The sequence below is a fragment of the Catharus ustulatus genome, chromosome 3, assembly GCF_009819885.2.
Source record: "Catharus ustulatus isolate bCatUst1 chromosome 3, bCatUst1.pri.v2, whole genome shotgun sequence".
NCBI lineage: Eukaryota > Metazoa > Chordata > Aves > Passeriformes > Turdidae > Catharus > Catharus ustulatus.
The window spans coordinates 107,403,833-107,692,190 of record NC_046223.1 but is presented as its reverse complement, the minus strand read 5'-3'; the positions used below and the strand labels follow the sequence as shown (position 1 = coordinate 107,692,190).

The following is a 288,358-nucleotide window of genomic DNA, read 5'->3' as shown; positions in this document are numbered from 1 at the left end:
CCACTCTGAAGAGTTTACAGGGGAAGAAGTGCTTGAACAGCTCTCTCCATCACCTCACTCCAGGACCTCTCCCTTGCACCCTGCTCTCCTCCCAGCTTCAGCTGGCAGGGGCTTTGTCCTGGGCTTCCCAAACCTACCCACCAGCTCTCCAGTGAGACCTCCTCTGGCTGGGAACCTCCAAAGAACAAACACACAGCTCATTCCCTGCCTGGGAGGAGACGTCCTTCCCCTCTCCTGCCAAAGGGCTCAGGCTGGGCTGTAGGTTCTGTTTTTCTTTCAGTCCAAGTCCATTTGAAGTCCACAGACTTGTGTTGCTGACAGCAGGACATCTGTCTGTCCTTCACAGCCACCACAGCTTCAGCTTTCTAGTGTGCTTCTATTTTTATGGAAGGGTCGGGGAAAAAATAAAGATGTTTTGATATAAAGTATTCTGAATTATTCTAATGCCTACAGTATTTATTAAACATGCACATTCATTTGGCACACAATGAAAATTCTGGGGTTTAAGAATTATTTGAGCACGATCTGAATATGTGAATATTCAGATGAAAATGTGAATAAGAGATGAAAACGAAGCATCAAAAATCGTTAGATAGCTAAATATAAGAAGCAGTATATTTTTTTGCTGGTATCTGACATTATTTTGTAAATGGCTTTCCAATATTCATTAATGGAAAAGTTTTATGACTGAGTAGGAATAGATGCTGGAAAAAATAATTGTTTCTTTTCACCTTCGGAAATTGGAAAAATTATCTTAAATGTTTACAAAGGCATGGACAGGAATACAGTTTCACAGTTTCTAGTGAACCAATCTAGAACAAAACAGATTGCTCACTTTCCCACAGGAAGAAATCCTTAAGTTTCACCCATGCTCCCTTTCCTGCACGATTAACAGATACTTCTGAACCAACAAGAGATGACCTCCAGTAACCATTCACAAGGGGCTAAAGTCATAAATAGATTCAGTCTTAAAAATATTTATCTAAAAGAAAAACAACTCTCAAATCAGCTAGGTTTGCTTGGCACATATTAAGATATCAGGATTGACTCTTCCCACAGCTTAGAGCCTATGCAGTTTTCTCAGATAATCCATGCAAGAAAAGCAATAAAAGATCTAAAAACTAAGAAAAACAGATATAGTTATAAACATCTAAGTTGGTAAAAAATAAAAAAATAAAATTGCAGAGAAGCTTTATCATGGCTTTCAAACAGTAGTACAGATTGTATTATTAAGCTCAGATCTCAACATTAACAGAAAATTCATTTGTATCAGCAACAAAGTCTATATAATATAAATATCTATTAATAATAAGCAACTACACCAAAGGCATGGGTAAATATAGCAAAAGACTATAAATCAAAAAGACTGCATATAACTGCCCAAATAGGCAACGCTGGAAGTTAAATCTTGTTAATGCCTTAATGAAACGAAAGTTACCTTCTACCAGCACAACATCCTCTAAAGTCAGGAAGCACCTGGAAAAGCCCATTGTGGGTAGCACCTGTCCTCCAAAGGGGCAATCTATCCCCACAAGCTGTATTCCAAGCAGATCCATTTTTCCAGTTTTTCCCTTAATTCCATAATTGTTGTGATGGCAAAGCAGAGTTCAAAGGTTTACACCACCCCATTAATTCATTCTAGGTTTTATCCTGTTGCCAGTAACTCACATCTCAGGGTTTCTGGCTCTTTTCTCCTCTATCAAAGCACAGCAGGATGTAGATCTGCACAGCCAGGGGCTATGAGTGCTGCCTTAGTTTGGTTTGACAGAAAAGAGGAAAAGAGTAGGGGGAGGTTTTGGGACCTATTTGAAATATCTTCCTCTCCAATTAAGGAGCCATGGATCTATTCCAGCTCAGCTGGGAACGAACTAAGCAAGAAAAGTGGCCAGGCTCAGAGAGGTACAACAGCATTTACTGTGTGATTCACAGATCAAATACTTGCTGGTGGGACACAGAGATGGAATTTATTTCACTGATACTTGTGTAAGGAGATAAACAGAAAGGAAAAGGACAGCAGAGTAAGACTGCCATGTCCTTGACTTCCTTCTACTCCTCTTTCACATTCAAACTTTAGAGGCTGCTTGAAGTTTCAGCCATGGATCTTGAAGCTTTCTAAGATAATTAGGTGGCACAGGTGACGTCAGATGTTAAATACAAGGAGATTTCATCATTCATACAGTGAAAGATGAAGCTCTGCAAACCACAGATGTCTGGCATCTATTCAGGAATTAATTGAAGTATTTTGTTCAAAATCACGGGAGACTCGGTGCAAAGTTTAGTGATTGTGTAGCTGGACTCATGGACTGGCAAATTATGTAAGATACATGAATGTAAGCAAAACATAACAAAGGAAGCTAGGTCCTGACTTTAAAATTAAAGTGGTTATATTACACAACCTTCAAACTCTATTTGGACTAAGTTCAGTGCTTAGAAGTACTTTAAAAAGTAACAACGCCTCCTCTAAGGAAAGAATTGAACTCTTAAGTATAAAATGTGGCTATATTTCTGCTGCCAGCACACTGAATCAAATAATATCTGAAAAATAAAGAAAGTATGGGAAAAAACCTGTCTGTTCTGACTAAGGAAAAAGAGATTTCACAGAACCAAACGGAGTCAAGGAGTTAAGGACAAGGGTTCAAAACACTTGAGGGGATAAAAATGCAAACTGACGTATTCAAAAGAGCTCAGGGAAATTAAACTTTTGTATTCAAACACTGTCAGAAAACAAATTTTTCAGTTGCCATGGAAATTGAAACAAAACCAAAACCCATTGACAATCACAATGGGAGGGCAGGATTTTGAAATTTCCTCTGGAAGAAAGTTTCCAGGGGGAAAACAATTAATTCAGGGCCATAAAAATACATTGTTTCTGGCAGATGAAACATGTACAGGTAAGGTTCAGGATTTCCTTTCAGTAGCCCAGCTCACCTCTACTTACATAATTAAAATGTTAATAGCTATATAATAACAAACTATAAAAAATTCTCAGTACTACTTGCAAATATGTGCATGATAAATTGAACAGATTAAAAAGAAGGGGAATACACTTTAACTTCTAAAATCAGAGAAGAAATAGAATTATTAGCAATCCTTATAACTGTGCTGAGAGTAAGACAAATCATGTGTGTGTAGTGCCCACATACCAAAAACCATCTGCACCAAGAAAAATTAGGCAAATACATTAAAGTCTGGTAGTAGCCATGGAATTTGCTCTCATGGCAGATTGTCCCTGTGTCTCCATCATGCTCTCGAGGACCATTTTACTGAGTAAAATATTATTTCACTTTTTATTGACATGCATTCCCACTTTTATCCTCAAAAGTCCTTCTTCCTTTTCCATGGGAAAATACTGGCCCATACCACCAAGCACATGAACCCCTTCCTTTGAGACCAAGACAGAGTCACAACAGTGATGGAAGGTACAAGGCTGGGTCCCATCATCCAACTGTTTCATCTTGGCACAGCCCGTGTTCCGAGGCCAGGGCTACCTCTGGACACAGGTAGGTAGCCCAGTAAAGTCCTTACTGAAGCCACTGAGTCAGAACCTCTGTGGAGCACATTTTCCTACCCCAAATAAACTGAAAAATGATGCAAGTCATAGGTCAGACTCAATGGTCCTGGTCAGAGGTCTTTTCCAACCTCACTGATTTTGCAATTCTGTAATTTGGACTGCTGCCACAAGTATGGAGTCACTGAAAAAAACCAGTTGGGTCTCCATCAAGAAGGCAGTGATCCAGGGCCTTTTCAGCTTCTCAGGCTCACAGCTCCCTTTTCCCACTCAGCAGAGAACTACTATTATTCCAAACCCAGGTCTTTGAGGCAATCTGCTCTACCTTTACACAGATTTGGATCAGCATGACTGAGATAGTGAGCAGCTAGAGCTGGACTGAGCAAAAGGCACAGGCAAACAGGAGGAATTCTAGAGCCACTGCTACCATCAGCCCTTCATCTTCATTCTCCTTGGCTTGAGCTTTGTGCCCTAAAAAGTACAAAAAAACAAAAACAAAAACAAAAAAACAAAACAAAAAAAAACCCCAAAAAACCCTAAACTTTTCTTGCAAAAGGCTTTCATATACAATAAGATTTCTCTAACTGCCCAAGCCTTCTCTTCTCTAGACTAAACAGCATGAATATTACGTAATAATAATATTGCAACATTCCCTCTTAAGCTGACACATCAATTTAAGAACACTACAGCTTACCAGCCATTAGGTAGTTACTGGTTGGTTCAAGTTTATTTACTGAAGAGTACTCAGTTCAAAACATACTTGCTAATTATTGCAGAAGAGCACACATATCCATTTGTAACTATTACTTAAAAGAAACAATTATTTTCTCTCTGATCAGCCTTCAGTTAGATTCCCATTAAAGGAATCACATGAACAGATGGGATCCAACAGGCTTTTCATGTGTTTTCTTTTTTTTTATGCTTCATAATGAAGCTCTCCCTCATAAACTTGTTAAAATTGACTTATTTCCTTTACCAGGATGTGATTTTCTGGTAACTGCTTTTCATTCTCTGTCTTGAACAAAGCAGATAATTCATTTCTCTTTACCAATAACCTGAGTAATTGTAAAGTGTCACGTACATCAATGGATGCATGACAGCAATCACAGAAGCAACAAAGATTTTTATTTTCTCTGACTTCTCCAAGGAAAATAAGCTTTTTCCAAAGAATACAGCTAAAACCGGATGAGAACAATTTTTTTGTGAATAGAGAATTCATTGAAAAAGGCTGTGACAGAGAGAGAAACTTTATACTTGAATCCAGCCCACAGTTGGGAATCTTCTACAAAACAAACAAACTGAACAGAAACAAAACAAAAAAGGCAGGAGGGATTTTGGAACAGTGAATATTTCATTGTGAAATTTTCTGAGAGCTTCTTGTTTCCAATGATGCTGAAATCTTTCATTTCAACATATTCTATAAAAAAATATTTTTTCATTGTGAAACTTTTTTTTTTATGTCAAAACAGTCTAAGTTTAATTAGATGCAAAAGAATTAACTCTTCCAAATCAAATGAAACATTGAGTCAAAGTAAAAAAGCTCAAGGAGTCTTAAATTACAGATTTTTTAAAAACAATTTAGTTCAGCAACAAAGTTTAAAAAAAAATCTATTGTTTGGTGTAATAAATTATACTATTTTTTATATAACTATGACAGGACAGCACGGGGAACAATTACTTTTCTTCCCCCTCAAACTAGTATGCCTTCCTTTTTTTTTCTTAAACATTTCATTAAAGACAGCTCATGTTAAATAACTTGGCCAAAGCTAAAATCAGTTCTTCCAATAAGTGCTCAACTTTTTCCACTTCCCTACACTAAAGTCACACTTTTCCCAGTCATGAGGACTTCACCAACCCACTTTGGACCACCTTATCCTGCTGGGGAAGGAGTGCACAGCCTGCCACCCTACACAGCTGAAATGTCAGAACGAGAGGCAAAAGATGTGACAAAGACCAGAAGTGCTGGATGGCAGAATGGCTGGCACAGGATCACATGGAACTGCAGGCAGGGCTGCAGTGCAAGGATTGAGCAGCAATCCTTGGTGCAGCCGGATCTGCCCCGAGCCCGCTGGACTGCGATGCCCACAGCGCTGGGAGCAGGACTGGCTGCTGATCCTTCAGCACTCTTGTTCCCAAAGGACCACAACAAAATGCTCAGTGCACACTTTCCCAGCAGCTGAACTGCCTTCACACTGCCAAAGATAACTTTTAATTAAGGTGTCAAAACCTGACAAGACTGATCACAGAGGTGGTTTCCTCCATGCTGAGCTGTCTCAGATTCCAAACTCCTTTTCCAACTATACCTTTCAACCACTTAATTAACAAGTGGTTCATCATCCAGCTTGCCAAGAAAAGGGAATCTCAATCTCCACAAAAAGAGTCAGAGAGAGAAAAGAGCCTGCCATTTTTATTTTTTTTTTACTTTTCCTTGTGTTTATGTTCAAATGTCTGTATAGCTTATTTTTTCATTAATTCACCCAACAATGATCACTTTGATAACTGTGGAATTATTTGGCCATTAGAGTTACTATTCAAATATTTTTGCTTGTCTTTTTACACCACAAAGAAGCCAAGCATTTTTCTTCTCTTTTCATCTTCATCCAAAAAACCCAATCAATGAGTCCATGTAAGACCTATTCCAACTTTTTTTTTCCTTTTTTTATATGGACTAGATTTGTGATGGGGAACTGGATGCTGAAATTATATGCAGAAGAACATGATTTTAGCAATACAAAGCATTTCTTCTGACCTTATTCCCTTCACCCTTTCTTTTAGTTTGGTGAATAGCTGGGAACATTGGATGGATTATAAAGCCTGGCACATGCTGCATGCATAGAAGGGGAGTGTTTGCTGCCAAAGCCCACTTGGATGCAAAGAATTACAGAATCAAAAGGAAAACAAAGACCACAAAGTAAGCTAGACTGTTCCCTTCCCAAAGTAAATTTATCTGCCAGGTTACATTCCATAGTGGTTTATCCATTCCATAATGGCCACAAGAAGGGAGAAGGCATTTTGCAAAAGCTATGCTGACACACAGTCCTTTTACACCCTAGCAGAGGTGCAGGTTGGGCAGAGACTGGATTTAGAGCAACCCCAGGGGGAAGGACTTGGGGGTGTTGATGGATGAGAAGCTCAGTGTGACTCTGCAATGTGCCCTGGCACCCCAAAAAGCCAATGGCATCTGGGGCTGCATCCAAAGCACCGTGGGCAGCAGAGAGGGAGGGGAGCTCTGCTCCACCCTCCTGAGACCCCACTTGCAGTGCTGCATCAGCCCTGGGGTCCCCAGCAGAGGAAGGACGTGGAGCTGCTGGAGCAGGTCCAGAAAAGTCCAGGAAAGGATGATCAGAGTGCTGGAGCCCCTCTCCAGTGAAGACTGACAGAGAGCTGGGGTTATTCAGCCTGGAGCAAAGGTGACCTTAGTTGTGGCCTTGAGCAGACAAAGGGGAACAACAAGAGAGCTGCAGATGGATATTTTACCTGGGGAGCCAGTAACAGGACCAGGGACAATGGCTTTAAACTGACAGAGGTTAGATTTAGATTGGATGTCAGGAAAAAAAATTTTAGTATGAGGGTGGTGAAACACTAGCACAAGTTGACCAGAGAACCTGTGGATGTCTCATCACTGGAAATGTTCAAGGCCAGGTTGGATGGGGCTTTGAGCAACTGGTCTAGTGGAAGTTATCTCTGGCCATGGCAGTGAGTTGGAACTGAATGATCTTTAAGGTCTCTTCCAACCCAGATTAATGTTTGATTCTCTATAGGAGTTGAAGAGAGGAAAAGCTTTAAGACATGGAAGATAAGAACATTTGCAGCATGTTCTCTCCACAGACATGGCTCTTGCCATCAGCCCCTCTTTCCTACTACATTACCTCCTTTCAGTTGCTCTCATTACATCTCTTGTCTGTTTTCAGGTCTGAGGAAGCATTTTAGCACTTGGAAAAATGGGGATTGGACTGAGAAGGACATTGTGGAGAGGTCACAGAAGGCTTAGTGCCACCTGAGTAGTAGAAAGTCACTGGTGCAGAGATGTCTTCTCACCCATCATCCCAAACACGGAGTATACAACACATCCCCTACCCCAGTCCCTAGATTCCTTCAATGCTTGCTTTCATAGGGACTCTCAGTGGCCCTAAAGGCTCTCAGAAGTCTAAGGTTTGTTATGCCATTCCCATTCTTGCCCAGTCAAGAATGGCAGAAATGTCTCCTATGACAAGGCAGAAAAGCCAGGGCAAAAAGATTTTGAGCCACCTCTCTAGCCTCATGTCAGTATTTGTTTCCAAGGAACACTTGTGTTTTATAAACCCTTTCCAATACTATAAATCTTCTTGGGATCAATTGACACATGAAATGGAGAACACAGATGTTTTCAGCAGGTGACAATACAGTGAAAGCAGACCAACAAAACCCAGCAGTTCTGCTGCAAGTGCCTTTGGCAAAGCCCCACAGTCCCACCTGCCTGTTCTCCCTGCACACCTCTGGAATGCAGCAGCTCCTGGGCAGATTAGCAGAGGTTACCTTTGCTGACAGACAGCTAAAAGCCTGCACAATAATGCTCTGACAGCTGTCCAGTCAGTACATGGCTACATGAAATTCCAGAAGCACCAGACTCCCATTTATAGCGACAGTCTAAGAGCCAAGAGTACATTACTGCACCAGAACATGCAACTAGAACAGAACCAGATTAACACCTCAATTTTTATTAACCTTTCATTCATTGAACACTATCAAAACTTTAGTTCTGTGGTTTGAAATACATTAAATGTGCCATACTTATGCATAAATTTATATGTTGCTTAGGAATGCTTCTGACATGTTTTTAAATTCACTGCCAAGACTGAAATGCTGAAATCTAACTTTTCCTTCACATTCAGGGGCCTAAAAGAAATTTACAGATAAAGATTGTATATGATTTATTTTGATTCTTCAGTCAATGCAAAAAAAAAAAACCAATGTGCATGTGTGTGATGTCAAAGGCATAGAATATATAAATAAATTATAGAAACTACACACACACATAACATCCCTCCCCATCCTGCTGACTAATCATCTTTCTGTACCTCTAACTGGAGCTAATTTAATCTTTAAAATACCCAGCAAGAAAAAACAGTGCTGTGGTTTGGGTAGCTGTGTTTTTGCCTTTTAAAAAAACTTGGTATGTGAAGTTTACTGTTCCAAGGGAAGTGGGGTGTTTACAAAAAAGTCATGTTCCTTCTTTTTAACTGCCTTAAGTTCATTGTGCTCTTCATTTCATCCAGTGCTCTCCATCACCACAGAACAGCAGTATGGCTGCTCCATCCCTCCTGAAATATTTAGAGAAATGAGAAAAGAACTGTGCTGCTTTCTACAGAAGAGGTTTATAAAGCCATGCTGTCTGACACCAGGACCATTCTGCTTCATAAGGAATTCCCTCAGTGAGCATTCAACCAGTTTTTTGGCACCTGAAATTATTTATTCAGCATTTTTTCTCCTAAAGATACATAATCCAAATATGTAAGATTGCAACTGTATAAACTGAAGAAATGGATAATTAATTGTGTACTTGAGGTTACACTACCTGGAATAAAATTAGGTCTCAGAGCCTAAGCTGCTCTTCAAATATTTTATTTTAAAAAATATCTAAAGTCCTAAAGTTCACAATTCAGAAGCAGGGAAAATCTCTTTCCATGAAATGCATGTCATTTGATGCTGTCAAAAAAATAATATTGAGTTAGAGAAACTACTTTCAACTGTTTCATGCTTATGGTTTCCAGGTTTCTAGGAAATGGGGTAGAAGCTGCAGTGATGATTTATGGCATGTGCAATGCTTCAGAAAGATCCAAAGTCCACTCAGCCTGAAAAGCAGCAACAGCATCACATCTAGAGCCTGGCTCAGAGAAAAGCACATTTTGTAGCTGTAACTCAAAGCCTGTGGGAAGACAAAACACTATTCCACCTCGTGGAATGGGTTCAAGGCTAAATACAGAATTCTACCTGTGATTCAGTAAAAGCCCTTGGATTAACAATACAAAGTAGCCTTCAAATGGCTGCTGTTAAATATCTGACCCTTCAACTTCTTCCTCATTTCTGCTTTCTCTCCCAGGTCTCCTAGAGGTGTAGAAGGGTGGCAACACCAAATTCAGTAATACTATTTTACCTCCCCAAAGGCTATTTCATATTTTCCTCACTATTTTCCTCACTATTTTCCTGCACAACCACATCCCTCTCTAGGGACCACCAGCTCCACACTGGCCCCAGGAAGGGTCTGCTGAGCATCCCTCGAGGCTGCAGGGGTCCCTCAGTCTCTATGCTCAGTGTTTAGAGGGCAAAGGAAGGAAGGGAGGCCTGCACACCACAGCTTGTGCCTGGTCTCTTGCTCCTTCTCACCACTGAGGCAGCAGCAATGATGAAACAGCAGTGGCAGCTAAACAGTATTTCTGCAATTTCCCTGAGCCAAGATTTTTTTCCATCTTTAATGCTGCAATTCCAGGATTTGGCTCCATTATTATATTTGTATTAATGCACAGGGGCAGATTTTACAACACATGACAAAGTAAGACTATTTTATATGGTTTACAAGCCAAGAAATAATGCAAATTTGGGTTATAAAAGTACTGACAGCATATTGCACCTGCCCCTTTGCCAGCACCAGTTTGCTCTCTCTCCCGTATTTTGTTTGTTAAAATTACCACAGGAGGCTGAAATTACATTTGCAGGTCATTACTGATTTTTAATGGACAGCTTTAATGGGGGAGTCCAAATGAGAGCACATGAAACTACAGGGTATTGAAACTACACATGAAACTACAGGGTATTGGTTCTCCCTCATTTAATGTTCCTCCACCACCACCAGCCCTCATCTTGGCAACCCAAATCCTTGGTTAAAGGTTCATGGATCTTTTGGGGACGCTGCAAAGTCTCTCCCTCCCACTCACATATATGTGATTTGGAGAAAACTGATAGGTTCCATGTGGATGAAAGAGCCCTTGAGCCACAGCCCTTGACCCAACAAAAATGAACAAAGGCTTCTCTCTCCAATATATTCATCAAACAAATATGAAATGTAGTGTTTATTCAGCAAAGGTGTCCTAACTTATCTGATCATATTATACACCAAAATGATCTCTGTCCAGAGGGCAGAGATACAATCACATATAAACGATATCCATCCCCAGGGAGCTCTGCCTTTACTCCTTACCTACCTATAACAGCCATCAGCCCATCCCACAGTGAATTACCACCCCATGCACCACCTGAGCTGTGCCAGTGAGATGGGAGGGCATTGCCCTGAGTTGAAGTCAGTAACATCTTGTAACTGTCTAGAGACACACAGTGACCTTCTGTTCTGCCAGACTTGCTTGGACCATAGCCTCATCAGAAAAAATTAACTACAACTACACACAAAATTAAAAGAGAAGGTCTCAGCAAGCCGTGATGTTTTGCTGTGCTTGGAAGAGTTGCTGCAATTTTTGTGCAGCTGGAAAGTGCTGAGATGGTTTTAGTGGCATCTGCTGTCCCTTGACTGACAGAGCATAAACATTTCAGAAATACAGGCAACAGCACTGCAGCCACACAGCACCAGACAGCATTATTTACTGACTGCAACCCAGCTACTGCTATCAGTCACTAACTGCACATCCAGCTCAGGGTTATTATGATTTCATTTGAGAAATGTCCTCTTCTGGATGAAGAGGTATTAGCAGCTTCACAAACACTGTCAGCTAATCAAAAAATATTAGAGGCACTCTCCACAGCTTAGTGGTTTTTTGTCACTTGCTCTAGATGTTAGGAATGTGTGGAAATGAATAAATGTATCAATACCCAGCAGCCTGTCAGGAGCCCTTGGCATGCTGTGAGCCCATGTCCTGCATTTGTCAGTCAGATCTGCCTGATACTCTCAGCAGTCTGACAGCAACACGTTCACATGGGAATCAATATGAAGTCTGCTTTCAAATGGCAATACCTGGCATTATCACAGAATCACTGAACATGCTGAAGGGACACACAGAGATAATGAAGTCCAACTCCTGGTCCTGCACAGGAAACCCCATTGATAACACAATGTGCCCAAGAGCATTGTCCAAACACTCCTCGAGCTCTGTCAGGTCTGGTGCTGCAACCACTGCCCTGGGGAGCTGTTCCAGTGCCCAGCCACCCTCTGGGTGAAAAACCTTTTCCTGATATCCAACCCAAACCTGCCCTGACACCACTCAGGTCCTGTCACTGAATGAAGAGATCACTGTCTGCCCCTCTTCCCTTCACAAGCAGCTTGTGGATTGTGAATTTCTACCCAAGCCATAAGTGGTGTTTAATTTAATGACCTGACACAAATTTGATGTTTTATTTACCCCACATTTATGTTCCACAAACTGAGCAAGACCATGATTCTCCTTTACTGCCTGTGCTCACTAATTTCACCCCTGCTAAGTTTTGCTTGCTGCCATCCAGGCGGGTGGAACATGCCTTTGTGGATTCAGAAAGACCCTCATTTTTGGACATAAACAGACTGCTGGATTACAGGCTGATTGGGAAGGGGAGCAGGGTAGAGCAGGACAGGATGGAATGGAGAAGGAAGGAAAGGGGAGAAAGGCACTGGTAGAAAAAAAAAAAAAACAAAACCAGGAAATAAATGAAGAAAATGTGAGGACTCTCAACTTCTTCCTCTTTTCATTTCTTCTGAGGTCCTCTCTTGCTTCTCCACCACTTCTCTTGACTGATTGCTTCCTGCCTTCTCCCGTTTCTCTTTTCTAATTCCTTTAGACTGGACTTTCTCCTCTACTAACACACCCCAAAAACCAGTGCCTGTGCCAGAGCCTGTCCCCAGCAAGGCAGGAGCTGTGGGCAGGGCAGTGATGCTCCAGACACTTGGAAGCCTCTCAGAGAGAGCTGCAATGCAGTGCAGTGCTGCCTCCCCACTATACACTAGGAAAAACCAGGTGCATGCTCCTGTGGAAATGCTGGTTATCAAAAGGGAAGAGTTTGGCATCAAAACAAAGAAAGCAACAACATGCCGGGAAATTGTTTTGTATAAAAATGAACAAATCTCTCCCATACAAGATGGGATGCATGTCTAAATGGTAATCTCTGTGCTTTGGTGTCTGAAACAGAGCAGCTGGGTGGTGAGAATTTAGGAAGTATTTTTAAAGCAAAAAAAAATGTGGTTCAGGAAAAAAAAATCCAATATACCTTTGTTGACATTGATATCACAAATTAACAATATGCCACTGCAGACTGAGGAAGAAGACAAATTCAATGAGAACAATCCCCTAGAATGTGCAGTATCTCAGTCTTTGCTCTCATCTGCTTCCTTCTGGCACTTGAGGCTTGTGACACTCCCTAGCACCAGTGCATGTCACAGCACTGCAGCTCTGCCTCGAGAGGAGGATTTTTTGGCATGAAGCACAGCTCATGTCCTGCTCACAGTCATGCCTGTGTCAAACCATGGAGCTGGATTTATTCCAGCACGGAGATAAGGATACAAGAAAGCCATTTTTAAGATAGAACTGATTTGAAAATGGCCAAGATCTCATCACAGAAATCAAAATAGTGTACACTACGTGATATATGGAAATGTACTTCACCTTCTGATATGTTCCAAAAGATATATCTCTTTATATATCTTACTTTGCTGCAAGCTGTATCAATGCATAAAGCCAAAGGAACTTAAAAAATATAACAGCCTTTAGACTGATTCATGAGTTCAATCAAAAGCTTATCAATTTTATGACAAATCACCAGGCAGCAAAATTTAATCCACAAAGTTGTATATTCTGTGATCCTTGAGTAATGCCTGATACACAAAATTTTTCAGTAGCATTTTTTCAAATATTTAATACAATTTCTTACAGGTTTTGTTGCATTACAATATTTTTCATCTTCAGTGGCAATGTGATATATATATAAATATATCTTTACATGGACACCACCAAGATATTTTCTCTGGACAGAGAGTAACTTTTTTCCTGTTATTCTTCTGGTTCCTATTAGATTCATATGCACATACATATTTAGTATTTTGTATCATTGCATCTTTTTAATGTTATTTGTCAGCAAGAATAAATCACATTTAGGCCAACTTTGCCTTTTGTTATTACTAGAAGAACTATGGTGGAAATTATCTTTAATTGTTTGTGAAGCTCCACATACCCTTACAACAAGAGTAAGTCAGCAAGTACCAAGCCAAATTTTGAGGTTTCTCCAAGGCTCAAAATATTTTCTTTAAGTCCCACATCACTGTATTGATGCCCAGCAGTCCTGAGAGACACATCTTTACAATGTATAAGTTGATCCTGTTCTTTTTTGTTTCTCCATCTCAGAAAAAGGTTAGAGCTCTGTGCCTTAGTAAATTCAAGTGCACCTCAGCTACTTACTTAATGCATTTTGCAATAGAAAATCTGGCAGACACATGAAAAATCAAGTTTCTGCAATGGCTAAATTCAACTGTCATTTTCTGGCATCCTACTCAGTTCTGAAGTCAATTCCTATGGAGTTTGATCTTCTTGAACAGAAGTTCAGTACAGGTTTCTGCATTTGACCCATTAATATTAAAAAAAATAAAATAGTCAAACCTCTCTGTAAGGAAAATATCGATATCACAGTGTCTTTGTTTCTCTGTTGCACAGCATCTGATTTAGTCACTAGACAAATGAAAGAAAATGAGTGTTCAGAAACACCATGGACTTCAAGGTCCACTAACACTCTAAGGTCCTTGAGCTTCTCCAGCACTGCTTGAAACACAGCAGAGTTAGAGTTAGCTAACTCAAGAAACCCCTGGAGAGGAGGGGAACACACAGAGCTGCAGGACTCTGCCAAGCAACGAGCACTGCTCCAGCACACAGCACACACCAGGAAAGCTGCCACCACCAGCAGATGAGCTTTAGAAAGATGAGGTGAAATAGTTCCAACACGGATGCCCACGTGCAATGCCCACCCTACATCTCTGATGGACAACAAATGGCAGAGAAGAGCATGTTCTCATATCTCCACTGCTTGGCACTTCAGCCCTGGACACAGACCCAGCCCAGCAGCCAAGGTGCTGCTCCCACTGCTCCTGCACTGAGGCAGCAACTCCCAGCAAGGAGCTGTGCTGGCAGTAGTGAGCAGCAACTTCTAAAGACCACCACAGATGTTTGTTGTGCCCACAAATGAAAGTCCTTGGGGAAGCCACCAGGGTGGCCTTAACCAGAGCAGGATCCCCTCCAGGCACCAGAATTGCTCAGGGTCACAACACCAGGAGAGGTGCCTAAGTGGTACAAAAAGTTCCTATCCTGCTTACACCACACACTTCATCCTGGAACTTATGACTTAAAACCTTTAGGACCTGATAGAGCCATGGCTGGATCCTAGGAAAAATATAGGCACAATGGGAATTGTTTATTTTAACAAACTAAAAATGTATTGTGCTTTTGGAAAAAAAATAATAAATATTATGCTTCCATGGAGTAAAAACAATATGTACCAATATATTTTCTGCCCCAACTTAGGAAACAGGCTCCCAACTCTAAAATGACATAAATGAGTGAGCACAGTTTTACATGTACACAATTCCTTCATTTATCTAATGTATTTGCAGGTAAAAACTTCACTAACTTGTGCAATAGTTCTTACACGTTTGTAATACATTTCTACCTGAAGAACAGTAAATTATAAAAGCAAATTCTGCGCAAGATATGAGACTGCTGCAGGGGAAAAAAAAAATGAAGAAATCAAACAATAATACCCACAAAACAAACAAACAAAAAAACCACCACTCATCTCACATTTAAAACTCTTTTCCCAACTTTTGTTCCCAGAAATGCATAACATTAGTTGTGTAAAAATGAAACCACTATATGAGGCATCTTTTAAAGCCTCATATAAACAATGAAGCTTTTATGGCATCCTCAGAGCAAAGAATGTCCAAATATGGCTGAGAGTTAAGTACCCTGAGAATCGACTGCTCCTAATGATTTCACTGAAGTTTGTCAGTCCACATTTACCAAGAATCAGAAGAGAAACAAAGAGAAGCAAACGTGATTCAACTCATTTCCCTGTACCATCCTCTAAAGATACCGGGTTATAAACATCCTCCATATCTTGGATGCTGGAGGCATCTGTTGAATCTTGGTCACTGACTACAATTCCTACTGAAGAAAGGCTGGAAATGAAGGAGTGCATCTTTTTTGCATAAATATCCCTAATGTTAAAATAGGGTAGGTCATTGCTTTTCTCTTTGCGATCATTGTTGCACTGGTCCCTATCAATAGCTTTTTGCTTTTGGTAATATTTAGAAAACTTATTGAAAATAATGGTGATTGGAAGTGCTACCACCAGGATCCCACAGATAATGCAGAGGGTGCCAAGCAGCTTTCCAGCCAGTGTGACTGGGTAAGTGTCCCCATATCCAACAGTGGTCATGCTGATGGTTGCCCACCACCAGCAAATAGGGATGCTCTGCAGCTCTGATGAGTCATCGTCTTTCTCCACTGAGTAGACAAGCACTGAAAAAATAGAAATCCCAACTGATAAAAACAAAAGCAGAAGTCCAACTTCTTGATAGCTGTGTCTCAAAGTGGCGCCCAAAGAACGCAGTCCTACGGAGTGCCTGGCCAGTTTCAGGATGCGAAATATCCTCATTAACCGCAGGATCTGAACCACTTTCCCCATGTTCTCAATATCTTCACTTTCTTCTTCCTTCGTGTCCACAGCCAGTGTGGCATAAAATGGGATAATAGAGACAAAATCAATGATGTTCAGTGGTTTCTTCCAGAATTTCTTTTGACTTGGAGCAGTGAAGAGCCTGATCACTAGCTCAGCAGTAAACCAGATGATGCAAGTAATCTCCACAGCTTCCAGGACAGGGTCTCCAATCTCTCTGTCATGGGCATCCAGCCTCTGAAATTCTGGCATGCTGTGAATGCACATGGCCACAATTGATGCCAGAACAACACTCAGGGATGACACGGCAATTAACTTGGCAGACAAGCAGTATGCAGGATTTTCCATTCTGACCCAGATCTTCTTTCTTATTTCACCAAAGCACAGATTATCAAACTTTTCCAGCTCTTTATCAAATATGGATGACTCTTCATTGGAGGAGTCCATACTGTCATTGCTCTTCTGATCCCAGTCTTTATCAGGACCTTCTTCTTTCCGTTCTTGGTACCGATTGCTGCAGCAGGAATCAATAAACAGCTCATTTATCCCCCAGTACTCTATTTCCTGGCAGAAGGAAAAGACACAAAGTTCTTCCATAACATGAAGTTTGCCCGTATAGTAAAAATTCAGAACATATCGGAACAAGGAAGGATTCCTGTCAAAGTAATATTCCTTGTCTGCCACACTATAATCATCACACAATTCTAGAATAGCCTCTTCTGAATGGCATTTGAGAAGTTTTCCGAGTCTGGTATGGGGAAATCGGAGTAAGGTGCTTTGATCCACTGATTGCTTAAAGCCACCCACATTCAAATTGATAAGTTCTGCATCTTTGCCAGGTCTGCGGAAAAATTCACCATAAACCATTTTGGACAGACGAGTTCCACTGCTTTTGCCCAATGAGATTACATAGAACCTGAAAGGAACATAAGATATTGTTAGAGCATTTAATTCAGTTTTGCTCTTGTGACACATTATTTTCTCCATGTCTGGTTACTGTGAAATGCTGTAGCAAAACAAACAAAAAAAGAAATTACATTATTAATACCCTTATTCAACATATTACAGGTACAGTTTTAAATTAGTTTGGTTTACAGCTTCAGCAAATCTGAAAGCAGTAGGTTCTAGTTTAGGTCTCCTCTTTACCAGGGTGAAGGAAGACTGCCAAATTCATCTGCAAATCAGTCTCTGTTTTACTATCACACTGAAATTAACAGTCGTGAAGTCTATGTACTTTAATGATGCAAAAAAATCCTTAAAGAGAAAACCTGTCAATCAATCAAAAAAACATTTAGGATAAAATGAGCAGGTTTCTCTCAATTACAGTTTCAGCTGAGTTGTATTAATTTATATGATGTTGCAATTTATAATCCACTAGTTCCAATGTTATTTGCTTCAATGTGGACTGCAATTATTTTTGCTGACATATCAATTCCACACAAGAGCGTTCTGTGTTCATGAAAATATATCAAAACTGCATTTGAAGCTTTTCAATTCCTGACTTCAGAATACTGTAGTACATATTTGGGTATCTGCACTCCCTCAGGTATTTTTCTATCTGCCTTTCTACTCACCTGAAATGTCACAACCCTCTTAAAACCTTGGTCAGCTCCAGAAACAATTCCTATTCTGCCACAGAAGAGCTACAACCACTACAGCAATGCTGAGAAGTTGGTGTTGAAGTGCCATTTCTGGAAACAGAGCTGTCAGAGATGGAACTTCCACAGTAATTTTTCCTCAACACCTAATTATGGACATCTGTAGACGGACAGAAGGATGTTTAAATGTTTCCCTATTTTACTATAAATCCAGCTGAAACTGAATTCAAAAGGCAGTTATAGTTTCTAGTAAGTTAACTTTTACAGAACTGCTTTCTTGCTTTCCTTCCAAGAAGTCTTTCTGAAGCCAAAACTGGCAGTTCCTTCACTTGCCATCAGATTATATGTAACTTCAGATCATGAGGAGAGCAATTGTTTTTGATCTCTGACACTTAAACACTAATTGATGTACACTAAGCTAATTTATTTCAATTTAGTATGGAAATCAGATCATTTTAAATGTCACAAGACACTGTGAAAATCCCTGTCCTAAGAGATGACACCACATGGTGCCGTGCTCAGCATGCAGAGCTGGGGGAAGAGGGAAAGGAGGATGACACTCACAGTGATGGTGTTTGTCTTCCCAAATCACCATTAAATGTGATGGAGCCCTGCCTTCTTGGGGATGGCTGAACACCTGCCTGCCCATGGAAAGGGGTGAGTGAATTCCTTGTTTTGCTTCACTTTTGCTTCACCTATTGAATGCTCTTTACCTCAACCCACAAGTTTTCTCATTTTATCTCTCTGGTTCCCTGCCCTATCCCACAGGGGGTGGGTGAGCATGGGGTTGAGCTGCCAGCTGAGAATGCAGAAACACAGAAATGACTTTGCACCTTCAGTTTTAGTTTGAAGGCAGGCATTTGCTAGCTAATAGAGTGGTTGTAAGACACATTTGCTCCATGCATTTCCCAAGGCTCCAGTTTTTCGGAATCATTAAGACATAAAATAAGACCATTGATCTCTCCTCACAGGAGAAGGGCAGCAAGACTCATCTGATAAACATCACCACACTTCACTCACAATCTAGAGCCAAGCTCTGTTTTATAGCACTATAAATTAAAAAAAGCCATAAATCTGGAGTGGGGTGACTATAGGTCAAAGTATATTCAGACCCAAAAAACCTCTAGTTATTGATTCATATTAGTCAATAAAATCTCCACTTCTAGCAATTCATTAACACAAGAACACTGGTAGTGTAAGTGAGCACTATAAAAACCAGGCAAGATCTCGGATCATAGAGTCACAGACCAATAGAATGGTTAGGGTCAGAAGGGACCTCAAAGATCATCCCACCCTCTCTGACAGGGCCAGGGACACTTTCCACTAGCCCAGGCTGCTCAGAGGCCCATCCAACCCAGCCCTCAACTATTCTGGATGTAGCAGGATGAGACACCCACAGCTTCTCTGGGCAGCCTTCTCACCAGCCAAACAGTAAAGAACTCCTTCCTAATATCCAATCTAAATTTACCCTCCTTCAGGTTAAACGAATTACCCTCCTGTCAGGGGGCACTTCTGATCATGACAAATAATGACAAATACAAAGCAAGTTTTACTCAGAAATAACCAAAGCAAGAACTTAGTGCTCAGCAAATCCTTAGTACACTTGACTGACTTACTGTTGAGACAGCGATATAAAACCATATTGATTATGCAGATGATATTCATAATGGTGCCTCCATGAAATTGCTCTGTATAATAAATTCAATGAGCAATAATTTACTGCTTTATTTTGAGGGCACTGTAGTCATAATTTGTGCAAGATACAGAGAGAAAGTGGATCTTGCTTAGAAAACCAATGTCTGGAACCTGCTTAAAGTATTACTACTATTAAGTGATATAGAAAATAATAGGAAAGATCCACGATAACTATGTAAAGAGGAGCTTCATCATCTGAAGAATGTCTTGTTTGACTTGCAGAGACCTTGATTCCTGAGCCATGGACCAGGACATTGTTATGCCAGTTACCATCAGAACAATTTGTGCCATTTTAACAAGTGACTCAAGCCACAGGGCAATGACCACAGATGACAACTTCTGTCTCAGCACAACATGCTCTCTACTCAAGGAAACACTTTACTCAGGAAACTTTTTCTCCTCAAGGGTAAAACTGTGCTCAGCTGGAAATTATGTTTTCCTGGAGTGACAAGGCCTGCGTCACAAACATCCTAAGAACACAGAATTACCAGAAACTTTGCAAATCTCAACTTGAAGTGCAACATTAACCTCTTTGATCTTCTTCAAATATAGATAACATAATAAACTGGTTACCATTCCAAATCACACAATTCTTGCCCTGGAGAGAGTATAAGAGAGCAAACAAACACATACCAGATGTTAGTTACTTGTTTGCTTTAATTGCTTTAGCTGTGTCAAGGAGCTACTGGGTAAGAATTCATATAGAATAGAAAATGAAACAAGACACAGAAGAAAGACACTTACTGGAAGAATGAACATTATTTTCCAAGATAACGAAAAAAACTCCAACAAATAGAAGTTCCAAATGTTAAGCTTCAGGGCTAAATAAAAACCAGTCATAAGGAAAGCTGTGTGAAAAGGATACAAACTTTAGAATAAAAACCAGAATGACAGGATCTAACTCTTCCCAGAACAATTTGGAGATGGGCTGTAGCCAGTGCTTCTGCAGTCACACACTTGCTGAGGCCACAGGCCCATTGTCTGGCTTGGAAGGGGAGCTGCAATTTCTGGGCTTTTAGCATGCTGTGAAATCCCTAAAGCTCTCAAAAGAGGAGTCACGGAGACAATTTGCAGATACAGTCCCTTTGAGACAGCTATGCCACAGATGTAGAACACTTCCCAAAGTGCTGCAGTTTCCTCTCTCTTCTGGAAAAACACTAAGAGATTTTTAGTGACTATGTGGATCTCCAAACTACACATTTATTTGTCAGCACTTTCTCAGTTATGTTTTGCAGAATATCTACACAAAGCCCCCATTCTCTGTGAGGTCCTACACCACAGGCTTCAGAATATCTTTTTTGATGTGTTGAATCTTTGAACATGGTACCACCTTGGCTACTGGTACATCCAAATTGGGGCTAATCTTTTGTTAGCATTAATCTGTGATTATCAGACACAACAGAAAGAAAGTTGAGCACTATTGTGCTCTGCTATGTAAAATACTCAAAAAAAGCACATGCCTACAGATTATACCAGTTTTCTTCATGGCTATGCTGTCTTAGCCTCACCTCCTGCTTCCTGCAGTTACACTCCATAAACCTCTCAAGATTAAGTTCACATTTTAGCATGGTTTCCTCTAAGTTGGAGGAACATAAATAAAAGTGCCCAGTCCTGCTCACAGTGAAGTCACAAGAGATACAACTCTGATGTGAACCTGAAAGGGCACTCAAATCCCACTAACTCTACAAAGTATTTCCAGACCTCAGTCATTTCTTCCCAGGGAATCTGATGATCTTGGTAGATTTCCATTTAGGGTTCCAAACGCAGGAAATTCAACTGTGAGCAAATTCCCTCTAAAGAATCTCACTTTGGCACTCAGCCATGCCCAGGAACCAGATTTTGGGTCCTAATGATGCAGACAAACACCTGGGCTGTTACTTCTGCTAATTTCCCAACAGTTAAGAGCTTCTACAAATCATCCAAGCTACACACGTGCAGGTTTTGACACCTAAGTACTTCCAAAATGCTGTGGCTAACAAGCTGTAACAACCTTCAGCATAGGATCAACATCTCACTGATTTTTAAAGTGTTTTGATTTCTCCACTCATCACAGGGCAAATACTTGTCTAATGCACCACCCAGAAGTACTGTCTACATTTCCTGACTCACTGAGCAGAGAAAAACATTTAAATGCATATAAAATTTACTTGATCAATCACAATTAGGGATTTGGACTGAAATCCAGTTAGCATGACTTAAGTTGTTGTCTGTCAGCTGGGCAGTAATAACTGCTTTGGCACACTTAATTAAGTCTGAAAAAACTAAGGTAATATTGGCACAGCCTCTTTCACTGTGATATAACATTCAACTTTTTGTGATATTTGACACAGCCAAGTTAATTGTAAAGTCATTCACAGACTGTGAAGGCAGAGGTTAACTTTTAAAAGTCATGTAGCACAAATAGTAAGACCATCTGAAGAAACCACTCTGTGGTTATGGACACTGTGTGAGGCATAGAAGATAAATTAATCAGCTAAATTATTTTCTCTGCTGTAATTTTTTTTTTTTTGTATTCCACTGGCAGTGTCATCCTTGATCCAGAATATTGCATTAAAATGCCATGAAAATAATAGAATTATGCAACTACATTTCTTTTTAAATTGATTCAGTACAACTCCCCAGAAGACCTCAGGTAAACAAAGTTTGAGTTGAAGTATCCGGGCCAAATTTTGTTATGATGTTACTCCCATGTAAGCCTGCTTGGCTATATTCACCCCAGTACAATTCCACTGTCACCAGGCTGTTTCAGAAACTGAGCTTGTGCCAAATGTTTATGCAACTTTGCAATACAATGATGACCAGAAAGAGATGATCATCATTTGGAAACAACAATCGCTGCTAGAAGCAATGCTGACATTCAAATGTAAAATTATTCAAATATTAGCACCTGCCAAAAAACCAGTCCTCAAATATAGGGGGTTAAAAAAAAATCACCTCCTCCAAAAGACTGATAAGGAAGAAATGAAGCTGTTATAACTGACAGCAAAAGAACACAGGCAAGAATAGAAGAACAAGCACCTCCAGTCTGTGCACACCACTCAGCTGAGGCAAAGGCGTTTGGGCATGAATCACCAGAGGTGGGGTCCACCTCTGCCATCACTGGATAAGCAGTCTATATGAGTAGTGCCAGAAGGTGTCCAACTTTCATGGGACTAATGCAATGTAAAATTAATCCTCCTAAAGTGAAATTCTGCTATTTGCCCTGTGAAGATGCTGGTGAAGACCGAAGCCAAGGGAAAACATGAGGTGTAGCCTGCACATGACAGGAGTTTCTTTGGGAATGCAGTCTGTGATCTGAACTGCTTTCTCATGTTCATAAAGAACAAGTAGCAACATCTAATACCACCCAGTTATCAGAATGTCACCTTGTAAAATGATTAAAGTGTAAAAAAGAGAAAAACCAAAAAGTTATTCTGACTTGAAAAGCCCCTGGAGATAACACACATAATGAGAGTTAACAAGGCTTGCACCTTGCAATGTTCCCAAAGGCTCTGCAATTTATATTCTGTTCATATAAATTAAAAAATCATTATCTGCAACTAAGTGGAAGTGACAGATTAAAATGTGTTTGCTTGAAAACCAGCCTGTAAATCCCCTCCACTTAAGCACAGTTAGAATGCTGCAGTTACCACGCCTGTTCCACAGACAGCTCAGACATCTCACCACACTAAGCAGTTCCTTGTGTTCTATCATCCCCATGGCTGAAGTTCACAGAAATATATGAGAAGATACCAAAGGCTTTGTTGCAAGCAGGTCAGCATTGCTGTGGTTTGATGCTAAAATAAATTGTTTCTCTCCAGGTTATTTTGGCAATAATCTTGTTTGACATGTAGCACCCATCAAGAGCACAGCTTCAAAACATGAAGTACTATCTGAAGTGGACACTGTAACTTGTAGTCTAGGTACCTCTGTAATGAGTGCAATTTCTATGGATCCCTTCCCCAAATTATTTTTTCTACCCCATTTTCCACTGACTTCCCCATTATTTCCACTTCAGTGATCACAATGAACATGAAATCCTATTGTTACACTTATTGTGGTAATTTGCAGTCCCACTGGTTGTCAAAAATATCTGATACATGATCCCAACATCAGACACTTCCATACAGAAAAAAATTACGCAGAATAAAAATATATCAATATACTTCTTAAAAACAGTTCTGCATTCTCCCTTCATCGTTTAGTCTAGAATCTAGGAAGATCCTTGGTGAAACTGTAATTCACTTATAGATGTCATTTGGTTTTGAAAGGTTACCTACCTAGGCAAGGAAAATAATGCAGATACCCTGACAGAGAGCAGTGTCCCTGAAGTCACAAAGCAGATCAGCTGCCCACAAACAAGCCCACATGCCCTCACACCATTACCTCCTTCAGAGTCTCCTCAAAAGCTATCACACACCATTCCAGGTACTGGCACCCTGAGACATGGGAGACCAGAGCCAGCAGTCAAAAAAAATCAGAACAAATAACCCATCCACAACTCCTCCAGACCTAACATAAGGGATGAACAATTAGATATGACATATTTTCTCTAATACACAAGTCCATGAACCATTTAAGACTTTCCTGAGTTTTTAATGAGTGTTAATGGGTCACAAGCCTCTTCACAGTCGCAAATTACACCCATGTAGAGCCATAACTCTTCCTCGTTTAGGAAAGGAATGCTGACCTTGGTGCAATTCAGAATATTCTTCTCTCTTGAGGAAAGAGTACAGAATGTAAAATTTAAGATTTAACTCACTGCCAAGAAGAGTGATCTGATACTCAAAATCTTCCATTTGTTTGTCCATTCTACATTTTCTGACTGCAAAGTAAAATTACTTGTCTTCATTTCTCACTTTGGAGTCTGAGGAACTGTTCTTCTATTCCTAGTACAGATGGCAGAGCTGTTGATCATTTCTGCTCCCAGATTATCTCTTCCAACTCCTAATTTCTTCACTTTTTTTTAAATTAATTTTTTCATTTTTGGAAGCAAGGTAATATCTTTAAAGAACACAAAATCCAATCACAACAATCAGTTTCACTGGGTGAAAAAGTTGTTATGAACAATCTAAAATCTATGCACCACATAAAGTAGGACTTAAACTGGGAAGAGACATGAACATAAACACCAGGATTATGTTATAATATATTACAGCAGAAAAAAACTGTAAGGAGACCTGAAATCAGTCCTGTCTGTGCTATCAGCAACACCTTCACCAGCAGCAGGCACAGGAGCAGCACAGCTAAAAGGGCAATTCAACTGCAGAGCACAGGGCTAAAAGCACTCACCTGGCTGCCCTTAACTTTTGAATCCATTATAGCTTTATTCTGCAAATAAAGCTTATTTAGGATAAATTGCTTGAACAAAAAAAAAAGTCTCTTCCCACATCACTGTTCTGAGTGTACCTCGGCCCATTTGTTGGAGGTTTTTTTATTTATTTAGAAATAAGATGCTTGCACTAGTAATATACCATTGAATACAGAAAACAGGTTTAGAATAGACCTTGAAGAGTAATGTAATTCAGCTTTTCCCCCTCCTCAAGGCAGGACCAGCTACTTCTAGACAAATTTGGCAGATGTTTATTTAATATCCCATGATAAATAACCTCCAGAGAGGTTGTGGAATCTGGTCCAGTGTTTGAATGTCCTCGTTCTCTCAAAATTATTTTCCTAACATCTCCTTAAGCACACTGTGCTGCAGTCCAGGCCCATGGATGAGCAGATTTGGAATGGAATGGAGTCACTGAGGATGGACAGCAGAAACAGACTATCTGCAAATTCTCCACAAGTCAGTTCCTTCCTTTGCTATGTATTTAATTTTACTTGGCAGTCTGAGTAAATAAAGCTACATTGCATTTATTTTTTTATGTTTTGAAAAAATTCTATTAATTTCAGAGATAAATAAAGGTTTTCTTTACCACAGTGACGTTCTCCCAGATATTCAGAGTCTCTTAGGCAACAAGAACACAAGCAATTGTTATTGTGAATATTTTGAGTGAAACCTTCAACTGAAAATCTGTAAAAACACTTGTGTTTGCAGCATGTTAATCTTGCTAAAGGAGTCAGTGCTGTTCAATATAAATTCTCTTGACCCCAGACAACCCTGAAGCAGAGCTCCAAATCTCACTATATGTAAGTTTTGCAGTCTGCCGTGATCCAACATGCACCTTCAAAGCATCCAAGTAACTTTTACAATGTGCTGGTATGCCTGACTTGAGGCCATAGGCTAAGGATATGTGGAGGCAGCTGGAGAAAATATCTGTAAGAGCTGTATGGCCCAGAGGCACAACACAAACCTTACCCACACTGAGGCCTCCAGAAACCTCCATTTCTCAGAGCACTCCGATTTTGGTACATTCTCATGCTCCTACACTGGACATTGCTTGGTTACACCACCCCTCTTGACTTTCCAGGTGGCATAACAAACTAACCTGTGGTGGAAAGATCCTTAGGAGGTCATCCTGTCCCATTCAGTGTCAAAGCTGGTTCAGTTAAAGAAGGCTATTTTTTTAACATCTCCAAAATTTCCCAAACCCTCTGGTAACCTGGTCCACTTGGACCTCCCTTACGGGGAAAATATTTCTCCTAAAGCCTAGTTAGACACTCTTTTGTTCCACTTTGGGTTCAGTGACTTCTTCTGTGGACCTGCTGGTTACACCCTTGCTGGCAAAGCCCAGGATGCAGCTGGCCCTCACTGTGAGGGCACAGTGTCCACTTCTATATTCTGTTCTATATTGTGTACCACAATGCCCATGCCCTTCTCTACAGAGCTGCTTTCCATCCAATCAGCCCCCCAAAGTAGCATGGGGCTACTTCATCCCAGATGGAGCTTCTCCAAGATGCTGACAGCCCTTCAAACAGCATCCCACCAGTCAAACAGTGTATTATTAGTCATCTCAGTCCTTAAAAAACAAAGGTGTTTTCCCTGTTTATTTCAACTTGGCTGTCCCCACAAAGCATTCAGCAGAAAGGACATTTGCCAGAAAATGTGTGAAGCGAGTACGTGACGGGCTAAGATACAGAACTGCATCACTGCACCACTGTTCAGCTGAATATTCATAGAAGCAGAGGCATTGTCATTGCACACAAAAAGGAACAGCCTGCAAGTAAGTTTTTCCACAAAATAAGTATCAGTCCTAACCAGTGCAATTCATTTCAGCACCTGTCAGTATTATTACCCATTGTTTTTTCAGGAAGCGTTGAGTAGACACAAGCACCTGGATTTACACATGCAAAGTAACATCACACATTGGCACAATTTGTGAGGTACTGGAGGTGCTGTGTGTGTGGGGTGGATTCTGGCTAGTACATGTGTTTGCACAGCCCATAACACAACAGCCATTTAGTCAAATCAATGTCAGACCTTATAAAATTACTCTGGTGCCATTTTCACTATTGTCTTCCAATGACAGAAAGTTTGGAAGAAATACAAAGCCCAACCAGATTAGAAGAAATTTCAGAAGTCAGAATCCAGCCCTTTCTCTCCTTACTTCTCCCACCATTTTTTTTTTTGCAAATATATTTTTTGAACGTTTAAGATGACCCACAAAAATATCCAGAGAGGAAAAATGAAGGTGCATGGCTGCATAAATCCTAATCCTACAAAATTAGCAGATGTTTTGTGGAAGACTTTAACAGGACAAGGGATTTCTTAGGTTACTACCTGGGCAAAACTTCAGCTAAATAGATTCATAAACTCCCACAACAAGCCCCCAGGATTTTGAAGGCACCACACACCTAGAGATCCAGAGGAAGAGCTGAGATGCTAAGCACATGTCTTCCAAGAAAGAATTAGAGCTAATTAAGCATATGCAGTGCATTGGAAGAAACTAAGAGCAAAGCACATTTGGGTGCTGTTGGTAGTTTCTCTTTATGAGTTGCTGCTTGAAGCAAAGTACAACTAAACATCACTGTAAGCAAAAACTGTTTGGCCTTAAGGACAGTGCTAATCTACAACTCCCTAGAAAAAAAAAGAACATACTTGAAACTATTTTTTTTTCTTTCGGTCTGCTTTAGAATCAAATACTTCACTATGTACTTAGTAAAACTATGGAGAGAAAAATGACAACTTCTGCTTCTCACTTCATTTGTGAGGCAGTTTTCCCACAGTCCCTTTGTATCTAAATACATAAACCCTTAATATCATCTGATATCAGTAATACTTATCTAAGAGAACACTTCTGATTGCCTAAGACCCAAGTCCCAGGGCCAGGAGCTTTTAGAGATGCCAGTTGAGACTCAATCCAAATCTTTCAGAGACTTGGTCCAAAGTTTTCAGAGTTGAATACACACAGGCCAAAGGAATCTTTTCAAGTCACATAGGACTTCTTACAAGCTAATGAATAAAACTGTGTTTAGAGTATTGCCTCAAATCAGGGCTTTTGCTCAGCTCCAAGGATAAGTGACAGCTTAAGAAGGCTGAAACACATCCCCTGTCTCCAGCAGTTACAGAAGACCTCAGAAAAGACTGGCTTCATGGTCAGGAAATGGATGGAGCATCCCAGAGACCCAGGAACAAGCATTTTGCATAGCAGCAAGTGCTTGCAGATTAAGCTTTTCTCACTTTCAAGATTCACAGGTTTCAATGTGAATCATGAGATAATTTTTCCTTTGTTTTGCAATTTTCTGCCATCATAACCAATTAATCAAAGTAAGTGGGAAAATCTTCTCTTTGCCTGGCCTAACATACAGCAAACTCTAAAACAAAATCACGACTCCCTGAAAAGAACAGTTTACAATGAGAACATAAACACCATTACTGTTTCCAGACTAATGGCACTGAGCTAAAATATCACCAAGAACTCATTCTATCCCCCTTGTCCAACTCAAGCTTTTACCAATTTCATGGGTGAATTGAAAGAGCAGTATTGATCTATGCTGGCTGCCCTTTTCAGAGCAAACACTGCACTGGACAGGAGGACACACAGATCTTAGCTTAAGAAGAATATACAAGGCAGCATCATTTTCAGCAGCTTATTCAAGGGAAAAGGTGTCTGCCCCTAAAATGTCATGCTGAAACCATCATTCATGCTTGTCACTAGCTACAGCTAAACCATGGAGGACTGATTTACATTTGTGCTGCAGTAATGAGTGAGCTGTTTTCAAAATGAAAACCTAACTTATGGCTCTATTTGCTTTTCTCTCAACAGGCAATAAAAGGAGTTCATAAAATTACAAGGCAGCTTTGGAATCATAACCTAATTAAAGCAGCAGTAACTGATTGAAACAACTGAAGAATTATATATACACACACACACATATGTAATATAAAGTCTTCAATAAAAAGCAGTCCTCTTTGGGACATACCCAGTCTTCCACCACCCCTGTTTTAAACATACTGATTGACAACAATTGTCCACAAAATTAATATTGTAGATTTATAATTGCATCTCACAAACTATGAGGCTGATTCTTCTCTCACTGAAGCCAGGAGTGAGAATCCCCTTGCTCCCTGTAACACACACACCACGTTACCAAAATGGTTTCAGAGCTCAAGCCTCCACAGCAGATAACTCAGTTGGAAGAAGCAACAGCTCTTGTCTGCTGAAGGAGAGGAGGTACAAGAGAAGCAAGGAGCATGGCAGAGCAATCAGAAGTGTTTCCAATTTTTATGAAAGTAGCCAGGCTGTGTTGTAACTCCTCCATGCAAACCAAAGCTGTCACAGGTTTTCCCCGAGTTGTTTATCTGCCTCCCACAGGTAACCTGCCTGCACTTACATGAACATCATGTTTGTTAGGCTCAAAGCACAAAAAAAACCCAGAGAAATATGAAACTCTATATGGGGCACAAAACTGCCAATACCAAGTTTCACAAGATTGACATACAAGATAGTTTTTGTCCATAAATCTCATAGCACTTTATTAATGGTGGGAGGCAGATGCCTTGAGCTCCACACTTGGGAAGATGAACTTGAGACTTGAGATGTGACCTTTCCAATGTCATGTAGCAGGTCAACATGTTCTACTCCAACATTCCCAAGTTCATTAAGTGTCTGCCATTGCACTGAGGAGAAGACAAAGCAATCCTCTGCACAAGCTGAGCTCTGAGCCTGTCATTAGAGTAGCACTGGGCTAGAATGATTAAACACATGGAAGAATTAATCAGTTTTTAAGATACAACTTGGCATCTAAACTCCTTGTCCAAGCTGATGAACAAAGGCCAAAAATGTAAAAAAGGAAGAAAAAGGAAGAAGCAAAATTCTGCCTCAGATCATAAATAACCTATCCTCCTTAAACCAGCCACATTCCATTTTTTCCATGAGGCCTTTGCTAGTTTTTACTGGCAGACTGGTGCAACCAAAAAACTTCAAAACAGAGGAAAAGAAGAAAGTTAATTTCTTAGCCTTTACCCTAATATAGTCCTGTTCAGAGCATCCAGAGCTCCAGCTGCACAGGTGCACCTCCAGAGCACTCACACAGCTCAACACCTCACAGGGCAAGAAGGGACAAGTGCATCTCTGGCTGCTGCTGGCAGAGATGAGGATGGTGCCAGGCTGCCCATCTGCCATGGGACTGATTCTGGATTCACAGTCCAGCAGCTCTCCCTGCCCAAGATCAACCTTTAAGACATAACCCTACGCAGAGGAGAAGGCAACAGACACCGAGCAAGCCACAGTCAGGCTGATGTCTGCAGCCAGGGCACGTGGCAGCTCTGAACAAAAGGGAGTCCAAAGGGCTGAGCTGTGTGGCCTCTCCTGGACCCCCCTCCCAGAAATTCCTCAGCAGCTACGGGAGCTGGTGCACCAAGACCCTCACCTCAGTCCCCACTCACCTGTCAGGGATGGGAAGGCAAAATTCACAGAACTCACAGAATACACAGAATGGCTAGGTTGGAAGAGACCTTAAAGATCATCGAGTCCAATCCATGCCCTGACACCTCAACTAGACCATGGTACAAAATGAGTAAGACACCTTAGTGTGAAGGGCAAGAAGATGAGCTGGAGAGTTTGTGGATAACAGAAATGAGAACAGAAATTCATGCTATGACTGGGGACATTAGGAATGCCCACCAGACAGACATCAGTGACAGAAACAATTTAGAGGGGACAAAATGAGTGAACCCTTCCACGCCTTTATATCAACATTACCAACACACAGAGATCACCATGTTTACTCCAGACTCACCTGAGCTCCTTATTGAATAGTGCACAAAAACAAAAAAATCAAAATCAAGGTCTCAGGCTTTACCTGTAACACAGTAAATGGCCCCAAAAGCGCAGCAAACTAAGCAGAACAAGAATAGTGACTGCAATGGGACCTTCTAATACAAATCATAAAGCTCATCTTCCCAGAAGACAGATATCTCTTGAAAATTACTGTGGAACGAGCTCCCTCAGAAACTAAGGACCAAGACAGTCAACACCATCTCCCTTTGCAAGAGAGATAAATACTCTAGAAATCATCTCCTCTAAAACAGAATGAAAAACAAAAGAAAACCATTACAAGCAACTGTCACATACAGAACATCTTGCAAGAAAAACGAGCCAGTTATCCACAAACGACAGATGACAGCAGTTTAACACACTGCTGTAAGGATGTCAGATACATTATGAATGAGACAAGATGAGCAGAACACATTCACATAAAATGGAAAGTACAGTATTAAGGAAAGGAGCATCAGTAAAATACGGGAAAATGAAAAGGACCAGAAGGAAATGAGGTATAAAAAGGAAAAAATGGTAAAGAACAAAGCAACATACTGAGGTAGTACCTTGAAGCAGATGATCCCCTGGCAATAACTGGTGCAGAACCATTGTCTGGAACAGGTTAAGGACAGTTTCTGTCAGCTGAGGATTTGGTTCTCCACACAGCACCAGCCAATGGCAATGACAGCATCCTGCCTGATTTTCTGGGGTGCCTTCCCCCTCAGAAAGTAAAGAGGAAACACAGGAAGAAAATAAGATGATGCCATAAATTAAAAGGCTTAACAGAAATAAAAAATAGATGAAAAACAAGAAATAAAAACAAAGGCAAGGTAAAAAGAAAATATCCAGAGATTAGTGGAACACATTTTATTTATTCATGATCTCTGCTTTATTATGTGTCCTTGGCAGATGTCCCACAACTGAAAATTTGCAAGGCAGATAATGATGCAAGTTTAGAGACTTCAGCCTTGTTTCTTCTAGTCATTAGCCTTGGGCAGATCTTTCTAATATATATGCCCCAATAGGAAGTAAACAAGTTCCTTAAATCAAGAGTCTTTGGACAGGAGACATGCTGCAAACAAATGGGCTCAGGGACTCCAGCAGGTAAGACCAAAAGCATGATCTCAACCTGTTTTAAAGCAACCAAGCCGAAGGTCAGGCTGCTAGTACAGATATTGCAAACAGGACACGGTCTGCCTCTGACCACTCATGCCAGCCCCTGCCTTTCACAGCCTCCTTGTCAAGCAGCACTTGTTTCACCTGAGGGCAGCTGGCAGGGAAGGGATGCCAGCAGCAGGCAGCCACAGGAACAACTCTGGAGTGAGCCCAGCACCGAGCAGGACACGCTCCAACACCAGCCAGAACAAAAAGCACACCTCTGGCAGACGCACCAGTGCTGAGTGCAGAAAGCTCAGCTGCCTCCACTCTCCATGCAGGTTTAAGGTGCCTCTGAAGCTCAGTCACTGCAGAGCCTTGTTTTGCATTGAGGCTAATTGGTCTTGGCACTGAGTGTTAGTAGTTGATTTTATCCTGCCTGTGGCTGTAATTGCACAACTAAGGTGATGCTGGTGGCTAAACACCCATTTATCATCTTTTCAGATTTAAGGTGGTTTTATTCTTCTTGCCCTGGGAAAGTTGCTGAGTCCTAGAAAGGGTGAGCAAAGGACAGCTTCTCCTTCAGGACCTCTCTGTTTCTAAAAATGGGAATTTAGTAAAACATCTGACCGAACCTGTCCCAGGAACAAAGCTAGGGGTCACAATGCAGTTTGCAACATCTCAGCTGAAAGCTGATCATTGATTTTCTTTTGCCCACACTCACAAATAGGAAGTTGAAAGGCTGCTACAACTTCTGTGGGTTGCCTTAGTGCTGAGACAGATAACAAGACACGGACAGTTATAGACAAGGAAGAAGGTCTTCTTTAAAAGAGCCTTAATGTCCTTTGCTATGAATACATATAGATTTACTCTTTTTTCAATTGTAAGACCCACTAAAATTTCTCCAGACAGTATAAAGCAGATTTCACAGACAATAATCAAGTAAATAATCAAGTAAATAACTGTGATTTAGGAAATCTGATATTATTTCTGGAACTTCTCCATACTTTAATTCCTGAAATTTAAAAAAAAAAAATCTAATGATACTGCACCTCTTTTTAAAGAGAACTGTTTTGAAACTACAGCTAAGAAGCACCCATGTAAAAGCTAGGTATGACTACTGTCAGTTAAAGTTCTTTTATCATCATTTAGCTAATAATTTAAATAATTTACACAATTTCAGAACATAAAATCATTTTTGTCTACCCACAGTTCTAGCTCAGCAGAAATTTAGATACAGAAACTAAAAAGTTTCTTCCTTACAACCCAACTGTCTGTCATTCCCCCAAATGACTTAGGGTTTCAACACTGCTGCAATGAGCAGCTTCCCCCCAGCAGCAGATATTAAACACATCTTGCAAAGTTGAAAAGCCACCTCTCCTTCATGGCTTAGGATATCAGGATATCATCAGCTCAGATGAAATCCTACCAAAACCGTAGGTTATTTAACCCTAACTGATTAGGGGAGAGGAAGATTTTGAGAAATGCTGCAATTTTGACTGAAGAATGAGTGCTACAGGACATGTCTCTGAAAATGAGATCTGCCCCAGATATCCCAAGTCGGACACCCAGAACTGACTGACACATCCTTCTGAGACTCCTGGGTCCCGTACAGAAGGGATGCCTGCTCCCTGTGTCCCCTCAGGACCTTAGCCTGAGTGCCTTATGCCATCTATTGGCCTAGAGCAGCGACAGGCGCTCCGAGGAGAACTTTAATTCTGGGAAAGCGACTGTGTTAAAAGGAATCTGTCAGTAGATCTGTAAATTCTGCTAATGGAATCAATACACTGCCGCTGCTCAGATCTTGAGGTCTACCTTGCCCAGCAGACACACTGAGTTCAGCTCCCAGAATAACCAGAAGCTGTGCTTTGCATCAGGCAAATGAAAAATAGCACTGACACAGAGAGATTTCGCAGGCGAGAAAATCCAGAACACAAGCAGAGAGAATTTTCACTGTCCTACAAATGAACATTAAAAGAGTCATTTAGAGAAAGAGGAAGCTCCTTCAAAACCCTTTGAGTTCTAAAATCTCGTTAACTATCCCCAACTTAGTAAAGTCTACTTTAAATCGGACGCGCACAGTGAAGGAACTCCTTCCATATTAGCCACAGGGGCTATTGCAGCCATTCACGGCTGCTCAAATCCAGATCACTTTTTAACCCAAACGCGTTTGTAAAAGACAAGGCAGTGCAAAGGACTCAGAGGCACGGCTGTAGACCCGCTGCCGCTCGGGCCATCCCAAAGCAGGCGGAGAGCTCGGCAGGACCCTCCGAGGGACAGAGCGGGGCCGGTGCCTCCGCTCCGGAGCCTGCTCCCTGCCGGGGGCCCGGGGCAACACTCGGCGGGGAGCGGAGCCCGCCGAGGCTCCCCTGCCCCAGCTGGCATCCCCTCTTCGTCCTCCTCCCCCGAGTGTTTGTCCCGCAAAACGCAAGGAGAAGACACCGCACCTCCGGCACCGCGCTGTCCCCTCGGCCGCTCCCCGGGGCAGCGCTCCCCACCTGGAGGATCCCCCGATCCCCGGGGCAGCGCTCCGTACCTGGAGGATACCCCGATCCCCGGGGCAGCGCTCCCTACCTGGAGTATCCCTCAATCCCCGGGGCAGCGCTCCCCGCCTGGAGCCACCGCCGCTCCGCCCGGCTCCGCGGGGCCGCCCGAGCTGGGAGGGAGGCAGGCGGCGGCAGGCGGGCTCCGGCGAGTCCCCTCCCCGGCCCCGGGCATCCCCCGGCCCGTGCCTGCGCCCCCCGTGTCCCGCTCCGCTCCCCGCGTTCCGCACCGTGCCACAGCGCTGTCGCTGCGCCGCCAGCGGTCCCGCTCCGCTCGTGCCCGGGCGGTCGGTGTTCCCAGAAGTCCCGCTGCACGCCCGGGGATCCTGCTCTGTGCTGCACGGCTCCCACCCCCAAGCTTCCCTCCTGTCTCCCGGTCTCCGTGTCTCGCCCCCCGCCCGGGCAGGTCCCGCTCGGTTCCCTCGGGGAGTCCCGTGCCCGGTCCCGTGGGGACCTGCCCGCTGCTCTGCCCCGCTGGCCACCTACCAGGCTCCCCCGGGAGCAGCCGCGGCTCGGGCAGGACCGGTGCTGCCGGGGCCGAGCGCCGCCCGTGCCGCTCTGGGCGCGGGGCTCGCCCCGTCCCGCTTTTGTGCGGCGCTGCGCGCTGAGCTGTCAGCGCCCCGGGATTGATCTGCCATCGATTCCCAGCGCCGCGCTGCTCAAGTGCCACATACGCGGCTCCATCAGCTCAGCTCCAGCCTGGGATGCGGAGTGTTCCCCGCACGCTGCAGAGGGAAGTAATTTGTTTTCCGTGTGATGCCCCAGAGTAGTTGTGTGCTGGTGTCAGGGCTCAGTTCTGCCCGAGCTAAGTCAGAGGGCGATGGGAAGCCAGGCCAGCTCCCTGGGTAACTGGAAAGCGCAGCTGTGACAGCGCTCCACGATTAAACATTTTGCCTGTTTCACTGGTGTCGTTTTGGAAATTGCCGATAATGAACGGGGAGGTTTATTCCTTCTTTACAAATGTTGACACAATGCAAATTATTTTCTGCACTTTTGCCAAATGTTCCAAAACTTTTCACTAAGAAAAAGTACTATGAAACATCATCATTATCATCATCATCATCATCACTAACTGCAGGATTAGAGGGGGGAAAAAATCTGTTCCGTATCTATTTCTGCCAATTATTTTCCTAATCAATTTTACCTTGAAAAAAACTCTTGCACAAATATTGCATAAAATTCTCCTCTGGTTTTGGGGGAGATTTATTTGTGGTGGGTGTTTTTAGAATTCATTACAATTCAAAGACTTGCTTTTTAGAGGCAACACAAATATTTATTATGCTGATGTGTTCTTGTTGTGGTAATAATTTTTTAGTCTTATAAGAGTCCTCACTTGTGAAGACTGAGGAGAGGGGGGATCCTAAGAGAATACATTTCTCTCTGTGTTTACTGTTATTCCCTTAAGATAGTATTACTGTGCAGAGAGGATTCATTTTATTATGTGTTATGGTGTATAATAGCATAAATAAATTAAATTTTTATCACATTTCTCTTTCATTAATCACAGAAGTTTTAATCACTGCAGAATATGTCTTGACCAAATATTACATCAACCCTTCAACGTTGTGCACAGCACTATGCATTTATGCTACAAATGTTTTTCAAAACCTATAGGAGTACAGAATGACATTTAGTTACAGAAAGTTTGTGAGAAAGCCATGCCCTGAGTGCAAAGAGAGTTCCACAGAACTGTTCAAATACAAGAATGTGAACAGAATGCATCCTGGAGACGAATGAGGTCATCTTAGTGGGTCGTTTGGAGATTTCAGCATAAAATTTGAAAGATCCTGCAGAAATATTGTTACTGACTTTTGGAAATGATACTGCAGCACTGCAGCCCATCAGATGGTTACACAACCTCAAATCATCACAGGCAAGAATGTGAGATGCTGAAAATTGCCCAGGAAGATGAGCTGCAGCTGCCTGGGAAGCGAGGACACACACATTTGTAACACACAGTGACATCTGTAGTGACACAGGGGGAAGTGGTGGGTTTATTGCCTGTATCAACACACCTGGTGACACTGGAGACTCTGTCCTCAGTGCCTGTTGTGGGCACTGGATGTGCCCATGGTACTGCTCTGCCTGGTAGAGAGGACAGAAACATGCTGTCTTGGCTGCTCATCAAGCCTGTCGAGCTGCAATCTGCATTATCATAACTTAGAGCTCCTTACATCAGCATGATCCTGCATTGCTCTTTTCTAAACAACAGACCCAGTCCCCTGAGGGCAGCACATTTAGAAAAGCCAGTTCTTTCCTCCCAGTGTTCTGCAGACCCAGGCATCTTCTCTATTTTATCTGCATCAAGAAATACCACAAGACATAGGAATTACATTTATTTTTGTTCTTGATGCATCATGGTTTCTTTTCACATAAGCAGTGTCCAAGCACTGAGATGTCTAAAGAAACATCTTCCCTTTCAAAGCAGTTTTTCACATGATTCCTCTAAAACACAGCAACTCCCCTGAGCTGTGAGCATGCTTTTACATGGAGGGCTGACTTCTGGTTTTTGGCAGGTTTTAGCAACTTCATTTTAAAATATGCCCTGGAATTTGCTTGACTCAATCATCTGGAAAATAGGGAGAGGGGTCATTTCTATCTTCCTGATGCAGAAAAACTTATTGGCAGCTGTTTATGGTGGGCATGAGCCTAGTTCCTGGCAGTGAGAAGAAGAGTTGAAAGGAAATCTAAGCTATAACACCATCATCTTCATTGCCCTGCAGTGGTTTATAATATTGCAAAATAGTGTTAACTGTTGCTCACCAGCTTAAAAGGATTGTGAGACAAAGACTGTTAGGGAAAGTGGCAAATATAAAGCTGGCTTGTAGTACCTCGTGCTCTAGCCAAGGGTTAACCAGAAATAATTACAAGATGTCCAGATTGGTCTTTAGAAATATTAACTCCTTCAAAGTTGCTGGTAATAACTCAAGACAAAGCTGTTGTTTTAAATTCCTCTTAAGAAGATTTTCACCAGCGAAGTGAATGGAGTGAGGAGTGAACATATGGCTACATCGGAAGGGATTGCGACCCCCCATAAAATAGCTTACATCCTTTTTATGGCTCTTTAAAGCACGCAGTGGGCCTATCCAAAGTCAAGCTGCCACTGGCTAATCTAAACTGGAAATAACAATGCCCTGCCTGAGCACTGTTGTGCATGTGTTTGTTGTGTTTGTGTAACGTTTCCATCCCTAGGGACTGGCCATTATCCCCATCCCCTATTTGTTTTCTTCCCTGAATTGCCTGCATCAAACCAAATTCTGTCAGCAGTTACACCAGGGGGACCCTATTAAAGACAAATGGACTCGATGTTCTTCCTGAAGAAATGCTCATAATTTAAGCTGCACAGCTGTGGGACAAATTTAGAGTAACTCTGCCTTAGGTACTTTCTTGGGGAAAAAGGGAAAAAAATGGTGAGTAGAATGGCAACTCTCCTGTCAGTGGGAGCTGAATCTGCTCTACTGTGCCTGCTGCAATCCCACCCATTCCAGCCTGCAAGAGGACACATGGGACAGGGACTGCACCACCACTTGCAGCCCCTGCAGTGCTTGCTGGTGACCATCCACACCACCACAGCAGCCAGCACAGGGGTTTCCACTGCTGTGCAAAACCAGACACGAATCACAGCTTTTCACACTCCCACTGACTTACACTTTACTCAGTGCAGGACTCTGGGTTTCATTTGCACCCTGGCTGGATGGAAACTGTCTCGTTCAACTGAGTTTTACGTGGGGTTTGCACTACTTCCAAAAGCTCAGTCCTGCCTCTCATACAAATCAGAGGAACTACTGTTGCAGTATTATGTTTTTTGCATTGTCACAGTTGAGAGACAAAGCGAGCCCTCTTGTACTTGCTTTTGTATTCCAGACCTGGGGACTGTCTCAGGCTCTTTTGATTTAAGAAAGTCAGTGGGAATTTTCAATTCTTTTTATTCAGTTCAAGAAGATAAACTTTATCTGTGGATGGCAGGGCCTCTCCTTAATTATCCTGAGAAAATAACTTCACATAATACAACCTAGTGCCTTCAATTCACTAAATAGAATATTTCTAATAGAAAAAAGTATTACAGAAGAAAGTCAAAGAGTTTTGAATGGTTTGTGGGGCAGCACAATCCAGTAACTTGAGGAAACACTGCATCTGCTGCAGAGCCAGGAACAGAACTTAGAGCTCTGGAGGTTTTTTTACAATTTTTTAATGCTGAAATTGGTAGTAAAATATGAGTAATCAAAGGAAAACACTGCATTTGAATTTAAAAGCATCTGCAAATGTTGCTAGGAATAAGTGAACCATAACAGATCTTCCATTAAGCAGAAGGTAAGAAATTTATCAGTGTCAACTCCCTGGTTACCAGGCTATGGACACATTTCTTAGAAAGATAAGTCAAATGTACATGTGCATTAAACATATTGCATTTCTGAAAATTATGTTTTCCATTAATTATGAAAACATATTAACACAGAGCCTTGTTTAACAGAAGATGGACAGTAAATTACTGAATCACTACTCAGCAAAGTAGGTAGGAAATTCCTGGTACATTTTCTAACTCAAAGCAGTCTGAAATGAGAATGTGAACTGTAGCAGGATGTGTCTAAAGCACAGCCTTGTGAGCACAGTACATAAAGGACAGCTCCTGTGGAAATGTTGAATGCAGCAGCTGTCATTACACAGGCTACCAATACAATAATTACACTTTGGATGTGTAACCTGGCTTGCCTGTCACAGCTGAATTCTTGTTTACAACAAATACACTGGGGTTTACAGAGCTGTGCCTTTTTCAAAAGTAATGGGAAAACATAGTTCCTAAGGAAAAAAGAAGACAAGGCCTTTCAATGGGAAAAGGATGTCTGTAGAGAATGGTGAAAATGGCTTGCATGTAGTCTTTTAATTTCTCTTACAAGTTTATGTCAGGGGAAGGAGTGCGTGTGTGTGCTTAGGAACCTGAGCAGAAGGTGAGTCCTTATTTTGTCAACCTTTTTTCTCTGTATTTTTTCTTTCCTCCTTTGCTGTCTTTCTTCTCCATTTTCAACTGCATTACTATTCAGTATTACTAGGATAGTCCCTTAGGAACCTCAGTCCAGGCACATAATTTCGTTTGGATAGTTGGGATACAGGAAGGAATTCTGGAGATTGAATAAGACAGGGCTATAGAAGAAACTGAAGAACAGGGTTTGGAAGGCAAGATAATACTAAAATGAATAGAGCAATATTAAAGCTACAGCAGTGCTTCAATTTTCCTTAATTATTTTCTTCAATTTATCTTCAAATCTAAAATACTTTTACTTCTAGTTTCTTTTCATTCCTTTTGGGGATTTTTCATTATTTTGCATTTATGTTCAGCTCCAAAGTCCTTGACATGTCCATTTCTCCTACTTTCTGTCACCACCTGTGTGGGTGAAAAATAGGATTGCAAAGATTTTCTTCAGTACTTCAGAGAAAAATGGGCCAGGAATCAATATTGCTATACTGGCATAGTAAGGGTATTTACATCTGAAAGCATTCTACTTTGCTCTTCTCATGAATAATGAAAGAAACCATGGCATTCTTGTGGGACTGGGCTAGCCAAAAAAAATCTTTGGAGAACATGAAGGGACTACTAAATTTTAATTTCCATCCTTTGTTCACTTACTATGTTCTGGGGAAAAATTAGAGCACTAAAAGGTAAGAATTTTGTCCCCATTTTGGAAAGTTTATATTCTGAAAAATTTATGGATGCAGACCATTGACACTGCCACTGTAGAAGTTCCAAAGAGGTTTGATACAGAAATTTTCCAGTTCTAGAGACACTGCATTTTACTAAAATGATAAGAAGTTCATCTATTATCATCCCTTCAAAGGCTAGGTCTTCAGCCTAAGATAAACAAGACCTTATTTTTATCAGTGACAAGTGGTTTGATGTAGTCTATGTATCTTAAACATGCACCTGATAAGGAGAATTGTATTTTGGGGGGAATGCTCATTTTCATGTGATTGAGTACAGGACAAGCTTAAGCCTAATGGTTTGTGCTAGGAAGCTAAAATCAAAGGATTAAAAGTGATGTAAAGGGCATCCTGTTCTATGTGATTAAAGAACAGGGAAACCTATTTCTAGTTAAATAAAGGATATTTGCATTATGTTGTTTGTTTGTTTGTTTGTTTGTTTTGTGATGAAGCAGTTGCTCTCCAACTCTCCAAAAAAGGCAGCATCAACAAAATGACTGCACAGGTCATTGCAGATGAGACATTTACATGTTCTTGATGACAAAAGAAGAAACACTGACATTCAAGGACTGCTTGTTCTGCCCTCAAAAGAATTGATAACCATCCTCATCACTGTATCTACAAACAGGGTAAAAATGTAGGTGCTGACTGGAGAAAGTGGATTAAATGGGATGTCTTACTCTGCTTTGCCAATGTCTTCTTTGACTGCTATCAAATTTTCCATCAAACATCAATACAATCTGTCCCATTATGCTTTACACTCTCCCCAGAAATCTCCCTGAACCCAGGACATGAACATCTCTGAATTCCCAGCAAAGAATGACTAAGCAGGACACAGGCTGGTGGTCAAAAGTATTTAGGATTGGCTTACTTTTCATTGTGCATGTGATTTTTTTGTGGAGCCTGTCTGTCCATTTTTGTGCAAACAAGCTACATTTCATAGAGCTTTGTGTTTGGCAGGGCATATAACATGTTTGTTACAGTTTTGTGCCACTTGAAGGTAGGAATTATTTTACATGCAGCAGTTCAAATGCAGTGAGGGGAAAGGCCTTCTAAGGAACCCATCTGCTCAGAGATTAGATTTGAAAGAGTAGAGAAAGGTGCCATTAATTGGTCACCACATGACTGTGAGCCATGACCATAAAAATCCCAAGGTATCTTCAGCAGAGATAAACTTTCCTATCATAATGCACTGTGCTGGTAAAACCTCATCTGTGTTCTAGTCATCTGTGTTACAGAGAAACATGCTACTAGGATGTTCAGATGAATGGAGAATCAAGTGTAAAATAGGATGGCAAAAACCAGGGTGCTTCAGTCCACAAAATTAAGAGTAGCAGTATGAGTTCTCCTTTTGAAAATGAGGCAAAAATCTGGAGGTGAATAACAGTAAATTAGACTCACAAGCTGTATGGGTACAAGAACAAATCAATATAAACTGCTCAAGAACCCAGTCTAGATAAAAATTTCCAAATGGCAATGAAATAAAGGTCTGGATCATTCTTTTGTTAGAGTGTTTGGGGGAGGAACAAATTGTAATGGTTTTTTGAGTGCGTTTTTGAACTTGGTAGAAATTATTGTCTACAGGATTGTCTACAATATTGAGGTACTAAGTACAGGGATTTATGGGCTCAGAAACTTCTGAGATTTTTAAGGATACCACTCCAAGCAAATGTGGAAAACCTCCAATTTGAAGTAGCACCATTTAACATTTGCACAAAGGAAGCTGTGATTTGTCAACATGATCAAAAGCACTTTTAATGCTATATCCAATTTCTTGTCCTGGTTAAAATCGGTACTTTAAGAACTGCTTCCTTCAGCAACAAACGCCTATTTATATACCCAGTTTGAGTGTGAAAGCACTAGATAAACATAGATGCAAGCAATGCATCTGATGAGACTGGTCTTACCAAAGTCAAAACAAGCAGGCCAACAATAAATCAGCTATGGAGCAACCTGATTCCTTAATGGAAAGAATAGATGAATCCCACAGTGAACTTAGGTTTAATGGCACTGTAGCACCCTCCTGTACAAATGCAATAAATAGTACAGAACTCAGTAAAATATTTATCTGAATGAATTATGAAGGTTCTGACAGTATCAAAACATGAACTTTTATACCCTACAAGTGTGTAAAAAATATTTGGATGATTCCCATAACATTTGGATTTTTCCAGATATCTGAGTTAAAGTAGTTGCAGCAGAACCTGTTATTTTACTAATACTTACTTGATCACCAGCTCATTGACTGCATGAGATTGAAAAAAAAATAAAACAAAGCAACACTTCTCACCTTAAGGTGATGAAGATATTCAAAGCACATTAAAAGAAAGCAAACATCAGTGTTGCTTCCCAATGCTGAGCTAGAAAGAGATGGCAAAGGAGTTTAAAGCAAACTGTTTGCAAACCTAGGATTCAGTTGCTACACATAGAAGCTGTAAAATCTGGGATATCAACTGGATTAACATGCAGTATTATCAGGCTGATGGATAGTTTTGAAAGCTCCATCCTTACTCTGATACTGATGTCAGAGTGCTGCATTTTAATTTAACCACAATTCTGAATGGAGAGCCCTTCACCTTATGTAAAATTAAGTCACATCACTAACTGTGACATGATTTTGCTTTATTGTAGTAGTCTCGCCTCTAATGTTTATAAAATCTAGAATAGCATATTTGTGTGCTGTTTAGGGCATGGCAATGGTACCATGAAAACATGAAGGCAGTACTTCCCAGCTGAGCCCTCCCTGGGCTCGTGGGTGGCCAGGGCATTGCTGCCTTTCAGCACTGCTGTACTGGGCAGGCTGAACTCCAGTGGGAACTTGATCTGAAGGGACTGTGACATGAACGAGTCCACAGTGGGGCAGAGATCCACCTGCAGTCTGTGGAGGTCCCCCACCAGAGCAGGTGGATGCCTGAAGGAGGCTGTGACACTCAAAGGATGAGATGGGGGTGCTTAGTTAAGTTTTATTGAACAGTGTGGGACCTAGGCATGATGCAAATGGCATGGAGTAAGGGGTGGAATGTGCTGGTTTGGGCTGGGGTAGAGTTAATTTTCTTCACAGTGTGTGGTATGGGGCTATGTTTTGGGTTCCTGCTGAACACAGGGTTTGATAATGTATTTTTTTATTGCTGAGCAGGGCTTACACAGACCCAAGACCTTTCCTACTTCTTGTACTGCCATGCTGTCGAGGGGGTGAGGGGTACCTGGGAGGGTGGGAGGAGACACAGCCAGGACAGGTGACCCAAAATGACCCAAGGGATTTTCCAGACCATGGGGCATCATGTTCAGTATATAAAATGGGGGAAGAGGGAGGAAAGGGAGGTAATGTTTGGAGTGATGGAGTTTGTCTTCCCAAGTCACTGTTACCTTGATGGGGCCTTGCTCTCCTAGAGATGGCCAAACACTTGCCCAACCATGGGAAGCAGTGGTTTTCATCAGAAGTGGAATTCACTCCTTGTTTTGCTTTGTTTGTGGATGTGGCTTTTGTTTTCCCTATTAAACTGGTTTTATCTCAATCCACGAGTTTTCCACCTTTCCCCTTCTGATTCTCTCACTGATCTCACTGATGGGGGAGTGAGCAAGCATCTGCAAGGGGCTTGGCTGCTGGCTGGGGTGAAACCACAGCAGGGCTACTGCATGAACAACCTCCTGTTTTAATTTGTTCAAAAGCTTGTTGTTGTTCAGGACCCCACTTAAATTTTTCCTCCCATTCCACATGATAGAGCGGGTTTAAAATCTGACTCTGGAATATACATCCTCCAAAAATCCTCAGCACCCAGGAAAGCTTGTGTTTCCTGTTTGCTGGTTGGTGAGGACATAGCTGCTATTTCATTGACCATGTCCTTTGAAATCTGGCAACATCCATCTTGCCATTTTACTCCTAAAAACTGAATCCCCTAGAGAGGTCCCTTGACCTTACTTTGCTTTATGGCAATACCAGCCTTTAGGAGACTCTAGATTATCTTCTCCCCTTTCTCAAAAGCTTCTTTTGTAGTGTTGCCCCATATCATGGTGTCATCAATTCACTGCAGGTGTTCTGGAGCCTCTCCCTTTCCCTGCAGTCTGACCCAGCCATGCTAGCCCAGCTGCTTCCTGCACTTTGGAACCAGCATTGCCCCACAGCTTCCCTCACCACATTTGCTCCACCAGAAGGAACCCCTCCCTCCTCTCAGGAAGAGATTCCCTTTCCCTGCTCCCAGCATTGATGTGTGATGGTGCAGAATAACCTCCAAGTCCTGGCCATGCTCCCTCCTGGCTACTGCAAAAATTAGCTCTGTCCTAGCCAGAACCAGGACACTGCCAAACTACTAAGTATCCATGGAATTCTGAAATGATTGTTAGCATTCTGTCACCAGCTACCATGGTGCCCTGTGGGAGCTGTGGTTCAATTGCTGAATATCTTCAGTTTCTCTCCATGGAGAGGAGTCTCTTGCCATGCAACAACTTCCAGGGTGCAGGACAGGCTGTTACCCACCCAGACACCAGAGCATGGCAGCTGGGGACGTCTGGCAAGGGAATTTGGCCTTGACCACTATGGAGAGGTGTGAGATCACACAATCATAGAATCATTTAGACTGGAAAAGTCTTTTACAATCAGCAAGTCCAATCCTAAAAACATTTAGTCTATGATCTCCAAATGATATCCAGAAACTCAAGAGATTTTGGCACAACATCAAAGCAACCTGAAGAAAAAGCTCTAGATTCTTCTAGATTGAATTTCTTCAGAATTCTTTTTCTCTCCAGACTGAAGTTCAGTTCTTTTGAACTTTCTCTTCTATTAAGTATTTCATTATTTCTGCTGTCTATTTCTATTTTGGAGTAAAACAAATGTCAAACTTATTACCAGGACACAATGCCATTTTTTGACTGCAACTAATGAATGTTCAATGACATTTATTGTGGAATCCATAGAGTATATGAAACACTGAACAGATGTGACCAGTATCTCATTAGGCCACAAAATTTTTCTGTAAAATCTAGAGCAAAATTCCCTTGTATTCACCCAAATACAGTGTAAATCTAGATTTATTTACAGTAATTTCACGAATACAAGCCGCACCAATTTGACTAAGATTTTGCTCCTAAACCGGAAATGCGGCTAATAATCAGGAGCGGCTAATACAACCTCAGAAGTGCCTGCCAGAGTGCTGAGCCGAGCAGCTGCAAACTCGGCATTTTGCGATTGTTACAAATCGCTACTTTGTTGCACTGCGGGTGGAGCCTGGCTCCCTGTAGGCAGCACGGGGGGCGGGGAGAGAGGCGGGAGAGCTCTCTTTCCTCCTCTGCCACAGCCCAGGGGAGAGACGGGGGGGGCCTGGCGCCGCCATTGCCACGGCTCGGGGAGGAGATAGGGGACCCGGGCCGCCCCTACCGCGGCCCGGGGAGGGTGGGGGAAGCCCGCGCCGCCATTGCCGCGGCCCGGGGAGGGGGGGGAAGCCCGCGCCGCCATTGCTGCGGCTCGGGGAGGGGGGGGGAAGCGCGCGCCGCCATTGCTGTGGCCCGGGGAGCCGACGGGAGCCCCGCGCAGCCATTGCCGCAGCTTGGGGAGCCGACGGGGTGCTTTGTCCCCGCCCGCCGCCGCCGCGGCAGGAGCGGGGAAACTCCGTCCCTGCCCGCCGCCGGCGCCACGGGCGTGGGAAAGCTCCGTCCCCGCCCGCCGCCGCTGCCGTAGGAGCAGGGGAAGCTCCGTCCCTGCCTGCCACCGCGGGGCAGCGCCGACCCGGTGTGACCGAGCCCAGTGGCAGCGGCGGCCGGCCCCGAGCGGCAGCACCGGGCTGGGCCACCTGGCCCCGTCAGCGGCCCCTAGCGGGCCGAGCCTGCACAGCCTTAGCTCAGCCAGTAAACCCCGCCCTGCCGTGGCTCTGTTACTAATTGCACACGGGTCCTCGCTGCGAACGACAGAGCGGCTTATATTCGGGTGCGGCTTATCTATGGACAAAAACCGAAATATTTGCCAACACCCAGAGATGCGGCTTATAGTCAGTGCGGCTTGTATTCGTGAATTTACTGTAATTTAAAACAATGATGTTATTTTAAATTAAATGATCTTCCATTCTCACCTGGCCATTTTGGTGCACATATTCTGTAGTGCAAGAGCAATCCACAAACCCTTTTTGTATCTTGCTTGGCAGTACTGTGACCATCATTACCCCTGTCTTATAAACAGGGACTGTAGATACTGGTGTCTAGTGAGACTTCCAAGATCACTTAGAAAATCTGAAACAGAATGCCCAAATCTCAGTATAATGTTCTAGTTCAGTACAATGATTTCTGGTTTGTCTTATTGCTCAAGATGAAGAGGGGGGAAATAGAAAGGGGAAAGAAGAGTTTGGAAGACCCAACAAGCTTTGGATTAGCACAGTCTTTCCCACATTCTCTGGAGTTCAGTTGGAGGTTGAGACCATTTTGCCATTCTGGCCTTATTCATAGGGTAGTCTCCATACATGAGACTGGTTCCTTATGCTTTCCATTGGACAAGACAGGGATATTCCCAGACCTTGTCCATGTGTTTCATGGTCCTGCATAAAGGTCATTCATTGTTTGTCTTTTATTATTAGAATCTCTTTCCACAAAAGAAGGAAATCTGGCAAAAAGAGAATTGTTTCCTAACCATCATGAGAAAATAGAGTGAAACCTTTGACTTAACCCTGAACAGCTGCCAGTTCCAGGGACAGGAGATGCATCATCTGAATTTTGACTTCTAAGTTCATAATCTGAATTTAGAATTCTGTTCTCCCCACAAGCAATGTGGAGCTCTATAAGCACTGCAACACAGATAAACACTGATTAAACTGAAGACAGTTATTCGAATTATTCAAATTTTCAAAAGAAATCAATCATTACACCCAAGTTTTTCACTGATTACAATGTGCTAGGAACACATCCTCCAAATTTTGGGAGCCTAATCCAAAATTCACCAAAATCAAAGAGGATCGGATTGTTTTTCATTCAAGACTGCAGCATTAAACATATGACTTCAATAAATAAGCATAAAAGTGTATTTAAATAAATTATAGTTAGACTTACCAGTTACATTTTATGAAGACACTCCGGGAGGATTACTCTTCACTTGCTTATTGTTTTGTTTGTTTTGTATTGTATTGTTTCATTTGAACTGCTAAGAAGAAATGGAATTCCTGGAACAGATGGAACAAATCTATTTATTTGCAGGTGATTACACACTATTTTCTCTTGCTATCTCTGTTGCTACAAAGTCTAATTAGTACTGGTATATATGGTTGCACACCAGAGAAAATATCCTACCCTACCTTCTTAGAGCACCAAAGACTTACTAGAGAAGTAAAAGATGTTGCAAGGTCTCCAAGACTCTACAAATAAAGACAAGTTTCTGAATCAGTGAAATATGAGTGTAAATACAGATCAGTATTGATAGTCATCAAGGAAAAGAAATCTGTCTGAAGAGGAGGAGGATTGAAAATGAGCTAAAAATACTAAAAGATTCTCTCTGTGTGACCCATCTGTATGACAAGAATTACTTTATGTGTCCATTACTTAGAGGGATATAAATGTGCAATAGCATCTTTAAATATAGACAAAGAGAGAGAATGGGAGAGAAGAGTAAAATGTGTTTGTCTATATTTGAAATAGAACTAGATCATAGATTGTATTTTCAATTTAAGAACGAGTCATTCTTTCCTTGTTTATTACAGTCATCAAATAACCATATATAACTACATATAGACAAAGAGAGGGTTGTATGGGGGCAGCAATTATTGATGGACATTACTGAATGATAAATAAAGAGCTAGCTCAGAACTGGTATTCATTGCACACAGATGTCTGGACCATGGGCAGATGTCTTAAATCGTCTACACAAAGCGCTTTTGTGCTATCACAGTAATCTAAATTGCTTTGCATTTGGTTCCAGGCATTTCCACACACTGCTCTCCACCACACATAAATTCCCATTTTCAAATCCCATCTAGGCTTCAAGGGCCAAATTATCCTGGTGTAACTCTTTGGCTTAATTTGCCTCAGTTTTATTGATGCAGACAAGCGTTGGGACTGGTGTTCTCAGTCACGGGAGATCTCATCCAGAACGCCTCAGGTTGTGGTGCTGGTCCTGGGCAGGGCATCCCCTGCTCCCTGTTGGAGGGGATGAAAGCACGAGCAGGAAGGAGGAGAGGTGATGCCATGGCTTCATGTGTGCTTTGTCTGAACCGTATGGTCGTGACCAACTCTTGAGGGGAGGTTTGCTTCAAAGGTCCTGCTGTTCCCTCTTCAGAGAAGAAAGAACTGCCCTCTAAAGCTTTAATTCAGGACCTCTGTCCTTTTAAATTCTGTCAATCATCATACCTACTGCCCTGGGCTACAGGGGAGCTGTAAGAAAACCACTCATAGCTCTGAGACAGGCACTTTCCTGACTCTCCAAGGTCTTGGAACTACTGCACTCCCACAGCAGGACTGTGCTTCGCTGCAAATCAAGTCAGTGATGATTTAGGAAATAATTTGTATCCCCAGAGGAAGCATATCTTGCAGCAGAGACAGCCCAGCATAAGTTGGTGAGTTTTAGTTAATGGCCTCATTCTATCTAATGTGTCTGCTCTTGCAGATATCACTTACAGATGAACTGTGTGTTTTCTGTCTCCCCATTATTTTTTTTTTTACATGGAAAATATTTGAATTAGGCTAGCACATAAACACACTGTCTAGGAACAGATTAGTGGGAGGAGGAATTAACAGAGAGAGACAGATGGAGTAGTAGTTTGAATATATTATTTTGCATTGCAACCCTATAAAGAAAATGAGTGATGCATTTCCTAGTGGACATTTTAAAAGGCTCCCTTTATAAGGGTGAGATTGCAAAATCTCTCTTTTTTTACTACTTTTACTATTCCTATTAGCACAAAATGGTCTTTGATGTTAATTTAGTATTCATTTTTGCATGCAGTCAGAATAGCTTTCAAGGTATATTTAACAGCCATATTAGATTGTATAGACTGCCTTTTTTCCTTCTTGCTCACCTGCTTGCTGTGGGAGAGCTGTCAGTTATCAGCTGAAAGCTGGCAGTATTAAGACACCCTGTACATAGTTGTTAGCACTGAGGGTGTGCATAACACCACATCCTTTCTTCCTCTTCTTGTCCTGATACAGATTGAAAGGCCAAAAGGAATTCCTTTTCTGTTACACTGGACATTCTGACCATACAGTTTGAGTAAAGCCTTTTAGATTTCACTTAATCTTTAGCAATTAAAACTGTGACAGACAACTTCCACAACCCAGAAACATAAAAGTGTGCAGAAATTAATCTACAGTTGATGGGTAAGAAAAGAAAAATAAGGAAACAGAGAGTGACTGAGGTGACTGTGTGGGTAAACTAGCTGGGTGATGTTTTCAGTGTTTTCAGACACTGCCCTGGGCCAAGGGTACCATTACTTGTGATGTGCTTTTCTCTAGTGCAGATCTTCAAATGTCCAATGGAGTTCCTACAAACTAGATGAAACCTCAGTTCCTTGGTAGTACATAAAACCAAGTTCAGGAAAGCACACTGCACACTGAAATAAATCCATAACTCAAATGGTCTCAGCTCTAGCAATAAAAAACAGGATCATACTATCCAATATTTAAGCCCTGACTGCCTGATCATGGGTTTATCAATTATTAGAACCCATTATTTATATAATATCCTTGTGGAGAGTGCTTCTCAGGAAAACTTCTAAAGTTAAAAATCTATAGGATTTCAGGGAATTTCAGAAGGAAACGACTGCTACTCAAACCAGCTGGGAGCAACACTTGTTTCTGGAGTAAAATCTAAAATGTTCATTTTGGAGCACGGCAAACTTTGGCTTTCACATTCCATTAATTCTTTTATGCCCTGAAGATGTGGGAGGGGCTCGGTGAGGTGACAGCAGCACAAACGCAGGCCAGTTTAACACGATCCTGTGCGATGTCTGCAGGGCTCGGAAGGAGCCGGGAGCAGCTGGGCAATCCTCCGGCTCCCTCTCCAGGACATCGCGCTTCATTACAGATAAATCCTCCAGCCCTGCCGCCTCCTCACGGGCAGAGGGAGGGAAAACCCGAATGTCAGGAATAAGCCTAGGGCAGATATCCCAGTATGAGGCTCGTTTCGATACGAAGTGTGGTGTGAGAGGGATGCTGGCAGTTCTGAGCTCTCCTTAGGAAACCCTGCCGAGCACCAGTGGTGCTCAGCACTGAGATGATGGGAACAGACACCACCACAACCCCTCTGCTCACTGTGAGACCTGGCCACGCTCTGAGCATCAGCAGCTCAGCTCAGCAGCCCCAGGGGCATCCTGCTCCCACACACCCCTCACCTGGTCACAACGGGTCACCACAGTGCACTCCTGCTCACATGCTGGGAAGCTGTCACTGACCTGCTCTCAGAGCCTAGGTGTCACCTCTCTGCCTTCAGCACCCAGCAAAGGCGTGCTGGAGTCCTTTTCTCAGACTGTCTGTGGTCAGATTCACTTCTCCATTGGGTTATTTTTCTCCAAATTTGAGGATAAATTCTGGTCTAGGTGTTCTACCCATCTCCCAATAGGATTGTTCTTCATTTAGTTTGTGGCACCCACCAGTGTCTACTATGTCCCCTTTCACTGTTGGTTTTGACCTCCTATTTTAAAGGTCAACAGTTCCTATTTTGTTAACCCAATTGCCTTAAAACTGCATTTTATACATTTGCTTCAGCTGTCCAGGGAAGGCTATGCAAAATCTTCCAAAAAGGAGACAGGGTGAATTGGCTTTGGGTAGCAAGATTTTCATAGCAGGGGGACCACAGAGGTGGCTTCTGTGAGAAGTTGCCAGAAGCTTCCCTCATGTCCCACTTCCAATACCAGCCAGCTCCAGAACAGACACGATGCCAGCCGAGGCTGAGCCCAGCAGGAATGATGACAGCATCTCTAGGATAACAGAGTTAAGAAGGGGGAAAAAAGCCCTATGCTACTGCAGCCATGAGAGAGGAGTGAGAATGCAAGAGGAACAGCCCTGCAGACACAGGGTCAGTGCAGGTGGGGCAGGAGATGTTCCAGGTACCAGAGCAGAGATTCCCCTGCAGCCCTGGTGCAGCCCAGGGAGAGGCAGCTGAGCCTCTGCAGCCAGGGAGGAGCAGAGAGGGGAGCAGAGATCCACCTGCAGCCAGGGAGGAGCACACAGGGGAGCAGAGATCCACCTGCAGCCAGGGAGGAGCACACAGGGGAGCAGAGATCCACCTGCAGCCAGGGATGAGCACACAGGAGAGCTGGGGGGTGCCTGCAGGAGGCTGTGCCCCTGTGGGAAGCCTGCCCTGGAACAGGCTCCTGGCAGGAGCTGTGCAGAGAGGAGCCCACACTGGAGCAGGTTGGTGGCAGTCTCTTCCTGAAGGACTGCATCCCATGGGAGGATCACATTGGAGCTGTTTGTGAGGAACCGCAGTCTATGGGAAGGAAAAGTTCACGTAGGACAGATTTCTATTGGAGAGACCCCACACTGGAGCAGGGGACGATTGTGAGGAGCCCTCCCCTGAGGAGGAAGGAGTGACCACAGCCACCACTCTCTGTTGTCCTGTGCTGCTAGTGGGGAAAAGGGAGAAAAACTGGAAGTGGAGTGCAGGAAGAAAGAATGGATAGGGGAAAAGTGCTTTTAAGATCTAGTTTTTATTTTTCATAATCCTGCATTGATTTGATTGGCAGTAAATTAGACAAATTTTCCCAAGCTGAAATTTTAGGCTGTCCTTATCTCAGCCCACAAGCCTTTCCTTACATTTTCTCTCCCCTATCTAGCTGAGGAAGGCACTTGGCATCCAGCCAGGGTCAACCCACCACACAAGAGCACAGTAGATGCAAAATGAGGAATTACCTCATGCTTTACCAGAGCAGCACCAATTTCACAGAATCACAGAATACTCTGAATTGGGCACCACAAGGATCAAGTCCGACTCTAAGATGAATAGCCCATAGAGGGATCAAACCCACAACTTTGGAATTATTAGCAACCTGCTCTAACCAAATGAGTCTTGAGAACCTGATAGTTAGGAGCTGACAGACATGAAAATAGAGAGACCTAGGAACCCTGTAGGAGCCGATTTAATCAGTAAAGCAAATAATCAGGTGATGTGAATTACAGGATAATTAGGAGGACAAACAGCTGAAAAAGGGTCTCATCAATATAAATGTGGCAGCCTTTCTATTTAATCCAGGGCTAAAAAGCCAGAAAGGCTTTGATTTCTATGCAAAACTGAGAAAGGAGATTTTTTTGGGGTGTGTAGTGCTGTAAAAGAAAAACCACCATACAGAGGCTGAGCAAATGAACAATGAAGCTGAGCCTGGTGCAGAGGTGAGAGTCTGTGGCTACTAAACATAAGTGATCTTACTTAAGTCATTAAATGTATTTTCTGGTTTGCCTTCCCTAATTTTCTAGTGATGACTAAGGAAAACCCCTTTTTCCAATTGCTTGGTCTAGAATTGTTGCCCTAAACTTAAGGCTGGTTTAATATTCTGAGGAGAACTTTCTGAGCAAGAAATTGGTTATCAATTTGCCCTGACTGAAACTGCTGCTAATCCCTGTCTTCTCTTACAGGTTGTTACTAATAGGGGTATTTTTCTCTGGGGTATGGACTCAAGAGACACCAGGTAATGCTGCTATAAACTGATTTCACATCAGTTTCCAGGCTTTTCCATAGGTAGTATCTAGGCTTATGTGTGTGTTTCAGAAGAGTCTGAAGCTCTTCTGGCAGCCTTACTTTTGCATTTTTCTGAGAAACTTTAAATATACAGGGGTTTGCTGGAAAATACACTCTAGTTTCATGGGTCACTATATTAAGCAAATGTTTATACCTTTCCTCACTCTGGTAACAAGTACTGATGAATTACTAAGGGCTTTACTCTTATTTTCTTGAGTGTGGTTGTTGTTAGTTGCCATACAATATGTAAGGTCTTTTATCATAGTTTAGCCTAGCTAAGTACCAGGCAGCTGTTTGCTCATTCCTCATCCCCTCCCACCCCTGCAGAATGGGGAGAAGGCTCAGGAAAAGCCTCATGGATTCAGAACAATATTTTAATATTGGAACCAAGTAAAATATGACCATACCAATTATGATAATAATTTTAATTTTTGAAGTTATAAAATCTAACAAATATTTGTGTTGTACAATAGAGTTGCTCATTACAACTGATGCCTAGTCTGTCCCTGAGCAGTGATTTGTGCCTCCAGACAAGTCTCCCCAGTTTATATATAGGTCATGATAGTCTATTGCATAGAATATACATTTGCCCAGTTCAGCTCAGTTGTCCTGATAGTGCTGCCTCCTGGCTTATTGTGTACCTCCTCTCTGACACAACACAAACCACTTTAAAAGTCTTTGGCTTGGTGCTAAGTACTGCTCAGCAACAACCAAAACTTCAGTGTGTTATCAGCATAGTTCTTGCACTGAATCCAAAATGCAGCTCTGTACCAGCTACTAGGAAAAAAATGAAATTTATCCCAGCCAAAAATACAACAAAATATTATAAAGATAGCAGTGATTCATCTTAGAGGAAACATTTTTCGTAGCCAAAAGTCTTTCCTTACACAACAGAGCTGGTCCTGGAGCAGCAGATGCAGAGAGCTGTTTCTAGGACTGTCTGCCCTACTCACAGTGGGTCTTCTATAAAACACACTGGCAATCCCCAAAGATCAAAGTAAATAGGTTCTGGAGAAGGTTTATCCAGCTTGGAGCAATTATCTAGCTTCTGCACTGAATCCAGTAGGTAGCTTGGAGTTTGGGTGGAACAGAGTAATGTTCACCAGCATCAGTCTGCTGCTCCTTAGTGACCATCTCTGACGTGGGAATTGCATCACTAGTAAACTTCAGCCTACAGTGCTGAACCCTCTAGTGAAAAGAATCCTGTCAGTTCTCAAATTGCACCATTATTTTAAAAGGTTTAGTTGGTGCCATCATGATGCACATGATGCCACAGAAGCTCCTATTTGAAGCAACAAATCCCCATTTATTAGACATGCATGTCAAATGAGAAGCCTTCTCTGGTCTCTAGTCCTACACTTAGGACAGTGTGCACCTGCTCCCTGCCTGTAAGAGGTGGGAGCCAGGGCTGGTTTATGCTGTGGTGACAGTTTGGGACTGGAGCTTCTCAAGCCCTTGACTTTGCTCCTTGGTGGTCCTTTCCCAGTGTGAGCCACCTGGCTTCTGGCACTGGTCCTTGGGCAAGTGACCAGGGTAGGCTGATGGACAGCTGATGTGGCTGCTCTCCACCCAAACTGGCTTTTGGTTCCTCTTGTGAATAGAGGGGTAAAGGGGGAGGTTTCTGGTTTTGTGGTTTGTTTGTAAGGTTTTATTGGTTGGGAGTTTTTGGTTAAGAGGCTGGGTGTTTTTCTCTTTTCAGGGGTGTGTGGTACTTTCAGATTCTGTTTTATTTCATCTAAGGTGTTCAGCTTGGGGCAGCAATGTAGTAGCTGTTCCAAAATCCTATTTCCATGACCAGCTGTTGCAGGTAGCATTGCCAAACCATTAAACACCATTACTAATAGGATACTAATTTTGGAGTTAGCTTTCCCCCTGGGATTACTGGTAGTGTAAACACAGCCCTCTTACCCCTCCTGACCAGACATGTATGACTGTCACAACACTGACTTTATAAAGCAATCTGGGAAGCAGCAGATTTGTTTGGATCTTATTTTGAATCCCCATCTTACCAGATTTTCAATACATTTGAAAATACAGGACCCATGAGTTTGGAGTGCTTGGGGAACCTTCTGAGGATAACACTGAGTGCAGAATACTTTGAAGACAAGTACTTATCTCTTTTTATTGTTGGTAAGTTGATGTAGAAGAACTTTGTGAGACAGCTGCACATGGTGAAATGTTTAAAATTCTCTGAGGTCCTTCTATAGTAAAATTCCCTGGATTATTCTACTATTATAGGGCTTAGGTTGGATCTCATTGTAAGTAAACCCAACTGCTACCTTGCTTTCTGTGTAACCTATACTGTCCACTTGTTTTTTGATAACTTAGCCATGATTAGACTTGATTTTGCTATCTTTGGGCACAAATTGAAATGCACATGGTAGTTTCTAGGCATTTTAAAGCTGGTGGATTTTTTTTGTGAAAATAATGTTTTCTAGTAACAGCACATACTGTTCTGAAAATTCACTAGCTGAAGTTGGCACAACATTACGAATTTTTGCACTTTTCACCTTCTTGGCTTCAGTTGAGTGGAGGTGTATACTTAATGAAGTTTAAGAAAAATTAGCTGGGCCCTCTAGCTATGGACTTAGTAGACAGCAAGTGGGACATCCCTGTGAAAAGCATCACTGAATGCCCTGGAAGGGCACAGTGATAAAACTTTTTGGGCTATAAACACCTGCTGTAAGATTATATGTATAAAATGTAAATTTGGCCTTGAAAAAGTTCTCCATGGTATCCATTCTTCTAGAAAGTTAAACCTGTGTCAAAACCCACTTAAAACATGTTCTTTGTTCAGACATCTTCACTCATACACAAAACACTGTGCAGCTGGGATACATATATCTTAAACCATAGAGCCATCCTTTTTGGAAAGGAAAAAACCAAAACAGCTAAAACACAAAACGCTAAAAAGCTCAAATCCATAAAAATGGTTTGTATGCTAAAAAGATCCAAGCTTATCTTCAGTGTGTTCATCATCCTGGTGGATTGTCTCCTGAAGAGACTCTGCTGGGCAGGCACCAGAGACGCGTGAGCCTGTGCCAGCCACAGGTTGGTGTCCTGATGTTGCTGTTGTCATCTGTCACCATGCTGGTGGTTTGGGGCTTTTTTCCATCTTCAGTCCTTCAGCTGCAAGTGTTTCCTGTCCCAGTGTGACTGTCATTTTACCATTTTTTCTTTTTTCACACTTTGTCACAGCTCTTTCCCCCACTTTGCAGCTCTCTGAGCCCAGGGGATGCAGCAGGGCTGTATCAGAGCAGGTTCAGCTGAGTCCTTGTGGCAGAGCAGCAGTTACACTTGTTTATACAGTTCTTTGCTATTTATGTGCCTGTAGATCAGTCTGGCACAGCCTGGGAGCTTGACGAGGCCATGGCAGCACAGTGTGGCTATACAGTGACTTACAACACCTGGAGGAACATTGAGTTCCGTGCCTCTGCACTGAGCTGCCATTCTCACTTACAGGTAAGCCTGTAACAGATGTTTTCACTACAGTGCTCTTATACACTGACTTTATGTGAGAAATTACTGAATTATTAATGGAAATTAACTGAGGTTTCATAATGTCTTGAGTATCTGTTAGCAGAGAATAATTTCATTTTCTTTAAATGTATCCAGAGGTCTGAGAATATTCCATGGTACTGCCATTCGGAGAGCCTACAGATGAACACATGAAGCACATCACATGTGCCCTAAAAGGGCAACTATTTTCTTGTGGATTACAATAGGGAATTGCATCTGGCAGCTGTGTTGCACTCTGCCCTGACAATATTTAGTGTCTTGAGACACATCACAATAAAAACTCAAACTTTGGTTGCTGGTTCAGTGCTACTGTGTCATAAAACAAAAAAATCAGCTGTGTCTTGGGTTTTATTGTTTTCCTACTTCCAATGCTGAGGCTATACAAAAGGAACAAACCTGCAGCCCAAATTATTTATGTTACTGTGTAGCTACATGCCTATATCTTGTATAGTTAATGAAGTTGAAAGTGATAATGCTTCAGTATGGAGTTGCTATTTTGTGAATGTGTTTTGTAAGCTACTTTAGGGTCACAAGGATAGGTGATGCCCAGCTAAGGAAAATCAGCCTAACAGGCAGATGTTCCCTTTACCCATGCAGAAAGATGTGTTCACACTAACTATACAAATCAAAGCATCTCATGCTCCTGATATGAGCAATGCTACAACTCATCTGAAAAGTGCAAGTTGCCATTATGGTCCATGGAGTGCCAGAGAGTTAATATGTGAAAGTAACTACATGGAGGTAAGTACTTATGCAAAGTGCTACAAGTAGAGAGGTAAGTACTACAAGATGCTCTCTTAGATTGTGTTTCCAATGCATATTCCTAGAATTTAATCAGCTTCACACTGCCCTACCACAACTAACTTGTTAGTGAGAGTGCAGTATGCACCTTAAGTAATACATTTATATTATGATGCATAACCTATATTAGCAGTAATATCTAATAAAGCTGGGAAATTATATTCAAAAGGTTATGCTCATAGATTGAACTCACGGAATGTTGCCCCAACAAGTCTTATTTGAGACAGCAGAGAATGTACATCTCCTAAAAGAAGTTTCCCTGCTGAATTTGCTGGGGAGGAGTGCAAAAGGGAAAATGGACTCCTCTTGGAAGAGAATGTGGGAGTCAAGAACAAACTCTGGTCTTAAGTGGAAACAGAAAGTAGAAGACAGGTGGAAAATAAAAAGAAACTGGAATGAAGCAGAGTATAGGTAAATCATGAGGCATGGTGGCATCTCTCTCTAGGAAATGCTGGTTTCCCTTGAAATAGGCTTGTAAGGTGTTGAAAACAAGGAGATAAGTGCTGTCAGCAAACCCCTTACAGATGTTTTTTCCCTGCAGGTTTCTGTCAGGAGGGAGGTTCCACAGTCTATAAAAGACTTCATTCAAGATGAACCTGAGGACTGGACTCTTGTATTTCCAGAAGTAAAACTACAGGTTTTCTTTCTAGCAAAAGCTAGTGCTACCTCTAGCACAACTATCCTATTTTCTTTAACCATGCAGTACTTTCAAAAAGTATTTAAGTAGCAAAAACGGAACTTCTGTATCAAGTGGTTTTAGTATGTTTTTATAGATTAGAAATACAGACAACTGCAGGCAGAAATCAGGTTTTCCCTAGGCAAGAAATTATGCAAAAAAACCCAAAAAACCCCAACAACAAAAATATCTCTTGAAGACCCCATGGCCTAAAAAAAAACTATGAAGAGGCTTTTTTTTCTTCTTGGACTCTGTATGTGCAGAGTCTGCAGCAGTGCAGTTAGTGCCATTAGTTATTCTCTGTTGCCCTTAATATGGAAAGTTTTCTGGAAGCATGAGGTTGGGAAAGCTGGACAGACATCCCATTAGTAAAATTCAAAGTAAGGCAACAAAACTGCTGGGAAATTCAAGATAGTAAATCGTTCAATGCAGTAAACCTGTTCCTTTGAACATCATCTTTAAACTATGGATGAATTTCTCTGGGTAGGCAAAAGCAGAAGAAGCCTCAATATGGCAAACAGTATTTCACCAGCCAGAAGAAAAAAGGGCTCTGCTTGTGAGCAGTGCTTGGAGTGCAGGCTATGGACTCAACACCACGGACTCCAGGGTTGTGCTGCGAGTGCCATACACTGCTGCCCAAGTTCAGCTGCTTGAGGTTGGTGTGCTCCTTCTGGCCCAACAGGCTGCCAGGCTGTGCAGGTCTAACCACGCCTTCCTTGCAGGATCAGGGAATCACCTTTGCTGTGCTGAGATCAAGTACGTTTTACAAATACCAGTGGGTGATCCTGATGGTGGATACTGCTGTAGCATGCCCTGTAGGTAAGGAGTGTGGTACCATGCTACAATGCCAAAAATGTACTGGGACAGGCTCACAACTGGTGAGCTGACAGCTTCCATGTCTTTTCCCTAAGGTGGTGTGGACTACACAAACAAAACCATCACCTGGACTGTTCCAAAGTATGTTCCACCACTCTATGCTGGAGTGACTAGCTTCAAGGATGTGCTTGTGGAAGCTGGTGTGGATCTACGCAAACTTTCTGCCAAGGAAATGGCTTCCAGGAAATTTGTGTTATTGAATGAGTTAAAAGCAATTACAATGAAGATTCCAATAGGTGCAGAAGGTGGTTATTACAAGGTCAGTGACTTATATTAGGTGGCATAGAGGCAATATTCTGGGATGTTGGTTTGTTTTCTGATGAGGAATAATTCTTCATCTCGTGCTTTTCAAACAAAAGATGGGAGTGAGGGAGAACAAAGGGTTTGTTAAAAATTCCTGAAGCCCAGACAAAGATAGCATTTGTAATCACCACTATATGAAGATTTTTTTTTTCCTTTTAAGCACAGGTAGACAGAATCCTACACAGAACTATTGATTAATGGTTTCCTCAAGTTAAGACAGAGCTTTCACCTATTAGTTCTGATGTCATGCTCCTCAGAGATGGTCCTAAGTGGACTGTAAAGTATGCATGGGTTCTGTTGTATTTTATACAGACCACTTAAGAGAATGGGACTAACCTGTTAGTCCAGCAGATCATGTGTTCTTGGGGTGGGTTGGGACTACACACCTAAATCTAGCTTCTTGGGGTAAACTGAGTCCTGGGCAAATGCAGCAACTGAATTTCTGGTGAAGTTGCAGGAGCAGCCCTATTCAATGTCCCCCGCTGCTTTGGGGGGAGTAGAAGATCATTTTCCAAAGGAAGTCTGAGTATTCTGAGATAATCTCAACAGCTTTACAAGAGTTCAGTATTCCTGAGCAAAAAGGGCAATTGGTTGGGGCTGGAGATTTAGCTCACCTTGAGATATTCCAACATAACTTAAATGCAAAATCAAGCCATACTAAATAGTGTTGATTTGAAATTTTAGACTTCTGTGAACAATGGACAGCTTGGGGTAAAATATGCCATCAACCTGTTCTTGGAACACCAGTGGGAAGACAACAAATGGAGACTAACCAAACATACTATCATCAAGGAAATAGAAACACCATTTGAACAAACAGAAGTTGCTATAACCAATAGTAAGTAGCTGAATGTTGAATTTACCAATAGTTTTGGTACAGTTAAGAGCTTAATGCTATTTGTTCCTTTTCAGATTTAAATCTGAGTGCAAGACTAATGAATGTTACAGTGGGAACATTCCTCCCAGATGTTGAACTTCTGAACCTAACCATTGAAGGGGTTGCTGTGGCTGTACCTGAAGCTGTTCAGCACGGCTACCTAATACACAGGACCAGATATGCTAATGGAAGCACAGCATATGTAATGCAAGTCCCACTTGATGCACCAACTGTTAAAAAAGAGGTGTGTACTAAGGCACTGCAGCATCCCATGGTATAGAGATGATATCACTTGGTGATTTTTCATGTCTAAATATGATTTTCCTAGTACATGAGAGAGGACATGAGAGCATACACCCTGAATGTCACACTCACGTTCATCACCTATCCATCAAGTGAGACCTTTGTTGTCCCAGTAACTGCACTGTCAGCTGTGAAAGATGCAGGTAAGTTTTGTGGAACCTGGGTGAAACTGCACCAACCTGGCTGTGAACTGGGCTGGTTTCAGCCAGGGATACTGCCAGTCCCAGGGAGCTGTGTTAAACTGATGGCAGCTGGCTGACTCCTGGCTGTTTTGCAGTACTGCCCAGCGCAGGAGGGTTTTGTGACGGGAGGAACCTTCATCTCATTATCACTCGTGGGAATGTGGACCAAAACTGGCTACCTTTCATCTCAGACTGGCACCTGACCCCAGAGGCTGCACAGAAGTACAACTACATTCTGAGGGACAATGGCACTCACCTGGCAATCTCTGTCCCTTTCCTTTCTCCCCACGTGGGCTATGAGGTAAGGCTGCCAACATGGAGCAGTTGAAAGGCACGTTCTAGCTGTGAGATGTCAACAGGACACAGTATATTCTTGAAAGCAAAATGAGGCTTCTCTTTGAGACAGTCTTCAAAGGTATAATGGAAGGGTTATTTTCTGCCCTTGTAAGAAAACTTTAATTTCTGTTATTTTCTGCCCTTGTAAGAAAACTTTAATTTCTCTTAGCTGATGTTGATGAAATAGGCAAGGGGGAGAAACAGAAATATATTCTGCATTTACTTTATCACTGAGCATCTTTAAGGACCGCTATAAATGCAATGGAGTTTGTATTGCACTCTTTTGCAAAACAACTGAAAAACCTCACTGTGTGAGCTCCTGAATTACAAACATTCTGTTTAAATACATTCTGTGGATTTGACTTTGCTCAAGCACCATTATCTTTGGCTTGTGATAACCTGCCCTTAGTTTTTGAATGCTTTAGTTGAACACTGTGTCCTTATTCTCCTGTTTAACCTGTGATTATCATCTCTAGGGCTTTCATAACTCTGCAATAAAGGCTTCATTCCACTTAACCTTGAAGGATGGCATCACCTTGGCTCAGAGGAGAGATTTCTCAGTTTCCTGCTTATTTTCACCTTCAGAGCTAATACGTAATAGCATGTTGGGGATTAACTGTTAGTGCTATTCGAGTTGCAAAACTGAGCCATGCAGTCTGAAATGTTTCTAGGTTTTAGAGTTGTGTGACACTCTGCTTGTTAGATTTCTTACTAGTTAATATGCCACAAGGCAAGTAAAATTAAATATTGGAGTGATTGTCCTCCCTGGTACAGGAATGGGGGATGGCAGTGGGAAAGTCTACTTCCCTGCACACCTCCAAAATCAAGAGGCTTTTTTAAAGGGTTTTTGTGATTTTTGAGAGTTGAATTGGGTGGGGGTTTTTGGTGGAATGTGGGGAGAATCAGGATATATATTAGTCATTCTAAAGCTACTCATCAGCATTAAGTGTATTGAGTATCTTGGCTAGAAAAAATCCTTTTGAAGAGAGTGAGAGCTCCTTGTGAGCTGCCAGAAGAACTTGCCAGCAAATCTATTGAGAATTGTTTTTAGGCTAAAAAAGGAGTTTGAATCCTGATTTGTGGGAAAATGTATGTTTCTCTTTCAGAGTGCCTGCCCAATGGCACTGTGATTATTACTGCAATCAAACTGGCAGGGGGTGAAGACCTAGACACTGCTCTGCTTGTCTTGAGGGACAGACAGTGCAAACCCAGTCTAGTGACAGAGAAGACTGCAACCTTCAAGTTCAATGTGGACACTTGTGGAACAAGTAGAAAGGTAAGGGCTCAGTCACATGAAGTTTATTCTGCATTGGGGTGGGGTTACTGCTAGACTTGGCAGAGGTTCAGAGGTGAGCAGAAACTACATGGAAGTCACAGCTGAAACCAGCACAGTAATACATCTAGACTTTTCCTGAGCTTACTAAATTCAGCTGAGCAGAAGTTCTTATTGAGTAAAAATGTTTTTTCAAGGTCAGAGGTGTTTTTTGGAACTAGCCTTCAGTTTGACACCTCTGCCCATTGTGGTGGGCTTGAATGTGAGTTTGTGCTGTTCAGATGTATTTGTACACCCTGCAGAAGCTGGTTGGGTATTGCTAATGACTACATGGCCAAAGACTAGAGCAAATACTGATCCTACCACCAAATACCGTACAAGTAGAAAACAGATAAAATAACAAATGATCAGAACATGCCTGAATTCATGTATCATAAATGCAGCTCGTTTCTGCATTGTTGCATCTCATTCTACTCACTGATTGAGTAAACAGACATAGCTGCTGTTTTTCTCAGGACCCATGTGCTCCCTTTCTAGGGTGTTCTGTCATATTCAAGCTGATAAATTTTCTTCTTGACTATGGCATAGCTGTCAGCTATGGTCAGCTTTAGTTCTGTGGGCATTGGGCTGCTGGCTGGTAATTTCTGGCTGCTTCTAGGCATAGTCTGCTCAGTGGAATCAGTCAAGTGGAGGGATATAGACATTGTTCCAAACACAAATCAGACTCTAATGTGGCTGCCCTGTTTGTAATGTGTACATCTTCCAGTCCAACAGCACAACTACGACATATGAAAATGAAGTACTCTATTTCAGACCTGGCAATGATACACCTATATACCAGTAAGTGCCATTCCCTCAAAAAAGGTTGGGCATGTTACTTTGGCTGTAAAAAAATCTAATGCTAATCCTCTTTTCTCAGACTGAAGTTTCTCTGCTCATATGCAGTCAAGCAGACTGCTGATGTCCGATATGAATCTAAGAAGAACCCACCACCCAGTGTTAAGCCAGGGCTTGGCTGTCTCACTCTTTCATTGAAGCTTTTCAAAGGTAACATCTGTGATTAGACTCTATAAAATCACTGGCTGAGGCAAGAAGGGACCGAAGATTGATCTTACTCATCCACTCTGCTCACATAAGGCAGTGTAGAAAATACTGCCTAGCACCATGCTTAGATGACTTTTAAATATATCAAGGGATGAAATGGAGAATTTTTAAGGCCTCTAACAGGAATTTTCTATTCCAAAATGCAAGAAAAATGGTCAAATATCTGTGGTGGAAGAGCCTTAGTGTCACTGACATATGTATGGTTTTCTTGCTTCCTCTGGGCACAATGAAAATTTTTGTGAATGTGATGCCAGCTTCTTTCTCCTAAGTGTTGCTAAGCAGATTCAGCAACTCACTGCAATAGCTGTAACCTGTGTCAAAGATGTAATACTGCTTTAGAAGGGTACCTATGCCAGCAGAAAGGGCTGACTGAAGCCTGAACCAAACACTCACAATGACTGGAATAGCCATTAGGATTTTTTAAAATTGATTTTTCCCTTCTCATTACTTTAGAGACAATTTTGAATAAAAATCTTACTCTTACGACTTTTTGCAGAAGGAGTGTTTCATTTCTGGCTCCTCAGAGCCAGGGAATACAGTTGAGACTTTTGCTTTCAGTGCTGATCTTGCTCTCTTGCCATTCTATCCCCTTTTCTTGAAATTTGTATGCTGTTCCAGGTTTTAGTATTACTGTGCCAGAGTAAATGGAAGTGGAAAAAAGAGAAGCAGGGAGTGTGTGAATACTTACTCCACAAAAAGGAGGTTCTTAATATCAATACTCTTTTGCAGAGCAATCCTATTCAGAACCCTACCAGGAATCAGAATATCCTGTGGTAAAATACCTGAGGGAGGCTCTGTATTTTGAAGTTGAACTTCTCCAGCCTAAAGATGCAAGATTGGATCTAAACCTGGATGACTGTTGGGCTACCAACTCCCAGAGCCAGGACAGCCTCCCCAAATGGCACATCCTTGACCATGGGTGAGGAAGGCTTCCCTCCTCTGTTTGGTAACTGCTCAGCACAGGGTGCTGTCCCTGTGGGAGGAAAGGGAGAGAGGCAGAGGTGGAAGTGGCAGAGGCCACCTTGGAGGCAATGGCTGCTAATCTGTGGGGCACTTACTGGTATCAGCACAGTGGCTGTGCCTTCTGGGGCAGGAGGTTGTGTGAGTGACCAGAACTTCTAGCTAACAGTTCTGGCTGGAAAGAAAGCAAGAAGCAACCCTGACTATGGCCAAAGATCACAAACTGGGGAGATGTTATTCATTTCCCTATGGCCCAAGGAAAATGGAAAGGAAAGCTCTTTGCTGTGTTTGAACATCTGGTAGAAGGTCTGGATTAAATACATTTTCTCCCACTTTCCCAAACAGGTGTGAAAACAACAAAGACTCCTACAGAACTGTCTTCCACAAAGTTGATTACAGCCTCAGAGTAAAATTTCCTCAGCACTTCAAGAGATTTGAAGTGAGGGTGTTCACCTTTGTCCAGGGCACATCTCTGTTACAAGAGCAGGTGAGATGTGTCTGTTCTGTCATGAGCTGCTGGCAGTCCTGGCAGGGGTGGTGCATACAGCCAATGCTGTGTAAGGGCTCAGCTGGCCAGTGCTGCCTGGGGCTGCTGGACACCTCCCTGAAGGTGTAACATTCTGGAAGGGGTGAATAAAGACCAGCCACTTTTGTTCTGTTCACAGAACAGAATTATAGACTCGTTCAAGTTGGAACAGACCCCCATGATTCTCAAGTCCAATTTTTGATGACCATCATGCCCACCAAATAAAATTGTGAAGTGCCACCTCTACTCATTTTTTTTAACACTTCTGTGTATAGTGACTCCACCACTTCCCCTAGGAGGCTGTTCCAATGCTTTGTCACTTTTTCAGTGAAAAACTCTTACCTAATACCCAACCTGAACAGCTCCTAGTGCAATTTGAGGCCATTTTGCCTTGCCCTGTGACTAGTTGCCTGGGAGAAGAGGCCACTCCCCACCTTGACACAACCTTCATGTCCTTTGGGATCAGTATACATTGGATTCCAAATAAGACTTCCCTAAACATAACCAAAGTTTTCCTGTCTTGTAGCTGTATTTCCACTGCACTGTGGTGATCTGCAACACTAGGCAACAGCCTTTAGACATTTTTTGTCCAAGGAGATGCAATCCTGGGGAACACAGACTGGGTAAGAAAACAGGCATGTCTCAAGTCTCTCCTGTGTTTTTGCTCAGCAATTTGGCATGTGCTCTCACGAGTCATGTCAGGCCACAGAATTTTAGTCCTAGACACGAAATGAAAAGCTGAAATGTCTTGCAGCACACAGAGTGCATCCACATGGGCAAGTGTCATCTGGACCAGTGCTTCTAAGGAAGAAAAACTAAGGAGAGGTTGGTGTCAATCTTAAATTACACTACTGGAACACCAAGTGTACTGCTGCTGTAATGTAACAGACTTGTGTGTGCTTCTCTTTCCCTGCAGGTGAATGCACCAACTTCTGACAGACTAAACAAGAGCTACTTCATTTTATGAAGTCATTTAGGTGGCCTAAGCAAGCACAGCCTGCTTCCCAGATTCACAAGTAAAATTGTTTCTGTGGTATCTGCTGGGAAAATAGATTGTCAGTATCTATGGAGAAGTTACACCCAATATTAGCTAACTGACCCTTTACAAGTTAAATTATTGTATTGTTCTTCTCTGTTCCTTTACAGCATTAAACTCTTAGTCTTTTGTGTGCTCAGCTGACATGTCTGGAACTTGTGCTGCTTTGCAGTTGGAAGCATCTGTTTTGGAGTAGGGGAGGAAGATGGCAACAGGTGTGAACTTTATTGTAAATCACTTCAAGCTTTTTTTTTAAGCTTCTGTATGAACAAAGGACTGCAGGGAGCTTGATGTCAGTAAAAGAATGTGGGGTTTTTTTGGAGTCAGATGGGATGAACATCCTTGAGCCTGTAGTGGCTGTTGACAGGAAGGCTGTAAACTGTGATTCTTGCAGGAGGCTTGTGGCTCTGCAGTGTCAAGTTGCCTTTTCTAGGTGGGTCAAATCGCACACAGGTAACATCAGTGACTGCTTAGCTGAGTATCCTGTCAGCCTAAAAGGAAACAATTTTTAGTGAAGACTTATAATAGTAATAATGACAGTACATGGACCCTATCTGCTAAGTGTTAAGGATTTTTCCTTACTGGAGAACATGATGCTTAGGTCCTGTCAGATTTCCCTCTGTGTGTTTTGTTGTTTGATTGGTTTTTTTAATGGGTAAAATTTTTTGGTCTATTCTTTGCATCTGAACAGTGGTGTGAAAAGAGTTTGGATTCATATTGCATTCTCCTGTTTTAATGAAAGCTACTGCTTAGTATGAATCTTGATCCCTTTGGGGGAAATACACAATAATGGGTGTCTGCTTTTTAACTTTAGATTAAAGAGAATTATACAACAGGGAATTTCTGTGAAAGCTAACTTGAGCAAGAATGTATTTTGTGAATCTATTAGCACTTTGTGAGACAGCATAAGAGTCGAAAAAAATCGCATCTCTGCTGCTACCTATACCTAGATCCCACTAAACAGTTTGTGCTGTCACTGCAGCTCATGTAAGCCTTGTTTGTCTTCCAGTTGCTGCTATAAGCATTTCTGTAGTAGATGTCTCACTGTCATGTCTGGAAAAATCTGTGTGGGCTTCGTGATGAGAAACATATCAAGACACTTTTCCAGTAGAGAAGGCTGTTATGATTGAGGATTCATTTTGCTACTCCTGTTGTAGGTGAAGACTAAAGCCATGGAGCTTTGATATTGAGGAGTATCAGCATGGGAATAGCAGGAAAACGCAGAATACATAAACCTGAAAGCAGATTTGACACGTCAGTGACTTGGTGGCCAGTGCTTTCCCCTGTGTTAACCCACTGGTCTGAGGACTGGGTAATGCTCAGTCTGCAGGCAAAACCTGTTAAGAAACCAAGTGAGACACCTCTAATGTGCTGCCAGGGTTTTGTACCTAAGAGAACACAACTGTGGGTGCTTTAAGTGGTGTGGTGACTTCCCTATATCTTGCATCATGCTGACTGTCTCACCAAGAAATGAGACTGTTAAGCAGTGTTTTCTTGAGCTGAGTGTATGACAATCTTCATCTGCCATCACAGTGTTCTACCAGCACAGCACAGGCTGCCTGGAGGAGCCTGAACCACCTTCTTTCTTACATTTGTGTGGGGAGAAAAGTGTAACACTTAGAGATTGCTGTGAAAACCAAGCCTGCAGTTGGGCAGGCTATTTCAGTACTGTTAACTCTATCTTGATTGTGGCTTCCTGGGTTTTCAGGTTTTTTAATTCAAACCAAAACTCAAGGACATCATCAGGAGTAGAAATCTGGTATTTGCAATCTTGTCTAAGACACCTTCATTTATTTTCATAGTCAACACCTTGAGATGCTTTATCTGTTGATAAGAGTTGTAGAAAAGCAAAGTGATGCCCAGGAACACTGTGGCTCTACTCTTCAGCTCTTCTAAAAACTTTGTTTAGTGCCATTTTGAGGGATGAGTTATGTAAAGAATCATCTTCTCTATTAACCTTTCTGATATGTGGGGAAAATTCTAGGACATTTCCTTCCATGATTGGACAATGGTATATATAAAGCTTCTTGTCAGATGTTCCAACACCTGTGAGATACACAAAATCCATTTGAATATCAGTGAAATCTTTTAAAGAAATGACAGCAGTACTCTCTCTCCCTCAGAGGTGTCTGCTTATACTAAAATTCAGGAACTGCCTTCCTGGCTATATATATATAAAACAGAAAAAAAAATCTTCAAGTGTTTTATCAACACCTCTTTGCCTTTTAAGTGGATATTTTATGACCACATGCTTTTCCCCTGGTATTTGGGATGTTATTTTTATATCCCTGTTAACACAAGTTGAAAGCAGATCAATCTTCTTTGTTTATGCTTAACGTTTTCTGCAATTTCAACAGGTGAATGACAAAAGTGTAAGGGAAAAGAGAAGTCTGGTGTGATTTGTTTTTATAGGAAAATAGGAACAATAACAGAAATGTATTGCAGATAGTTATTTCCATTTCAAATAAATCTGGTGTGATTTGTTTTTATAGGAAAATAGGAACAATAACAGAAATGTATTGCAGATAGTTATTTCCATTTCAAATAAATGTTGATAAGTCACTGCTAATAAGTAACCTCATATCTGGTCACTGGTAGGCAGAAATCTCATTTTTTTCTATAGTCTGTATTCATTGAGAGCTAGTATTTTAAAATTTTACTGTTTTGGTGACCTAAAGTAGCAACAAATTAACACTGAAAAACTAAGAAAAGTGACATTTACTTTTTTGGCTCAATTAATTTTTTCTCACTGGTGTTATTCCTTTACTTTTTCTTTAAATGCCAAAGTCTTCAGTAGATGCTATGCACTTATATCCAGAGAAAACATGTTCTGACAATGTTGCAATGATCTGGAAAGCTTAAGGAAGTTCAAGTCTTGGCTTTTGCAACAAGTCTATTTCAGTCTTTAGCTGCTTTCATATAATTTCTGCTTTTATTTGTGTCTGTGAGTCCATAAACACCTAAGCACAGTGTTAGCTAGAATGCTGGAAGGTTTTGTGCTTGGAAAGAAATGCTTTAAAGCGTAAATAAGGTGAGTCTTTCTCCTTATCATGACATCAAGTACTGCACGAGTGCAAGCTTGGGCTGATGTTGGTGTATAAAAAAAGCAAAAAGTCGGGGGCTTGATCAGGGGAGGGGGTTCAGAAGGGGACCAGCTTCTATAGCTCATTAGAAACAGACAGCTTTATTGGATCTGTGAATTCTCCTTCCGGTTTCCTGCCTGTTAAAGGCAATAAGAGCATTTGTGGTTGCAAAGCAAATAAGTTGGAGAGCAGAAGTCACATGCTGGGCCCTTAGAAGCTGGGGCTGTATTAATGTTTGTGTGGAGTATTTTTTAGCTACTGCTGGCTGAGCTGGAAGGATGGCTCCTGGCTTCCCTGGTCAGAGGGATATGGCAGCTCAAGGAGAAGCAGCTCTCCCAAGGAACTGGCTGAAGCCCATTTGCAGGGTTTTCTTTGTCCCAAGCACACCTATGTGCAGCCCAAATGTGTCACCATAAAACCTCTTGGCACCTACGTGGTGCTCCTCAGCATAGAATTTCAAAGCACTGCGTGTGTGCGGGCGGCCCCAGGCTCCCCTCTGCTTTGGGGATGGGGGGTGAGCTCTGTGGCTAACAGAGCTGGGGCTTGCCTAGGGAGCTTCTTCCACGTGTGAGCCTTTAACCACTGGCTTAAAGTATTGGGAATACTCTCTCCAAGGTACTTACTCTTACCCTCAAGAGGCGATTTGACCTCCTTGCCCTCCTCAGGCTCTATGTCTGGCTATTGCTGCTGCTGGCAGACAACACTGCTGCATCCTCTGTATAGAGTAGGTGGCAGAGAAGTTGCCGTGCTCCTGGATTCAGGTAGAAAGCCTGTCCTGCTCAGTGAGGCTGTGCAAGCCTCCTGAATCCTGGGCTAATGCCCTACCTGCAAGGCTTCCTCATTTGCATTGCTGTGCCTCCTGCTGAACAGAGCAGTGTCATCTCCTTCCAGCTGCCCTAGAACAGCCTCTGCTCCCCAAGGCAGAAAATGAAACCCAGAGTCTATTCTCATATCACTGGTACCAGTAACTGCTCCCTCCAGCAGCACCGACTGGCTGGCTCATGGCACCAAAGGAGTTAACTGGTATAAAATCCATTATATGACTGCGGGTTCTGCCCTGCCTTTTTCTTCCCTGATAAAAGGGTTAGGATGGATATGGGGCTGAAATCCCTTTTTTCCCTGCCTTCTGATACTCTCATTGCTCTGTGGTTACACCTGGTGACTCCTGCAGCAAGTCACCCAGAGAGGAGGCAAGGGCACAACTCTTAGCATGAAGAACAGCTCAGAACCAGCTGGTGGGTCCAGTCATCTCACACGATTTCTCTTGCCCTCAGCCTGCTTCTGGGCTGTTTGTCTCTGGCTCAGTCAAAAGTGTGCATTTTAAAGTCTGGAAATACTTGTTTAAAAGGCAGAAAAATGTACTTACATGCAGCAACTGATGGTAATGATCTCATCAACAAAACTGAGAGTGAAGGACTGGTAGTTCAACTAAAATGAAGACCTTCTGTAACTCAAGGCTTCTCCTGAGCTTCTAAAATCCATTTCAATTAATTTCTGTACATCTTATAATGTACTTCATCCTTTTTCTCTTTAGCATTTGAGGACTCTTCTGCTATCGTTTCATTTTCATGGCTAGTGTCACTTAAGAAGTATAATTTCTGTGCCTGAGAAGACTGAATACTGTAGAAAACTGTATTTTAGTCATGATGGTTTCTTCTTTAGGATCCATGTTCTGCTCTCAAAGTTAGTAAGAAATTTCAATGACATACCTGCAAAAGGATGAGGTCTTGGGGACAGAGGAGTTAATTGTGTAGGACTAACCCCAGTTCTCTCTCCTGCATCTCTTCAGCATGGTGAACAACTCTATCAGAGTAAAATTTAAATTTTCAGCTATGGCCTTTCAGCTATTTTAGCTTTATTTTCATGTATATTTTTAACATACTGTGTTGAGAGAAGGTGCTCCTAGGTGAGAGATGGTCACTACTTCTGTGACTTGTGCAACTTTTTCAGACTGTGATTCAAATTTTTGCCTCTTTTCCACAGATTGTGGTGCTGCTGTTAGAATTAAATACAGCTTTATGGACCTTATTGGTTAGTTAGCTCTCATAACCATAAGTGGGGAACTTGATGTCTTTCACATCCAAAACTCCTGGGCCTAAAGGATAAAGAAGAGGAACCTGAACTGTATTCAATTTTATTGAGAATAATAAAATCCAACATTTAATAGCAGCAGGCCTTGTACCATCTTGTGCTGTGGATACAATAATTCAGATTACATTCTCTGAATCAGTGACATATGTGTGTCAAGGGGAAGAGTTGCAAAAAGTGGAGCTTATAGAGATGTTTTATGTTAGGCAGAGCAAGAATTCATTTCTTTCTGAAGGGGAGGAACAAATCTGACGTGTTTTGGGACACCTCAGTCACAGGCAGGTACTAAAGGTATTCCTCCTCTTCCCACCCTAAATTGCTCCCACTATCCCCCCAAGTAAAAGGAGTGGTCCCCTGGAAGGAGCTCAAACAAATGGTGAATGGGCACAATCTATTCTAATAAATGATCTCCATTGTGGATATGAGCTTTGGCCCCACTGTGGCACAGGGAGTGATTAAGGGCAGCTTGTTCCCCAAGGTCAGCTTAGATGCAGCCCTGTCCTCTTGGAGCCAGGGCCAGTGGCCCTGGAACGCTGGTGCCAGGGGGTTGACACAGCCAAGGTTTGGTTCACTGTCACAAACGCAGTACCATGCTCTTGAGACTCACAGCCTTGCCTCAGGGGCTACTTAGCGCTGTTTGCTCCACCCTGGACTTGCAAAGAGTCAGAGGAAGTCCCTGGGCATGTAAAAAGTTACAGCTCAGCAAGTTCAGGGCTTTACCTCTCTCTTTCACTGGGGTGGAGGGGGGAATGCTGAGCCACTTCTCCAAGGTGCAGGATACCTCATCCTGGGACACTTTCTCCACATAGCCTCACTCAGTTTTGTGAGCAGCAGTTTTCTGAGGCCATTACTTACCAGGCTGTTTGCAGACGGGTAAACTGAGGCAGCAATGTTGGATGACCAGCCAAGGTCATAAATAAAATAACAATGAAAGCAGATCCTATTAACTCCTTGTTTCTCTGCTTTAACCATGACCCTATAGGCTTCCCTAGCCTGGAGAGCATAGCCTCTACCTGTAGTTTCAAGTGTGAAACATTTAAAGAACCAATTTATAAGTTTTCCCATGAATAGATTTTGGGTCCTTGAGATCAGGCTTTCAGTTATGGTTCTGTGCAAGGTCCCATGGGTATTGTGCAGTTTCAATCCTTTGCAAAACAGATCCAGATTGACCTTCCCTATGTGGCAAGTCTGCTCAAATCTGGATCAGCTGCACAGATTTATACTGAGGAATGCTCTCTTGACATCAGTGTTGCCACCTCATATTTCTAATTTGACAATTTTACAGGGCTTTAAAAAATTATTCTATTTATATTCTTGCTGAAACACTAAAGCCTGTAACAAATCCATGTGGGTTAGTTACAAACAGAAGCATATGGGAGATATGCTTAAATGTGGTTACATCTGAGCGACAGTAGCACCTGCATAAATTTCAGGGCAGTTGCTTTTTTGTGATAGTGCTGGATTTCATTCTGCTTGCCCCAATATGTACATGCCATGTGAGAAGAGCACTGAATCAGCTTAGGCTGACCCTTGGAAGAAAAAAAATATACAAAGATACTTATAGTTCCTTCCAAACAGGGGGAAAGAAAAAACAGAGAATGGAGTTTTAGCTTTGTGGTGCTCTCCTACAGCACTTATCCACAGATCTAAACTAGCTGCCCCACAGAGACATGCTGATCTATGGGGAGACAAACCTGTTACCTTCCAGCTGCTGTGCTTCCTATGCCTTACATCTCCCCCAGCAGAAAAAGTTAATATGATTTAATTAGCTCCCCACAGCTGGGGTTTGCTCTTCTCTGGCTTGTTTCATAGCCCAAGTCCTATGACTCAGGCAATGAGATTTACAAAGCAGCATATACTTTTGGTGGTGTGGCACCCATCAGCTGAAAGTCAAAGTCATTAAAGATTAAAGCTATATCCTCAGTTGCTTGAGTTTTTTTTTTTTTAAATATTTTGTGTGCATGTGTTACAGGAATGTGAGTGACTGTAGGAAACAGCTGATCTGATGGCTTTTAATAAAATGATATGATTACCAGAGCCCTCCTAGATTTCAGTACACCTTGAGAACAGAACTTCACATCTTTGTGAAACCTGAATCAATTTATTCCATGCCAAAGATATCTCAATGTAATCTTGTTTAAGAAATTTTATGTAAAAACATCTTCCATCATTTATCAGCATTGAAGAAGGGTTTTTTTACACATTAAATACAGAAAAAAATATATACTTCTGTATATATTAATAAAGAAGCGAGGACTTAACAGCAATTTATCTATACAAAATGTCAGTTTGCTCATATTTTGTTTTCAATACTTAGCAGTCATCACTAGATTTTACTTATCTAGCAATCAGATTTATAATACAGGATACAGACTATGACACATATTTTCTTACATGCAAAAATGTTCTCACTATTAGTTACTCGATTTTTAGGTACAGTGGAAATGTTGATAAATAGACAATACTTGAACTAAATACATGTTCTTCCTCATCCTATGATTAAAGTGCCTACAAATCAATACACTTAGTATTCTTATGCAGCAGTTGTCGTTTTTTAAAATTCAGTTTAACACCTATGGATTTACTATTGTCCTTATAAAGCAAGCTCGGTCAGAACAGTGATATGTAAATCCTAGGAAGATCAGCTGGGGTTTTTTTGGTTTTTTTTTAATTTTTGTATCAGATTAGCTTTAATATTTCTCAAAAATTAAAACAAAATTATTATTAAAACAAACAAAATTTAAAAAGGGCAAAGAGCAAGGCTTGTGTCTCAGCAAGCTGCAGCTCAGGTTTTGAGGCAATCCTACATCACCTTCCAGCATTGAGTCCCAGGTTCCGCGGCGGTTCCGCTCCTCTCGCCGGGCCGCACCGCGCTCTGCCGAGGAGGAAATGTCGATGGTTTTGGTGTCGATGGTTCTGTTTGTAAGGCCCCGAGCGTGCCGGGCAGGCGCTCCCGCGGGCTCTACACCCGCTTGACGCTGTTGAGGAGCTCGGTGAGCTCGCCGATGTACTTGATGGTGTACTTCAGGGTCTGTATTTTGGTGAGGGGCTGGCCGCGCTGGCTGTAGACAGGGGGCAGGTAATTGCGGAGCGTGTGGAGCGCGTCGGCCAAGGTCCTCATGCGGAGCTTCTCCCGCTCGCTGGCCTTCCTCCTGCGCTGGGCCGACATGCGCACCTTGGTGCCCTTGGGCAGCCGGGCCTGCCCGGGGCTGGGCAGCAGCGCGGGCGGCAGCTCCACCAGCCCGTAGGCCGCCAGGCCGCTGCCCCCGCTGCCGTAGGGCGCCTCGGCCGCCGCCGGGCACGGCGACGAGGAGTAGGACTCGAAGGAGGGTGTCGGGGACAGGCTGTGCGGGGGCGACACGGGGTGCAGCTCGAAGGAGCCGGCCGGGCTTTTCCAGTCCCAGGACGACAAGCAGGCGGGGTGTTCGGAGCCCAGAGCATCTTCCATGTTTATCAGTGTCTCGTGCAGCTTGTCCATGCCGGAGCAGCGCTCGGAGAAGCGATGCCCTCTGGCCACCAGCAAAGGCTGGAGCCGGCGGCTGCCGAGAGCTTTTTATGATGGAGGGAGGCAAGTGACAGAGTGGGAACACGGGCTTGGTGCGAGGAGTTCAAAGGAGCGCCAGAAGTGCTAAGATAGAAAATGAACTCCTGATGTGCTAGTTTCTTCTCAGTGATAATTATCAACCTTCAGCTAAAAAGCCTTTAAGCTAACAGGCAACAGCAAGGAAGGGAGAAAAAAAGATTATCTTCTTGCAACTAAACCGATTAGGGCTGCGTATCTACACCGAGCCTTGGGCTGGGGGGAAAAGTGGTGACAGAGGAAAAAGAAAATTCACCATTTTACAAAACAATTTACAGGATTTACTGGTCGCTAACACAAACCCTAAATTTAAGCCATTGAGCCCTGATTTCTGGGTGAGCGAAGGTGATGGCACTAGGGCAGAGAAAATGTGAGCCATGCTGACTGCTGCTGGGGCAGTCCCTTATCTGCATGATAATTGCAAAAGTCAAAGATTGTTTGGATTTGTGTGTGTTCTGGCTCTCTGGATTTCTCCTCTCATGAGACTGCAACTCCTGAGAAACCAATCACTTCGGTTTTCAATATGAGATAGCAGGAAAGAACTGCAGTGCGTTCCCCTGCAGTTTGTAGCTTTATGTGCTGTTTTAATACATGGCTGGAAAATAAAAAAGGAAATCTGTAAATGTAAACAAGGTCAAAGTCCCATTAAAAATAGGAAAATGTAATTAACAAGAAAGGTCTAGGAAGCAAAATATGCAGTGGATGAATTTTGGGTCCAGACAAATATTTTCTGTGAAAATTTGATTCAAAGTAATACCCATGTTATATATCTGTTAGAGAAGACTAGAAGCTACTTCTGTAAAATTTTCTGCCTCTAGGAATCTGTTCTTCTGTCCAAAAAACCTGTTTCCAGTCCCAGTTCAATGCAACAGTGGTTATATGTTTCACAGTTCAAGTGAAAATGTATAACTTATAAATTAATATCATTAATAACAAGCACTTTTCATCTCTAGGCTTTAGTACAGCTTACAGTGATGATTAATGTTCTCTATTACTCTGGGGAAATGGATGGAGGCAAGGAGGAACTTTCCCCAAATCACACAGCAAAGCATTAGGAGAGCCAGGAAAACTGTCCAAAACTCCTGAGCTCTGCAGCTGTTGAACAGCTTGGCTGCCAGCCATGACTTTGTGTTGGCACATAATGGAAGCAAAATGTAATATATAATGAAAAGAAGGGGAGAAAGAGTGTCAACCTGGAGGAAAAAATAAAAGCAGGATTTATTTTAGAGTTTCCTTCTGTGTAATGATCTCTGTATGCTCCATAATCCACTCCAAACAAAGGCAGGGAATGCCTCACAGTGGCACACAGCCAAAGCATGCTGAGGTTTTCTGGAACGTGCCACTTCCTTCTGTGAAATCCTCACTACAACCACACAGAATAAAACCAATACTCAGCATAGTCACTGGGAAGGCTTTTGTGAGTTTTTATGAGTTAGGTATCAAAACTTCAGGAGGCATCGATGGGGCACTTACTGGTTTTATGCTGAGATGAATAAGAGAGTACCAAAAAGTACAATTTTTGCATTTCAGCCAGAGCTGAGAAAGTTTGATTATCATGACATCTACCCAACACAAGCTCCTACAGACAGGATTGCTTTGTGTTTTGTGGTTACCTCATCATGTTCTGAGCTCTTCTCTGGTCCTTCTTTAAGGAAAATGAGATGAAACAGTCCTAAGAAGCACAGAGAGTCTAAAACTGGTAAAAACTAAAAGTTAGACAAGATTACAGCTATTTTCTGTGTCTTCAGTAATCTGAATGGTTTCACTGAGTACCAAGACAATGGTCCCAATGTCCCAAGTTAGACACAAGATCTAATTTTGCATAAATAGGGAACTTCTTCTGTCCCACTCTTTTTCCTCCGGATATTGTCTTTTTTTTTTCCTTTTTTTTCCCCTGTTAACACAGCAATTAAAAGACTACAAATACAAAAATACAAAGAGAGGGAGGTGGAAGAGGAGGCACTTTTGTCAGGATGTGAAAAGGAAAATAAGCTTCCCAACATATGTATGTATATATGTATGTCTGCATGTATATAATATATGCATGTGGAATGTATAAATATATTAAAAATACACATAGTGAGCACATATATAGATTGTTCTGTACAGCAGTTTTCATTTTGGAACCAAATAGTAATTTAATGCAGTAAAATTAGCAGCAAAATCTTCAACAAATCACTTGTTTGCTGGCTATAAATAATGTATCTCACCCGTTAATTTATGGGTAAATCATAGAAAGTGTTGCTCAGACACCAAGGAGGGGAAAGTTTTTGTGCATGTCCAAGATTTTTACAGACTATATTCTGATTCATCTCTGTGTTCTTATATATTGGGATTCAGATGAGATTAGGCTGGGAAGAGGAATGCAAATTATAGCAATAGCTATATATTTTCGTATATCTTATGAGTAAATGTTTAGAGCTACCAATATGGATATGAGAGGGTATGAGAGTATGTAGACAACAGCTCTGATTGCATTAAAAATCACTGGATCTTGTAAACTTATGCTCTTGTGAACTGTTAACACAAGCAAGAAAAGATTGCAGGCTTTTCTATATTAATAGATAATATGGGGCCAATGCCTTGCAGTTGCTGTGCATCCTTTTTATGCCCATTGTGCTCCCTGCCACTGTTTTAGCTTGGACACACCTACTTATGTCCCAAATGTTTTCTGTCTGTGGTCCAGGAGAGGCCACCGAGGGCACAGGGTGAGCAGAGGGTTTCCCCAGACTGAAGCAAGCGTTGCCACAACCCAGCTTCAGAGCCAGAGAAGGGGCTGTGCCCTGGTGGCTCTGCTGGTGGAGATGCAGACAGAGGTTCTGTTTGGAAAACTGGCCACCAGTTCTGGCCACAACCCCCAGGTTCCCTAACAGACTCAATTTTGGCTGAATTGAGAAGCTGTGTGACACCTCTCCATGGTCCTGGTGTGATCCACAGCCTGTGTGAGCCAGCAGAGTCTCGTGGTGTGTAGCTGTTCTTGGATTAAGTAGTTTTGGACAATGCTTCATTTGCACCCACAAGAATGAGAATTCTCACTTAGGAAATTATTTTGTGAAGTACAGAAAGTTATAACACACAAAAAAATCCATGGGAACAGTAGGACTGTTCTCAGTATTATTTGTAACACTTTAAAAAGTATCATACAGAGGAAGGCAAGGCTACAGGCTGGATACCAGGTTTATTTTCTAAAACCTGTGACAATTGGATGCTCTCATTAAAGTGCTAGGAAGGTCTAGTATTTCAGGTGGCCTCTTCCTAGGTAGTAAATTCACAGAAAAAGGAAAAAAAAAACCCAAATTTTGGTATCTTTTTAAAATTCTGCTTCCTGTGAATTTTAGAAATTTGCTTTTTGTCCATTAATAAAGTCAAAACATTGAAGGAAAGTGAGATACTAGACTAACACCCTTGAAATATGAACTGACAAAAAATGATAAGGCATTTTCTTCTTGACTGGTAGTTTGGATTTTCATTTCAATAATCTATTCTGCAGTGCAAAGGCTAACATCTCAGTCTTCATCTCCTTTAAAATGAAATGTTCCCTGCTCATATATTTGAACTCATCACAGGAATGTGGACACATGGAAAGAGCAAAAAGTTTTCAATTTAAAAAAACCCAAACCATCCATAGCATAGAAAATTTCTAGAGCTTCAGGTTTAAAATTTAAAATAAGAAGTCCATATATTATGGCATGATTATGTATGGTAAAAAAAATGCCTTTTCATGTACAGTAATTTACAACTGATGTAAGTTGGTTTTTTTTCTATATTAGAATGTATTTTCACCGTACTGTGAATTTGATAGGAAAGACAGACAGTGAGTAGAAAATTGTGGTGGCTGGGAAGAATGCAGGCTGAAACTGAGTAAACATGGATAAATGTGTTTAAATAACATTAATTTCATCACAGTCAACTTCCTTTAGAATCAGAAGTCTGGGCTTCTTTTATCCAAGAAGCAGATCATACTAACATCCTTGTAGAGCACTTAGATAATACAGTCTCATCTTACAGTTTATAATGTGAAAAAAACAAAAAACAAAACCAAAGGCTTTTAAAGTCTATTCACCTCCTCTTTTATAACCAGTTCCCCAAGTATTGGCTGCACGCCACCCGCTCGCTGTGGGGGTGTCTGTGGCCATCCTGCACCAGGACCAATCACCACATATAAAATGTGGGGCAAGCAGCTGCAGGTCTCACTAACTTCAGCAGACGCAGCAGGTGTTCAACACTTCTGAAAAACAGTGTTGAACACCTCTGTTTACACCCAAGATGGCAATAAAGGAAGGAAAGGATCCACCACATTTGTTATCCAGACTCACATTATCCACCAGACTATGCTTCTCTCCTTTTTAAGGCTTTGCCTCAGTTTAAATAGAATATTTTTTTTTTTTTTTAGAATTTTTAGACCTTGAAACTTCCTTCTTACTTCTTCAACAAGGTTTAATCTGAGTCCAATCTCAATTGAAACAAAAAAGATTTCTTAATAAGCAAGCTGGTCAACAAATCCATATATTTGGAGTTTTTTGAGGTCAGTGACCTGAAGAATGCAGATGCATAGCCACTTAAAATTCCCAGACAGAACGAAGGCAGTAAGAAAACAAGGACCAATTCTTAGTCCAGTTCTAAGGGAGCCCAAAACCTTTACTATAATCAATGAAAATAATGTGTAGATTGGATGTCTAATTGCCATTAGACAATTAGACCATCTTTGGTCAAGCAAACCTGTGGCTAGCACAAAATAAAATATTGTTATTAATATGTAATGAGACCAGAAGTAATCTAGTTCTAATGCTGTTAAAAAATCCTGCCATAAACATTTAAAACTTTTAATGTTCTCAAGGACGCAGCTCCAAAATATCCAGACCGGACCCTGCTCATGGAGAAGAAACAATCAAGTGAGTATCACTGATTTCTCCAGGGCTATGCATAGTGAACAAGCATCTCTGTACTGTTGGGTTGGCAAGATCAGGACTTATCTATTTGCTTTACATCCTCAAATGTAAGTATTTGATCCTCCAAATAGTGTCAGTCTCCATCGACTGACAAGTGACATCAGCTCCGCAATTCATTTAAAACATCTGATCTCCAAGCAACTGGCTTCCCAGATGAAAAGCCCTACGTGTGGAATTTACACCTACCCACCTTTTAAGTAGAGAGTTTATTACCTAGTGGTTTTCAGCTGATATTTAGGAATGTCTTTTTAATACCCCTGTTAACAGAAGTTGAAAGGAGGTTCGACTATGTGGTTGGTCTTTAATGTCCACTGGCTACCTCAGGCAGAAGGAAGAGGCAAAGCTGAGGGAGGAAGGAAAGCCTAATAAGATTCATTTTGCTCAGAAATGAGAATTAACAGATATTATCAAAATAATAGAAGCTGTTTCTGTAGGAGAACTCTATTAGCACTTAGTGCAGCTAATTATGTCATCTTTCACATTGAGTTTTAAAAACTGTTATAATGGAGTGGATATATCTCAGTTTTTCATGGGAGAGGTGGAGGATTACTTGCTGCAAGTATTTCAAGATCAGCAATACCTCCTTTCATATCCAAAAACACACTTTCAAATTTAATAAATTGTGAAGTACAATATATTTTATATCCAAGTGTTTCTTCTACTGTCCCATGAAGAGTGGGATGATTACCTTTGCCATGTGTAGCAGTGGTTTCACAGGCATTATTAAAAAACTGGGATAGCACCTAAGGGTTTGTACTCTTGCTTTTCCTGCTATTAAAATGGGCTTTCATGCATTTGTTTTGCAACGTGATGTATTTTCCAAAACTAGGTAAAACTTACAAGAAATTCCAATAGCCAGGAAAATTGCATTAAAAGCTCAGTTGTGACTGTCTGTAGTCGAGCTGCAGAGCTGAAGCTGGGTGTTTGTGCAGGGAGCTATTTTTCAATTTCTGTGATTACATTTCAGCTTAGGCTGTTCCTTTTTCTCCACTGAACCTCCTCTTCAGTATCTGCCCATTTCTTCCTCCCCCACATGCTAGCACTGATGTGCAGAATTGCTGTGTGCTGCTAACATAAACCATGTTTGATCTCTGTGCTAAATGAAGTTATGCTCTGGGCACACTCTCAGTTCAATTTAATGATTATAAAATGGATCAATAACCTGGAAAGAGACAACATACAAATGTTAGATTGCAGATTTTATTTAGCACTTACATATTTCACATTCAGAAATAAAATGCTGTGAGTCTGTTTGAGCACCTTTCATTGCACGTGGTTAGCCCACGGGTGAGGAGCATTGATTTCAAACTGCAATCATAAATTTCTTGGCAAGTTACTAAATCTTAATTTAATCACATGCAATCCCACAAAAAAAGTCTGTGCTTCAGGCTATTGATGAATCTGAATGCGATGTTAATTTAGGGATTTTTTTCCCCATTTGATCAGAGTGCTTCCATGAATTTTGCCTACCAAATTAAACTCAGTCTTAGAAGAGTCCCATGAATATATTTGAGTAAAATTGTTCACATTTTTTGTAGGTAATGCTGCATATGCAGCAATATCATTTTCAAATGGTATTGAAGTGTGGGTAGTGGTTAATGTCTTGGAGAACAGAGCTTCCATCAGAGGGACTGGATAAAATTATCTGGCAGCAGCCTTGGGATGTGCAAAGAAAGCAAAGACAAGTTCCTGTGCTGGCTGGGATAACCCATGCAGCAGCACAGGCTCAGGGAGACAAGCCAGGAGGCAGCTTCTTAGAAGACCTGGGAAGCCTGGTGGGTTGGAGCTCTAGAGCAAGGCCAGAGAAAGGTCACCAGGCTGGCCCTGGAGCAGTGGATGTGGTGTGTGGGCAGAGGGCCAGGGAGCTGGGTCTGCCTGCCCAGGGGGCTCAGCACAGCCTGACCCCTGCCTGCAAGTGCAGCTACCTGGTGGGAGGTGAGAAGAGCAACCAAGCTCTTTGCACACTGCAGGACTGAGGCAACAAACACAATTTCTGAGTCTTAAAAGCCCTTGACCTTCCAGTGATGCATTATAGGTTTCCTGCTGTGATAGAAGACACAGATATTTTCCTGCCTGATTATAGTTTTGGACAGTTGTGTTTGGCTTCCAAGACCGTGGTGCAGAGGTCTGTGTTTCTCTGCCACTGAAGAACCTGCTCCTTTTCTTTACCTCATGATCAACTGCTATTTTCCACCTCTTCTCAATTTTTCTACTTCTAGTTTGTCCCCATCTATCGCTAAATCTTATTCCTTTTCCTCTTTTCTTTATAATTTAAAATTAATTTAATTTCTCTCTCTCGCTCTTTCTTTAAGGTTTCATCTACTTGATTTTCTGTGTCTCACTTTTTTGATGCTTCTTGGTACTGACAGCAGAAAATTATGCCTTTGCTTGACATCCTGCTCATATAAATCATACAGCTCTCTTTATCTACTCAGTTGCATGGATAAAGTTAACTTAGAAGCAGGAAATATTTATTATCCACTTGAAACAAGCTTTTTAGGCAGTTCTAAGCACAGCTTATCAAATAGTTATATTGTTATAGTATATAGTTACAGATAAGGACTCAGTTAAGGTTGTAAAATTGAAAAAAAATTGTTTTAGGTCACGGCTGTTTAGAAAACTATTTTTTGTTTCTATTTTTAAACACAAAAAAAGAGTAAAAAACTTAAAACTCCTGCCAAGAACACATAAGTATGGGCCAGTAAGTAAAATTTATGAATCTATCAGGTCAGACAAAGAGAAGGTAAAATGTAGAGCTAGAAGGAATAGAGGATTACCAATCCAGCCCTTAGTTTGGCCTTCATTCTGAGAGCCCATTTAGCTGTGTGCTGCTGTCCCCATCACTCTGAAGAGACACAGACATCTGGTTTGCACCCTGCCTGAGTTCCTGCTTCGTTAATGGTAATTGGGATGTGTAAAAGCGGTGCATGCATGAATAAGCAGGTAGATCTCACACCAGCAGGTATGCAAATCCAGCAGGCAGCTGGTGCTGGCTGCAGCTCCACTCGCTTAGGATCCAGTTTGCTGCAATCCAGGGAAAACACTAAAGCATGGTGTGCAGAGGCAGCACAACCAGGTCACCATCAGGATGGGAAAACAGGTCCCAGTGTCCCCAGCCCTGCCACTGACCCGCACGGGCACAAAGAGATCTTTGCCCTCTCTTCTGCTCTTGCTCCCCAAATCTCCCTTCCAGGGATGCAGGCTGTGTCGGGGAGGGATCACCTCTCTGCAGAGATCTCTGCAATGCCCACCACAGCAGTCAGCTTAACAGACTGTATAAAATGGAGATGGAAATAGAAAGCAATTAAATCTAAATTCTCTGGTTGATACCGCTTTAAGCCAGTTGAGCTTACAGAGAAATGGTTTTCCACAGTAAATACTGGCAAATGGGTTGTAGTAAAAATAAAAACAAAGAAAAAAAAAAAAGGAAAACGTTGATTTCCCTGACATTGACCTGCCCTGTCAGGCTGGGATGCGCATTCATCAGTGTCTCGCTCTTATCTGGTGTCTGACATTCTGTGATGAGTTGAAAGCAAAGTAACACAGATGGATGGCGTTCTCTTTTGAAGAACAAAATGTACCGGGAACTGAATTTTCAAGTACATTCAACGTGAAGTTAACTCTTAGATTGAAGGAGCATCTTTTAAAGGAGAGCCAGGGAAAAAAACGCAGGGACTCAGCTGGGCTGTTGGGGTTTTCCTATTGATGTGCATCCAAAGTAAACTAACATTTACATAGTCCCTGCTACTTCCAGTGTACTCCAGACAATGGCTAATCAGTACTCATTACACAGCTTTAAAAAGGCCGAGTATTCTGGGGTGGTGACCTGCATCCTCCCAAATAAAACTTAGAGCCTGGGGCTGTTTGGCCAGCCACCTCCATCCTTGGAGCTTTCCTGAGATCAGGCTGGCTGTCCTCCTACAAGGAACGCTCCAACACTTATATTCTTTCAGAGGAAAAGCTCAGTTTGTAGAAATATAATTGCTAATGGAATAGGAAGCAATTTCAACAGGGAATTTTTAATTAGTGAACTCAGACTACTTTAGGAATCGAATCTGAGATGAGAATGAAATGAGGCTGGCTCACACACCTGGAATTCATCATTATGATCCAGCAGAGGAATCAGCTAGTTATATGAAATTTTGAAAAATCACGAGGGTACAATACTCCTGTTTCAAATACTCAGCTAGGTTCCTACAGAATCCTTAAACTTCCTACTTTTATTGGGGCCAGATAGTAACTACTGTCAACATCTTTTATATATCCTAGGGTTGTATGTTTGATTATGCTCATGTGTGCTCATGATTTTTTTTTTTCCAGGGCTTCCTCTTCCAGCCCAAAGATAGCTGTGCTGCTAGGAGTGTTAATTTTTTGTTTTCTTTTTTTTTTTTTTTTTTTTTGGCAAAGCAAAGTTTTAAATAATATTTAATAAGTGGCTCCAGGGCTGCCACAGTGTTTTCTCACTTGGTGTGAAAATTCTTCAAACGTCCTGCAGCAAGGAGTTCCTTTCAAAAATAAATTCAAACGTATAGAAGAAGCCAATCTTTACAGCCAGTGGGCTATCAGACTGCATTTTATAAAATTTTCCATGAAGACTTTCTCTAATTTAAAATAAACTCTAATGAAACAAGTCTCAATGTATTTTATTTCTAGTGTTATATAAAAGCCACTCCAATTCAGCAATAAAATATTTTCTGGACACAAATAGTTTAATTATTTTTTTCTAGTGTTCATCTTCAGGGTGACTCTCAGAGCTACTATTCCTCCTAGATCTTCCACCTGGTAAAACGTGAATTAGGTGTCTGGCCAGGGGCACAAGCACTGAGGGGAAAAGATCAAAGGCCTATAAATGTGTCAAACTTTCAAATGCAAATCACCTGCCATAACGCTGCTGAGAACAAATCCTTCATTATCACCATTCTGTGAAAGGCTTAAATTAGCCTGAATTAGCTGAAAAGAACAAGAAGAAGAAAGTCATCTATCTTCATGTGAGTTTTATTGCCCTTAGATTTATTTGGCTAATGGTTTGATAGCCCACTAATCCGAATATCTGCATAACAGATTCTTCAAATGACCCATAAATAATATATGTGATCACAGAATGTTGTTATTAAAGTGAAATCTGTGACAATAGATTAATAAAAGAGCACTTACAATAAGCCACTCCTTTTCATTGCCAAACTATGAGCTACTGTGATTGATATAATATCAATTATCAACTGGCTTCTTAGCTTGAATCACATTTAGAGGATTTTTTTATTATGCACTTCCTAAATTGTGTGTTCTCCAGATAGATGCTGTACCCATCTTTACTATTGGGTGCCATTCTGCAAACATACTTTCCTAAGATGTACTATGTCTTGGAGTCTTTTATGAATCATTCTAGTGATGTAATGAAATATCTGATCAATTTGACTAGAAGAGCCCCCACAATCACGCTATACTTTATTTATAAGGGGAAATCTTAGCACTGTATTTTGTTAAATTAACAACTGCAGAGAGGTTTTAAGTGAACTTTATTTGGAACTTGAAAGAGGATAGACTGCTGTCAGAAAGCTCTTGGTTGGGTTGGACAAAGCAATGTCTGGGAGGAGCTGGCTGGGCACCCTGAGCTTCCACAAGCTTCTTTGGAAGGTGTCCTTGGGTGGGTCTGGTGGGACTGCCCAGAACATCAGTGCAGGTAACCTCTGTCTGCAGCATGGACACTTTGTGCCTCATGGGCTCTTCTTTGGTCAGATTTTTAATATATGCCCTCTCTGAAACATTCATCCTGCCAAAGTCCCTTGCTTGGGTTATAGTCCAAGTTACATTACTAGTTAATCACAATGTACAAACTCAGGTCTTTTCACCAGGCATGAGTAACAAGGTTGTAGGATTTCCATACAAGAGGGCTGTGCCAGATCATATGGATACCCACCTGGATGAGGACCCCACAGTTCTGAAATCTCCCTGTTCACTGTCATGTCAGAGTAGCTCCAAGTCTTTGGCTTCTGTGGTGAGAGTGGCCTGGCCATTGGAAAACACCAACAATTGTTGATAGCCATTTTTTCTGAATCTGTAACTTACGGCTTCCCAACCAAAAGAGTTTGGTTTTGTAGTAGAAAAAAAAAATCCCACACTTAAACTGCTGGTATCCTCCAAGGTAAATATACTATTACAGAGAGTGTTTTTGCAAGATAACACCACTGTTATTGGAAGGAATATAATCTTGGTGGATTTGTTCAGTTCTCTGTAAAAAGTCAAACAATTTCAATGCTAGAGCCATATGCCCATTTTAATCAGTTATTATTCAGCTTATCAGTGTGGGGAATGTTCTCTCCATAAGGCCTCAGTGGTGAACTGTTGATAACAGAACAAGCAAAGAATTAGTGGCCTTTTAAAATTTTTTATTAAATATGCTAGGTTGTTATACAGAAATCAGTAGATTTTTACAGGATATTTTTCAGCCCACTTTCCAAACCACTAACACCAGAGATTACAATGTGGAAGGTGAAGGATTAAAAGGTTGTGGATAAAAGTTTGTTTGGTAAATAAAAACTTGGCCTTTGAAGCTGAAAAAGCCACCACCAACCCCAAATAGAAAATGTCACTGTTCATCCTGCTTGCTTTCATTATTGTATCTCAGAACCCCTTATCTATATGATTATTGTAGTGATTTCTTCTGGTATTGCTAAAAAGAAAATTCTTAAAATTGAACAGCAAAAGAACATATTTTATGCATTTTTACCATTACCATACAAAAAACCATAGTAGTCAGCAACTGACTGTAATAGTGGGGGGAAAAAACAAAATGCCATCAACTGAGAACAGTACTTCTTTAGAAATCACAAATAGAAATAATGAGGCTACAGCTTTTCCCAAATATCTGTTTTGCAAATTCTAAGCAATCTGCAAGAAGAAGAGGGATTTTTAGAAAGGGTAACAAAGTGACATCTTTGATGATGGCATTTCAGTAGATGCCAGAACAAAGATGCATTTTTGCTTGGAGATGCATGAGCACAAACCCATCCCTTTCCCTTGGACCTGACTGGTAGGAAGAACAAATCCCATACACCTTATGATAAATAATAAACACAGAAAACACAAATCACTACCTGAAACCATGCTGTAAAAGCTTGTATGCTTCAGGTTAAAAGGCAATAGAAAGGAATAAATGTTGGAAGTATATCTTGGGAAAGGAGTAGAAAGGAATAGAAAGGAGTAGAAGAGAGTAGAAAGGAGTAGAAGTGGGGCTGTGTGTGCCTCACTAAAAATTGTTGTAGGAGCCTTACACAGGGAGGACAATAGTTTGTCTGAACTGCTGATCTGCATGCCTTGGGCTTTCTCAGGATGTTATACCAAATCTGGCAACACAAGTGCTTGGAATTCAGGATTCCTTTATGCCCTATGCCACCCCACTGTACTATTTCCTGCTCTTCTGTTGCATTTCCTAAACTTCCCTGTAACATCAGCATCCCTTTTCTCAGTTTTTTGGTAACTCCTCAAGGCAAAGCATTTACATCCTCATGTACCCCTCCTGTACCCTCCATATTCTTTGATGTGAGTGCCAGCCACAGACAGCCCCCATCACAGCTTAGGGCAGCACATGTGAGCTGGCTGCCCAGCAGACTGTCAGCAGAGCCACTGCTGATTTCTTTCCATCAGGAAGGCACGGCACTAATTAGCAGAAATCAGACTCTATTCCATATTTCTGACTGGCAGGTCTGATTTGGTAAAAGAAAAAAAAAGAAAAGAAACCATTCAATAATAAGAAAAACTAGCAGTACATTTAGTCTGGAGATAAAGTCCTATGGAGCCCCTTGTATATTAGGTATGCATGTGGCTGTTACTCTTGAAGCCCTTTGTTCCACTAAACTCCAGGTTTTGGGGATTCTGAGACCGAGTTCAGGGCTCTTTCCTACCCAGCTGTAGACCAAGCAGTGAATTTAACTCCCCAGTGCATAAGGTTCAAAGAAAATGTTTACAACACACTGTAGTGACCTGAGAGAGAGAGGCTTAAAGGCTGAATCTGCTCTGGGACATGGCATTCATGTTGGATTGACACAGTCTGAATTCAGATCAAAGGGGGCCACAAATTTCATGGTTTTGAGCCAGATAAAACTTGGACTGTTTCTAGGGTTGGGCCTATCTCATCTGCCTGTTATGTGGTGTCACTGCCAGGGCAACACTGGGATCTTGGGATGGAGGACTAAGACAGCCTGGAAGGGTTCATCTAGTTTGTCCATGAAATTATCCAAAATAGACCACACTCACAGTTCCTTCTACCATGTGCCAAAGAATACCCAAAACCTAGCACAGATCCAACCTTTGTGAAAAATATATGGTGAGACAACTAGCTGGGCCTCAAGCTCAGCTGCAGAGGTGCTCTAGCAGAGTAAACTGCATTTTAAAATAAGATATTAAAATAAAAAATAAAAAATACAAAAGATATTAGAATAACAAATTGTTATTAAAATAAAAAATGTAGACTAAAATATTAAAAGAGTTTTTACAAAAATTGTTATTAAAATAACAAATGTAGGGAGTACTTCTACACTATGTTGGCATTTAAAATATTCCCAATTAACTTCTTTTCCTTAATTGATTTTTATTCAGGCAGCTAATGAAAATTAAATATCCATCAGGAATTTTAGAAGGGTAAGCTGTTTTTAATGAACAAGTTTTTCAAAGGTATGCCCCTTTCTCCAGTTGCACGCAGCCTCTGAAGTGGCAAAACCTCTACAACTTGGTCAAGGGAAATTGGGGCAGGATGGAGACAATGCTTGGGCTTTAGAGAACTTTTAAAGTTTCTTATGTGATTAATCTTAAATTCAGTACTGATACACTATGATGATGTACTATAATGCAGGATACACGAGCAGGAAAACTGTGCAGAGTGGTTCTGTCACCCATTGTAATTTTGTTTTCTTGAAACAGTTAAAGTGTTTTGTTTCCTGAAGGAAAAAGCGCTAAATCTAGCGCCGAGTTTATGGTTTTGTCAGTAGCACTTGGGTTTACAACAACTCCCAGTAATATTCTAACTGCAGTTTCCTTTTATCTGCTGTTATAATATGGCAGGGCCTGACACCTTTTTAGACATGAAAAGACTATCTTGTCTCAAGTAACAGCTGCCATTAGTCCCTTTCACCACTCCACTTCCAGGCATCTCCCTCGACACAAGAGCACAGAGCCAAGGCTGTGCAGACTCTCAAAGTTAAATCAATCCCTTCTCAGATTAGGAAATTTCTTTGTTAACTAGCAAAAGATTTATTGAATTTGTTAGACAGGTTCACATGTAGGTAAGTATTTCAATAATCTCTACCAATGGAAAAAATGACAGTGGAACACAGAGACATTGAGAGGTCATATTTTAAATTACATTTTTTTCGAGCTCTCTATGTATATATTCCATGTAAACAGCATTTATTTTCCTTTCTTGTTGATTGTGGACCTGAAGTAGTGAGTTATAATCCTAAGGAATGCCAAGTAAATGTTTCCATTTGTCAAGCTATGCTGAACAAATGAGCTGCATTTAATGTTTAATACTGTTTGTAAGTGGAAATAATATTTACACTGCTAAGACAGAACTTATGGCTCTGCTCTGTATCTCTGTGAGCATCATTCAAGCTAGAGGGAAGCCAGCAGGAGTGACACATCATGTAAAGCACTTGGGCTAGGACAGCAGTTGTACAGAAAACCTCTCAGAAAAGGACTTTAAGAAGGAAAAGCCCCTTGCCTGCTCCACCTCCACAGTAGTTACATTTTTATTACTCTGTATGAAGCACCCTGGTAGAAGCCTATTGGACAGATGATATATAAAAATCTATTCAGGCTCATGAGGTTGACATATCAGTTGATTTATTCTAACAGGCAGTTTAACATAATACTGCAGAAACATTCCCTGCAGAAGAAAGTTACTTTACATGCCCTCAATTTATTTAAACATCATTCTCACAAATGTGAGAGTTTGCAAAGCAGTCAGCACACAAAAAAGCTCCAAAGAAAAATCATCCCTAATATTTAGATTGAGTAAATAACATAAAGTTGAGAAACCAAAAAAATTTTAAAACTGTAATTACCCCTTCTGTAATGAATCACAAGTTTAATTCAAGCAACAGTCACCCCCAATGATAAATGTTTTTATTTACTGCAAGGAGCAGCTACAGCTTAAACAGAGGGAGGATTCTACACAGTTGGTTTTTTCCCCACATCTATTGCTGCTTCCAAAGTAGTGGCAGAAAATTGGCACAAAATTTGGATGCATTACATATGAAAAAATTGAAATTTTTTTTCTGCATTTCATGCTTGAACTATACTTGTGAAACCCAGTCAATTAGCAGGAAAAATCAGCAACATAGTATTTTTTCCTCTGCAGTTCTTAATATCTTCTGTCTTGTTTCTGACTTCCATCATCCACAAAATATGAACTTGTCACCATTCTGACACAGTATTTTAATTTCCTCATCCATTAAAGCATTCATCTCAAGAAGCTTTAGAAAACACAGAAAATTCTCTCCCAAACCCACTCTGGCCCCCCCAGTTCTAATTAAAGCTCTAGGCCACAGGAATCCACACATTGAGGGTGAAATCGAATGATTCCCCCAACAACAGAGGACATTCCTGTAATCTGGGAGGGAACAAAAGTCAGTGCATTCACATGATGTTGGCGCTTTTATTAAGGAAAATTTAAACCCTTGATTTCAACTTTCACTATTCAAAATCATCAGCAAAGGAAAAAAAAAATATTATATGTAACCAAGAACAATGTTTTTCCACAAAAAAACCCATTCAGATCTCTCCATTACTGACCACTCCATAAGGAATGGTTCCCTGCCCATGGCATGGGGGTTGGAACCAGATGATTTTTAGGACCCCTCCAACCCAAACCATTCTGTCACGCTATGAATCTCTCCCTTTAAAATTCCCAGGTGACTTATTCTCCTTCACAACTGCTCTTCCAGCCACCCTCTCACATCAGCTGGGTGCATAAGAGTCTCCAGAAGACAAAGACCATCTTCAAAACTGAAAAAAATTTCAATATTTCTGATTTTTTTTCTCATTTCCAAAATACATTTCTCATTTGAAAAATATATATTTTTTTCCATCTTTCCACAGAGTAAACTAAGAAACTACCATTTTGGCTAATTACAGACTGCATTAGCTATAGGCGACCTATGTCTTCCTTAAACACATCTGGAATTCAGCTTCCAAACTTGGTCCTTAAACATTATGAAGAACTGACATTTTTTACTAAGGCACATATATTCTAAATTTCTCTTGATAACAATGTATCACGGCAAGTGTTGTCTTCTTTCTGGCTGCACAGAAAATGTTACTAACACGTAAATACAGACAAGGAGGCATTCGTGCAACAGGCAACTGTTGAAGAAACTTTTTTTGGGGTATGAACAGAGATTGCTTCTATAATACAGAGGTAGGAAGAGCACCTTCAAAATTATAATTGTATTCAAGTTTCCCCTTAAAAAAACCCCAAACATGATCTTATTCAAAGAACTCTCAATATGATACTTAGATTTTCTGTAACTTAACTTTCACTCTATTATGAAGTGAATGTTAGACGGGATTTCAACCTTAAGGAAAAAAGCTCTAATTAAATTTAATTAAAACAGACATAAAATTTCCTTAAATATTAGATATGAGAGCTACAACACCAGAGTATCCTTACATGGCTTATTCCATTCTTTGGAAGAGGCACACCCCTGAAGAACGACTTATTATGGGGCATGGCAGATGGAAATTTAGGTACCCTGTGAAGTACATCTGCTGTGTCTCTGTATGGTCCTTCAGAGAGGCTCAACACAACCAGAAACACAGGATTTCAAAACCCATTTCAAAACTTGCAAAATTAAATTAGTGGAGGAGAATGGAGGATTTCAGTTTAAAAATGCTGCATCACTTTGTCTTATTAGGAGAATCCAACAGCAGTGCAGGCACTGTTCTAGTAAGCGGTTTTATAAGCGAGACTAATAGCTGTACACAAAATCTCACAATTGGTTGGCAAAAAACCCTTTTTTTCTTAAATAAATCACCCTCATCCTTGCATACTGTATCCTGATGCTTATGTAACAAGTTCAGAATGCAAACACACCCAGAATGACTGGTACTTGCCTACAATCAGCTGGGACTTTTGTTAACATTTTAGTTTCAAACTTCAGCTCCAGTGCCAGCACTTCCTACTCATCAAAACTGTGTCCGTATAAAATCGATACATACTGCAAACTTTGAGAAAGAACTCTGCAAGAACTGACAGTTAACCAATAGTTAACTGATAATTAATTGCTATCATAATCTATTGCATGGAGAACCTAATTGATTTTGATTCTTCTTTTCAGTCTTTCAGACAGGGGAAGGGGACTGTCTGCCCACGCATAAGTCAGAACAGCACTTTTGTCTTCTTGTGTGGGAGAACCCAATCTTTCAATTGGTTGCTCTGGACTTTGGGAACAATTAACTTCCTCTACAGAGGATGGTTTTAGAGATACCTGCACTGAGAAACTATTAACAGCTGCCTTTAAATTGGTTGTTTTCTTCTCTTTAATTGTAAGGGCTGAGTCACTGTTTGTTCTTTTACTAGTAACAACACAGCTCCTTTTCTTTGTAAAATTTTTTTTAAACTGGCCAGGGTTCAGTTGCCTTTTCTGCTGGTCATAAACCAGGATTTTATCCACATGCCCATCATCACTGTCTTCACTAGAAGAGCATCTGTTCTGACAGACACTCTTTTTTAAAGAAGCTTTCCGAGTAGTTTCAATACAAGCTTCTTTAATGTGACAGCCAGTTACATCTGCTGGCTTTTGAGATGCTGGAAGCATTTCACACCCAGGATGAAGAGTCTCTGTTGTTTGCCCACTGAAGGCTAGACAAGCTGCACCACTTGCATAAGGGTCTTTTTTCCCCATTTCAGCCAGGATGTCAGCTTTTTTGTACACATCTTGATAGGTATGTACACTGGACTCACTTGCAGAGTTTTGTGATAGAACATTTTTACTTTTCTGCACTAGGTTACTTAACTGACATGAAGAAGAGGCATGATTTCTATCAGGATTCAATGTTTCTTTTGACTGCTTAAAACAATTCAAAGACTCCAGTTGCCCTACATCTTCAGATAAAGTCTGTGATGGAATGGGAGCCTTCTTAAGTATTCGCTCGCTTAAAGACCACTCCTGAAGTTGTCCCATAGCATCATTTGAGAACAAATCATCTTCACTGTCAGAAAGCACGTCAGACTGTGTAACATCAGAATATTCTGAGCTGTTTCTTACTGTTTCATGACTTAGTGGATGTGAGTGTTTTATGCATGTGGCTAACTCAGCTGCTGGATCACAGTCAGCACCTCCATGGGCTGGTGAAGTGCTGAAGGAGGTTCCTTTCCCATCAGCACTGCTCAGCTGCAGACCAGCTGGTACAGCGGATGACATCCCTGAATACTTAGTGCATTCTGAGGGCACAGATGAGTCAGCAAGAGCAGCTGCTGATGCTGACATGTGAACTGTTGATGTGCAGGAAGCTGAAGGTAATGCTGCATCTTTTGATCCAGTACTTCTCTGCTGTGTCTGATCTTCTGGAGGAGCTTCTCTATCTGACATGGAGTGCTGCCCAGGAAGAATTCTGTATGTAGGCTTTAAATTCATTTGAGACAGAAGACTGGTAACTTCATCACAAGCATTTGGTAATACCTTTTCTTCTGGTCTGTCTTTCTTTTCTGAAAAGAAAAATAATAAAAGTGCGCTTTGAATAGCATATAAATCACAGTTCATATTTCTCAGTGCAAAAGTATAGAATAGTAAGATTAGAGCACAGTCCCTGCGAGGCATCGTGACCTCATCTTGTTTTGGCATGATACTGTTCAAGAGTGGAAGAAATGTTTTTTGCTTTTTTGCAAAAACACATAAATTTGTAAGAAATAAGCTTCTTGACTTACTTTTCTGTTTCTTCTGAAGAACTTCTGACTTTCCCCCTTGATAGAGAGCAACAACATCAGGATAAGCAGCCTGAAACAAAGACTCTTCTTCTAGTGTGACTACAAACAACTCCACAGGCTCATCATCTGGATCAACATAATGTTCTGAAAAAATAGTAAATGTATTTTTTATATGAATATCAAAGTAGGGAATGAAAAACCAAACAGAAGATACATAAAAAGTCAATAGTATCATATTTGAGATTTATCTACAAGTAAAGTCTTTTTCTTCCTGCCAGTTTCCTGGCACAAATGGACACACTACAGGGAAAGGTTTGGAAGCACTGAAAATTTTCTAGCTAGAAAATAATGATAGCTTCAGGTACATAGTGAAATAAGGTGTGAAATACATAGTTCAGGTCTTATTAACAGGTACTAGAAAAAGTAACTGAAGACCAAGTCCCTTGCTTTCTAGGTAATTTTTTTTTTCTTTAAAGGATTGTTTTTTCTTTCAGGGTATGTGAAATTTGATGCACATTTCCTGTTATTTCCACAGAACAGTTTCCAGTCTCGCCCACATTCCATTGCCTCCGAATATTGCCAAACTCATCCTCTTTAAATCTTGACTTTATCTTTTTCTATGAACTTTCATTACATAATGTACATAGAAACCAGACCCACCTGGTTTTTGCCATTCAATTTCAAAACAAGGAATTCCATTTTTAGTACGTGGCTTAACAATCCTGTAAGAAGAGAAAGTCCATTAAATCTAGAATTAAATCTAAAAATATTTCAATATTCTAATTTGGAATAATTCAGAGAAAAAATCTTCTTGTAAAATTGAAATTATTACACCTTTTAAAAAAATACACTACTCTGTATACAGTGAAATTAGGATTATAGATTTGAGCTGATAAAGGGTCTGGAGCACAAGTGTGAAAGGAACACCTGAGGAAGCTGGAGGTGTTTAGTCCAGGAGGATCTCATGGCTCTCTGGAACTGCCTGAAAAGAGGCTGCAACCAGGTGGGGGTCAGTCTCTTCTCCCAAGTAACAAGTGATAAGAAAGGAAAGAAAATGGCCTCAAGATTTACCAGGGGAGGACTAGATTGAATATTAGAAAAAATTTCTTCATGGAAAGGGTTGTCAAGCATTGGAACAGACTGCCCAGGGAAGTGGCTGAGCCACCCAGCCCTTTTAATTTAAAAGATGTGCAGATGTGGAACTGAGGGACATGGTTAAATGGTGGACTTGTCAGTGTCAGGTTAATGGTTGGAATTCTCCAAACTAAATGATTCCATGATTTTAAAATATTTATGCCAGAGAAGGCTGTTGCCCTGGACAGTAATTTTCTGAATGACCAGACAGGGTCATTTATATCTTTTGTGTGAGAGCATGAGGAGGGACAGTCAGTAACTATGAGATTTTTCTAAAAAGACTATCTACACCCCAGTTTAGTAGTTTCCTATGCATGAAGAGTAGGATCATGCTGATCCTGCTGAACCATTACTGCATTTTTAAACACTTGTTAACAAAGGAAATCTTCGAGAACACACACCATCTGTCTTTTAAACTCTTGAAACACAAGAAAGTGTTATAAACAGAGAATGTAAATGAATTGAATCATCAAGGTAAATCCTGGTAATTTATCTTGCCAATCTATTTAAAAAGCATTCTCCAACCAGTCTCCCCAGTCTTGTGAAAGATAACACTGAATAGATCAGCATCTCTGTAAGTACTAATTCAAGACTATGACACATCAACCCAGAAGTGATACTATCACACTGCTATTGACTGTCCTCCTGTGCCCCAAAATAAATGTCTAAAAACTTGACTAGCATAGAAAAAATACTAACCTTCTTCCAATAAAACAGTCAGGGAGGCAGAGAGAATTTGATTTTCATTTGGGAAATGAAACCATCAGATAAAATAAATCACAATTCCCTTCACAAAGTGTCTGCCAACAGACACTGTAGATTCTAGAAGTTGACTTAAGTTTCAGAAAAGATTAGATCATTAAAAATAATAAATTACATTGAGGGGTGACAGAATAAGAAAATACTTATTCTGGCTCAGTAAATTCCTAAGTAACAGAAATCTGGATGGTGGGAAAATATTCTGGGAGAAAGTAATTACATGATTATCTTGCTTTTCCTTCCCTTTATGTCCCTTTTTAGTAACAATATATTTGACCATTTTTACATTTCTAAATATAGCAGATCTGAATGAAAAGTAGTGTTGACACATAATACAATGACAGTTGGTAGGTCTGATAAGCAATCAGAGACTATGACTGAATTTGCAATGCTCATTTCTAAGCCTGAACTCTTATTTTGAGACTTCAATTACACGTCTGCTGAGCAGATGACCTAGGCAGATCCAATGAAAAGGAACAAAAAGCAAGCATAGGAGAACACAAGCATTGCCAGTTAGAAAGAAACTGCTCTATGCATTACTTTGTGCAGCAGTAGTAGAATTGGTGCACTGATCTGAATTTTTAACTCTATTCACAACAACTTGAAACAAAGATGGAAGAAAACCATACTTCCTTCTTTTTTTTTTTTTTCAGAAAAACCTTGTGGTTTTTATCTGCCAGCAGAAGTAAGCATATTAAGTTCAAGAAATCAAACTACATTACCGTATTGCCTGCAGTTGTTTTGAGTCAACGTATCCAGATTTTCTCTGGATCATATCATAACGTGTCAGAAGTGCTAGCAGCTTCTTACAAGCGTAATGTTTGGTCCATTCCATCTTCTCTGAAGCAAATAGCTGTTTGTATAAAAAAAAAAAAATTCCCAAATTTAAAACATTCTTTATTCTGTTAGGTATCATGCTTAGATAGTGATGTAGTTGGGACACTGGGCTAAATACTTAAAATAGCTAGGGTGCTTTTGTGTAGTGTAAGGCCCAACAACACCTCTCTGCCAAGGGAGGGAACAGCCATCCCTACCAGGGCACATTCATCAGCTGTCAGTGACAAGCCAAGGGAACAGCTGTGCGGTGGCAGCAGCAGGGATAAGACAGTTGTTAAACACCTTGTCAGATTGACATCAGCTCTACCAGGAGCTGTGAAAATTACAGATTTCACATGTGAGACAATGAACATGGATTTTCATTACAGCCACTTTGTTTAACTGTGGTCTATTCTACCAAACATAATTCTTACACTGTCATCAAACCTAAAGTATGAAACACTGTAAAAGATCTGATTTTGCCAATAAAAACCAAGTAAAAGGCCTTCCTAGAAAATAATGCTAATGTGCATATATTAACCCTTCACCCTCATCTAGCAATATTGGACAATGAAAAACAAAACAAAAACAAGTGAGCTTTCTCTTTCTTCCAATTTTCCATCTACCTATTTACAGCAATTGATTTTTTCCAAAGTCTTCAATTTTAGGCTTTCAAAACAATGAAGTATATTAAGATGTAGTAGCAAGATTCTTTAATTCTTATTTCAAGTAAAATTACCAATGACCATCACAACTATCACAGATGCCTTCCTTAGTAATAAAAGACTACAAAGCTGAATATTCAATATTTTGTTATATACCTGAAAGGACAATAAATTTGGCCTTCGACATTCCTTTATGTTAACCAATTTATTCTTGTTCACAAGAAACTCTTGGATAACCTTGAGATAAAACATAAAAGAGACAGTTTAAGAGAGCACAAAGCTGAAATTTTAACTAATTTATTGAAACAATTGATATTAATTAGGCTTGTTTGTTACCTCAGAGAATGGAAAGCCCTCACAACTCTTGGCTTTTCTGCAGGTAAAAGCAAATGTGTTAGGAACGGAGGACAAATGACAAAAAATGGAGAATCTAAATGCTCACCCTGTGTACAAATGCAGGGAAAAGCAGTTAAATTTTCAGGCCATTCCTACTTTCTGATGCTGTCCTCCACTGCATTTGCTTGTTTCACTCGCTCCCACTGATGCCATGCACAAGGGCAGCAGTGTTTGGAGTCACTGGGTTTGCAGCACCTCACACTTTCACAGAATTTACATCCATTGTGCTCATGTTCCTTGTAAGATCCTATAGCAACAGACACACAGAGTGAACAGAAAAGGGGTTCCCAAAATCTCCTAATCTGTAAGGGCAATATTACAAACACAAAGCTCAGAACATGTACTAATGTGATGTGAAGAGCAGCTGTAAGCAGATCTGAGTGCATTAGCTGCATGTATAGATCTACAGTAAAATCTGAAAAAGACATGCAGGCATCCATTTTTCTGAAGACTTTTCCCTCAAAAGTTTCAGATCTTAAGCTGGGAACTTATTACCAAAAAACTACATAAGGGATGTGTGATAACCTGGAAAACACATATGAGCAATGTATTTGAATCAGGCTTTTCCTTCACCAAACAATAGATTTGAATGAGTTCACAGATCAAAGATGATACCAGAATCAGGGTCCTTGGGATTAATTTCTTTTTGAGAAAACACTGCTGCAAACCTCATCAATTATGAGATTCAATCCTCTAGATGCAGGACCAATTCAAGCCACTAAAAAATAGTTGCTGGGCAGTATAGAGTATAACATGCTGTCTTTACTGAGGCAAATATGTGGGATCCCATAACAACATTGTGATAACATTCCATCCACTGTCAGCTACTTTCACATTGGGAAAAAATTAGTCCCAAGCCTTAAAAGCGTTCATATAAGGGTACATGTACACAATATTGAAAATGTGAAGATGGAAGATGAAAAGCATTTTTTATGCTACTAGAAAAAAACCCATAATAAAAAGCAAACAGTTAGGCTAAAAGTACAGCTCAGCACTTTTCCTACTGACCTGGATGATGGCACTCTGAACAGTGAATTACTCTTTTAGCAACCAAAGGTGGATTATCATCATATTGAAATTGTTCTTTCCACTGCTCAAACCTAAAAGGATGATGTTTAAAGGATAAAGAAATATTTTTAGCTTTCACATTTAAAACACTGAAAAATAACCTCTTTCTACTTCTCAAGCATTTATCAAAAAACCCAGTTTTTCAACTTAAGAAACAGGGTTCTTTTACAGTACATCATGTTGGATTTCTAGCATTGATACACACATTATGATAGAAAATACAGAAAGCACTTGATATCTCAAATCCTAATCCACAACCCAATTAAAAATCAGTAATTCTCATCAGTCCCTACAACTTTCACTCCAATCATCAACTTATACCTGCTAGCTCATGAGCAAGGAGCCAGCTAATGTTTAAAACAAATAAGAGACTTGCCTAGCAAAACACTCAATCCCTTTAGCAAACACAAGGTAAGGAATGTGGTAATATCCTCCCTAACTAAAGTATTACAAATACTGTCTTAGAGCTGAAGTACATGCTATTAACTCTTTGAATAAAAAAGCACTTGGGTAAATTTCCATTTTACCTTTGCAATAAGTTTTGACCTCGTAGAGTCTCAATTAACTTTAAAGCTTGTTCCTTCCCTACTCCTGGAACCCCCTATAGAGAAATATGAAATATTACTTAATTACAAACAAAATATTAACATCAAAAAATCTTTATTACATAGTGTACAGAAATGACAAAAAGTGATTGGAGATGTTGAGAATAAATTGAGAAAAATATTTTTGATGTAGTTTAAGGGCAGATTACAGCTGTACTGCCAGTATAACACACACGCTGTTCTTATACTCAACAGCACCTCAGATAAAAAAAGGCAAAGAAAGAAGTAGAAAGCAATAATAAACTAAAAAGTTAGATTCAGAATAGAGAAGGGAAACACTGGTACAGGTTGCCCAGAGAGGTGGTAGATGCCCCATTCCAGAAATATTCCAGGTCAGGTTGGAATGGGGCTCTGAGTGACCTGGTTTAATTGAAGATGTCCCTCACTGCAGTAGGGTTGGACTAAGAACTTCAAAGGTCCTTTCTGACCCAAACAATTGTATCAGTCTATGATTTAAAACACACATTTTGCTTCCCAGTTCTTTTCATCTTCACCCTATTCTGCCAAGAATCAATACATCTGATTATAAAGATTGTATTGAGTGTACTTTCTACAGCATCATTACAAATAAATCTGTATTTATTCAGCCGTGATGGCATAACTGAATACATACAATCATACAAAATAAATCTACATTTCAAACCAAGTCCTCATTGGACTACAGTCAGACACTGAAGTAAAGTCAGATACTCAGCTTCTCCAAGGAAAGCATTATTTTGATGTATTTTCAACAAAATAAGTGCAATTATAGCGTGATATTCTCATATATCTGTTCTGCCAATCTCCATTCCCAATGCACTCCCATAATTCAGCTTTCTTTACAAGTTTCTGTCTTCATCTGCTTTTCTGAGCTGCAGTAACTCAAAGGACCTATCTGACATCACATAATTGCGACACTTTAGGACTATGTAAGAAGCTGATATACCAGGAGCTGCTTTGGTACAATAATCACTGATTATCCATGGTTGTTTTTACTCCCTCTCTTTATGCAGTAGTAACAAACTATTTAAAGATTTCTATAGCAGAAGCAAAATTTAAAAAAAAACCCCAACAAAACCAAAAAACCCCCACCCAAAACAAAAATAATGAAAGGTTTGTTTTTTCCAGCAGTATCAGTTGTTTAAAGGACAGTTTTATCAAATTGGGACACAATTATTTAAGAATAACTAGATATCCACTGCAAGCCTGAATGGGAGCAACCCTTGCCTGAAGTCACTACATGATGAACTGTATGGAAATCATTCCACTTCTGATCCCTTTCAATAGCCATAACAGCTCTGTTCAAAGTCTCAAAGAAGAATTCAAAAGTTTATAGTAAAGAAAGAAAAAAGTGAAGCAGTAATGAATGAGGTTGCTCTCAATTCATTAGGTAAATCCAAATATATCACTTTTAATTCTTTGTAAATTATATATTTACAAGCAAAGGAACAGGGATATTTACAACTGCATCCAGAATTGCCTTTACTAATAACTACAGCTCAAACCCATCACTAAGTCTTCCAAAGAGCACAGACAAAACCATTTTTTTCTCATTTTCCACAGCTCCTCTGCCAGGGATGCACTTTTATGTGACTTGCTACAAAGCATCCCCCATGAACAATGGAGTTCTCACACCTTGGCTCAACGTAATCAGCATCTAAACTTCTGCCTTCACCTCCATTACAGAAAAGGTTTGGAACAACACAAAACAGCCTTAGAAGACTGATGTTCATGAACCATTTTGAATATCTCTTTTTTACAAATACAACTTACAAATTTTACAAATTTTTACAAATAGAATTTACAGTGACTTACTACACATTTTCTACTGGATCTCAGTACTCATGCACTGCATGAGCTTTCCCAGCATGCACATCTCCCTTGTTACATTGTTGTTTTTCAAGACAGTGTAAGCAGCAAATAAAAAATAATTATATTGCTTACCTTTGGAAGATAATCACAGCCCAGAAGAACTGCTAGCCCAATTAAAGACTCCCTGTCACAACCAAGCTTCTCTTTAATAGAGGACATTGTATAGCTATCAAGATGTGGATCCTGCAAGAGAAATTTATTGCATATTATTTCTGTTAGGTCAGGGAAAGAACTGCCCTAAGTCACATTTCAGTTGGGATTGCTTGCTCACCCCTATTCACCCACACCTGCAGGAAAGGGCTCTACCCCTTAAGAAGGGTCTAACAGAAAACAACCCAAAAAACTGCCATTAAAATTTATAATGTAATGCATGGACACTACATGAACAAGCTCTGGAACTTCAAGTATGGGCATCAACTGTTGAAAGAAACTTAAATAAGCCAAGAGGTCCAGCCCACAGATGGAAAACCACGTTACATGATGGGTAAGCAAATGGCTCACAGCTCAGGCTCAGAGTTACGGTGGACAGGGTTAAATCAACCTGGCAACCTCTCAACTGAGGAGTTCCACAGGGCTCCTATCCTCAGCCAACTTCTCAACATCTTCATTAACATTCTGAACTTAATACCAAAAGGGTTAATTTAATATCAGGACTAAGTAAGTTTTCCAACAACACTAAATTGGGAGGAGTTGTTGACTCCCTGAAGGGCAGAGACACAAACAAGAGAAGTTTAACAAGGGGAAGTGCTGGGTTCTGCACCTGGGATGAGGCAGCCCTGGCTGTGTGCACAGAGTGGGGAACGAGAGGCAGCAGAGCAGAGCTGCAGAAAAGGACCTAGGGGTCCTGGCTGATGGCAAGGGAGGGATTGTCCTGCTCTGCTCTGCGGTAGCCTCACCTCGAGTGCTGGGGACAGTTTTGGGTGCCACAATATTCAAAATACATTAAGCCATTAGAGAGCATTCAAAGGAGGCAAAAAAAGATGGTGCAGGGCCCTGAGGGGAAGCCGTGTGAGGAGGGGCTGAGTTCACTTGGTCTGTTCAGCCCGGAGGACACTGAGGGGAGACCTCACTGCAGCCTTCAATATCCTCACAAGGAGGAAGACAGGGCAGACACTGATCTTTGATCTTTTCACTCTGGTGACCAGTGACAGGACTCGAGGAAGCAGCATGAAGCTGTGTCAGGGTAGATTTAGGTTGAGTATCAGGAAAAAACTTTTCACCCAAAAGGCGACTGGGCACTGGAACAGGCTCTCCAGGGAAGTGGTCACAGCACCAAGATACACCTTGACAGAGTTCAAAAAAGTGTTTGAACAATGTTCTCAGGCACTTGGGGTGTCCTGTGCAGGGCCAGGAGCTGGACTCAACGATCCATGTGAGTCCCTCCCAACTCAGTATATTCTACAATTCCAGGTTCTTTTATTCTTTACTACCCGTAGAAAAAAGTGTGGCAGAACTAACATCATCAAATCCTAGTGCCTGTGCAAGTAATTTCAGGAAGTGAAGTTTTTAAAATGCATGTAGTAAACATTTCAATGTACTACTTAAGTAAAATAAAAATAATAAAAACATTACCTAACATATTAGGCATAACCTAAAGGAGTATTTGAAAGGTAAAGGGATCCAAATAAAATAGAATCAAGATTAACATGAACTAGAACATAGGCCATGGCCTTCTTCCTCAATCGTGACAAAAAGTCCCTCCACAAGCCAACAAACCAAAGTGATCCATTCTGCTAGACAGATGCCCCTGACAGATGCACACTCAGAAATTATTTTTTATGCTGACCAATATATATATAACTAAGTACACCTGAAAGATTGAGCTTGCCTTCACTGTTGTGATAAATGACAAGGAAGCTGAATGAAAGAACCAGGTCAAGGAAGAATTCAAACATGGTGTCACCAAAGCAAATAACCTTCCATCAACCCTAATTATTTTTTAAGAGTTAACTATTTGTAGTGCACTTCTTTTATTCTATTGATTTTCTCATATCTCTGAAGTATTTTCTCACCAAGTCTTTCAGATGAACATTGCAGTAGCAGTTTTCCTCTCACAGCTGATACAAGAATTACCAGTGAATTAAATAAAATGTTCCTGTCCTAAACATACTTTTTCAAACAAACTCAACTACTACAAGGTAAGTTTACTAACATATAAGTATTTTTTCAAGTCCCTTCTTCCTATTTCCATTTCTATAAAGAAAGAGTCTATAATAAGGGTGGGGAACAGGGTGAGGTACACTACCTTAGCATTCATGGCAAAGTTCCTATAAACTGTTTGAGCTCCATACAAGAAAACATCTCCATCATTGGTTATGCAGCCATCAACAAGTCCTTTTGCATTTAGGTAGGCACACATTGCCTCTGCTTCTCCAGCTGCTTGAACCCAAGGGACACCTAAACACTCCAGCAGTTCAAGACACTAAAAGAAGGAACACAAAAGGAAAGAGGTTGAATGCTGAGCTATTAAATTCACTTATTAGAATGCATTTTCTCAGACATAAGTGCATATAAAAACTGCTACTGTTGCTCCACCTATAAAACACTACATCAGTGAAAGCAGTACTTTAGCAAAAAATAATTTCCTGCTAACAGTGAAAAGTAAATACCCACAAAGAGCAAAGTATTAATTACAGGACTTGAACACAGCATGATTATTGGCCACTCCTTCACAAAAATCATTACACTTTAAATAGATATTTAGGATGTTTTCAGAAGAGTAGTAACAAAGGAGTATTTATCTTTGAGAAGTAATGCTATTTACTCAAGCAGTAATGCTGAGCCAGAACAGACATCTTCCAACAGGTGCCAAACTCCCCAAGAATATCAAGCAGAAAAGTACAACACCGTCATCCTACCAAGACTGGACCACTGTACAAGAAACACCAATATATACTTACAAATTCCAGAGAAAATATTTTATTTTGGAGTTTAAGCATAAATTATTAATTGGTATGTACAGTCTAGTATAAATTCTACTTCATAAAATTTTGAATAGACAAAAATGGTTAATGGGGGTGGGAAGATATGAAAAAGTATGGATACTAACACAAAGAACAGTATAGTTAAATTTTGCAATAAATCCTCAGTTATGGTTGTCAATCATAACATGCACAGGAACACAGCATTGAGAAAATTATTCTGACACTGTTTCTCTTCTATACCACTTAACAGACACTGTAAGGCCTGACTTCAAAGGCGCACATTCCTTCAAACCTCAAAAATTGTTTCACATTTGTTGTGTATAAAGCTGTGAGAGACTGAAATGTTAGGGATCAATGATGCAAACAATTGGCCATTTGCAAAAGCAGCAGGTGCTTTGCTGAGGCCAGGTTTGCACCCCCCAGCCAAAGAGGAGGAGAGTTTTTGGGTGTGTGTTGGTGAAACCTCTCATCCAGTATGCCATAGAGACACACCCACCACGGGAGGATGGCCACAAACCAGCATTTTTGAGCTGGGTGAGGCTAACAATAAACAGATCCTGTGAGGTGGGATAATGCTTTTTATCTTGCCAATTTCCTCCTTTCCACAACTGGCTCAGGTGTAAAATATGTACACACCAGTCATTCAGTGTCATTCCACCCTAATCCACCCCAAAGGAATCTATTAACAAGAACCTCAGTCACCTAGCCTTCAGGGATGGGTTGCAGCAAAAGCTATCAATCATTTCAAGTTCCTGTATTTAATTTGGTTAAGATTTCTTTCTACCACATTAAAAATACTTAAACACTCAGTTACTCACCTCTTTTAACATGGCTTTAAATAAAGATCTCCCTGTCCTTACAGCTCCAACTTTCTTTGAAGGCCCATAGCGCATCTCATTCCTCTTGCTCATGGTGTCTGCTTTCAACCTGGGGGCCTCTCCCTCCATGACAAATACAAGTTTAATTCCCATTGATGTAAAGAAAGAGATCCGAAAAAACAGGTTTCTGCAATAAAGCAAAGTGCTCCATAAGCTGCACTATTTGTGAATAATTGTTTTCTTCACACATTTTCCTTGTATTTTCCTGAGCTTACCACTGGAAAAATCCTAGCTCTGTCTTTACTTCTAATGCTTCTCTCCCTCCCAAGTTAAACAAACCTCTGATCTATATTCCTGTCTTGGGCTGAAGTTGTAGCAGCTTTACAAAATTCCCAAGAAAATACCACACAAGGACAAGAAAGATCTTTTTCAGGTGTAAAGATGTAAGCAAACTCAAAAAGCTTAATAAAAATACATTCAGTATCCAAAACCTGCCTTCAAACACATATCTACATTGATTCTTTTATATCAAATATTAACCCCAAATCCATCAATATAGGTACATCTGAAGTGACTGAATACTGTAGTACTGGACAGACATACAGATAACACAACCATGCCAATTTATTTATATGCAAACCAGCACCTCTGAGGGGTGGAGTCTTACAAGGCTGCAGTAATAAATATTTGGAATACAACAGTAAAATTAACAGCAGTCATATCAAACAGCCTGTGTGTTTAACAGTAATTCCAGTATCAATCTTTCAAATGGAGTAGATCAAACATTTACATCTCTTTGACTGACATGGAGAGACCATTATGCTAAATTTAATTTTGTAGTTACTACCAGCAAAAACCAGTAAGTTGGTCTTTGAGGTTAGTTCTATTTTCATAAATTATGTAAAAATATCAATCCATACAATAAGTTACTTGAAAATACAAATTCTCAAGTTTTCAACTGAACTAATGCTTCCATTTCACTGACATCCTTATCAGAGTGACGTAATGACTTTGGTCATTCTGCCAGTTTTGTAGTTAATTATCCAACTGGATTTGCAAGCATAAAGCATTTTAAGATATTATTCTTGGAAAGTGCTGATATTTTCTATCATGCTGATATTTCATATCATGCTGAACTCAGCAGAAGTCACAGGAGTGTGTAACAACATCTAGTAACTCAGTGTTCTGCGCTGGTAACCAATAACAAGCACTGATGAAAATTTGTGTATGTTTTCATTTTTGTTAGCTCTGTTTGCAGAAAATAGTGCTTTGAAATTATAGATGCTTAGACATGCTCATTCCTTAGGTAAGTCATTTAGATTAAAAATATATACATATTCTTCAAGTCTGTTCAAATGCTTGAAGAATTATTTAAACATATTTAATTCAACATGGGGGTCTACTTAGAATTAACTTCATACCCTTTACACATGTAGCATAAGTGATAACTAAATTAAAACACCATTCATAAGCATTTCAGAGTTACTTTTAGAAGTCTATTGAATAAGTAACATATTCAAATTATACAGCTCCAAGACTTTTGGCTCAAATAATTTATATGGATACCATACCTGAGATGTGGCTTGGTAACTACTCCAACCATCTTTTTAACGGTCTGTGCTTCACAAACCCACAAACTTAAATCAACAGCAAGTGTTTTCCCTCTGAGACTACTGATGCTGACAGGCTGTCTCACAGGCTCAAGGATTTGCCACAGGTAAGTCACTCCCATTGTTTTAGCTTCCTTGTTGTCAGAAGGTAGATTTTAACTGTGAAGGCCAAACAAAATAAAACAGTTTTAGAACATGACATGAAGTAAAGTATTATGATTGTGGGGTTCATAAATATATTTGCCACTAGAAGTTCTACTTTTATGAGCCAAGAGCACTTGCACCCAAGTCTAAGTGTAGTGACTCCAGTTCACAGATGGTTTATTACCAAATACCTTATTTGGACTGAACAGTTTCATTACTAATAACCTGAACACAAACAAAAACAAACTCAGTTGAGGAAAAAAAAAACAATGAAAAAATATTCATTTTCAAGTCTCACATATGCCTTACATAAATACAATCCAAGTTTTATTCAAAAACAAACCATAGGATTATTAATATAATTATTTCCTGATTCGAGGTAGGATTCACATTAAAATTTTCTGCTCAAATAGAAGTAGCTTAAAGTTATTTGAGGAATATTTACAATGACAACAGAATTAAAATTTTCCTTGCATTCCAAGATGGTACAAGAAGGGTCAATACCCAGAAATTCTGGCTTGGGAAATTCAATTTGGAGTTCATGAAAAAAAAGATGGTATTGCTGCACTGGTTGCTCAAAGGCTGCAGACATTTTTAACATCCAGCTGACATACTGCCCTGCTTTAATCCAATGCTGATAGAAGCCTCTCTGAGCAGGGAATCAGCAGTGATTGCCACTGAAATTTGGGAAGAGAACTCCAACACAGTATTAAGAAGAAGGCCTTACTTTACTCTGGCCCTGGATGCCTGGGGAATAGCTCCACCCAACGTGCACACCCAGCTCAAGATGGTGCACCTCTCGCTTGGCCAGGGACATCCACATTCATCTGAACATTGCTACCTTTCTGAACAACTCGTTAGTTAAGGCAGGCACAGAGCCCAAACTTACTACTTCAGGCAATCACAGACCCTTAAAGGGGATTAGGGCCAACTTGTTACTAAGCTCTCAACACAACACGATGACTTCTGAACCTCCCTTCCAAACAAACTTCCAGCATTTCTAACACTGTGAGTGCACAGTGCTTTCACTGTGTCAATTTTGTTATTGTGTGACTAACACTACCTATAATGCACGCCAGTTGAAAATATACACCCACTAGGAGGTGCATTTTTTTGTTTTATGTAAATTTACTTACACAGTTCCATGCTCCATGGTATCCCATTACCACACTCATTTTCTTCTGTTTTCATTATTCTTCTGGTTTTCACACCTTGCCAGTTTTATACAAGGCCTCTAGCATATACTCTGCTTTCCCCCCTTACAATACTCCTGCACTGTTTTATGTTTTAAAGTTTGTCTCACACTTACTTACTTCCTCTCTTCTCTCCCAATATTAGAATATGAGAGTCAAATACAATCTGGAATGTTTTGTATTTTTCATTTTTCCGCTTTTGACACTACTATATACTCAGATAAATTAAAATGCTCCTCGGAATAAATCAGACTACAGGACCTACCAATGTTTGGAGATCTGCTGAAGACATGTGAGGAGCTAAGCCACTGTGTGGTCTCTCATATTTAACACCAGTCTGTCAGAAAAGCAAACCTGCCTTTGGAGGGTGCATTCTTTTATACTCTAATTCTGTTTGAAAGCAAGACAGCTACTCAATTCCAGGCTGCTTTTAAACCAAGTTCTCATGTTAAGATTTACTTCCAACAGAATTTAGGTCTCTCATCCATTTCTTTAAGTACTACAATCACTCAACCTCATTTTAGTCATATGCATACTGAATATTGCTTTGCTGTTATATGTCAAGCATATAAAATTAGTCAAAAAAAACCAAATTAAGCAGACAACTACATAGTACAATGATGAAGTCCAGGATGATCAGTTTCACTGATGCAGAGGGGAAGTATCCACACCTTCCCAAAAGACAAGCACAATAATTTAGCTTCAGTGACAGAATACCTAATAAAGAAGGGAGATATCTTTTTGATATTATAATTTGGTTTCTGCTAGTCTGCATCAATACAATTTCTTAAAAAACAACTGTGTAAGTTTCTATATTGTTATGGAGTGCTACATGGTATTTAATTAATGGAAAAGACAAATACACTACAAAACCCCCATATCTGGTTAGATTATAAATAATTTTTTAAAGTATGAAAATTGAAAACTAAAAAGGCCGTCTTTTTCATTGCAATAAAGTATAGCTATTTGAGGACATAAATTTTTCATATCCCATTGAATACATATCTAAGGGTGAGTTATGAAAGCCTACAAGCCTACCAATCTTTGCTTTTTTTGAGTGTATTTCTTAAATATTTAAATTTGAATTCCGTGTACAAATAACTCAACTACTCATAATATGAATGATCTGTCTACTCGGATTTTATTTAAGAGCTTCATTCATCACAAGCCTTCAACCCTAGAGAGATGGCAAGCTCCAAAGACGCAAAACTGAACTTGATTTATTTTCATATACTTAGGAATCACTGAAGATAATTAACAATAAACATAAACCCCCCCCGCAAAATTTTCTTAATGTCTCTTTAGGCCAGAATGCGCTAAACCTATAAAAAGCTTTTATGTCTTATATAGTGTTTTAAGACTACGTTCTGCTCTACTAAGTTTTTTACATAGAAACGCCAGTTACGTAAAAATAACTACAGAAAGCATTTAACACTGAAATTCAATTCATACAGAGATACTTCCACACATCACCAAGATAACTTGCGAAGACAGCCAAGCATATGCTTTATGTCTCACCCAGAAGCCTTTAAAAAGGAGGAAAAACACGGCGGAGGAAAGACGAAAGCCCAGACGTCTTTACCTCTCCGCCAGTCTCTGCATTAGCCCAGCACAGCGTTGCCAATAAGGCCGCGCACTCCAAGGGCAGCAGCGGCCGCTCCAGCGTTCGCAGATTGCTCCAGAAGCGCCCACGGCCCTCGGGGCTGGGTGAGCGGAGTCCCGGGCAGCCGCCGGCGAGCCAAGCGCCGGGACGGGCGGGCTCCCGCACGCAGCGTTTGAAACTCCCGCCCCGCTGCGCCAGCGCTCCCCGCGCACCGCGCCCACAGGAACAGGCGTGCCCGAGCTCCCCCGGGCTGCCCAGCCCCGGCTCGGGAGCGGGCCCGCCTCCGCGGGGAACAACGGGAACGCAGAGCCCCGAGCGAGCCCCGCCGGGCCCGGCCCGCCCGGCTCCCGAGCCGCGGCCGCTCCGCCCCCACACCCGAAAATGGCGCGCGCACGGAAACGCGCCCCGCGGGACGCGGAGCGCGCAGGCGCCGCACTCGCGGCGGCTCTTCCGCCCGCTCCGGCCCGTCCCGCCCCGTCCGCCCCGCCGCGCAGGGATCGGGAGCTGTCCCAGGTAACGGGGCGCGGGGCGGGCAGGGCCGGAGGGAGGAGAGACAAGGGACGGGTGCCCCGTGCCGGGCGAAGATCCCTGCGGGCGCTGTCCGGGCGCGCCCCGCTCTCTGGACGGCTGGGAGGGAGGGAGGGGAGGGCGGCCTGGCGGCCGCAAGGCGGAGCAACGGCTGCCAGCCGCTCCTCCCGCTGCCCCCGCTGGCCCCGGGCCGGCGCCGCGGGTGCTGGCGCAGGTGCCCCTGCGGGGCCGGTTAGCGGTCGGAGCTGGCGTTTGTCACCCGCTGCCCAGCGTGGGCGCCCCGCGGGGTGTGAGCGCTCCCTGGGTGCCCTCCTGTGCCGGCCGAGAGCAGGAGCGGCGGCCGCCCGGGCGTTCCAGCCCCCTGAGGGACCCGTGTCCCTTTCCTAGGGGGTGGGGGATCCTTCCCGTCGTGCGGTGTTGGGAAAAGCAACAGGTAATCGTGGACTTGAGGGGATTTCTGCCGCTCTTTGGTTTTCGCTGTCCCTAGAGGAGGCAGAGCTGCCCCTTTGTGCCGCAGTGCAGTTCTGTGCTCCTCAATACCAGAGAGAGATGGAGGTCCAGTGGAGGGCTGTGGAATTAAGGGTCTGGAGCATCTCTGTTAGGAGAACAAGGCTGAGGGAGTTGGGCCTGTTCAACTTCGAGAAAAGACTGCAGGGAGGGAGCCTCAATCTGTGTGAGTAGCTAAAGGGAGGGTGTGAGGAGGATGGACCAGGCTCTCCTCGGTGGTGCCAGCAGTGAGACTAGAGGCACAATCTGATGTGCAGGAAGTTCCACCCGAACGTGGGGAGCAATAGCTTTGCTGTGCAGGTGAACACGAGCTGGAACCGACTGCCCAGAGAGGCTGTGCAGATTCTCTTACTGGAGATAGTCAAAAACTGCCTGCACACAATCCTGAGCTGTGTCTTTGGGATGACCCTGCTTGAGCAGGGAGGTTGGACCCGATGACCTGCTGTGTTCCCTTCCAGCCTTACCCATTCTGTGATCTGTGGGTCAGGCAGGGCTTCTGCAGTGTTTAGATGGGATGGTACAGGCTTCTTATGCACTGGCTGCAAATGTCTTAGAAGTTGTGAACTTCAGGCATGTAGTCTAATATGGAGCATCTGGCTCTGATAGTGCCCAAAATGTAGAGCACCCCACTGCTGTGTCTCAGGCTGGGCTTCTGACTTCAGCCCTCTGAAATATGTCCCTTTAGTGCAATAGATTGTGGCGTACTTCCTTCATGGTTATTAACTGCTAGTGTTAATTTGTAGTTTTATTGCTATTTTTGTGACATCAGTCAAAGACCTCAAGTGTTTTCTTCCTCTTCTTCCCTTTACTTCTTCCCCTATCTTGTAATCATCCTGCTCTGATGTCTTTGCTTTACCTCTGTTTGGCTGGCTGGGTGAAAGGCAGGGTTATAGCTGGGCTGGGTCCAGAGTGTTTAAAGTGGATGTCCCACAAGACAGATGGGATACTTTCCCACCTTACGTGGATACCAGACCAGCAAGGGCTGCTAGAAAGCCAGTGATGTGGGTTTGGTGACAGCAGCTTCATTGTGTCGGTTCTGGATGAGCCAAGCTGTGACCAGCCAGGTAGGGAAAAGGGAAGCAGTTGTGGAACTCCATTGCAGTGAATACTGTGGAAAGATAGGCCATTGATTAAGTTGGAACATGGGTGAACATCAGTGGATGCAGCTTCTGCCTTCCTATCCTTTGATGTGCACAAGGTAAGTACTTTTCTGCTATAACATGTAGCAGTCCTTGTCGTTTTATACAGACCATTTGGGGCTTGCATTTTTCTTTCATGCTCTCATTATGTGCGTAACAATTGCTTGTTACGATTTGTAGTGATCCTTTTATTATTTTTATAATTTAATCTGTTTTACTTTTATTTACTCCTACTTATAGGTCCAGTTTTTATTCCTAACTGTATACTCTTACTTTCCATGATAGCAAAGTTTATTTTTTTTATTAAATCAGTACTCTTGATTGCTCTTCCTAAATGACTGTTGGGTTCTTGCTTGAATTATTAACTTGACTTTGTCATCACAAGTTTCCATTAACATAGTCTTACTTTACATTGCAATATACTAAAGTATATTTTATTCTTTATTTTTTTTATTCATAGTTCTAAAATATGATACCTGATCCGTTAAAAAATGCATTTGTTAGCATTTGTCATTAATGTCCATTGTTGCCTTCTCAGTAGTCTATTCCATATTTTAATATGGAGTGATGTATGTTTTTGCCAGTCTAATTGTTTCCAGTATAGCATTGCATACTTTAATAACCTTCAGATAGGTTGGATCAGCTGCTTTTCCTTTGCCTTGAATAGTTATTCCCAAACTGTTGTTAAAGTTAGGATAAAGTAGTGTTGAAACTGAAAGCAATGGCTTTTTCAATTGAAAACTTAATGTAGAAAATTAGGGGTGCCTTGGTGCAAGAGTTTTGGGAGCAATTAATGTAAAAAAAAAAGTCAAAAATATGAAGATGACATGAAGCTAAAATTCAAATACATGTCATTTGCTGTGTATTTTTTTGTTTTAATGTTGATTATTTCTTCCTGTGCCATTTAAAATATTGTTTCTTGTAAAATCTTATTAATGGGTTCCTTGTGGCTGTGGTCAGTTTCTCACTGCTTTTGCTTTTTTGTACTCATAGAAGGTTCTGCATCCTCTGATATTTGTCATAATTTCTGAGGGTACTTATTACAGTTTGTCTGTAGTTCCAGTTTGTTTGTGTACTAGCTCTTTAATAGTTTTGAGGTGCAGACTGTTGTCTTTTGCCTTCCTTATAGTTAGATTGCATGAAATTATTTTGTTCTGTTTTCCACTCTTATGATCTCTTTTCTTTAAATGTTCAAATAGTTTAGCAGTGGAACTCATAGTCCTCGTCGTAGTTTGGATGTTATTGATTACAACATTTAAAGTTTATGTTTCCCCTTCTTTTTAGAGGAAGATTTTAATGGAATAGCAGATTCAATGAATACTTGTCTTCATGTTTGGGTGATGGATGCCAAGAGCTTGCAAATCAAGTGACTGTTTCCTGGTTTGAATAATTTGGGCATGAAGGGATGTTTCTGTAGTAAACCAAGAGTAGCATAGCAAAAGGTATGTAAACTGAATCATGAGGTGTGTTTGCTCCTTGATTTCCTTGTGTGTGGTATTAAGCTATATAATATAAAGTGGATATGACAGTTTTGCTTTTTAAGCATTTTGTAAATACTTAATGGGCATCATCATTGTAATAATAATAATAGTAATAAAAATCATCAGTAATAACCATCATCATCCTTGTCTTCTTGCTCCTGTAATATTTGATAAAGAGGTACCTACCACACAAAATTTTTGCAAGAGTATCAGATGGGAAGTTTATTGCATTTCTGCATTTGCTTTTAATTTTGTTCATTCCACATAATGGAAAGTGATTAATATGTTTTTTCTTTAACCTTTAGGTGCTGTGTAATAGAAAATTAATGAGGGGATCATAAGACACTATTTTATAAAGCAGTCAACAAATATATAGACTAGAAATTAGATATTCTTTGTAATGATGTAGGAAATTTTGGTGTCTCTTATAATAAATGCTGTTCTCTGTGATGCTTGGTAGTATAAGCTGTCTGACCTCCTGTCACCTGAATTCAGGCAGTAGTTTGACCAGAACATTAGGCTGACACAAGGAGACTGCTCAGAGAAGCATCTCTTTCTCCACAATGACCCGAGCATACAGATCTGCTTGGTGAAGTGGTTAGGGAGCTCACCTAACCAACGTTAAAAGAAAGAAGTTTTTTTCCTGCATTACTTTTTAGTAGAATCAGAGACTTGAGGTGGTTTATTATTTTGTTGTGTGAAGAGCAGCTTGGACTCAGGGGGATGAGAAAGAATGAGAAGAGGGAAGAAACTGCTCTTTTACATTGCAGCACGAGTTCTCGTGACTGAAGTTGTACTTTAGCAGTCTTTATTTTGTTGAGTTCTCTGTAGATTCTTCAAGTAACTATTCTTAAGACATTTACAGAGAGAGAGCAAGACCACTGAGAAGCTCTGGGGGAGCCTGAGGGCTTTGACAAGAGGGTCCCTGGGGTCCTGGGGTTCTGCACTGCACAGCTGGACCTGGCTTTCTCACAGACTGTCACCTCCTCCAGGAGATCATGTTAGGAACTGTTAGGCTGACCTGTATGACTTCTCTCTGGATCATCTCTCCCCAGGGAGAAGGAAATGCTTGTTGTCATTACCTGTATCCTTGACTAGCAGTCTTCTGGCCTCCAAACCCCCAGTGTATTTAGACATGTGTTAGCAACTTTGGGCATGCTGTGTCTCTAATGCTGGTCATTATTTCCTGCACCCCACACATTAAAAAAAAATTTTTTATAAATAAGCAGCCTATTCTTAGGCCATGTGTCATGCAGTGATCTCTCTATAGGAGTGAATGTCTGAATTTTGCTTGAACTGGTGCTGTGCATTAAAGTTGATTGCCATCTTTCTAAGAGGGGGGATCTAGATTAAATTCCAGCAAACAAAGGAGAACATGACTCATTTCAGAAAAGTTTTGATGTCAGAAAACTGTGCAACTGGTGTTTGTTTTAGCCTGTTTTAGGTATTACTAGTAGCTGACTTAATACTGACAAATAAAAAGATTGTGTATTGCATTTGTGTAAATAGCATCTTCCTTCTACTTAAGGTAAGTATGTCAACCTGTGTTTTGTATAGGGCTTTGAGTCTGTATGGGTGAAAAACTTTTATGTACTTTTGAGAGAATAAAAAAACCATGTCATAAGCGTATGATTACAGAAAATACGAGATTTTTATACATTTTAGTAAAGCTTGTTACTTTTGCAAGATTCATTTCAAACCATTCCTGTTAGTGCTGGAAGTCTGTGCTTTATTTATTGATTTGTAGAGAAAATTTATATGTGTCCTCTCTATAGAGGGAATAGGTATCCTTTATTAGGAGAATTTTGTTTACTGTGTGTAAGAAGCAGCACAGGAACAGTGTTATGAATCTAAATTTTCCTTTATTCAAATTTAATGTGTTTTGCATATTGATTTTCTCAGCTTTTGTCAGCCACAAATAATTAATACACTTTGTTTTTGCCCATGCAACTGGCTTGAATCAAACTTATATTGATGCTGCTGATTATACTATGTTAGTTATATGCTTTTTACTTACTGTCTGGAATCTTCAATTCCATTGCTGACCAAAAACAATTCTAGCAAGTATTCCAAAGTCTAATGTACCAAGGAAAACAGAATAAAGGTTGATTTTATTTTTAATCAACACATTCAATTGATTAGAATAATGAAGCTGTGTTTCTTTTATTTTGATGCATCTCTTTCATAGTAAGCGTAGCCTTAAATTACTGAGTTCAGCAATTCAGTTCTGGAAAAGTATTTGTTGCAATGTTTGCTGTGATTTTAATATTTGTTTCACCAAAGTAAATAATTTGGTATGTTTGTGCTATCACCTGTGGGTATGTTGTAACCCAGAAGACTGAAACCTATATATTTCATTACTTTATTTTTCAGTACTCATGGGTAAGAGAAAGGAAGAAAGTGTTTTAAATCCTGGGTCCCAGAAAAAGCAGAGAAAAGAATACACAGATGTACATAGTGATGAGTCTGATGAAGAAGAAACTTTAGAGCTCTCAGCTAATGGCAGTGCCTCTTCACAGTCGGTAAGTAGTTTAAAAAGTCATAGAGATGAAGATATAAGAAAAGTTCTGTGCTTATTGGAATAAATGTCTTGGATGTAGGCATCAGAAATCAAACTAGGGATACTGTCTGTAATGGGGACTTCTGCATGAGGTTATTCTTACCTTATTTCTTTTGGATCATGTAGTTATAATAGTGGATCATAAAATAACAATATTCTGATTTAATAGAAGGAGTACTCGTTGTCAAATAAATTAAGGAAATTGATTTTGATAAAACTATGGTATATTTTGTTTATGGTTGTAATAAAAGCAGACATGATATTTGGAAAACTAATTATTTACTAAAAGAAGTGCCAAATACTTGTGTTTTACATAGCTGACACTTTCATGTGTCTAAAAAAATCTAGTGTTTGAAATGCAAATTTTGATGGAAAAGAAACTTGAAAACAAGTTAATTATATTAATTATTTATATATTTTTATGCTTTTCTTTTAGTAGCTGAATTTTAGTTTGATAGAAGATTTTAAAAAAATTATTTTTGAGGTTGCAAATACTATCCTGTGTATTCAAACTGGACATTAGGAAACATTTCTTTGCCAGTGGTAAGACAATGGACCAGGCTTCTCTGGGGGGCTGAACCTGTCTGAGTGTCAGGTGTGCACCAAAACCACTCTGTCACTGCCCTTCTCTCCTGGGCAGGGGAGAGAAAATACAACAAAAGTCTCATGGTTGAGATAAGGGCAGGGAGAGATCACTCCCCAGTGACTGTCATGGGCAGAACAGACTCACCCTGGGGAAATTACCTGAATTGATTTACATCCAAATCAGTATTTGAGAGATAATGACAAATTAAGACAAATCTTAAAACGCCTTCCTTCCACTCCTCCTTGGCACATCTTCACTCCCAATTTTCTTCTCCCCCCAACAGCAGAGGGAAATGGGGGCTTCAGTCAGTTCATTACATGTTGTCTCTGCCATGCCTTCCTCTTCAGAGGGAGGACTCACACTTGTCCTGTGCTCTAGTGTGGATCCCTTCCACAGGATGCAGTCCCTCAGGAACAGGCTGCTCCACATGGGTCCCCCCTGGGGTCACAAGTGCTGCCAGGAGCCTGCTCCAGTGTAGACTTCAATAGAGTCACATCCTCCTTTGGGAATTCACCTGCTCCAGCATAAGACTCTCCATGGGCTGCAGGTGGATTTCTGCTCTGATGCCTGGAGGACCTCCTGCCCCTCCTTCACTGACCTTGTTGTCTGCAGAGCTGTTCCTCTCAAATTCTCACTCCTCTCTGGCTGCAATTGCTGCAATTGTAATTTCCCTTTCCTGACTTATTCTGGAGGCACTAGCACTTGTGCTCAGCCTTGGCCAGCAGTAGGTCTGTCTTGGGGGCAGCTGGGGAATGGCAATGGCTCTGTCAGAGGTGGGAATGCTTCTGGCAGGTTTTCACTGAAGCCACCCTTGTAGCTTCCTGCCCCTGCTACCACAGCCCAAAGCCAGTAGAGCTTCCTAGAGTGGTGGTTGGTGCCCCAAGCCTGTCAGTATTTACAAGACATTTGGACAATGCCCTTAATAACATGCTTTAACTATGTCAGCCAACTGTGTGAATCTATTGTCTTAATATTTTACATTGTATTGATGGTAAGTTAATAATAGGGAGAACTGAAAGTTACTACGTGTGTGGGATCAGCTTTGGTAACTTTATTTTTATTTTACTACATAACTGGTCTGTAGCAAGTGACTTTGCACATTGTCATGAAACCCTTCTGTTTCCTAGGGGCTTGTAGCAACTGATGTTTTATATCACTGTCGTTTCAATTCTCATTGTGTTTAAATATATAAACTTAATCTCATTGAAATGCTGACATAATTTGAGTTTTAATTGTTCATTCTTTAGCCTGATGGTGAAGTTGGGATAATTGAAAGTATCCAGCTGAAGAATTTCATGTGCCATTCAAATCTGGGGCCTTTTCAGTTTGGATCAAATCTCAATTTCGTCGTTGGAACCAATGGAAGTAAGTATTAAATACATAGAGTCTTTATCAAAGAACACTTCTGTTAATAATGTAGAAGGTGTAATTGTTATTTGAAAAAGAATTACTAGCCATCTTTTAGGCACGGACAAGGATTCACTTTTGAAGTGAGGTACCACACAGTTCTATCCCAGTGTGTTAAAGGCTGGTGAATTAGGTCTTAGGAGATTTTTGAAAAGATAATATGAATATAATTTTTTTTAAATCTAAATAATGCGTAAATTTTTATTTGAACTAAATTTACTTGTGTGTTTATTATTAAACGCACAGTAATTGTCCAAGTGCCTGCAGTGCCCATCACTGAATTTGGAGGAGCTGCAGTGATTGTAATGAGGAGTTGAAGTACTGCTAATAGTAATGCTGAGCTAGATCTGAAGCACACTGAGTAACAACCTGCTTCCTTATGGTTTCAGCTGCCCAAGGCCATCCAAAATTTTCCAAAGCAGTTGCAGTTAGCCTGGAGGAGGGGAAGGTGTGTGCTCTCTAGGCTGAAAGGTGTAACTGTGAGCAGCTGCCGCTAGATGGCAAGCGCAGCCCAGGGGTGAAGGTGGTGAGTGTTAGGGTCCTGTCAAGTATCATGGCATTAGCATTTCTTATCTTATCTGCCATCATTTTAGAGCCCTTCAAAAGGATAGCCTTAGCCCAGGCCCCAAAGGTGATAAACACCAAATCGGGGAGCGCATGCTATGAGGAAGGTGTTACATAATGCAGCTCTGAGAACCAGCGTGCCTCTCAGAGCAAATAAATCAGCATTGTGATCTGCAGCTATTGAACTACTGTCATGAATGCTTACAGAAAATTTGTTTTAACATACTCTAGTCAGTTATTTAAACCCTTATGAGCCACGCATTGGGTACCAGAAGAGACTGTTGTCATTTAATCCTTGTGGCAGCTAAATGCCATGCAGCTACTCACTCACTTCCCTGTGTCCCCCAGTGGGATGGGAAGGAGAATTAGAAAAAGATAAAACCTGTGGTTTGGGGTAAGAGCAGCTTAATAAGCAAAATAAAATAAAATATCATAATTATTGTAATGAAAAGTAGAAAGAAAGAGAGGAATAAAACCCAAGAGAAACAAGTTATGTGTAATACAGTTGCTCACAAGCAGCCCATCCCTGAGCAGCAATCAGTGACTCCTGCAAAGCATCCCCCAGTTTATGCACTGTGCATGACATTTTATTGGATGGAATATCCCTTTGGCCAGTTTGGGTCAGTTCTCCTGTCCGTGCTCTCTCCTGCCTTGTGCACCTCCTCATTGGCAGAGCACAGGACACTGAAGATTCCTCGACTTTGCTGCTTAGTAATGACCAAAACATGAGCATGTTATCAGCATTATTCTCATGCTGAATCCAAAACACAGCTCTGTACAAGCTAGTAGCCAGAAAAGGAGCACTATTCCAGCTAGCCCAGGACAGTATGGGGCACATATAAACTATTATAGGAAAAGAAAATGATGCCTTTTTATACGAATTCCCTTCTTCTGGAGAAAGAATTTAAAAAATTAAGCGTAATTTTTGAAAGAGAGCTTAAAACTTTTCAGGTAGTTAGATAAATGGTAATGTGTATTTGATTTCTTTTGTTGGATACATGTTTTCAGTATGCTTTTAAGAAAGGGGTGATTCCTTCTTTCTGACCTATGACATGTTGAATGCAAATTGCTGAATAGAAGTAACAGAAATTTGTCTCAGCACGTTAGGTTTTTTTAGGGAGAACCTTGAAAATGGCAGATACTTTATTAGCACTATTTTTATTTTCTATGTTTAATAAGGACAGAATTTGGACTTCTAATACATGAATATATAAACTGTCAAAAAACTGATATGGGTGCAGTAGGAGTTACATTATCTTCTCTTTAAAACAAGTTCAATGCTTCAATTACAGGTGGAAAAAGTTCTGTATTAACAGCACTAATTGTTGGACTTGGTGGAAAAGCCACTGCAACTAACAGAGGTTCCTCATTAAAAATGTTTATTCAAAAAGGAGAGACGTAAGTAAAATTTTAATCTTAAAGTTGCCTATGTAGTTTGGCAATTGTCAATGAGGTTAGCTTATGAATTTTTCTGTTTACACTAGTTTCTGCATCTTATGGGACCCACCAGACTTGAATAAAAAACATAACATTGAAGAGACTATATTTAAGAATATAAAAAACTCCAAACCTTGAAAACAAAAAACATCAGAAGTTTTACCACTAATATACCTTATTTCTGAATGTTGTAGTTTGAAACCAACTGGAAATTAAACTCCAAACAGCTGGTCTCTTTCCCCTCCAGTGAGAGAGGGATAAAGGTAGAGATTAAAGGTTGAAATAAAAATGTGCTGAAAAAAGCCATCAACAAGATAAGGAAAATAAACACTAACAACAAGAATACTAATAACAACAGTGTATAAAAGAGGGTGATTATGAGCAAAAATGTTCACTGAGTCTGACTCAAAGTGACAGCACCACAGCCCACGTCATGCATCTCCTGAGACAAAAGAAGAAAATGGTAAATGGAAGTGTCTGTGTCTGTTGTGAAAAAAAGAAACCACGGTGGACAAATCATCCACACTCCCTTCCCAAGCCAAGGCAAGAAAAACAATTGACACACCAACCCCACAGTAGGACTGGAGCCACCCCACTGCTTCACTCGCTGTCCACTTTCCCTGGAATAAAGGAACAAAATGGTGGTGATGCCTTAAGTTCTAAGTTTCTCTGTTCTGCTTGAGGGTGCTTTTCCATTGTGCCTGGGTGATGAAGACAAAACAGTCCTGTTCCAGCTGGGGACTCAAGGACAGTTCTTCACACTTAAGGCCATAAGTATAAACAATGTGAAAGAGGAGGGCGGGCCAGCAAGCAAGCAAGAAGGATGAAACCTCATGATTTGAGACTATTAATTGGACAGTTGATGCTTGCATGCAAATGTCTATAAAGGTGTGAGATCTTGTGACCAAGCCCTCTTTTGCTTCCATCTTGGAGCCATCCAGGCAGGGGCCACAACTGTGGCACTGGTACTGCCAGGGTGTGGCCCTTGAAGGGCTCTCAATAAATACCCATTTTATGCCCCTTAACTGTGTAGCCTCTGTTCCAAGTCCTCTAAGTATCAGTGGCAGTTGCACTTTGTGTTCTCCTTCTCTTCTGGCTGAAGCTGTGCCCCCAAGGATGATGTGTGGGACATAGGCTCTGGGCTCTGCCCCTCACAGTAATGGCAAGAAAGCTAACTGTGGTGCCTGAAACTGGAACACTGAACTAGCTAACATAGTGATATGTCCTCTGTATTCCCTGCTCTTGTGTATTACTTCCACTCTGTAATTTAATATCCTACAGAAAAATTGAGTTCACTGGAAAAATTCATAGGTGACTAGTTATTATTGATTTGCAAGCAGTGAGGTTAATTATTTTTCAATCTTTCTGGTGACATGAGTGAATATACAATATAAAGACCCTGACTTAAAACATGCAAGAAATGGATTCATGCCTGCTGTGAGAGTGGGGATAACGTGTTTAGGGAAACCAGTAAAAAGATAGGAGGTTTAGGAGTTTATATTTACATGAAGCTGTTACTCAGAGTCCCAGCCTTTTCCTTTCTGAGGTGCTTAACAGTAAAATTGTTGGTAGTACTTGCCTTATGTGTATTAAGCTAATGTTTCAGCACTCACTTGAGAAACAGGAAATAGGAATTTGGAAGTGAAATCACATCTTTTCTAGAAGAATGCCTTAAGCATTCTGCTACAGATGACTTTGATTAGGCTGTGGAAGCCAGACAGCTGTTTTCTACAGAAACCAAACTACCAAACTACCACAAACCAGCTTGATTCTGCTATGTAAAATGAGGGCACTCAGATGGGAAAATGGAAGAAATCTTCTCTGACAAATATTTGCTTTTGGTTCACTATGTAGGTGAAGCATAGGAGGTGCAAGTAATCAGTGTATGGCACGAGTGTGTCTGTCATGGTTATGGAGAAGAGGGCTGGAGTTTCTGGCAGTGTTTGATTCCAAATCACCCACATGATGGCAGGGCTATGATGTCAGCATGAGGAAGCTGGGGCCAAAAGCAGCTTTTGCTTTTGCCAGGTGCAAGGAAGGGGGTGTGTAGGTTTCAGAGTCAGCCTAGCACACTTTGCCCCTCTTTACCACTGGCAGGCTGCCTTGGTTTAGAAATAGATTTAGGAGAAAGCACACGGGAATGAGTGTCTCCTCTAAAGAGAATGGTTTCAGTAATCCCTTAAATACCAGTGGGTGAAAGTGAAAAACCTCCATTTATTAACTAACGAAGTGCCCACATGGCACGAAAAAAGAATAAATGCTAGATATTGAACTTTCAGAGCCTTACCCGCACCTTACACACAGCAGAATAAAAAACCTCAGAATGCCAGGGGAAGAAATGAACAGGCTGGCTGAATGGCAGAGGGGGGACAAAATTGCATCTGGCTTTCGTCTCAGGGAAGAGGAACAAGTTCATGTAGCAGTTTGGGCCAAACAGATGGGAACCTGTTGAACCTCTGGTGTTGGTCCCCTCCTCACAGTGGATGAAGCTGTGGATGAAGCTGGTGGATTTTGGTGTCTTTTCTCTTGTTGATTCATCTTTGCCCAAGGTTTTGGGCTGGCTGGAGTGGCCTCCACTGCCAGTCTCAGTGGTTATCTGATCTCGAACCAAAACCAAGCTGAAACAGCTCAAGAAAAAACAAAAATCACCCACCTGCAGAAGGATTGCTGCTGCTGTCCCGGGGAAAGGTGGAGTGGGGGGGTAAAAGCTAAAGCTACTAAAAAGTGGAGTTAGCTAAGCCGCAAAGGAACCACCGCTCTCCACAGCACCCAGCAGGCTGGGGAGTGAGTCTTTGAACGCAAAGGAGCCCCCAAAGGCTCCTGTACCTCCTCTGGACCCACCTAAAAGCCACAGCAGCCGTTTCTGGGCATAGAGCAACCAATCAGGAATGGAGCAGCATCATAAAATCAGCCCAAGGCACAGCCCCTTCCTCCGAGCCACGGCGTTTCTGGTTTGGTGCTGAAAGACAGCACCGGCAAGCAAGATGCCACTCAGAGGAAGAGGAAAAGGGAGGGAACAGCAGCGGCAGGAGCAGAGCCCAGGCAAGCTGTGAGGAGCCCCAGCCGCAGCCACTGTGACTGCAGCACTAGTGCAGCACCAGCACAGCACCCCTGCAGCACCAGCGCAGCACGACCGAGCACCAGTGCAGCACCACTGCAGCACCGCTGCTGCCAGAACTGAGCCCCAGCAAAAGAGTCCCCTGCCCTGTTTCAGAGCCTTGTCAGGTCCCACCAGGTTTTGTCTAGTCCCTGGTTCTCTGGTGTTTTTGGGCTAGGGAAGGGGGCAGTTAAGCCATGAGCATCCCTCCTGTAGTGCCTTTGTTTTCTCATGTACCACGTGGCCCAGCACGAGGCCAGTTGCCATTCTGCCTTTGGCTGGGAAACCATGCCAGGCTCTGTCTTGGGGAAGCATTTTTGGTGGTGAATGCTCTTCTGTGGGTAAAACACTCTCTGTTTTGTATATTCTTATTAATATTGTGGACTTCAGATTCTGCAGTAAATTGTGATTCTGTTTTACAATCTCTGCTATTGTTTCCTCCGCTATGGGAAGAGGGTGGAGGAAAGGGGGTAGCTTGAGTGGGTTTACTTTTCCTGCTGGGTTTTAAACCAGCAGTGTGTCTAATGCTGTTAGGGCTCAAACCAAATCAATACATGTTCTTCTGGTTGGTACTATGACTGACTACAACTATGCAGCTGTGACCTATAGGCACATGACAATTTGTATGGAAAATTAATTGTTTAGGTTTTTTTGTTGTTGTCTTTAGATTTGAGATTAATTTCAGTTGTCTTTTTAAATTATTTTGGGGTTTTTTTTTTTAGTTCTGCAGATATTTCCATAACGTTGCGAAACCAAGGAAGAGACGCGTTTAAACCTGAATTGTATGGTACCTCTATCACTGTGAATCAGCGCATCAATCAGGATGGAAGCAGAACTTGCAAACTGAAAAGCAAATCTGGTTGGTGGTAGTTTGCTTTGTTGTCAGTCTTAGAAGTTCTCTAAACTTCTTCATGGCTTTGAATGGCCTTGATGTTAGTAAAGGATGATGTTTCTCTTTTCATAAAATCATTCAAGGATGTTGATAAAGTCAATTTTTTTTGTTTTTACCCCAAACTAAGAATATTTTAGTATGTCAAAAGCATTATGTAATTATTGATATGTATTATTTAGTATGTTAGGTGTTACATTATGTATTTGTTTTTACAAAAATCTGCTTGTATGATGAGGCTGAACATAGTTTTTAGTCTTTTTGGAGGTTTTATTGAATTTACTGATTTATCTAAATTCTGTCACAGAGAAGAACTTCAATTAGAAGTCTTTCTGTGCAAATGCAAATATATTGAAAAAATAATAATAGTTTTAAAAAAGCCTAACCAATGTTTCTCATTTAGGACTAAGTCTGTGTTGCAAAAAGATTAATCTCATTTTTTACATTTTACATTTTCGACAGTGGACAGAAGACTGGGGCATTTTACCTATTGATATTTTTAATTTCTTTTTTTACCACTAGGGACCATAATTTCTTCAAAGAAAGAGGAACTCATAGGAATATTGGATCACTTTAATATACAGGTAGTTTGTTGTAGTGTTTAAATTCTGTACAATTTAAGATGACATCGGCATGTGATGTTACAGTATTTCAATTAAAAAGAAATGTATGATTCCTTAAAGGAGAGAGTTTCACCTCTTCCATGTTATTTAAAGATCAAATTCATCAGCAAAAGGAAAATTGAAATATATACCTCATGCAATGCAGAGTAGGATTCTGTCCCAGACAGATAAGTATTTGCTGTCATATGTGAGCTGTGAGTCATGTGTCCTGTTGGTAAAAGTCTTGACATACGTAGGTTTCTTTTGTATCTGGAGAGTTTTTTTCTGCTGATTATTTCAGTTCTTGCTGTTTCAGAAATTTGAATGTGATTTTACTACCTAAGTGATTAATAAAATATCGTATGAAGTTTAAAATATTCAACATACTTAGAATTTCAAATAATAGAAATTTCAGTTAGTATGTATTGATTTTATTTTGTCTGTAAGAATATATGAGTCAATTCATTGCATGTATTGCAATACTTTGATACAACAAGAATTTCTAATGCTGATTTTGTTAAATAAAGGAACTTACAGGCACTGTTTTTATAGAAGTCACATATCCTCTTGGAAGCAGTTCCTTAGTTGTCCTTGCTGTGGTTCTATTTTTACTTGATATAGTTGGATTTTTTAATTTTCTGTTTCTTACTGGTTTTGTTTGGGTTTTTTTAAGATGAGAGAGGATTAGCAAACTTGATTTCTGAACCTTAGCTTATTATTAAGTTGCAAGACTGGAAGAGATTGCTCACTGTCATGGATTTGCAGTTACATGGTAACTTGTAATTAAAAAAAGACAAAAATGATTTCTTTTTGCAGGTAGATAATCCTGTGTCTGTTTTAACCCAAGAGATGAGTAAACAGTTTTTACAGACTAAAAATGAAGGTGACAAGTACAAGGTAAGAAAAACAATTTAGCATAGTCATAAAACATTAAAATACTGATTGCAGATTTTTAGAGCATTTGCAAAAAAACTCAAATTCCACAATTTTAGTAATTTGTTCTGGGCTCACTCAGGTAAGTAGCTAAATACCATACAACCACTTGCTCACTTCCCTTCTGTGCTGCCCCCAAGCTTGGGATGGGGGAATGGGAAATGAAGAGTAAAAGTAAAAAAAGCTAGAGGGATGAGATAAAATTTGTATTATAACTGAAGGGAAAGCTGGAAGGAGAGAGAAAGTAAAACAAAGTAAGAAATGCTAAGGCAATTGCTCACCACCTATTGGTAGACTGAGGCCCAACCAGTGCCCGAGCAAAAGATGGCTAATCCCCTTAAACCCTCTCTTACCTGTTTTTATTGCCAGGCATGACTCTGCTGGTTTGGGCTGGGTTAGCATTAATTTTCTTCATGGCAGCTTGCATAGGGCTACATTGTGGATTTGTGCTGGAAACAGTATTGATAATGCGGAGTTGTTTTCATTACTGCTGTTTTTGTAACTGCTGAGCAGGGTTTATACAGAGTCAAGGCTTTTTCTTCTTTTTCCACCCCACCAGCGAGAAGGCTGGGGGTGCGCAAGAAGTTGGGAGGGGTTACATCCAGGACAGATGACCTCAGGTGACAAAAGGGATATCCCAGACCATGCAGCAGCATGCTCAGCACATAGAGCTGGGGGAAGAGGGAATTGGAGGATGTTTTGAAAAATGCGTTTGTCAAGTCACTGTTAGGCATGATGGAGTCCTGCTTTCCTGGGAGTGGCTGAACACCTGCCTGCCCTGGGAAGTGATGAATGAATTCCTTGTTTTGCTTGGCTTACATGTGCAGTTTTTGCTTCATTAAACTATTTTTATCTCAACCCATGAGTTTTCTTGATTTTATTTTTCTGATTCTCTTCCTTATCACACCCCAGGGGAAGATGAGTGAGTAGCTCGGGCTAAACCTCATGATGACATTTTCCGAGGTGACATATCTCTTTGGCTGCTTGGGATCATCTGCCTGGTTGTATCCCTCCCCAACTTCTTGCACACCCTGCTGGTCTATTCAGTGCTGAGAGGGCAGAGTGAGAAACAGGAGGCTTCAGTGCAATAGTTAAAATATCAGTGTGTAGTCAGTATTGTTTTGGTCACACATCTAAAATAAAACACTGTAACCGCTGCTGTGAAGAAATTTAACTCCATCCCAACCAGAGCCAGTGCACTGTCTGATCGCACCAATCATCCACTTGCACAGACAATATTTTTGAAGATTCTTCTCTCTAAAGAGATGGATAAATTTAAATTTTAGGGCACTTTCATTATTCAGAAATACCCCTGTCAGAAATGAGTGTTTTAAGTTGCTCAAAGAACCACTGGCATGGGTATCAGCAAAAGGAGATTTAATATTAAAGTGAATAATAGTAAGTTTGTTGGCAAAGTTTGCTTTCCCACTTACATGGATACACAAGAGAAAAATTGAACTAAAACCTGAAATCAATCAATCTAAAACCAAAGTCAACCTAAAATGATCTACATGGAGGTTGGAATGGGAAAACGGTAAGGCTGAAAAGGAGTAAGGGAGACCTTCCCATTAAGTCAGAAGGTTCAGAATGGAGCCAGTTGCCAAACTTAGCTCTGGACTTGACTGCATGTAGGCTTAAAGGTTTTGACAGTGCTTTAACTTAACCATACTAATTAATAGCCTGATTTAAACAATTTAACAGAAGATTCTTACAGAATTTACAGTAGCACAATGGTAACTCACAGATCTAATTTTCTTACTAATCTAGGTACTTAAGAATCTTACAAAACATTCATAATACAGTTGCTATAGCACGCATGCACACTTGTGCGTAAACAGACCTAAAGAGTATGTACAAGTTGTATACCTTTGAAAAACTCACCTGGAGCTCATGTCAAATGCCTTTGGATCTTCTCAGCAGATGGAGCTTGGTCCCTGAGGAGTTGGGGTATCAGCCCAGGCTCTCAGCTTTTGGCAGCAATCCTCCAAGTAAACTTGAGTTCTCTGGCTCACAGTGGTGTCTCAGAGGGAGATGCTGTCCCAGCCCCCTGTGGTCCAGGAGAGCTCAGTGGGTCTCATTTGGAACCATTGTTTATAGGTCACAAGAGAGTGGGCTTTAGTCATAGTAATTTTTCATCCTGACCACAATTCAGGTCAGTAATTTTCTTTGAAAATTCAGTAACAAAAATGTTCCATTTGAGTTGTTAGGCAGTCAGGAAAAACAAGTTTCAAGGGCTGTTCATTAGAAAGAGGACCTTGTCGGAAAGTGTGAGTTCCTGGGAGTGGAGAGTATTTCTGATGAAACTCAAGAGGAGCTGAGCCCAGCTTCTGTTCATCAAGGCTGGGGCCTAACAAACATCACATTGTGGCCTGAGGAGGGTGTGGAAGTCGTGTGTGGAAGTACCACCACAACCTGACTAGTTTTTTCATTTTGTATGTCATTCAGCTTGCAGGGGTGTTAGGATGAATGGTCTTTCTTTCATAATTATTGAAGGCCCACTTAGATAAGGTGCTGATCTCACATCTGCATCTTTTTATTCCTTTTCAGTTTTTTATGAAGGCAACTCAGCTGGAACAAATGAAAGAAGATTATTCATTTATTGGGAAAACTAAAAAAAATACCCGTGCTCAGATAGAACAAGGGGAAGAGGTACGTGAAAGTTAAAGTAATTATTGGGACAGATCTGAGCAGTGAAAGAAGTACAGGAGTTAAAGTGCATAGATTTGGTTTTGTTAGGTCTCAGTGACATTAAATTTCAAAAAACCCAAATCTTTCCAATATTTCTTATTATTTCACAGTTTTTTGTAGTCATTGAACCCCTGTTTTCTTTTTTAAGCGTCTTGAAGAACTTAAGCAGCTTTATTTGGAAAAGAAGGAAATTTTCAAAAGCATTGCGTTTGTGAATGACATGCAAAATCGTCTCAAAGATTTGAAACATCAAATGGCGTGGGCAGTGGTAAATGTCTTGCTAAAATATGTTCATGTTAAATGGGCTTCATTCCCAGTCTGCTGTGGATATGCTAATATAGGATTCTCTTTAGGTGAGTGAGACAGAAAAAGAAGTAGAGGTGCTCAAAGAGGGCCTCAGAGCTGAAGAAGGAAATACAGAGCTCCTTCAGAAGGTAGAAGAATGCCAGGTAGGTGTATGGTCTAAACCAGATATCACTCTAGTTGTAGTCACCCCCCTCCCAAGTAAGAGATCTGTTGTGAAGGTTTTCTTGGCTATCAGTGCCTTTGGAACAGATCAATGATTTCAGGAGACCTCTGGATGTTTTGGGATGGTTCTTAAGACTTGTAGGTAGCAAGAAAGAATAATTTTGTCATACATTCTGATTCACATATTAAACACATTTTGTGCAGAGAAATGGGCATCAGTATTTTGAATCTAGAATCGTGGAATAGTTTGAGTGGGAAGAGACCTTAAAGATCATCCAGTCCCTTCCCCCTGCTATGGACAGGGACAACTTCCACTGGATCAGGCTGCTCAAAGTGGTACTGAACACTTCCAGGGATGGGGCATCCACAGCTTCTCTGGGCAGCCTGTGCCATTGCCTCACCACCACCACAGTAAAGAATTCATTCCATGTATCTAATCTAAATTTCCTATCTTTCAGTTTAAACCCATTATTCCTTAATACAGATAATGAAGAGTCCCTCTCCAGTTTCCTTGTAGACCCGCCCCCCTCAGATGCCAAAAGGCTGCTATGAGGTCTTCATGCAACCTCCACTTCTCCAGGCTAAGCAGCCCCAAAACTTTTCAGTCTGTTAAAACTCCAAACTTTCTTTGTTAGCACTTATTTTCCTTTTTTTAAAAAAACTTTCTTTTAAAAAGTATTGTTTCACAATTGAGGCATTTTTGGTTTATGGTCAACATGTCTATGTAGTGATGAAGGAACATTGTCTAGACACTGATTTCATTTCTTTTGGTATTGTGGTTCTTGACCTTATTGTATTAAGAGTCCTGTGTTTGAGTAAACCTTGAGATAAAATAAAAGGTTGCTGTCTGCATCACAGATTTGGTAGTCTGTTGATTTCCAAAGAATGAACATTTATGAGTTTTCATCTTGGCATATCCATAGTGGCAATGACTTGCTTTATTTTTTTAAACTCAACAAAACTCAAACAATTGAGATGTGTCGGATGGATCCTTTTGAGAGGTATTTGTCTTGTAACATAAAGAGGTTTTGAAGAAAATTTTGTTCCATTACTACTTGTTTTGTTGCTTTTTCACCAAAGGTAAAAGTGAATGAAGCAGAAAAAAAGTACAAAGCAATACAAGACAAATTGATAACAGTAAGTGAAGAAGCACAAGCCCTTCATCCTCAGTGTATTTCTTTGAAGGCTGAAGTTCAGGCAAAAAGAAAAGCAGTCAATGAAACGGAGGTAGGCAAAAAAACCCCTTTTCAAAGTTCATACCAATTTAAAGCTTTAAACTTGTCCATGCTGTACCCATCTGTTATACTACACCTGTGTCTTGGCTTCTTGAGTCCATAATGGAGTTCAGAACTGGTGCAATTTCCTGCCTGACTGGCCAGTAGTGCCTGTTTGGGGGCTGTGGTGTTTATGTCTTTGCATAGTTACTGAACAGTGTTAAACTTAGGTCAAAATAAATAAATAGATGTAATTTTTGAAAATCAAGTTATGTTTGTCTGGTTTGGTGCAGTTCAGTATTTACTCAAAACTGTAGTTCTTTCTGAAATTATTTCTTCTATTTCTTAAACTACTGTGTCCTATTTCCTTGATAGATAGTTTATAATCGTTCCAAAACGGAGTTAAAACGTCTGGAAAAAGACAGTGAGCAGCTACGTAAACGAATTGAAGAACTGAAAAGCTGGTAAATACAGATACAGTGGTTATGGTGTATGTTTATAAAGATACAGATGGAAAAGAAGTGAGCTTTTCTGATTAGTGAGATAATCTGCAGTAATAGAAAATGTTTATTTAGACTTTATCAGGGTCCTGAATATTTCTGATCCTGCTTCTTTACATACCAAGATTTTCACTAGGAAGTCAAAAGAAGAGGCAGTTGGGTAGCAAAAATGGCTTCTTTTTTTGTTTGTTTGTTTGCTTGTTTGCTCATTAGGGTTTTTGTTTGTTTTGGGGTTGTTCTGGTTTGGTTTGGTTTAATTTTATTGATAATAGATATTCTCTAGCTTCCATGAAAGTGCAAAACAAATATGTCTTAAACTAAATGCAATAGGAATGTAACTGGGGGGAGTTACATGTAATTAGAAATTTTAAAAAAATTAAAACTGACATTATTGCTATGTAGATCTTGCAAGTTAACAGAATCTTAAATGTAACTGATGAGTAAATCTTCTGTATGCTACAAGTAATAAAATCCATTTCACTTGTAAATTATCAGTATGGTTTTAAAATGTGGATGTATATTCTTTTCTAGTGCTAATCAGGTTTCAGAGCCTGAGAAATTGGAAAGACAGAGCAGAATTGCATACCTAAGGGAGCAGTTAAAGGCATTTCATGATGAAGAAATAATGATTGGTCAGCAGATTGATCAGTTTGAGCAGGCTATATCTAGGTGTAGGGAAGAACATTCTAAACTCAGGTAAGTTAAGCTTTTTGAATTTAGTTGTTCACCTCTTTCAAGTTAGACAGAATCCCTTCTATTGTATATCCCTTCTACCTGTGATCCCTGAGGTGTTAGGCTCCAGTTTCTTTTTCACATTATAAGAGAATAGAGCACTTAGGAGTAATTACTGCTTCTATAGTTAAGGAAGATTCACAGAGACTTTGAGGCAAAGTGGTTCAAACACTAATTTAGCCCATACCCAAGATAGAAAACACAAAGCACTCTGGCTTTGATTTGGAAACCTGAACCATGATGACTGGAGGGGGTTATGGAAGTGTCAATTATTGTCTTAAAGGATTTGACAATTGTTCCTTATTGAACTTGGTGTATTAGTTTAAATTCCTCTTATCAATTATTTTAACCAATGCTTACTCTGTGTTTTGTTGAAGATCTTTTAAGACAGTGAAATTGAAGCATATAGTTAGAAATAAAATAATTTTATTATAATTTGTTAGACATAAAGTCTTGTAGAACTGTTGCAAAGCAGTAATTTTCTCTTGGGTTTTTTTCTCATGTTTCTTGAAACTATAAAAATATTATTGCATGTGTGTACCTAGCTTTACACTGAACTACTCACATCTTGATTCACAATACTATTAGTAATTGAAAAACAAGACCTTGTAATTATATTAGTGCACTTTAGCGTCTACAGCAACTGAAAAAAAAATCTGTTATCCTAGGAGAGAAAGCAGTGAAGTGCAACAAGCACTGGATGCCCAGCAGAAACAGCTGAGAGTCCTGAAAGATAGTAAAACAAACACTTTGAAAAGATTTGGACCGCATGTACCAGCGTTTCTTGAAGCACTTGAAGTAGCCCATAAACAAGGACACTTTAGAAAGAAACCTATTGGACCTCTAGGTAAGAATAATTGCTGAAACATATTTTTTCATGGGATATTTTTGTATGGCTGTTAGTGTAAGTGGTAGTCTTCTAGAAAACTTTGTTCTTTAAGGAGCTTCAGATATATCTTCTGTACTTCCTGGACTAAAGGTTTTATCCTGATAGGTTATCTTTGGCTTCTGTCATGCACTCACTAACATCTGCTGGCTTTCCTCATTTTCCAGCTCCTTTTGTTTAGGTATTTCACTATGGTAAACTTTCAGGACATCCCTCCAACACCCCCACACCCTCAAAGCGTCAGAGAACTGTGCTTTGACTGCTGTTCCTCAGTAGATAGCACTGTCCAGATCTAGGACAGGTTTTGTTCAGAATGTCCGGTGGCTGATGTGTGGGTTTGTCAAACTTGAGATGTTTTGCATGGAACAAGTCAGAAAGACCCAACTGAGATTTTTTTGGGGAAGCTGGCTTTTATTTGTCTTCTGTCCAGTTCTGACAATACCTTGTGAATGGAAGGAAAGGTTTCAGCATATTCTGGATGTAAAGTACATGGCGTTTACTGCAGGGTAAGAATACGCAAACGTGTGCTGCTGAAGACAGGTGATCTAATGCAAAGTTTCATGCTTGTTTAATTTGCAGTATAGTTGTTCTGCTGCCTTCACTCTTAAAGCATTAAATTGTTGATAAGCTGTCTTTGCCTTAATACATTTCTGCTAAGCTGCCATAAAATTGGTACCCTAATGGAAGAAAATACAGGCCTCCAACTATGTGTAGGTGTCTCTAGGAAGAGAAATTAATTATGTGTTTGTGTTCTCAGGTCTGTTGTAGAGTCTTTTAACTTTTAGTCAACCTCTTAATTTTTTTTCTGCCTGTAAGGAAGGTTTATTTTAGACTCTTAAAAAACCTGCAATGCAACAAAACAGGACCTTGAGTGGTAAAAATGCTCTACTGAATGTTTTGTCATGGAACACAGAACCTAAAGCCTTGCTTCTTATGTTTATTTAGGTGCTTTGATTCATCCAAAAGATCCTGAACTGATCTTGGCTATCGAATCCTGTTTAAAAAGCCTACTTCAGGCATTTTGCTGTGATAATTATAGTGATGAAAGAGCTCTCCAGTCTCTGATGTCAAAATATTATACACATGGACATAGACCTCAAATAATTGTAAATAAATTTCAGAATAAAATTTATGATACTAGTCAGAGGTAAGTGTGTTTTGAATTTTATTTCTTAGCTTTGATGGTTGAAAAGAACTATTTGTAAATGTTTTTTGAAGAGTCTCATGTGAGTTTTATGAATGGTGGGTTTTTTTTCCCTTTTCTTCAGAGCTGTTCATCATCCAGAATTCCCGTCAGTTCTGACAGCATTGGAAATAGATAATCCAGTGGTTGCCAACTGTTTGATCGATATGAGGGGTATAGAAACAGTGCTGCTGATTAAAGTAAGGCTTTATGCTTCCTGATGATCTGTAAAGAAATGTGTGGAGCATTTATGACACCTTCACTGCTAGTGTCTGTAATGGATAAAAGAGGTAGAGGAAGTTTTGCTGTCTTCTCTGCCCCATGTGTTTCGGGACCTTTCCTGTTTGTTTCTGGGTTGTTTGCCACTACCTTTCTGGGCCTCTGAGTGGTGTAGTCTCCCAGCCTAAATAATCCATGTGTGTGTAATCAGCCTCCTAACTGCTGGCTCTGTCTCATGTCTCTCTGTTAATTGGTGGGTTCAGGATGTGCCAGTTTTGGGTAGTCCGGGAGTTACCAAAATTTGCAACCCACCCCTACCAGTTGTACCTAGAAGCTGGTAGATAAATTTCTCACACTATCTGATTACTGATCTTAACTGATTTTTGATTTTCTGTTAGTACTGAAGATACCAGCTCCTGCAGATAAGATTACAGGTAAAATGTTCCAAGATAAAAATAAGGTGTATACTTTTTTATTTAGAGAAGGCAGGGTATTCTCTAAGTAAGCAGAACTAATGATCCTTGCTTTTTGTGAATTTTATTTTTCTCCAAAATCTCTTGTCCCAGTTTATCCTCTGAAATTCTTACTGTAAAGAGGCAGTTCATGCTCTGTCTAAAGCAGAGCTGACTGTTTATCAAGCATGGCTGTCGCTGAGTGGATTACATAACAGCTGTACTTTGTAGACTTTTCTCATGGCAGAAATGTTTGGATTGTTCTTCCCCCTCTGCTTGAATTAATGCTTTATTTTCATAAAACTCTTACCTTTGAGCTACCTGAACAATTTCAACTGAATCTGAAAGAAGTTATCGATGGAAAAATTTATGCATTGGAATGGATAATATGGTTACCTTGGAAAAAGGTGCTCGTGACCACTTAGTCTGCACTGTCAGTGTTGGGGTTTTTTATCAACATGTTTCCCTGAACTTTAATTCAGTATTGTTTGATGTCCATCATACCTTGCTTTGGAAGCTTGTTTCCTCTATGTTTACTCTACTTTTGAACGTTGAATATATCTGTGCATAGTGACCTTCTAGTTAGTGATTTTTTTTCTCCTTAAGGCAAATTATAAGGGACTGATTAGACTACAGAATTCACAAATAAATGACCAATTAAACTTCGTAGGTTCTTGAGAAAATAAATGTCTTACCCAACTAGGAAAAGTAGATTCTTGACATTACAGAAAATTTTCACATTCTTTCACTAGTATATTTCTTTTCATTAAGAATTGAAATTATTTCTGCGTGAAAACATCTAGACAACTTTTAAATTCTTATCTTTGATTATGGTTGCTTTTCTGCTGGTATTACAAGGCCATTTTGTTTTTCAGAATAGCCATAAGGCTCGTGAGGTAATGCAATGTAATCGACCCCCAAAAAACTGTAGAGAAGCTTTCACTGCTGAAGGTGATCAAGTATTTGAACGACGATATTACTCTTCCAATTTTACCAGACCCAAGTTCCTAAGTCATGATGTTGAAGCAGAAATCAGGTTAGCATCTTGTAACATGTTTGTAGAAAGTGCACTTGTTGGCATGAATAGTGGAATTGCATATTTGTCTATTTGCATGTATGCTACTCTCTAGTCTCTCCATTTTCTTTCTAGGATTTACACTTTTTGAGAATTCTAGAAAAATATCTTCATTTCAGTACCTTTCTGTGATAGGGACAAACTTGCATGGTATCTAGTTATTTTTCAGCTGGTGGCATGTAGGTCTTACCTATGAAGCAGGGATTTTCTGTGCTCAGTACTCCAGGAAATCTAGCTACCTTCATTTTTATGCTTGGTCAAAAAGAGTATGGAGTCAAAGCTGTCTCTTTAAAAATTTAATACTTGAACAGTGGTGTCATAGCTTACTGCAAGGGAGGGCTGACTATTCAAACCAAAGTTGTTAGCACACGTCCTCCTACTGGTTTCAAATTTTGCATCTGTGTTTCTTCAGACTTTTGACTTCCTTCATAGCAGTTATCCCTGAGAATTCCCTTGCCTTTTATAGTTTTAGATTTTTTTTCTCTCGCTTTCAAAATGGTAGTTGACAAAGCAAAATGTACTTCAAAGATTACAAACTTGAACTGTCACTAAGGAAATTCATGACAATAGAATACTTTCATTTTGAGACTCAGATTATATTAGAGACATATTAGATAATTTTTGTATTAATAACTGATAGTACAAACTGAACTGTTAAAATTTATTTCTATTAACTCAATAGTTTTAAATATGTCAGTTGACTGTAATTTGTTCATGTCAGTATATAATGAATTTCACTCAAAGACTATCTTAACTTTCAAAGTGTTACAGGCATTCCAATACCAAATTTTGCTTCATACATGTAATTTTTATTTGTGCATTTCTGTATGTGTGTGTCACAAATAATATCTTGTAGTATGTAACATCTCAATATCACTTTGTTTATAAAGTCACTTGGATAAAGAAATTGAAAACAAAAGGGCACAGCTGACAGCCTCTCAGCAACGCTTACATTCCATTGAAAATGAGATCAGGCAGAATGAAGATCATCTCTACAGTCATCGGCGACACCAAAAACAACTACAGGTAAAAATAGGTACAGTGTTAGTTTTTAGAAACTCCTCAGTCTTTCCCTATTTCACTTTGACTTCTGCAATCTGTTTGGATTGCCTGATACTTTTTAATTTTCATGCTTACTTTTGTTGTTTGCTTTCATGTTTTTTATTTTCGTAGTATGCTCTTATAATTGAAGACAGAATGATAGAGACCACATCAATCCTAGCATATGCTGTTGTTTCTATTTGATTTCTTTCCCCCTTGTGCTAATTCTTGCAAATTTCTACTACATTTTTTACTCTAGTAGTAAGCTGTTGCACTGAAAAGACACTTGCATCATATAATGCTTCTCCCTCCTTTATTTCTGTTGAGCCTTGCCTCTTCATTCCCAGAATCTTGTTTATCTTCTTTATCTTCTTGCTTTTTTGGTATATTCTTAACCCATCTTGATATGCTGAATATTTCTATTTTGAGTTCTTTTAATTTAAATTTCTTTATAAACCATTTTATAGCTGTTAGTCTCTTTTCTGTGGTCTCTGGTGCTTCTAGGTAGGATCTATATTTGTGGTGGCCAATGGTGTTCCAGGTAGGCAGTGTAAGCTAATACATACTATATCAGGTTATATTCTGTAAATTATAAGTAAGAAGCAGCAAAAAAACTTGGCATGTAGTGTGAAATGCTGAAGATAAATACTTGGAGAAAAAAAAAAAATTATTTTATTCAATTGTCATGTTGAATGGAAATATAATGAATTAAAGTGCACAACTTTTGGAACTAGTTATATCTCGTGAAAATTAATTCCACAGGTGGGTGTGAAGAGTTGTGTCTCTTGTTAGTCACTAACAAAACTAAAAAATACAAGTATCTTCTTTCCTGTGATGACTTTAAGCTTCTTTAGTTTAAATGTTCTTTTGTTAAGCTTCAGACAGAACATGCATTTTATTTTTTTTTTTCTTCTCAGGTGAAAGTAAGAACAGCAAATGCAGAGATAGCAGATCTTGAAAACGTGGAAGAAAGCCAGTCAGCAGACATCCATATATTAGTAAGAACAGATTATCCAATTATGTCTAATCAGCATATGAATAATGTCTTTTAATCTTGGCACTGTTTTGAAATAAGCAAAGCTGGATAGTGAAGGATGTAACACTTGCCATAATTCTAAACATTTCTGTAAATTGAGTGATTTTATTTATTTTTGATGATTTAATTTTTTTCCCCAGGTTTTGCAATATTTGTCTTTTTGAATCAGAAAGTGTTTATGATGATAATTCATTAGGAATGATGTTATTTCCTAGGAGACAACAACAATCCACTTACTCTTCCTGCATTGCTTTGTATATTGGATATATATTGGCCACAGATCCAGAGGGAAGTTATCTTGTTCTTTTCAGTCTTTTCATCACAACTCCCAGATAAAATCCTCTTAATTTTCAGTCACATAAATACGAAGTTCCACTTCTATTTTGCAGTTTGATTTAGTGGTCTCTCCTACAAGATCTGTCAGTCACTGACTTTAGTGACAGTTATTGAACTGCTGCTATTTTTACTAGTATAGAGTACTTCATGTAATACTGTACCCTAATACTGATGGTAACAAATCTGGTACAGTAGTTACAAATGTGTCTCCTTTTATTATTCTTAACTTTAATGCCTTTTGACAGCAAGATGAAGCTGAAGAAAATAAGGGTAGGATAGAATCTGTAAAACAAGACATGCAGCTACAAAGCAGAAAAATGGAAGAACTCAAAAACAATCTCCAAGCAGCTGAAAAAAAATTAGAAGAAGTAAAAGAAAAAATGCATCAAGTAGAAGAAATTGCTGGCCCAATTAAGGTAAAAATAATTTTATATTGTATTTTTTATTAATTCCATTTTAGTGTCAAGGTGGATGAGGTTAAGAAGAGGTGAGGGAGGAGAAAAGAACTTGCTGTTGCTTGATATACTTAAGGTCTACCTAGAAAATGGAAATGGAGCATTCCATCTAGAACATGTTGGAAAATAAGCTTGGCAATATTTTGAAGGTGATGTTGATTCTTACATGTAGTGTTTTTTGTTTAATGAGAGTTCGTTTACAGTTATCTTTAGTCATGGAGTGAAAAGGCAGGAAAAACAGTTTCCTTGACTTTCCTTCCTTGTTTTTGCTTGTTTGTTTCTAAGAAACCCTGGCTCAGAATGTTCCTAACTGTTCATTTCTCAAAATAGCATTTGAAGTTCTATATGAAGTTGTTATTTTATGAAGTTGCATAATCACAGAAGGTACCAGTATGTAGTTTTAATTATTCAAGAATATAGAAGCCACCTGGAAATGGTAGAGAAGTAGCAAGGCTTAAGATAAATAGCAGAACAGTGACATGAAAACTTTTATATTGGCAAATGGAACGCAGTCTCATTTTGGCAAGAAGAACTTATAGTTTGAAAATAGAAAACAGAAATAAGAGTTCAGGACATTTATGGTACTGTAAACTTTTAGAAGGATGAACTGAAGAAAACCTAAAAGATCACTATGGGGATCTCTTACGTGTTTCGCTTACACTGTAAATTGCTGTGTAGTCAGCCCAAATTAAAAGAGAAGACAAAAAGAGTAAGGAAACAGGGCAGCAAATCAACAGATAAATATGTTCCAATGTATCTAATATGGAAATTCTAGAGATATGATCTATTTTAAAAGAACCACTCTGTATGGAAAGAAAAGAGATTTATTCAGAATATGAAAACATTATTGCTTGTTATTTAGAGTAATGAACACAATCAAGGGAAGCACTGAAATTCCTGAAAAGGTTTTAAATCAGATGTGTTGTTTAGTGTTCTACAATTGTTTAATGAACTGTTGGACATATAGCAAGTTGTAGTTTTAAGGTAGGATTGGAAAAAAGAGTATCTGTTACTGTTGGTGATGGTTTTCTTGTTTGTTGTTCTGGGGGTTTTGAGTTGTATCTTGTTTTTATTCTGTTGGTTCGGTGTTTTTTATTTTTCTTTGTTAAGCCATCTAGTTGACAGGGATGAGGAAGAAAATTATGTCCTTATTTACATCATTCTTTATGCCTCTTTGCTTCTCTGGAAAGATATATCACTTCAACAGTATCAATACTTATATAGAAATAAGTATTCTATAATAATATAGAAGGGTCTGGAGCACAGTTTCTGTGAGGAGCAGCAGAGGGAGCTGGGGCTGTTTAGCCTGGAGAAAAGGAGGCTCAAGGGGGACCTTACCAGTCCCTACAACCACATAAAAGGAGGTTGTACTGAGGTGGGGCTCAGTCTCTTCTCCTAGGTAACAAGTGACAGGAGGAGAGGAAATGGCTTCAAATTGCACCAAGGGAGGTTTAGTTTAGATATGGTGAGAAAAAAATTTATGGAAAGGGTTGTAAACCATTGGAACAAACTTCCCAGGCAAGTGGTGGAATCACTATCCCTGGAAGCATTCAAAAAATGTATGGCTGTTGTACTGGAGGATGTGGTTTAGTGGTGTATACGGTGGTGGGTTTGGGTTGATGTTTGTACTTAATGTTCTTAAAGATTTATTCAAACCTTAACTATGCTATGATTCTATGATTTTATATGACAGGTGTAGCAGCATACTGAATTTTCACACAGAAATGCAGTTCTGGGTGATGTCACACAGGCATCAGAAGTTCCAGATAGAATGTAGTGGAAAAAATAAATGCAGTTTTTGAGCTTTGGGAGAAAGCATAGCTTTTTTAAAGATGAAAACACCTCAAGATATAATTCCTAAAATCGTTGCATGTATTTATTTCTTGTCAGAATTAAGCATAGACTTTCTCATAAGCTGTTGTTAAAGCTCCCAGGCTCTAGAATTAGTGTTAATGAAAGAAAAATAAGTTAGAACAACCTGTGAGAAGTCAGTAAACACTAGAGAGATTCTCAGGAATCTACCCCAAACAGCTCACGTTGTGATTTGCACCAAACAGGCTGAATTAAACCAGGCTGAGTCAGAAGTGGAAAACAGCAAACGTCATTTACAGCACTATGAAGACAAACAGAGAGAACATGAGGCTTGCATAAATAAGCACAAAGATTTACTAGTTTCCAAAGGAAAGGAATTAGAGGTACGTGTGGTGGGTGGGTTCTTAATGGCTGTTGAAGTCAGATGGTCGTGATTCTTCTAATATTTAATATAAATAATTCCACTTGTATAACATACAGACCATATTCATATACTCAGCTACACTGAGTATTCTCAGCTATGTCCTACACTGAGTGTGTAAAGCTAGTAAAATAATTTTATATAAGTGAATTGAGTCCTCTTTTTTTCTGACAGGACACCATTTCTGTCTTGACAGATAAATTAGGGTGTATCCATCCAGAGCCATTTCTTCCATCTTTTGCAATGAGAAGATTAAAATTACTTAAAATTTGTGGCTTAAGTTAAATTTAATAATATTGTTTTGGTTTCTTGGATGACAAGATTTTCCTTGTACAGGCCTGATATCTGGTCTTTTCAAGACTTACCTAATCAAGCTTTATTAACTAACTCTGAAATCACATCCCCAAGGACTTTTGGAAGACTGCCTATTTAAATATGGTGATTTTGGTTCCTTATTTATCTGCATTAGCTAAATAACTGTGATTATATTAAAAATCTTGGATACAGTTCTTGGCACTGAAATGTTGTCAATAAAATTGTTAACTGAGTTAGCTGTAATGAAAACAGAAAGAACACAAAAATATTGTTCTTGCTTGGAGTTTGTGATTTTCTGTAGCATAAAATACTTGCTGTGAGGACTAAAAGGATTTTTGAAAAAATGTGACAATTATTTGCGTTTCAAACATTCCTTTAGGAAAAAATGGCAAAAGCAAAGCAAATCTTCTCAGAGCGCATCAAGGTCAGCAGAACTGTTAAAAGTCTTGATGCAGAAATGAATCGCTTGAGAGAGAAGATAAATTTAGAAAGCAGTCACCGTGGAAACAGAGAAGAAATAATCCAGTAAGTCATCTTTACTGTCTAAAACAGTTCAGGTAGGATGGAAAAGAGAGGGGAAAGAAGAGTTTTCTTACTGACTCACTATGTGTTTATGTGTGTTTTTAGTACTTGAGCTGTGTATGAAGGTGTAGAAATCTGTTGTACTGATTCTCCCAGTACTGAACAGATTTAAGAGTCCTGAAACACCTTCCAGTGATTTTAAGCAGCATCTGTGCTCTATATGTATATTATCAATAATCAAATGCCCTCTTAGTGTTTTGAAGCATCCCAGTTATGACTACACAAATTTAACTCACCATTATTTTATGATGTATTGAGTATTAAGTGTAATTAGAGACTAAGTAAGTAATGCACAAGCTGGGCAGCTCCTTGAGGTTTGACTTCAGTGTATTTCAAGGAAGCACTTCCCTCAGATACTCTTGGGAAACCAGTCATTCATTCTACTTGGTGAAGGAGTTTATTTTCAAAAGAATTAAAAATAGAATTAAGATTTAATTTTTGTCCACATTTCATTTGTGAACAGTGTCTTTCTTGACTTATCAAATGCTTTTATCTTTCACATAAATCCTCACAAGGAACCTTTCATTTGAATATTTTGATTATCAAAATGATTTTCAGCATTTACCACAAAAGCTCAGTTTTAATGTAATGCGTATTATTCCTAACCTTTCTGTTAATTAAAACAGGCAATTTCATTATGCAAAGGAAAGATACGAGGATGCAAGCAATAAAGTAAAGAATTTAAGGAGATTTATTGCAGTGCTGGACGAAGTAATGACAGAGAGGCTCAAAGTGTATCGGCAGTTCCTAAGGTGAGTTTCAGGCAGTGTTCACAACCATCTTTTTAACCTAAGCTCGCTCCCAGTTTCAGTTTTATCATGCCTGAGAGTTCAGAGGCAGCCTGGACTGACAGCTGGAAAAGCAGTGAGATAGTGGAGCCTGTATTTTGCTTCATCCCAAAGACCTCAGCTGTGCTGACTGCATCCAAGGCAGTTCTGTTTGAGTGCTGGTTTTGCTCAGTAAAATGTTAGCAACATACCAGGACTTGAAATAATCTGGGCTGTCACTCTTTTTTATTGTTTATAATCAGTGGTGCTGAGCTCCTATCATTTCATTGTGGGCCAAACACTTCTTTGCTCTGTGCTGAAAAATTTTTAAGATCTTGATTCAGATTCTGTAATTTGTCAGCTTCTTCTCCATTACTGTGTACACCCCTTTTTTCTTGCTTCAGTTCCTTAAAATCCTAAACCTGTCCATGAAGATTTTGTTGTTGCCTTCATTCAAAAGGATTCTCTCCACTACATCTAATTTCACCCACTTGAGAGTGCAGTTGATTTTGGGAGAATGTTGTTATTGGAGGAGGGGTACATGCTTAATGATGTCGATGAAAATCTGTTGTTACTTTTTCATGTATTTAAAAACTTGTTCCCCTAATGTTTGTCTGCTTGATTTAAGGAGCCTTTCTATGCAATGCAAACTCCACTTTGAGCACTTATTACGTGTTCGAGGTTGCTCTGGACATATCATTTTTGATCACAAGAATGAGACACTTTCCATAACAGTAAGTTATTTTATATTACTTCAATTACCATAATACATAATGAATTATTATTTGTTTTAGTCTCAGGTGCTAGAAATGCATTGCAAATGATAGAATAAATTGTATTTCTCTCTCCAATTTGTGATACACTAAGTTGTAGCGTTATAAATATTCTGAACAAGAAGTCAATTTAATCAAATAAAAGAGTTAGTTATGATTGCAACTAGAAAATTGTGAAGTGTAAGTTATAGAAATGTTAGGAGTGTTGTGCTTGGAATATGCAGCCATAGGAACCTCACTAAGAAGTTGCTGGACTTCTGTGTTTTGGTTAAAAGATAATGGAGACTGTCATGCACACCAGTTATGCTGCTTAGGACCCCCCTACCCTTCCCATCTCAGTTTGAATATCAATTATTTCAATCAGTTGACCTCAGTAGAGATGACCAATGATTGCTTTAGGATAAGAATATTGATGAAGTTATATAAGTTACAAAACCAGTCATTGCAAAGGTTAAATTTAAGAGTGGGCATATTATGCATGGTAGTAAAGTAACTTATGTAACAATGATTCAGCAGAAAAAGTATGTGAAAATGGCTGGATTTTGTCTGTTGGGAGGAACATATTGAAGCAGTTTCCAAAAGCCTGTGAAGAAGTGAAGAAGTGTCTGCTTATTCACATCAAATTGGTGTTGGATAAGTTTCTTCCATCCCATTTGGTGCCAGTAAGATGTTGTTGAAAACAAGCAAAGACAGAAAATATTGCCATTTTAAATGGGCAGGTTGCTACTTACAAGGAATAAATGTGGAATGGTCATCTAGTCTTTCGAAATAACTCATTCCTGGTTCACTGATAGGAAGTTCACCAGTATTTGTGTGATTGTGTAATGGCTCTAGTTGTTATTTAAAAACTTAATGCAGGAAAGCTTCAATAGGTTTTTTTTTCTATGTGTCCCTTTTAACACAGATCCAAAAGAGTTTTATAATGGATTTATTTACTTTAGTTTCTGTAGGAGACTTCAGTTTTAGGGATTAAGGGGAAAAATGAGCAGTGGCAACATAAATACCTATCACAGTCCTGATTAGACAGGTGAAGCACATATATCTGAAGAACTAAACTCAGTCCATAAAATATCAAGTCATTACTTGACTTTATCAGAATATATTTTTTTAATAGCTGATGTCTCACGTATCTCACAAAAGAGATCCATATTTAGTCAAGGAATGTAAGTTGCAAAAAGAAAACAATTCCCTGAAAAAAAAAGATTCCACTTATTTGCCTGCTGCACTTTTTAAAGGCCAAAGCAATTAGTAGGGCAAGAAAATGCCCAAGGTTCATCTTACAGGATTGCCACAAGATGTCATCGTAATCAATGTAACCAAATGGCTCTTCACAGTGTTTCATGTATTCCATATAAAGAATCCCTTCCTCATTTAAAATTCTTCTGTAAATGAATTACCTGCTTTTCTGTGGTACCTGGTAACCATGGGATTTTACTGTTATGTAAACATCTATGTTGACATTTATTAAACACTGTTTAACAGCTATTAAAAAAAGATTTAAATAACAAAACTCTGGCAGAGTCATTCAATCTGTTCAGTGTGTATGACTGTGATAGAAAAAGTTGCAGAGATCCTAGAAATGTGTTAGTAAATGGTTAGGAGCCATCCCATTCCAGAATGGCAGTTGCAGTGAAATGCAGAAAATTGTTTTTAAGTGATCTCTGTCTGTTCATATATAATTTGTTTGCTGTTAAAACTATGATTCTATTAGTATGTCTTCATCTCAGATTTAAAAATTGCTCCAATATTTTTATTTCAAGGTTCAGCCTCGAGAGGAAGAAAAAACTGCTCGTAGTGATCTGAGATCCTTATCAGGAGGTGAACGTTCCTTCTCCACAGTTTGTTTCATTCTGTCTCTGTGGAACATTTCTGAATCTCCTTTCAGATGCATGGATGAATTTGATGTCTACATGGTATAGTTTAAACTTAAATTACGTCTCCCATTCTGATTTGTATAAAGTGGTGAAGTCGTTGGGTTGTTACTTGTATTTGGTTAGATTTAAAACCTCAGTAGTTAACTGTAAATTATAAAAAACCCCCTAACCAAAGTCAAAATCCCCCAAAACAAAATTTGTTAGTGATCTTGTTTGCTTTGTTTGGTAGCTTTTGAAAGCTGTTTTGTTTCTGAAGTTGGTATCCAGAAATATGAGCCTTTCTGTTAATTCACATGCTCAAACCTTTGTTCAGCACAAAAATAATAAATCAGCTGTTACTGTGTTTGTCAGAGGTTGACTCTGCATATTGCTGGGACATTCTGGGCTTGGCATGTGCTTTGGTTTCTGCCAGTTTTGAGATCAGTATGGGGTTTTTTTCAGAGCAAATGTGGCAATTGGGTTCATCATTGCTACTCATTTTGTAGAAACTCATACTTCAGCTAAGAGCATGTTTCCAATATGTTGGAAAGCAGAATAATGAACAATAAATACTAATTTTAGCTAGAACTGTTAAATCATATTTTTGTGTACAGCTTCCCTAGACAGGCCACTCACTCATTTTGAAATTTATTTTCTTTTTTAAAAGATTCATTTTGTATTTATTAATGTGGTATGAGTTTGAGAAAATATTTACTTCTGTGAGACAAAGATTTGATACTGGCTTGTTTAATTTTGCCTCAGTGTCCCTTCCTCAATCATCTATTCAATCATTTATATCAATCATTTATTTACTTGGAATCACTTAGAGGGAACAAAGATAATATGGTCTATATTAAAGAATTTCAAAAAGGAGAGCATGCATCTAAGGTAGTGAAGCAGTCATTTTTCAGCCAGCTTTCAAATCTTAGATCCTCATTTAAAAGTTAGTGGTGCACAAATTTATCCATCTTTCCAGAAAAGCGTGGATGCTCAGAACTGTAGGCCTTGCAAAGAACTTACATGTCATCTATTCCATAAATTATTCCATGCAATTTGTCTTTCCTCTGCAGTTCCAGTAAGTGCAGCCTTACTGTCCACATGTTCTGTAGTTACTCTTGGTGTAATCACAGAGTCCCACCACATGAGGACTCCGCGGTGTATTTTTGTGGGAGATCTCTGCTTTCATGAGGATCAGTGCACAGCACCAGAGCTTTCTTAGTCCCTCCTGATAACAGCTTCTATTGCACATCCTTTTCAGTATGCCTAATGCATAAGGTTGCCTCCAAAATAGCAATAATGATAATGACAGTAATAATCCTAATAAAAACAAGCTCCATCATATCATAGGTTTCATGGAGCCCTTAAATCCTTTCAGGTGATTTTTCAGGCAGGATTTTACAGGAAACATTCTGCTAAAGTGCAGTTCATCTCAGCATACCAATAAAGTAAGAACTATTGTATGTCCATCAAAGATGATAGAAGAACACTATAAGTAGATGAGTGTGTGATTTTTCTGATAGAAGATTTCCATTGTCCATATAAAGTACAATGTACAGTCTAAGAATTTCCCAGGCTATAATTTGTAGCTTTTAGATTTTTACCCTAATGTTTCTCCAGTTTTTCTTAGGTTTTATTAGTATTATTTAGCCAACCTTGACTGTATAGCAGTTAAATCTGGTAGATTTTCTAGAATCATGTTCTCTAATGTATTTATTACTGTCAGTGTCACTACCTGAGAAATCTTTTGTCTTTAGGATATGGTTAACAGAAGAATTGCCATCGATATGATTCTGGAGAGGGCTGACTTCCAGCGGCATCGACAGTTCATTTTGTTCACCCCCCTGAGCATGAGGTAACACTGCTGTGGGTTATTTCAGGATACAAGAATTGCAAGGCAGTTCTCTTGCAAGGAGTGGAACTTAAAAATATTGAGTATGAGGAGAACAAAATTCTACTGTTTGTAGCAGTAGAAAATAAACAATTAAGCAGTTCACTGCTGATGGTTCTGTGAATTTGAAAGAGTTTTTTTAATAGGGTTTTTTTTTTTACTCTTCCTTACATAATGGTAATTCAGTGGCACTTGAATCAATTTATCTGAAGTAAAACAACTTTTAGAAATGTTTTATTTTGTCAAACAGGCTCTTCTTAGCTTAGCTTTGTATTTCCCTCTCCCCTTCCAAAAATAACAAAAGACTTGAGATTTTTTTCAGTTAATACTACCCTACTTTCAAGGGATTTGTCATTGCAGTTGATTTTATTTTCTGGCTTTTAATGTTGCTGATCTAGAGACTCATAGCTTACACCATGTTTTGAATTTTTGATCTAATGGTTCAAAATTCTTTCAAAACCTTTATGTAAAACCCTGGTAGAGCCATTCCCAGTTTAAGGGGACAGTCATGTCTCCAACCTTGTGCAGCCAGCTCCTCTCTATTGACCCAGTGTGACCAGTGAAGCCTGTGAGGGTAATTAAAGCAGTCTTCAAAAAGAAGTTAATTTATTCCTAATTGTCTTCCCTCACTAAAGTATATAAAAAGTAGAGTAGTGGTATCTGTTGTTATTTCAGTGGAAATGCTTTTGTGGAGATTTTCTGAAGCTAGTAAGTACACAGGAATTTTTGTATGGTTACTGTTGAAAGAATTAGTAATTCAAGTTCAGTTTGAATTTGCTATACTGTTCCATGTTTCATGTTCAGCAAACATTAAATTTAACAGAAATATGGTAGCAGATTCAGGAAAAATCCATTTAGGATCATCAGTGGAGAAGCCTGTTTAAATTTATGTTTAGTAACTCTGCTCATTCTTAGTATGTTGTGATAGATTACATGTGTGTATAGTGTGTGCTACTTCAGGACCTTTAAGGCAAATCCTTACTTGTATTCCATCATTTGCTCATTTGGAGGTTTTCATTAAAGAGCCTTTTCTCTAGTTAAGGCAGTCTAACTGTTAGAAATCACATGATAGAAATGAGTGCTTGTCTTTACCTCATGTTTTTATTAAATTGGGCCCAGGATCAGTTCAGTGAAGCCTGAACTTCACATTATTGTTTTTTAAAACTGTCAAAGAAAAGAGGTGGAGTTAATTAAAGGGGAAAATACGTAAGTAATGTAAAGAATCAAATGGAAATACTGAAATTCTTGGAGAAGAAACATTGTTTAAATGATGCATCCTTTATTTTTAGTTCTCTGCCTACGAGTCCCCATATTCGAATCCTCCGCATGCCAGACCCTCCAAGAGACCAAAGAACACTGAATTTCCAAAATAGGAATGACAGAGATGAAGATCAATAAGTATCTCTGTATGAATATGGTATAATATTGAAGACAAATGTGGAATAATATATGTAAAATTATTGCTTCCTGATGCTGAAAAAGATGATGATTTGTTAGATACTCTCAGGAAGATATTTCTGTATTGTTATTAATTATTTTTTAAAGCATTACTGTGTGTGCACAGAACAAGAATAAGCACAGTTTGGATGAGGATAAAATTTTAAATGTTTTGTTGATATTTTTAGCTACCAGCTATAGAATTTTTTTATCTGTTGTTCTGTTTTTTCTTCTGGAAAAGTTGAAATATATTTTGTATAACTATGAAATAATATTTTAATAAACCGTTTGAACTGATACTTGTGGTAATGTTTTAGTGTCTCTACACACCTAAAATTAGCATTAAGTTAAAAATACTGTTTTCTTCCTAGCTATGCTTTATTTCTTAGATGTGTGGTAGGTAATTAATACATGCAGTAAAGTCTGTTTCATTTATTTTCCAGTGAAACCTCAGTACCTGAACATGAGAAACTAATAGAACTTATACTTTCATAATTAGAAAAGGGAAAAAATTTATCTGTAGTATATTTTCTTGGCAGGAAAATAGTTCTTTCATTACTTTTCTAAAGAGCTTGAGTGTCTTTGGACATGAGGTGACCAAACCTAGCAAGCTTTGTCTTTATAAACCTATATTCTTAATTCTAATGAACTGGTTCTTACACACTCTTAAGCTTCCAGGTACAGAATAAGTCTCTAAATATTCATTTTATTATAATAAACTAAAGAGACTCAAGTCTTTCCAATCTATAGGAATGAAGTAGAGTAAGAATTTTGGGAAAAAATACAGTAACTTTTCTACAGCATTGTAGACCTGTGTTTTGTCGGGTCTCCCTGCCCTCCCATGTTTCCCTGGGAGTAGTGCACTTAAACTTGATTTGTTTAGATATTGCAAGCATTTACTGGGGATAAGAGAGAGAAGGAAGAAACAGATTTTTCAAACTCACTCAAGTTAACCTTTTTTTCCTCTCTTGTTCTTTTTTCCTCCAGGACCTTGAAATTTTTGGCAGCTCTTCAAAAATCGCTTTTTAGAGTTCAGCTGCATTTCTTTTTTGTTTTTGTCTTGGGGGATTTTTTTGCTGTTGTTTGATGTTATGCAGCTACAAAAGCTGTTGAGACTACTCAGAGAACAACATTCAGCAGTTTCTGCACTTTTTTACTGAATAGCAGTTCCTCAATAAAACCTTATTACAGTGTAAGTGTTGACTTTGTAGTGTAATTTGTTTTCAGTAGCAGCACGGTATTAATTTTGTAGGTTTCTTTAAAATATGGAAGCTAGGTAAGACTTGAAGGAAATAACACCTTACAGAATCATGGAACCATAAAAAATGCTGATCCATCAGCTGTGTGATGTTCCCAACTTCTGGCAAGTTGAGTTGGAGGTCCCTTAATTCCTCAGAGAGCCATTGATTAATGACAGCAGGCCTGTAGTAGACTCACAAGATGACATTGCCTTATTTGTATGTCCCTTGATTCTTACTTAGAGGCTTGCAGCTGTGCCATTGCCCACTGTAGGGTCCATACATTACATCCCTCCCGTGACTTACAATGCCACCCCACCCACTTCTGCCCTGCCCATCCCTCCTGAGCCTGTAACCATCCGACAGGGCACTCCAATCACAGGACTAAGCCCACACAGTTTCACTTGTGCCAGTGATATCAAATCTCTGGGATTGGGCCAAAGGCTTGAGGTGGTCTTGTTCCTCATGCTGTGTGCATTAGTGTAGAAACATTTCAGGTGTGGTGCTTTGCAAGCCTGAAGGAGATGGGGAGATCCCATTAGTTTTCTCAAGTTCTGGCACACTGTCCCATCACTCCCCAGTGGCAAGCCTGGTTTTGTCCCTTTCCTCCTTCCAAGCTGGTTTTACAGTTCTGTCAATGAGCCCTGCTGGCTCCTGTGCTAGAGCTCTTTTTCCCCTCTGAGATAGGTGCATCTCATTAGGTGTCAATAGAGCAAGTGTTGACTAGATATTCTCGTGGTAAAAAAAATTTTTTTTTTGCCTATACCAGTCTTGGAGCCATGTATTGACGTGGTGGATCTGCCTATTCCTGGCAATGTTATTCCTTATTACCAAGGAAAATCACTACGTGTGCTTCTGATCCTTCAACCTTCAACCCAAGGCCCTGAAGTCCCTTTTTATTGTCCTTGGAATTCTCTTGGTTTTTTTCGTCACTGCTGGCTTGAACAACCAATAGTAGATAGTATTCAGAGGGCCTTATTAGATTGGAGAGTTTTCCAGTAATTTCTCTTATCCATGCCCCTGGGAGCCAGCAGAATTCCCCCTGACTTGGGTGTGTTCTGCATACCAGGCCTTCCCTCATCTCCCTGCCCTTGAAGGGAGTCTGCTGTTACAGCTGCCCTTTTCCTGATAACAGAGCAGGTCTGGATGTGGGGTACAGGAGGTGTTGCTTTAGGAGGCCCCTCTGTCCCACAAGTACCTTCACCCACCTCATCATCTGGCCTTGTTCCAGAGCCTCATACCTGTTGAAGGTTTCAGTTCTACTTGTTTCCAGGAGGAGGAGGAACCTCCTCCTGGTATGTGGAGTGACCTGCTTCCAGCCTTCATCTTGAACAGGCCCTTGAGTAAAAGACCTTGACTAATTACCCTGCAGGGTTCTGAGTCCACCTGCTCCTCCACTACAGAGGAGGTTGGAGACTCCTGAGTCTTGAGACTGTGGCATCTCTGTAACTAATTTTGCTTGCTGTAAAATCTCTTGCTTGTTCACTCGAATACCACATAGCCTGTTCACTTCCTCCTGTATTCCTTCACCTGTCACTGCTCAGCCTCTGCACACCTGCAAAGGAGCTTTTTGTTGGCCCCAGCCTGGCAAACTGGCACTCCTGTCAGCCTGTGACCTGCACAGCTACCTCTGTCCTCAGCACACTGGCTGTCCAGAGGCTCTGGCACAGCTGCTTCAGGGACTCCAGCTGCAGGGGACTGAGCCCCAGGCCGTGTTATCCCTAGCTGGGGAAGCTTCACTGGTACACAGGTACAGCTGGGGCTGAAGGGATCTTTTCATGCTCTTCTCCACCAGGCACTGTTTGCCTGTGCTGGTGACCTCAGGAGCCCAGGGGAATGGGCAGACTGCAGGCAGCTGTGAGCAGGTTACTGACAGAAGAGGGCCAGGCTTTTGTTAATGTGTGTGCTGCAAGGGACACACAGCAGTCATTGATCAGTGGGGAGGATCTGGCTGAGTAAAACAGCAGGGACTGTTCATGATGGAGGTAAAAGGCATTTGAGAATTATGCAAACAGGCTGTAAAATCTCTGTCCTTGGAAGGTTTTGGAGTCTACTGAATAGACTTCTGCATCTCCTTCAACAGGGAGCTGAGCAAGAGATCTATGAAGGTCCTTACCCATCTGAACAATTCCATAATTCCACAGTTCAAGGTACTTACACCTTTAGGACTATGTGAAGATACTGGGGGGCACCTTACAAAGTGCACGCTTGGCAAAACTTGTTTGGAACCAGCAGGTTGAGGGAGGTGACTCCTGCTCTCTGGTGTTGTGAGATCCTGCCTGGAGTACTGCGCACAGGTCTGGCATCCTCAGCACTGGAAGAGCATAGACCTGTTGGAGCAGGATCAGAGGGGGCTAAAAAGATGCTCAGAGGGCTGGAGAACCTCTGCTGTGGAGGCAAACTGAGAACTGGGTCTGTTGAGCCTGGAGAAGGCTCCAGAAAGAGAAGGCTCCAGAAAGAGCTCATAGCACCTTCCAGTGCTTAAAGGGGCTGCACGACAACTGGAAAGGGACTTCTTACAAGGGCATGCGATGACAGGACAAGGGGGAGCAGCTTTAAACTGACAGATAGTAGATTTAGATTAAATATAAGGAGTAAGTTCTTTATTGTGGGGGTAGTGAGGCAGTGGAATTGTTTGCCCAAAGAATTTGTGAACACCCCATCTCTGAAAGTGCTCAACATCAGGCTGGATGGGGCCCTGGGCAACCTGTTTTAATGGAAGATGTCCCTGCAGGGAGTTGGAATTGAATCATCTTTAAGGTCCCTCTCAACCCAAACCATTATTTGATTCTAAGACATGATCACAAGCCACATGTTTAGCTTGACTCGATTTTATGATGAAATTGGAGTATGTTTTAGATCCTTTTACAGTATGAAATAGAATGGCATTGCATTATTTCCTCTTGATTTTCTTCAGCATCCAAAAAAAAAAAAAAAGGCAAGACTGCAGAGGCAGGAAAGGGTAAAGCATTTATCTTCATTAGCCTTCTGTAATGAGTTATGTGGAGAAAAGGGCTTAAGGAAAATTAGTACATTCCTACTGAGCTAACACTTCAGCTTTCTCCCAAGGTTTTTGGACTTGAAATATTGGAGGAGGTAGCAACAATTCTCCTCTTTCATTCAAATGAGCACATTGTATTCATTCTAATCTACCCCTGTACTTGATGAGGACGTGTTCCTGACTGTATAATTATTATAAGCATATTGTCATGGTGGGGAATTAATTCTGAATAAACAATTACTGAAGCCCTTGTATGGATGCACTTATTTTTGCAGTGATCCTACTAAGGTCTCAAAACGGTCATATTCTTGGTTTACAGTAGTGGCTGCCTAGAGAGAAGATTGCAGTGCTGATGTTACATTTTTGAGTTTGACTCTGAGTTGTTGGCCATTTTGGATGGCAGTGCATTGCTTAATGCTGCACTAAAGTAAATGGAGCCTGTCTAGCTACATAAATTCAAGACGCAGGAAAACAGAATGAGAGATTGCTTCTCATATATGTAAACCAGAGGCATAAAATCTGGGAAGTATTCAAGTTGGGCACATCATTCTCAGAAGTATGCAATTTCAATATGTGTGTTTCAAGTTAGGGCCAAATGCATGAAGTATGCTCCTCCCTAATTTGCTAAGACAATTACCTGTGTAGTGTAAGTAAAATTCTGATATTAGAAAATGTAGTTGTTATTTCTGCTTTTGCTGTTTGTTTGGAATACAAGACAACTGAAAAATGAGAGGATGGCTGTGGTGGTGGCAGCAATCAATTCTGTGATCCCCCCCCACAATTCTTAGCAAACTGTGTAAAACTGCTTTTTCTTGCTTGTTTTCTTTTCCCTTTAATTTTAAGATGAGTTTCGCTTTTTAAATTTGAAAATACAGAGAATGATTTGGTTTGTGTCATGTTTTATTGTTTGATTTTTAGCTATTAAAAGTACGGTCTCTTTTCTTCGTAAGGTAAGGAAGAAATATCAAACATGCAATTGTAAGATGCTCAGATTGCTTTTTGTTTTCTCTTTTAATCCAGCAAGCAACCAACTGTTTAAAGCATCAGGGAAATGGGGCATAGGAAGGTTTTAATCTGCAATTTCTGCAGTCTGATAGTTCTTCATCCTTTCCCAAGGCCGTGCAGAATTTATCACAGGATAGAGAGAAACTTGATTTGTGCACATAGAATTGAAGAGGAAGTTAGTTCTCCTCACTATCCCTCCTTTATCATCATACTTCATGGTTAATTAATCAGTAATGATTTTTAACAGTGTCTGTTTATATAAAACACAGAGTAGTTTAGTGTCAGTTGGTAAGAGGAATGTTTCTTACTTCAGGAGGGAAAAACATTAAAAAACAGGTTTAGGCCGAGCAAATAAACTGTATTTCACTCACACAGCTTAAAAAGCAGCACAGGTCTAGTAGCTGTGCTGGTAAATCTTAGCAGTAGCATCTTAGAGCATCAACAGCTGCTCCACCCCTAAACACAAGAACTACAACTTTTGGTTTTGTATAGTATGATTCTTCCAGCGAGTGAGTGCAAAGTAGTTTTCTTCATGCTTCAGTAATGAAATACATATTTCCCAGTGTACAGTGACAGATAATTAAAGAGATTTAACTTTTTTTTTTTTTATTACCATGCTGAAGACATGAAATAAGAATTAGGGGAAAAGGTCAAATGTTATAAATTTATTTTGGGACATATATATTGCAACCTCTGTGGAAGCTTTTGAAAATTCTGGCAAAGATCAATACACTTCCAATAAAACCTTTAAACTTGCAATAAAACAATATTTTAAACATTATATATATATATATTTATATATATTCTTAATTAAAGGGTAAATTTTAGCAGGATTTTCTTTTTTTTTTTTAAATATACTGCATTCCTCTGACATAGCTCTTTCCAGATTGAAGGGATGCAAATGAGGTAAGAATTAAGGCAAACCTAAAAGGCATGCAAATGAAGTACATTTATATCCACTGACAATACAAGCACGTGTGGATCAGACCTGGGAGCCGAGGAGCTCTTCCCTTCTGTCTGTCCAGTACTACTTTACAGCAGAATGGTGACATGATTTATAATAAACAGTTAACATTACCATGGGAATTCAGTGTCACTAACATTACTCAGCCTAGGAGACACAGAGCTAGCATCAGTAAAACATGAACAATAAATAATATAATTCACTGCAGCACAGGCCTGCTGCACAGGCTTCAGAGGAAGAGGGTTGTTATGAAATGACATTGCACACATCACGTTGTGGCAGTTTATTTTTATAATATATACTTTTAAAATTCTTTAGCAAATGACATTCTCATGCACACAAGTGTTTCAAACACAAGAAGCAAGTCCATTTATAGGTAGTCCAAGCAAATTTTTGTGTGTGTGGAAATAGCTGCAAACTGAATGGAACATTAAACTTCTGTGCAGTCTATGACGCGTCGTACACAAGCTCATTTTTGAATGTCACACTGCAGGAGTAATACAATGGACGGATCACTCTTTGCAGCTTCTTTGAATTCATCCAGCGTGATCTGATCGTCTTTGTTCTTATCCATCTTACTGAAGATCTTGTCTACCCGTTGCTCAGGCGTCAGACCATCCTCATTCATTTTCATCATTATCACAGTGCCCACCATTTTGTAGATGGCCTTTGGAAAGAAACCAAATGGAAAATTCAGCAGGAAATTCAATCTAATTTTTTGATGTCATCAAATTCTGGAAATATGTTCTAACAATAAAATGATTGCAAATTTCTCTAAAAGATTGTTTTTGTGGGTTTCCCCCCCCCACCCCCTTAGAATGGAAAGTCCAGATACTTAAAAGAAGGAAGAATATATTTTATTTTCTTTAGATGTACGTTTATTTTGATGTTACATTTGGCATCCCAGAATGAATTTCTTTGGCTTCGTGTTTCACCATATAAAAGTCTTGTAACTTACTCTCTGGATCAATTGTTTAGTTGAACTATTTCACATAAATGCAGAATAATTAGTTTTAGAAGTCACCATCCTTAAATAAGATTCTGTGTGTACATGTGGGCACAATCTGGTATTAACTACTGTGGCAAGATGCAGATGACGAAGGTGGTAAACTTTATCCTTCCTCTTATATGTTGTGGCCATCTTAAAGCCCATCTGTGAGAGCTCACTTAAAATGGCATGTTTTTATCCCTGCAAATTTCTGTAATCATCTGAAGTTAATCTCCAGTGAGGCTTCAACTACTTGAGCTACAGTCCAATAATTTCACGGGTGTCAAGTGACTTTGAGATGGGCTTTGTAAATCCTGTGCTGTGCTGTTCTTGTGATTAATCCATTCATCAGGGGGAAAAAAAATATCTCAGGATATTTAAAAGCTTATATGCACATATGTACTCTGCAGTTCTCCAAGATTACATCTATTAACAAACATGTTTGTGTTCTTGTACCACTTGGGCATATTAATCCTGTACCACAGGATTAATGTTTGTAATGTGCATTTAATGTACTGTACAGCCTCTGGTGAGCCTAAACCCTAAACTCTGTGTGAACAAGGAATAAAATGTTATTAACATTGTGACATTTTTGAGTGTCACACTGATCTCACCTCTATAATTTCCAGCATTTCCACTCTTGTGATTTTACCATCACCATCCAGGTCGTACATGTTGAAGGCCCAGTTCAGCTTTTGCTCAAAGCTGCCTCGTGAGGTGATGGACAGGGCACAAATGAACTCTCTGAAGTCGATGGTCCCATCTCCGTTTTTATCAAAGGTTCGGAAGGCGTGCTGGGCAAACTTAGAAGCGTCTCCATATGGAAAGAACTGCAAAATAAAATAATATATAGAACTGTGTTAATGCAAAGGAGAGAGCTGTATACCTGACTGCAAAATGCCAAAGTGAGGCATTTATGAAGAGTGGCTGGTGAGCTTTGTGGGAAACTGACAATCTGCAATGTTCCCTAACAGTTATACTGGAATGATCATTAAAAACTTATTTCTACAAAAATATCTCAGGTTTCCACAAGCTATAATACAAATATATATAATCCTACTTTAAATCTAAATTAACTAGATGAGTCTTATAATGAAGTAGGGTGTAAATGGTAGATTGTGTATAATCTCTGACTATGAAATAAAGAAGCCAGGGTGCATTCTAAGAGAATTTTAACCAGCCCTTGACATGTTGCAACCAAGTATATGTGTGGGATTCTTATATTAAAAAAACCCATGAAAACCCACATGAACATATGTTCTGTTCTGCCAACCAGCATTCAAGAACACAGATTCAGTTGAATAATACAGTGTAATGCTTTTCATGTTTAATATCTTAATATCCTTCAGTGAACACTGCAATTGGCTGTAGTTTAACAGAGTATGTTAAATGACTATATCATGTAGGTTTTCAGCTGCTATATCTTCCCTTCAGGAAGTGTATGATTTAAGACATTTGAGCAGGTAGTTGTTGGCCAGAGTCAAGAAAACACACCCCTAAAGAAAGGGGGTTTTACACTAGTGCAGGGACCATACACAAACAATGTTTGTATTATATTCCCAGCAAAATTTCATGGAGGTTTTCCTGGTCCTAAAATATAAACATGCATTACTCCCCATATGAGAGCCATCTTATTTTGTTCTCTTTAAAATTCCAATTCTTATTAAATATTGCATTTATAATGTAAGTTTGAAGGAAAGTCTTCAGTGGCAGCTGAAGTAGACCTGCATTTTACAATTTTCCATTTCCCCATCCAAAACTGTGTCTTGCCTTAAATATGCAAAACTTAGAGCTCAGCCAGCTGCTTGCACTAGGTGGCCATGTGGGTCATGTCAGCCACTGCTGTGTTGCCACAGAGGTTCCAACCCAAAAGTTTCCTTCAGCTTTCTATTTTCCCTGAAAGCATTTGGTATTGTCTTCTCCTGAAAATGTAACTTCTGTGCCTGTACTGAACCCAAGCCCTGTTTCTGTTTTGATAATCAAAACTGATGGAGCAGTCGAGGTACTGCTGCAGCTTCTTCTGTACTTTCTGATTTCTGCCTTTAAACATGATCATGATTGGGCTCATCAACAGATACAAAGATATTTGGGTTCTCTAATACAATTCAGGATTTCAGTGGCTGCAGTTGCCAGACCTTTCTTAATTATTCTAACCACAACCTCAGCCTTTTGTCAGAGCAAGGAGAGCTCCCTCCATGGGAAGGTTCCTTGGGCTCACAGCCTGGCATTCAGGGGCAGAACAAAGTTTGCAAATGTTACCTAAAACATGTTATTGTTTTAGATGTTATTTTCAGGTTCCTCATTGCTTCCTTTTCTCCATGATCCAGCTCCCCCTCCAATTCCAGCTTTGAATGTTCACATAGGTGATATTTAATTGCATGTATAGTGTAGAATGTGCATTTCTCCAGTCCACTGCTGAGAGGTTAAGAAATGGCTCTCATGGCCTGTATTCCACCATGAATTCCACATCCCCCCACCTTTTATTCTAGACAGTCTGCTGGTTGTTCAATGCTGAAAGGACAAATCTTTTGCTTTTTAAATCAGTGCTGATGACTATCCTGTGATGTATGTAGAACAAAACGCTTCGAAATTTTACAGTCTTCCAAGTAATTGTGCTCAGAGCTGACTGCTGCTGAGGATGCTGCCTGATCTCTGTTCCTGTGACTGTCACTCTACAGTCTCTTTAAAAAAAAGGTATTAAAAAAACACCTGGAGGTAACTGAGACTGCTCTGTTCACTGCCCATACAGAAATGGTGCAAACATACTGGTGAGACTAAAGAAGGAAAGTACAATGAAAAAGCATGCCCACACAAAAGGAGAAGTGTCAGATACCCAAAACCACGTAAGAGTCCAAGAACAAAGTGGGGAATTAGGTTGGGTCAGTAGCTGAAGATGCTGAAGACCATTTTAAAGTTGTTCTGGAACATAGTTTTCAGTCTCCCACTAGAGGAGCATCAGCAAGCTGTGCCTACCTCTTTGCTGGTCACACTATTAGCCTCATGTAGCAGTGAGAAAAATATCCTTCTAATTTTTTTACCACAGACAAGACCATGTTTTTTTCTTTTCTGAGGTGAAGAAGACAGTGGCACTGCTCAGCTAAGTCTTGGCCTTTACAGCATCATATGGAACTGTAACCTTTCTAATTTTTTTTCTATTTATCTTCCTGTAGGGAGCAAATGCAGTAAAAGGCCCTTTAGGGACTGAAGGCACTTGCTCTCCAGTCTGTACCTGCTGATTTGTATTATTTTTAGCTCAGAACAACTCAAAAACATTGTCAAAACTTGTTTAAAAACCTACTTGAAGATTTCCATTGGCCTGTTTTAAAACTCTTCATAAATATGAAGTAAGGAAGACTAAAACAATTACAGAGCAAAAGATGCCAGCTCTGGTAAAACATTTTTTTTACTATTAAAACACAGTGAGGCCTTAGCAAAGTATAAAGGCACAGGCTTTAACTACTTTCAGAGCAGCCTAAGCCAAATGGCAATGGGAGACAGGGATCTCTGAAAGACAAACACCAATTTTTTGTCAGAGGGATTACAAGGAAGGTGGTTTAATCTGCCTCTTGCATGACCTCAGTGAATACTTCAGGAAAAAAGTAAATAAATAGAGCTGGGATTTTCGGACACACCTTCAGCTTTCAGTGTACCTGCAAACCCTTGACCAGGTGATCAATCTACATATGAAAGCATCAAGTTCCCTTCTACTGCAACCTGCCACTGAAAAAGGCACTCCATGCACCAGCACTGTCTCCTGATCTACTCTTTTTGTCCAAAAATCAAGACAAACTAAAACAGCCAGTTCCATGGGTGATCTAACACTGTTCATTCCTTTCTTTTTCTCTGGTCTCATCTGGTGAAAGGCCTTCCTGGTCTAGACAAAAGTGTCCCTACCCATCCCAGGAGGTTGGAACTAGATGATCTTTAAGGTTCCTTTCAACCCAAACCATTCTAGGATTCATCTCTTGCTTGGTCTTTGTAGGTTATAACCAGTTAGATCAACATACTGGGGTGTGAACAAAGTGTTATCTCTACAGTCAACTGCCATTTAAGAAAAAGAAGATTTGAAAAAAATTCCCTTAATCTGCTTCTAAATTTTATATGAGTATTGTCTGCAGATTCTTAGCTCCCACTGTGTTTCTGGACACATTTCTGGTGTATGGAGGGCATTCAATCAGTCCTGGAATCAGAATATCTAGTGAATAACACCTACAAATTGTACATAACTCTTGGGGAAACTGATCAAATACCTGGGAATATTAATCTGATTGCTTGCAGCTGCTTTAGCCTCTTTGAAGTGATGCTGTTCACAGGCAAAGCAGTGATCAATTCATTCAGATCATCTTAGGGACGGAATTATTGCAAAAGCATGAAGCTTATGCTAAAGAATATGGCTAAAATTCTAGCATGTGGCTAAAACAAAATTTTAGTATGGATAAAAAAGCCCAACCAAAATAGATTTCCCCAAATTCCCCAGTGATAGGGAGGGGTTAGGAAAGTCAAGGTCTCTACATCTCTTAATAGGATGGGGTAGAGCAAATCTATAGACTGGCCTGAGTAGTGCTTTGTTTTCCAGGTGATGTTTAATCACAGGATACTGAGATGCATTTCTATTAAAAAGGAAATTCTGCTATAAAATATAGAAAACCAGAATTACACCAGTGTACAAGAAGCAGGGCATGCTGGTGACACATGGCCAGGTGACAACTCAGTCACTGATGTGAGGTCCCAGCTTCCAGAGCTGGTGTGGGAGCTGGAGCACAGAGCAGGAGGTAGGAAAGCAGGAGATGGCACAGAGCTTCTGCCCTGTTTGGGGTTCAGCTCTGCTGAGAGCTGAAGCAGAGAAGAGGAAGGAGGGGGCACAGCCAGTGGAAGGAGCAGAAAAAGCATTGTCAAGGGCCAGCACAAAAAAACAAGCCAAGCAGTTGGTTCTTGTGGGAAAAAACCTTAAACATTCAATGCTGTTATGCTTTAGGAAGGAATTAATTATCCTTCTTATCTACTTTATTTGTGCTTTATTTTGTAATTCTGCTAGGCATCCATGTTAACTTTGTAAGTGAAGAACATGAGCACTTTGAGAATCAGAAAGTTTGGCTGCTTTTGGAAGTTCACACATTTTCAGGTATTTTTTAATACCCAACCTCCTGAAGTTGAACCCAGATGCTGACAGCTGCTGGTCTAGCCTGCTGTTACAGCTGCTCAGAGCTGAGGTCACTGGGGAGGATGCCTGTGATGATGGGGAGCAGGTTTCTCCTCCTAATTTGCCAAGAAGATGAAGTTCTGGATTCCTGCCAGCAGCCCAACATCACAGGAGTTGATGAGATAAGAAAAAATATTACTTTTTAGCTGTCTCCTTTAGGAAAAAAACAAAATTGACATTTACTACAATGCACTGTACTCTTGTGCTTCATGTACTAAGACATAAGAAGGGGAAGAGATATCCAGGCTGTGCCTGTCAGGACCTGTTGGGAAGGATGTGCCACTCTGGTACCAGGGTGACCTGCAGGGCTGCAGCCTGTCCCTGCCACCACCTCTCTGTAAAAATGAAAAATCATGTAATTAAGGGCAGAACCAGGCCAGCACAAAAAGATACAGCCACACATCTGTCCTTGTTCTGGAAGAGATCTGACTGCTGCACTCTCCTGCACATCTGCAGTGCAAGGCAGAAATATCCCAGCCAAGGCAGAAATATCCCAGCCAAGGCAGAAATATCCCACCCAAGGCAGAAATATCCCACCCAAGGCAGAAATATCCCAGCCACCTGGCTTCAGCCTGCCAGAGAGCCCCAAGGAGTGGACACCATCCACAGCTGTGGGTCTGCAGGTCTAGCAGCAGCTAAGCCATGGGGAGAGGATAATCTCGTGGACCACCAAAGACCAGAATCTAAACGTCTCTTTAGATCCCAGACTCAATTGTCCATGTGTAAAACTGTGAGCTGTGAGCTACACCTCAGAGGTGCACTAGGAGGATAAATACAAAAAAAGATTTGTGCTGATTTCAGATGCTGCAGCAGTGGAATGTTTTCTCATGGATGTTTGCTCATGTGCTGTGAACGTGTGCATGCAGAGACACTTGGGGAGGTTTATAAACAGCTGTTAGTTCTTTACATAAAGAAGAAATATTTAGATGAGCCAAGAAAAGTAACTTCTGTTCACCAGGAAAATTCACAACTAGTACAGGCCAAACTGGGATCAGCAAGACCCAAAGATTGTGACTAACCTTTACATAATGGTTGAGGACAAAGCTGCTCTGTCTTGCAGGTGACAGAAATGATCGTTTGAAGAATATGGAGAATAAATATTTGAAAATTTAGGAGCTGACCATGAATTGTCAATAACAGTTCCTTTCAATAGTGTGAGACATGAGTTAAGAGACCACAGAAAATGCACAAACCACAGGCTAAGAGAAGACTAAAAAGCAAGAATACACCAAGAGATTGGAGGAAGATGGATGGGAAAAGAGGAGCCATGCTTCCTCTTCACAAACACCCATCTGGCAGAGTCTACCTCTAAAAAAACATTCAACCTGAAAAGTTAATCTTTATATTCACATTTGTGGGGAATTAGTCATTAAGTAGCAGGAAATGAATCGATTTTCAATCCCAGCTTTTCTCTGATTAGATTTGGACAATAAGAAACTTAATTGAGCTGTGGTAGTGCTATAGGTCAATACACTAGCAGCTCAGCTATTACTCAGTGCTAATAAAAAAAAAAAATCTTCAGGGAGAATTCTCATCAAAACAATTAGTATTGCTAGTGCTTAACACCACAACTACCACTGATTAAATGTTATTTCTCTTTGATCTTCCTTAACTGAGCAGCAGCACTGGAACACTTTATTTATTTTAAGTCTGGCACAGTCTTCCACTACCCAAGGTCAGCGACAGCACAGGGCTATCAGGATCCTGCTGTATTGTGTCTATGTCCAGGCCTAATTACAGCTTCTGTTGTCTTGACACCATGTTATCTCTCCAGGAATCTGGGAACATACCAAATGGAGGATACACTGGGAAATATCCTTTTTCCCGTCCTTTTTTTCTCCCCCTGGTAAAGATCATCTGACTTCATTTCTAAAAGAGACTTTATTTTCCCAGTGAGTTTTATTTTCCCAAGGTTCAGAGCATTAACTTGAATGCTGTGCCTGCTGTGTTGTGAAGTCCTTAGTGCACACTGCCCAAGAGAACAGGACTATAGAAGCCTCAGTAAGTGCCATTTCCAGCCAAAAAGGGATTTGAAACACGAGTCACTAAAGTCTGAGACAACCATCTCATGAATATACAGATGGAACCAGAGGAAAAATACTTGTGCCTGAAATATCTGACTGTCTCATATACTTATGTAACGTGTCCTCCTAAAATCCCTCTACATATGGAGTTGTTATAGCCTGGTACTGCAGAAAGAAAACTGCAGAATGAGAAGGAAAATGGCTGTAGCTGGGCTTATCAGAGAACTGATGCTTCCCAGAAGGGAGAAGAGGTAAGGGAATGGAATAGACCCCAAAGTCAAAGGGGAGAGTTGGGAAGGATGGCAGCAAGAGCAGTAATAGTTGACATAATCCAGAAGAGACAGGTAGCAAACAACTTGGTATGTTTTTTTTTCCTCTGTTGTCCCTAGGCATATCCTATTGACTTTTATTTTCAGTTCTGAGTTTTAAAGTAATCCAGTAACTCACAAAGGAACTGTACTGAAATGAAATTTTGAATCATCTAAAATCCAGCCTGTGCTTCTAATTGCTGCAAGGTCTGTCTTAAAGCTTTTCTTCTGCAATGAAGCTGAGAGCAGATAGGTTTTCAGGTAGCCTTGGACAAATTCTGTACAGCCTATGAAGTTCATCCCTCTGTAACTCTTCCAATTCTGCTCTTATTGAAACTAATATTAATTAATAAAGAGTCTTTTACCATAGTGCAGTCTTAAGAAAACATCTTTCCAAGATAATGTTTTTTTGTCCATATCTATCCTTGTCAAATAACATAATCCCTCACAAAGGTCAAGACCAAGACTTACAAGCCCTACAGGATATAAAAACCTTGAAATAGCAGCATTCTGGTGCAAGGGATCATGCATCTATACCTACAGATACACCTGGAGAATATATATGTATATATCTATAAAGAGACAAGGGAATGGACTAAATCAGTTCTTGTTTAGAAATGGGACAATACTGTTGAACTCACTGATGTTTAAGAAAACTCACTTTAATTTACATGAAGTGCTGTGCACATTTGCATTTCCACATGAATAACTATTGTTTTTGCTTTTATTGACAGTCACAATATCAATATGGTTGAGCAGCATTTGGATAACACCTAAAGCTCAACATGTAAAGAAAGAGGAAAATACAGCTCAAGGAGGCTGGAAGACTTTTATTTGTAACTTGAAAGGACTTTCACAAAGGTGGGGAAGCAGACAGGAATGGTGCAACCCATTGTGTCACCTTCTGGGAATGAAGAAGCTGTACAGGCAGGTCTAGAATAAACCACAGGTATTCAAGCAGTGGCAGCTCTCAGGTACACTTGGCTTTAGCCTCACAGAGCAGCTCCCCTAAGGGGAAGAAGTCTTGAACAAAGAACTTCAAAGGATATCTGAAATCATAAAAAGGAGTATCATACTCTTGTTCCTTGTCTAAAATGGTGCAAGAAGGGGAAATCCTCATCACATACAATTTATTTTTTCTATCATTTGCGTTCTTTTCTCTCTGTAGAAAGAGATGTAGAAAACCTCCTGTGGGCCATATGGATAACTGCTTTCACATGGAGATGCCATGTCCCTGAACCTGCTGCTGCTGTGCTGGTACTGGCTGTGCTCAGCCAATGGAGACAAAATGTGGATATTGGTACCAGTGACACTCAGTTCTACATGGTTCCCAAAGGTGTCTCCTTCTTAGGGAAGAGACCAGCTAGAGAAGACAGTGTCATTGCACAGAGTAGAGTTCCTCCCAGATTTCATGCCCATCAACTCCAAGCAGCTCTTGGGGGGTTGCAGATTTTTGTGATATTCCATGAACTGGATCTTTGGAGAGGGAAAATTACCCACAGACTCTGTTTCCTCTGTAACTTTGTATCAGGGTAACTTCCAGTGGGTTTCTATGGGTTTATCCACTCTTCCAGGTATCAGACATGATCACAAGGGCTCAATTTAGGGAAATCCATGAACCTACTACTGGAACATGCTGCTTTTTGACTTAGAGCACTGCAAGTGAGAGGCAAGATTGCCTCCTCTCCTGCATTTGCCTGCTGATGTAACCTGAAATCCTTCAGTGCATGGTAACTTTGAATTTCAGCTCGTTTTTCCCATTATTAAACTACCACTGATGCAAAAACCACTATGAATAGAGTAACCTCTTCTGTTACAAAAAGGCCAACCAGCTATGGGCTTACCTGCCACTCGGTTCCTTCAAGATCCTATAATTATTCATATACTTAGTCTGTGAAAAACTTAACACTAGAATGCAGTAAGACCATAACAAGGGATAGGTAGGATAAAAAGATAAGATGCATTCTAAAATCTGCAGAGAATGAGTTACTTTTAATTAAAAATTATCTTTTTCTAAAAAGTGAGAAAAACTATACTCACAAAAAAAGCATCAATGTGCATGCTTGAAAGAAAGCTACTATCCCTGCCCATTCTTGGAACACCAGGATATCTCATTGCATGCACTATTTGACATCATTACAGAGCCCAAAGTTTCAATAACATAATTGGGAGTCGTCTGAAAGGAAGACACAACAAAAAGCACTTAAGGAATACACTTCCCTGATGTTGATTCTCTGCTGCTTTATTTATCACAGAAGCTTAGTGTAGCCACATGTTTTCCTTTGGATTAAGTTTCCCTCTGTGCACCAGACCAGCTGAACATCCCTGCACCACTTCAGTTGTGCATAAAATTCTGAGCATGACAAATGTAAACCTGACATCTTCACTGGAGTGGTGAATGAACTTTCTTTTCAAAACCAGATCTATATGAACTTTTCCCATCATTTTTACAAAAAAAATCTCTAAAAATCTGGAAGTCCGACTAAACAAAACCGCAAGTAGCAAAATACAAAATCTATTTATAGACATGGCAAGGTGTAGCCAGAGGGATGTATCATTATCAGTGTTTCCCATTAATAAACATTACCTCAAAAACACGCTCAAAAATGTAGAGTGATGCATTTTGAACTGCCCAGCACTATAATTATAGTAACTGTCTCACACTGGGGAGCAACTCTTACTTTTCCACACTGATTAATGAATATGAGTAATAGATTTGTGTCCCTCTCCTCACTCCAAGTATTCTGGTAAACATGTTAAATAAATCAGATTGTAGGGTTTCATGAATACACAACAACAGCTACTCAGTCCTTAGCAAGCACACACGAACACAATAACAAAAATAGTGGCAAAAAAAGAGGTTGGTACTGGGGTGAGAACTCTAAGGAGGCTTGATTAGTCATATGTGCCTTTGGAGAAGTTCACTCTTATCTTGTGGGAGCAGCACACTGCATCATCCTTAATATTCTTGTACCCCAGAGCCAATGAAGTGATTAAAAAGCTGTATAGACATTAATGGTTGAACAATAAACAGTGTAATCATGGCCAACCTATTTTGCTACCAACTGCTTTCCAAAAGGATTCTGGTTTATGCTTGCCAAGAGGGAGCCTCCCAGGAACACTGTTCTGGTGAAGCCAGTTCCCAAAGCAGCCTTTTAAAGTTTACAGCTGGGGGATACAGCCCTGTTCCTGACACCCACAAGTTCTTTCGTATCTCCTCTGTGAGCTGACTGCATATAATGCTCTCTAGAGACAAGTTGTTTCTAGAGGCACAGCAACAACATATATTTTACACTCACTTGATGGACTCACATTTCTTATCAAACATAATTAAGGAAAAATACAAAGAATTTATTATTTAGAAGGGTGTTAAATTCTCAAATAAACGAAAAATATCAAACCCAAAGTTACAAGAAGATGAGAATTAAACAAGAAAGCATTCTCTCAATTGTTTGCTATTAACACAGAGGTAAGAGGCCTTTTCTCCAGCATGGAGGCTTTTCTGAATTTCCTCCTCTATTGCATTTTCTCAACACACTCCTATCTTACAGTCTTCTTGATGATCAAAGGATTTTAGAGGTGAAAGACTCTAAACATTTAATAACCCATTTGTAAGAGGCATTCAATGAACAACCACTTTCTTATGGCAGCTGTCTCTAGATTGCAATGAGTTTCACAGAGACACCATGTGACATCTTATTTAAAAATATATGACAGGGCTGGCATTTAAACTCATTTAGAGTTCATGTTCTTACAAAAAACAGGGCAACCTCCCCCTTCCTAGAGCATGAGATCTTTATGAAGAGGTGGCAGCATCTTCATAACCAAAGTTACAATCAGATTTCCTCCTAAAGAAATCTCAAAATTCTGCACATCTTTCCTCAGTGACATCCAAACACCTAAGGGTGAAATATGCCCAGGAAATGACCTTCTACAAAGCAGACAGACTCTGAGGAAGCAACAAGTACTGACTGAATGAGAAACACAGGAGAATTGTGTCTAGTCCCTGTTAAAAAATGAGAGAGAAGAAACTTGAAATATGGACAGGACATGTCTAAAGAAAAACAATAGCCCACCAAGCTAATGGGTGCCAATGCTTTTTAGTGCTGTCAAAATACAGACAAGCTTAAGTGCCAGGCTGGGGTCTAGGGTCCAGCTAGGAATCACAACACTGGCATTTCTTGCTGTACCTGGGATGGAGCCCAGAGGATACCTAGTCCAGCTGCCAGGGCAGATTTAGCAGCATCATCTGCTGTGACCCTGGGAACAGACACTGCATGGGAAAGAAGGCAAAATCCTAAACCACAGCTCCAGAGCTCTCCAACTCAACATTTTAAGCACTCACCCAAGAAGACACCATTAGCAGTTAGGAGCAGTATTTTAATTCTCTGATTTTTATGGATGTCAATCAAGGACTGCTTTCTGAGGTAGCTCTGCTCTTCCTTTCTTACACAAGTGTTGGCAAGAGCCTGCACCTCCAATAGCTCAGTCTCTCCTGTTGGAATGTCAGCAGACTGCCAGCTCTTTGGAAGCTCCCAGAGCTGAATGATATTTTCACAATAGTCTGCCAGCTGGAGACTCCTTGTGTCAAGGTTTTGGCTCTCATCATTTGGGAAACAGTGAGCATATACTCAAAGCAAGCACTGAAAAAGGTAGATTTTCACAGCTGTGCGGATTATTCATGAAGAAAATTGTCTAAATTCAATCTAAATAAAACCCTGCTGGTAGAGAGAGAAGGTCTCCAATTTAATCACTCCTACCTGCTGTCAGCATCAATACTTTTTCCAGCCCTACCCTAAAAAATGTTTATATCTGGCTTCTCTCATTCAGTACATTTTGGAAACCCTCTCAGCTGTGGAAAAGTCCTGGATCCAACTGGTACCACAGGACCTACACCTCTCATCTGGCAATACCCCATCTTTTCTTCTGGTAGCACTGTCCTCCAAAAATTATTTTTGTGAGCTGATGTGTTTAAATGGTTTGTCCCATTTAGCCAACAAACACCAGTTCAATGCTTATTGCTCAACGGAGAGAGATGCTACCTCTTAGTGGGGTGATAAATCCCAAGGTGGTTTATAAAGCCCAGCAGTAGGCATGACCCAAATCCTATTCCAAGTAAGAACTTTGTGATTTCTTGGGGTTATGAAGATTTGCATGACCACAGGCTGAACCCATTAATATCTCAGTGAAGAGTAAGATTTTAACTCTCCATTGAAATATAAAGTGCTATTTCCTCATTTTGTCTTAAACTGATGATATATCTCTAGTCCCTCCAGATTTACCAATTAATGAGACAGTCCTGATGCACGTCCAGCAACATGCATAAATATCTGCAATCTACAGCTACCTATTTCAAGTGCTGATCTGAATTACAGGGAGAGAAAGGGATGGTGTGATGCTGAAGTATGAATGCAAAATAAATTTGAGGCCAGAGCATCATGTGTTTGAGACCTGTCATGAAGCTGAAATACAACTGAAGCTGTCACAGCAATACAATGACACCACAGTTCAGAATGCTCATGAAATGACTAAAATCTAGGATGACTGCAGAGCCAAAGGGAAAAAAAAAAAAAGATGTTTTTTCCCCTACCCTGTGTACATAAATAGGAAAGATCTGGTTGTTTTGTCCTGTGAGCACACTGAGATGTCAGTCTAAAGCAACAACTAACCTGAGCTATAATTATAGAGTGGCAGAATATGTTGACTTTTCAACTGAAATGTATCCTTGGCTGTTTCTCTTGCAGCAAAGCTGTGTTTTCATAAGAGGGCAATGTACATTTTCTAGTCCCAGCAAACCAGCTTGTGCTTTTCCCCTGACAGATATCAACATTCCCATCGTCTCAGGAGAGACAACAATCTGTGGATGTAGCCAGCTATACCAATTTGTAAGATGTGTACTTAATAGCAGGTTTTTAATTTTAAAAAGAGCTGTTTTCACACCTACAGAACTCTGAGTGATCCAAAGCGCTTTGCTGACATCAATCTAATCCCACAACCTACGCACATGGGTGGACACCAAAGAACCTGCAAAGCCAAGCAACAAAACAAATGAGCTTGTGGGATCACACATAAATAAGACATCTACCAGCTTTGATACCTGACCTATCTCTTTATTACTTTTTGGATCCATCTGCTTGGGACTATCAGGTGAAAACATGGAATTTGTTTTATGTAGGCTTTATGAAAACTCAAATTCCCAGACAAAGGCTCATCTGCCTTTTCAGACTGAGTCCCCAGCGAGGCACAGCCTGTATAACACGTACCAGGAGCAGCAGGGTGGCTGCCCATGCACTGCAGTCAAACAGCACACGAACAATATGCCCAGGACTGATGCCAGAAGGGTCAAAGCTCATTGTTTTGGTGCAAATCAGTTATACAACATACAGACACCAGTTATACAACATACAGACATTGGGAGGAGCCACCTGTTATTCACACTGTGTGGTGTGGAAGCACGTAACTCTCCCCACAAAGATTACTGAGAAGTCCAAACACAACTAAGAGAAACAGCATTTTTGGTATTTGGATATTGGAAAGAATTATCACATCTGAACCACCTACAGCTCTCAAGACATGAAAGCAAATAGCACACTACTGAGAGGGAAGGCAAATTTCTGGCTGCTCTGAAAAGCCCAGGAATTACAGTTTCCATGTAAAGCAGGTGAGATCTTGGTTTCCAAATACTTTGGATCATGAATCTGATCGTCTTCCAAATTCTCCATGGAAAGGTTGGTTTTTGGTTTTAGGCATTAGTAACAAATGCCAAGGCCAACTGATGAGCTAAGATGAAGCTTTTATGTCTGTGTTATGTTTCTGAACAAGTCCCAACCACTTACTTAGTCATTTACATTTGAATACTGTGCCATTGATTGCTTTCCATTGCACTGTTCAATGCCAGGTTTTCAGCTTTACTTAAAGCTTGTCCAAAGGTGAGGGAGAGTATGAAGTGTGACGAACCTTCCAGGAGCTCCCACAGTGGGGGCCAGTTTCATACTGTCTCAGCATCTGATGCTGCTCAACACTTCTGGGCTGCTAAAAGCTAGGCAGCATCCCAAGAAGCTTCAGGGAACTGGCAGAGCTCTGAGGCCCTGCAAACAGTGAGCATTTTCACTGGAAACATTTATGACAATGGAAGGAAGGTCGCCCTGTGTTCCTCAGCTTGCATCAAAACCCCGTGGGCACGTCCTTCCCTGCCTGGAAGAGAGGATGCAAGGAGGCTACAGCACTGCTGTACCTTCAAGAGCCCCTTCCACCATCATCTCTTTGCAGTTTAACTTGAAAAGATAAAAGCAATTTAATCTTTCCTGCCTTCAACTTGAAGGTTTTGTTCTAAATATATTTTGACAGCAGAAATAAAGACAAAGTTTTAATAGAACTAACTGAACCACAAACTGAATTATGTATTTCCATTTCAGGAGACAATCTTGCTGCTAATAACATCACTCTCCTTCCAAAAGCATGCATGACAAAATTCAAAGCATTTCTCTGTTCCTTCACGGCATCTGGTGTCTGGCAGCAGCTCTGCAGCACAGAGAGCTGCCTCTTACACGTGTAAGTGTCATGTGTCTCACTGCCTTTGTCCAGGAGCTGGGGTGGAACCATCTCAATTGCTGAACCAGTCTGTCTGGAAAATCTGTGTGCTAGCGGATTGAAACTCAGGCTGAACCCTGGCAACATCCCTGCTTTGGATCTCTGCCTAGAACCTCTTTTCCTTCAGTGTTCTCTGGAAACATGAAGCAGCTGCAGGCTCTGTAGGACCCCCACACCAGCAATCTTCCCCCAGAATGGAAGCACATGGCAAGGCAGGTCTAAGCTGCACTGACAGCCTGGAGAATCTTAATTTTTCAACACTGGGTTCTTTATTTGGTTCCCATCTTACAGAAACAATAGCAGTCACCTAGCAGCTTACTAAACCCGGGTTGAATCCTGAAGAGATGCCTTCCTTGCTCACAGATTTGTTCTTAATTAGCCAAACACCCTCTGAAGTCATCAAAAGTGCCAATTTTATTTTGTGACCACAAGGAAAGGGATTGAAAGAATTTACATCAGCTGCTAAGCATATGCTCTAATGACCACCACTGGATTATTAGTAGTGACCTAGATCTAGAAATCTTTGATCTTCTTACTTCTGGTTTATTATCCAGTTTACAGATCTCTTAAGGTCAACCAGACTGAATAAAATTTAGGATGGGTAGAAATTGTGTGTGATCCAAGAAATAGGACCATGGAATATTGATCCCAGACATTTCACTGACTAAAGCAGGCAGAAACCAGCAAACATGATTAATAAGAGCAAGCCAGGAAACAGCATTACATTTCAAAGAAGTTTAGGGGTGAATAGCTTGAGGAAATGAGATACAAAGTCTTTCACATGTAGGTCACCCGTTTTAATCCAGCTCTGCTCATAGCAAACTCCAGTCATTAATATCTGACAGCTGTGTGGCAGCCATGTAGAATGAGATGGTGGTCTTTGTTTAATTGCTAGTGGTATCTGCAAAATATAACATATCAACAGAACTGCAATGCTGGAAAAAGTCTAAGCAGGAAGGTCAAGGACTGACTGGGCTTTGACAGAGGATCTCTACCCCCTTACCAAAAAGCTTCATTTCCTATTAGTGTCAACCTGATATATCTCAAGGGTAATAAATCTTAGTGGGTGAACAGAGGATAAAGATAGCAAAAAACAGTTCAAAGAGAGCCGTGGTGACTTTGCTGCCTTGAACTCAGACCCAGGGCCAGCTCCCCAGCTGGTGGCTCCACTGAAGTGCCAGCACACCACCATTCCTCGCTGCCCCAGAGCTGCTCCCGCTGCCTCCAACACGAGCAGCACAAATCTGGGACCAGCAGATGCAAGGGCAGACACAAGGAGCCAGGGAAGGAAGGCAGAGAGCAGGCCATGGCCTCAAAAAAGAGACTGAGAAGGAAAAAGGTGCTCTGAACAAGCCTAGAGGACAACAGTGCAGAAGGTGACCTTAGCATGGATCTTTTCTCATACGGAGCTGGTTCTCAGATCTTGGTCAGTGAGAATTTAAGATGTGGACTGTTGGTCCCACTCTGTTTCCCAAGGGGGTCACAGAGGGCACCAGGGCTGCAGAAATAGCCTGGCCACATAAAACTGACCCACCTTTCAGCCCAGGGTCCCTCTCCAGAGTCACAGCAACTTGCCAACTTGTGGTATGGAGAGAGGTTAAAGCTGGAATTCACATGATTGGAATAAAGGGTCCACCCATAAATGAGGAGCAAACAGAATCCCTTATTGCTGCCTTTTCAAAGCCTTTTCTTTACAATAAGAGAAAGGTCTGGATTTCCAAAGTTCACCTCAGGAAATCAGAGAAGAGATTATTTTACAGTTTGCAAGACAAATCTTCCCAATTGCATATCAGAACAGAAAACTCAAGTTTCTATGTTTAACTAAAAATGAAAAATATTATTTAGGGTTTTTGTTATTGCTGGTTTTGTTTTTTGTTTTTATAATAAAGACCAGGTTTAAAAATTCAGTTTTTATTCATAAGAGCAAATTGTGATTTTTTTCTTTTCTTTTTTTTTTCTAACAGCTCTGCCTTTGTTTTCTGGCCAAAATTTATCTCACTTTATCTGTTCCAAACCCAGGTATTCCATTGCAGCTATTTATCAAGCTTCTCTTGACAGTAACTGAAGAGAAACAGTCACCTCCAATAGGAGATTGTTCTTCTTAAACTAGGAGGATATTTGGCATAGGTAGGATGGTGGTGGTCGCTGGAGGTGCCCAATGTATACGTGGTTTGGACTCCAACATGACAAAGTTAAGTAAGTTGAACACAATTTTTTGTAACCTAGGAGTGACTCTTGAAGCATTTTATGGACATTTTGCATGGATATTTTGGGTCCTGTCTTGACCAGTGTGCTCTTGATGCTATTATATAAAGCACAGTACTTTTATGTGTAATAGTCAGATTGTCTGAAGATTGTTTGTTTGTAAAAATGACAAATCAAATATGTGTCTAAAAAGAATAGCATAGAGTTAAAAATGATGAGTTTAAATATTTTTTCTTCAGCAGTGTTGTTTAAACTGCTCAGAATAAGAAACATGCCAAAAAGGGAGTCATGGGTTTTGTTTGGATTTTTTCAAAGTATTTTCCTTTTAAAACTCCTCCACTTGCATTTGGAACTGTGTACATGACATTCAAGAGTCACATTTGCAAGTACTTTGCATTCAGCAATATCTTATAAATACCAGTGTTCTTTCATATGACATTTTTCATTCTATACTGATCATTCACATGGTGTCTCCAGCTGTTACACAGGGACAGACTTCCCAACAGAATTTTTTTATGTTTTCACTAAGTAAACAAATAAATGATGCAGAAATGTATTGAGGTGGAGTAGCCCCTGGTGAGAATTTTCCCATTTCCAGGATAATTCTGCATAGCACTCTCCAAACAGCCATCCATCAGGAAGGTAACCACCACTAGATGGTGGTGCTGGATGCACACACGGGGCACCTGGCACTTCTTGGTTGGCTTCCTCCAACAAACACTTGGGCACACCGTGGAAACCTCCACTGTGCTCTAAGTCTGACATTATCCTGGATCCCACCCCAAGCAAGAACCAAGTGCTACAGGCTCTTGCATCCCTGTCGAAACCTGCAAAACAGAAGGTCTTAAAACTCTGGAAAAATATCATGCCCAGTGTGAGACAACTGAGCACTGCAAGACATTGACAAAAACAAAAATGAGGAATTCAGGAGTTTCTCTAGATTTCATTTAAAATAATCACACTCTCCCCCATCATGGTTCAGCTGCCTTTGTCAAATTTAGCTCCCTAATTGGCAGTGGAAATCTTTTTCCTTTCTCTCTTATGGAATTTACATGTTCTGCTGCTCTTCCTTCAAGCAATGTAATTAAAAAGCCTGCTTAGCATAATTAATTTGCAAACAGGTTGGATGAAATGGGATTGTATCCCAAAGGCTTTTTCAGCGTTAAGTAGAACTATTTCTTCAAGTGTACTTTAATCTAGACTCTACTGTGCATAAATTTCTTGCATTTTGTGTTTTAAAAGCTCTTCATTTTAAAAGGTGCTACAATTGGCAGCCCAGTTCTGACTTGTGCTGCTGATATGGACCCAGATAGCACAGCTCATTCTGCAAACCATGTCCCCAGAGCATCCAGTCCCTCAGCACAGAGAGGCTGTGTAGTCAACAGCTCCTCCATGTAGAAGAGGTTATTTTTCCTGAAAACAACTTATCTTCCTCAAAAATCCTCCCTCCAACCTGATCTGAAACAGCAACATGGCATTTGAGATGTTAATGGGAATACTGAAATCCTGCACAGCCAGCCAGAGGAACACTGAGGGAACAGGGCAGGAGGAAAACCTTCCCACAGGGAGCAGCTGGGACCTCTGCTCCTGTGCCACCGCTCGGATCAGTGCCCGCCGTTCCCCACCGCGAGCTGTTCTGCTGCCTGCACCAAGACTTGGCATTATTCCTCTCTCAGCTCTAGGCTTCATTTTAGCTTGGGTTTTTTACTTTGTTTTGGGGGTTTTGTTTGTTCTTTTTTATTCTTGTTTTTTTGTTTGCTTGTTTTTAACTGAGAACCTGTCCCCTTCGCTTTATAAAAGAGAGATTTCAGCTCCCTCCCATGATAAACTCATTTCCAAAGAGTGATAATAAATCGATCATTTATGGCATTAACAGCTTAACTCCAGAGACTTAATTCCAACACAGCCACCAGTAGCTGGTAACAGCAGGCAAATGGAAAGCCCTACCCCCCAAACCTCATTTACAGCTTATCATCCCAAAGTAGAACCAAAGAAGATTATTTCACTGATCTAACTGGAGAAAAGATCATAGTTTTACAAAGAGGGAAGTGCACTTGTGATGTGACAGTAATAGACAAGTGATGCAGTAAACAGTCCAGTCTTCTTCATCACAAACTTTCAACCACTTGAATTTACATGGAGACTAACAGAGTTAATCTGTCAGTGCAAAGAATAAAGATTATTCTCTGCTAATAAAAACTGAGGTGTTGTAGTGAAGCACAGTGCCAGCTTCAAACTCAGCTGTCACGCAAAAAAAGTCATTTAGCAAGTTCATGGTTTCCAGTGACTATTGATATTACCTGCCAATATTATTTTTATTTATGCCCTAATTATACTGTTTTTATAAGCAGTTATTTTCTAACACAAGCTATACAGTTCATCAAGTAGTGAACTGAGTGATGCTGCTCAAGATACCACCAATGGAGAATATGGGGAGAGAAGTCACTGAACTTCATCTGTTGCTTCATGACTTGAAGCAATGAACATGCATGATGCTGTCTGAGGCACTGAACTGCTCATTCTCCAGAAATCAGACATGAATCCCAAATAAATGTCAATCTAACAATGCTTCTAAAACATGCAGCCATTTGAGCAAAACCAGTTATGTTAAAAGAGCTACTGCCTTTATTAATGAAAACCTCTTCCACACATAATGACTATATCACATCACTGGAGAGTTACAGGATATATCACAGCTAAAAAAGCCATGAAAATAGTCTGCAGGGCATACCTGAAGCCTTGAATTACAAACTTATAATAGACATGGAGGTTTATCAAGATCCATATGTACAGCTACTAATCATAACCTACTATGGTTTAAGCAATAAATTTAAAATCACAATGATAAGACAAAAATAATGTAATACATTTTATCTTGTTTTAAATTATTAATAGAATGGGAGAGAAACAAGTACTTGATTGCTTCCGTAGGCTTCATAATCTTAATTGGTTAATATCAAATACTTTATTGAAATCGTTAATAATTTAGTTTCATTATTAAGTATGATATTGAACAAGCTATTAAACTTGCTAACAGGGGACAGATAACCTCTTGAGCATCAGGCTCAGAGAAACTCATCATTGCATCTCACAACTGAGTGCCCATGTGAATTGTCTGATACATCAGAAGGCTGCAAGCGTGCACACAGCTCAGTCACGTCATCTTCATTTTCTTAAGAAAGGAGACAGCAAATATTGCCCAGACAGGTATGACAGACCAACTCTGGGCCCAAGCAGGGACCTTGGCCAGCAGCTCTGCCATAGCCCAGCCCAGCACTGCTGCCTTTGCTCAGCACAACAGACGAGAGCTGAGGGAGACAGACAAAACCACATTAATACCAAGTGTCAAGGGGACCTTAACGGGAGCTTAGAAAAAGTTGAAATACTTCCCAGTGGTGGTAAGATTGTGTCTCAACCCCCAGTATACTTCAAGGCACTATTTTAGGTGCTCTAATGGAGACAGAGACACCCTTTTTGTGGAAAGGTTTGATTATGCTTTGTTGCCCTGCTCCAGGAAGAGTTCTCCAACCTGGGAATCAAAAACTGACAAGACCCAGTCATCTTCAGAATGGGTCATGGGATGCCATGCTTCCTGGGACCACTGTCAGATCTACCCCTCCCCCCTGCCCTTCCTGGACATTTTTCATTGGACAATCAGCCCTCCCCTGAAAATATTGGTTCAAATGATTAAGCTGACCATCCCATTGAGCTGGCACCTAGAAACACACCTTGTGTGAAGAAAAAAAAGAAAAATATATTTCCTCTTGAATCTATCCAATTAGGTTAATTGTACATTTTTTGTTTCTTTAACATCTTTATTATGCTGGTACACTCAGGATCTCCTGTGGACACGCTGTTTGCACAAATTCTTCCCAAAAGTGCTTTTCATCTATATAGGCTGTTCACGCTCCTTTTCCCAAATTAGCCCACTAGAGCAAATCACAGCTCTGCCAGTGGAACTGCTTCATTTCTTTGAGACAGACTGTCAGCACCTGGATTTCACTCGGAATTCTGAGTGTAACAGAGGGATGCTTAACTCATCATCCATCCTGGGTCCCTTTTCCTTGGCAAAGGGAGACAAAGAATGAACTTCTCTCATGCTGGCACAGAAAAAAAGAGATCAAACCCAAGCACAGATGCTGCAATAAACTGGACTCTGACTTGTAAAAAAATAAGGCTTACCATGGAGAATAGCCACTGGCCACATAACTTATTGATTAAACACAGTATGTTGAGCCCTTCACTAGCAGTGGAATGGAAAATAACAGCTAAATGTTGCACATGGTGGAGGGATACCTCACTGACATCAGGAAGCCTTGCTAGAAAGATTCTCTTACATGCAAGAGGAAGATAAGAACTGGCTACCCACTCTTCCTGGACCTGCCCTATGGTCCCAGATTCACACACTGCTGGTTCAGGAGTGACAACACAACCCCTGTGCCCCAAGGAGTCCCAGATGCTGCTCTGAGAACAGCAGTAAGATTTTCAAATGAGATAGCCATTGCTTCTCCTTACAACTTTAAGCAAATCATTAGGAATAAAGAAAGTTAAGGCTAAGAAATATATTGCCCTTCACAACAGCATTAACATAGCATAGTAGAAAAAATAATAAAGTATTGTGAGGCACAGAAATCCAGAAAATTAAGTTAAAGACCCCATATGGATGTTAAAGTAAGAAATTGAAAGTCTGGGGTTAACTGAGGTGTACTTGTTTCTCCAAGTTTGCTCTCCACTCAGTAGAGATATTCTTGGTTTTGGTGATTCTAGGGAGAATTTTAATCTCTTTTCAATAACTTTTCTATAAAAAATCTAGGAGACACTAATTTCAGTCTGGTGAAGGCCTTTGCTAGATTCTTTGGAAAGCCAAGGAAATAATATTAACCAGATTATCTTTACACAGACGTCCACCTACCCCATCAGACACTCTAAGAGGTAAGGAAAGAATACACAGTGTTGACTCTTTCCCAGCACACAGTAAATACATAAATAGCAATGGATACATTTCAGACTTCACACTAGTAATGCTGACAGGGGAAATATAGATAAATTGGACAGAGCTACCTGAGTGTTAAAGAAAAAAATTGTTCAGTCAGACTGAACCATTGATGTAATCTGAATTTCGGTACGTCACTTTTATGTCATTTGCCATCCTTTTCTAAAAGTACAGTGTGGTTTTATTATAAAAAGATAAACTAATCCTAATCTTTTTGAATTATGTTTAAAAATCCAGTTTTTCTGTTCTTATTGCGCACAGCTATAAATGTGTATCTTTTTTATTTTGCATAGAATTTTCTTTCAATGGTTTTCACAGTCTAAATATTTTGCCTCAAATGTCACAGTAGTTTTGTTGCCCCATTTCAACAGTTTAGCTTGTAAATCAGTGTGTGCCAAAGTACAAGCAATACATGTGAAATGCTTTGTCTCTTACAACAGTATTCCTAAGAGATTGCATGTATATACGTTGGTTTCAAGACAACCAAAAGAACTAAAGAATAAGGAATTTATTGCATAAACTGCCTGGCTAAAATGATATTTTATGATGTTATATTCTCATCTTGAAGCGTTCTCTGTCTTGAAGTATTCTCTGTCTTGAAGTGCAGGAAAGTGCAACCATTTTGTAGGAAACTTCCCTTAAATGCTTTAATAAAGACAGTTAAGTGTGTTACTTGGCATATAGTGATATTCTAGAGGAGGGAATGCCTTAAGGAATTATAAAATGCAGTCAAAGCTAGGGAAACATATAAACAAATTTCAGTAGAGAATAAAGAACTTCTGCTTCTGTTGAACATAATGAAAATCTGCACTTTCACTGTCCAAACAGTTTGAACTTGCTCATTGAAAACTTTCTCTGTCCTACAAAATTTGTCTTCCTGCTGTTAACACTGCTGCAGAATTCATTTGCCTGTCCTGTTAGTTGAACTGCAGCCTTCATGGTACCTCTTTCTTCACTGTACCAAGGCACAAATGCAGACTGGGTCTTCACTTCAAGCAGTGGATGTTGCCTGTTGCCAATTCCAGTTTTGTAGGAAGCAGCATTACACGTTCTTCCCATCGCAGGATAGTTCCTTATTTTCAAAATGTCTCCTTGAAGTCTGTGTGTTATTACCCAAGACATGACAATAAGGCAGCTGGCATTTGGGTTGTGGCTTCTGGGGCTCTTGGTGTTGTTTCACTCCTCACATTTATTCTCCTGGTCCATTCCCCTCCATGCACTGCATCCTCCTCCAATGCAGGCTATTTTGCAGGGTAAGGACCATCTGCCTTGTGTTGGTACAACACTACTGATCATGCACCCTTAGACCTAAATGCTAATGCCATTAACTGCAACAGCATTTCTAACACCCAAACAGTCCCACCCGAGTAAGCCAAAGCCAACACCAAAAGCACCATTGGAAAAGAAAGCCAATCAAGCCTTTGAAAAGCACTTGACTAATTTCTTATCCAAATACAAATACATTTGTCTCTAAATGAAGAAGCAAAATCACTATGCAAAATATTATGAATCAAACTTGGTTGAAAGTAGATGATCTTCAACCCAGACCATTCCATGATTCTATGATTTAGAAATACTGTATGCATTAAATTACATCAAATTAAATTTGCTTGGGGATGTTCTCTCATTCCTTACTCCCCACTATCCAACATTGCATATACACATAAGACTTCTTGCTAAGGTTTGGCAAAGCAAAACCAATCTGACCACAGTGTGTTTTCAAGAACAAATCACCAAAATACAATAAATGGATTGATTTTCTTAACTTTCTCTAACACATTATATCACCCTTATTCACATGTTTCTAGAATGGAATCGTATTCCTCTTATACCTCCACACTTCTACATATTTCCAAAACCACATTCCTCACTTGTTATTTTAAGTATATTATACATCTGTGTTTCTATCCATCCTCTTTACAGATCTGGGATTTAACTCCAGGCTTTGGCAGGTAGCAGCCCTGTTGCTTAGCAGCAGCTAAGGCACATGTAAATGCAATAATGGAAATTCTCGCGGCTTCAAAAGTGGAAAGCCTTTGCCTGCTAAAAGAGGATGTTTATAAATCGTCTGGGAGTGGAGTAAGTGGAACCATTAGATTAGAAAAATTCTTTCCAGCAAAATACAGTTTTGAATACAAATCCAACTGGCCTGACACAAGAAACAGAGACTGGCTAAAAAAGCAGGAGTCAATATTTAATTATGATTTTTTTTAACATATTGATTATTGCAGTATTTTAACCATCATATGATTACCAGTAAAAAAGGCCAATCTTCATTTCATGTAATGGGTGAAATAATAGAGTCACAAAAGTCAACCCCAAAACTTTCACCGCCTTTATAGAATTGGGATTTCTTATTTTCAACATCTGTTTTCATTAACTCTTATTTTAAAAAGCATGGATCCAAGTGTCAGTGGGGATCTAAAGCCAACTGCTTAGCACTCCATCTTTACTTTAAAAAGTACCTGTTTTAATCTGCATTTCACAGATCCATGTGCTCACAGAAACATGCAGATTACAACCTAAGCTTCTTAATTCTGCAGTACCAGCAGCAGAAGGGAACCTAAAATGGTCTCTGAACTGAAACAAATTAACTTGAGAATGACTGCAGTCAATGATGAGAACTGCCCCTTTTTACATGCACTTCAGTATTTTCTGCATTGCTGGCATGTAACATGTTGAGGGGTGAGCCCACACTCCTCATGCATTTATCGAATTAATTTGCATCCAAGTTGTGTAGGTCTAAAAGACAGATATGAAACATCAGAATCCCTCTATAGTGAAAGGAGAATGCTGCTTCCATAGCATCATTAATTTCTTTCAAAAATAAAGGTTTAGGGTCAGATTAATTCCTTTGAGAACTCTCCTTTGGTCCAGCAGCTATTAAAGAAACAAAGGTGGTTCTGCATAAATCAGTCAAAATGAATAATCCCATGGAACTACCTCTGTCTTTCCACCGACTCCAGTGCACCCTAAATAAAAAGCTAGCCTTCAGATGGCAAAACTAATCCCAACCCTTGATTCTGCGCTGAAGCTCAATGGCAGAGAAGAGGGTGACTAAATAATGATTTATTGGAGAACACTCTGGATTTTAAATGACAGACTCTGCATATCATCCCCAGAGGTGCAAGTAACCTACTGAAAATTAATTTATGTCTATTTCTACCTCCAACCCAGACTGATTCTTACAGTATTTTACTTTGATACACAGATCTTCTTCAGGACTTCTTTGACCTAAAGATAATTTAAAACCTCATAATTTGTTCTACAGTGCCACATTCCCTGAGTTCCAGCTCCATTTGTTGTTCATACATTGCATATTTATACATGGCACAAGATTGTTTCCCTTCACTGAACTCTGTACAGGAAAAAGATGAAATAACAGATTTTTCTATTCTAAATATTTGACAAAAGGCTTTATTTATTTCAACAGAATGCTATTTATTCACATTTTTTTCCTCCTTCTAAGTATGATGGTTTGTCAGCTTGTGACACTCATTTTCTATTCATTTTCATCAGCTGTGTCCCTGGCTCCCCTGAGAACGCTTTAATTTTGTTGCATGGCCCAGAAATATGATAATCAACAAATATTTCTAGGCCAAATCCATTGTCACAGTGTCAGCAGGCTCATGTGAAATACTGATGCAATTAAACACTGATTTGCCACTCCATCTCCCAGCAAGACAGATATAAAATACAGTTTGGTTTACAAAGATCTTTTTAAATTATCCCCTTTAAAAACTTTATGAAAGATAATTGGTTATACTGAAGAACTGAAACAGGAAAAATGCTTAATACTTTTACGGTGTTTTGCATTTTACTGCTGTACAAACATTAACTAATTAAGCATCACAATACCCAAGTGAGGAATGGAAGGAAGCATTATTATGGTTATATATTATAATTATACTGTCTCATTTAGAATTTCCTGGGTTTTGACTTCTAAAGTAATTATTGTAATTATCACAAAACTAATAAAAAGTCAGAAACAACAAAAAGTCAGACAAAAAGTCAGAAACTTTTTTTATCCCCAGCATGAATATGCTCTAAGCTAAGCAAATAAATAATTTACAGATGCCTAAAAGCACCCTTTTCCCATGTATCTCAGCTTTTGCTTTCCCTTTGTCCATCTGAGGTCACAGAGTTTGATTTTGTTTCCACCAAAGGGGAAGAAATTCTTTTCAATGACCACAGTGGATACTTGAATTTAACAACAAAAAGATAAAGAATGTGTGAAATAAGATTATCTCTATGATTTTTCACCATTTGCTAAGAAAGTATTATGAGATATGATAAAAAACATGCTTATATGTTCCAAACAACATTATAAAATCCATATGATAGTTTGCAATTTTTTGCAACAATAATTATTGTTTTAACTATGCAAAATTGCTTTTCTCTCAAATACCTGTTACTAATGTCTGGATTCCTCTTCCCAGTTCTAGACATCTAACAACTGGCACCCTTTAGATACAGGTAGACAGGTTCATTCCAAGAATGATTTCTGCCATGTCTCTCATACATCTATTCTGTAATGAGATAATTTCCCTCTGCAAGTGCCTTTGCTCTCCACTAGTAGCCAAGTCCCATGCATTTCTCTTATAATACTGGAATTTTCAAGGTCTTTCGGGACAAAATCCACTTTATCAGCTATACAAAATTGTCATACAACATTTGATTGCTCAATTGGTTCCATCACAAATAGTAACTTCAAATTCTTAGAAGTCAATCACAACTTGATCTGGGAGAATTTTCCTTGTAAGGCCATAATCAACCAAATGATAATTTGGAAAAGGATCTCATGTAATTTTTGGAAAGATAGTTTCCTTCTTCTGTTTTAATTATGTAGGATAGTCCTAATAATAATAATGTTTGTAGAGTGGATCAAGCAGAAGAGAAGAGAATGAACCCAAACATACAAAATGAACGCAAAATAGACACAATAGTCTTTTGTTGGGAAGTGCTAGAAAAACAGACAAACAAATAAAGATCTGATGATATATCAAGCAGGTCAGACTGAGATTAATAGAAGACACAACAGAAAGATGAGATACCATCCAGAGGGACCTGGAAACACTTGAGAAATGGGCCCAAAAGAATCTCATTAAGTTCATTAAGGTCAAATGCAAGGTGTTGCACATGGGTTGAGTGAATCCAAGATACGAACACAGACTGGGAGAAGAACTCACAGAGCGCAGCCCTGCAGAGCACTTCGGGGTTCTTGTGTGTGACAAGCTGGACGTGGGCCCCCAGTCCGGAAAGCCAAGTGTGCCCTGGGCTGCATCCAGAGCCCCATGGGGAGCAGGGCAGGAGGGGATTCTGCCCCTCTGCTCTGCCTTGCTCTGGTGAGACCCCACCTGCAGTGCCACACCCAGCACAGGAAGGACATGGAGCTGTTAACAGCAAGTCCAGAGAAAGCACAAAGGTGCTCAGAGTGCTGGAGCACTTCTCCTGTGGAGACAGGCTGAGAGAATTGGGATTGTTCAGCCTGGAGAAAAGAAGGAGCTGAGGAGACCTTATAGCAGCCTTTCAGTACCTTAAAGGGGGGAGAATTACTAGGTTGTAAGATGGCAGGGGCAATTGTTTTAAATTGAAAAAGGACAGATTTAGATTAGATGTCAGGAAGAAATTCTTTACTGTGAGGGTGGTGAGGCACCAGAACAGGGTGCCCAGAGAAGCTGTGGATGTCTCATCCCTGGGAGTGTTCAAGGCCATTTTGGATGAGGCTTTGAGCAAGCTGATCTAATGAAGGCATCCCTGCCCGTGGCAGGCAGGTTGGAACTGGATGATCTTTAAGACTCCTTCCAACCCAACCAATGCTATAAATCTATGATTCTAATATTAATAGATTAGTGTTCCCACCTTGCAATCTAGAAATCAACCGTAGGTCTACTCAGCATGATGGCTTCCACCTACCCAAACCACGGCTGGAGATGGTGCTGAGTTGATTTGCATGTTACAAAAGGAAATTGCCATCAAATACCGTCATAACAAGGGTTTCATGTAATGTAACTCCTTTTCTGCATTAAGGTGCCAATACAATCCTTGTACTAGTTATGGATAGTATTTTGACTGCACTTTCCTCATGACACTAGAAAGACCATCTGGCTAAACAGATGTGGTGATCTGATTTGTTTGGCCAATGAACTGAAAAACCCCACAATGGCTTGAATGGGAGTTCCCAGAAGTGCCCAATCCAGTATCTTCTCCATGCTTCCAGATATTATGTTTATCTCTTCAGGAACAGCTTGGTAATGGTTTATTTGCTTGTGGGAGTTACCAAGGGAGAAGGAATTTCCATACAAGAGACTAAAAAAGTGACCATATTTTCATAATGAAAAAATTAGCCATACAGCCATCTGTCATTCTTTTGCAGTTTCATATGTCATAAAACAAGAAACTGGTAAAATGCAAACCAAACCTTGGTCCCTCAGAAGGTGTCAGATCTCCCATGGATTTGAACAGCACCATTGGCTATTACATCTGTTTATTTACAGCCTTATCTAAAGGCTGCAAGTGCAGGTCTTCTCACAACCATGTGTTTTATTGTAGAGGTACAACCTTAAATATGGAATGGTTAGTCTAGATAATGTCCCCCTGCCAACATAATCTTCATCATCTGTCTTAATTTTTAAACCCCTTAGGTTTATAAGAATAAATGTAATTTTAAAACTTCTACAGCAAGTTTACTCTTATCCATCTTCAGTTTCTTCTCTTTTAAACTTACTTTCATTTCTCAAGCCTTTACTGTTTGATACCATCATGTGTATATAACTTGCATTGCTGCCAAAAAAATTTTAAAAAGTTGAAAAATTACAAAGAATGACCCCTACCCAATCTCTGGTTTTATAAATTAGAAATGTATTTGCTTAAAGATTAAAATGAAGTAATTTCAAAAATCTTTCTGGACATATTTCATTTTAGTTCAGGTAATAGAGTCTGGATAATTCCTTTTCTCAAGTGTTTCTCAGCACCATTAACAGTGAATAACAAACATTGAATTATGTCCATTAATTTTGCTTTGCTATGCTGCATCTTGGCAGAGCTTGTAGACTAATATTTTAAAAGGTTTCCAGCTATAAGATTCTTCTTTGCATAAAGGATTGGGCTGGCTTTCTGATATTGGACTGCCCTTGTCTTGAAGCAAGGAGAGATCAAATGAAAATAAAATGACCAAGCCCCAATCATGGGCTGAATGAGCACAACTAACAGCAAGCTTCTCATTATGCTGAAGACACAAAGCCGAGTTTGCAGAAATTCAAAAGCTGGAGAAGAAAAGAACAGAGGTACAGACATCCCATCAGGCTTCACCACTCATCTGCTAGAGCCCTAGGGAAGAAGGATATGAGCTAGCTGAGAAAAAAAGGAAAGCACATTATGGTTAAGGAAAAAAAGATGGGGATGTGTCTAAAGATTCCACATGCCTGACAGGATTGTGTAGGAGTTAGGAGATGCCAAGGCTGCATCTTCTGGTGCACTCCAGGAAGAAGCAGGGTACTTTGTTCCTTTAGGAGAAAAGATTTATTTTTTCATTATATCGCATTTTGTGAATTTAGGATAGCAAGTTAGCATGAATTCAGGTTTTAATGCAATAAATGAGTTCTGGCAATTTAAAAAAGCACATCTATCATGGATTATATTAATGGAACTATCCTCATTTTGGTCAAACTCTTACCCTCCACCATAATGCCTCCACTCCACTGTAGATGTGACATGCACTGTCACCACTCCCTTTGCTTATGCAATAAGTGATCTACACAGTAACTAGGGACTGCATTTCTTGTAAAGAGCTTCTTTCTCCCTTTGTTTTTCCTTTGGCTCCAAGACATCCTGTCTGCATAGCAACATGACTTCAGCTGTCCCTTGACCCAGCTGCACCATTTATTGCACCAACGTGCTGGCAATAAATCCTGTGTGAGGCTTCTTCAGCCAGGGGGATACGTGAACTCACTCACACCACCCACATACAGGACTGCCACGGAATTTTTATATCCTGTCCACACAAAAGATAAGGAGAAAAGATGCAAAGTGTTCTAGTCCACTGATGTAGTTTGCAGTGACACAGGCCACTCCACAGAAATCAGTGGTCCTTTTAGGACTATGTGCTGCCTTTCACAGCATTATATGTAGAACAATATTTCTATGAATCTGGAAATGTAAATATAGCCCAAAGTACTCTGGCAACATGTAAGATGCACATGCACAAGCCCAGAATAGATGAGAGCAAAGAAATGATTGAGATGAGCAGTCACATGGAAATAAAAACACTGGGTACATGTATAGAAAATGGAAACAAATAACTGAAAACTGCCTGAAGGCAAGTACTACTGGTGATAATCCAGGGATAATGTTTTCGTAGGGATTAACTGTTCTGGAGAACTTTTCCCATGTGTAAAGCACAACATAGGCTTATTCAGCTAGGTTGATTTGGCAGTCTCTTTATTTCTAGCAAAAACTATTTATTGTGCCTGTGCAGAAAAAAAATTTCAGCCTTGGACAGCCAGAATACAGTTTTCTTTTCTTTCCCACTGACAATTGCCTTCTGGATAGAGCTCAAAAGCTAATTTTCCACAGATAGTCCACTTCTATAGAATTATTAGAAGCTTGTGTGCCAAATAAATAATTTTGAATCTTGTATCTTTAATGAATTTGGCTACAAGTTAATGTAATTTTTACACCGAATGTGTTCAATTCATTATTTGGAAACAGATTTCATTTCTTTGGCAAAATGTCATTATTCTTTCAGAGAAGTAACAAAGAGGTACATCACTTTAAAAGAAACTGCTGGGTACAAAGACCAGCATTTACCTTTTGTTAGCAGTATTTTTTTACTCAGTTTTATTGCTGTGGACCTGCTGGTGATTCTCTGTATAAGAAACCTAGCTTTCTGAGTATGGAAATCCTTTCAGGTTGTTTCAGAGCATGTGCTCTTTCTCATGATTTTTCATGTTTCAAAGATAGCCTAGGGTAGCAGATACAGGAAGCAGACATGTCCTTATTCCTACAATTCTTGGCCGTACATTAGAATAACCCCAGAATTTATGTCTCTGTGAAAATAACCTCAGGTCCATTAAACACCATTTTCCTGCTATACAGAAAAGCTCCTGGGGAAAAGAATCTTAAAAATAAATGAGTGGATAGACTAATACACCATAGGGGCTAATTTGTGGCACTGAGTAAGCAATTCTAACACAAGGCCACTAATTTGTTGGGCTTCCCTTGTCATATACTGTATTTAATTGTGGCAAGAACTAATCAACAGATAAATAATTGCTTCTTCAAGCCAGGACTAATATAGCACCTTTACAATTAAATACAATTATTACTATTATAAACTACAATTTTCAGCATCATGTTCTAGACTTTAACCACAATTTTCTTGCTGGGCTTTTAAGAACCACAATATAGAATTCAGAAAGTGCACCTTTCTCAGTCTAGGTGTTATCTGGAGTGTTACTTTGTTAAAAAAAACCCCACAATCAACCAAACAAAATTCATGCATGGAAATTATATTTAAAAATAAATAAATATCTAAAATATTTAATTATATAATATTGGGAAATTCAACTTCTAAGACTAATAAACAGAGTGTTAAGACATCCCTTGTTCTGCAGAAATGTTCTGAAAAAACAGAAGAGAAGAGATGAAAAACAATTGTGTATGAGATGAAAACTAATGATGCTCAGCTCTATCCTTCTTTGGCTCTAGATATACTGCTACTGCATTCCTCCAAGAAAACTGTGGGATTTGGTAATCACTAAGCTGCTGTGAGCTCAGAAGTGACTGCCACCTAGATCACTTGTCCTAATCAAGAAGCTTAATGTGTGTATACAATGTTTGTACCAACCCATGTGTAATGTAAGGTTCAATGTGCTGGAGATGCCTTGTACCGAAATGTAGAGCTTGGACCCTGAGGAAAGGAGATGTGTTTTCCTCCTGAATGAAGTTAGCATTGCAAGCTGAGCACAGGAGACAGCACCTGACCTGCTAAGGTGTGGGTGAGAGGGTAAGTGGGAAGCAGAAGGTAGATGGGAAGCAGTGATTTCACAACTCCATCCTTTCCTGCTGGGGCTAAGGCGTGTGTGTGTGGATAGAAAGGCTCAGAAGGAAGCTAAGGACATCTGCTTTTCACCAGGACCACATCCAAAAAAAATCACCTTTCAGAGACCAGCATTTAGCAGCTGGATAAAGAGCAGCTGGCTGGAGTTTATTCTGGTGAAAACAGATCCATGCTAGGAGGAAGTACATCCTCTAAATTCATCTGCATACCTCTGATGTCCTGTGAGGCTTTCACAACACAATCTCTTGTTTTAGCTGATCCATTCCTAAACAACTCCATTATTTCACTTAAATGTTTTAAGCTATGATTATCTCACTAATACATAAAATCAGGGTACAGTAATTGCTACATTAATAAACAATTAATAAACAAGTTTTCAGAACTAAAAAGGTATTTAGAAGAAGGACACAGGTATAGCCAACATGGACATTAACAGTACAAGCAGGAGCCTGTGAACACAACAGCAAATTCAAGGACTGCTCCCTTTGATCAATCCCTGTATATCTGGTATTGGCACCAGGGACAGGAACCACAATGCCAAAATCCATGTATCTTAGAATAGGGCTTCATTCATCTCCTGTCCTGATGGATTTGACAGGGAGGAGCAAACTTGAGGATATCTGTCAAAGAAAGCTGTAGAGTCATAAGTATGCTTAGTGGTGTGTAAGGGATAGCAGCAATCCTAGGGTATATCCTACCAAATGAAAGGGGACCTCTAGAGGCACCTAGAAATAACTTCATAATTGAATATACTTCTTCTGAAAGCTGCTGACAAGGTTCACACACAATTTTATTTCAATTAATGACATAGAAATTTTTAATTACTTTTTTTGTTAACATGGAAATAATCCCCAGTTGATATTCACCTTGAGGTGAACTGTAGAAATTATTTATACTTTTGTATATACTGCTCTTCTCTGGACTACAGGGAGATTTTATTTAGAGTTGCATGTTCAACTCTGGGTTATTCATGCAATCACAGAGCCAACCTTCACATCTCCTTAACCTGGTGGATTTCACACCACATTTTTCTGAGAATGTTTCACACATATTTCAGTAAAATGGCAAAATTACCTCCTGTCTAATTTTCCTTCTGTTGATTATTTTATCTTCCAAACCATATGTTTTTCTCATTTTGCTTTGTTTGTGATTGAATATAAAATTAAGATAGTTACATAATTTTTATGCCAGGTAGCAGTAAGTCATCTCAATTCGGCAATCATTTGGTTTGTCAGTGCAAATAGTCTATTCCTATGAGCCTTAATTAAACATGAAAATATGGAAATTTGCTCTCATTGAAGAAAAATGAAGTTGATATCCCAAGGTACTGGAAGTGTTCAGACTACAAGTAGTAGAAATACAACTGGAATGTCAACTAATGTCTGTGTGATAATAAAAACAGTGTTTGACTTGATAGCTAACCAAGCCCCCACGTGCTTTTCCATTCCACAGCACCCTGAAAAAGCACTTCTTGTGTCATTAGCTGCACAGCTATGGCTTCCCACAGCAGCACACATTGCAGAGGTAACAGTGATTTGCCATCTCAGCGCACCAAAAGCAGATGGGGCAGGCTGACACAGGCAATGCCTGGCTGTGAGCACCACGGCTCACTCTAATGAGTCCCCTTTAATTTTTGAGATATTCACACCCAGTTACAGTGACTCACTCCATCAAGTACATTAGTATGGTAAATTAACTTTCTGCAGGACTGATGAGTTTCCTGGGAGGAGAGTGGGAGGAGAAGGTGAGGCATGGAGTCAGAGATGGCACAGAGAGGCGAAGGGATGCAGTTCTGAGCACCAAATCCCTGTCCATAACTTATGAAATAAGAATGCTGTTTTTTCAGCTCCAGGCCTTGTGCACAACATATTGAAAGGACACTTTGATACTAGAGGAAAACACTTCAATGTTTAAAAAAAAAAACCAAACAACTTTAAATCACAGTAATTCATTCCAGTGCTGAAATGAAGTGCCCTGGTTTAATGCTTCCTTCAGGAACCCTGTAAAACGAAACAGCTTTATATATATATATATATATATATATAAATAACAAATACCAATGTTTATAGTTCAAGAAATGTGAAGAAATGTGACAAGAAGTCATCCCTGGAAAGACCCTAGTTCTTTGTCTCAAGTTACAAAAACACGTGATACTAGCCTTCAGAATAAGGGTAGTATCATCCTAAAAGGATGATTTGCATTTCAAAATCCAGACCTAAAATACAGGTTTCCACTATGAAATGGTCACACTTTAACTAAAGGCACCAGTGTAGATCTAAACTAGATATTTGATTAACATCTGGCCAGAAGTGCCATACTGCTATGTGCATGTACAGCTCCAGGAAAGCATTGCCAAGCCATTCTATAGGAAAAAAGAACAAACCCTCATTCCAAAGAAATTAAGTAAAGGACGTTTATATTTTGACCCCTGAAATAATTTCAGCCCTGACTTTGCTAAAGACATCAAGCAGATGGTTTAACATTTTATTATTTCAACTGTTCATACATAATATGGAGACTTCATGTGCTTCATTCACAACAATTTTATTTGATTGCAAGAGAAGGGAAGATCTCTGACAGAAGTAGTCAATATTACCTCTCTCTGTCTCCTGCACATGCTCAAGGATTTTCACTGGTGTTTTGAATACTCTTCCTTGTGATGAGAAGGAAAGCACTGAGGAGGGATGAAGGAAGGTAGGAAGCAGAAGTTTCAGGATGACAAGTCTGAAACACTTAACTTTTGCAACAGGTTATGTAAAGGTTGTGAAACACTGATCAGTCTTGATAGCTGCTGGTAGGACTATGTAACAGGGGTAATAAGCATTGCTACAGCAAATACTAGATCTAAACATGATAACAGCTATGGGATGTGGTGCTGACAGTTCACTATTTTTTTTTCTTTGATCTCTTCTGTTCTTTGTGTTAGCAATGGCTCTCTCCATCCAAGCTGCAGCACTCCTTTATTACCCTTCAGATAACCTTATTAATGAATTCAGTATTTTGCTTCAGAAATAATCAAAGTATCCCAAATTCATTGTTTTGATTTCTCAGAGGAATAAAACATAGATCAAAGGTGAGCTGCAGAGGAAGAAGGTCTCTTATAAAAATGCATGACAGTTTTGAGAACTGGTGAACTTCCCTCAAAATAAAAGATGAAGTGAAAGTAATTTGCATGTTATTGTTGGAAAATTTACCCAGCTTGCATTCTTTTATCAGACCACGGTGGAAGCTGGGGCATGCATGTAAATGGTGATATTTTTAAGCATTCCAGGCTGGATCATCTTGTCCTGTCTGGATTTACTCTCTTCAATGCATTGGAAGTCAGTTTTAATGCCTCCAAGAACCACATATAGCCACAGAATTACAGATACATCCAATACTTGGTAATAATCAGAGGTTTGGACTAAATCTTTGCATTCCCACACATGTGCTGACTCTGCAAGCCCTGCCTTTGGACAGTTGGACTGCTTTTTGGATTCATGTGTCCATGATTCCTGCCTCTTCCAGACAGACTGTCAGCATATGCTACTGATTTGCTCAAGCATTAGGAAGATTCATTCCACTAGCCTGGATACTCCACAAGTTACTATTTAGAGCAATTAAGATTTAGATGTTTAGATTTCATCTCTTAAAATTGTCTGACTTCCTCATTTCCCAGATTTAGAGTCTCCAGAGGAGATTGTCTAGAGGATATGGGCCATTATATGCTTTGCAACAAAAAAAAAGAAAACAAAAAGAAGAAAAAAAAGGAAAAGAAAAAGAAAAAAAAGTATTTTAGCCTTTAAATTAGCCACTAGCCATAATACTGCAAGGAGAAAAGGATTTGTCCTTTGCCTTTCAAACCTTTTCACCAGCTTTAGGACTCATACTTTCACCCTTCCCCGCAGATAGTTTTTAAACCATTGCTGCCATTAAATGAGAGCTCCCAGTGTGCACATTTTCACACATGATGAGAGGAGCTCTCTGGACTCTAGATCCAACTTGCAGGACTGGACACTAATGGTTAATGGAGTTTGCACCAGACTTCACAGCACTTGGGGCTCACAAAGATAAACAATTTCAGGAGCTCAGTACAGTCCTAAGCGCTTAAGTAAGGATCAGGAATGAAAATTCCCATTAGCTTCACTGAGATTAGTGTTTCAATCTAAACTGACTCCATTCCACATTGTTAAAGGCTCTTAGCATCCAGTGTTGTGATTTACAGCCATATTTTCAGAACTGTTTGCTACCCAGCATGCTGGTCCTCTTCTGGAAATTACTGTTTTCAATTTGCTTTGCAGCTTAAAGGAGAATCCTTTTATTTACTGTATTTTGTTTTTCAATATGGTTGCTGATATTTAAAGCTCTGTTTACTAAAGACAGATTTTAAAATCTGTTCTGCAAAATTATATTAAGTCCAGACATTATTTTTCCTGGGATAAGCACAGAGACAGAAAAGCAGCAGAAAGGCATGTTACCAGTATCCTCCCCTTCCCTGAATTGCTCAAAGTCAGCTTCAAAGTTAACACTGCCTTTGGGGTTTGCTTGACTTCGGTTTTATAAGTAAGAAGCATTCTGGTCCTTTGTTTTAAAATTCATGGAGCACAGTCCCAGCTTCTGTTTGAAATATATAACAAGCCTTTTATGTGGTTTAGGAGTAGACCTGCATTTTGGCACAGCACCTGCCTATTCATGTCTATAAGGAGAAGAAAAAGAATAATGGCAAAAGCAGTTTTGTATGGAAAACATCCAAGCAAAATGACCACGTCTCTTTTTTTAGCCAAGTCGTGTTTGAAAAGCAATTGCAATCACTTTTGGTTTTAAAGTTATCACAACCCAGTTTTAATACAGCTTTGGAGCACCAAGCACATTGCTCATCCTGGAAAGCACTCCCCAGTGATAGTGCTGGGCCACAAGCACAGTTGCTTTTCAGCACACTGCCATTTAGATTCTGCTGTAATAATTTTCTTTTCATAGCAACTTCACTGAACCTCTGGTGAAAAAGAGAATTTCTTTCTAATGATTTACAGTAATTGTCTCAGATGTGCAGATTAGTGTTAAGTGCTTAAGGAATGCATTAAGAAACTACCTCATCAACTGTTTTATAACCCCCCACAAGCAAAACTTCTACTGAGGCCAATAATGTTACTGTCATTCCTTCCCAGACTCTATCTGCCTGTCTAGATATGCACTGCTCCTTATAGAGCCATATTCTGATGTCCCCAAACCAGTGTTACTTGTTGCTTTATTTGTTTGTATCCAAAATTTAAAAAATAACAGTATTATTTTATTATTCCATACCAGTTTGGAATTTTCAATAAAACAGTAGTAATATTAACAGGTTTAAAGATTTTTTGAGTCATCTTTACAAAAAAATACATATGATGTTCTCTGTGTTGCAGTTAATTTTAGGTGAGTCTTGTAAGCAAATATCCTGTCATATTGTCCAGGACTATTGCTGCCACACCAGATGTGATCTTCTAGAAGGCAGCAACATGGCTAAAGTCATGGTGTGGGTAGATAAATCAGTATGTTTTATAATCTACTTTATTTCAAGACATGCTGCAGTTCTACAGCAATGCAGGATTGGTATCATAATCTAAACAGATCAACTATATTTGGCATAATATACTTCACATTGGTATAATATACCTTAAAAGTATTCCTGTTACAGGGACAGCTTAAGTGGCCAAAGCACATCATAAAACCAGCACAGCTCTACCAGCTAAGAGATGATCTCAGGAAACATCAGTTTCTGCCAGTACAACTGCATCTATGTTTGGGACATCTGTAAACACAGCTGTGCCATTCTGGAATTCTACTTTTTTACAGCCACTGAAAGCTGAAATCCAGCCCTAACCTCATATTTTGAGGAGAGCTGTGCCATCTTTAGAAAGATGCTAGTCTGTCTTTAAAGAGGCTGCAAATACACCCACTTAAATTTCAATACATTTTTGACGTTCTTTTGTTCTACACATATTAAAATGAAGGACTAGAAATCAATTTCCTTTGAGGCTGCAAATGTGAGATAGAACCAAAAAATACGGCAAACCATTTGATTCTAATTAATGAAGTAGCATTCTCTTTTCATTTTTCCCCCCTTAATTTAAAGTTATCTATAAAACTCCAAAACACACCCAAGTAATATAGGTGCAATAAATTCACAAAGTAAGTTACTTTATTTCATGTCAGCATTATATCATGATCATTCCTAACTCTACTCTTCCAGTTAAAGTACCATTGGTGCTTGTTTCTATTAAAACAGAGATATGCTTCTCATGTTCAGTGACCCAGTTCCAAGAAGTATCACAATATAGAAGCCGATTTTCCACTTAATAAACATGCATAATTCCTGTGAACATTAGCAGTGATTATGCACACTTACACACTCTAGGGCATATTCTTCTATGAATTCAAAAGATCAGAAAGAAAATGTATTTGGCCCTCTAGACTGCAAGAAACCCTAAAGAATGATAGGAACAGTCAAGACTTTTTTATTGGTATCTTTTATTGTAATGACAGTTTTGTATATTAATTTCTTAGCCCTCTGCCTCCAATGCTAATGAAGTTTTATGCAAGATAAAAGAATTGAGGACTTTTTAGGAGAGAAAAAGGAAAATTAAGACAGTCAGTAAGGATTAAGCTTAACAGTTATGTTATTCTCTTTGAAGAAGGAAATTCTAGGTTCCAGTGTGTCTGGTGCTATTTCCTACAGAAAAAGAGGTTAATTGGGATATTGCCAGCAGCCCAGAAGGTCATATCTCATCACAGGTAGATAAATGAGAGGGCAAGCAGTGCACATTCAAACAAAGACAGGATAATTCACAGAATGGGCAAAGTTGGAAGACACCACAGTAGATCATCAGGTCCAACCTCTCTGCTCAAGCAGGGTCACCCCAGAGCACACAGCACAGAACTGCATCCAGAGGGTTCTGGAATATCTCTAGTGAGAAATATCTCTCTATCTGGAATATCTCCCCAGCCTCTCTGGGCAATCTGTTCCAGTGTGTGGCCACTGCACAGTAAGGAATTTCTTCCTCATATTCAGGTGAAGCTTTCCATGCTTCATTTTCTGCCTCTTGTCCTATTGCTGGGTACCATGGATCAGAGCCTGGTCCATCCTCTTGGCACCTTCCCTTCAGATACTGAGAGACATTAATGAGATCCCCTCTCAGTTATTTCGTCTCAAAGCCAAACAGGCCCAGCTCCTTCATCTTTTCTTTATAACAGAGATGCTCCAATCCCTTCATCATCTTTGTCAGTCTCTGCTGGACCTGCTTCAGCAGCTCCACCTCTCTCTTGTCCTGAGGAGTCCAGATGCATCTCCCCAGGGCTGAGCAGAGGGGCAGGATGAACTCCCTTGTCCTGTTGGCAATGCTCTTCCTCTAATTGATTCAGTTTTCTACAGCTTAAGGAGTACATAAACCACTGTGATGACATTATTTTTTCACTTATGAGAGAAAGCAAAAATACTCCAGTCAGTTGATTTTGCTTTTTCTGCTGTTCTAGATAGTTCTCTGCAGTAGGAGGATGCAATTCCCATGCCCTGGAGAAACTTAGAATTTAGCACCAGGTCCTGAGCAATGCCTTGTGGTTTTGCACATTTCTTTACATAACATTGGCTTGAATTTTAGCTTCCTCAGAATTCTATCCACAGATTTCTCTCCCTGCCCTGTTCTGTGCAGATTGTCAGGACAGTTAACTCAGTGTTTCAGTATTTAGGACTCTTTGTGGCTCTGGGCTTGTAGTTTATGACCAACTCTTCAGTAAACTATTTTAAAAACTGCAGAAGCATTCACTTCATTCAGTGCCATGGAGGGAAATATGAGCCCTAAAAGTTTGCCACAGATTTTGTATCCCAAGAAGAATCTATCTACCCAAAAATTGACCAGTATTTTAAATGAAACTATTATATTGCAGAAAACGTTAAATAAGCAACAGTATAATGCATATTTCTGCCTATTAGTTGCTTATTTAAAAGAGGCATTCTTGACTAAATATTTTTATAGACACTTCCACTAAAAGTGTTCCAAATAATTTTCTGTAGAGTCCATTGGTGTAACTGCTATTTATTTTAAGCACTGGATGATTTGTATTCATAATGGAAACTTCAATAGCAAATGTTTCCAAGCCAAACTGGAGTAATTCCCCCTTTAGTCAATACAGTCTTCATCTACATCAGTAAACAGCGCAGTACAATTGATGCAAATATGTAGAGTTGGAAGGGTTCATGTGGAGGACCTGATACCCTTATCACACATGTTCTGGAGGTTCCCAGCCCAAGCTTATTAGCAGGAATTAGATACAGTAACACAGCAGGTGTCATCCCAGGACACATCTAGTTATGTTTCATTTAAAAGAAAAACAAAACCAAAACAGTTTCTATGCCCACTCTGTAATTCTGATGGAAGGGCAAATAACCAGGAAATTCACCTCAAAATATGGCTAATACCAAATTTTTGTCTGTTTAAGCTGAGGATATTTTCCACTGTGTGTGAGTTAAAAAAAGGGAGCTTCCTTTGTATCTAAGTTAGATGACCAACACCTTTTTGTCAACACACATGAAAATGCACCCCACAGCTCTCACAAACAAAGAAACAATCTCATCTTAGGTCAACATGAATTGGAAATGGAGGAAAGTCCTGTATTTCTTTTCAAAATATATTGATCTATGGAAATCTCCCTCAATAATATAAGATAAATGTCATCCCTCCCAACTATAAGTTTATGCAGAGGAATTATGAATCAATAGATGCTTTATGCATTTTCACCCTGAATACTCTTTAAGTGAACTGAGATATTATAAATGTAATCATAATGATTCAGGTCTCCTGCTGGTGGTTCCTCCTGGAAAGATCAAATTTCACATCTGGGGATTTATCTGCAGGCAGAAGCTGGGGTGGACAGAATGACTTACATAGGAGAAGTTTCCACCATGGCCAATATTCAGACTATGAGTTCCTCAGAGACATTATTTTACAAGAATTTCTGCGACACAGAGAGAAGTAAAGCTCTGGATTTACTACAGCTAATCACATTTCTCCTCACAAAATTAGTATTTTGCCCTGTATAGACATTAAATATAGGATGACAATAAACTGGACTAAATATATGGCAGTTCCATTACAGAGCAAAAATCAAACCCCACAACTACCAAAGCAGGGCAGAGAATCATATTTGATGTCCGTGTCTAAAGATACATGAGGCCATAAAACTGAAAGCTGGATATTGCAGCTTAGTAAGATTACAAAGCTGTCCTCAAATTTCAGGAGCAAAATACTGCTTGTGCTCTTCATGTTTTATTTATTTTTTGCACTGCCATCTCTGCAAACATGATATTGAATTTACTCTCTGATGTGTCTTCATGAGTCGAGTATCTTGTGAAATATCTATGAATGCTTCAAACACCTGTTTGAAGGAAAGAAGTCCTGGGGGTTCTGAGCTATTTTCAGCTTTTTTTTCTCACATATACAAAATTAAAAAAAAACAAAAAACAAAAAACCACAAAAACACCCCACCAAAAAAACCTGCCAAAAGAAAAATTAAAAAAACCAACCACAAACCCCCAACAACATAAAAAATCAAAACCAACCAACCAAACAAAAACAAATAAAAAATCATCAAAACCAAACCAAAAAGTTCCAAAAAACACCTTTACTGTGATTTTCAAAAAAGAAACAATGATTTCTGAAGAGTTGACATACTTCATTAAGAATTTTGTAAAGACTGTTTACTTTTGCCAGAAACGTGTGTGAGAAATGACTGGATGTCTGCTCTTGCTGGACATGCAGCAAGTACTATTTAAAATGGAACTTATAAATTACCAGTCAATAACAAGCACAACACCTGAGGCTGTACAAACTTTTTCATCTGAAAATATTACAAAAAATATTAAAATTCATTACAAACTTATTTGTTTCTTAAGAAAAAGATTGTGAGGCAACATCTTCTTCAGCCATAAATACTAAAATATGAAGACAGAAATTTATTTGTGTAAGTTGAATTAGAAGCTTTTTGCTAGAACCATTCATTAGAAACAAAAAGGGTCTAGGTAATACTTTGCAGAGTGATCTGGTTCAATGCTGAAGAAATTTAGGAAAGAACTGTAGCATGCATTTAAGGGAAACAACAGTCCCATTTGTTTGCAAAAAATGCCACTGTTCTCAATATTAAATACATTTGAAAGGCTGCTTTATTTTTATTCAGCCTCACATTGTATTTGCAAGCTGTTCTGATCCTACAGTTCATCACTGCCATTCAATATTTCTCCTAATTAACATTACTTTGAAGTCTCTGACCTTTAGGCCAACACTCAATTCTGAATTAAAATATAATTATCTTTGCCACATGAATACACTTTTTATGCTACCCCCATGTTCTTCTTGTTACAGAATAAATACATAGTAAGGGAAAATCTGCATTGAACATGACAAAGTAATGAAAAACAAGACGAAAATGAACAGATCAGCCTGCTTTCCCTTCTCAATAAAATGAGAAAAAAGTGACGGCAGGGGAAAAATGAAAGCAATACCTAAAACTTATGGAAGAAATCCTTAGTGCACAGTGCATACTTTATCTGCAGGTGATACTGCCATGAACCTTCACCACTTTTATATAAGTATGTCCTGCAATCACATGGTTTATATTGAACAAGGCTATGGCCATCCTTTGAAGGTGAACAACGTCCATGAATTCCAGAGCACAGAGAATGCATTATATTCCCTGTGAATAAATCACAGCTTTTTTTCTAAACTTTTGCTTCTGGTCACTATAGTTGCATGAATCACTGTTGTGGTGAGGGTAACACTTCCCACTCATTGCCTCATCTTCCCCACTGCCTCTCAGTCTGAATGACCAGCAGCACTGCACCATATGTTTGCTTTACATTACTTCAGAACTTTTTCTACAGTCAAATAACTTACTTTCAAGTTAACAAATAACTTAGTAAACAACTTACTTTCACGTAGAGCTGCTGGAACTCCTCAAGGTTCAGTCTACCACTTGGACAGTCCTTTAGAAATCCTTTGTACCACTGTTTTAGCTCGTGCTCATTGAACTCCGTGCTCTTCACCAGATCCTCCATCACCTCAGGGGCCAGCTTACTATTTTGTTTCCCCATTTTGCCTTAGGAAGAAATAAATGAATACAATTAGCCAAATGTGAACATTTTAAATTGGAATTAGCCACAAAACTTGGACAATTGTTTTGCATTCACTGCTTCTTTCAGTCAAATGTTACTTCACAGATTTGCTAGTGAACATGAACCTAAGTTATGCTTGATTATTGGAGGCTGAAAACAGTGAAAAACGCAACATTCTTCTTTCATTTAGGAAGCTTAAGTCCTGGAGACAGACTACTCATCTGCCTTAAAATTAGGCAATTTACAGATTTTCTTTGCAGTAAGATTGAAAAAGATTACTTATTTTTTTCTTTGAATGCAACAAAAAATTTTACAGATTCAGGGATGTCCACAGAATTCTTCTTTATCTTTGTCTTGAAAATATCTTCTGATATGACAGCTGTGTTAGCAGCTACTCCTCACATGTCCAAGGCTGTGGACAGACAGGCTTGTAACATACAGCACTAGGTATTCCACTGGGAGGAAGCAATCCAAGAGTCCACAAACTTGGTCTCAAAAAATGATGAAACCAAACTGGAAGAATAAATTAAATTCTTACACATTTTTACATATGCATGTATGCTTACACATATGTATAAATAGATACACATTTATGTATTTAATGCATAATTAATAAACATTATATGGTTTGCATTTCATCACTGTTTACATTTCATCACCATTAACTCTGAAGATATTCACTGCATTTTCTATATACATTTTGTATACACTGAAAATATTAAATATAAAACAGAAATATCAAATTTGTGTGTGTGTGTGTAGATAAATACAGTCATTTCAGTACTACTGGCCCTTTGAGATACTTTCAGGTTCTTCCAAATTTTACCAAAAATGCCCTTTGCAAGGACTTCAGAGAAAACCTCATTTTTAACTTTTCCCATTTTGCTACAGTTTTTTTCATGACAGATGTCTTTCAGTTACTTTTTAATCAGATGACAGACAGCACTTAACTTGTCCTGTAGAGAACTGCAGAGCGATGAATAATTTCTTTCCAGAGCCCAGCTTTGCATTTCCATTTTTATCTCCAGTACAGCATCTGTGTCTAATGACTGCACCACACTGAATGCATTGATTTCTAGTCCATATTCCTGATTTTAATCTGTTTTGGCATCTTTTGGCATCTTTCCCTATTCCAAAGCAGAAGTTTCTTTCTCCTCCAAAGGACATACATTGTCCTGTTCCAACAAATCAATATATTTATATAACTTCTTTATGGGAACATTCCTTGAGCGGGTGAAAAATTAATAATTCCTTCTGGTCTCTGTGTGTGGTCAACACATCCCTGGTGCCACAGTGCCAGCAGCACCAGGTTTGTTCCTACAAGACCTCATGGCCCCTCTCCCTTTTGGCCATGGTCCTCCCTGCTCTAAACTTACTCTGTTCTCCGAATTTGAGGCTCTGCCAAGCTCCCGTTCACACATTTTGGTAAACTCAGCACAAATATATGGGAGTTCAATCTTCCAGTTAGTTGCCACAGGTAAAACTGTACACACAGATGTGCATAAATCAGCTATTTTGACTAAATAATGTGTTTGCAATTTATGACATTTAGAGCAACTGCCCCAGCCTTATCTCTGAAGCCCCCATCTTCTCATGTATAACATTGACCCAGTTTGGCATATTCTGAATCTAAATCCCAAGGAGGCTGGGATAGAATAACCAATGTAGTTATTTCTCTAGCTCCAACTCAGATAGCTTTTACAAGAAATAGTGACTTTTAAAATTTTGTTTTATTCTTTATGGGGCATGTTTGCTTCTTCTTTTTATATTTTATTTACACTCTGTTATCTTTTGCAGTAATAAGGTGCTTTTCTTAGGACCCAGAAAACCCCTAAAGATACTCAGTAGTTATAGCAACTATCCTAGGTTGATTCAAAAAGCATTTTTTTTCTCCTAATTTAGCCAGTTGTGCTTTTGCTTGACTCTTCACCTGAATTCATATCCCCATAAGTATTTTACTCAACAATATTTAAGGATGAAAAAAAGCACTCTCAATGGGCAAAACTCAGGTGGTTTTGACTGACCACTTTTCTGTTATATGAGTTTTTTTATCCTTATCCATGTCAGTTTTACAGCCCTGGGACCTGGCCCTACAGAGAGGTGGAACAGAACTGTGAATCTCAGCCACACCTGCCAAAGTTGCCTCTGCTATTCTCAGTGATGTGAACATAATCCACTCTAGAACATCTACAGAGCATGGAGTGGGTCTGCATGTGTGTAAGAACACATGAATAAAGACACACATATCCACACATAACCTATCCCCAGAGCCAGAGAAACAAGTCACCAGCTTTTTGCCTCTGTGATCCAGGTCCCCAGTTTTGGGCAGCTGCTTGTCTGCCACAGGTTGTCCAGTAAGTGCCAAACACCTTCCAGCCATTTCTGATGTACCTCACCACAGAATATCCTCTAGTAAAGGAAACCACAGCTGACATTTTGAGAAACACTCTCAGAAACTATTTTTTCCACAGAACCAAACCAGTATTTGAGAAAGGTATAATTTGTGACTGCTGGGTTCTGTACTCTTATTTGCTGCTCCAGCACAGCATGGTGCATAGTCTGCTATGCTCTGTTGGGAGAGAGTGAGCAAACTGACCAAGCTGGTGACAATGCTTTCCTGGAATTAGAAGCACTCATTCTTTCTTCATGTTTTAAAGCTCTTTTCTTACAGAATTGAATTACAATCTGCAAGAAAGCTCAAGAGTCTCATATAATTATCAAATATAAACTCAGACTTCTGTCTCTGGGAGATCCATCTTATTTGGGAATAAAACTCAAATACATAGATTATCTAGTTAATCATATCCTAACATCTTCTAGAGCTTCATTGAATCTCTTATTATTATTGAAAAAGTACAATCACCCATTAGCAATGAGTATGCTACTGCCAACACATTTAGTTTTCTAAAGTGAAAACCGTTTTTAATTAACTTACAATCACAGTTTCCCAAACATGTTTTTTCCTTGTGAATGTCTACAAATATGCCCTAGCAAAAGACAGGAGAGAACAGCTGCACAATCACTAATATTTCAAGAGGAGGAAAGCTCACTCCGCAAGTTTTTTTTTTTTCTGGTACATGTTATCATTTTCAACTATAAATTTGCTTCTAAGCACCATATTTCCAACCATGCAATGTGACAATCCAAACACTGCCATTCATATTCAGTTGTGTTTGCTGGCAAAAAGAAACCCATGAAAGATAAAAAAAAAAAAGCGTAATGTGGGGAGAGATTCAGAGATTCATGATAAACATGGAACCAGGTACCTGGATGCCACATAGCATTGATACAATGCCAGCTCTGTTCCCAGTGAAATTATCCTGGCAGGAGAATTCTGATTAACACTAGCAAGGGCAACACAGTCCAAATTCGAGATCAAGAAAAACATTAAAACTCTACAGTTGTGCAACAAGTAGCAAGAGCAACAAAAGTTGAGTTTAAAAACATTATCACTTTTCTGAAACACTTGAAAAGGCCATCAGCCATCCAGAGAAAATTGCTTTTCAGAAATTCTTAGTAGTCTACTCCAGTGTTTCATTAAGTAACACTTCAATTGTTGCTTTTACAGGTCCATAGGAAAGTCAGATTTAAAAGATGGGATTTTCTTAAACAGCCAATCCCCAACCCAAAGCAGTCCAGGCTGTGCCAGCAGCAGGCAGGGGCAATATGAGGATGGATCTGCCTGCTCTTTGCTGTGCTGGACCTCAGGAGCCCACACCAGACAGCTCCTCCAGCTATAAGAACTGGGATTGTTTGTCTGGTGTATTCCCTGCAATGCTGCCCTGTGTCCCACACATGCTCGTGTTGTTTCAAAAGCTGTCCACTCCATCATCACTCAAACCTCTTGGCCAAAGGCAAGGCTTTTTCCCTAGAATATTTCACAGCAAGTCCTGCACAGGTTTGTCAGGTCTGCCTCTCCGTTTGCTTTGTCAGTAGGAAGCTATCAGTGTGTGCACAGTTTCACAAAACAAAATTTGAAAAACAAAGAGAGAAATAAAAAGTTTAATTTGAAACATTACTTATGGAGACTTATGGACTCTTGTTTGCTGTTTAATGATCTCAAAAGACAGCCCCAAACTGCTGCTTACACAGCTCCATTCCCAGTCTTTTTTCCCTTCCTCTCATTCTCCTTCAGCCTCCCTGGCATGTGCTCAGTGTTCAAAGGGACCGAGAGCAAACAAATGGAACTCTGGCTGTTCCTAAGGAAGAACAGAGTGCTGCCAAAGATCTCCAATTTGTGCTGTAAAAGGACCCAAATTCCACTGAGAAGACAGCACCAACAATGTTCAACAATGTCCCTATAACTCAGCTCTGTGTTCTTTTGCTTACTTTCCTTAGACATAGTCACATAAACCCATTCTCCTTCCAAGTTGCATTAGGAAGAGTGCTGCCAGCAGTTTGAGGGAGGTGATTGTTCCCCTCTGCTCAGCACTGGTGAGACACCTCTCACCATTCCCCAGGTCACTGTGGCCAGTGCTGGGTTGCCTGTACCAGGCAGACACTGGAGTCCAGCAAAGGGCAGCCAAGGTGATGAGCACTGGTTATACAAAGGAAGTCTGAGAGGGCTGGGGCTGTTCAGCCTGCAGGTCTCATCAGTGTGGGTCTAAACACCCAATGAAGGGAACAAAGAGAGCAGAGCCAGCCTCCTCTGAGAGGTGCCCAGTGAGACAAGAGGCAATGGGCACAAATTCAAATACAGGAATTTCTGTCTTGATGTGAGAGAACATTTCTTTACTGAGCAGATGATCCAACACTGAAACAGGTTACCCAGGAAGGTTGTGGAGTCTGTGTCCTTGAAGACATTTAAAACACAACTTGACAAAACTCAGCAATCATCTGTAGCTGACCATGCTTGAGCAGGGGCTTGGACTTCAGCATCTTTGGAAGCCCCCTCCAATCTTGGTGATTCTGTCATTCAGTGAAACACAGGGAAATGTGTTCCACACATAAATGGGGCAGTCACACCACCTATTTTTGATATCCACAGTAGCTGCCTAATTTAACTAAATTCCCACATGGGTAGTTGACAGAAAAGTGCTCCTCCAAGACAACCTTTGGAGAGTAGGTACTGGTGACTCAAGCCATCTCCCCCCCTCATTGATTCCAGAAGTGCAGAAAAATTCACCTCATAACCCTGGGTACAAGCATCAAAGTGAAGTAATTCTGCAGGAGCTGAGGTAGTTGGTAGTCAACCAATACCTCTGCAGCCTCGTGAAGTCTGTGCATTAAATGAATTCTCTTGTATGGTGCATGTTTTTCTTGCTCTTCCCTGGCTTTGGGAAGTGGGAATGAGTCGTGTGGACTATGCCAGAAGCAAATGACAACACTCACTTTGCCAGCTCAGCTGTGCTGGCAGGCACTCATTAGGCTGGAAGGAAAACTGTGCTTCATCCCCACCCTTCTGCCCACTCCCAGCCCACAGGCTCCCACAGGATCGTGCTGATTCCTGGGGACAGCATGTGAAATCCAGGCATTGAGCAAGCAAGAGTGGTGGGCGTCTTTGCAGTCTTTGACACAATGCAAATCTATAAATGGCAAATCAGTGTACAGACTCCAACATAATACATATATAGGGGGAACAAAACCCCAAACACATAATGCTGGGGAAAGCAGAGATCTATGTCTACAATAGCAGAATAATTTTCACATGATTTTTAAGCAGACTGTTTATCAAATTTCCAGCCTTGTGCTGATAACTGTAACTCCTAACAGCCCCCAGCATTGTTCCTTTCTCTTCAGGCTGTGCCAGATACTGCCTTTTCTCTACTAATGCCAGCATGAAGGATAGATAGAAAGGCTATCAGGCCACACAGATGCCTCATTCCTTCAAACACATTTATTATTTCACAGAAGAAGAAATTTGGAGCTAAAGTCTGTCTTTCACACACAAAACAAACAACGGCCTCATACCCAAAGCCCCACGGAAACAAGTATCCGAGGAACTAAATATTTGGAAAATAAGAGGAATTTTTCCATCCCCATGGAGAGAGACACTTTACTAGGGGCTGTAATGACATAACAAGGGACACTGGTTTTCTGCTGAAAGAAGGTAGATTTACCCTGGATATAAGAAGATATTTTACAGTAAGGGTGGTGAGGCACTGGAACAGGCTGTTCAGAGAAATTCTGGATGTCCCATCCCTGAAAGGGTTCAAAGCCAGGTTGGATGGGGCTATAGGTAACTTGTTCTAGGGAAGGTTCCTTAACCATGGCAGAGAGGCTGGAACTAAGTGATTTCTGAGTTCCCTTCCATCCCAAACTGTTATACAATTATATTTTCCCTAAGCAATTAGTGAAACACCTCTTTGCATCGGTTGTTAACAATTTCTAAGTCAGCTTGCACGTAACAGGGATGATACCTTGCATAGGAGAATCACTCAGGAAAGCCCTTTTTTCTCCCAATACATGCGAAAGATGAAGATATTTTAGAGGGGGTTCTGGCACTGTGGCATGAAACCACCTCTTAAGATTCTGACCTAAGTCCCACACTATGATTAAACCTTCTGAAAAGGGTCAGCTTAGAAGGGACTTCCTTCACTGTCTCTGCTGTAAGCCAATCTTTCTCAGTGGCCTTTACTTCACGATGTCGTGGCACCTGCAGCTCTCCAAACTCCCACAGGACAAGAACTGCATCACTCAGCTCAGTCCCATCTTCCTACTCCTTTCTCTGAACCCCTGGATCCAAACACAGAGCAGCTCCACACCTGCACTTTGCCCACAAGAAAGAAGGGCTGCAACAACCTGTAGGAGTGGAAGATGAAAGCAATCCACCTCCAGGTGTTTGCTGTCAGGACAGAAAAGGCAGGCAAGGAGCAGCCTGCCAGACACTGGCAGAGGTGCCAGGGCAGAAGGTGCCCAAAACAGTGACATTAAATGGGGCTGGGCAATGCCAAGCACGGTGGCCCTGCCATAGCTGACTCTGCTAAGAGGGGCTGAGCACTACACAGTCTTCAGAGGTCCCTGCCAACCTCCACAGTTCTAAGACTCAAGAACTGCAGACACCCTTTCAGTAGTTATTGTGGGAGAAAATTGGTTATCAGGTACAGGTAGACATATATACTTTCATATTGTTATATTCCCATAATGATCCCATGTTGTTCCCTTTACTCAGAAACAAAACCGACCCTGAACTAACAGCTTCCTCCTTCATACTAAATTTAGGACTCTATTTTAAGTTTTTAACCTGCCATGACCAAAGAGTAAGAATTAACATGTATGTGTGTTTAAGGAATAACATCTGTATTGTGCAGGTGACCAAGCACTGGAACAGATTGCGCAGGGGTTGTGGAGTCTCCCTCACTGGAGATATTCAAGAACCATCTGGACACAATCCTGTGCTATGTGCTCTGGGATGACCCTGCTTGAGCAGGACCAGATGACCCACTGCAGTCCTTCCAACCTGACCCATTCTGTGATTCTGTGTTTGTGGAACACCATACTGAAATTACAAACAGTCATGATTTAATGCTGATAACATAAACCTCAAACTATGGACAAAAAAATAGGCTAGGTTCTGATTTATGTGGCACTACAGCAAAAACTGGAATAAATCCAGTGATTTCAGATTACTTTACTGGCTTTACCAAATATCAGATTCAGGCCTGTAATCTCTCTCTGTAAAAGAAATGGGGGAAAATAGAGAGTAATGGCATTAAGGAATGAAATTATCCAACCAAATTGAATAATAAATGCAGAAAAGATATTTAAACAAAAGAAGAGAGATATTTTTAAATTTTATTTGAAATGAGATGGATATTCAACTAGATTCAAGCAATAAAAAAAGCATTTGAAAGGGTAAAATGTGTACAGGGGGATGCTATAACATAACAATGACCAGTATGTAGGGCTTTACTCTCTAGGTGACTAGAAAGCTAACATTGAACTCGTTTCATTAAAAGTATGTATTTGTTTTCTGTTAATTCTGGTATAAAGCAAAAGGGTGTTCTCTACATTTTCAACATGAAAACCCAGGGCATTCCAGATGCACAGGTAGCTGCACTGTTGATGCAGCCCTGTGAGTCACAGTAGGGCTATACTCAAAGCCCAGTGCTGATCCCAGCAGCTTGGGTAGAAACAAACCTGCAGACACATGGTCTGAACCACATGGCAGGGTCTCATTTCTGCCCCTTTTTCTCATTTGGATTGGATTGCTTACAAAAAAACATAGCTGGATTTCCTCATTTACAAATGGACAAAGTGTAACTTACTTGAGTTGATCAACGAGACACAAGAGTTTCCAGGCTCTACCACTTAGTTTTAGACTTGGAAAGACAGGGACAAAATCCTCCTTTTGCTTGTTCTTTCTCTCAGGCTCTTTAAGACCACATTTCTGGAGAAAGCTTAGGCTCTGAATGCTCAGTTGTCCTTAAGGAAATTTTTGCTTCCCCCTTACCTCCATTATTTGGCTTTGATACATCATAACTCAAACTTTTTTGTGGTTTATTTTCTTCCAAGTCCACTTCTTTTCCATTATTTCAATGAAATTTAGTGATTTATATGTTCTACAAAATTTAGTGATTAATTTCTGATGAGAACAATCAGCTTGTTCGTGCTGAGTGTCAGACACATGACTGAGTAAATCTGTTGCCATAGCTTCATTTTGCTATTGGGCCAGTGTCTATGATCAGTGAGTAACAAGGAGGTGTGATTTGAGGAGGAAAACTGATTTTTCAGTAATAGAATGAGTATTTTCTTCACTGGACTGTTGTCTGGTAAATTTTATCCTTTTAAATAATAATCTTAAAAAGCCTGCACAACATTTACCTCTCTTTAATAATTTGTATGATGAAAACCATTGCAATCAACAATTGCAAAAAAAAAAAAAACCAACAAAAAACCCCATTGTTCCAACATCAGAGCCTTGATTTCTGTGAAAAATTTGGTTTGTACCTTATATGAAACATAAGAGCTTTTGATTGCTTTTTCTGAGATTTTATTCTAAAATATTTCTGATTGTCTTTCCCTCGTGAGATGAGAAATCTGTAACCTCCTGGACACTATTACTTCAGAGTGGCCACTGGAGCAAATTACACAGCAGCATCACACAAAGGTCACTTTCTGAGCCTTGCATTTCAAGAGTGGTTTTATACAATTTTAGATATGTCAGAGATCTATCCAATATTCAGTACTGCATCTTTTCTGGGATAGTTGCTGTAAACATCTCTTTTTTGGGGGAAGATTGACAGGGCATGCCTGAACATTTTAGCTTCCCTGAGTATGTTCCAGTGTTCTGGAACCAGTCTACATATGCATAGACTATAAGCAACTATTTAGTTTTGTTATGTCAAACCGTATAAATATTTCTTCTGCCTGAGACATAGATTTTTTTGGTCAATTTGTAGAGACTAGTGTCAATTCTAGCATCTATCAAAATGCTGCTTTTCTTTGAGATAAGATTATTGAAGGTTCATGCTTGGGGATAAGGTTTCTTAGGCTTTAGCCATTGCCTTGACTTTATTTACATATATGCACAATTTTTTTTTTTTAGTTTTCATTTGTTTGTAAATAAATATTCATTTATTCTGTCACAATGTTATATAAGACTAATATAATGCTATTAAAAAGTAACATGTTCTCTCTCCACATAAATTACAGGATGTCTTATTTGCTATCAGTTTGTTTTATTGTTTGAAATGTCATTTTACTCTTCTGTTTGATAGGTGCAAAGCCAAATTCCCTATGATGATAGCCTTACCAAGAATTACTTTTACTGTTCACCTTCCAGCCTCATTTTAATTTGAGTTTGAATCCATCAGGTGCCTTTCCAGGACTGCCCCTCTGACTCATAAGTCATTGTCTTTACTGAATAGTACACGCTTCAGTCTTCACTTATATCCATATTCCTCATCACAACTCTTAAACAATAACTGCCCTGCCTTCTGCAAAGGCAAAATTAATCAAATCTCTGCTGTTTAAAAAGCCATTTGTCTTTGGTCCCTCTGCAGTCAATGGAGAGAGTCAATGATTCACCCTGTGCAGAGACATCTGAAAGAGGCAGGATGAATACATGCATGTGTATTTTAAGATGGAATGAATCAGCAAGCGTCTCTTTTTTCCTGCCACTTGTAGAGGCAGCCCTGTAAACGTTCTTAGATCTGAAACTGGATTTCTAATTGCTTTAAGTGACGCAAGAAAAATCCCACCTTGCTCATTGACAGTGGATAACCTAATGCTGTTCCCGATCTCACTAGGAAAAACATACATTTGCCAAAGTTGGTTGTAATTCCTGTGCATCACAACAATTATTCAGGTGTGATGAATGTCATTACAAGTGCAGCGTGCTGCTGTACCAAATGCAATCCTTCCCACAATGTTATTTACTTCCATCATAGCAGTGGGAAAACTCTCTTCTGCTCTTTTCCAGGCCCCCACAAACCAAAATAGTTTTAAATAGCTGAACTGCAGAGATCAAATTGTTCACGATTGTTTCATTATGCCCTTGTCATTTCCTGCTTTTTCCTCAATATAGTTCTTAACCAAGTAAAGTCCTGGCCTCTAAGAAAGACCTTTTTTTATTATTACTTAATACAATATTCTTTTGCAACAAATTTCACTTTGACCATCTAAAGGTTATATTAATTTCTCCAACTCATTACTAATATCCAGCTCCCTCTTTACGCAACAGAGTCCCTTTAACAGCCATGTCCAGTGGTGCAAGGCCCTGGATCATTGCTCTGGATTTTTAGGGAGAAGCAGGTATGGTGAGCACTGTGTGGCCCTCCTCCAGTCTGCTGGGAATAACAGCAGCCAAGATCGGTGCTCAGACTGGTTTCTCCCTGTTCCCAACTTACACAGCAGTGAGAGGGTCTCTTTTTCATCTGGTTCATGCTCCTGTGTCCTGTGATCACAACTGTGACTCGCAAAGGATGGAGTCAAACTCTGAGCAGTGACATCAGCACGTGGTCTATCAGTAGAGTTGTGTTAACTGAAATAAATATAATTTAACACATACCAGATACACTTCAAACCTTCATTTCCATTCAATTTCTGTATGAAAAGGAGCACCCCAGACCCTGGTGTTAGCTGGCTTTTGAGCACCCATGACTTTTGAGCATGATCTGATTTCAACAGATCATTTTGACCAGTGGGCTAAACACTACATTACTAAAAACCACATGGCTGTGTTACAATTGATGTTAACAGGAGTGATTAGCAGGAAAGCAGATTACAGCTTTTTATTTTACTAAAACCCCTTCAAAGTCAAAATAAAGTGTTTGTATCATTGTGGCTAGTGATCCATTGGCACAATGCTCTCCCCAGATTCATTATAAATGAATCGTCAGAACTATCCCTTGTGACTGCTTCACATGGACCCTGATTAAATGCAGAGGAAATATATTACTGAGAAGATGAATCATAATTCTGCAGAATGAAATCAATGGCTTTACACCTTTGAGTTGGACACTGAGGGCTGATCAAAAATGTTACTCATACAAATGAGTGAACAGATGAATCACGTACACAGCTTGGACAGGAAAAAGCCACCTAAAATTTGATCAGAAGCAGCCTTGACTATGACAGAAAGCCAGAAGAAAACATGAAAATGTTTTCCCTAAGGTAGAACTTCCAAATAAAACTTTGTTCTTTGCACTGCTATGAAATGCAAGGTTTTTTCATAATTTCTGATATTATGGTTTGGAATAAATGTAAAAATTTTACTTAGAGTGGTTGGATGGCTTATTTGAAATAACATTTGAAATAGTTCCTTCAATCTAGCTCTGAGGTGGCAAGCTGGTACCAAGGATGAGATGCCCTAACAAGTACCCACTGGTATGACTTAGGCCACTCCAGTCATCTCAGCTGCTGAGACACTGGGTGTCCCGTGTGGATGTCTGACACCTCAGGTCCTTTCAGGTGGCACTAGACACCTCCACTTGAGCAGATGGTTCAGCCAAATGAGATCCTGCCCTCAGACTTAGACTGCTAATTTAGAATCCAAGAATCTTTAACTTGGAAAAAACATCTAAGATCAATTCCAACTATTACCCCAGTGACACTGTGTTCACCATAAACCATATCCCCAGGTGACACATCCGTGTGCCTTTAGAACATTCACTGGAATGGTGACACCATTGCTTCCCTGGGCAGCCTATTCCAATGTCTGACCAACCTCTGAGTGAAGAAACTTTTCTTCATATCCAATCTAAACTTCTCCTAATGCAACTTGAGGCCATTTCCTCTCACCCTGTCACTTGCCACCTGAGCAAAGAGACCAACCCCCCCACACCAGCTCAAACCTAGCAGATAAATGCTGCAGTGCCCTGCTTCTACAGTAAAGTCATTGCAGAGAAACCTCGCTCATTAAAATTGGTTCATCAAGCTTATACCTAAAGCCTCTCCTCTGATGTCTTTGAAAAATGCTTGCCTTCCCCTAATCCCCACTTAAGCTATGCAGCATCAGAAAGCTGGAGGGAAATAAGGTGTTTCTGATGTCACCTAACCCACTGATGCTGCAATGCTGTGTTAGACATCCAGCTGTGATCCTCCCCACCCACTCCAGCAAGCACAAACCCAACCTGCAAAGTGCAGGCATGTGCAGGCAGCTGCTGTGTCAGCAGTGCCCAAAGCAGAGCTGCCAACTCACCTGCTCTTTGTGCTTGTGCATAGATCAACCACAGAACCACGGAATCGTTCAGGCTGGAAAAGATCTTTAGGAACATCGAGTCCAACCATTAACCCAGCACTACCAAGTCTCCTCTGACATTTCACAGAATAATGCACAAGAGGTCCAAATCACAGTTGATCCCATTTTTCAACCTTGAATACCATCCTTTAATGGATATTGGAGCAAAAAGGTCAAAGCTGGGAATGTATGAAACTGAACTGGTCCCACCAGGACTGAATTTAGAAGTACACACTGACAACTGTGCTTCCTCCTCCAGGAGATTCCCCTTCCAGAGCTGCCAATCCAATTTCTGTCATAAAGCACAAAATTGATTCAAATTTTAATGTGGCTTTAATGCAGACTGAGAACATGAGTTCTGTAGTGCAGACAGACTATAACACCAAAAAGCAATAATGTATATGACTATTACCTGGTGTTTCCTCATTAATTAACACATGTTAGCAACACTTTGAAATCACTCATAGATAATATAGATGAGCCTCACAAACCCTTCTGCCTGGAAAAATGTAAGTATTTTTACAGATAGCAGAGCTACTAGCAAGGTTGTATATTGAGAGGCAAAAAGAATGCACTCTGACATTAATATTGATAGAAACTGCAAAATGAGCAAAAAGGACAAAGCAAACGGAATGCTGGTTGTCTCAGAGGAGACTCTATGTCCCCAGTACAGGAACCTCATTTTTATTTCATGACCTTAATAGCAAGCCCCTGAGCCTTGTGTATGTCCTTCATAACTAAAGACTAATTACAAATACAATCCAGTGAATCTCAGCTATGAAGTATTTGAAAGCTTTTAGCTATTTCTTCTAGTTTTGATGTCATTTATACAGTACAATAGTTCTGTGAGACAGCATGGTAAAGCATAAAACATTCCATGGGTCCCAAATATGAATCACAGTATATGGTTAAAGATGCCAGAGGGAGACAGGGAGGGAGAGAGAGAAAGCAACTCATACTAAAGGACAGTACAATTTCATAATTTCATACATTAAAAGTAATTGGAACAATTTCTTCCAACTGTTTTTCAATGAGAGCCCTACTGGAATAAATTTTTATAAAAACTGGCTACTGTCACTGTGCTAATAAAACTGATAAATTGCTCAGATGAATCCATGTGCGTGCAAACATGCTTTTCTTCGGTGAAATAATAAAAGGTATACAAAAAGTAAAAAAAAGAGAGACAGATACAGTCTAAATTCCAGCAGCATTTACCATGGCCAAGAATAATGAAATCTACACCAGAGAAAGAGAAGATAGAGAGACCAACACAACACACCACACATTTGTAGTACCACATCAGCCATCTCCATCCAACTTCTGTGCCCCATCCTTCAAAGGACAACAAGTTTGTTGTGTTTTGGGCTTTTTTAGTTTAAAGAGATGCCTACTTTTCAGATCACTTTCTAAAATGCATGTTTTTCTAGGACACAGAGTTCAGGAGTTATATTTTTGGTGATGACGTAAAAAGGTAAGCAACATTTTTGATTTGGTTATATCGTGCATGAAAAACTCCTTCAGCAAAGTACATGGAAAGCTGCTACAAAGGAACAGCCCTGGGACAGGCCATAGAAACAAATTCAACAAAACAGAAAAGAAGCAATGGTGAGGCAGATAAAAATATAGAGGAAAACAAATGAAAGCTATAGAAATACTTAAATTATTATGAAATTCACAAAAACTATTGTCTGAATTCCTTCAGTTTAGCAACCACCAGGATAAAGCAATTGATGGAGGTTGCTAAGCACAGACAAGCTGACTCAGAAATCTTTCCTAAGGTCTCAAAATTGCAAATCTAAAATATCAGCCTACACTTCCATTAACTTGTCTAGGAAAATATAATTTTGTTCTGATTCACTGTCCACCTTTGGTAGATAAGGACCCGCTGAGGAAACTATTTTAGAAAAACAAGCAAGAAAAAGACATTATTGTAGGCTATGAATGCTGGAAAGCATGACATATAACTCCAATCCTTAAGGGGCAGGATGCTTTTTTCCTAACTTAGTGCTGTCTGTCACGGAACTGTCCTTGGGAATAGTTGAGGTCTGTGGAACTGAACTACAGAGGTGCTGCATAAAAAGGAAAAGTAACCATAAAAAGACATTTTCATTTTCTAGCAGAGCTGCATTTGCAGAGACAACCTTGAGACTTTTGCCAAAGCTGATCATGAGGACCTCTCCAAACTGAGGGGAAGTTGTTGGAGGTAATAGCCACGGACAAAGAGCCTGGACATCTTCACATGGCTGTGCCTTTCACAGCAACTGCTACTTCCAGGTGACAGGAGACAGCAGTGGGTGAAACATTTTTATTCCCAACCATGACACTAAGCAGGAACTGCACTGGCAGCTACCCCGGACTATTTAAGTAGAATCTGGAAAGCTAGAAATATCAAACACTGCCTTCCTTGGCATTACCTCATGATTACTTCACTCATCACTGGAGAATGTGGAGGTAAAAAGGTTTAATATAAAAATGGTTGTTGCTCTATCTAATGATTTCAGAGGCTGGGGATGATATAATCTCTTTGGGGATGATAAAATCTCTTTTGTATTTACCATACTTGTGCTATAAAGCACACAAATTAAACTGATTGTAAGAAAGAAGGAATAGAAAAATATCCTTTCTTTATAATCAAACACCCTCTTCACCACTGAAATGCACCCACAGCTTTTTTATTTGCAAAAATGCCCCACATCTTTAGCATAGGAAAATAACATCTAGGGTGAGATTTAAATCAACTTGCTTTAATGCTCTCACATTTTGGTGTCTGTACTAAGCAGGAATTTAGACCAACAGAGACACAGTCATCTCCAGGTAGGCTCAGCAGGCTGATCTAAGACACTTCTCCCAGGATGGGATGAGTCATACTTTGGAGGTGCTGTCCTCTCTCCATTGATTCTCCAGACTATCATGTCTAATAATCACTGATTAAATTAGCTTTCCTGAATTTGTCTGATCCCTTTTTGGCCACATTTATATCTTGGTCTCTACAACATCCTGTGGAAATCAGTTCCATAATTTAATTAAACGTTATACAATAATTTCATTGGTGACCCTCTTTCTGGCACTGTGAGAATGAGTGACTATTTCTTATTCACCTGCTCCTCACCAGACATGAAATAGCCAGACTCTACCCAGCCTACGTGCCACATTTCTAAACAACTTCACTCCCTTTTTCTAGGCTTTTTACAAATTTACTGATTCTTTATCATACAAATGACTATAATTACAGATGGAATGCTCCACATGCTTATAAAATAGAATACATTTCTACTGTCATACTAGTTCCTAGATATTTTAGCTGTTATTTGATATGAATTGGTAATTTCAGAGATCTATCCTTATTGATTTCCATTTCCTCTCCCAATTTCTACTTGTTATGGTCATCAATGTATTTTGTCCCATAGGCACTGCCTTCCTCTTATTACCAATAAACCATCTGACATTTTATATTCCTGATAGTCATTATTCTATTATCATGCTGCAGCAGTTTATAGCCAGATTTAAATACAATTGTTATGAGTAATCTCAAATCATACACAAACTGTTTTCTCACTTCACCAGTCAAATCCACAAGTCATTTACGAATACTTTTCATTTTTTCTCCCTTTCTCCATAAATTGCAAAAATCCGTGATAACTGTTTTTTATGTCTACTACCCTATGTCTACTATGGGCATATAAGTAGTACAAATAACTTGGAAAATTTAAAACTAGACAAAAAATGCCTTAAACATATTGTTATTATTAAAGGCTAAAAATTTGATAAAATATTTCATAGAGTCCTGTATTTTAACAACCTAGGAAGAAGTGTTGAGATCATTTAGGGCAGAAAAAGTGTGATCTCACACCCAAATTCCTGGTTCATTTCCAATATTTATCATTAAACAAGAATACAGTTTTTTGATAGGCCTGTCAAACTTTGATAGGCCAATCAAACTTTGATTCAAAGTTTGAAAGCACAGATAATCTACCAGGTCTGCAGCTGGAACAGGCCCTCCTTATGTTAAATGCTGTGCTGGAAGAGCTGCTAATTCTCTCTGGTGTGACAATGCAGGAGAAAAGCGAAATAAACTAAGGCTGCAATTTAGGAATAAGACAAACAGTGAAATAAAATATAATAATAACAAAAAAAAAAAATCCCCAAATCCCCAGAATCCAGCATCACAAAACGGAGTAATGTTAAAAACTATTGTGGGAATTTCCAGGAGTTTGGAATGCCTACTAAATCAAATCAGAGGACATAATATAAGAAAAGTTCCCTGCCAGAAGGCAGAACTGTTTGAGCTGGCTATAGTTGAAGCAGGAAGGGGGGTTACTTTCTTTTTTGTTTGGTTGGTTTTTGTTGTTGTTGTTGTTGGGGTTTTTTGTGTTGTTTTGGTTTTTTGTTTGTTTTTTTTTCCCTGAACTACTCCCAAAAGATTCAGTATAAAAAGAACCTGTTACAGAATGGCCTCTGGAAAGTGAACAAGGTTCCAAACGATGTGCTTCTGGTAGGGATATTTTTTGATCTCCAAAACAAAAGGGAGTACAGAACAAATGGTATTCAGGAAACCTGCTTTTTCATGGTGAAAAGCAATCCCTTTATCTTTCCTGATCAGAGTAGCCCTGTTACTACAACCAAGCAAGAAGGGAGGGGAGTGAGTTGTGTCAAGAAACAGATTGAAGAAAAGGGATCGAAAATCTCTTGCTTATAAAAATGTGCATATTTTGGAAAGGAGAAATGTGGACTTCAAGGCAAGTGACATAAGGGCAGTTTTACAAGAACATGTGAGTGCTTCTGAGCGTCTGGACTACTGGCTAATGCAGGTATTGTTGCCTAATTGCATTGGTTCATTTCTATTCAAGTAAATCAAGGTGATGTTCAGTACAAATGTATCAAGCGTCCCTCCGGCAGCTTGAGTGCTCTTCAGCAATCTCACCAGGTACCTAAATAGCTATGCAAATCTCATCTCGAGTGTTTAGTTGCTGCATTCCCTGCTCAAAATGCAACTTAAACTCTGTCACCTTTACTTTCTAAGAATACAACACCAGCATACAAAGCAGGTCAGGCACTGAACTTCATAAGGCTGTGACTCCATGCCTTGTCTCACGTGGTACCACTTCTCAACATTCTGAAGGTCCCAGTTTCTCACATACTGCCACCTGTGAAAATTCAGGTTGGCATTTGATTCTTCATGAAAATAGCCAGGCCTGTGAATAATCCTGTATCATGTCAGTGTTAGTCCTGGGTAACTGTGAGTGCTAAGCTGGGAGTGCACATTAACAGAGTGTGCTACAGCACGTGCCTGAGCAGCCTGGTGAAAGGACAGGCTACAAGTGTTGCTGAGAAACAGCACCACATATAGAGATGTACACACACAATAAATATAGGCTAAGCTGGTTTTATTATACAGACGTGTTTAGCATTAAGAATGCCTGCACAGCATTACCATGGCTCTGCTGTGAGACAGACACTTAGGGAACAGCAAATCGACTGTAAATCTCAGTCCCATGTTGTCCCTATTCTTCTTCCTTGTCCAATCTTTACCCTGTAGTTCTGGCTCTGCCAAGTCACTCTCACTAACTCTGTACCAGCTCATCCTGACTCTTTCTCCCACTTTCCTTCCTATCTCGTTCTTACTCCCTACCCAAGGCCAATTCTCATCTGTGCTTTGTCTTTTCCTTCTCTGACTTTTCATCAGCAAAAGCAGTGAGAGCAGTGATGTTCATTGCATGCAAGATGGATGCACAAGGGCAAAAACACAGGTATGCTTGTTTAAGCTGCAGTGGAATTCATCTGGGTAACATCTTGCTGATTGACATTTAAAGAGTCTTGGCATCTTCAGGGACAAAGATAACACAACCACTCCCAAAGAGCAGGCAGGGATGGATGCCCAGGCTGCCAGCAGGGCTGTCAGCATCATTCAGAGAGGCAGAGGCTGAATGGGACGCATGGCAGCAGGATGCAGCATGTTTAAATGATGCTGAAATCTCTTAAATATTGGAGAGCATTTTATGTTAAAAAAATGGATTGTAAAGCTAAGTGATTTATGCTGTTTAAAGCCTAAGAACCCAAGACAAACATGAAAGAAACACCATGGTTTACATGTGGGGGGGTGCAGATGCAGCAGGGAGGACAAGAGTGATACAAATGTTTGCCTCACACCTGGGCAAACAATCTCCAGCTACCCTAAAGCACCACAGACTGGTCAGAGGAGAAAGCACTGAAGAGGAGACCTGAGGTTTCCCAGTAAGACTTAAACTGGTTTTGTTTGTTTTTCCCAGAACAAATGCAGAAATGTACCTGACTGTTGCTGATGCCAGTCTGCCCTGATCAAAGGATATAATGAAAATGGAAAAGGCCAGAGATCTCATGTCACTAGAATTTCTACTTTCTGTTTTAAAAGCTAACTCTATTTCTCAAAAAAAACCCAAAAAAACCCCCCCAAAAACCTACCAACAAACAACCCCCGCCAAAAAAAAAAACCAAACCAAAACAAAAAAAACCCCTAAAAACCTTTTTAGAACATCTAGGGAAAACTTTTTTAGGGTTAAGAGGAGCATTCAATTTACTCCTCTGCTCTGCTTGCAATATAGGTCTGCTCCAAAAAAAAAGTAAAAAAAAAAAAAAGAAAAAAAGAAAAGAAAAAAAAAATCTTAGATCTGACATGCATGGGAAAGCTTTGAGGAGCTACAATCTCCAGAATATCCAAATAATTACCATATTGAAGTTTCCCTCACATTAGTGCCTGTGTCCAAATAAAGCCACTTGACAGTTGGCTTATTCTTCACTAATGTCATGCTCCCACCCTATTTCACTATCTGTGCTCCAAACACACTTAGAAGCATTTTTTTCTTTAACTTGAAAAGAATCACATTGATTTATGACTCCAAGAAGCTGGCCAGAATCCAGAAAACCATCCAACAGCCAAATTTTAACTTAATCTGTTCCATCATGAAAATGAATTAATGTTGTTTTAAATATTAATGATTACAGTCAATAGCAAAAATGCCACCATTTTTAATACCTTCATATGACTAGGAAGAACAGAAAACTGAGCAACTGTACTACTAATGACAAACCATTTGAAATTACTGCAAAGATAAACAAGAGAAGACTCTTCTCCTCTAATACAGCATCCATAAATCATACAGAACAATAACAGAGAAGTAATTATGGTCAGTAGCAGTGAACTTGATCAAGCAGGGTTATTTCTACCTGGGTGGTAGCCATTAGAAGTTGGATATCTAATCTAAACTAGTCATCAAGGCTCCAATGTGCAATGGAGAGAAACAGGCATCCATTTCAGCAAGAAGCAATTCATTCCATGCTATATAAAAGGTTACTGGGATTAATTGCTCTCTGCAAATGCCTACTCTTGTTTGACTAACAAAAAAGGTCTACACAATTAGTTTAGACTAAACATTTAACTCCTAGACAGCTAGAAAGGCATGAAAAAATATTCTACCCCCAGAGCTCAGACTGAGATGACTTTCCCAGTTTGGGGGCAACTGCAGAGCCTTCAGCCAAACTGTGACCCAAACCTGGGCACTGCCTGGTTGGTGGAGCCCAGGAAAGGCAGGGGACCTTTGCTGAACCTGTGGGACAAAATACCAGCTCAACATTACAGCAGCTTCTGCAGACTTTTCCCAAGAAACTCTTCCTGCCAATACAGCCAGTTACCAACCAGTTTCCAACAGCAGATCTACTAAAAAAATCACACAGATTAATGTTTGTTTTTTTTTTTTGTTTCTCTGAATCATGGCATATATTCATTTAGATAATAATCTTCTCTTAGATGAAAAATGGTTTAATGATTTTTAAAGGTGTTTTTGACAGGTTAATACCACTGCTGACACTTCCATGGGGAATTACTTAGTATCCACTGGTTCCAGTCCTTAGTAATTAACCTGCAGGAAAGAACACAACCATTTCTAGAGTATTATGTATCTATAGTTCTGTAAAATAACTTTTTTAGTAATGCATCAGTAAAAGTTAACTTTAGAAAATGGCATCTATCTGGTGTTACATAAAGAATTAGTTGTGACATCCTCACTACATCTACAATGCTTAGTTTGGAGCACCAGAAGATAGGTAAGTATCACGAAAGTCCTACTTCTCCAAACAGCACAGGTCATTTTGACATTTTTAAAGAGGACTAACTTACTAGGGATCTGAATGTAAATTAACTAAATGTTGAAGCACATTCAGTCACAGCCAAGTGTCCCAGTTCAGACACCATGTAAACCTACTTCCAAATCTTGTGACATGATTCTCAAGATTCTTGTTTTTCTTAAAGAACTGTCCTCTGAATATAGAACTGGCATGCAACCATCACTAACTTAAGCCTTATTTAAGCTTCTTTGATTTGCTTTCAGCCATGACATATACTCATTTTGTCCTTGCTTTTGTTCTCCAAAGCAGTTTATAAAACTTGAAAAAAAAAAGGAATGCTTTGTATCATATGGAAAATAACTGTGCTGTAAGGAACAATACCAAGGCTGAAGAGCCTAAAATTAGACCTGTAAGCTTTGCTTTCATTGGCAACGATGTGTGAACATTCATATTGTCCCAATCCCACATTCTACCTCTTTATTCTTGCTAAACACATCACTTTCTGAAAAACACTGAAGTTTAAAATTAGCAAACCTGTTTGATTCAAGGGTATACTGACCTTGGTAATGGGTTGTTTTGATCACCTTTAGGGTTTAATAGTGAATTACAAGATTTTCAAAAGAAGCAAAGAAAAAGCATTTGCAGAACAAAAAGCTGAACATCTGAAATGGTGCCTGGAATAATACCGCAATTTCTAGTTTACTTTTCTTTTTCCCTCCTAAGAAAACTCAAAAGCAAATCTAATAGCTGTATTTTTGCTGAAAGCAAGCTAGTGAGGAGATATGCACTGTATAAAGTTCCTGATGCTGGGCAACATGGGACTAACAGGGATAATTTAGTCATAACAAGTTAGCATCTATGATATACCCATTCCCTTCTCAGCTATGCTCATTCAGCTCCTACTGCAGTCAACAGGGGAGATAAACAAGAGCAAAATGTATTCAAAAGGTCAAACTTCATGGATTTTCAAGAAAGCCACAGAGAGGCTAAAGTGAAACCAATGCTTGCTACTGCCTTAAGTATAATTCAAGCAGTTGCTAGTGTAGTGTTTATTTTGAGTGTCTCCTTGTGGAATTTCAGGATAAAATATGAGATTGGCAGTGAGCCTGAAGGGGGTATAGTCAGAGCAGTCCAATTTCAACAGACTATCAAGATGAACTGTGGGGAGTTATTTTACAGGTTTATGGCTATAGCTCACTCTGAAACACAGTGTTATTAATATTTGTAGAGCACTATGATATAAATAGCAACACTACATACACTACCTAGATACCTGTGGTATGCTCTGACAGAGCACTTTTTAGATAACCAAATACCAATAAATGTGCCCAAATGCTATACTTGAAATAGGACATTAGATAGAGATGTAATGCAACAGTTAATTATACATCAGAAATGCTGATGTGGATCCCTAATGCAGCACTAACATTGGCAGCCTTAGGCACTAACATGAGGCACTGACTCTGGGGTGATTTTCAGTCAGAAACTAGAATTAATTCTAACATCATTACAGCACAAGAAACCAAATAGTTTCTTGGAGTTAGGACCAGTGCAAGCCTAGATAAAGCTGGTCCTGAACTGTATTCAGTGTTTCCCATTGGAAAATCTGTGGCCATAAAAAGTAATGTTTTCAAAGTAAGACAAAGAGCAGCTGGAGAATACTATTTATTTCATCACACTGGTCTTGTCAGTATTTCCCAATGTTTCCTACACCCTGGAAACATCGTAGGCTGTCCATCAAGCTTTGCTTCCCAGCAGCAAGCTCCACGGGTCACATGGTGGCATTTCAGACAAAGCTGAGCTTTTGGAAAAAGAACAGAGGCTGACTGTGCCACTGATAAAAATGGAGATGTTAACCACCAATTAACCACCAATTGCCTCAGAGCAACAAGGAAACCCTGAGAAAGGTAAACACACCTTTCTCAGGATCAGGGAGTTTTGTCCTAGTTCCAACCTCAGGATGAGGTAATTTCTTCCTGGGACAGCCCTTCTTTTGTGCCTAATAAAGCCAGGTAATTGCACCCTGGGTTTTGTGGGTAGGAACATGATGTGCAGCAAGACCATTTAAGGAGCTGTGGCTTCAGTCTCAGGCTTAGCCTTCTACTCTTACATATAGGGAATTAATTTTACCGCCTTGGTAACTGGCATTTTTCAAGTTTCTGCAATTTCTTCAAACACTTCTAATGATTTAATCATTATGAAACTTGCCTATACTTGAACAATAGTTCAAATTAAAGTCAGTATGGATATAAACTACACAAGGCATTCCTGAGAAATTCAATATGATAACATTCTCATTCCTTCCTTATCCTTCAGAAAAGCATCTTGTTAATACAGTTATGTTTCCAATTTTCCAATGAATAATAATTCCCTAGACTAAGAGTACTTATACATGGAACTATTATTTTGGAATATCATTTCCCAAAGAACATTAGGAACAGGAGAACTTCTCTTTGCTATTCACTGTACTACAAAAATGTGGGCTCTCATTTTTCACAGAATCATATAATTTGGCTTGGAAGGGACCTTAAAGATCATCCAGTTCCAACACTCCTGAAATGGCCAGGGACACCCTTCCCTAGGTCAGGTTGCTCAAAGCCCCATCCAGATTGGCCTTGAACATTTCCTGGGGTGTGGCACCTACAGCTTCTCTGGTCAACTTACTACATTGTCTCACCATGCTCACAGTGAAAAATTTCTTGCAAAAGTCTCATCTAAACCTGCCCTCGTTCAGTTTAAGGTCGTTATGCCTTGTCCTATCACCCCATGCCCTTGCAAAAACTCCTTCTGCAGCTTTCCCCCTTTTGGTACAGGAAAGTTGCTATAAGGCCTCCCTTACAGAAGGTATAAAATACATAGATCTAGACTCTAACAGTAATAAATTCCATATTATTTATTAATTCTTATAATGGATTACCAGTAGTAGGATTCTTTACCATGAGGGTGGTGAAGCACTGAAACAGGTTGCTCAGAGAAATTGTGTATGTTCAGGACCAGGCTGAATGGAGTTTTGAGCCACCTGGTCTAGTGGAAAGATCTGTTCCACTCCAAACCATTCCACATGGGAAAAATCACCACATAAAAACTATCAAAAGAGTTAAAGTTTCTGCAGTGAGCTATAGAATCCTTTTTTAAATATTTAAATTAAATTAAATCTACTTTCAAAGAATCCCCACAGATCCCTAAATCCCCACACAAGCTACGCACATTGGTGCTGAATTCTTTATATACTCCATACTATACCATATAAAGGTTTTGCAAAAATGTCAGAGGTAAATGTGCAAATTCCTTCATGAATAGTGAAGTTAAATGTAAGTTAGTCTCTCTCAGAGCCAACTTACAGAGCAGAGGTAATGGCACAATATCCCGAGTCTGTGTGTGACCCAGGCAAGCATGAAATTTTTTCTCCAAGGTTCAAACAGACCTTAAGAAAATGCAAGGTTAACTTGTGACCTGGACATACCTGATGTGGGATGTTTGTATCTTAGGAAAAGATTCAAGCTGCCTGTGCAGTCTTCAGGTTTGCATTCTCTTTGAGGATCTTCGTGGCAGGTGCCAGTTGTCACTAAATAGTGGGTGCTGAGGGGAGTTGCTCTGGATGTCAGAACTGCACCAGCTCCTGGGCTTGTCCCCAGGACAGCTCTCCCCAGCCTGCCCAAGGCAGACACCTGACATTGGCTGGCTGTGCCCACAGCAGGTGCAGAAACAGGACCTCAGCAGCACCCTCTGTGCTTCACTCCACACCTCCCACTTCCCAGCCAAGAAAATATGTATTCCAGTCAAAAGCAGTCTAGACACAAGGTAATATATGCAATACAGATGCCCAGGAGATTACACCTGACACAAAACTCGAACAAATAATCTGATAAACTTAGGAGAAAAAAATTGAGACAGGTTGCAGAAGTCAGCAACTATATTCCATCATCACCTTTTTGAAAAGCTACTTCATCTGCTCACCATAGGAAAGGTTGCCTGCCACTTCCCACCAACAATATTCTGCTTTTCCACTACTTGCAGCTTGTTTTGATTTTGGCTGAGTGAAAGATAGATATGGAAAATCCTTGCAGGAACGCCAGAGTGCAGGGAGCAACCTTGCTTCTAAATCGATGCAAGCTGCCTGGGAAGAGAGGCAGGATGATCATTTCCTCCCTGCTTGTTCATCTGCTCCCCTGAGAACAAGTTATGCTGCAGTGACACATTAGGGCTTGTGCTGTCAAAGTGCTTCTGGCAGAAAAAATAAGTGAAGTATCAAGTGACTGAGCCCTTTCAGCCTGTTCCAGCCAAAGCTAAGTCCCACTATAGCTGAAGCATGGATTTAAATTTTTCATTTAGAGTGATAAAATTCCTATGGAATAGTCTGCAACAGGAGCAGAGTAAAACTGGCAAGATTGTTTGTTAAAAAACAACCAGACTTTGCAGTTCTACTTTTAGAATAAACACCTAAACTGGAAAGTTTGCTGTATGAACTTGAGTCTTGATATGCTGGAAAAAAAAAATCAAATAACCAATCCTTACACATGGCAAATTTTCTTCTTCTCCATAATGTGGACTTGGACAGCACTTAATAACAACTTGATGGAACTTGATGGAGTTGAATTGGCTTACATCCAGCATGACTGGCGCTCAAATGACTCAAATTTTAATATATTTTACCATAATAATAAAGGACAGTAATTTCACGATTACAAGTCGCACTGACTATAAGCCGCAACGCCGGGTGTTGGCAAACATTTTGTTCTTTGTCCATACGCAAGCTGCACCCAATTATAAGCCACTCTGTCGTTCGCAGCGAGGACCCACGTGCAACAAAGTTGCCAATTAGTAACAGAACCGCGGCAGGGCGGGGTTTACTGGCTCGGCTCGGGCCATGAGGGCTCGGGGCTGCCGACAGGGCTGGGTGGCCCAGCTCAGCGCTGCTGCTTGGCAGGGCCGCTCAGGGCCGGCCGCCGCCACAGCTGGGCTCTCTCACCCCGGCCCGGCGCTGCACCGCGGTGGCAGGGGGGCACAGAGCCCGCTGGCACCCGTGGCAGTGGTGGGAGGCAGGGATGGAGTCCCCTCGCTCCCACAGTGGTGGCACGCGGGGACGGGAGCCCCCTGCCTCCCCCCGCGCTGTGGGGCCAGCAGGAGGGAGCTCCCCCACCTCTCCCCCCACTGCCCCGTGCTGCCTGCACGGAGCCCAGCTCCACCCACCGCACAACACAGTAACCAATTTGTAACAATCATGTAAATACAGGGTTTTACTGGCAGGTGCTCAACTTGGCAGTTTGCACTGACTCGGTTTGCACTTCCGGGGTTGGAAATGTCAGAAAATTATTCACATATTGGCCGCTCCTAAGTGTAAGCCGCATTTCCGGTGTGGGAGCAAAAATTTGGTCAAAACGGCGCGGCTTGTAATCGTGAAATTACTGGAATGATCACCCACAGCTAGCCAAAGAAGTAAGGGATCTTTCAAAGGAAAAACAGGAAACACACAACTTATGGACCATTTCACATAAAATACATACCTTTCATTTTCCTCTGCTCTAGTACTTTAAAAAACACTGTTTTTACCAGGTCTTGGTCTTTACATTGTCACACCCATGCCCCTCTGAAACAAGCAAGAGCAGATAATAACCACTCCTGCCAAGGCTTACTGCAGTGCCAAATCTCAGGCACAACCTGTGGATTAGCAGAATGCAACTGGTTATGCCTGTTCTCTGCATTGTACTGAGAAATCCTCACATTTCTGTTCGTTCACAGTCAAACTGAGTTCCAGGTAATGCCAATGTCCAAGGGGAAAAGCTACAAAGCCTGTCTAAAATGGAATTTGTCTATACATTATAGGAGAGCTTTACCACTCTGCTGTATGGTACAAGCACAGGGGTCAGGCTCATGCTTCTTTCAAAAGGATAACTTCAAATGCAAATGAGAAACTGGTCTGACCTTATTTCTTCACAGTACTTTGACAACATTGCATGGATGTGCAATGAGCATGTTGACAACTGTCTATCTGTAATTTTTTAATGCAAAAGCCTAGAAAGAAAAAATATGTCAAGGACTATGGTTGAACTAATAATTAAAACTGACATAAGAAATGTATGTAAATGCAATATAATGATGTAATTAATCCAATGTAATTAAAACCCAGAGATAACAGGGAGGTGCACCTCTCCACTATCTACTTGTAGAGTCCAGTCTATGCTCTGCAGTTCACTCCTCATCAGATTTAGTCCAAGTCATCATTATCACAGCACCACCCAACAGATATCACCAGCAAAAGCATAGGAAACTGGGAGACATGTAAATACCTGCTTATTTCCACTTCATTAACATTCCAAAATTAGACTACTGCTGATACTAATGATTCAAATGTAAGGTATGCAATATTTATTGTTTTTATTACTTGTTACTTACTATTATTATTTAATAATTTTGTTAAATTTTTAGTCCATCAACTACAAACAAGCACTCGCTCCTGTAACAGTTTATAAGATATTATTATTTATTACTAAACTGCAATGTTTAGCTTCCTACTGAATACCTCAAAGAGCCAAGAGGAAAGACAAGCCTCAGGAATGATCACAGCTCTGTATTCCTCCCATTGCACCATGGGATGATTACACACTGATTTCAATCTCAATGCAGTTCCGCTGCCACAAAGGGTTATACTCTCCAAAGAACCATATTCACTTTTGGAAAGAACTCCTTGCCTTGTGTATATCCCAGGATTTGTGTGGCCATGTCCAAGGTAGATAAGAAAAATCGGGTCATGCCTCTTTACCCAGGAAAGGAAAAAAAAGGTCATTTGGGTGAGGTAAACAACAAAAAACATAGGCAAAGGTAACAGGAAAGTGAGGCAACAGGGAAACTTCCCTTTCTAGCAGATGTGACTATAGAGCCCTGCCAGGAAAGGCTGGGTTGGGCTGGAGGGAGAGCTCAGCTCAAGTTGGTGCCATGTTCTCCTCCTGCTTCCAGGAGCAGAGATTACCTGGTGCTGGGGCAGACATTGCCCAGACAGACTGGGGCACACCAGTGTCACACCAGAAGTCCAATGGGACACTGCTTTAATCCAAATGTTTAGTTCTGCATCTTCATTCTTTTAAAACCCCATTCTTTTAACCCCCCAGCAAATCTTGTACTACTTATCTCTGACAGAAGACAATCATTGATATGGGAATAGTATCAGAACTGTGTGAACAACTCTTTAGTGATGTATGGCACTGAAATACTTAGAGGTGAAAAATTTACACAAGTTGCCAAATGTTTTTCCACCTTGGCTTGTAACAACTGGAAAATGTTTGAGGTTTTGTAGAGCCTCTTTAAATATATCAGTGCTAACTGAGCTCCCATGACAGGAACTTCAGTTATAGCACTGTCATGAAGCACATGCATAAAACAGGGTCTACATTCTCTGATAATAAGGGTTTGGGATTTGCTTTGCCATCAATTGCAAAAGCTCTTGGACAAGATGTGTTTCTGTCTTCTGCATCATCATCAGGTAATACTAAGTGAATGAAATCATGTTAAATTCTATAAATTTGCCAATATTTTAGTTGCCATATCCCATTCAAAACTGACATCAGCAGTGAAAAATTACATGGCACATAAATACAAATGCAAAACAATGAGCAAATTGTCACATAAATTCCACAAAAACAGCTCTCCAAACAGGCTTTTTACTTCAGAAAAGCAGAATTTTTAAGACCAGCTGTTCAGTCATAAGATCAATGAATCATATGAGAGAACATATAAAGTCTTATGCAAATACTTCACATTTTATTTTTCAATCCTTCTCCCCACTTAGTTTCACATCCCAAATGCCTTTGGATGAGCAAATTCTCCTGCACCCACACAGAGCTCACTGCCAAAGAGAACCTGCACTGGGGGTGTTGCTGTGGTCATTTTTAGGACTTGTATGTGATTTAAAACCATCTCAATTCTCCTCCAATAGCTACATCTACCACCCATCTGACACGCAGTATAAGGCAGGTCAGTAGGGGATTCCTCTGAGCACCTAACTCAGATGTTTCTGCCCTAGTATAGCTCTGATACAGCTTGTCTGCCATTGCATCAGAAAAAGCAGTTCAGAGAAAAGTGGCAAGAGTCAGATGGATTTATCATTAAATTCAATGTTTCCTGCAAATTCAAATTTTCCCTGTGAAGTTTTCTCACAACACCTAAAAAAAAAAAATCACAAAAAGAGGTGCATGTTAGTACTTTTCATATTAATTACCCTTTTTGTGAGAGACTCCACTCCTCAGTGTTTCCTAGATGTTGACACCTTTGCCTTCTGCTATCTTCAAATGTTATCCTACTCCTTTTCCTTGCTCCCCCTTCCTTTTTGATTCATTTAAAATAAATCTCCCTACACAGAAATCCTCACAGATCTGATCCTGCCTACATTTCTGACATGATTCATGATCACACCTTCTCCTTTTCCCCAAGTCTCATCTTCTTTAGGCTAAGAGCTTGCTGAACACTTACACCTACATTTCTAGTCAACTCTCTGTGTTCAAAGCAACAGATTTCCCCATGTATTTAAATCTAGTCACTCACAGACGTGTTTTGGTGGTTCAGCATGTACTCTGCACTATTCAAATCCATTCCTTGATCTAATTTTTTCCAGTAGGGATCAGAAAGATCAGCTCAGAGAATGAGTCCTTACATTTGTATGGCCTTAGACTTTGGTCCAGTTACTTCAGGAAGGGATTAATCCAGAAATCTCAATTTCACTTTTAACTCCATGGCAATTTTTAATAATGACCATCAAGCCATCTTGCCATGCATTCCTAAAGATTTCCTGATGTCAGTATCTGTCAGTAGTGCTGCTAATGCCACTGCCCACTGATGGTATACATTTTTCACTGTACAACCACTAAAAGTGAGTCTAAATCACTTTTACTGCAATTTGAATTTTTTGAAGCATGGCAAAGTAGGATAGCACAGTTGTCAGAGGGTGACTTTGCTTTTGTAACTGATTTAAATTTGCTACCTTTTTAGTTTGTTTCTTTCTTTCTCCCAGACTCAATGTTTATGCAAGAGTACCTCATTAGTCAAGTGCCAGATACCACTAACTTTGTTCATTCAGAACAAATAAAAAATGCTTATTTCTGCTAACTTCTTGAAGGTGTTTTCAAAGGAAAACAAGTAGAAGACCGAAATGGCTGCAACTGCTGTGTAGGTCTTCACAGAATTGAGAATCTTGTAAGTTGGAGTGACAATGCAGAGATGGAAAAATAACAGAATATCTTAGCTGTCTCACACAGCGACAGATATTGAAGACCTTCTGAATATATCAATACTATCAACAGTAAATGGATGGGTTTACTGGGCAATACAAGAATTACAGTCCCCAGCTATCTGTTACATACAACACCAGAACAACGTTGAACATTTCACAAACTCTTTCTTTTATCTGAAGATGAGCTGACACTGATATATTGTTATTGGTCTTCACTAATACACTCCTGTTGGCAACAGGGAGATGCTAGCAGCTGAAATGAGTCACATACTGCAAGACCTTGCAATTTATATGGAAAGAAAATGCAATTAAAAAAATATCTCTGTATTCTCCTCAGCTGACTCTGCAATGCAAGACACCCACTAAAACTCAAGTCATAGTCAGTTACTTTTCATATATTTGCAGCACATGAACTTGCAGTGTTATTTTTTTATTTTAAATTGACTAGCTTTAATTCACCAACATTGAAACAGCAATACAAAGTAATGATAGGAGCATTTGACGCTGAAATAAAAATTACTCTTGTATTTTATATATACCATGAATTTCTCATGCAACAATTCAGAACTTTGTTACACTGTTTTCATTTATTTATAGTTGCACATTATGAGAAAATCTACAGTTGGTTACAAATGTTTGAAGAAGGTAATAGTCTAAAATAATGTGTCTCACAAACAATAGATGTAACTAGCCAACAGTTCTCTAGTTCATTCTCATCTAAAGAAAGCAAACAGCATTGTAACTGAAAGACTTGCACTGATAGGTTTTGTTAAGCAATTTGACAATACAGACATTACAGCATCAGATGATAGGTACATACAATAGAACTATTTATAGCACTATGCAGGAATAAAAACCACAGAGAACGTTATGCTAAATTATTGTAACATTTTCAATCTCCTATATTGAATCTTCATACCACAAAATTCCACATGCCAGGAAAAAAACAAGAAAATAAAAAAATACATAGGCTGTGTTTATACTCTGCAGATTTACAAGAACATCTTGGGTCTTGCACTACAATACAGAGTTAAGGCACTGAAGAGAGCAATTCAACAGAAAGAGCAGACAGACACACAGGAAGGACACAGCTGTACTCAGCATCTGTTTACATTGTTCTGTGACTTCTTAGACTACTCTTTGAAAATACCAGATAATCTTGTAATATCTAGAGATATCTAGATACAAACCCAGCTGTTTAGGACAGACTCTAGGGTGCACCTTCACTACAGCCCAAGAGCTGGAGGACAGTGTGTGCCTCAGCCAGCTTTCCACTCTCTGGCTCTGCCACTGTGAACAGCCCCATGGGGGAAGCAGAACATGTATGGATGTATCCCAATTACCTCTGCAGGAGGCAAACCCAGTCACTGCTGCCAGGCATGGATTGGCTCAAAGTCACTCCATGAAATCCCTGGACATGCATCCTATCTTTCTGCACAGGTTGTATATCTTGAATGTTAAAATTTTACTAAAAAGTATTTACCCTTACAGCACTGAACATACAGCTGCATTTTTTTGAACATATGCAAAGGCCAGATCCTTGTTTTATAAAGCTCCCAGTTTAAAAGACAAACACAAAACCACAGCTAAAATGCAAGGTGAAGGAGGCATCCACCATGGTTAAACACGCACAGCCAGTATTGTCAGGGAGAGGGAGGCTCTTGGGCAACAGAGAACCTTTGGAGCAGAATCAAAGACAGGAGGCAGAGCCAGAGAGGGAGGAAAAAAGGGATCAGTAAAAGCTAAGGATGAGATAAGACATGAAGCAGTTAGAACCTGTTGACACTTCAGGATTACATTCTCATATAACAGAGTGGGAAGCCTGATTGAGTAATGTTCACCTCTTAAACCATGCAGAAACAAGTGTTACTTACTGATCTGTGTTCCAGTAGCACCTCTTTGTGGCAGACACTTGAGAAAAATGTAAAAGCATCACAACCCCTTCCAGCCGTTCTATTTTCCCAAACAGGAATTAAAATGAATAAACAACAGCCATTGAACAGCTAAGAACTCACCCAGTGTGGGGGACAACTCTTGCAAACAAAACCTATTTATGAAGAATTATCAAGGCTACTTTGTGGTCTTCTTACCATACCTGAGGAGGAAAATGGAGTCTTAGAAGCTACTTCTGTTAAGCACTCTGGCATTTCAATTATAGTGGTGTATTGTCAGGATTTCACTGACAGAAGGAGGCAAGAATATTTATGCATATGGATTATTTGTCTCTATTTAAGGATGCACGACACAGTTTTTTACAAGGTTAAACACGTAGCATACTATTCTTCTAAATTTTCTCATTCCACATGGATGGCAGAGACCAAATTCCAAGTCAACTGGAGCTCTTTGTTGAGCACTGTTCAACCTTGTGGTTGATGTGACATATCCAAGTCAGATTAAAAACAAAACAAAAACAAAAAACAAAGCAGATCAAGCTTTGTTAGACATTTGAAGATGCAGTCCTTTTGTAAAAGTCAGTCTGATTTGCAAAAATCATCAGTATCATCAGATGTTCCATGCATCAAACCAAAACCACTTTTCAGGCTATCAGTCTTCCAAACTGAAAGCCTTCCAAAACAAGGATTCCAAGAACATTCACTAATGTTGGTACTCATTAGTATGGTTATAAAAATGTATATTTAAAAGGAAAAATGACTGGTTAAAAAATAGTATCTATTTGGGTGCAATGAAAGAACATTGACTGTAATGAAATTGCCTTGATATGTGCTGGATGTTAACAAGAACTGCACAAATAACTTTTTACAGCATTATCCATTATATAAGCTGATTTTATTTTCAGTGCTAAAGTCTTTTTTAAATGTTCACTTTCACTAACTTTAGAAAATCTTAACTTTTCCTCTACATATACTAACTTCTGCTAAAAAACAAAAGCATTTTCATTCTAACTACTAACTGGTATCTCAGATTTCATTCTCTGAGAGTCTTCAGTTACTTTGTATTTCTAAATATAGCAGATAAGAGTACAGAGAAATATGCTGTATTGTAAGAGCTTTTATAAACAACAGTTTCTAATTTTAGACTACTCCATTCTGAATAAAGTCTAATTAAACCACATATATTCTCCAATGCAGTCCACAAAATGGGTAATATTCATGTCTCCTCACTGCTATTTGATTCCATCTTACAGTGAATGACTTAATATATACTTTTGAGTAAAAATTTTTTCTATGAAGTGGAACGCTAAACTTTCATTTAAAAAAAGAATCAGTAACATATTACCTTTGTAAAATCATTTTCAGATATTAAAATCAAGTCATAGGTACTCCACACACACCGGGCTCAGCAGTTGATCTGTTTAAGGTTTTTTTTTTTCCCAGTTACTTTGGGGATTGATTGTTCAAGAACTCCTAATTAAGTCCAGAACCAACACATGTTAACACTAAGAATAATTAATTACTAAAAAAGCTTAGAGAGAACAGAGATACATTTTCCATTCTCCATGGTCTTTAAATCAAGAGTGATTTTTTTCCCTCCCCCAAATTTGTATGTAAAAGGAAAGCAAAGGCATCACTGAAGTCAAATGCTATGGCCTCTGCTAGACATGATTAAAATGTTCATTAATCTCCCTTGTAGAGTTAAACATTTATGAACCTAAGAGCTTTCATCTCTAACATACAACTTTCTACTTAGCTAGAAGTTAAAACTAATAAAAGTAATTTTCATCAAAAGTTTTAGAGCCTTATACTTACTAGTCTAGAAACTCTGTAAATTACTGTCAAAACTTGTTTACTTTTTGAGTATACATTTTGACTTGTACAAAGTTTGAGCAACCAAAGTAATCCCAGTGGTTGATATTATATTGGTTGATTCAACTCATTAGAAGTTAAAAAAAACCTGTATTTTTCAACATCATTTGTAAGTCTTATCATTATTCATCTCAGTTTTTAGATCTTTTCATAAATGAACTTTGAGAAAGTCTAAGTTCGCAAACAAGAAATGATGATATTTAACAGTGTTACATAAAAACAATGATTCTACTTTGAAATCATCAATCATTTAAAATTAAATCTGCTTTAAGCCAAAAGTGAATAAAGGTCATTTTAACCAAAAAATTTAGTATCACATATTTATATTAATGTAAAAGCTATAGGAATCACCATTCCATCTCTTTTCCTGCACATCAAAATCAGTCTTTTTTAATACAGATTGTGTAGACAATCTTCTTCAAATGGTTTTGTGATGAAAATGTGATTTTAAAATTCTTTATCTTCCTATTAAGAAATTATTTTATTATAATTATCTTAAAAGACCCACTTGGTAATCTCAGATTATCACTTCTCATTATTTCAAAGTTTGTAGGTTGTTGACAAACTCAAGAATGTAGTAAACTCCTGATTTTTCAAAACAGTGAAACTCAGGAAGTTAGAAGTAGCATAATTTATTTCAATTAGCTGTGGTTTTACAAGCTATTTTACTGAACATATTCTGTTTCTTAGGGGAATAATCACAAAGAAAAACTGATTAATGTTTTTATAAACAAATCAGTGAATTTGACTATCAAGTGACTTATCTTTTTCTCCATCAACTGTCTCCTTGAAATTACTTACTTTGTTCAACCTTTATCTATGAGACCATCTCTAATAATCTGAATTAATTTCCTACAAGTGCATTACTGTCCTTTCAGCCACATTCACATTCAAATGTGGAAAAGCTCTTGAAAGCAGAGACCCTGTGGATAACATCCACATAGTTAAAAAAAAAGAAAAAATACATATTTATTCTTATCACTTTATAACTTAAAAAGCAATAAAAAATTTGTAGCACCACTCCGAGGTTTTGTATTCCACGAACAAATATCCTTTCAATCATCTGTTTAATTTACTTTGAAAAGGTTTATAGCTATTACTCTCAGATCAATAGTATAAAATTCAAAAGATAAGATTCTCTCTATGAATAAACACTAGTTGGATCTGAGGTAAGAAAGCGCCGCCCTGTGATGGGAGCCCACCTGGGTCCTTACATCTTCCAGCACAGCAAATGCTCACAGCCTTCCCTGTTGGTGCTGTATTCCTGTACCATGCAGAGCTTCCAGAGATGCCATGGAGAGAAGCTATGGGGTAAACCATGGTCTTTCCCAAGAAAGCAATAGCAGCAAAGATAATTGGTAAGGTGCAAAGCGATCCAAAGATGCAACAAATGCGCACAAAAAGAAGGAACAAAATTACACTTGGAAGGAAGAAAGAAAAAGCCCGAGGATATAGAAAACGGCAAAAGGTGTGCAAATGCAGATAACAGTGACCCAAAAGAAAACGGGGAGAGGAAATGGTCTAGGCTCATTACAAAGTAGTCTGAATCAAATTTAGGCATGAGAAATAATGCAGGAAGATCACACGGTGCTTTTCTCTGTTAATGTAAGACAAAATTAAAGAAAGTAAAGAATCCATGGTCAATCAAACCCACCTGGAAACAACCTTCTTTACAGAGCACTCAAATGACAAAGGGTATTTAGCCCCAATGCACACTGCTAAAACAAAAACTATTAAAAACAAAAGGATGAAGACCAGTGCTGACAATGTTTAACATCACAGACGAGGAGCACAGCTGCTCAGGGTAAGTGCTGTGTGTTTCTATTCCTACGACTTTAAAACCAAATCTGTCTACCATACTTTAAATTTTCTAACTCTATCTTCGATTAGTGTACATTGCTGTTTGATTCACAATTAGAGGATGAGCCAGCACTTTTTGGCCAAGTGACATAAAATTCTGGAAATCTATGGGAATCTGCAAAGGTTGACAGAGCTGAATACCTAAAATGGGAGCATGAGGCAAAGATACAATACAAAAAAGCTTAGGAATCCATTGTGCAGACAGACATAACAATACAATTCCAAAACTGAAAAATAGAACCAGGACTGTTTGAAATGTAAACAATTACGGAATCACCCACAACAAAATTCACCACGTCCATGTGTATCCTTAGATTTGGATCCTTCTGCAGCTATACTGAGTGTACAGACAGAAAGAAAAGTCAAGAGGCCTGTAGCAGCAAAGTGGTCCTGCAGGTCTCAAGCAGGACCCTGCTGGAAGGCAGGGAAGCCCCCAGACCCCAGACATGCTGCAGTCAGCAGGATGTCACACCCTGGGACACGTGGCACCTTTTCCAAACAGCACCAAAGCCAGCAGCACTGCACCGCTTCCATCCTGCACAGCCAGCCCCTTTTCCTCTGCTCTGCTCTGCCCCATCACACCCTGGTTACACTTGGCCTCATCATTCTGGCCAGAGCAGAGTTTCTCTTCTGGTTGGTGCTGTGGGGTGGTAGCAGCTCTGACTCTTCTGGTACAATACAGCAGGGGAAGGCACACCGGGAAGCACACGACGGGACCGACAGTGGCGGAGACATCTCTGGCATTTGCTCTGTGTTTGGGTTACATAACGCTGTGATACTCCGGAGGAGATGCTGCTTGACGACACACAACTGATCTGCTGGCAATAGCTGGATGCTCCAGAACAAGAAGCATGTCGAAAAATCAGTGGTGTGCAGGTATACTTTTGTATCAGGTAAGAAGACAGGGCAACCTAGAAAACTGGTTAAATATTGCAGCCCTATGTCATAAAACTTAGTGGATACATAACAAGATTAAGGATTCAGTCCTTAATTAAAAGGCAGGCATAACACATAACCAAGATGAAGAACATGTTTCCTTACTTTTCCTTGACAGCAACATTAGCCCAGACTACTTCATGCTTTGTTTGAATGGAGAAAAACATAATTAAAGTTTTAATTAGAATTGATCGCAGTCCACAAACCCAAAATGGATCGTGCTGTTTGGACACTGTACCAGATCTTTCAAGCAAACCGATGTTCTTAAATGAACAATGTTCTTTAAAAGAGGAAAGGAATTCTGTCAAGTAATAGGGGAGCAGTGAAAACTAATGACTCTGAAAATGTGTCACAGAAAAAGTACTACGAAGCACACATTCTGAAAGGGACAGTGATTATGTCTTCTACAAAGACTAAGCTTCCACATACACTTACTTTTCTCTGTGATTAATCTGTTGCATGTCATATTCTGGTCATAAAATATGTCCACCTTTTTATTCTTCATAAAGAGATGATACCTCTGAGACCTGAACTTTCCAATATATGAAGGAAGAGAACACTTATCCACAGGCACACCAATAACAAAACATTGCTAAAAATACGTGGCCAGCAGAATTGTTGGAGAAGTACCTGTATCACTTAAACCCATCTGTTACATTAACATTTTCTGTGCAAGAACACGGAATTTATTCATACATTTGGCTATGGCTTTAATACCCAAGTAATCACCCTTCAATTTTAATGAAAAGGGCAGGTGTTTTCATCATCCTGATATCTGCACGTTTGCTTGTCAGCCGAAAAGCCTGGCGGAGCAGGTAAAGCCCCTCCCCGCCTTGCTGCACCGCTCCGGGTCGTGCGGGATTCGGAGCGCGGTACCTGCGCGGCGGCGGGAGCTCCGCCCGCTCGGCTCCAGCTGCCCCTCGCCCGAGGAGGGCGGAGAGCCCCGTCCCACCTCCGAAAAGCCCATGAAGAGGCTGCCCCTCGCCCGAGGAGGGCGGAGAGCCCCGTCCCACCTCCGAAAAGCCCCTGAACAGCTCCCCCGCGGCCGGGGAAGCGGAGGGTCTGCAGTCGCGCAAGAACAGCCCCCCCTTCCCCTTTCCCTCCCAATTCCCGACGGTTTCTCCGCACGCCCGAGGCCGGAGCAGCCAGCCCGGGCTGGGGCAAGTCAGGGAGGTGCCGGGGGAAGCACCCGGCAGAGGAGAGCTCGTAGCATCGGAGACGGGATGCGAAGTTGGGGTGGGGGAAACCTTGCAAGTGGCTTCATGCAGGAAGGGGCAGGGGTGGGAGGAGGGAGGCGTTCCCTCGTGGGGGCAGTGGGGAGAGCGAGGGACTCCGGGGGGTGGGGACACCCCCGGGCGGGCGGGAAAAGCCTCGCACCGGGGGAGCGGCGGCACGGGCACGGGGACCGAGGGGCTGGCGGTGCCGAGCTGTGCGGGAGGGCGGCACTGCCGGGGTCCCTTCTGGCAGCCGCCGCGCCCGCACAGCGCTGAGCCCCCGCGTCCCGGCGCGACACCCGCACCCGGCTGGGGAAGCGTCTCCGCCGCAGCGCTGAGCACCGCGCTCCCCCGCACCCCGGGCTTCCCGGCGGGGGAGGGAAGAGGATGGAAGAAGCCCTCGGGGTACCGGCAGGCGTTCCTCCCCTCGCCCCACACAATCAGCACGCCTCTCCGGGTGCGAGCAGCTTATTTCCAAGCGATGCTGGCGCGCAAAGTTGCGCCGGTCGGGCAGCCCCCGCCCGCGCTCCCTCCCTTCCTCCGCAGCCGCGCACATCCCGGCCCCCGCAGAGCCCCCGCGCTCCGCTCCGCTCGGGTCAGCGCGGAAATCGCCTCCCTCGCTTTCCGCCCCGGCTGCTCACGATCTGCCTCAACCTGCTCCACCTTTTGTTTTGATCTTTGGAAATGAAATTCTCTCTCCTGCCGTCTCCTTTCCCTCCTCCTTCTCACGCCTTCGTGTGGGAGATGCCCAGGATCGCACACCAGCTTTTGTTATCTCCTCCCACCTCCATCTTCACTCCGATTGATGCCCCAGTAAATAGCAGGAGCGCGGCACCTCCGCCCCGTACCTACCCCGCTACCACCTGCAAACACCTCGCCTTTTAAATAACCAAATGATAAAAACATCCCTTGCAGGCAGTATGAATAGCGATAGAGCGATCGCACGGATCGGGAGCACTTTTGCCTCCCCCGTGGTGTGATGACCTTGCGAGGGTTGCTCTGGCGCTTGGTTTCGCACGGTCTTTTTTTTTTTTCCTTCTTTTTTTTTTTTCCTTTCCTCACTGGAAAAAAATAAAAAATCACGCCCTTTTCGCTATCCCTTTTCAAACGAACACGAATGCCAAAGACTCCCTCTTCCACCAAAGCGTTTCCAAGCGCAAATTGTTACGCGCCAGCTCGGCTCTTCCTTTGGATGCTGCCGCTGCTCATATCCGGATCGGTGGGCAATGGCAATTCGGTCCCGTCTCGCAACAGTTACGGGCAAATCGCCGCGGGTGCGATTTGCCTCCACCCCGCCAGCGGAACAACTCCCGCACACCGACCGCAAACAGCAACTTTCCCGGTGAGGACGATCCCCGACCGCTGAGCAGCGGCGAGGCCGCGCAGCCCCCGCCTCAGCCCCGCCGCGCCTCCATCCCGCCGCCTCGCCGGCAGGAAAAGCCCCGCGCGGGGCAGCCCGGCACCCGGCGGCTGCGGAGCCCGGATCCCCCCCGGTCCCCCCGCGGTCGCTCCCCGCACTTACAGCGGGCGCGGGGTCTGTCCGCGGTGCGGAGGAGGGCGCAGGGCCCGGGGTCCCGCGCGGTGCTGGGGCCGGAGGGACACGCGGCGCCGCCTCGGTGCGCGCCCGCCGCCGCTCGCGCCGCAGCTCGTGTGCGCGCCCCCGCTCCGCCCCGCGCGCCGCCCGCCGCCGCCCCGCACTGCAGGACCGCCGCCCCGCGCGCCGCCCCGCGCTCCGAGCATGCGCGCGGGCCCGGGCGGCGCGGGCGGGAGCGGGGGAAGCCCCGGGGCGGGCGGGGCGGAGGGGCCGAGCCCTGAGGGGCAGAGCCCTGAGGGGGCGCGGGCTGAGGGACAGGGCTCAGCGGGGTCGGCGCTGGCACCGCGGCCGGCTCGGCCGGGCGGCCTCGGCGTCGCTCGCAGCCGAGCGCAGGCTCCCCGTGCCCGGCGTCGTCCGTGCCTTGCCCCGCGGGCTGCGCTGCGCTCGGCTGCTGCTTCGCTCCACGCGTGGAACCGTGCGGGGACAGCGGGGTGATCACAGAATTAGTTAGGTTGGAAAAGACCTGTGGGATCGTCGAGTCCGGTCTGTGACCAAACATCACCTTGTCAAACGGACCATGGCGACGAGTGGCACGTCCAGTCTTTTCTTTTGGTGACTCCGCCACCACCCTGGGCCGTCCATTCTGCTATCTAATTACCTTTTCTGTGAAGATTTTCTTCCTAATGTCCAACCTAAGCATCCCCTGGCACTGAGTCCTCACATCGCCAGCTGCCAGGCGAAGAGGCCGGTCCCCACCTGGCTCCTCTCCCGTACCAGGTGATACGGGTGCTGTCCCATGCGCCTGCAGCTGTCGCACGGCTCTGTGGGTGTCATCTGCCATTGCAAGCCACGCTTCCACCGTGGCTCTTGTCCACGCTTCTTATGTACCGTGGAAGTTAGTGTTGTAGTTTAACTTTAAAACACCGTTCAGCCCCTGAAACGTGAATTTCAGCTGGTCTTGCCCTTCAATGTAAAACCCAGCTGATGCTGCCCTGCCCTCATTTTTGCCACTGTCACTGCAGTGGGTGCTGTTTTGGTTGGAGTAAATGATCAGGGCTTCTTCACAAGACACTGCACAGCATGTAACTAACTGTAGGTCTTTTTTAAGGCAGAGACATACATCAGTATTTACTTTCATGCATGGCAAGTTCTGTCACTGACTGTTTACATAAATTAAGCATATTTAGCATGTCCTAAGCACAACACTGCAGAAAGCAGATGGATACAGCAAAGAGGTGAAAGGGAGGCAAAATAAAAAAGAGTGAATTATGCCATGCTTGTTTTTAACTCTCTGATCGTTATTTCAGAAAGACAGAAACATGATGATTGTGTAATAAGTGATAGATGGAAACAATTCTTCATTTACTGTTGAAATGCTGAAGAATTAAATTATTATACAAGATGATGTGTACAAATGTACAGGAAGTGACAGTGACAATTGAATTCATAAGTTATCTTTTTGTGATTGGCAAAAGTCACCAATTTTGCTCCCAGAATTCCTTCTTTTTTTGCATAAGGCAGCAATCTTACGTTTTTTATGCTTTTTATTTTTTAAAATTTCCCAGTGCACCCCCTCTTCTGTTCATGTTTTGATTTTCTTGATGTGTAAAAATACCTCCTGAAAATGCTAAAAATTTAGTTCCATTCCAGGCTTAGCAGAAAGAAACAGGATTTGATACACTTCACTGGGTATCTCTGAAATTCATGTTTTATTTCTTTCGATTAATTTAAATTATTTTCTTTCATCTTCATGTTTTGCTACCTCATTGCTTTCTTGGTCTGGCAGATCATTAATAATAATAATCTATAACATAATGAAGGAGTCCTGTAACATCTGCTTCTAAGTTTTAACCACATTGTTTTCTCATATTTTCTGTCTCTTGCTCAGGTTTTATAAGTTTGTCTTTTACAATCACAGTGCGATGCTAATTCTGTGTGACCTATTTTGGTTTTGTCCATATTGCAGTTACTGCATGACTTCATCCCATCTTTGTAACTCTTCTAGTGGCAGCAGTGTAGCTTTGGAAGTGCAGAGCTCTGGGGTGCCTCTAAACTCAGGTATTTACTTGGTGTCTGAGCTGGGTTTTGCTGTGTTCTTCCACAGCTGCCAAGGTGGCAGTGTTTCAGGCAGCTGGTAGAATTACCTTAGGCTTGATTGTCTGCTGTGTGAATGGGACTTAGAGATGATGCCCCTTTCCTCATCATTCGGGGTCATCCTTTGCAAAAACCTGAACATTTGCTTACCCTCAAAAAGCAGAAATAATAGGGTTTTTTAATTTATTTTTTAACTGGCTAAAATGCATTTAAATAGGAGTTTTTCTATGTCACTGTATTTTTTTAGCTAATTCGATGGCAGAATTCCCATCAACTACAAAAAAGATGTAGATTAAGCAGAAGATACTATGTAATGTGTTTTCGTGTAAAACTTTCCCTGTCTACATTTAGGTAATTCATATAGAATTAGGTTACTTAGACTGTGTTTTTAAATGTATTTGAAAACAAGATGCTCGTCCACAAAAAAGAGGGACTCTACAGTATTATTTTAGAAAAGTGGCTTATTTTTACATGTACTACATCACAGAAACAATGCAATACAAAATCCCATTTGAAAAGCGTATCTACATACAAAACCTCTCCACTTGCATTATTAGTGCTTAATCAAAAATGCCCATGAAAAGGCTTCATTTTGGTGTAGATCAACAATTTAATAAGAGTTACCTCTTATTCTGTTCATGGCCTTATCACTAGAAAGGTAGTAATGACATTTCCAGTGTGTGCTATTATGACACATCTTGCATAGTGCTGTCCTACATTGCATGCATTTCCTGAAGGCTTTTGTAAGTTGGCTGTAAAAGTTCAGATCACTGGCATTTTCAGCCACTTAGCATTCGTTGTTTTATCTATGCAAATAATATTGTATTTCAGACTGTGAAGAATTACATTCACTACTCTTGCTTCTCAAGACAGATAATACTGGAATTTTCCATTTTGTTGCTATACAGTTCTCTGGATTGTAAGTGAAACTTATTGTTGCCAACTAATTGTTGCAATTTCAGATGATTTTTTAACCTAAATAACATGATGCTCACAATGGAGCTGCAGCGATTTAAAAATATTCAGGGTCTGACCCAAAGTTTTCTATTGAAAGTGTGTATTTTTTATTTTACCCTCATATGAACAGTGTAAATAAAAGAATTCTTAGCTTATGAATGAATAGCATAACAACATGGGTACCTGCTCTTTTACAGTCTTCCATGACTTACATGAGTCTTCTTTAGGCTTCAATCTCCTGAATGTTCTGCTTATACGTTTGAAAGAAGCCAACTGAGGCACTAAGACTCTGATCTTGTCAAGGGATATAGATAGGCATCTCCAGAGGGAAATTCAAAATTGAATGAAATCGAGGATCCTCCTCTCCTTTTTTCTCTCCCTCCTTTGAGCTTCAGAGCAGACAATTCAATGTGAAAAGACACAGAAGTCTCTGAGAGGACTCACTATCTCAGCAGGTGGCTTACTGGTAATGATATATATATATTTTTTTTTTTTTAATTTAGCACTATCTCCTGTTTTGCAGACATCAATTTAAATGCAGAATACCATTTTGGGGTTTGCATTTTCCCCTCTCTCTTTTATGCTCAATACTTGCTAAGAATATATTTGCGTATATATTTTATGGGAATCAAGAGCAGAAAAAACATAATTAGAAGGAATTTGAGTCTATGTCTACATCTCTAGCTGTATGCTTTCTGTTCTGCCAGGCCTTTTGAAGGAGTGATTTTCTTTCTTCCTTCTGTGTTCCCTTGGTGCAGTTTTTGCACACTGAGATGTACTTGTCTGTTAGATGGGGAGCTGAAAGCAGCAATGCGGCTGCAAGGATTGGCAGAAGGGAGCTGCTTCAAGGCTCTGATTAAACGAAGCTGCTGCAACACACTGCAGTTGGAAAAGGGTGAGATTCTTGATGCTCCACAGCAAACGAGTGTGGCTGATTTTATCACTTTCAAAATGACTATAGATTGGCTTGCCTCCTTAATGTGCTATATATAGTTACATGAAAATGACATTCTTGTATATGCATTATCTTTCACTTTCATCTCTCATTCATTTTTTAAGTAATGCCCCTAAGAATATAGATAAAACAAAATGTACTTACTTTACTAATAAGTGCAATTTTTCTTCCTTATGAAATGTAGCCATTTCTTGTGTGCAGATCACCTCTGTTTGTGTCAAACCAAATAAATTATAATTCAGTCTTTTCATTAATGAGGCCGTTTATTAGTCTTCAATTTCTTAGGCTCATGGAATGAAATGCAAAGAAAATACCATTTATGTAACATCATCTCTGATGTTGTATAATACAGTCACAACTGGGGAGTGTGTGCAATGGCTAACTTTAGATCCTACATTTGATAGCTAAATGCTTGTCTGTTTCCTTGCATTTCCTTTCATGTCAATGAAAATACAAAGGAACTGTAATAGGGTGATTCAGGCTGGGAACTTGGCTAGCAAGAGTCAAGAAGAAATATTTAAGTTCAGGCATCTAAATGAAATGTCTAAAGCTAAATGGCATGAGCTCAGGTTTCACTCCAGTAGGCTGCTTCCCACAGAAGCTGTTCCAGTTGTTCTTCTTAACTGAGGCATTTGCTCAAACAGAAATAAAAGGTTGACATTCTGGACCTGAGAAATATAATCTTCAAGTAAATAATGGGTGTTTAGAAGGATAGGAATGACAAAACTTAGAAGCATTTCATTTTCTACAAATGTCCTAAACATAGCTTTCCTTTGCCATTTATCTCAAGGCAGAACTTTCACATACACAGAATAATTCCTGTGAAGTCATGCTGGTCATGTGCTCTTGAGATGTTCCAACAGGACTTTCTTTGCTGTGAGTGATTGTTCTTAGCTAAATGTTATAATGGTGACATGGAAAAATTGAAACACAACTGTAGAAGTAATAGCAAATAATGAAATTAAAAACAGAGGAAAAGGCCACAAATTGCAGCTAGTTTAGTGGATGTATTACTAATGGAATTCTTAATTTAACCAGCATACATCAAAGCAAACAAGATGCTACCTAACCTTTTTTGACACCAGGTTATCTTACTCAGCTTTTCATTTGTGTCATTATTTTTATTTTTGTCATACAGATCCATATGACTAATAATACACTTCCATGCTGTGACATGAGTGTATTTTCCACTAAAAAGTGTAGATGGAGAATAAGCAGACTGTTTATTTGCTTATGGACCAAATGTGTTCACAACTTGTTGGATACATGGATAGTTATCTTTGTGTAATTAAACTGCACTGTGAAACATGATGGCTTCATATAATAGTCCTTATTTCAGAGGTAATACTTTTTAATATGATTTGGTTTGAGAAAACAGCAGTGAATCAGCACTCTTGGACCATAATCACAAGAGCAGGATGTACTGCTAAGAGCAGAGAGGCATCTCAGAAAGTGGGCTACTGGACATAAAATCAGTTCAGAACCAACAGACAGAAAAGAACCATCAGAGAAAAGAGATATTAAAGCAAACATTGAAAACTTATTTCGTAATTCCATTTGCAATGAAATCTCTCCATTCCTAATGCTAGCCCATCTTTTCTGCATCTGTTAATCCTAACATAAGTGCAGTCCTCTGCCCACATCTTTCTAATTGCAAACATTTCTATTTGTCAAAATCCTACTACTGCTTCTCTCCCCAAAATAAATCACACAGCATTGTACCTGGTATCAGAGAGATAGCTTAAGAAAATCTTATCAAAAGCAAAGCAGTTACACAATGTTTCTTTTACAAGAACCCCTCTCTTTGTAGTAGGTTCAAGTTTAGGAGCATGCAGAGCTGGAGTACACTTTTGGATCATGAAGCTTAACAGGTAACTATGAACTACTTAGTAATGAGCTTGTAATTATTAAGGAATTTCTATCTGGAATTCCTGTTGCAGTGAGTTCTACACTTAACTAAGTCTTAGATATGTGAAAAAGATATTTACTCCTATCATTAATCTAGAACCCATTTTTCACATTCAGTAGTGAAAAATGTACTGCCACACTGAAAAACAGCTATGCAATATCAGCATATTAATTTGAAGTAAAGTTTAAAATGCTCATTTATAAATACTTATTAAAATACATAATATAAAAAGATAATATATTAATACTGACCTAACAGCTTCTTTTCTGATTAAAAAAAAAGAAGTTAAGCTTCAAAACAAGTGTTCTGTAGCATATCCTGTCACCATGTATACTTGCTACAGAATTCATGGGCCTTTCCCCAGTCAGATCTCAAGGAGCTCCTGGGGATTGATTTATCTGTTGGATGTGGGAGGATGAAGAGGGAAAGATGAACAGGACTGGGTTCTCAGAACCAACCTCCTAAAACTCTATGCACTTGAAAACCATTTATTTGTGAGATCCATCCTAGGTGGTTTAGCCAAACATCAGACTCTATTTTGAGGTTTCTTCTTCCCTGGGACTCCCTGAATAACTTCCACTCCCTTTTGGAGCTCTGTGGGTAGCCCTTATTGTTAAATTTCCATCCATTCTGACTTTTGCCTCAAGTCAGACCATCCTGTCTGTCTGACCTGCCTGTCCATCCTGCATCACTGTTTACTCCTTCATCCCTGGAATATCCCTTGCTCTCTGCTGCACCAAGCAGCCCCTTTCCAGGGGCACATGCCCTCTTCCAGATCAGCTGCTTCCTCCCAGAGGAGAGTCCTACCAAAAAGTGAGAAAGGGTGACTGTGTTTGTATTATATTTAAATTTAAGATATAGTTTATTATCTTGTTATGCAAGAGAAGGAGAATTTTTATATTTTTACTTGCTCTTTTGACTTGTTCAGCAGTGATGGAAAAGTAAACAAAGCTAAAGGGAGAATAGTCAGGTGTGACTGTCATAAATAAATGTGTAGCAACCCTTAAGAACACTTAAAAACAAATGCAGCAGATACTTTGCAAAACTCTTTTCTCAAATAAGCATTCTAGACATCTCTAATTATATTTATTGGTCTGTGGCTGCCTGAGATATCTATGTCTCTGGAGATTATTGAAAAATATTCACACACTTGCTAGTTTATCCAAATTAGGAATAGTGTAGCAATAATAAATGTTTGCTGTATGCATAATTTTTACTTTCAAATTTTCAACCTGGCTATTTACTTATTTTGTTAAAAATTTGGTAGTTCATTTCATGTTTTACGGCACTTTACACTGTATGAATAATTTCCCTCCAATTTTTATACTCTTCATGATTTTTGTCCCCATAATTATTTTCTATGTGACATCTAACGTTCTGCAAATTCCAAGTAATTCTCAGATGCTTTTTAGTTCAATAATGAAACCATCAGTGTCTGTAATTTGAGAGGTGAAGCAAAAATCATGGAGTTAGTTGCATTAGTTTAAAATAAACTCACTGTGAAAATAAGATTGCTCCTAGTTCTTTAGTACATGACTGCAGGCTGCTGCTAACTGGGCAGTACATTGTAACACAACACTGTGTCACAGCAGGAGCAGCAAAGAATTGAAAGCAATACTGAGTTGGATTAATTTTAATTTTAATTCTAATCTAGAGCTCATTTACTTATTACCAGAATGATCCCTTTCAGAGGCAATGTTATAAGAAAGCGGTGGTTAGGTTTTAATGTCATATGATGTTCTAGATTATTTCTCTTTACAAAACAGATGCATTCATGGTCCTTAACTCTGATGCCCTTTCAAACTACTGAAAGTCTTAATAAGTGTTTTGTCCCATTTCATTTAATATCAGCAGTAGTGTAACTGAGATTCTGTTGCCTCTCTTGAGAAATTTATATCATGGTCTACACGAGTTCAGAGAATCAAAGAATCACAAAATATGGCAGGCTGTTTAAATATGGGTTAGTGTATATACATAATTTTGTCTGTATATGCAAGTATACACACACACACTGTTAAAGCTGTATTATTTACTGCCACATTTCCTGTGTTAAATGATTTGTTGCCTTCTTTACAAAATTTGTTAAGAAATTTTTAATTGACTGTTTACCTGCCTCTTATTGTTCTTTAGGCAGCTGAGTAATTTGGAATAGGCCTTCCTGTAGGAATTATCTTTCCTATGGATTGGGATCTTTCATCAAAGTGTTGTTTAACAAAATATCTGAGCTATTTCATAGATGTTTTACAGGACATCTGAGCTCTTTCATAGATATTTAATCAGCTTTCTTTCCTCACGTCAAGTCTGTTAATTTCTGTCCACAATTGAAATGTGGGTTGAATGTAGGAGTTCTGTAAAGACTTACTGAGGTGTCATTTTTAATTTATACCTGTGTTTACACATAAGAATGCCTCATATAAAATTGTATAAATGTACATAACCGTGATATACAAAAATATCAATGATAATTTTGTACAGGTATAAAGCCAATGTATATGTAATTAGTCAATCTTTTATGTGAGACCAGTGACAATCATTTTACAAGATACTTTAGAATAAATGCCTGCAGACTTTCTCATGTTGGTAGATGACCGTGTTTATGACTGAGCCAAGCAGGAGCCAGAAGCTATCTCTTTTTGCAGTTGTTCAGCATGAACCCCAAGAAAAAGTTCCATGTTCTTAAGGAATTTTACCCTCTAAGGCTTAAATTCAACACAAATTTCTGATTCATATTCTTGGAAAAAGACATTAAATTTTTCCCATATTTCCTCCACCCATATTTTTTTTCCTAAGACCTAAATGTGAAAAACATTTAAAAGGGAGATTCTGTTTTAAATAATTAACTGATCCCTATTCATATCATGAGTATTAATGAAATTCAGTGTCTCTTTCAAACTAGCAGCACCTGAATAGATTAAAATAGATTAGAAAAAATAATTGCTGAATTTAAAAGTGAACTGCTTATTAAATCAAAATAGTCTACGAGTTGTTTTAGCAGGCAGTCAGTGTGGAAACCATTTACCAGTTGCTAGGATGTCTCATTTCTAGTGTCGACCTTCAGCTACATCAAATCACTGCATGCTGTGAAGGAGTGGAGAGGAGCAGCCTGCCTATCTGTACGTTCTGCCTGATTCCTGGGGCTTGCTGAACACAGGCACAGCGCTCTGGCAATTTACAGCAGTGCCAGGAATGCCTGGGGTCACAGGAAAATGTGCTCCCATTGGAAACTACTCTCATCCAGCCCACTCAACAGAGGAGCAGAACTGAGTGGTGATGGGTGGACGTTTTACCTCTGTGTTTGTCAACTTCAGCAACTTTTCCTGTCTTCCATGTTTTTCTGTGTCTGGAGAATATTTTTGTAAATAAATAGACATGTATAAATTAACACTGTGGCTACACTGTGATTTCATGGTATATATCAGAAAGCATCTTCTACATGAAAGCATATGAACAAAAGGCAGATTTTTTTTCAAGATAATGAGACAAAGGCAGATTTTTAAAAATATAATCACCTATTGTCTGCTTGTTGAAAAGATTGTTTTAAAGAAATAAAACCACAGAATCATGGATTTATTTAAATGTTGTATAACAGGTATTTTACACTATTCACTTCCAAAAATGAATATAGATTTTATTTCTTTTTATTTATTTTCTATTTGCTTTTACGAGGTGAAGGATTGCTCATATGAATGGATACATAGCAATTTTTATCTTCATTCCCATTCCTTAATGTATCATGTTATTAATTTTTCTTAGAATTTTCAGTCTTGCACACTAACAAATTAAAATACACATTTTGGTCTAAAGTGTTTTACATATGTGTTATAATTAGACTATATTATTCATATAAAGATAACTTTAAAAGATGCTAAGAGACATCCACTATGTTTAAACTTGATCAAACACATTTGGTTTCACTTTACTAGTACTGCACAAGAGGTCAAAGTCTTATTATTGACAGATTATTTTGAATTGTGCTTTCATGGGGAAAAATATTTGAATTTTAATTATAAGCCATTTAGAGTATTTCATCATTATAACCTACAGTTTCCTCAAATGCTATCAACAGTGTTACTGCTTAAGGAAGTTAAGGGAATCTCAACTTTGCCAATCTCATTTGCATCGTTCATCTTCTAGTCATAATTTTAAATTTAGAAGATAATTTATTCACAGTAAGCCACAATATCCTTCCACTGGTTCCATATTAAATTAATGAAAAAATGTACTTTACTGAATGTGTTTTATGCTCACATTTTATGCCCACAACTAAGACTCTGTATTAAATCAGGAAGGTGAGGGAGAATTAAAGGGAGAAATAATGCACTTATCAGTTAAAATGTGCTGTTTCCTTACAGTGTAAGCTCTGAATTAAAGAATTCAGAAAATATTTATCATTGCTAATATATAGGAACAGAGGAACATGTGTCTGGAGGAGAGCTTTAGCCATGGATTGTACCTGTGAATAATTGGGAGTAGAGATTTTGCTAAGAAATACAATTACTGGAAACAGTTTCTGAAGTCCAAATAAGAGATTTTAATTTTGAAGAACTTATGGGATGTTAATATGTGATGAAAGCATCCTCTGAAACATTTGCCATGGAGTAGCACACTCTTCAAATTCTAGTCAATTGTTCTCAAAGTCAAAGCTGTCTATCATGAGAACAAAATGTACTATTATGCTGTTCTGTCTGCTGAAAGATGAGCATATCTTCTTTTTATCACTAAAGAGATATGTTTTTGAGGAAATTTCAAACAGGATTAAAAACCAAGAAAGAACTCATTCAAAAATATTTCAGACATTTAAACAGGGATGATTTTCAACCTACACTACTTCAATCTGTATAATGGGCATTGAGTTTATAAGGCCAGTGATTTATTATTTAATAAATATTTAGGCTTGATTACCTTTCATTAGTAGCACATTTCATCATACTATATCTTCTGAAAATGTAAAAATGTAGCACATTTTTGAAACATAAATAACCATCTGAAATATGTACCTAACTAAAAAAAAAAAAAAAAAAAAGGCCATACTGGATCAGTTGTTTGTGTTTGCCCTGGATACAGAAGGCACAGTATATTGTCTCCAACACTGACCAGTAGGTGATGTTTAGAGGAAGTCTAAAAGAAATTATCCAAATATAAAGTAATCCTTCACTTAGTACCTAGTAGCTTCAGATGATCAATATTCTGCAATTTTTTAAATCTCAGTTTGCAGTCAAATCATTGTGCTTAATATATTATGGAGGTCTCTTTTCTGGATTTATTTTATTTGGTTTTTAAACTTTTCATATCTTTGATCCTCATAACCACATGCTACCATGAGTTTCACAATTTAATTATATGTGAGAAGTATTACACTATTCTGTACTAAGCTTCTGGAACAGTAATTTTTGTCATATGTCCCAGTTCTTGGACTGCAAGGAATACCTTATTTGATTAATCCAGAAATGATCTGGAAAGGGGAATGCATAGAAGAGCGATCAAGTTTGCTGATGATATTGACAAATTTAGAGTAGTAAAAGAGAGAACCACAAGTGAAGAACTGAAGAAAATCCTTTTTCTTCAGTGAGGTGGGGCAATAAGCTGATGGTTGAAATTTTGTTTGAAGTTATGTAAAATGCAGCAGAGACGAAAAAGCAGTCGTAGCTTCACATTTAAAATGATGGGCTCTGAAATGACCCTTACTACAGAGGAGCCAGCTCTTCAAGTTATGATGGATGGTTCAGCTAAAATGTCAGTGACCATCAGCAGTCAAGAAATCAAGCTGAAAGTTAAAAATTATTGGGGAAAAAATAAACCTCAAAATGAAATAATACAATATGCCAATGCTGAAATACGTGAAGCACCTGGGATTTTACAATTATATATACTTCTGTTCCCTCATCTTACAGGCAATATAGTAGAATTTAAAAAGGCTCAGAAAAGGACACGAAGGATTATCAAAAGTGTGGAATTTCTTTTGTAGTGGGACCAACCAAATAAGGCTCTACTTCAATCTGTAAATAGATGTCTGATTATGATATGATAGAGGTCTAAGAAATATGTGTAGCATATCAGGGTTCTGCGGGGGTTGAGTGTTTTTGCTGTGCATTTCTAATGCAAGACAGAAAGGTAGTAAAGCAGAGCACTGGTTCCACATGAAAGAAAAAGGAACTTTTCATAAAATTATTGAGGTTGAGCTGTGCAGTTCTTTGATCCTAAATGTTGTGGGTGCTTAAAGTTTCTGGGGAATTAAAGGGAGATTGTGAAGAAATCATAAAATCATAGAATGGTTTGGGTTGGAAGGGACTAAAGGTCATCTGGATCCACCCAACCTGCCACAGGCAGTGTGACACCTTCCACTAGACCAGGTTGCTCAAAGCAACCAACCTGAACCTTCAACACTTTCAGGAATGGGGCATTGCAATTTGTGTGGACAACCTGTTCCTGTGCCTCATCATCCTCACAGTAAAAATTTTCTTCCTATTATCTGACTTAAACCTAGTGTCTTCCAGCTTAAAGCCATTGCTCCTTCTCCTATAACTACAGGCCCTGGTGGAAAGTCCCTCTCCAGCTCTCTTCTAGGCTCCCTTCAGGTACTGAAATGCCACAATATGCTCACTCCGAGGCTTCTTTCCTCCAGGCTGAATGATCACAACTCTCTATCTCTCTCTCCACTGCATATAGAAAAGAAATCCAGGGAAATCCTGATTATGTAGACAGTAACCAAACTAGAAATGGTTGCAGGCTGAGGCCTCTTAGGAGATGCACATGCCTAACCCAGTCTTACCCTCTCTACATGGGCCTGAGTTTTTTGTTGCTGACAGGATACTGCGCTGGACTGACCTATTGACCAATATGGCCTCTCTTCATCTCTATGAATACTCCTTTTCCTTCTCCCTGTTTTATAGTACAAAGATTTTATAGACTCTTATCTTCTTCGCTACTAATGATCTCCCTTTTTCAGTTAAAAGTTACATTTTCAGTTAAAGTATATATTCTTTTTTTCTGTAGGAAATTTCTTTTACACTGATCATCACTGTTGCTTTTTCTACATTTTCCAATTCAATTCATTTGGGTTTTTTTAAAAGGTGGGATGATTGTAGTGCAACTCACTGTTAAAGATTTGAACATTGGATTTTAGAAATATAGTTTTCCCAAAAATTTCTTACTTTTTCTCTCTCTCTTTTATTTTTTTTTTTTGACTGCTTGTGAATGTTGATTTATTGTTTTCAGGAATTTTGTGTAGAGTGCCGCATATTTTTTTTTTTTCAGAGTAGTAAGTAGCTAGTAAATATATGCAGAATATATACCCTGTAAAGACAGGGTTATATTTCTTTTATATATTAAATCTCATTTATTGATAATGAAATTGATTTATTTTATTATTTTGCAGTTGTTTAGTATTGGAGGATGATTCTGGGATTCTTTCCAGCTGGCTATATCTTTGAGTACCTCCAATACATGTGGTCTTTCTTACATGGTAAGTAGTTTATGAGTATGTCAAACAACATAGTTCTCAGCACAGGTTTTTTCTGAAATAAAAAGAGAACAAATAAAGGCTTTGTCAAGCTCATCACTTTGTTATCATATGAAGTTTGATGCTCAAAGGTAAACTAAATACACACTCCTCAAAAGTGCACTTCAGTTTTTTATATTCTCCTTCAAAAGGCACTTTCATCTTGCACACTTAATTTTCATCTGTTCTTGCCAACAAAGCAGGTATTATAATCTGGATAATTTTAAGAAGCTAGATGGAAAGTGGCTGAACAACACTTCAGAATTGCCCAGATAAGAGAATTAGAAGAGTTTATTATTTCCCAAAAGATCATGAAATGATGCATAATACACTTTTGCCAAATACCTTTGTGTGAGCAGAGTTCAAGGACCCAAGTCATTAACCTGCAGTAGAATATCTATGTGTTTTGTCCTTTTTTTTTTTTTACAGGAACTGAGTTGCAATGGATGTAGGGAAAGAACCTTGTGAAACACCTCTGCTGCCCCATGGATAATTTGCACTGTGATTATATGCCTTGGAGATCAAACTTAATTTTTACACTGCAGATGTCCCAACATAAACTGTACTTCCCAAGAGTTTCTGCATTACTTTATCACCTTTTGAATGGCTCCACTTGTCCAAGTCCTGCAACTCCTACAATATACCTGGCTAGTAATTACTTATTTCCAAGGGGATAAAGAACTACTGGTAAGCAGATATGGCTAATACTAAGCTTTACTATTTGATTCTGAAACATAACTTCTTATCTTTAAACAGTATTCAAGGGAAAAATAAGAAGCTCGTGTTTAAAGTAAAATAGTTGCTTTTTAAAGGTCATCTGTTATTCTTAAAAAGCTTTTGATCAGAAACATGTAATTCTGCAAGACTGAGTGACGAGCTATGTGTGTTTCTCATGTATTACACATGGTTTAGTTAATCCATATGTGGTCAGCACAGAGTAAAAGAAGAGAGCAACAGTAGAAAAGGGAAGATGGATCACTTAAAATTTAGCACTATAACCAGCTTTTAGTAGCAAGCATTCCAGAGACACTGGGGAATCTCTAACCCAAGAGATATTCAGACCTTGACTAGAAAAGCCCTGAGCAGCCTGATGGACTGAAGAGATATGCAACTTGAAAGCTGGCTATGCTCTGAGCAGAGTGGTCTAGATGATCTTCGGAGGTCCCTTCCAAATGAAATTTTCTGTGGCTCTATGAACAAGCCTGTATATTCTATGCAGTATCTAGAGCAAAAGTAAAATAGGATTAGGGATCATATGGACTGAGTTAATTGCCCTGCTAGCATGAAAGAAAGAACACTTCATCTCAGTGCCTCTAGATGTGTGTGACCTGAATTCAGCAGCACTGAAGACTTTCAACAAAGAGGTTTTGAACTGTCTGGCAGGCAGAACTATTTTCACTGCCTTTTATGAAGAAGATGGATAGTAACAGATAAAAATTGATGCAGAACATTTGTATCTCTGTGTTTAGTGCTCTGTATACAAATGGCCTTTTTTGCTGCTTCTGTTTTAAAATTAAACTACAAACAAGGTATTTCAACTGGAAAATGAAAACATCTTTGAGAAGCACAGGGATTCAATATAGCAGAGAATGATATGGTGACAGCAATGGAGCAATATGATCAAGCACTGTATCAGGTGAAAGATAATGTGTTCAAAATATCAAGTCCAATAAACAGCAGTTTTTATTCAACTTGACAGCTGTCAAATGAGTAGGACAAGGCAGTCAAGCGGTGACTTCATTGCAGTGGACAAAATAAAGGGGTCATGGAGGGGTATGATTCACCCTCCAGTTAAATAGAACTGGCTTAAGTTCCTAAACACCTTTTAAGCAAGCCCATTTCATATTCCTCAAGATGTAGAAGAAGTCCCTTTGAAAGCAATGCAAGAGCCTATTCCCACTGGAAATCATTGTGGTAGTCAGGCAACAGTGAAGACAGTGTAGGGAGAAAAGGATGGTGTGGGCCTCTTTCCCAAAAGTTAAAAGAGAGGGCTTTGTCTTGTACTTCCCTGGTACACTTGCCTTTACACCCAGTGCCTTCTTCATTTCTTCACACCCTTCATTCCATAATCCAGTTATATAGAAAAAGTACTGTACTTTGGTTGTGTCAAGCTTCTGGGACAGTACTTTTATTTATATGTCCCTGTTCTAGTCCAGAAAGGAATTCAACACATCCATAAATTATTTGAAAAGGGGAATGCATAGTAAAGTAACAAAGTTTGCTGATGATATGGACTTAGATGAGTAAAAATGAGAACTATATGTGAAGAATTGTTGAAAGACCTTGTCAGATGGGGCATTAAACTGTGAGTTGAATATCAATTGGAATAATGTCAAATGCTGCATAGGGGAAAATCTAGTCCTATCTTCACCTTTAAGCTCATATTTTACATAATTTTTAAACTCTTTGCTTGACAGTAGTATTTTTCTTTCAATTTAGCTTTGTATGGAGCTACAACAAAAAAAAAGATTTATGGAAGAGCTTCCGTTTTTTATGAAAGCTACTTTTGTGTTGGTCATAAAAGGGTTTATAAATGCAGAAACAAAAATGAAAATGGGAGGAAATATTAAAAAAATAGCATCTCAAGAAATGTTACTGAGCTGATACTAAACTTGTACTAAATAACTTTTCAGAGAGTCTGTGATTTTCAGGGCAGTTTTATTCCAGGCCCAGCTTGGAAGGACTAACATATCACTGAATCACTCCAGGACTGTTTCTTGCATACACATGGAAGCTGATCATAACACCAAGTATCTTCTACATGATATTTTCTCTTTCTTATTCAATATGGATACTCTGTTGGGAATGTGGAATAAATACCTGCAATGCATACAGAAAAAAAAACCCCCATGTTAGCTTCCTTATGATTTAAAGTACATTGGCTAGGATGAGGTTCTACATTTATTATACCAAATAAAAAGTTTATTACCAATAAACAAATGTATCAGTATTAGTAATTGGGGACAATACAGAATACTCTAGGACAAAAGGAAGGACTAAAGTTTTTATTTAAGCTATTTCAAAATTACATGGATACACAGGATGCATGTGCATTAAGGCTACATGTAGAGCAGTTGTGATAGAAAAGATTGAAATTATTTTCACACCCCAGATTTTTTATGAATACTTTTAATAATTACTTAACAATAATGGTGGTTGTGTGAAGTGTCAGTAAGAGGACCAAAAAAATAATTTGGAAAAAATGCAGCTTCATACAGTTGATGGCCAATATCCTGTTCTTAAGACTAGTATAAAATTGAACCTTTTCCTAATTAAATAGTAAATTCCATTTGGAATATTAATTATGACCTTTGATGAATTAGTGTTACAAGGTGAACTACTTTCAGGGTGGAAATCTTAGCATTACAGTGCATGATACAAACATGATGGATTACAACAGTCCTTCAGCCTTGAAATTTCAGGTTCTGAAAAGGCAGTTTACTCACAATGAATTCTAAGCACAAGGCTGCAGTCATTAAGCCAGCACAGCTAAATTGAGACAAAGGACTTGAGCCAAATTGCACTGCTTCACTTGACAAATCAAGATTGTCAGAATTTAGTGTCTTACAGATCATATTGAATAGTATAATTGGTTTTGCTGCTGTCTTTGTGGAGATTTAACTTAATTTAACAAAATGTATTCCTGACCTTTCTTTTAAATATTTTGCAACGTTTTTCTTTTCTAGTTTTCAATAAAAAGAAAAAAAAAGAGATAGAATGAGAGCTGCTAAACCTTTTGTACAAGTTTTAAATAATGGTTTGAAGGGAAAGAATTGGCTGCTGCATAAGTATCCAAAACTTCTTTGATGACTTTGTCAAGAGACTGCTCTACAACCCACTTCATCAACCTGCAAACACAGTACAAGAGTCGAAAGAAAGTAACAGTTGGAAAACAGCAAAATTCTACAATGAAAGCATGATGTTTACATCCTGCTAAAATAACATTGAACCAAGTAGTGGGGAAAGCAATTATGTCTTTTTTTTCTACTCCATTACCAAAAATATGCTATACCAAATTTGTACGTGAAGTAAACAAGTGTTACAAATAAATCTTCTTCATGAGTTGCAAATTGGAAAATGCAGAGCATGCAAGATATTCTCCACTGTAAGTCTGTCTGTTTATGCTGGATATCTAAGTTACATACAACAAAGTAAGCCACGGATGTGGAACAGCTGGATGGGGTTTCATAACCAATTTTGTTTTATAGCTGTGTAGATGCAAGAAGAGGCAGTTTTCTTTATTGTTCGTGTAATTTTCGTTGGTTTAACTGGCCAAACACTTGAGGAATTTTAAACTGGCTCCTATTTGCCTTCAACACACCAAACACACTAAGGGGTAGGAAAGGAGGGTAATATTCTGTTCAGAAAATGTTAGAAACAGTAGTGAAGCCTCCAGCATTTCTGTTCAAATACTGTTCTTTGCTTCAGGAATACTTCCTAGATGCTATTCCAACACATAGAAGTAGAAAACATAAGCAGCATGATGAATCTCTCTCACACACCTTAAAATCCTATTTCTGGGTTGCATGATGACCTTCATTCCATATGGCATTTTAAATATTTTAAGGTTTGTATGTAATCTTGATTTAGTGGGATCTGTATCTTGTTAACTAAAGATTTATTAATAATTTGACCAGCTTTGCTTACAAAAGCAGCAATATTAAAGAGAAAACTGTTTTAAGGCTCAGTTCTATACAACTCCTGCGTGTAACATTCACTACCAGGAACAATGGATCTGTTGGGCTTCAGTGGATTTGTTCACTGTAGTATGGATGACAAACCTTAAAAAACCAGGCCTTCAGGATGTTTCTATTTTTATTGCTCATCTGTAATGGTATTACAGTGACCTGCTAGTTTAGCACAAATTTTGAAAAATAGCCTTTTGGGCAGGCCAGTGTTTGGAGAGGAAATGTCTGTTTTAGAGGCCCGGAGCTATATGGATACTGCTTATTTTAAGAATAAAGTGCTTGGCTGGACCAGTGCTTGATACTGTGAAAAGAAAGATCAGGGATGCAATGTCTGCTCTGGAGGCATAACCTTTTTCTCACGCAGGACCTCATATTTTTTTGGAATCAGGCAATTTGGCAAAACACATCCCGCTTGTAGAAATAATCAGCATCGGAATGCTCCACTCTGCTGTGTGGCACGCCTTGCTCAGGCATCAAATAAAGGATTCTCCAGCGCAGCTGCAGCCTCTCTGCCGCCGGGCGCCGCGACCCGCAGCCTTTGGTGCACGAATCCCGGGCGGCAGCTCGGTGCCCGGGGCGAGGAGAAGCCACCGGCCTCCTTCTTCCCCGGGTTCAGGGCACCGGGCCAGGGCTGCCCCTCAGGGCGGGCGGCCGGGCGGCATTTTCCCGTCTCGGAGGCAGCTCCCGCCCTGCGGGCTGGCAGCGACCGGAGCCCCCTGAGGGAGCCGGGAGGACCTTTGTCCCACGCCTCCCGCTTCCAGCTGGGCAGTCCCGCGTTCTGAGGGCAGGGAACGCCGGGCACGCCGAGCCCCGAGCGCTGAGGGCAGGGGAACGCCGAGCCCCCAGCTCTGAGGGCAGGGGAACGCCGGGCACGCCGAGCCCCGAGCGCTGAGGGCAGGGAACGCCGGGCACGCCGAGCCCCGAGCGCTGAGGGCAGGGAACGCCGGGCACGCCGAGCCCCGAGCGCTGAGGGCAGGGGAACGCCGGGCACGCCGAGCCCCGAGCGCTGAGGGCAGGGGAACGCCGGGCACGCCGAGCCCCGAGCTCTGAGGGAAGGGAACGCCGGGCACGCCGAGCCCCGAGCGCTGAGGGCAGGGGAACGCCGAGCCCCCAGCTCTGAGGGCAGGGGAACGCCGGGCACGCCGAGCCCCCAGCTCTGAGGGAAGGGAACGCCGAGCCCCCAGCTCTGAGGGCAGGGGAACGCCGGGCACATCGAGCCCCGGGAGGAGACAGCGCCTGGGGAGGGCGGAGGAGGCGGAGGGGCTGCGGGGGACCCTCTCGCCCCTGAGGGGTGCTCCGCCGGGGAGTGACAAGGGGCGGGACCGGGGCTCTCAGATAAACAATCGCTGATGAAGGCTTAAAAGAAGTTTACAAGAGGTTGTACAAACCGAGAGGGAGAGACGGCTGCCTTCACGGGTGGGTGTGTGCCAGGAGGGAAACCACCTCGGCGGCAGGACAGGGGAGTCCTGTCCCCTGCAGTTTAAGGAAAGCCCTCAGGGAGGGTCAGAGCAGTCTTGAGGGAGGCGGAGAAGCCCCGAACGTGAGGATTCATTCTACAGGTATATCCCACAGGCACTGGAGTGTTCCTTGCCGAAGTGGATTTTCCTGTGCCATTAAAAAAGTAAACCTGTCAAGTTAGGAGCAGTACGTGATTACTGAATCACGCAGTCCTGGTTAAGAAAATTAATTATCTTAATTATGTAGTTAATGAAAGGTTTTGAACATGCTCCTGTTAGCTCTCAGATGTCAGCTCTGCACTGTGATTGGGCTGTTCAGAGACATTGGTGAGCCAGTCTGCTACAAGTGTGATAAATCTTCTCAATCACTGTACAGAATTTAATTCAAATTATGTTCTTCACACGAGGCAAATCACTTTTAAAATGAAGCTGGTGAGTGCATTTAGCTTGAAGAAACACGCACTAAACATCACCAGTACCAGGACATTTAACAACCCATATCTGTGCCTGCAACAGCACTGCCTCTTTGCATATGAGGATAAAACCTGATACAATGTTCTGGCATTCCCAAGAGCTTTTGATAAACTTTCCTGCAGTTGCACTTTACAACTTGGCATACAGTTAATACAAGTGCGGCAATTTCTAAAAAAGCAATTCAAATTTTAAGAGTTTGAAAGGATCCATTCTCAGATTTAGAGGAGTTCATTGGTGGGTATTACTTTCTTGATATTTGTTCTCAGTATTCAAGGGTTTTTGGCAAAAATACTGTGTAACAAATACATTAGAAAATGCATTTAATCTCTTTAACTTGTCAACACATCAAAAATATCCATTTTATTTCTGCAAAAACACCACAACTTTAGTAAATCTTTTTCCCCTTAAGTTCTAGATCTTGGCTTTAAATGTTTTTCAGTGATCCTGCCTTTATCTCAGGTCTGTAATGTATGCTGAGCAAATATAAATGTGGCAATGTATAGGTGATAGAATTATTGATTTCTTTTTTTGGTCTTACACAGTTTGGAAATCATTAAGATACCATTTATTCCTAAAACTTTAACACTTCTTTAACTTTCAGGACAGTCTGAGCAAATATACTACATATTTTTGTGAGCATGAAAAGTGCATATTCCAAAAGATTTTTGCCCACATCACCAGATGAAACTGAATGTTACCTGTGTGCAAAGCGAAATAAAGCAGAAAGTGATCGAAAAATTGGAGAGAAAGAGGAGCAGCAAAAGCTAGAACCAAGAATACACTGTGGCAGCAAGTACCAAACATCACCACATGAACCCCTCTCTTTGTCAGAAAGACAAAACAACTGGGCATTACAAAAACAGAGCTGTGATACATCAAGAAAAACCTGTATGAGAGAGTTTTTCAGCTCTAAAACTTGCAGTAATGAAGGATTAACATGTAGTGGATCAGAAAATGAACTGTTCACCAAGAAATTGAGTCCTGAAAATGAAGACCAAAGTCCTATAGATGACATTTCCCTGAATATATGCGGACAGCCTCTTGAAACAGAGCTGCTCAATGTGTCGAGCACTGCTGGTGCATGTCAAAATCTACCAGTGCTAAATCCACCCCAAGTGCAGCAGAACAACTGTACAGAGCAAAATAATAAAAGAAATGAGGATAATGAGCTCAAACAAAATCCTTCAGATACATCCTTGAATGGACACATGTTTCAGACTGAATTGTTAAGTCAAAAGTCTGTCTTCAATAAAAAGTGGCAGCAATACCAGCTTTTTCAAATTCCATTTTTGAGTGGAACAAGTTCTGGGTTTTCATCCACAGAAAATACAAAAAGTAAATTTCTGAAAAATATATGTTCTGCAGAAGATAAAAAATATTCCAGTTGCAATAAGGAAACTGCTGCAGAAAAAGATAATAAAGAGAACAATAATTTATTGCATGTATTTCAAACATTGAAACCTTTTAAAAGTATACAGCCACTGAAAATCCCTGATTTTCAATTTCCTAGGATTTCAAATAAAATAAATAGTAAACAATCATCAGCTAACTTTAGGGAGACAGATTGGAAGAATTTTGAAGGTGAATCATCTTTAATGCAATCTAAACAGATACATGGTGTGCAAAAAATGTCTGAGATAGGGAAGCAAAAAATGCAAAATGATAAAAGCAGTGTAAGATCTTCAACTGTTTGTTCTGAATTTAAAGAAAAGGATTGTCCACCAATTAATAAACAGGAGCACAGTGCTTCAGTGGAAGAAGTAGTATCTGGAACTTATTTCAGATGCAACAGCGCTGACACTGAATGTAATAAAATATTTGCTGAAAATGACTTCAAAGATAAAATAATGGAGAATTTAGAGGATGAGGATAAAATAATGGAGAATTCAGAGGGTGATGATGACCAGAAGTCAAAGATTCACATTTGCATTAGTGTTAAAAATGTTCAGAATGATAAATGTGTCAGCTGTAATGATCTTCTGCAGAGAAGAGGGAGGAAGAGCACTAATGAGAATGCGGGAACATTTCATATGCAGATGAGTATTCCAGTAACAACAGAAGCATTAGAGAAAAATAAGTTAAACCTACACTGTGGTGTGCATGATTCCAACAGGGATATTCGCTTGTATGAAGCAGAATCAAAACTCTCCACAAAGGGAATACTTGATTTCCAAAATTATGTAACAAAAAACAGTACATTTAAAAGTAATTGTCCTTGCATTATTGTGCAGGATTTTCCAGATAAGAGAGCAAATTACAATGTATTTAGGGGAAAGGAAATTATCAAATTAAAGTTTTCATTTCAAAACATGTTGTTTGGATGGGTCAGGATGTGGACTGAGTCTTTCCATGAAGGTATGCCCACGTGTCAGGATGACAGTGTTACACCTTGGTCTCATTGCCGTGACACATTAAAAGAGCAGTATGATTCTCAAGAGTTGGTAAAGAGCACTATAAATAGGAACCACAATGATAAAATATTCATGTGTTTGCTGGCTGCTGTTTCAAAGCATCTGAAGGTGGAGGTACTGAAGATGCTTGCTTCCTTTTTCAGTAGCACAAATACTTCGTTGACAGCTGAGGGGAAGACTATGAGAGGAGAGAAACAGTCTTCATGTGGCAGAAAGCAAAATCAGTTAAACTCATGCACAAATGGTTCTTTGAGGCAAGCCATAGGATTTTTTAAAGAAAATGAAACTTATCCAGGATTTGTAAGTTCTAAATTTGTGGAAAGCATTGATTTTGAGTTGCATAATGGATGCCAGAGAAGATGTTTTTCTAGAACTTTAAGTGAAGAAGAGTACACTTTCCTACGAAGAGGAGCCCTCTTTCATAACCAAAAAAGCAGATTATGTAAGGGAAGGCATGTCAGGAAACATCACCTCTTATCCAGAATGAATGAAAGGTTTAACACTGACTTGAGGTCAGTCAGTCACAAAATCAGTATGAAGAAGCAGATTTTACCTGCTAAATACCTGATCTTGCTGCAGAGCTTTTCTGATAGTTCTTCACTACACAAGACCTTTTGCTGCAATATCACAAAACTGCAGTATCTGATAGGAGCCAATCTTAGATACCAGAGTGAGTCTCCTGCTCATTCACGACTGAAATTTGAAAAGGTACATAAGAAAACTACAAATCAGGAAATATTGGTAAATACTCTAAAGCAGAAGAACAAACCAAGCATAAGAGCTAATCATTCTTTTAATTTAGAATTATTTAAAGCTTTCCCTTTTGTTTTATATGAAAGTATGAAACACAAAACAACTGGATATAGAAGTTGCACAACTTCTACAAATGAAATCATTAATGAAGTAACATATACCATGAAAAAAAATTTGGGTAACTCTAGTTATATAAACACTGATGAAAAAGAATGTGTTAATTCAAAAAAGTTGCAAATTAATTGTCATGGTTTTATTTTTAAAAAATCTTCTTCTGTTTTTGACAAATATGAAAAAATTCCCCTAGCTACTGATTCTGAAGACTTTGACCAGATCCCAATTGTAAAGCAAGACTGTTCTATCCAAAAACAGTTGTGTGAAGAGAGTGCAGTCACTGGTTCAAAGGAGATTCAATGTTTGCCTGTTAAATCAAACGATATCTTAATTCTGTCTGAGCAGCCAAAAGCAACCACAGAAGAATATAATTCTCTCCTGTTGCTAGACAGACAAATAAACAAAGATGAGAATTGCAAAGACTTGGATATTTGTAGCCCGTATCTAGCAAATAAAAAAGTAGACGACCACAATGCTAATTTATTTTCTCAAAATGTATTTCCTACTTCCTCAAATATTTATCAGTCTGTCCCTTTGCCACTGGATAGCAGCTCTTTTGTCAACAGAGAAGTAAGTGAAGATGGGCACTGCAGGAATTCCTCAAGTGCAGACAAACAAAAGGCAAGTGAAACAATTCCTGCCATGATGCAGTATCTGTCCACTGGAAGTCCTGCCATGACAGATACAGACTTGCAATTACAGGCTAAAGAAACAGCACAGTTTTCTTTACAAGGCCATGAACGGACGAATAAGCCAGGCACTTCAGATCCAGCCACTTTGAAACAACATCTTGAATATGCAAAAGAACAGGAAGAGAGAAATTATGAGCAAATGCATGTAACTAATGAAAGGCAATGTGAGACTGTAATGGATTACTTGATTATGTCATATTCAGAAGATAAATCTAAAACATTCATTGCCTCAGAAGAGGAATTAAAAATGCCTTTATCCATAATGAACAATGAATGTCTTGAAGATGTAAAAGATAACTATTTACCCTTAGAAAATAAAATCACACACGAATTTGAACTGAAGAGAAAATTTGATTTAGTTCTAGAAGAGCTACGTATGTTTCATGAAATTAGCAAGGAAAGTGTAAACAATTTATCTAGTTTGGAAACAAACTTGCCCAACAGTTACTGGGAATTAAATAATGTTGAGGGAACAGATGAAAACATGGCAAGGGTTTCTCAAAGGAAAATGTGTATTTCTTCTCCAATCTGTGATGCCAAAATAGGAGAACACAAAACTGACATTAATGAAAGTTCATTGCATGAAAAGATATTAAATGAAAATGAAGACCAGAAAGTGTCTAAGGAATATTCTATTTCAATAATTTCAAGTGAAGAATTGCTGCACTCTTCTGAAGAAGGTAAGCACATTGAATTGCTGTGTTATGTAATTAAGAATATTTAGACAATATTTGATTTGCTTTAAAGGTGTATTTCTCAACTCAAAGAATTCAATTTTTTCTTTGGAATTCAAAAATAGATGGACAAATGTACTTGCCTATGAATAGCCAAAAGTGAAAAATCCCACACTACTGCAGCTACCTACACACTGTGTTATAGCAGGTGTAGCTCAGAATTCATCTGGACAGCTCCAGGATTGCTCAAAGCTGTATTAATGTACATTCTCTTTCAGATTATCCATTTTGTCTGATTTCATCACAATGAGCCCTAAATTCCTTTAAAGAGTCAAAACCACAATGAGATGCACATTCAAAGAAAGAAGAAGTCTCAATTAAAACATGATACAATGTTTACAAAGGAGATGACTGTTTCCTTTCAACTGATGTCATGGGCTGAGTCATGGAATAATTTGGGTTGGGAGGAATATTTACATGTCATGTCACTAAGTTCAACCCCCTGCAAAGAACAGGGGCATCTGCAACTAGATCAGACTGCTCAGAGCTCTGTCCAACCTGATCTTGAATATAACTATATAACTCACGCAACTTATATGGCTATAGTTACATTTGTTTAGAATTTATATGCTGCTGGTTTTAACACTTCTAAATTTTTCCCCTTGAGAAGCTCATTCCCCATTACAAACAGGATGTGGGGAAATCTTATTCATAAACTCTAAGACATTTGCTTCATAATCAAGAGTTATTTAATGAGGAGAGGAAGGACACCAAGAACAAAACCAATTGAATGCTCTACCTTCTTGTATCAATAACTCAAAACTGATAAGTAAATTATTCAAAAAACAAAACAAAACAAAACAAAACACACCCCTCTTCAAACAGTGTGTTTATCAGATTTTGGACCTGAATTTCAGTTTGCAGAAGTGATGAGTTCTCACAGCTGCAAACAAAGTTGGTGAGATCTATGCTTTGGTTGCATTTGGTAAATTACATGATGAAAATGCAGCCATCTCAAAATTGTCATCAGAGCTAAATTTCTCAGTGATTTGGCTCTAAATTTGTAAAGTGAACATTTGAAAGGGTTAATGAAAGTAAGTAGTGTCTGGGAAGAAATTGTTAAAGTGTCACAGAAAAACCCCAGAAGGAATTCTGTTCAGTAGAGCTTTAACAGTATAATGTGCTGCAAGTTACACCTGAATGGCTTGCAGAGCCTGAAAACCTAACAGATACTGGGAAATTGGCTCAGCAAGTGATCACTTTTCTACCTTAGCCTGGAATAAGAAGATCCAAGTGGAGCTACTGATATGTCACCAGAGGATTAAAAACTGCATTATTGCATTTATGCAAAGGAGAACTTCATGAGGTGTAGAAACAGCTTTTTCCAAGCCTCTGAAAATGAGCCTCTGTGGCTTCATTAACATTACCTGTAGTGTGCACATACATGTTTTAATCACATCAACAAGAACCATAAATTAATAACTAGATGAAATTAACTTAGTTATTTGTTTATAGTAATCAAATTAAAAATTTAAATGTATTAATTTTTTTGTTTTTACACTGTTTAGGTGCAGCCTATAGAAATCCATACACATGGTATCCAGCTTTTTTACCCAGCACAGTTTTTAAGGAACAAAACTATAATTTACAGAAAGAAGGAGGTAATAGTCACATTATACTGCAATTTATACCACAAATCCCAGCGCTAATAGACTTATTTATCAAATATTTGTATCTGTTTTCTTCCCTTTTTATTTCTATCTCTATAGAAATCACATTTGGTTTAATTGCAGGTTACTAGAAAAGTGTCCTGTCTTCGGCTTAGTTCACAGAACAAGCCATGTTGATGAGCATTTTTCTTCTTTGGAGAGAAGAAAAGAACTTTAACAACATGGAGTTTCCTTTGTTGCTCATTTTGGAGCCATTTGGAACAAACATCTTTGGCCTTCAATCATTGTATAGCCAAGATATACTACAGGGAGAACATAATTCGTTATACTTTTTTTGAAGATTCTGCACACATTGTAGAAGGAAATTCAGAAGGATATTGTGAAGTGATCTTTTAGGATTTCACAAAGCATGTTTTGGCAGTTTTCCCAACATATGGAAAGAACAAAACAAGTAATTTGGTTTATTCTGAAATGAAATACTAAAACTTTGTCAAGAAAAGGCTATAGATAAACTTCGTTCACTTAGTGAAATCACATACTGCTATTTTGACTTTTATTCCCCATTGGATCTCTTAAAACTGTTGCACAATTTTCTGGTTCCAGAATTCAGAAACTGTTTCCTTCACTCAGGCCATTATGGGAAATAAAGAGACTGAAATACTTAAACAATTACAGATGACTTCTGGTGTTCTTTTCACTTATATTTTATTGAAGTTATGTCACCTTGTGAAAATATTTCATACACCAAATGCAAAATGTTGCAGAAAATTCTGCTCTACTTCTTCGTTCTTTGTCACTACTCTCTAAGATTTTATATTTTTTATGATGTGGATTGTAGTTTCTGACTTACATAGTAGGCATTGTAATTGCTTAGGGAAATTCAGATTCCAGAATGCTGGAATGTACATAACACACCAAGGTGGTTGATATTAACATCTTGGAAGTCTTGTTCAGATGAGATGGAAGCTTGATAAGTGAAATACTGCTCCTCCCATGACTGATCCTGAATGTTTTCCCTTTCTTCTTTCCCTACTGTTTTGGGCTGCAGGGTGAAGGGCAAAGGAAATTGGATGTTTTCCTCCATCGCTATTATTTCCTTTACATTGCTTCTTAGTGTTCTGTAAACCTCCATCTGAGCTTCTCTAGAAATTTTTGGGAAGAGACCATAGCAATGAATGTCTCTTCCTTCATGATTGCTGAGGAATTGTGCAGGTTGTTAGGGCAATGGCATATCTCTGGGGCATTTTATACCTTTTTTCAGTGTTTTGTCAGAATAAACAGTAACCTAATATTCTTCCAGTAGAAGAAGCTGAAAAAATTGAATGTTCCTCTCATCATCCTTCTCAGTTGCTGGCAAGTAGGAAACTGTTGAGTACTGTCTTTTTTTGAGGAGGTACATTGGCAGAGACAATTCTCTTCCACTTACACTGAAAGTTGCCTTGGAGGTTATTCTGAAACCAGGTCTGTCAGGGGAAATGCTAAACTTGCTGTACTACAGGAGTTAGTGTCAGAAGTTATGCTGATATGTGGCTGTCTCCCTTCATTTTTCAGTAGGATTCTGAGCCATCACATCTTGTCACAGAACCTGTGACTGCTTTGGAAAGGAGATACCTAGATGGGACAAGAAGATTTGTACTCCAGTAGCTTTACAATTTACTATGTCTAACAACCATGCTTTCCTGGCTATGTATAAACCCACAACACTTCTCTGACTTTCAGTGCATGCCTTTCCTCATCTAGCTGGCTCTTACGAGTCTTAGAAAAGACATAGCAGCACTGCTGTCTCATCATTGACTTAAGAATGGAACTCTGGGATTTTTTTCTCATCCCACAATCTAAAATTCTTGTAAAAGGCATAGAGAAATTTTTCTCTCATTACTAGCATACCAGCTACCTAAGGCTCTTATACACACACTATATGATGTTCTGGCTAACTGCTTAGTGCTTCATCATTTTATAGAATAATACAAAATAGAACTGGAAAAGATCTTGAGAAATTTGACACCTTCTTCTTCCAGATGAATCATTTTCCTAATCTCTAGTTAACAAGGTCATGGTCTTCTATTCTGCCCCAGTGAGTATTATTTTATGCAAAACAGAACAACTTCTAAAGGATGACTGACACTACACTGTCACTGGTTGACATCACTACATGGGGCATACTTTACCTAATAGAACGTGGAACAGAAAACAGGCACCTTCCTATCCTGCTTTATGTAAAATGTGTGACACAGGGCAAGACACCGGACTAATTGTGAGTATTAAAGTGTTTCCATTTCAGCTTGTTCTTTCTGTCCTGAAATCCTAACTTGTATCAAATTGTGGGCCTTTGCAGTCTGCTAGGAAAGTTATGTAATGTTGGGTTGAGGATTATTCTAATCAAAAGGAATCTGCACATGACCCAGCTGCAAGCATTTCCTTTTTAGTCCAAAAGGATCCGTTAGATGCTCTGCAGCAGAATGGAAGTGGGATGTAGTAAAGGATTGGTTAATTAATATTGCTCTAATTTATCTATCTCATCAGGATGTAATTCTTGTCTATATCATACAGAATTCTGGGTCTGCTCTCATTTTTTATTCTTTATTTTAAATATAGGATACTTTTTGTCTCGTGACGTCATAAGAGTACAGCCTCTTAAAACATGCAAGGGCCCCATCAGGATTGGGTTATCAAGAAAGGCTCGGCCAAAGAAGCTTCATCCTTATCTGAAATGAATTCCTGGATTCTTTTACCAGCCTTCACATCCGGGATCACTCTCTTGAAAACTGTTGAAATGTTTTAACATTAATTTTTTTGGTACTTTGATCTGTTTTTTTAAGTATTAATATTGCAGTATTTGCTAGTGATTTATTTAGGAATACTCCTGTGAATACTTGATAGCAAAGGGATTTATAATGAATGTTTACTAGTAGAAGCTTTAATGGAAGGGTGAATTCCTTTTAAAGTTTATGTAATATTAATAAAATCTGTCATGTATTTTTCATCTATTAAAATATACAATTTAAATTTACTGTCACATCCACACAACCTTAGATCCTCTCTGTATTTATGTAGTTTTAAAATCTCAGTAAGTATTATTTTTAAAGAGATTTGCTACAAATGTTTAGAGTGATGTAGAAGAGAATTTCAGGAAATGAAGTTTAGATTGTTAAAAGGAAGATTATGTTTTAGGCTTCAGAAGTTGTTTCCTCTAAGATACTTCCAGTTCCATGTACTTGTCCTGTTAGACAAAGAGTTGGAAAGGAATAAAATTATACAGACAGATGGTCTCATTCTGAGGGTACTGATTCCATTTCATACAGCATGAAGGCAAAATAACAGTGCAAAAATTTTGGAGATTAAGAATCTTGAGAAATGGGGACACTTGGGCTGCTCTGAAGCATGCAGATTTTGCTTAGGGACGTCTGCTAATTGTTATTTTACTGATACTTTTGTTATAAAGAACAGGGACAATTTCGACTGAATAAAAGCACAGCAAGAAACAAACCTGAGTGAAGTCTGAAAAAAAAATTCCTGAAGTGTTAGAACAAGAGTAATCTAATACCAGGTATTCAAAAGAAAGCTTTAAACCCTCTGATTGCACAGAGCAGAGTTTTTTTGAAAGAACGTATTTCACCCTGCTGTGGATAAGAGAGTACTCCAGTATAAAAAGTGCTGCAGAACAGCGATGGAATGATCATAAACCCCTATAAAAATAACAATACATCGTTGCAGCTGACAAAAGGAAACTGAGCAAGCTGAATTGATGGGGAATTTATCTGCAGATAAATTATTTTGCAGAATCTCTAGCGACAGTGCAGACTAACTTCACAGATTAATTTCTTCAGCAGCAACATTCAGAATATATCATATGTTGTAGTAAGCATACCAGTATGTTTATGTTACAAGGATCTAAATAAGAAAAAAAAATTCACTCCACAGTATTGAGGGAAATCAATGAAACAATAAAATCAAGAAAAATAGTTTTAATTTGGTTCACAGTTCCTTTTGTATGAAATACTAAGAACCCCAAATGAAAATTTATTTCTAGGAACAGCTGGTTCTAAAAGAAGAGTTTCTAAATGGATATGTTCACCACAGATAGTCCAAAAGGTGCAGTAAATGGTGTGCACCTGGTTTAAATATTAATTCAAATGTTAATGTAACTTTAAACAACAAAATTTTCTAACTTTCCCACTAAAATTTTTATGATGCAGATGTAAAATTGTCCATGCTAATGGGAAGCATAGTTCTGGACAAGACATTATTTTTCATCAGCATACCTAATTTATAGAAAAATTTAAAAGGGCTAAACAGATGGATAATTAAGATACATGCTCAGAAGCAGCTCCTTGGAGGGCAGGGCCATTAGACAACTCCCTTGGGAGCATGCAAATGAGGCAGCAGCTGGACAGGAATGGATGGATGGATGGATGGATGGATGGATGGATGGATGGATGGATGGATGGATGGATGGATGGATGGATGAAGGGATGACTTTGTTGCACCTTCACCATCAGCAGCAGACATTTCTGTCTCAGAGAGGGTAACTTGGCATCACAGGGTGACACTGTGGAGCAGCTTGAGGACGTAGCAACCTCTAAATGTCAGTTGAGGGTTGGTAGAGGAATTCTGGCTTCTCAGTGCTTTGCAAGCTGTATCAACTTAAATTTCTTTGGATCCCAGCAAGAAGAAGCTGATCTCAGTCCTTTAGGTAAGTGTTATTTATTGTGTGTTGTCACAGAGCAAGGGGTCTATAGCATTGGAATGTCCCCCTGGAGTTTTGTCCTCACAGTGGGCAAGATCTGAACTGGCTGTCAGGCACGATGTCCTATCCATAGCTTCTTTAGGTCATATTTGTAAAGGCTGGTGTTTAAAGTAGGAGGATTTCTTACAATTTGGGAGCTTCTTTCTGTGTCATTTCCCATAGAGAGATATCTTTATTCCACAGAGTCATTTCCTATATCTTCTTGTGCCATTGGCCTGTGATCATTAATGACATAGGGAATAAAAGTAAAATGTTTCAGTTTTTACTAATTGTGGGGCAGCTCTGATGGCCATGGCTTGGAGATAGGTATATAATTTCTGTCCTAGCACATCTGTGCTCCCACTGTTCAGAGCATGGCAACACCAGGTCTCGAGCATCTTAAAAAGCCACTAACCACAGAACTTCACAGATCAGGGCAAGGACAGCAACCAGAGCATGAGTGTCTACCAGCAGCTTCTACACCACAGACTGGTCCAAGTTTTTAATGTCCAGGGGTCAAGACCTTAAATTCTTAAGTATAGAGACTTTAATACTTTGATTCCTAGTTAATAGTGTCCAACAGGCCCATGATGTCATTCTGAAATCAGTTACATCAACACAAAGTCATGTATGGAGATGATGTGACCTCACTGAAGCATACTTGTAATGAACATTCACACAGGTAATTCTGAAACTGAAGGATAAACTGTTCCTTGAAATACTTAGACAATTTTATTCTGCATTATAGTAAACTTTGGGATGCCTGGAAACTCAGATTAGTCTAAAATCTGCAGAAATTAATATGGAAAGATTCCATGAAATGACCTTGGCATTGTTTATACAGCAAATCATCGTTCCACTGAAGAACATTTTTGCCTATTTCTAAATCAATGAATTCACATGTTTTCAAACTATGTCTCTTTATCTGATGCTTGTATAAGAAAATACTGCAATGCTCTTGTCTGCAGAAGACAGAGATACACAGGCTACTTTTTCAGGACAAGAGATAAAGTCTTAATTCACTGAATTTATACTCAGTAGCAAACTTCCTTGTGTTTAGTGGTGCAGTTTGTGCAAGAATATCCTCAAATATCCTGGAAAAGCTACTGGAAAATACCCAAACACAAAAAACCCCCAGCCAATAAGTCAAACAAAACAACAAAATTTGGACCATGCAGAGAAGTAGAATAGTCCAGCTGAGATATTATGTAAACTTTATGTCTGACTGCTCATTCATCTGGAGAGAGCTGCTAACAACATGCCCTCATCTTAAATAACAGAGGAAGGGTTGGCACTGGGAATGCTGCCTGGCCATCTGCCAGCTTCAGCTTCCCCAGCCACTGTCAGCTGGAATAGCTCAGGTACCTCGTTCTGCTGGGGAGCAGCACAAGAGCACTCAGCTGTGCAGAGCAGCCATGGAAGCTGGCACCATTCCATGGACTTTGGGAGCTGCATGGGAAAATGCCAAGCCAGCATCCCGCCATATGTCTTTGCATATCTGATTGAAGCAATATGATAGATTTTGAATTTTCCTATTGCAGACAACGTATCTGGTGATGTTTTTTGATTTAGCTAAGCTAGTTAATGCTGACTGTAACAGAAATGCAGATGTTAAGTGTCATGATACTTTAATAATTATGCAGGAAAGCTTAAATCTAATTTCTGAATCATTTTATATCAGCTGCTAGAACAATAGATATGGCTTGGGCTTGTTTAATACAAAAGGATTCAATTATAGCCTAATGAAAACCTCGAATTCCATTGTATCTACCAATACATGTTTTTAATAAATAGTAATTGAATGTATTTTTTGTCTGCTTTTCGAATGACTGGATGCAAAGCTAAAACTGCTCATCTGGGTGTATTTTGGAGAAATATGGGCGATTAATGACTGAGTATATGAAAGATTATTAAAATCCTGTTTAATAACAACACCTGTATATTGAAATATAGCTGTTTTCTCAATCAGGGAATTGAATCGAAACAGGTAATGAAGAGCTGCTACTCCTTCTGTTGGGAGACAGTTGCCAAACCAGAATAGATGACAAATTTCAGGGAAGGCTTTGGAGAAAGGGTTCGAATGAGTGTATCTATCACAAGGTTCTGCATTAAGGAAGATGGTGCCAAGGCATTTTGTGAATACACTTTACGAAGGAGTTTCATGTGCTTGGGGAGGAGTTCCACTTTTGGTCTTACAATTCACATTGTTTGGATTTTAATTTTCTGCTCCCAGCATGGACATCCTATCATGTCATTCCCAGACACTGCTGGAGAACGTACCTGCTGTTTTTCCCTAGCCAAGACGCTGAGGTCACTTTACGTCCTGTGTTCCTGCTGAGCCAGAGGTAGAGCATTTCTAAACAGAGCCCCAGGTAAACTAGAAGTGCATTTTAAAAATATCCAGGAAAATGAAAATTTTGTTTAAAATTATTTGCGTCAATAATGGTTCAGGTGAAAACGTAAATCAGGTTTTCAACATTTGTCCATTGACAGTCTGTGTGGTAGATGAGAGGTTGATAGTTGTCTTTATGAACTGCAGCAATTTAACAAGTTATGTTTAATTTCATGACAAAAATTGATCTGATCTGATAAGGTAAAAAAATTAAAGAGATTATTATTTTATAAAATATATGCTACCATTTGGTATTTGGTCTGAATCAATGCTGCTATAAAAATGTGTCATCCATTATTTGAAATTTTCCCACTACAAGGCCCCTTCAATTAAGAAAATATTTTTAGCCAGGAGCTATAGTGAAAATTCAATATAAATTATATTCAGTGTATGCACTAAGAAAGATGCATAGAATAATCTGCTGTCTAAGCACTTTTTCTTAAAGCTTAAATATGCAGAAATATGCCAAACTTAACAAACAAATGTGAAAAATAAGTGCACCAACATGGATATATACACATACACACACACACACACATATATATATATATGCATGTGTATAACCTACCATGTTTAAAGTATTTTCAAAATATATATTCTTATTACCAATGACATTCTGAAGCCTGTGACTCGACATACTGGCAATGATAGATTTCAGAAATTGTAACAGAGGTTATGGCTGTGTGTGGAGAGATGAGGATCAGATTGAACTGACTTGGGAAACCCCAGTCAATAAAGTAAGGCAGGCCCCAAGGCGACCTGAATTGCCTTTGGGACAGAACTGTCTTCCTCCACTGATCAGTGAGGAGACTTAAGGCAAGCTTGTGCCACAGTCAGTGCTCTCAACAGACTGCAAGAGTTGAAAAATCTTTTTTTATCTGTTACTTGGACCAAAGGTTGGAAGAGTTAGCTGTTTAAAGTGCTCTCTAGCATTGAAATTCTGTTATTCTTAGGTCTGTATTCAAGCAGCATCCAGGATCTCTGTTCACATCTCACTGTTCACTGCACAGTCTTGCAGGAAAGACTTGGTTTCAGTCTCAGAGGTTTTGGAATTCAGTTTCTTCAGTCTGTAAATGTACTTTTAGTTATTGCTTGTTACTATGGTATTTAAAGGACGCAAAATGGAAAAAAAAGCTTTAAAAGAGTAATGTTTGGTTTAATTATATATGGTAGATAAAGAAATCTTTTGATTTTAAAATATTTCTGCGTATTTGGAGGAGGATGTTGATGGAGTCATGGGTGAAAGAACGGATTATAGGTATGCAACAGGCAGGGAGCTGTCTGTGGCAAAGGCAGTGTGCTATAGTCTGGAGATGGATTTTGAGTTTAATTCTTCCCATCTATTCCAAACATTCTCACACTTTTTGGAGAGCCCATTTCCTTGAGAAAATGAAGAATGTTTTAAGTGCCATTTGGGCCAGCTTTTTGTGTGTCTTATCCTACATATCAATTTGTTCTTCTTTGTGCCTCACTTTTTTCCCTTTCCTTATCTTCTTTTATGCTGGAATTTTCTGAGGTTCTGCCACTATGCCAGAAAGCAAATTGAGTGAGATTTTCCCACACTTGGCCTAGTAACAGCAAAACTTACCTGCTTGCCAAAGTTGTGAACTTACTTTGCTTGTGCCACAGTGGTGCACTATAACCGAGCAGCTGTCACGAACTACTGGTTTTGTCCAATATTTTCATTGTGACAGAAGTTCTTTGACCATGGATTGGTGTGGAATGGTCTCACTGTTCTTCTCTCACCACATTTCTGTAAGCCTGTGCTATCACAGGGAGGGCTGAGTCACCCAACTTTGAGATGGTGGGCAGGAATTGTTCTAAAAAACAGTAGTGTCAGAAATCTTCATTTCCCAAGGACCTGTGGAGTGTGATGGCCAAGGGAACTTGAACAAGACATTGTTTTTGGAGCCACAGTCATAAAGAGAGTGCTATGAGAATCAAAACATAACTCTGATTTTGCTTTCTAGAAAGTACAGTAATTTCACTATTATAAGCTGCACTGAGTATAAGCCGCACTTCCGGGTGCCAGCAACTTTTCATTCTTTGTCCATACATAAGCCGCACCTGATTATAAGCCGCAGGTTACAATACAGAGTGTGATAAAAGGTATCTATTCTATCACCATCTCTTGAGGGTGGGGGCAGTGATCCTTATCTCAACGGCAGATATTCTGCTAATGGGCCATCCACTGAAACCAGGCAGGGCATTGTTCTTTATCTTTTCACACCCCATCCTTCCTCCAGCCAGTCATTTTCTGCTCATGGCCATTGAGTCCCACTGTGGGACTGATAAAATTACTGCATCCCATTGGAAGTTGCTCCAGCCAGGGGGAAGAGCCCAACATTTCTTACCAAGATAAAAACAGAGGTTTTGGGACACTAAGGGAGCCCCTTTCTCCACTGGACTCCAGAGGGAAACCAGATTTGTCCACATCACCACTGGACCTCCGGAGGGAAACTGCACCTTGTACAGGAGCACTGCTCCAACTGAATCACATCTGTCACTGCAGGAGGATGCAGCCACCATTGAATGGGACTGCTACCAACACCCTGCCTGATGGGGTGTCAGGTTGTACTCTGACTTTGTCAGGGTTTGGAGTTTGTTTCTTTGTAGTACTGTATTTCTATTTTAATTTCCCTAGAAAAGAACTGTTATTCCTAATTCCCATATCTTTGCCTGAAAGCCCCTTGATTTCAAAATTATAATAATTTGGAGGGAGGGGGTTTACATTCTCCATTTCAAAGAGAAGCTCCTGCCTTTCTCAGCAGACACCTGTCCTCCAAACTAAAACAGCAACTTTTGGTTCTTTGTCCATATATAAGCCGCACCTGATTATAAACTGCACTTTGGGTTCGGACCAAAGTTTTAGTCAAAATGGTGCGGCTTATAATCATGAAATTACTGGTATTTGTGAATATTTCTGTGCTTATTTCCTTTAATGCATGTGTGCCTTTGTTTTACATGTATATTTTATTATTTGTTTTTAAAAATCGGTGTAATTATCAATATATAAATATATTTAAATATAACTATATTATTATATTTAAATATATTTTTAATGTAAAAATAAAACTTTTGCATAAAGGGAAATCTGTAGAAAAATATATTTTGGCGTATATTCAGAAGAGGATCTCTACTGATATTTTTCAGAAGACTTTTTTTCAAATATGATGAAAGCTTGAATTATGCTTGCATGCCACTACACTGTTCTTCTTTTATCCCATAGATTTAGTGTGCTATTGCTTGAAAATAATTATAGGGTACAAAGATTGGCATTGTGAGAAATGAACACTTGAAAAAAATTTCAAGACTATTCACGAAACTGAAGACACAGTGCACGACATGTTCATCCTTGTGAAAATTCTTCCTTTGTAACTGCTGCCAAGGCCAATGTCAGCTTGAATTCTTTAATGCACACTGTAAGTGCAAGCCATGCAGATTAGATCTGCCCAGAGCTATTCCTATTTCTTCATCCAGTTTTTAAAAATACATGTTTGTGCTCTTCTATTAAAAAAATTTCCATTAAAGAAATCAGCAGTCCAAGTTTGTATCAGGTCTTTCATTATATTTATTCTCCATCTACCTTTCATTTTGCCCCAGAAATACATACAAACAAGTTTCCATCTGCACATTGCTGAATGTATTTTCACGTTCAATAACAACAGCATAATGTATTTCCTGCATTTTCCAGATAAGTTAATGAAATTAGATTATACAGGGAATAAAAATAGTTCAATGCTAGGACTCATTATGGGAATCTCAACATTTTCTAAAATGCTGAACTAATAATATTGAACATGAAATTGTGTTTTAATTGCTTTTATCTCTAGGATGAATCTTTACCTGCATGAACTATGTTATTAAGGGCACAAAGTAATCCCAAGTGCAGCAATATTTCATGCAGTCCAACTTATTTTATTAAAGCTCCTATTTTTCTGAAGCTTCAAAGGAAAGAGGGGAAGGAAGAGAGGGGGAAGGAGAGAGAAAACAGTCCCTCTTTGTATGATTTCTTAAACTGTGAAGTCAAATGTGAGGTTGTTTGGCTATTGAGAGATTTTAGGGCCAAATCTTGTACTATTTTTTTGTATCAAGCTGTTTTTCTCTAGCAAAGATAGTATTGGGAGAAAATCTAAATCAGCCTGATTCCTAGAGTTTCTTAGGAGATTCCTTAGAGATTCCTAGGTCCTTATGGATTCCTGGAGCTACTTGTCTATATGACAGGGAAGTATGTGATGCTTCTGGGGCAATCACAAACAGGAGTAGTAGGAGTCTGTCAGTGTTTGCACTGGAATTTGTACAGAGTCATTTGTGGCTTTGGCCTTTGCAGTCTCTTCCAAAGAGCTCAGGAACATTTCTGTAACAGTAGATGGACACTTTTGGACAATAATGGGGTAAACATTTGTCATAAACATTAACAACTTGTTCTGGAAAATTGTGGTGTCAGAGGTTCTGTACCATCATCAATTATTCTGGATTACCAAAGAAGGTGATACTGGGCTTCCCAATTTGAAAACAATTTATATTGTTTCACCGGCACTATGACATCTCCATTTCAGGGAAATGATGACCTTACAAATTGTCCCCTTGATTGCCATGTTAGTAAGCAGCTCAGTCTTCTGGCTTTACTTTGGAAAAATCAGTGGGTTTTAAAAAGTTTAAACTACTATTTTCTTCTCTTTCCTGCTACTCATCTCTCCTTGCTGTGCTCATTGCTGCTGCTGGGCTGCTGCTGGTCACGCTGACCCTGCCACTGCCTGTTGGCACTGCCAGGCTGTCTGTTGTGCCACTGAGTTTGGATCCATGGCAGGATGCTGGATCTGTTGCTCCCACACTTGTCCCCTTCTGTACTGTTGAAGTTCTTACAGTGCTTCTGTGACTTGCTGACAGGTTATGTCATACTGGTTCCTTATAGAAGAGAAACCTCTCTTAAGAATGTGCAATAGGTTAATTTTTGATTGGTGGATGAGCCAAACTTAAAAATTATTGCCTGAATTGGAGGGGTTTTTTTTGTTTGTTTGGGGTTTTTTTGGTTGCTTTTTTTCTTTTTTTTTTTTTTAAGATTTTCTTTTTGTAGTAGATTTATTTATTTTTAGAGATTTTCTTATAGCAATGGAAGACTAAAAAATAGTCGTTGTGGATCAAGGAAAAAAATTAATTCAATGTTGAATATAACATTTTTTTTCCAGTGGAGATTGTGCTAACAAAAGTAAACAGTGGATGTATGGCACTAAAAGTTAAGCACCATTTACAAAACTGGCCAAAAATATTGCCCTCAGTGAGTAGTCAGAACATTTACACAAAATGTGGGGGGCTTACATTTAAATCTTCCCTCAAGAAACATCACTTCTTCACCTTCTGCCTGCCTGATGCATGTTCGAGATGTCACATTGCATGGGTATAGCTTTACCCAGTCCTTCAACTGCAGACATTCCACTTTGTGTAATTATTTTAATAGGAACTGACAGCTGCTTGTTCTACCTTCTCAAGAAGTGTGTGTGTAACCTGTTACATCATTCTCAACTTATGAATCTTCCTCCCTCGTGAATATTTGCACAAGGTGAAAGAGCTTCAGAACAAGAAATGGAACCACTTATGCAAGAAAGCATTACAGCCACTGCAGTGGTCACAGAGAGTGTTCTGAGATCCTGCTCCTCAGGTCCCTGTTCTTAAGTGCACACTTTGAAACTGCTGTTATCTATCTCCATATGACCCTGTTGAACGTAATTCCAATTTTGTTTGTAATAAAGAAGTTTTTATATTCCTGTGTCAGAGTTCTAAACTGTGCAGAGTACAGTGACCCCTGGAGCAGGAGCTCTGCATGTACCAAGAGAATTTATTCTCCATCTTGACCTCAGCAGTTAGCATCAGTTCTTGAAGGAGGATTAGTTTCTGAGATGATGATATTAGTAATGAGTTGTGGCTCCTGAATAAAAAATTGACTCCTTTCTGACTGTTTGATCACTTCAGTTTTTAGACAACTGTAAGTTGAAATATGTGAAACTAGGTATTCAGTCTCAGTTTCACTGGAATCCACTCTACAGAGAAGTCAAATCCAAGTATATCTGCTTAGAAAAGTTATTATTTTGGTGTTGTAATGGCATACAACCTTTTGAAATGATTGCAATATGTTCTTAACTAATGGAAGTCTCCAAACCTTTCTCCTTGTGTCAGGTGCAAAAAAAAATGAATAAAAATTCTTAGACTTAGCTATAACTAAACTGGGGATGTTATTCCAAGCCATGCAATTTCTGTTCACTGTCATGATGCTCTGATATTTACTGCTTAAGGTTATTTGCCCAAACTACTTCTTTTGAAAACCCAAGCTGCAGAATAAATCTGGGTCTGACCCATTTTCACAGGCAACACATTTTTTTTGCTGCTCAAACCACAGCTTTCTTCCAGCACCACCTCACCCATTCAAATGGTGAGACTAAGGTGATGAACTTGAACAAATCCCATTATGAAGCATTATTTTTCCTTTCAATGACAGGAAAAAAATTTAGTGTTGAAAGGTAAGTCCTCTAGTCATGAGTATTCTGAAGCAGAAGTGCAACTCTCCTTTAAGCTGCCTGTCTCTTGAGCTGAGCTGTCTAAAGAAGTAAAGGTCCTCTTTTTTATATTTGGTCCAGCAACATCAGGTGATAAAACACAGCATTTGGGATTATATCCCTCTATGATAACATAATAACTGAGTCTATTAGAAGCTTTCTCCTTCACATTGCCTTCATATTTAATTAATTCAGAAAATGGCTTCAACTTCTCCTTTCCTTGTATTTCTCACTCCACATTATCATTTTTGTCCAGAAGGATGTTATCCTTTCATTTCATTTTTACAGAAACATTTTTAAACCTATTTTTTATTCTTTTGCCTGTATCAAATGCTTTTGTATCCACAGTTAAAAGCTGTGCTGAATTTGAACTAGTCTTTTGGAAACTGCTGAAATTATAATTTGTTTATTATCAGACAGAATGTCATGCCTTAGACCATTTTTTTGTTATGAAGACTGGGATTAAAGTGAGCTGATTTTAAGATCCCTACTATCAATCTTATCAACAGCTTGTACTCTTCTCAGTCATTTTCTCAGTTTAGTACACCAGTTTTAGGACAACTACCAGGATATGATTCAGGTAAAAGGGGCAGCAATTGCAGTTCCTGCAGCACTTCCTAGCTATGCTGGAATGTCTTGATAAGCACTTTCATGGTCTGGACCCTTTCTTAGGAATTAGTTTATTTATTCTCTCATTTATTTATCATGTAAAGTGTATGTTTGTGCTAATTTCCTGGATCTAAGAATCTAAGACACTCTGGTAGAAAGTGTGCTTTTCTATAAAGGCAAGGAATTAATGATGTCCATTTATTGATCTCTCAATCATAGACAGAGGTGATTTGTACTGATGTCCTCAGTCTCTCGTTGAAGCAGGCTGAGGTGGATAATTCTGGACTTTGCCCCAGCAGTACTGGCACCCTCCAAGGCCCTGCTCTGAATGATGGTCATCCTTGTTTGGGGATAAACACAACACAGAACGAGAGTGATAACATTTACATAACATTATCTTGGGAACCCACACCAAGGCAAACTTTCAGAATATGCACACTTCTATTTCTTAGGGTGCTGTATCATTATCTGTTTCCTCATATCAGTTAGAGGATTGCTGCCATCAATAATGATGTAGTATGAAAATTATGAGTAACAAGATGATAAAATTATTCAATACAGATCTGGGAATCATACCAGCAGTCTGAAAAAAAGAAGGGGGACAAAATAAATACCTGGTAAATATGATTTCAAAATACAGGTTCTTATTAATCTTTCCTGAACAATAAAACTCAGCTTCCAAAAAATATGTGCTTTCTGTGAGTGTATTTCTTGGCTAAAGAGTGTGGTGTGCTGTGCTGCCTGAGTGTCAGGCTGTGCTTCCCGACCGAGAGCAGATGTGAAGCTGCTTATGCTGCTTGGAATATTTTTTGCATAACACTGAAACCCAGCAAAACAGGGGAATATTCTGCAATTGTTCATCTGTTCATAGATCTACACTCTCCACTGATCTGCAATCTGCAGATATCAGCCACAGAAAAACCACATGTTTAAAATAAGAAAGTAATAGTATTGAGCATATGAAGGTAGCTCGTATGATCCAGTGGATTATTTTACCAAAATTTTCACCTGACATGTCATAAAGTATTCTTGAATTCAAGATAAAAACACCTTTTTTTTTTCTTGTTCCAATTTCATATAGATTCATGAGTGGCTTACACATTATTGTAAAGTAGATTAAAAAGCTTGTTTTTGTTTTCAGCTATAATACTCTAATGCAATCTACTTGATAAGAATAAATTTGGTTTTGATCCTGCAAAGTAATATGGAGCTTGAGAAGCTGAAATTGTCCTGAGAGGATATGAGGATACACAAGCAAATGTCATGAAAAAGGATGTTATATCAGTACAGTCAGTATAAATCATTATTTTGTCTGCAGTGCTGCAATACAGCCACTGTTTTTAAGCTCACAGCAGTTCCAACACGTTTCTTGTAATATTTTTTTAATCCTATACTTTCTCCGTGTAGTATAGATAAATTTACTCCAATTTCAAAGATTTATTTTTTCCAAAATCAACAAAATAAAACAATCAGAAAGGTTTTTTGCTATCACAGGGACACAACTCATCAAAATGTTAATTTACCAAATTCCCTTGGCATAGTTTGATTTTCTATAACCATTTAAGCATGTTTTCTCTATTCAGCAACTTATTAGGCTATTCCTTCCCAATTCTGATTGATGTTTTTGATTGGCTTCTCAAGGCTTCTTGAAGTCAGTAGGACACCACTAATTTAGTCTGCGTGCTTTGGATCAGTCCTGACATTTAATCAGAATAACTGATGCCTCTTTCTGGACATCTTGCTCATCACTGTCACTGATTTTATAACAAAGTGAAATCAGCATTAGCTGCAATTAAGCTATAAATTCTTAGGCTTTCTTGTAATTAAAACATAAAAAATACATATAATGAAAACATGGCATAAATTATTAATTATAATTCCTACTTAAACGACAAAATCATCTAATTTTACCTTGAAAGAAAAAATTATTTGGGGATAGCATGAGTTCAGTTTTTTGAGTGAGAAAATTAAACTAATATTAGAAAGTATAAAGATCACAGGGTACAATATTTGTAAACAAACCTAATGCAAATCCATATTGGGGCTTGAAAGAAATATTTTTAATATCTCTTAAGTCTATTTCAATTTGAAGCTCCCAATTTATCATGATCTGAAACAAAGACCCCACTATAACCTTAACATTAAATGTACATTTGTGCTCTTACTCTAAAATGTAGCAAATAGATTTATTAGGTAACTAGGAAATAACTTTCCAGCGGCTAAAATCCTGTGTTAAGTAAGTTCTTCTCATTAAATTACTTTCTTGCTGGCGATCCATTAATATTCATTCTCCAAAATCCAGCAAAGGTCAGCCAAAAGGTAATTGTGCCAGGGCTGAATACCTTTCCTTGGAACTTTCTGTACATATCAAAGCCAATTTTTTTCCTTCTACTCCGGCAAAACTAATTTGCAGTAGGATTTACTGGCTCTGTCAGATCTCTCTTACTTCAAGACAACCTCTCAGAAGTTGTATCTTCTGCAGACACACGCGCACATTGCCACCAGAGCGTTGTGAATTTACGGTGCTGTGAGGAATTGCCAGCGCCCCTGGAGAGCAGCCTGCTGTGAGCTGCAGGGGAGAGCACCACGCAGCAGCTGGAGGCAGCAAGGAATCCCATTGAGAAACTCCAGTGGGGCTGGGCAAAGTTTTCCAAGTGCCAAATTGGTGCTTGGCCAGGAGACTGCAGCAAACCCCTTGCTTTTAAAGGAGTAGCGCTTGAGCATTAGGTAATTAATGAATGAACCAAGGAATTGGAGAGCACTAGAGAAGAAAGTTGTGCTGACTTCACATTGCAGCCAAAAAGTAAAACCTCTGCACATAAAGGGCATGTCAGCATTTATATAATGAGGAATGGCTTCAACTCACACTCGAAATAAGAGTAAATTGTTATTTATTGTAAACAACTAGCTGCTTTTAAGCTCGTCTCAGAAGTTCAAGGTGAACCCTAGGGAACAATTAAGGATTGCTAACTCAAGCTTGTGTATCATCATTATTTCAACCCAAGACCAATGGATAGCATGTTACTTTTTTGCTGGAGTTTTGTCCTAAGCCTAATTTATAATCTGCTCTGGTATCATGGCAGTGTCTGGGCAGCAAGGGGAGACCCCAGCTCCCCTTTGTGTGGCTCTCACCCTCAAGAGGAGCTCCACAGACAGGTGAGATTGCTCTTTCCTGGGGAGATGGAGAGGGTGTGTGGATGGGAAACACTTCTGAAGGTGAGGGAGGGAGGAGCAGAGGTCACACCGAGAGCAATTCTGCCACAGCAGGAGAAGATAGGAGATTCCTTAGCAGAGCAGGCACAGGGTCAGGCTTCAAGGGGCTGGCAGGGAGATTTTCCTTTGACTGCATATGGCTTTTTCATGACAAATAGACTGAAAACAAGGATAGGAAAGACAAAAAGAACAGGAGAAAATTTTGCTATTATTTTAATCACTCTCACTGAGCAGAATTGTGTCTTGCACCTAAAAAATGATTTTGTGATAATTTTCATTAAACAGCATTTGAGATTTGGAGCTTCTTGGTATCTTTGGTGGATTACTTGAAGCTCAAAAATCAGCTTATTTAGACTTACCCTTTGTCTGTAAGTGCTGTGGAATTGCTAACCAAGCTAGTGAAATGCCAGCAACTTCCAGCTGAACTGGCAATGATTCCTGAAATGTCACTGTGCCACAGGAGCACTGGGTACCACTGAAAAAGCTCCTTCTCATAATGTAAGAAATTTAAGACAGGTAGATAAAAGGCTTTGCTGCTTAGCAGTTACACAGAATCATTGCATTCTTTTGTCACAACTATTTTATCTGAGCTTGCAAACACCCTGGTCAAATGTTGAAACTCCTCCCAAAAGAGAATTAGTTAATATTTTTTTTTCAGAGAAAATCTGTTTTCCTGTCAAATGTTACATCAGAACAAACCCAAAACAGTTATGATGCCAAGCACAACCACCCAGATGGAGAGAAAAAGCTGACAACAAGGAACCTCACATGGGTTTACAGACCACCCTTGTCATTTTGTGCCATGCCTGGGAAGAAGTGCTCACCATTTTTTTCTGGAATCAACCATGATCAAATATTTTATCTACCCAAAGCAGGCAGCAGGGCTGAAGGAGGAAAGGTGCAGCTCAGGCCGCTGTGCATTGGTGCATTGGTACATCTTATGGAATATTGACAGGATGCCAGAGACCAACCTTCCTCCCTTCCACCTTCCTCCCAGCTCAATAAGTGCACGTTGGAATGAGGTGCCACAAAACTCTGCATATATACACCTCCATAAATACAGAACTGAGATAATGAGAACACTCCCATTTGGCTTTTTGCCTCAGATTTAAACCGGTTTTCTCACCTGACTTGAAAACACTGTAACAATGAGGGCTTACCAGCCTTGAGGAGCTCCTTTTTATGTGTAGGAAGAAAGCTTCTTACACATAAAGCAGAGGCATCACCTCTCAGAGCTCACTGGGCCAGAAAGAAAAGATTTATTATGGTTATTCGTATTTTAAAATAATTTGACTAGTAGGCACTCAACTCAAAGGGACCCATTGAAGGTTTTGGGTCTAGTTTTTGTTCCTAAAACAGATTTATTTTTAATTAAAAATACACAAGTAGTTTCCAGGTAGTAAATCAAGACAAAAGTCTCTTCTTTCAAGTGAATGCCCTAAACATAAATTTACTTAATGTTATTAACCATATGGTCTACAGAAATCTGAGTGGGTTTCTCATGGTGGGACTGTTTCAGTGGTGAATACTAGGATGTCATCCTCCATCCTCATTCTGCCTTCAGGAATTGCAGAAGGTATAGCAGAATCATCTGTAGTGGCCGAGAGATGGAGATTTTACCTCTTAAGTGCAAAAAGAGAATTCATCCCACTTCAAACAGAAATGGCTGTGTGAAAGGCAGATAGCACTGCAACAAATGTGTCCTGCAGGGTGTTTGCTTCTGTCAGCATCTGATATGGTCTGAGCAAGTTTGCAGATCAAATCCCAGAGGCCTCTCAGGGAGATGTGTGCTCATCCTGAGACCTTGGACCTGAGCAGATATCCACTTACTCACAGCTGGGTGGCTTGACATCCACAGAGGTGCTTTTTGTAGCACTTAGAGAGAAATTAAAAAATATAAAAAAAAGGGAAGGGAAGGGAAGGGAAGGGAAGGGAAGGGAAGGGAAGGGAAGGGAAGGGAAGGGAAGGGAAGGGAAGGGAAGGGAAGGGAAGGGAAGGGAAGGGAAGGGAAGGGAAGGGAAGGAAAGGAAAGGAAAGGAAAGGAAAGGAAAGGAAAGGAAAGGAAAGGAAAGGAAAGGAAAGGAAAGGAAAGGAATTAGATTATTAGATTTACCCAGCTGGTTAAAATGGATTTTGAAAAGCACATTCTGCCCCATATATCTGACATGAGTCAGGTTCTAGTTACATTGAGTGTGGCAGAGATTTTTGTGGTCACTTAAGACTTAGATGTATCTGAAAAAAAATTCATTTTGTACAGTCTGCTGGGAAAGAAAATTAAAATGTATGTATCTGTTCTTACAGAATGAAATAGGCTGATGGGTCTGATTCGGTCTCACATGCTGAGAGACATCATACTTTCCACATTGTTCATCCTTTCAAGGATAAGCAGCATCTATAACGAAGACTGTGAATAAATGAAACTGTTCTTTTGAGTGGAATTCAAGGTAAAGCAGATGCCCAGCACAAGTATATATAGTACCTCTACCTTGAGAATAATTTGGCTGCGTTTTTCAAAGATACTTTTGAAAAGAGCTGTAGCTCTTATCAGTGGTTTTCCTAATTGAAAATACGAGCAGTTGCAGCAGACCCACAAGAAAATTGCTAAAGCCAATCTGATCAAAAGGTTGAAAGCATTAACATTTTTAAACAGCAGACTAATTGAAATGCAGACTTCTGCAATGCTAGGCATGGCTTATCATATTAAGAAACTGTTTCATGTGAAACTGGGTAAGAAGGATAACAAAAACTGATGCAATAACAAAAACACAAAAAAAGAAGAATAATGTGTTTTCTGGTATTACTGCTGATATAAAAGTTGTTCTTGTATTTATGTGTGTAGAGATGTTATGACAAATACTTTGTAGGGCGTGGGTGACATTTCTCTATTTTTTCTGGAAATTAAGGCAAACCAATCCCCCAGCATCAGCTAAAATCAATAAGATCTACAGCAATCATCTGCAATGCAGAGGATACAGAGTGTGCATTTAAAATGTGCAGCGGAGGGTAAAGAAAATTATACACTGATGCCTGGATACAGTTTTCCAAAGGAAAAAATCCCCAAACATAAGCCTCATGTAGGCCAAAGCTGTCCTCAGAGTGTACACATTTTCAATGTGTAGCAGATTGCAGTGACCAAGTGTCACTCTAGGAATAACAGTGACAAAAGAATTAGCAGCTATTAGACAAGTTTTGGATAGCAACAAGTACTTCTAAATGAAGCTCTCATGTCACCTTTTTTCTCCTCCAGTTAATGTGCAAAGGGGTAATTGAAAAGGAAGATCCCACTCTACCAGTTATAATTGAGTTTTATTTTATCTGTTTCACATTCTTACTAGGGAGAATTAAAAATGAAACACGTACTGAACTCCCATTTGTCTCAGGGCCCATCATGGTAGTGAGGAATACCTCCTGTGAACTAAAATCCAGTAATTTAGCATCATACATCATGCTGATATAAGGCAGACTCTTTTGCCTAAAGGACACTCTAATGATATGCTCACTCTCTGTATTTAAAGTTGCAAATGATTTCTCTTTGTGCCTGGGTTTTAATCTTGCCATTTAAAATGACCAAAACAAAATTAATTGTGTGATTGATATATTTGTTTGTTCTAGAAAATTAAAAGCGTGGTGAGAAGCTGATAAGCAAATTGTGTTAGTAAGATATGGCAGTTTTAATAAACCTCCTTCAGTAAACTTCTGACTTCCTTTTTTAATGATATGTCTCAAAAGCTTTTGGGCTACAGTGGCACCAAACATCATTAATTTTTATTGATCTCAGAATTCAAAGTAAAGCCTCTGAGTATTTTAAGATTGTAGAGTGGTTACTACTTAAATCATCCTAAACGTATTTGGAGAACATTAATGAATTTCATGATGTATGGAATTTAAGTTATGCTTTCTTCATGCAATCTGCAGATTTACTATAACATTTTATTCCTGACATGAAAGAAGAGAGGCTGAACTTAGGTACTTTTCATATAGCACTTACTAATGCTCTTATTAACTGTCCAATTCACCTCTAGGAATCTACAAGTACTAAATTCCCAGGAACTCTGTCACAGAACTGGAACCATGGTCCAAGGTATGTTCCAGGTAACACCAATGTAAGAAAATCAGACATTGGCTGAGTGGCAGAGCTGTCCAGAGGTGATAGAACTCAGATAAAACAATCTTATTCATCATCATTGAGATGTGACTTCTAACAAGCCTTAAGAAAAAGAAATAAAAATCAGACTGATACCTTGGTCTGACATTTTGTGTCCACACTGCTGTGGACTTGGTTGTGAGCTGTGAGGGATGGCTCCTACCTCTTCTGGGCAAAGCTTTTACATTTGTATTTGGGGGATTTCTGCTGAGCTCTCACGAGCTGGGGGACTGCAGATTAAGCTAGAAGCTACTTAGATTCAGAACAATTCTTCAGATATATAACCTTATTTCTGGTATGATTAAAGTATATAATTTTTTTTTATTGCCTCAAAACTAGTCAGAAACCCCACTCTTCAGTCCAGGCAAACTGTATATGTCAAAACATTTAAGCCACAGATTCCTGGTTACTGTATGTTTTCACTGCACAGATGCTGGAATCTCTCATATTTATTTAGATTATAGGGTTGCACATGAATTACTTTGATTTCATTCTTCTGTACTATTGCCATTCTTACAGATTGTGATCATCCCTGAAAATAATAAGAAAAAAAGACCAATGTACAGCAGCAAAAATTGGTAGTGCAGGAAGTTTAACTGACTATTTCTAACCTTTCCAGGAGTTAGAATCCTTAGATGGAGCTTGATTTTTACTTCAAATCCAAGTCAAGAACAAATGAAAAGGCCTTTATGAAATACAGAACTATTCAGACCTGTCTATTTTATGATCATCAACAAGTATACAGAAATCCCTCTTGCCATGTGTTAATTGAATGTTGAAAGTCAAAAAGGGAATAATTTCCATGTTACTGAGCAATTGTTTCCACAAATTCAGAGATTCAGTAAGTCTACCCAGCCAAACTTCAGGTAGATTTTTCATTTTTTTTTCTCATTGAGCTGAGTGCTTTGGAGAGCTGGCTTTCAGCTACATTTATGAAAAGCACTACCATGTACCAAAGCAGCAGTAGTGCAGTAATTACTAGTGTAGTAATGTGGCAGTGCTTGAGATCACAAATTATTTGGCATCCTGTAAAAGTTCAGGGACATATTTCAGGCACGTATTATGCCATTTAACAGTTAGACTTGAAATGCCTGGCACTAGACTTCAAGATTGCTGCAAGTAATAGCAGAGGCAGGCCTCTCCAATTTGGCTCTGCTTAGTAAGTGATCCAGAAGGCCCTTTTAAAAAGATATTTTAAGCCCATTTAAAATCAATAGACCAAATGGCTTCTAGGATCACTACTGACTTCATTGGTCTCAGCCGTTGTATCTCTACTCTTCTGGTGCCAAAAAGATAAGCAGAATTACATTACTTCTTTTTTTACTGGTCTGAAAAGTGAATCAGAGCAGGAGTGCCTTACTTTCCTCAGCTGACTGCTGGAAAACTTTTTAATGTAACCAAAATACCTTTGTAAATAAAAAAAAAATAAAATAAAATTGTATAGACAGTGACTGTTGCTCCTGTACTTTGAGTTTTTATCCAGGTGAATTTGAAAGAAGTGTTCTGAAGGAGGCAGATGCACTTCTCACTTAGGGGCAGCATGCTGGGTCTGGGGGTGCTCATTGCACCCTTATTGCCAGGCTGCACATGCAGGGTTTGTACTCAGCTGCAGAGAGAGTTTCGCATTTCACTGCCTGGTTCAAAAGAAGTTGTTAGCACAGGTCAAATTCAACCAGATGTGAGTCATCAGAGAAGGGTTTGAGCAGTTACAGGTGGGAACTTATTAGAGAAATAAATTGAACAGAAGAAGGAAGATGCTCTTAGCAAAAGGACCCCAAACCACTGCACTGTTTGGCACTTAACAGGGACTTTGTTCCTTTGCAAACATCAAAAATACTTCAATGGGTGCTGCTCATAGCCTTAGAAGAAGTTTCTGCAGGATAGAAGAGAAGCACCAAGTCCATGGATCTGATGGGAGTGTTTGTTGCCTTTCTTCAGTACCTTCCCTCTCCAAGGTGTGGTTTTAGCATGAGCAGAAGAGAACGAACTCCTTCCTCTACAGGGTATCTTCTCCCTGTTAGCTGAGGAGGGTACAGAGGACAGTGTGTGGGGGAGTGTTGCAAATCTTTTTCCCTGCAGGAGGGCAGTTTTACAGGCCATCATGTGGAGTGGAAATGCAGGTTTAACTCCAAGAGTACTAAAGCCAGAAGTAAAACTTGCGTAAGCATCAGTGATCTTTCATAGAGTCACAGAATGGACTGAGTAAAAATAGGATCTTTAAACATCATTGAATTCAATGCCTCTTCCATGGGACATCTTTTATTAGGTAGGATTGCTTAGGGCCCCATCCAGTCTGGCCTCAAACACCTCCAGGGAGGGAGCATCCACAACTCTGGGCAACCTGTTCAGTGCTTCAACAACCTCATGATAAAAAATGTCTTGTCTTTCTTGTGTGCAACCTAAACCTAACATCTTTCAATTAAAAATGTTGCCCCTTGTCCTGTCACTACAGGCTCTGCTAAAAAATAGTGTCTCAGTGTTTCTTATAAGCTCCTTTTTACAGTGAAAGGCTTCAATAAAGCCTCCCTGCAATGGAACCTCCCAACTCTCTCAGCCTGTCTCCCCAGGAGAAGTGTTGTAGCCTTATGATCAACTTTTTGGCCTCCTCTGGACCAGTTCCAACAGAGATTTTCTTTGAATTGAGCTTGTTCTGTGGGCTGCAGCACAATGCTCCATATTCAAGAGCATGGTAAAGGCAGTAGCTTCCCATCACCAAAACAGTGTATCTTCCTTCTCTACAGGAAGCTACAAATGAGGATTAATGAACTTCTGAGGAGAGTGAAGAAGCTGCTGATCATTTTCTTCCTTGCTGTGAGAGCAAGGAAAGACCTTGAATTCATTCCCTCTCCCCTACTTTACTATAGGTGGTTCATAAAGATACAAGGACAATTTTTAAAATCTCATTGTTGTATGTATTGGAAATAGATTATTTTTTTAGCTGATCCAGTCAACTTGGAAGTGTTGAGAATCATTAAACTTAATTTCGTGATTCCTGTAAATGCTATCTCACCATCAGGGACACACTTAGGTACTGGCATAGTAAATCCCAAGGTATGTGTTCATTCTGAGGTCAGAGTTGGCTCAGAAGAGTTAATTGCTCTCAGGTGTCCTCAGCTCTGTCACTGAAGGGAACCTTCAGCTCCAAACCACAACTTCATCTATTAAACTCTCGAATCTGAGTTCAATCCTGTCATCACTCTCATGGGATTTTATAGGCACTCAGTGGTCTTTGGGATAGAACCAACACAGAGTTTTGTGGCACCAGGACAATTTATCTTTCTCTTCATGAATGTATAAACCATATTTATATTTTTTGAGCACACAGCACAACCTTCCAGCTCTTTGCAGTCAGCCAAGAGACCCCATGGGCACCTAAAATGGTGTCCCTTTGTAGGTGGGGTGCTGAAACCACAGCTGGGTACAGATGAAGTCAGCGTTATGTTTCAGTGTTATGTCATTATGGTGCTTATAGCTGGTTTATATTAGTCTGAAATAGAGCAGAGGAAGAAAAGTATTCCTGGTGCCACACACCACTTTTGGCTCAGCAGAGATGAGTCTTGATTCTCAGGAGAATTTTTTTTTCACTCTTCTGTAGCTGAAACATATTTGACTTCCACCACTAGAACTAATTCATATTTTCAGAACAAACTCTGTTGGGAATGACAGGTACTGGTACTGCTTGTCTGCTGAAACCACTGTGATTTTAAATTAAACTAGTTGCACTTTAACAGAGTATGAAAAGAAAATAAAGAAAATGTTCTCTCAGCTGTGAAATTAGGAACTCACTTGAGAAATGTACCCTGATTTGAGCTCAGGGTCAAATCAAACTCTGTGTTGAGTGCTGTGATATTGCTGCTTACAAGCACTTGTTTTGGTGCAGGTTCTTCTGCATAGTGCCACATTCTTGACCCCAGGAATGAGCAGAGCCTAAGCTGTGTGAAAGGTTCAGATTTCTAGGATAAGTTGGCAACTGAGCTTATCTTACCTGAGTGCTCTAAATACAATGAAGTAATTATAAAAAAGAAAATCAGACTCCACCTTTTTCTTTGGATTTTGTTTGCTAAGTGGCTATACATTCATTTTTG

At 39.8% G+C, this 288,358-nt stretch overlaps 6 protein-coding genes and 1 long non-coding RNA gene across 11 annotated transcripts; 3 read left to right on the top strand and 4 right to left on the bottom strand.

Annotated features, from left to right (window-relative positions):
- Positions 1-14,648: 14,648 nt before the first annotated feature.
- On the bottom strand, positions 14,649-31,315 carry LOC116994064 (potassium voltage-gated channel subfamily S member 3-like). The gene is made up of 2 exons (XM_033055468.2): positions 31,106-31,315; positions 14,649-17,036 (listed from the first exon to the last, which is right to left on the bottom strand). Exon 2 carries the CDS (start codon positions 16,985-16,987, stop codon positions 15,506-15,508), a length of 1,482 nt encoding a protein of 493 aa, XP_032911359.1. The 5' UTR covers positions 16,988-17,036; positions 31,106-31,315; the 3' UTR covers positions 14,649-15,505.
- A 21,098-nt stretch (positions 31,316-52,413) lies between these two features.
- On the top strand, positions 52,414-65,581 carry LOC116994278 (zona pellucida sperm-binding protein 2-like). Its single transcript, XM_033055843.1, has 21 exons — positions 52,414-52,458; positions 54,546-54,638; positions 55,843-55,970; positions 56,625-56,768; positions 57,370-57,453; positions 57,992-58,159; positions 58,227-58,323; positions 58,416-58,639; positions 59,368-59,521; positions 59,596-59,804; positions 59,889-60,006; positions 60,141-60,346; positions 60,858-60,975; positions 61,488-61,657; positions 62,421-62,494; positions 62,574-62,701; positions 63,488-63,677; positions 64,064-64,205; positions 64,771-64,867; positions 64,999-65,069; positions 65,161-65,581. The coding sequence occupies exons 2-20, from the start codon at positions 54,551-54,553 to the stop codon at positions 65,061-65,063; spliced, it is 2,604 nt and encodes an 867-aa protein (XP_032911734.1). The 5' UTR covers positions 52,414-52,458; positions 54,546-54,550; the 3' UTR covers positions 65,064-65,069; positions 65,161-65,581.
- Positions 65,582-73,313: 7,732 nt separating this feature from the next.
- Positions 73,314-74,038, bottom strand: LOC116994710 (mesogenin-1). Its single transcript, XM_033056615.1, has one exon. It carries the CDS (start codon positions 73,927-73,929, stop codon positions 73,414-73,416), a length of 516 nt encoding a protein of 171 aa, XP_032912506.1. The 5' UTR covers positions 73,930-74,038; the 3' UTR covers positions 73,314-73,413.
- Positions 74,039-87,512: 13,474 nt separating this feature from the next.
- On the bottom strand, positions 87,513-108,660 carry LOC116994642 (flap endonuclease GEN homolog 1-like). 2 transcript variants are annotated; one of them, XM_033056496.2, is made up of 14 exons: positions 108,403-108,660; positions 105,509-105,706; positions 103,938-104,124; positions 102,441-102,617; positions 100,268-100,378; positions 98,267-98,340; positions 97,680-97,771; positions 96,768-96,918; positions 96,612-96,648; positions 96,432-96,512; positions 95,517-95,647; positions 93,562-93,623; positions 92,902-93,045; positions 87,513-92,682 (listed from the first exon to the last, which is right to left on the bottom strand). In XM_033056496.2, exons 2-14 carry the CDS (start codon positions 105,667-105,669, stop codon positions 91,286-91,288), a joined length of 2,805 nt encoding a protein of 934 aa, XP_032912387.1. In that variant the 5' UTR covers positions 105,670-105,706; positions 108,403-108,660; the 3' UTR covers positions 87,513-91,285. The 2 variants fall into 2 exon arrangements, with proteins under 2 accessions (XP_032912387.1, XP_032912388.1); XM_033056497.2 differs by having other exon boundaries at positions 108,467-108,660.
- Positions 108,661-108,917: 257 nt separating this feature from the next.
- Positions 108,918-146,649, top strand: SMC6 (structural maintenance of chromosomes 6). 3 transcript variants are annotated; one of them, XM_033055372.1, is made up of 28 exons: positions 108,918-109,000; positions 111,946-112,103; positions 114,516-114,664; positions 116,536-116,653; positions 118,552-118,657; positions 122,516-122,652; positions 123,205-123,266; positions 124,101-124,181; positions 126,765-126,866; positions 127,054-127,173; positions 127,259-127,354; positions 128,454-128,600; positions 128,963-129,051; positions 129,619-129,783; positions 130,488-130,666; positions 131,651-131,852; positions 131,974-132,088; positions 133,435-133,595; positions 134,525-134,660; positions 135,593-135,673; positions 136,293-136,463; positions 138,560-138,697; positions 139,430-139,575; positions 140,259-140,384; positions 141,028-141,133; positions 142,933-143,085; positions 144,780-144,877; positions 146,203-146,649. In XM_033055372.1, the coding sequence occupies exons 3-28, from the start codon at positions 114,521-114,523 to the stop codon at positions 146,309-146,311; spliced, it is 3,288 nt and encodes a 1,095-aa protein (XP_032911263.1). In that variant the 5' UTR covers positions 108,918-109,000; positions 111,946-112,103; positions 114,516-114,520; the 3' UTR covers positions 146,312-146,649. The 3 variants fall into 3 exon arrangements, with proteins under 3 accessions (XP_032911263.1, XP_032911262.1, XP_032911264.1); XM_033055371.2 differs by lacking the exon at positions 108,918-109,000 and adding an exon at positions 109,346-110,720; XM_033055373.1 differs by lacking the exon at positions 108,918-109,000 and adding an exon at positions 109,351-109,448.
- A 5,525-nt stretch (positions 146,650-152,174) lies between these two features.
- Positions 152,175-236,459, bottom strand: VSNL1 (visinin like 1). 2 transcript variants are annotated; one of them, XM_033053896.1, is made up of 4 exons: positions 236,281-236,459; positions 196,863-197,029; positions 154,161-154,376; positions 152,175-153,225 (listed from the first exon to the last, which is right to left on the bottom strand). In XM_033053896.1, exons 2-4 carry the CDS (start codon positions 197,022-197,024, stop codon positions 153,028-153,030), a joined length of 576 nt encoding a protein of 191 aa, XP_032909787.1. In that variant the 5' UTR covers positions 197,025-197,029; positions 236,281-236,459; the 3' UTR covers positions 152,175-153,027. The 2 variants fall into 2 exon arrangements, with proteins under 2 accessions (XP_032909787.1, XP_032909788.1); XM_033053897.2 differs by lacking the exon at positions 236,281-236,459 and adding an exon at positions 235,422-235,528.
- Positions 236,460-239,925: 3,466 nt separating this feature from the next.
- Positions 239,926-250,401, top strand: LOC116993404. The gene is made up of 3 exons (XR_004417286.1): positions 239,926-240,238; positions 249,583-249,669; positions 250,135-250,401. It is a non-coding gene; the product is annotated as an uncharacterized LOC116993404 (long non-coding RNA).
- Positions 250,402-288,358: the final 37,957 nt, after the last annotated feature.

Bases quoted from the DNA above. Each gene is read 5' to 3' on its own strand.
- LOC116994064 (XM_033055468.2), bottom strand. From the start codon at position 16,987: ATGGTTTATGGTGAATTTTTCCGCAGACCTGGCAAAGATGCAGAACTT.
- LOC116994710 (XM_033056615.1), bottom strand. From the start codon at position 73,929: ATGGACAAGCTGCACGAGACACTGATAAACATGGAAGATGCTCTGGGC.
- SMC6 (XM_033055372.1), top strand. From the start codon at position 114,521: ATGGGTAAGAGAAAGGAAGAAAGTGTTTTAAATCCTGGGTCCCAGAAA. The intron at 131,853-131,973 runs GTAAGTGTGTTT...CCTTTTCTTCAG, and splicing joins ATTTATGATACTAGTCAGAG to AGCTGTTCATCATCCAGAAT. The intron at 134,661-135,592 runs GTAAAAATAGGT...TTTTCTTCTCAG, and splicing joins GACACCAAAAACAACTACAG to GTGAAAGTAAGAACAGCAAA.
- VSNL1 (XM_033053896.1), bottom strand. From the start codon at position 197,024: ATGGGGAAACAAAATAGTAAGCTGGCCCCTGAGGTGATGGAGGATCTG. The intron at 154,377-196,862 runs GTAAGTTGTTTA...TTTATTTTGCAG, and splicing joins TCCAGCAGCTCTACGTGAAA to TTCTTTCCATATGGAGACGC. The intron at 153,226-154,160 runs GTGAGATCAGTG...TTCTTTCCAAAG, and splicing joins AAATGCTGGAAATTATAGAG to GCCATCTACAAAATGGTGGG.
- LOC116994278 (XM_033055843.1), top strand. From the start codon at position 54,551: ATGAGTTTGGAGTGCTTGGGGAACCTTCTGAGGATAACACTGAGTGCA. The intron at 62,702-63,487 runs GTAACATCTGTG...ACTCTTTTGCAG, and splicing joins TTCATTGAAGCTTTTCAAAG to AGCAATCCTATTCAGAACCC. The intron at 64,206-64,770 runs GTGAGATGTGTC...CCTGTCTTGTAG, and splicing joins CATCTCTGTTACAAGAGCAG to CTGTATTTCCACTGCACTGT.
- LOC116994642 (XM_033056496.2), bottom strand. From the start codon at position 105,669: ATGGGAGTGACTTACCTGTGGCAAATCCTTGAGCCTGTGAGACAGCCT. The intron at 96,649-96,767 runs GTAGGAATGGCC...TTTTACCTGCAG, and splicing joins GTGGAGGACAGCATCAGAAA to AAAAGCCAAGAGTTGTGAGG. The intron at 95,648-96,431 runs GTATATAACAAA...TTATACAAACAG, and splicing joins CAAATTTATTGTCCTTTCAG to CTATTTGCTTCAGAGAAGAT.